The 267833-nt window shown below is 30.8% G+C and overlaps 32 protein-coding genes, 1 non-coding gene and 1 pseudogene across 38 annotated transcripts; 11 read left to right on the forward strand and 23 right to left on the reverse strand.

Moving 5' to 3' along the window:
- Positions 1 to 926: 926 nt before the first annotated feature.
- Positions 927 to 2031, reverse strand: LOC113868027 (keratin-associated protein 16-1-like). The gene is made up of 3 exons (XM_027503580.1): positions 1965 to 2031; positions 1744 to 1822; positions 927 to 1498 (listed from the first exon to the last, which is right to left on the reverse strand). Exons 1-3 carry the CDS (start codon positions 1968 to 1970, stop codon positions 927 to 929), a joined length of 657 nt encoding a protein of 218 aa, XP_027359381.1. The 5' UTR covers positions 1971 to 2031.
- Positions 2032 to 8258: 6227 nt separating this feature from the next.
- LOC113868024 (heavy metal-associated isoprenylated plant protein 6-like) lies at positions 8259 to 9698 on the reverse strand. Its single transcript, XM_027503576.1, has 3 exons — positions 9613 to 9698; positions 9398 to 9476; positions 8259 to 9152 (listed from the first exon to the last, which is right to left on the reverse strand). Exons 1-3 carry the CDS (start codon positions 9616 to 9618, stop codon positions 8557 to 8559), a joined length of 681 nt encoding a protein of 226 aa, XP_027359377.1. The 5' UTR covers positions 9619 to 9698; the 3' UTR covers positions 8259 to 8556.
- A 2243-nt stretch (positions 9699 to 11941) lies between these two features.
- Positions 11942 to 12818, reverse strand: LOC113866765 (uncharacterized protein At4g26485-like). Its single transcript, XM_027501565.1, has 3 exons — positions 12677 to 12818; positions 12286 to 12484; positions 11942 to 12143 (listed from the first exon to the last, which is right to left on the reverse strand). Exons 1-3 carry the CDS (start codon positions 12816 to 12818, stop codon positions 11942 to 11944), a joined length of 543 nt encoding a protein of 180 aa, XP_027357366.1.
- A 3805-nt stretch (positions 12819 to 16623) lies between these two features.
- Positions 16624 to 19996, reverse strand: LOC113866766. The gene is made up of 5 exons (XM_027501566.1): positions 19849 to 19996; positions 19519 to 19746; positions 17223 to 18070; positions 16890 to 17064; positions 16624 to 16820 (listed from the first exon to the last, which is right to left on the reverse strand). The coding sequence occupies exons 1-5, from the start codon at positions 19994 to 19996 to the stop codon at positions 16624 to 16626; spliced, it is 1596 nt and encodes a 531-aa protein (XP_027357367.1).
- A 14788-nt stretch (positions 19997 to 34784) lies between these two features.
- Positions 34785 to 37348, forward strand: LOC113867881. Its single transcript, XM_027503384.1, has 2 exons — positions 34785 to 35963; positions 36133 to 37348. Exons 1-2 carry the CDS (start codon positions 34870 to 34872, stop codon positions 37010 to 37012), a joined length of 1974 nt encoding a protein of 657 aa, XP_027359185.1. The 5' UTR covers positions 34785 to 34869; the 3' UTR covers positions 37013 to 37348.
- A 3769-nt stretch (positions 37349 to 41117) lies between these two features.
- Positions 41118 to 45704, forward strand: LOC113866767. Its single transcript, XM_027501567.1, has 10 exons — positions 41118 to 41387; positions 41575 to 41652; positions 42344 to 42692; positions 42774 to 42997; positions 43180 to 43282; positions 43959 to 44059; positions 44173 to 44347; positions 44862 to 45032; positions 45122 to 45222; positions 45345 to 45704. The coding sequence occupies exons 1-10, from the start codon at positions 41118 to 41120 to the stop codon at positions 45402 to 45404; spliced, it is 1632 nt and encodes a 543-aa protein (XP_027357368.1). The 3' UTR covers positions 45405 to 45704.
- A 1028-nt stretch (positions 45705 to 46732) lies between these two features.
- On the reverse strand, positions 46733 to 51024 carry LOC113867304. Its single transcript, XM_027502544.1, has 5 exons — positions 50328 to 51024; positions 49110 to 49271; positions 47481 to 47579; positions 47199 to 47345; positions 46733 to 47076 (listed from the first exon to the last, which is right to left on the reverse strand). Exons 1-5 carry the CDS (start codon positions 50904 to 50906, stop codon positions 46942 to 46944), a joined length of 1122 nt encoding a protein of 373 aa, XP_027358345.1. The 5' UTR covers positions 50907 to 51024; the 3' UTR covers positions 46733 to 46941.
- A 2030-nt stretch (positions 51025 to 53054) lies between these two features.
- LOC113867305 lies at positions 53055 to 54446 on the forward strand. Its single transcript, XM_027502545.1, has 2 exons — positions 53055 to 53276; positions 53957 to 54446. The coding sequence occupies exons 1-2, from the start codon at positions 53111 to 53113 to the stop codon at positions 54232 to 54234; spliced, it is 444 nt and encodes a 147-aa protein (XP_027358346.1). The 5' UTR covers positions 53055 to 53110; the 3' UTR covers positions 54235 to 54446.
- A 315-nt stretch (positions 54447 to 54761) lies between these two features.
- Positions 54762 to 57321, reverse strand: LOC113867303 (pentatricopeptide repeat-containing protein At5g66520-like). Its single transcript, XM_027502542.1, has 2 exons — positions 55477 to 57321; positions 54762 to 55123 (listed from the first exon to the last, which is right to left on the reverse strand). Exon 1 carries the CDS (start codon positions 57239 to 57241, stop codon positions 55607 to 55609), a length of 1635 nt encoding a protein of 544 aa, XP_027358343.1. The 5' UTR covers positions 57242 to 57321; the 3' UTR covers positions 54762 to 55123; positions 55477 to 55606.
- Positions 57322 to 59767: 2446 nt separating this feature from the next.
- Positions 59768 to 59848, reverse strand: TRNAL-CAG. Its single transcript has one exon. It is a non-coding gene; the product is annotated as a tRNA-Leu (tRNA).
- Positions 59849 to 74578: 14730 nt separating this feature from the next.
- LOC113868053 (reticulon-like protein B9) lies at positions 74579 to 76221 on the reverse strand. Of its 2 annotated transcripts, none has more exons than XM_027503607.1 (5): positions 76113 to 76218; positions 75683 to 75863; positions 75008 to 75149; positions 74850 to 74919; positions 74579 to 74748 (listed from the first exon to the last, which is right to left on the reverse strand). In XM_027503607.1, the coding sequence occupies exons 1-5, from the start codon at positions 76216 to 76218 to the stop codon at positions 74579 to 74581; spliced, it is 669 nt and encodes a 222-aa protein (XP_027359408.1). The 2 variants fall into 2 exon arrangements, with proteins under 2 accessions (XP_027359408.1, XP_027359409.1); XM_027503608.1 differs by having other exon boundaries at positions 74581 to 74657; positions 75683 to 75857; positions 76113 to 76221.
- A 2127-nt stretch (positions 76222 to 78348) lies between these two features.
- On the forward strand, positions 78349 to 79633 carry LOC113866769 (chlorophyllase-1). Its single transcript, XM_027501568.1, has 2 exons — positions 78349 to 78609; positions 78932 to 79633. Exons 1-2 carry the CDS (start codon positions 78349 to 78351, stop codon positions 79631 to 79633), a joined length of 963 nt encoding a protein of 320 aa, XP_027357369.1.
- Positions 79634 to 87010: 7377 nt separating this feature from the next.
- On the forward strand, positions 87011 to 87429 carry LOC113867958 (non-specific lipid-transfer protein 2-like). The gene has a single exon (XM_027503483.1). It carries the CDS (start codon positions 87086 to 87088, stop codon positions 87362 to 87364), a length of 279 nt encoding a protein of 92 aa, XP_027359284.1. The 5' UTR covers positions 87011 to 87085; the 3' UTR covers positions 87365 to 87429.
- Positions 87430 to 92669: 5240 nt separating this feature from the next.
- LOC113867891 (kinesin-like protein NACK1) lies at positions 92670 to 97098 on the reverse strand. The gene is made up of 14 exons (XM_027503398.1): positions 96858 to 97098; positions 96645 to 96734; positions 96433 to 96533; positions 96176 to 96292; positions 95904 to 95985; positions 95749 to 95816; positions 95572 to 95631; positions 95374 to 95498; positions 95041 to 95239; positions 94827 to 94937; positions 94654 to 94746; positions 93612 to 94559; positions 93175 to 93500; positions 92670 to 92997 (listed from the first exon to the last, which is right to left on the reverse strand). Exons 1-14 carry the CDS (start codon positions 97096 to 97098, stop codon positions 92670 to 92672), a joined length of 2889 nt encoding a protein of 962 aa, XP_027359199.1.
- Positions 97099 to 99656: 2558 nt separating this feature from the next.
- Positions 99657 to 103996, reverse strand: LOC113867017. Its single transcript, XM_027501927.1, has 7 exons — positions 103512 to 103996; positions 103109 to 103408; positions 102633 to 102853; positions 101353 to 101641; positions 101190 to 101275; positions 101026 to 101117; positions 99657 to 100432 (listed from the first exon to the last, which is right to left on the reverse strand). The coding sequence occupies exons 2-7, from the start codon at positions 103403 to 103405 to the stop codon at positions 100185 to 100187; spliced, it is 1233 nt and encodes a 410-aa protein (XP_027357728.1). The 5' UTR covers positions 103406 to 103408; positions 103512 to 103996; the 3' UTR covers positions 99657 to 100184.
- A 4022-nt stretch (positions 103997 to 108018) lies between these two features.
- LOC113866770 (LEAF RUST 10 DISEASE-RESISTANCE LOCUS RECEPTOR-LIKE PROTEIN KINASE-like 1.4) lies at positions 108019 to 111984 on the reverse strand. The gene is made up of 3 exons (XM_027501569.1): positions 111402 to 111984; positions 111207 to 111299; positions 108019 to 111118 (listed from the first exon to the last, which is right to left on the reverse strand). The coding sequence occupies exons 1-3, from the start codon at positions 111982 to 111984 to the stop codon at positions 110316 to 110318; spliced, it is 1479 nt and encodes a 492-aa protein (XP_027357370.1). The 3' UTR covers positions 108019 to 110315.
- A 4344-nt stretch (positions 111985 to 116328) lies between these two features.
- On the forward strand, positions 116329 to 117096 carry LOC113866771 (LEAF RUST 10 DISEASE-RESISTANCE LOCUS RECEPTOR-LIKE PROTEIN KINASE-like 1.2). Its single transcript, XM_027501570.1, has one exon. It carries the CDS (start codon positions 116329 to 116331, stop codon positions 117094 to 117096), a length of 768 nt encoding a protein of 255 aa, XP_027357371.1.
- A 5074-nt stretch (positions 117097 to 122170) lies between these two features.
- LOC113867170 (LEAF RUST 10 DISEASE-RESISTANCE LOCUS RECEPTOR-LIKE PROTEIN KINASE-like 1.2) lies at positions 122171 to 128987 on the forward strand. Its single transcript, XM_027502272.1, has 4 exons — positions 122171 to 123287; positions 127165 to 127197; positions 127302 to 127565; positions 127660 to 128987. The coding sequence occupies exons 1-4, from the start codon at positions 122459 to 122461 to the stop codon at positions 128583 to 128585; spliced, it is 2052 nt and encodes a 683-aa protein (XP_027358073.1). The 5' UTR covers positions 122171 to 122458; the 3' UTR covers positions 128586 to 128987.
- A 2203-nt stretch (positions 128988 to 131190) lies between these two features.
- Positions 131191 to 136414, reverse strand: LOC113866773 (PR5-like receptor kinase). The gene is made up of 6 exons (XM_027501572.1): positions 136312 to 136414; positions 136059 to 136199; positions 135048 to 135164; positions 133838 to 134065; positions 133293 to 133331; positions 131191 to 132293 (listed from the first exon to the last, which is right to left on the reverse strand). The coding sequence occupies exons 1-6, from the start codon at positions 136412 to 136414 to the stop codon at positions 131191 to 131193; spliced, it is 1731 nt and encodes a 576-aa protein (XP_027357373.1).
- Positions 136415 to 138688: 2274 nt separating this feature from the next.
- Positions 138689 to 144606, reverse strand: LOC113868095 (LEAF RUST 10 DISEASE-RESISTANCE LOCUS RECEPTOR-LIKE PROTEIN KINASE-like 2.5). The gene is made up of 6 exons (XM_027503661.1): positions 144417 to 144606; positions 144176 to 144235; positions 143924 to 144063; positions 142816 to 142945; positions 141468 to 141719; positions 138689 to 140985 (listed from the first exon to the last, which is right to left on the reverse strand). Exon 6 carries the CDS (start codon positions 139978 to 139980, stop codon positions 138895 to 138897), a length of 1086 nt encoding a protein of 361 aa, XP_027359462.1. The 5' UTR covers positions 139981 to 140985; positions 141468 to 141719; positions 142816 to 142945; positions 143924 to 144063; positions 144176 to 144235; positions 144417 to 144606; the 3' UTR covers positions 138689 to 138894.
- Positions 144607 to 145597: 991 nt separating this feature from the next.
- Positions 145598 to 146680, reverse strand: LOC113866774 (LEAF RUST 10 DISEASE-RESISTANCE LOCUS RECEPTOR-LIKE PROTEIN KINASE-like 2.5). The gene has a single exon (XM_027501573.1). The coding sequence runs from the start codon at positions 146678 to 146680 to the stop codon at positions 145598 to 145600; it is 1083 nt and encodes a 360-aa protein (XP_027357374.1).
- Positions 146681 to 151543: 4863 nt separating this feature from the next.
- On the reverse strand, positions 151544 to 155274 carry LOC113866775 (LEAF RUST 10 DISEASE-RESISTANCE LOCUS RECEPTOR-LIKE PROTEIN KINASE-like 2.4). Its single transcript, XM_027501574.1, has 3 exons — positions 154446 to 155274; positions 153167 to 153202; positions 151544 to 152967 (listed from the first exon to the last, which is right to left on the reverse strand). Exons 1-3 carry the CDS (start codon positions 155272 to 155274, stop codon positions 151862 to 151864), a joined length of 1971 nt encoding a protein of 656 aa, XP_027357375.1. The 3' UTR covers positions 151544 to 151861.
- A 1381-nt stretch (positions 155275 to 156655) lies between these two features.
- On the reverse strand, positions 156656 to 157775 carry LOC113866776 (LEAF RUST 10 DISEASE-RESISTANCE LOCUS RECEPTOR-LIKE PROTEIN KINASE-like 2.5). The gene is made up of 2 exons (XM_027501575.1): positions 157756 to 157775; positions 156656 to 157697 (listed from the first exon to the last, which is right to left on the reverse strand). Exons 1-2 carry the CDS (start codon positions 157773 to 157775, stop codon positions 156656 to 156658), a joined length of 1062 nt encoding a protein of 353 aa, XP_027357376.1.
- A 5129-nt stretch (positions 157776 to 162904) lies between these two features.
- LOC113866777 (protein SAR DEFICIENT 1-like) lies at positions 162905 to 167053 on the reverse strand. Its single transcript, XM_027501576.1, has 7 exons — positions 166962 to 167053; positions 166707 to 166782; positions 165937 to 166498; positions 163862 to 164022; positions 163561 to 163758; positions 163366 to 163465; positions 162905 to 163176 (listed from the first exon to the last, which is right to left on the reverse strand). The coding sequence occupies exons 1-7, from the start codon at positions 167051 to 167053 to the stop codon at positions 162905 to 162907; spliced, it is 1461 nt and encodes a 486-aa protein (XP_027357377.1).
- A 6361-nt stretch (positions 167054 to 173414) lies between these two features.
- On the reverse strand, positions 173415 to 177296 carry LOC113866778 (glycosyltransferase BC10-like). The gene is made up of 2 exons (XM_027501577.1): positions 176667 to 177296; positions 173415 to 174056 (listed from the first exon to the last, which is right to left on the reverse strand). Exons 1-2 carry the CDS (start codon positions 177294 to 177296, stop codon positions 173415 to 173417), a joined length of 1272 nt encoding a protein of 423 aa, XP_027357378.1.
- Positions 177297 to 188685: 11389 nt separating this feature from the next.
- On the forward strand, positions 188686 to 190247 carry LOC113866779. The gene is made up of 3 exons (XM_027501579.1): positions 188686 to 189140; positions 189270 to 189487; positions 189868 to 190247. Exons 1-3 carry the CDS (start codon positions 188686 to 188688, stop codon positions 190245 to 190247), a joined length of 1053 nt encoding a protein of 350 aa, XP_027357380.1.
- Positions 190248 to 200122: 9875 nt separating this feature from the next.
- LOC113868069 (zinc finger protein BRUTUS-like) lies at positions 200123 to 210812 on the forward strand. 3 transcript variants are annotated; one of them, XM_027503632.1, is made up of 15 exons: positions 200620 to 200689; positions 201215 to 201359; positions 201613 to 201822; positions 202565 to 202759; positions 202896 to 203251; positions 204221 to 204449; positions 204815 to 204983; positions 205073 to 206314; positions 206403 to 206574; positions 206696 to 206914; positions 206988 to 207125; positions 208279 to 208513; positions 208653 to 208712; positions 209217 to 209288; positions 210339 to 210782. In XM_027503632.1, exons 2-15 carry the CDS (start codon positions 201357 to 201359, stop codon positions 210468 to 210470), a joined length of 3432 nt encoding a protein of 1143 aa, XP_027359433.1. In that variant the 5' UTR covers positions 200620 to 200689; positions 201215 to 201356; the 3' UTR covers positions 210471 to 210782. The 3 variants fall into 3 exon arrangements, with proteins under 3 accessions (XP_027359430.1, XP_027359432.1, XP_027359433.1); XM_027503629.1 differs by lacking the exon at positions 201215 to 201359 and having other exon boundaries at positions 200123 to 200689; positions 210339 to 210802; XM_027503631.1 differs by lacking the exon at positions 201215 to 201359 and having other exon boundaries at positions 200146 to 200689; positions 208279 to 208465; positions 210339 to 210812.
- A 599-nt stretch (positions 210813 to 211411) lies between these two features.
- LOC113868073 lies at positions 211412 to 213225 on the reverse strand (annotated as a pseudogene).
- A 2690-nt stretch (positions 213226 to 215915) lies between these two features.
- Positions 215916 to 218398, forward strand: LOC113868077. 2 transcript variants are annotated; one of them, XR_003505213.1, is made up of 4 exons: positions 215916 to 216661; positions 217006 to 217088; positions 217189 to 217269; positions 218000 to 218398. XR_003505213.1 is itself a non-coding variant. In XM_027503643.1 (3 exons), the coding sequence occupies exons 1-2, from the start codon at positions 216116 to 216118 to the stop codon at positions 217075 to 217077; spliced, it is 618 nt and encodes a 205-aa protein (XP_027359444.1). In that variant the 5' UTR covers positions 215939 to 216115; the 3' UTR covers positions 217078 to 217088; positions 217189 to 217418. The 2 variants fall into 2 exon arrangements, 1 of the variants encoding a protein (XP_027359444.1); XM_027503643.1 differs by lacking the exon at positions 218000 to 218398 and having other exon boundaries at positions 215939 to 216661; positions 217189 to 217418.
- A 2784-nt stretch (positions 218399 to 221182) lies between these two features.
- Positions 221183 to 221942, reverse strand: LOC113866780. Its single transcript, XM_027501580.1, has one exon. The coding sequence runs from the start codon at positions 221915 to 221917 to the stop codon at positions 221183 to 221185; it is 735 nt and encodes a 244-aa protein (XP_027357381.1). The 5' UTR covers positions 221918 to 221942.
- Positions 221943 to 227180: 5238 nt separating this feature from the next.
- Positions 227181 to 233160, reverse strand: LOC113868074 (AMSH-like ubiquitin thioesterase 1). The gene is made up of 14 exons (XM_027503640.1): positions 232892 to 233160; positions 232033 to 232097; positions 231828 to 231903; positions 231565 to 231744; positions 231346 to 231440; positions 230502 to 230607; positions 230380 to 230426; positions 229814 to 230162; positions 229519 to 229608; positions 229053 to 229115; positions 228885 to 228959; positions 228617 to 228679; positions 228111 to 228163; positions 227181 to 227584 (listed from the first exon to the last, which is right to left on the reverse strand). The coding sequence occupies exons 1-14, from the start codon at positions 233006 to 233008 to the stop codon at positions 227410 to 227412; spliced, it is 1554 nt and encodes a 517-aa protein (XP_027359441.1). The 5' UTR covers positions 233009 to 233160; the 3' UTR covers positions 227181 to 227409.
- Positions 233161 to 241124: 7964 nt separating this feature from the next.
- On the forward strand, positions 241125 to 244012 carry LOC113868075 (putative receptor-like protein kinase At4g00960). Its single transcript, XM_027503641.1, has 5 exons — positions 241125 to 241424; positions 241551 to 241761; positions 242117 to 242354; positions 242434 to 242584; positions 243502 to 244012. Exons 1-5 carry the CDS (start codon positions 241206 to 241208, stop codon positions 243859 to 243861), a joined length of 1179 nt encoding a protein of 392 aa, XP_027359442.1. The 5' UTR covers positions 241125 to 241205; the 3' UTR covers positions 243862 to 244012.
- A 277-nt stretch (positions 244013 to 244289) lies between these two features.
- LOC113868078 (40S ribosomal protein S7-like) lies at positions 244290 to 247905 on the reverse strand. Of its 2 annotated transcripts, none has more exons than XM_027503644.1 (6): positions 247823 to 247905; positions 246968 to 247050; positions 246784 to 246857; positions 246576 to 246699; positions 246204 to 246386; positions 244290 to 245947 (listed from the first exon to the last, which is right to left on the reverse strand). In XM_027503644.1, exons 2-6 carry the CDS (start codon positions 247040 to 247042, stop codon positions 245828 to 245830), a joined length of 576 nt encoding a protein of 191 aa, XP_027359445.1. In that variant the 5' UTR covers positions 247043 to 247050; positions 247823 to 247905; the 3' UTR covers positions 244290 to 245827. The 2 variants fall into 2 exon arrangements, with proteins under 2 accessions (XP_027359445.1, XP_027359446.1); XM_027503645.1 differs by having other exon boundaries at positions 245682 to 245947; positions 247828 to 247898.
- Positions 247906 to 250138: 2233 nt separating this feature from the next.
- Positions 250139 to 251437, reverse strand: LOC113866781 (transcription factor MYB57-like). The gene is made up of 3 exons (XM_027501581.1): positions 251164 to 251437; positions 250894 to 251023; positions 250139 to 250787 (listed from the first exon to the last, which is right to left on the reverse strand). Exons 1-3 carry the CDS (start codon positions 251315 to 251317, stop codon positions 250139 to 250141), a joined length of 933 nt encoding a protein of 310 aa, XP_027357382.1. The 5' UTR covers positions 251318 to 251437.
- Positions 251438 to 267833: the final 16396 nt, after the last annotated feature.

Here is a 267833-nt window from a genome sequence, read left to right on the forward strand (position 1 = left end):
TCTCATCTTATCTCTCTTATACATTATATTATTGTTATTTTAATTTATTGTTAATATTAAACTTTATTTTTTGTTCATTGTAATTCCATTACATTTAAACAATCGAATCAAACTATTTTTAGTATTTAAAAATAATCTTTTTAGTACGATAACTTGAAAATTCTTTTAAAAAATACTTTATTACTTTTATATGGTACATTTGCCTGCGAACAAATATACTAACTTTCAACTAAGGCAATTGTTGGGAAGCTTTATTGTTGCAACAGTGCCCGACGAAATAGTCTAAATACTCTTACTCGTGAACTGTCCAAAAGACAACCAAGAAAAAAAAAATATTAAAATACAACAAAAATATGCAATTCCACCCAACACAAGCCAACAAATTAGTCTAAATTTTAATGCCTTTTTTCGAAAAAACTGTTCGCTTAATTACTTGCAAGTTAATTTAATTTCTTTGTTAGTAAAGTCCGAAATTAATTAGATACGAAAGATGTATAAACTGATCATTTTGTAGCTCAACAAAAAGGAATATCCCAAATCAACCTAAAAAATTTACATAAAACCAAAGCAAATTTATAAACTTGAACAAGTTAACTAAACACAATATTGTGCATATGTAAAACAACAATAATTACCTTGTTCCATCAGATAAAATTAGTTACATAAATTACACGACAAATTAACTTCAGTTAAATACTGAATTTTTTGAAATATTATTTATTGTAAATCTCTTGTCATAATTTTTTCCAAAAATTTTCTTCATCTCTTGGCATCTTTTCAGGAATTAAAAGGGCAGATGTTAGGCATGTGTTTGCAAGGGAAAAATTAAAGTCTGGAGATTACAACAAATATCTTACTGATTACAAACAACTTATTATACCATGGTTCCAAATTGATTGGTATAGGCATAGCAAGCAAGCTAGCTCTCACATAATGGAGCAAGTATTATCAGGGCATGGATCATAAACCACTTGGCAAGGATAAGGGTTACATGGTGGATAATAGGGCACATAGCACTTGGAACAGGTGCACCATGGAGGACACGGACGGAAGCACGGTGAAGGAGGTTTACAACCATGGCACTTGAAACTAAGACAATTATGGCATGGTTTACACTCACCATGGCACTTGGGACTCTCACACTTGACACAACTGACAACACACTTGCCATCACACTTGGAATTTTGGCACTTTGAGCATTTGTCACACTTACCATGGCAAGTGGAAATGTGGCACTTGTTACAAGGCTCACAAGGTGGTGGAGGACACTTCACAGCACAACATTCTTTTTTCTTCTTTTCTTCTTCTTCCTTCTTCTTTTCTGCTTCTTCTTTTTTCTTCTTTTCTTCAGCTGCTTTTTTCAGATCTTCCACACTCAGAATTATGACAGTGCGGAACTTCTTCTTCAGCAAGTTAGCCAAACAAACCATGTCCACATCATCACCCGTCACTGCCACACGATCCTTTTCATCACCTTCTAGTGACACTGCAGTCACACCTGTTGGTTTTGGCCATCACTCAACAATAATTAAAATGCATCAAGAGGATTGCAATTATAATCATTTATTTAATTAAAACCATGAGCAATTGAAATTTTAATGACTTCATAATCATAAGATCGAAATTGTTCATGTTTTATAAATAGTATTTTTGTTATATTATTATCTGATTTCTTGTATTTTAACAATTTTAATAGGTGTTTTTGTAATGGATGTAAAATGTAAAAGGGATTGGTACGTTCACCTGGCACCTCTGCAGCAATTTTCAGAGCTTTGTTTCTGCATTTGTCGCAGTCCATTTGCAACTTGATTATTATTTTTTGCTGTATTAGAAATGTTACACGTGTGTCACATAACTTATGCGTACCTTCATGAGAAATTTATCAAAAAAAAAAAAAAAGAAGGGGGAGAAGAAAGAAAAACCCAAAACATTTTGGTTAGCTTATTTAAGTAAACGGATCAAACCTTCATGTTTGGTTAGTTGAAACAAATGGCTATTTCTTGCTTTTGCAATCTTAGACAAACTCAAAGGGTGTTTTTATGTTGTGCTTTGGAGTTGGGCGATCACATATTTGTTTAAATAATACACAGTGAAGTAATACTCTACGTTGGTTGACTTGACTATGATGACTGACACTGTCATGGGTGTGCTGGCTGAAACAGACGGATCCGCTTTTTATTACGATTGTGCGTTTGTCACTAAATGTTGCGTTTGAATTATGTCAAATCAAGTTGTTTCATGTCTTCTTCCGTAATCAACTTTGATTTGTGCGCCTGTGGTATGTCGTTATTGCTGCCTTTGCATTCAATATATTATTACTTTCTATTAGAAAATGACATTTAAATATAAAATATTTTATTTTAAATTCATTTGCTAACAAAAACTCATTTTATAAAATAAAGTTAATCTAAAATAAGGTTTTTAAATATTCCCCTAATATAGGCTTGACTGTCGGTTCGAAGGTTTCACCAAATGTATATGGAAAGGAAAAGGAAAATCCAACGTTAAATTAACGAAAATTGCGTTAGGTAATATGATTGGTTAAATTAAGTCATAGGTGTGCGTAGTATATCTTGAGTATGCCCATGGAAAAATTTGACACTGATTATTTTTTAAAATATATACTTACTATAAATATATAATTATTGTTATTAATTTGCAGTGTCAGTGTAGTTAAATATATTAATTACGTGCTATATTATATATTACATACTAGTATATTACGTACTACTATTTTATGACGTTAAAATGAGATTGATAAAATAAAATAAAGATATTTTTATATAAATAAATTAATAAAATAATAATTAATAGAAAATCGCATTAGTTCTTATGAAAAATTAACATCTGAACAAAAAATTAATAATAAAAAATTATTTATTTTAATAACGTGTTTTTTTTTATGATTAAAGGGAAAAAAAACGTATGGCTTCAAACAAAAAAAATAATATGGTTGGTTCTGTTTATATGAATATACAGTCTTGTATTACTCTGACTGTTCAACAAGAAAAGTCAATATATAAATAAGCAAAGTAGTATTGTCTTTTTATTTTTATGCGTGAGCATAAGGAATCCAACTCTTGTTATTGTATTTTGCGATTTGATATTAATTAATTATAATAAAAAATTTCATTTTCTCATAGTATTATATTTTTATTTTTGTGTTAATATAATATTTATTCTTGTTATTTTTATTTTTTTTTAAATATTTATCTACTATAAATATATAATAATTATTATTAATTTGCAGTATCAATTCAGCTAGATATGTATTTTACTTACATGTTATATTATATATTAAATGCTACTATTTCATGATGTTGAAATGAGATTAATAAAATAAAATTAAGACAATTATGTGTGATTATGTTCTATTATTATTATTATTATTATTACTGTATTTTATATAAATAAATTGATGACATAATAACTAGTGAAAGACTACAGTAACTATGTTTAGTTGTTATGTAACTTTTAGTTTGAATTTTTTATATTATTATAAATAAAAAAACTGGTCCATGGTGGTTCTTGCACTCAAATATTCACAAATTAAAGGTTAGTAAAAAGAGTGTTATTCTTTTATTATGGTGTTCTTCTCATTTTTCATTTAGTGCTTAAGCAAATTTGTTAAGCTCTCATTGAAGTCTTCTAATTTTATTTATATATATATAAAACTTGACAACTTGCACAATTTTTTAATATTAGCCAGTCTGTCATTTCTTTGTCTTGTATTTTTTATGGTCTATATTATGAAATTTTAGACTTCTCTTATGTTATGCTGTTTGTTTGTTTTATGATAAGAGACATAGTTTGTAACATTTTAACGCTAATTTAAATTAATTAATTTGATGTATTTTAAAATTTGTATAAATATGTCAATGATGCTAGTTGGGACAATTTCTTTTTTATTTTTACTTTTTTCCCTTGTAAATTGAAGAGTGACTCAATTTGGATATGATAGAATATAAATAGAACTTTAAATGCGAGAATATTTTTATAATATTTTACTAGTCTTAAAAAGTATTTGTAATATGAAGCTCCTGTTATTCTTTCTTATTAGTTATTATAAAATCTATTTAATGCTGATCACATTATACTATAATAGCATAAGCATTATCAGTATCGTTAAAAATATAACAAATAAATAGAATCCTTATTTCTTGGACCCCAAAGATTGATTAAGTTCAATTTATTTTCTACTACTCTGAAAAGTTATTTTCAATGTTTGTTATGGTAAGAGAAAAGAGCTTCAAGGTCTTTTATATATATATATATATATATATATATATATATATTGTTGGGAGCTACAAGCTTAATATAGTTGCAATATAATAGTATAATATAATTTTTTTAAAACATAATTGTTGTTATCGTGTTTTATATAAAATCAAATTAATGTTTATTTGAAATGATTTAGTATTATTTATTTAAAATAATTGTATGTATATTATTGTAATTAAAATTTTTATTAATCAAATTATTAATATTTAAAAGATTATAAATTATTAATAAAAATAATTTTAAATTTTTAAAGACAATAATAAAAGTTAGTAAATCAATAAAAAAATTAATTTTAGTGACCCTTTAATTGCCATTAATATTTATTATAAATTAAGGTTTTTAGCAATAATAAATTAAATTTTTACCAACATTTTTTATAATAGTTAATAAAACTTTTAATAACATTAAATACAACAACAAATAATTTTTTGTTGGTAAAATTTTTGAATATCTATTTTTACTATTACTAAACATTGTAAAAATAAGAGTTAAAAATTATTTTTATTATAGTGAAATATCATAAGTACAAATATATTTATCAATAAAACAAATATGTCATTATCAAAAATAAAAAAAGATGGGGTGGCTTATACTACTCTAAACTTACTAATTGCAGGATATATTTAAATACACTTATTAAATAAATAAACGCATTTCAACTGTTATCTCAAGCCAACTAACGGTACGTAGTAATTAGTCAAACGGAGAAACATTTTGTTTAATTTTCAAAAAACAAAGTCCACCACAACAAACAGTTGTAAATTGTTTAAAAATTATTTTATAATAATTAAATTATCAACAAATATTTTAATATTTTCAGTTTCAAATACTTGTTTAGAAATTTAAAAAAGTTACTATATTAATTATTTTATAAAAATATTAAATATAAAAAATAATATAATTTTTTGAAATTATTCGTGGAAATAAGAAAAAATAACAAATTAAAAAATGTCTAATATAAACCATATACATCTTCAATATGTAATATAATATTAACTATATAATTATTATAAATATAGCCCTTTTTTTCTTTCGCTACCAATATTACGCTGTGCAAACATTTATTGACTCTTCTTATCCTTGATTTTCAAATAACAATAAACAAAGTTTTAGAAATTTAAAAGATACTTTGCATAAGTAAATAAATTAAAATTTATTATTTTGTTTAACAATGAAAGGTACGCACATGTTACATTTTCTAAGATTAAAATTAACTATATCTTTTGACAAAGCAAGTCTAAATTCACTATCTTCGGTTGAATAAGACCATTCATGGTTCGATCTTTGAATTTTTTGAAGACTATAATGAAAAATTATGAGTAAACATACTCCCAATGATTATAATCAAGCATCAATATTGTTGCAAATTTTCATTTTGCAAAATGATGCCAAGAAGTCATGTTTCTAATACTCAATACGATTTTTTAAACGCCAATAACAAAAAGATTATTTCATTTTGTTAATTGTTCAAACTCCACTCGTAGCTCAGTTACTTCGTCTACGTACGCATTATGCATGTATGTACAAGTCACGAGATACGCACTTTTACCTCCAATTTCCCCATTCTACCTTTATATAGATTATTTCAATAATTTTTATATTGTTATGTTCTTGAAACGAAAGAAATAAAGTTATATTTTATTATTATCACTAATTTTTAATCAACTTTTAATTAATTACTTCTTGAAAATTATTAAAGCACATTTCATTTTAAATAGTTTTGGATTTTTTATAAAATCCTTTTTATTGATTCTTATTAATTAATTAAAAATATATGATATATTGTTAATATTTTTATCATATCAAATGGATTCATATTTTAGTTAATTCTATTTTTATAAAAATATTAAAAGATTGTTGAAAAACATTATAGAAAGATACTCTCCTTTTTATTTTAAATCATTGGCATTTGAAAGTTACTTTGAGCCTCATTCAACAAATAGAAAGGTTATTTTCAACCTCGATTAATATTAGCCAAGTGAACTCGTCTAAGGGGACAAAATATTGTTTTATTTTTATTCATAAAATTCAAATTCAAATCTATTTGTTAAAGGAAGCCAAAGTCTATCTCTTTTACTATACCACACCATACTTTATAAATAAGAAAGAGAGCATATGAAAGAGTATTTTGAATTTACGTTAGTTTTTAAATTGACTTATGAGACTTTTATGAAATTATTTATCTTATTTAAATAACGTTTTTATGAAGCTTATTTCGATAGTTTAAAATTTAAGTTTATAAGATAAGATATTGATTTAATACATGAGCACTTAACTAAAATGTGTTTAACAACATACATCCCAGTTACCAAAATGTTTATTTACTTTATCAAGATAAGTTAATTCAGCACGAAATTAAGTAATTCATTATTTTCAGGGGCACTGTGATTTTCATTGCTGAGTATTACGCAGATGTAACACATACATTTCATATTCCTTCAAGTTCTCATCACTGTAATGTAGACAGCTAGCACACGTTAATTTAACAAGGGCATGCGCTCATAAATGTGCAGTATTGAGGTTCAGAGGGTGACCGATTAATCTAAATGAAAATGCCACTAACGAATTTGTTGGATTAATGCCCTAACAAGCCGCCGAAAACGAAAATGACATGACACCTTAAAGAACATGTAATGTTTTGTTTCTGCTAATCATGCACAATTGTTTTCTCAGCACGCTTGCATCATTCGTATAAAACGTTGTCGTTAATTGATGATTGAAAAGAAAATTTGTTAGGGGAGGCATTGTAGAGGATAAGGTCCCAACGGAATTTTTTAATGAAGTAATGGACACTGGACACAGAAGTAATGTATGGTCTATTTTTCGAATTTTTCTTTCTTAAAATTAAGCTTCTTCAATTAAATTTTATAAAAAAATTATTCGTTTGATTATACTTTTGTTTTGTTATTGTGATTAAACTAAGATTTAACTCTTTATATACGTTAACATGTGTATTAAGACAACACACAAAGCTTATCCAAATCCCAGTATCTCGCTCGCACACACACACAATGAAAAAACAAAACAGGCACGATAAAGATTATCCAAATGTCAATATACCACACAAATAAAGATTTTCCAATGGTCCATAATATCACACACACAAATAAAACTAAGATTATCAAAATTTCATTATCAAGTTTACAAATACTCATTTATACCCATACTAAGTAGCCATTGAGGTTTTGACGATGAATTATTTTAAAAGCTTAAGTTATTGATTTTTAAACCGGTAGTACCAGAAATTTTATTAATTTATTAGTTTCTAAAATTGATGGTAGCAGTTAGCCTGGCTAAATATTTAGTTTGTCTCTCTCTTTCTTTTTTTTTAATAATTATTACAATCCACACATTTAAATTTACGTCATTTTGTGAATCGTTCAAACTCCACTCGTAGCTCAGTTACACTTAGTCTACGTACGCATTATGAATGTATGTACAGGTCACGAGATACGTACTTTAAGAGTCAAACTAAATTTAGGTGGTTAAATTAAAATAATAGTATTATTATACAATGATTTTTGATAAAACCTAAATGATTAAAATTGGTATTCTTAGATGTAAGCGATGGATTCACACTTTAATGAGAATACACTAACTTTCAACTAAGGCAATTGATGGAAAGCTTTATTCTTGCAACAGAACTCGACGAAGTAGTCTTACTCTTGCAGATACCCTGCCCAAAAGACAGGAAAGAAAAAAACGTTAAAATACAATAAAAATGCAATTCCACCCAATACAAGCCAACAAAGTAGTCGAAATTTCAATGCGGTTTTTGTTTTTTTAAAGAATTGTTCTTCAGCGAAGCTTCTAGTTAATTTAATTTCTTTTTTTAGTAAAGTCTGAAATTAATTAGATACAAAAGATGTACAAACTGATCATCTTGATGCTCAACAAAAAAGGAATATCCCAGATCAACTTAAAAAATTTACATAAAATCAAAGCAAATAAACCAAACTCAGTGTTGTCCATGAGTAAAACAACAATAATTAAACCTTATTTCATTAAGTAAAATCGGTTACATAAATTACACAACAAATTAACTTCAAATACTAATTTTTTTAAAATATTATTGATTATAAATCTCTTTTAATAATTTCTTCCAAAATTTTTCTTCATCTCTCTGGACATCTTTTCAGGAATTAAAACGGCATGTATGTGTCCAAGGGAAAAATTAAAGAGTGGAGATTAGAATAAATATCTTACTGATTACAAACAACTTATTATACCACGATCCCCAATTGATTGGTATAGGCATAGCAAGCAAGCTAGCTCTCACATAATGGAGCAAGTATTATCAGGGCATGGATCATAAACCACTTGGCAAGGATAGGGGTTACATGGTGGATAATAGGGCACATAGCACTTGGAACAGGTGCACCATGGAGGACACGGACGGAAGCACGGTGAAGGAGGTTTACAACCATGGCACTTGAAACTCAGACAATTATGGCATGGTTTACACTCACCATGGCACTTGGGACTCTCACACTTGACACAACTGACAACACACTTGCCATCACACTTGGAATTTTGGCACTTTGAGCATTTGTCACACTTACCATGGCAAGTGGAAATGTGGCACTTGTTACAAGGCTCACAAGGTGGTGGAGGACACTTCACAGCACAACATTCTTTTTTCTTCTTTTCTTCTTCTTCCTTCTTCTTCTTTTCTTCTTCCTTCTTCTTCTTTTCTGCTTCTTCTTTTTTCTTCTTTTCTTCAGCTGCTTTTTTCAGATCTTCCACACTCAGAATTATGACAGTGCGGAACTTCTTCTTCAGCAAGTTAGCCAAACAAACCATGTCCACATCATCACCCGTCACTGCCACACGATCCTTTTCATCACCTTCTAGTGACACTGCAGTCACACCTGTTGGTTTTGGCCATCACTCAACAAAAATTAAAATGCATCAAGAGGATTGCAATTATAATCATTTATTTAATTAAAACCATGAGCAATTGAAATTTTAATGACTTCATAATCATAAGATCGAAATTGTTCATGTTTTATAAATAGTATTTTTGTTATATTATTATCTGATTTCTTGTATTTTAACAATTTTAATAGGTGTTTTTGTAATGGATGTAAAATGTAAAAGGGATTGGTATGTTCACCTGGCACCTCTGCAGCAATTTTCAGAGCTTTGTTTCTGCATTTGTCGCAGTCCATTTGCAACTTGATTATTATTTTTTGCTGTGTTTGTTAGACATGTTACACGTGTCACATAACTTATGTGTAGCTTCACGAGAAATTTATCAAAGACAAAAAAGGGAGAGGAAAGAAAAACTCAAAACATTTAGTTTAGCTTATATAGGTGAACGGATCAAACCTTCATGATTGCTTAGTTGAAACAATTGGCTATTCCCTGCTCTTGCAATCAGAAACAAACTCAAAGGGGTGTTTGTCTTGTGCTTTGGAGTTGAGCGATCACATATTTGTTTATATAACAAATAGTAGAGTACTCTACGTCATGGTTGACTTGAGTGTGCTGGCTGACATAGACGGATAAGCTAATTGTATTAGGATTGGCGTTTGTCACTGAAAGTCGCGTTTGAATTATGCCAAATCAAGTTGTTTCATGTCTTATTCCATTATCAGGTTTGGTTGGTTTTGTATATCACGTTAGAGGTGCCTTTGCATTCAATATATTATTACTTTCTGTTAAAATTACTCGTAAGATAATGACATTTAAATATAAAACATTTTATTTTAAATTCATTTGCTAACAAAAAATCATTTTATAAAATAAAGTTAATCTAAAGTAAGGTTTTTAAATATCCACCTAATATAGACTTGACTGTCGGTTCGAAGGTTTCACCAAATGTATATGGAAAGGAAAAGGAAAATCGAATATTAAATTAATGAAAATTGTGTTAGGTAATATGATTGGTTAAATTAAGTCACATAGATGTACGAAGTATAACTTGAGTATTCCCTTGGGAAATTATGACACTGATTAGCAGCTATCTATATCCATTGCCTGTCTTTGTAACGAAGAAATAACAACCTAATGAAATAATAATAATTAGGAAAATTTCAATATTTTAATAACGTATTTTTTTAATTAAAGGAATAAAAAAAACTTATGGCTTCAAACAAAAGAAAAAAAATAATACAATATGGTGGGTTCTGTTTATATGGATATATAGTATTGTATTACTTTGACTGATCAACTAGAAAAGTCAATATACAAATAACAAAAATGGTATTGTCTTCTAATTATTTGTACGTGAGTAGAAGGAATCCGACTGTTGTTATTGTAGTGTTTGATTTGATAACATTAATTTAGGATAATCAATTTCTTAGTCTTTATTAAATACATATTTATGTTTACTAATAAATAAAATATCGTACTTAAATATTAATGATTTTAAATAAATATCATTAGTATAAATATATTTATCAATAAAACAAAGATGTCATTATCATAAAAAAAAAATGGGCCGGCTTATATATATTACTCTAAACTTGCTAATTTCAGGATATAATTAAATACACTTATTAAATAAATAAATGCATTTCAGCTGTGTATTGGCTTAATTTTGTTAATCAAGCCAACTAACGGTACGTAATAATCAGTAAACGGACAAACATTTTGTTTAATTTTCAAAAAACAAATCCATTACAACAACCAGTTGTAACTTGTTTAAAAATTATTTTATAATAATTAAAAATTATCAACTAAATATTTTGAGTTTCAAATGCAAATTTAAAAGTTAATATATTAATTAATTATTTTATAAAAATATTAAATAAAAAATAATATATATTTTTGGAATTATTTGTGGAAATAAGAAAAAATAACATTAAAAAATGTATAATATAAACTATATATACATCTTTAATATGTAATATAATATTAACTATATAATTATTATATAATATGTTTTTGCCGACGCAATACTGAAATTTTTCAACAACTGGGAAAGATGGTGCCAGAGGCAAAACGTAGTATACAAACAAGAAAAAAAAATGTCACCAAACAAATCAGCTCCAATGGTGCGCTATTTTTGTTCTACTCTTGCTGTGAAAAACATTACTAAAACACCTAAATTTGAATTATAAACATGTGTTGTCATCAATAAGTATTTACACTTTCTTCTTACAAATATCTTTCTTTAAATCTGCATAACCTATAGTTTTTTTTTCCCTACCAATATCACGCTGTGCAAACATTTAGTGACTCTTCTTTATCCTTGATTTTCAAAACAATGAACAGTTTGAGAAATTAAGAAGATACTTTGCTTAAGTAAATAAATTAAAATTCATTGTTTCATTTTACAACGAAAGGTTAACTTTTAAAGCACACGTTACATTTTCGAAGATTAAATCTGTTGACAAAGCATGTCTAAATTAACTATCTTCCGTTAAATAAAACCATGCATGATCCGATGTTTTAATTTTTTGAAGACTAATGAAAAATTATGTGTAAACATACTCCCAAAGATTATAATCAAACATCAATATTGTTGCAAATTTTCATTTTGCAAAATGATACCAATAAGAAGTGATGTTTCTAATACTTTACAATTATTTAAACGTCAACAACATGGTTGGATTCTTGGTCAAAGGGTTATCTTATAATCAGAAAACTTAAGGAACATGAAAGTGCTGCACTCTCCAATGGGGAAACTTTGGTCACATTTAAGCCCATCTCCTCACTTGTTATTGTAACCTGGGTAAAGATGTTGATAAAACTCAACTTCTCCAACTAACACTAAATCCCCATTTATTGCCAACTCCTTGATGTTCCAGTTACTGAAAGGATGCGATGTCTTGTGGGTAATATGAATTTGTCCACATGAAGAAAGCAGATACTTAGCATTGCTCAGAAATCCACTCACTAATTTCTTGTGAAGCCTGCGTTTAATTTGAACTAGTTAAACATTTATCATTTTTAATTTCTTAATAAGTATTTTTGACAAGTGTCTTAGTATTCATATATATGAATGAAAGTTTAAACATTCAATAGAGTTACGTACACATTTTTTACATAACTTACCTAATCTGGTAATCATCAATTTCACGACCAATGAAGCCAGCATGGGGGAAATTATAAATTACTCGATCAAAAACTTGGTTTTTGAGAAGTGGATGTTGGGTCATTGTATGGACATCAACTTCGTGCACAATGGTGCACCCAAGAGCCTCAAGTTCAGTCAAGTTACTTAATGCCCTTGCATACTTGATCCCTAAAGACACTTTAGATTTTGACACATTCAAACATTGAAATAAAAAAATAAAAAAAATAGATGAAGTTAGCAAAATATATTATCACTGTTGAAAAAGATTAAGTGATTTTAATTGTTCTTCCAACCGAATCAATTAACGATAACAAAGTTGCAAGCATGATATGTGTAATGTGTCAATTTTATTATTAGTTCAAAACATACCTCTAGAATCCAGAGAAGTAGCAATCATGTTCCCAGCTGTGCCAAATGCATTAGCCAAACAGAGTGAAAAAGAGAAATCTCCCTCTCCCACTAGAAGAATCTTATGAGAGCTAAGGTAATGAGTTATTCTTTTCTCTTCCATTAGATACTCTAAGTCAAAGCTCAAATGGATTCACTTATACTCAAATGTGGAAAGATAAGCAATTCTGAGAATGGATATATAAGCACATGACGGTATCTGGAGAAATTCCCACAAATTAAAGTTTTTTTTGAGAAACTGAATCAATTAATATTATCCACACATTTTTCAATTTTGGACTTTTAATTTATGCCCAATCATTGAACATAATATAGCACGGTGTTTGTTTGAAAATTGAGAAGCTTTTCACTTCATCTTCTAGGAAAATTCAAGATTAGTGAACGGGTGGAAATGGAACGTTGTACCCAATCAGTGGAAAAGTAATGGTTATCAGTGATAATTACATCTAAATTCAACATTTATAATCAACTTATTTATAATGGATAAAAGTTAAAATTGTGTATTACCATTCCAAACGTTTAGTCATATATTTCTTATTTAAGGTTTTATAATAATAATAGTAATAATTTAATCACCTAATAAATTATAAAAAAATTTGTTCACTAAATAGTTTGAAGTTGAGTATATAAAAAAACTAAAATAAAATAATTGAAGATCAATAAATGCTTAATTTGAGTAAATGTTTGCACTAATTTGAGCACTTAATTACTTCAAAGTTATGAATTTAAATGTCAATTTTCTTTTTATTTGTAAAATTTAAGTTAGTTAGCTTAGTTAATTTAAAAATTAAGATAAAGTTTTATTTTAATTCTCTTTTTGTTAATTTACTAATTTTCAAGAGCTCATGGAGGAGGAAGACAAATAACATTTAAATCCTTTCATGGTTAAGTGGCCGCCTACTTTTCTCGTTTCCAGAAGAATAAATGTCTTCAAATCTTTGTAAATACTTGTGACATATCCTTGTGGGAGGGTTCGGATCCGTATCCTATAGCGATAAACACCTACTAGGGCGATGGGACCGATCACTCAGACTTAGTGTTTTTAGGGGAAAAGGTTAAGGGGGTTGACACCTTTTATGTATACGAGTATATGTTCAGGGAGTTAGGTGTTAGGCTCCCTTTTGACGACTTCCAAATGGGAGTGTTAAGGATGTTGAAGGTTGCACCTACTCAACTGCATCCGAATAGGTGGGCGGCCATGCAAGCGTTCCGGGTCCTTTGTAAATTTCATTACATAGAACCTAAGGTAGGCTTATTTTTGCATTTTTTTTATACGCATCCGTCTGATAAGGCGAAGTGGGTGTCTTTAATAAGACAGGTTGATTTGCCCCTATTCAAACCTTATACTGCGTCCTTTAAGGGTTTCAAAATTGGTTACTTTAAGGTAACCGTGAACCCTATAGGTAAGAAATATTTTTTTGACAAGGAAAACCGACCCTTCTTTCCTTTCCACTAGACCTAGGTACCTCGTTGATATGAGTTTATCACGAGGAAATGTTGTCGGCTGAGAAATTGTCGTCTCTGGAGTATATAAACACTCTACCTAGGGAGCTTCTTGCCTGCTCCTTAGTTCTGTTGTTGAAGTCCCCCCAACCCTGGGTGGATCTGGCTAGCATGTTTCATATTTTTGCTTTTGTTTAGCTTGAACATTGGGTTATATTAACTATACCCGTTTGTATTGTAGGATTAATGGCACAAAGAGGAGTCGGATTGGGGTATCGACATGGTCTTAAGCTGAAGGCTCCTGAAGGTACTCCGGTTCATGTCCACCGACACCCTATAATAGATCAGTTGCCCCCAGTGACTGAAGCTCGCTCTACTCCTCAAGACCCTGCCCTTGTTGAAGGTCGATCAAAGAAAAGAAAAGTCAAAGGCAAGGAGAAGGAGTCAAAGAAGGAGAAGAGACCCAAGCATGCTCGTGATGCTGGGTCAAGTGGTCGGGTAAGCTTCTCTGCTCCCACCGTCATGCCGACTAACATAATCTTGGAATCGTTCTTTGCTAAAGGTATTCGGGTCAACCAAATGGTGTGTCCAGATTCCTTATCAGAGTCGGCATGAGTCTTGATAAATAATCAAACCCACAGGACTTGCTGGCAGTGGTATTACGAGTTTCAGGCATGGGCGATGGCGATGGTACACAGCTTTGCATTGGAACCCCTGCAAGAGCTAGAAAGGGTCCAAGGCCGACTCGTCTTCGCCGAACAGGATCTGGCTCAAAGTGAAGAGGTTTGATCAAGCTTAGTTGAGACCAATAAGTCACTAGAGGAAGAGGTGGCTCAGCTGAAAGAGCACTTCTATAGCATGGGTAACCGGCTACGAGCTGCCGAGGAGGCGCTAGAGGTGAGAAATTCTGAACTTAAGGTAAAGAGCTCGAAATTGGAGGCGAAGGGCTCGGAATTGGACCAGGAGAAGCAAAGGTCTGAAACCGAGCTGAGGGCTCTGATCGACAAGTGTAATATAAAAATTGTTGCAGAGCACGAAGCCGGTTTCAATCATGTTGTCCATCAAGCTGTGGAGTTCTGCTAGATCTCCTCAGGCTCCAATTTTGATCTAACACGGGACTTCTTTGGGGGGAAGTTCCTACCATATGATGAGGTGGAGGAGGAGGTGAAACCCGACGCCTTTACACCAAGCCAACATAGGAACCCGGCTGAAGATGATGCCCCGCTCTGCTAGGGCAACGAAGGGGGGATATAACGAATTTTTTTTTTTGGTACCAAGGGGTCGATAGTGCCTAATTTTTTGTACTGCTCATCATTCAATAAATATCAACATTTTCTGAAACTGCTTTGTATTGTTAGCCGACTAGTAATATTTTTATGAGTAACACTGACGGCAACCCACTGTATAATTGATTAACTGTAATAACGATTTCTTCTAATAATTAATCCTTGACCGAGTAGGGGTAGGCAATAAGGTATATAAGAAGTACTTGGGTTTTTAATAAGTGATTCATTCTTGGCCAAGTAGAAATACTTGGGAGGAAATTTTAGTAAGTATTCATCCTTAACTGAGTAGGGGTACTCGGGAGGGAGGTACTTGAGAGGGAATGTTAATAAGTGATTCAACCTTGACCGACTAGGGGTACTCGGGAGGGAATTAATTAATTCAACCTTGGCCAACTAGAAATACTTGGGAGGGAATTTTAACAAGTTATTCATCCTTGACCGAGTAGGGGTACTCGGGAAGGAATTAATTAATTCAATCTTGGCCAAGTAGAAGTACTTCGGAGGGAATTTTGACAAATGATTCATCCTAGACCGAATAGGGGTACTCTAGAGGAAATTAATTAATTCAACCTTGGCCAAGTAGGAATACTTGGGAGGAAATTTTAATGAGTTATTCATCCTTGGCCGAGTAGGGGTAATCGGGAGAGAATTAATTAATTCAACCTTTGCCAAGTAGGAATACTTGGGAGGAAATTTTGGCAAGTGATTCATCCTAGACCGAGTAGGGGTACTAGGGAGGGAATTAATTAATTTAACTTTAGCCAAGTAGAAATACTTGGGAGGGAATTTTGGCAAGTGATTCATCCTAGACTGAGTAGGGGTAATCGGGAGGGAAATAAAAATTATGAGAATAAAAAATAACTGAATAGCTTCAGAAGAGATTTTGTTGATAACATGTGCCTCGTTAAAAACCTTCCCAGGAAAACCCTTTTTCACTCTTTTTTAAGAGGACAAAACTTGAGTGAGGAAAAGAGTGCACCGATTACAAATTATTACAAGTATTTAACTAAAGTAATGTTTTAAATGCGTGACGTTCCAAGTCCTCGGTATTAGCTTTCCTTCAAGTGTCTCCAGCTTGTATGCCTCATTATCAAGGCACGCCGCTACCCGGAAGGGTTCTTCCCAGTTTGCAGCTAACTTGCCTTCTCGTCAGTCCCGTTGTGCCTCCCCTGTTACTCGCTATACTAAGTCATTTACATAAAATTGTCTTGGGTTGACTTTGGAGTTGAGCTTTCTTGCCATCATCTTTTTGCTAGCCTTGGTTACTATGGCTGCTTGACCGACTTCGTCCAGTAAATCCAAGTTGACAGCTAGGGATTCGTCATTGGCCAATTCCTCGAAGTTTTGCCCTCGAAATGATGGTTCTCCAATCTCGACTGGCACCATGGCATCAATGCCATATGTGAGCTAAAATGGGGTCTCTTTTGTAGTCGTTTGGGGCATACACCGATAAGCCCATAAGATCTCGTGCAACTTCTCTGCCCATTCTCCTTTTGCCGAACCCAATTTTTGTTTGAGTTCATGTAAGATGACTTTGTTGGCAGCCTCGGCCTGACCATTAGTCTGGGAATGTTTGATGTGAAGCCCTTCCAAAAATTCATTAAACCGGCGATGTGTGAACTGTAGCCTGTTATATGTAATTAAGGCATGAGAAAAACCGAAACGTGTAATAATATTTTTTCAGGTGAACTTCTAGACATTATTGGCCGTGATGGTAGCGAGTGGTTCGGCTTCAATCCACTTGGTGAAGTAATCTACGACAACAATTAGGAGTTTACATTGCCTTTTTGCCAAGGGAAAAGGACCGAGAAGGTCCATTTCCCAAATAGCAAAGGGTCAGGGAGACCTAATAGGGTGAAGGGTGTCGGCGTGTTAATATAAATGAGGACCGTGTTGTTGATAAGGATGCATTTCTTCACAAATGTTTGGTAATCTTGAGCGAGTATCAGCCAAAAGTATCCGGCTCTAAGTATCTTAGCGGCCATGGTGCGTCCACCCGAATGGGTACCACAGATACCTTCATGAATTTCTCTCATGACATAGCTAGCTTTATCTTCATTGAGACATTTAAGCATAGGCGTTGAAATTCTTCTTCTGTATAATTCATTGCCTAGAATGAGGTACTTAGCTGCATGCATTCTTATTTTCTTAGCCGAAGCTGGATCTTTTGATAAGCTGTTGCTGGTGAGGTATTGAATAATTGGAGTCATCCAATTTTGAGGCATATTTTCTATGTCCATGCACTCTTGTTTCGCGATACTAGGTTGAGGGATTTCTTGATGAATTACACTTTGTAATTGCCCAGGTTTCCTTTGACTAGCAAGTCTGGCAAGCCTATCGGCTTGTTCGTTCATGGTCATTGGTGTGTGTTGAACATGTACTTCGTCAAATTCATCTTTTATATTGTTAAATTCTTGATAATATTGGAGTATAATGGAATCCTTCACTTTATATATTCCATTAACCTGATCGGCCACTATCTTTGAATCGCTCCAGCAAGTGATGCGTTTTACGCCAATATCTTTTGCCAATCTGAGACCCGCTAGTAGAGCTTCATACTCAGCTTGATTGTTGGAGGCGTTGAATCCAAACCGAATAAATTGTTCAATAGTTACGACGTTTGGTCCTTCAAGTATAATTCATGCTCCACTACTGCTCAATGAATTTTTATATACTTGTGATAGCTTTGTAATAGGCCTAATTAGTTGTGAATTGTGCTTAATTGTATTGTTTTGGCTGAGTTTTATATTATTGGGCTTAATTGTTAAACTTTGTTAATTTTCAGATTTTAGAGCCTTTTGACCTTTGCTTATTGTGTTATCTCGGGCTATAGTTATCAGATTTAAGTGATTGCAATTGCATTTGAAAGCTAAGAGATGGGTCTACAACACTCATGGAGATTTAAAGGCTGAATCATAGCATCCAGAAACAGAATTACACCAAAACTGGACTGGAAGACGCAATTCGTGGATTTTGGACCTTAGTGCAGTGTTTGGGTTATATCTCGGCCCACAGATGCCCAATTTGACTCATTCCAGTGGCATTTGAAAGATAACATCCGTGGCTTGAATGGCATATCAATTACAAATTATAACGACATGCTTCTTGGGTGAATTATAAGGAGGAAGTTATGGTTTGTTGCTGGAGATTTGAAAAGTCAGATTTGAATAAAAGATTGGGAGTTTTTTTTAAGGGCCATTTTTTTTTACTTGGAGACTCATTTTTTTTAATAGAGATTTTCTTTTTGTGAGCTTCCATCCATGGAGGAGTAGTTTCGTTTATCTAGTTCAAGGATCAACGGAATGCAACATTCATGAGAATCGGTTTGTAGATTTTATATTTGAATTCGGGTTTCCTAGTTTCTTGTTTCTCTCCATTTTGATTAATATCATGAACTAAAGGTTTTTGTTTGATTTATTTTTTAGAGGTAATTCAATTCATTGTTTTGTTTCGGTTGAAGTACATGAATTGATTTTTGGAAATTAAAGTTAATTAAGTGGTTCAGAAAGTTAACATGTTCGATTAGATTTTTAGAGCTTTCTAAGTTTAATTGAATTTGTGTTAATCAAACGTATAAAGGTTTTTGTGTGATCGCTTAATTTAATTTAAGGTCTCAGTTGAATCTAGTCTTTAACCACCGAATTTGAATAATATGTATTTTGGGATTCTGTGATTGAATGTTTGCTTATTCCTTCTTGATTCTTGAATTAGGTGTTTTTCCAATTGATTTGATCCTCTCAACTTTGACTCTGTTTTATTGATTCTATATCACCCCCAGTCCTACATACTCTCCAAATAGATTAATTCGTCTATGTGATCCTTTGGAAAATAATCCTCGTTGCTTGCCTCGTGTTATAGTAATTAGGTTTAAATTTGACAAATGTACGACCTCGTGCCAACTACCCAGTCGGTTTGATGATCCATCAACATGCAGGTTTCACATGTCAGAGCTGATGTATCTCTGGGTTGTGAACTCATTGACGAAGTCTGCAAGGATTTGAGCTTTAAGAGGGCGTCAGTTTTCAAAATGGATATCAAATTGGGACAACTCAATTGTCCATGTTACCAACCGACCAGCCAATTCTGGTTTTCTCAAAACTTTAGCCATTGGGCAATCTGTACATACTACCACCCGATGGCTTTGTAAGTAATGTCTTAACCAACGAGTTGTGTGGACTAGGGCCAGCACTACCTTTTCCATTAACTGATAGCGTGATTCGGGGCCTTGAAGTGTTCGGCTAATGAAGTATACAGGAGTCAGTTCAGGTGTTTCTTGTAGTAAGACCAAACTGATGACAATATCTGACACGGCCAAGTAAATAATCATATCCTTTTTTGGCTTCGGCTTGGTCAACATAGGCGGTGCCGCTAACATATTTTTTTATTTGATGAAGGTCGGTTCACATTCGTCAGTCCAGACAAACTTTTTGGATTTTTTAAGTAGGTCAATGAAAGGCCAAGACCTGTCTGCCATTATAGGTAAAAATCTGGCAAGAGCAGCAATACGACCAGCAAGTCTTTGGACCTCCTTAACATTCTGGGGACTGGTCATTTCAATTATGGCCTAACACTTGTCAGGGTTCGCCTGGATTTCCCTTTCAGATAACATAAACCCCAAAAACTTGCCACTGGCGACCCCGAACATACACTTTTCGGGGTTAAATTGCATCTCATGTTTCCTGACTTCCCCGAATACCTCCTTTAAATGAGCAAGATGTTGTTCCAATGTAGTAGATTTAACCACCATGTCGTCTACATACACTTCCATTCATTTTCTCACTTGTCTTTCAAAAATTTTATTCATCAGCCTCTGATACGTTACCCTTGCATTCTTTAAGCCGAATGACATTACTTGATAACAGAAATTTGCTTAGTCCATGATGAATGCCGTCTTTTCTTCATCTGGGAGATACATCCAGATCTGATTATACCCAAAGTAAGCATCCAAAAAACTGAGTATCCTGTGGCCGGCTGCATCGTCCACCAGGGTATCAATATTTGGTAAAGGATATATGTCTTTTGGGCATGCCTTGTTGAGGTCCGTGAAGTTTGTGCACATTTGCCATTTACCATTTGCTTTTTTAACCATGACCACATTGGCCAACCAAGTGGAATATCTGACCTCTCAAATAAAACTGGCCTGCAGCAACTTACTAGTTTCCTCCTTCACTGCCTTCGCTCTGTCGCCGCCAATTTTCCTCTTCTTCTGTGCTATCGGTTTGGCCCCCTTATAAACCGATAAGTGATGACAAAGAAATGCAGGGTCGATGCCCGGCATGTCAGAAGCCGACCAGGCAAACAAATCAGCGTTACGTTGTAACATTTTCTAAAAGTCTTGCCTCTCTTATACAGATAGACCGATCCCTAGATAAGTAACCTGTTCAGGCTTCGGTCCCAGCTAGAATGGTTGCTTATTTTCGTTGGGTTCAACCCGACACCCCTCATCTAGCCTAGGATCCAGCTCAATTTCCAAGGCCGTCCCAGACCGAGGGAATACAATATTGACATTTCGTGTACAGTCTTGAATTGGTTTGAGGCGTAGGCTTGCAAAATAGCATTCCTTCGCTGTCTTTTGGCCAGCATGGATTGTAACAATTCGGCCCATTTCTGACGAAAATTTTATAGCCAAGCGAGGAGTAGACACTATGGCCTTCAACTTGTTAAGGGATGGTCTATCAAGTAGTATATTGTACGAGGTATTCGCGTGTATTACCAGGTAAGTGACCTTGATACGTTTTTCCTCATGTTCTGACCCGAATAAGGTATAAAGGAAAATACATCCCCGGGTCTCTACTCGTTCCCTCGAGAAACTGACCCGGGGTTCTTGATATTCTTCGAGTTCTTCTTCTGGTATGTCCAGCTGCTTGAACGTATTCCAGTATAGGATGTCGGCCGAGCTACCTTGATCAATTAGTATTTTCCGGATAGTGCAATTAAGGATGTCCATATTTATTACCATAGGATCATCTTGTACTAGATCTACTCTCTAAAAGTCTTCGTCCGTAAATGTAATGGGTGGTACCTGGATTCTACTACCCAATGACACATTGTTGACGGAGCATACTTGCCTCAAATGTCTTTTTCTAGCCGAATGGGTGGGTCCTCCACCTGCAAACCCACCTGTAATGGTATTAATAACCTTCTTAGGATACTTCTCACGTTCATCGTATCGTGTAGTGGGAGGTTCCCTTGACCGACTTCGTTGCCTTTCGGGTTGCTTATTATGGTATCTGCTTGATGAATCGGGGTAGGGATCTCTCCCCCTTTCGGCATGACTGGTGGGGTTTGTCTGCACAAATCCTCTAAGGTACCCGTCCTTGATCAAATCTTCAATTTTATCTTTCAAGGTCGTGCACTCCTCTGTCGTATGGCCCCTATTGCGATGGTACTGACAAGATTTGCTCTTATCTGTCCGAGGAGGGTATTAGCGCGCCTGGGTATACTCAAGATTTTTGTTGCCAAGGCCTGATAAAGTACCCTAAACTGGTTAGTGTTGAGTGTAGTGTAGAAGGGATATTTGTGCCCCCTAAGCAGCATCTCAAGCTCATTTCTTCTTTCTTTGTTTTCCTGCCGAGATTTGAAAGCTTCTCTCTTATCTATATTTTTTGAATTGGACCCCTAGTCTGTCCGAACTTGATTTCGGTACTCGGCCAATTCCTCCATCCGCATATACTTTGCAGCCTGACTCCTCAATTCATCCAGATCAGCTGATGGTTTTTTGCATATGCTGTTAACAAAAGGACCTGACTTAAGGGCCGTTGTAAGGTGGTGCATTGCCATGGCTGATTCTAGATTATGGATTGAAAGGGTCACTTTGCCGAATCGTTCCATGAACGCTCGGAGTGATTCCCCTTTTTCCTAAAGAATGTTGACAAGTGCTAGGGATGTCAAGGGGTGAGGTCGACTTGTGGCAAACTGGAGGTTGAATCGTCTTGTAAGAGTTGCAAAAGAGTCGACAAATGAAGGGGAAAGTCGAGTGAACCGACTGAGAGCTGGTCCTCGAAGCGAGGTGGGGAAAATCCTGCACCATAAGGCGTCGTTTTTTGTATACAGGGCAACTTGGGTCATCAAAATATCCAAGTGTTCTCCTAGGTCAAACGTCCCATCATACTTTTCTAACGTTAAACCTCTCCAGTTATTAGGTAACTTGGCCTCCAAGATAAGCTGAGTAAAAGGGCTTCGACTCGGGCCGTCGCCCCGTTCAGTAAGGGTTTCAACTTGTAGAGTTCCCTTGGGTTTTTCTTGCAATGCCAAAGACTCTTCTTGCTCTTGAGCAGAAGGGGTAGTCTGAGAGGGTATATGGGTTTTGATTTCTTTTCTCAAGTCAGGTCTCAGCCTTGAGCAGTAAATACTATTGTTTAATTAAAAGTCTCCTTTTACCTGTACTTCTTACCTTTTTTTTATAAGAGATATTATGGGCTAATGGGCCTTATGGGTCAGCCCTAATCCTTATAATTAATTTATTAATTCTAATTAATTTATAATTATCATGCTTTGTGAGGTACTCGTCCCTCGTAGGCCGAGTAGGTATTTGATTTCCTCTTTCTATAAGTAAGACCGAGTAATGTCTTATCCAATACACAACTCATACACCTTTCTCCACTAAAAATATACTTTATTTCCTAGTTAATTCCACTTTTAATCCACAATCAAATTATAAATATTTAATTGTTTTAATTGAGAGTTTTATATAGGATAGTAGAAATTATTAATTTATCTATTAATCTTTGTAAATACAAAAAATTCTCTTTTATATTACATAAAAAATTTAGTATAATGGTCAAATCTTTAACAGAGATATTAATACATGTTTAAGTATTAATTATACTAATTAATCGACCTTATACTAATATATAAAATACACGTATAAATATATATATATATATATATATATGTAAGTTTTATTTTTATAATTAAGATTAAAAATAATCTTTTAATTAAATGTGACATTTTGTATTGATACTTTTATTTTTTTAATCATAATTAATTTTAGCATTAAAACAATCTTTTTACTACTACTTAATTAATGTCATAAAATTTAGACCAATTATCTAATTGACATATTAGCTAAGTAGATAAAATGTTCAACTACTAGAAGACTCATTCAACCAATATATTTAAATGTCATCAAATTTAATTTTCGTTATTTATTTCAAGATATGTAAATAAAAGATGTTTAAAATGATAGTTTTTTGTAATTTGTAAATTTGGTTAAAAAGGCCACACCACTCTGCCTGACTTTTTAAAATACAAGAGAACGTTACTTTTTCATCTTTCAAATTATGTTGTTAAAATATAAATATTTAATTGTAATTTTTTTATCTCCATATTGTAATTTATGTACAATTTTATTTTCTTTAGTTTTAATTACTCAGATTTAATTTTCCTAACTTTTTAACTGTTTAAATCAAGTATTTCACATTTAAATATTATTTAATAATTAATTAAAATATAAAATATTATTAATTTATATAAGTTAATAAAAATCATAAAATATTTAAATAAAAAATTAATAGCATACTAAAGTAAAAAAAATTGGTAATTAATCTATTTAATTGAGTTGGTTCTCTAGAGTTCTACTGCTAAAGGTCTTGAGGGTTAGTTAGCAAGACCCCAACACAAATAGTAGTAGTCTGCAAACATTTGAACATTTTGATAACATTTTCAAATAGGTTATTTTTATTTACCAATAATATGAATTAAAATATTTTATAAATATATTAAATTTAAGTTAATAATAAATATTTTGATGAATTTTACATCATTATGTTCTTGAAATGAAAAAAAAAAGTCACATTTTATCACTGTCACTAATTTTTACTCAACCTTCAATTGATTACTTCTTGAAAATTATTATAACACATTTCATTTTAAATAGTTTAGGGCTTTTATAAAATCTTTTTGTTGATTCTTATTAATTAATTAAAAACATATCATATATTTTTAACATATCAAATGGATTCATATTTTGTTAATTCTAATTTTATAAAAATATTAAAATATTATTGGAAAACATCATAGAAAGGTACTCTGCTTTTTATTTTAAATCATGGCATTTGAAAGTTACTTTCAGCCACATACAACAAAAAGAAAGGTTATTTTCAACCTCGATTAATATAAGCCAAATGAACTCATCTAAGGCGACAAAAATATTTATTATTTTTATTCATAAAATTCAAATTCAAATATGTTTGTTAAAGGATACCAAAGTCTATTTATCGTGAGTTTTTAAATTGACTAACGAGACTTTTATGAAATTGTTTATCTTATTTAAACAACGTTTTTATGAAACTTATTCCGATAATTTTAAAATTTAAATTTATAAAAAATAAGATATGAATTTAATACATGAGCACTTAACTAAAATGTTTAACCACATACATCCTAGTTAAAAGAAGGAAAATATTAACCTCGTTCCTAAACAGTGAAGATAAATAATCAATAAAAGTAAATACCTTTATAACTCTAATAGAATTCATATGTATTTTTTTATTAAAAAAATTATTTATGAATACTTTTTTAAATTTTTTTATTTATGAATATTTAAACTCAATTTTGAGAGCCGGGATTTTCAAAACATTATCTGCAAAGAAATATTTATTGGAAAATGCTGTTGTTACAAAAAAAAAAAATTTTTTGCTTACTTTATATATAATATTTTTTTTATTTTCTTTATCAAGATAAGTTAATTCAGCACTAAATTAAGTAAATGATTATTTTCAGGCAGCACTGTGATTTTCATTGCTGAGTGTTACCCAGATGTAACACATACATTTCATTCCTTCAAGTTCTCATCACTGTAATGTAGACAGCTAGCACACATTAATTTAACGAGGGCACACACTCATAAATGTGCATCTGAATTTCTCGATTCCCGTTTTCTTGTTTTCAAAAGCTTGCTGTACCAACCATTACCAAGAACATGAAAATAAGGCTATAGAATCTCTTCCAAAAATAAGAACAAAAATGTGATATTAGCTCAACCAAAAACATGTTCTTTCTTTTATTCCATGGGATCGATTATACAGAAATATACTCCTTAGCTCTCCCATATTAAGCAAGTTGTAGTTATACATAGCATAAAGGCGAGCCCCTTAAAAAAAACGCATAATTTACAATAAAATTATATATTTGTGTTCCTTTCTTGCATCTTCAAAAGCCCAACTTTTATGAAGCTATCAAGAGTTGAACATCTTCATCATCATCATCATGGATCTTCTTTAGAAAGCAGATTTCCCCATTATTCAAGTGTGCAACATGTTCAGCCAAACTAAGCATACCATGCACATAAGCATCTCTCAACCTTTTCCATAGATTTATGGATAACCTAATCTTTGGTTGAACTTTTGGTATCAGTTCTACCATTTTCACATTTTGACATAACACATTATCATCATTGCCATTACTTACCTCTTTGATGCTCTTAAGCTTATGATATGTTCCTCTCCTTCTGTATTTCTTCATGCCTCCACACACAGGAACAAAATCAACTATCTCCATTTTTCTATTAGTGTGTGGTGTGTGCGAGAAAGAGAGAAGCAAGACCCAAGAGCCGCGTGGAAACAAAAGGTGACTGGTGTGCTATGTGTGCACGATATATACCTACACGACCAAAAGTTGTGAGAAATCTCCTTCTTAAAATATCAATTATTTATTGGGCAATATGTTTTATTTGAACTTTAAAACGTTAAGTAACTTTATTAAGTGAAATGGAAAAGAATATTAGTGTCTGTATTATGGGAGGTAGTGTACTCTTCAAAGTTAATATATTGGACTAATAAAATTTAAATATGAATTTTTGGATTAACTGTTCATTATTAGGGTGAAGATTGATTTATAGTTTAATATAATTATGGATCTTACAAACACGGTCAAGATATTAATAAATAACAAATTATTATTAAAATATTTATGTTGAAATAAATTTTTAAAAATATGAGAGTGACATGAGTGTATTTTTGTATTTTTTTTAACAAAATATTTATACTTTTATTCTATAATGACTGCCGATTATTGGTTAGTATTTTTTTTATAGTTATTTATTAAAGGCAGAGATTCACGTATTCTAAAACTAATAAGTTTTTAGCATCTACATCATTCAATAATTTATTATTAAAATTAAATTTATAAATTTGATTAATCATTCAATAATGTAATATTATTTTAATGATACTGCACATAAATTTTAGATAATTTTAATATCAATAAATATATTATTTTATAATTAATATTTATTTATATTTCAAAAATATAATATAAATTTAACTGAAATAGATTGATGAAATATTAATAGCTTATTAAATTATATAAAACTTTGTAAACTCAATCTATTCAATAATAAAAATTAATTTAATAATTAACTATTAGAATTTAATGTTTATAAAAAATAGCGAAGTAAGTTTATTGAAATTATTTTAAAAGTAAAAAGAACCCCATCTTATGTATAAAAAATAAAAACATTAAATAAATTTTTTAATTCTTATTAAAAACCATTCAACGCAGAACAGAACCTGATCACTAAGAGCAATGTGATGACTATGATGGAGACAGATAAGAAATTAAGACCACTATACTTTGAAGGGACCAAATACTACGATACATGTGTAAGCGCCTTCTCTTAAAGCAAAGAGAGTTGATTTGCTTTAATTGCCATGCAGCGTATGCTAAAGGGCTCTAATTGAATAGAAATTTAAAGCCAACTAACATTTGGAGGTGGTAGTTGGCATAAAAAAAATTACTACTTAAATATAGTGGTTTTTTAATTAATAATAAGTTTTCTTGTGATTTTAATTTTTATTAAATTTCCACACAAATTTAGTCTTTTAATTTTTTTTGTAATTTTTAAAATTACTCTTCTTAAATATCTTAAAAGTAACTTTCTTTGCACAAATATGGGGAAATTTATGATAAATTTTGGGATTGAAATCATGTGAAGGTTTTTAAGAGAAAAAAATTAGAAGAAACTTATAAAATTTCAAAAATAATTAAAGGAAGTGAAGGTAGATTTTGAATAGGAAAACAATTGAAATAATCTAATTTGAGTGAAATAGTATTAGAAATTGAGTTTTTCTTCAAGAGTTTAACCACTTTAGTAGTTTAGTTTGCAAAATATGTTTTGAAAAGAAATGAGTCGAGAGTAAAACATTAAAAAATGAATTATATATAAATATATATTAAGAGACTATATATATTATACTACTATTTTTTTACCCTCTCTGAGCTTCTGCACAATGTTAGGCTTCTACCTGCTCTTGTTGCAGTGCAGAGCCACAGAATAATTATTATAGACTTCACCTACAACTATACTCGTATAAAAAGCCCGTAAATACTAGTATTCATTCAGTATTTCCATCATTGTTTAAAATTTTAATATATTTTAGCTTAATTGTTAACAAGACTTTAATATTTATTAAGTTTTTAATTAATATTAATGAAACATTGGTCAGTTAAAAATAATTTCTCTTCCGTTGGTATCTTCACGGTTCCATACTTATATTGCTTATGCAATTGTGTGTAGTTCAATGGCTCCATAATCTTATGTTACTTATAATTTTGTAACTCAAAATAATGATAATTTGGGCAAATCTCATCAACATCGATGGAGAATATTAAAAGTAAGGTTCGTATGTCTCATGTTTCTGCATCAATCACTACACAATATGCAGACAAAATACAAGAAAATTCTTATTTTGTATTGTTCGGCTTATATTGTCTCTCAAATATGCATCAATCATATCTTTGTATTTTTTTTATTAAAAAAATGTTCGTTTATGACACCAATTAGTGTATATTCATTTTTCTAGTTACCTTTAGATATGGCCGATTGTTGTGAATTCAATGACACAATTAATAATCTGAGAAACCAACTTCCATTATACGTTAGCTTTGGTATTTATTCTGTGTTTATTTTATGGTTGTTGGCAGTAATATTTTTATTAAAGGTCTATATTAATAGAGCTTTGCTTTCATAGAGCATTAGATGCGATGAAAAATGGTGATTTCATACCCCAAAAATGGCACAAATTCAAGGGAAAAGTGTTATTAATTAATTGAAAATAAAAGTATTTATTCCAATAACATACAATAAATATTTAATGTTTTATCTTTAGGGTATTAAAGTGTCTAACATTTCTTAACTAATGCTTAATAGCATTTTGCTTGTAGAAATCCACTATTAGGATAAAGCTCTATCTAAGAATGCAACTTGACTTTCCACCCATTTTAAAATATATTAGTTGTTCAGTGAAAATATTAAGAAATAATAATAAATTTTAAAAATAAGTGTGCATCTTCTAAATTTTTCTGAAGTGATATAAACAATAGCATGAAATGCCTACTCTAAACCTACTCTGATCTTGAAATAAGGTGCCTATGTAACAAACGCATACCAAATTGCTAAATTATAGTAAGTGGCATTATAGGGTAACTGTACATTAATTGTTGCTGAGATATCTGACAATTCACCCCTTATTTCAAAGTTTATTTTCACCATGAACATGAAAAGGACACCCACTTTCTAAAATATTTTTTTATTTTATGTGGAACAAAATTATACTCTTAATTGATGATGAGAATTTTTTCTTCATGAAAGAAAAAAATAATCATTGACATAAACACAATTTTTTTATAAAATCTTTTTATACACATGTCAATAGATTCTTTCCCTGTATACCATATTTATTTTGAGGAAAATTAGATTGACTAGAGTTTAATACTAATTGAAATTAACGGTATTATTTTTTCACAAAAACAAAATATTACTTCTGCTTTTAAATATAAGATTCTTTTCATTATTTTATAAAAAAAAAATAATCAATCACATTAATAGTTATAAATAAATCAATAACTTAAGATAATTTTTTAAAATTATCTTTAAATTATACTTTTCTCATTTGATAGATATATATAATGTGAAAATTCACTTATTATAGAATTACAAATTTACCTTATTTTTACCATCTTATACATATTTTTATTAACATCTTTAATTTCATTAATTATTAAATTTAGAATTTTGCATTGTTCGCATAATGAGCAAGCTTGTACCTTGTTCCCTTTATATTCATTGGAAAGAAAACTATATGTGCATAAATTTCCAGACATGTCAGCTAACCTAACCTGACTTGTATTCTCACCTGTGTTACCAAATTAATTAATTAACAAATAATCAAATATTGGCTTCGTTGCTATTAGAATGAAACATGCAATTTCAATTACCTTTTTGGCCAACTTTAACAATTTTGCTATATGACCAAAATCAGTGGTTAAGAGTCAAAATCTTTGATCAAATTAGTATTGTTTTGTGTTTTGGTTCGTAAATTCCCAAGCTCATTTGGGAATATTGTTCATCTTACTTGATGCGAGGATCTATACCTAAAATCTTAATGTGAACTATAATTTTTTTAATTAAGAATATATATTTCTTCTTTATTTTTTATTTACTGAACGATATTAAATTAAGTAAATGGCTATTATTATTCTTATGCGTTTATTGTAATTTTTATGTAAAATCTCCAACCATTGATGTAATTATAGGGAAGAAAATAAAACATTTTAAAAGAAAATCACCTATACGATAGGGACAATACAAGTATCTCCAAATTAATCCTAACTATAGAATGTGTTATTCACAATTTCATCAATATGAATTTTTCTGAATTTGATATTAACCTCTTTAGCTGATGTCTATGACATGAAGATTGTTATGTTCTATGAACTATATCATTTGGAGTTAATTATTCTTTGGTAAATTTTTAATTTAACAAAATGGATATTGCTTGGTGAGTAGTTGTCCAACTTTATCAAAATTCATACACTTCGATTGGGTTGTTGTCCAACTGCTCATGGATCCATATATATATATCATAGCTTGCTGAGTTGTTGTTATTATTAAAGAAATAATTATTTGTTTTTATTGATTCTTTTTAGAAAACTTTTAAAAATTATTATATTAAATTTTTAAGAAATTAGCTCAAAATACCGATTACCAAAATTGTTCTTCCTTTATCACTTCCAACATTCCTTTAGTCAAATTTCATGCAACCACTACAATTGATCTTGTTTGTGTTTCGGTCTGGGGAGCTAGGATTTTATATGAATGTGATTTTGTTTTATTTTATTTGAGAAAACAACATATGATCAATGAAATTAAAAAAAAAATTATTCTTGAGAAAATTCAAAATTCTCCTTTTTCTAGTATCTTATAATAGAAAGAATAAATTTAAAAACAACTCAAGAAAAATTTTAAAAAATAATTTATTTTAAGAATTTTTTTATAAGTACTCTAAAGTCAAAATAAATAGATAAACAGTTATAAGTAATTACGATGAGAGACATACTATTTTATAAAAAAATTAATTTCTTAACCAATACTTTATTTTAATTTTTGTCAAATATTTTATTATTTTAAATATCATCATTTTCTTATTTTAATAAAAGTTGAGAACAGTCAGCCTAGCTTGATAGGTCGAAAATATTTGGGCCGGACACATAGTTATTGACTCATCAAACTAAACAGATCTAATTGGGCCACCTAGTTAAAATCAGGTAGGCCTTTTAATTTTTGGCATGAATCAGCCCATTTATAATGCCTTAAGTTGTGTTTAGAGAAATGAATTCTAATTACTAGATTATATATTTGGACAAGATTAAATAATTTTTTTTGATCAAATAGAATGAATTTTAATCAACAAATTTTTGTATATAATTTAAAAACTCCTTAATTATCCTTAGCTTTTTATAATTATCATTTATAACTTCTCTCATACTTTATTCTCACTTAAATTATCATTTATAATTGAATTTATATTTTCCAAGATTTCTAAATTTCTCAATCTAAACACAAATTAAGTTTTTATTTAATTAATCTTGATTATGAAATTGCAATTTTTTGTGTTGATTTTGAACCCTCACATCATTCAACATTTGCTACTTATACAGAAATGAAGCCACATCTATAATCTTATTAGCATAAAGTCCTTAATCTAAAGTATTTCGTTTCTCTTGGAAAAGGAGATTAAATATATTTGATGTGTCTGAATATTCAGGTTGTTTGAGTGTTTATTTAATAAAATTTTTAAAAATATTTTTAATATTATATATTTAACAATAAAATTTATTTAGAGAAATTAAAAACAACTTATTATAATAAGCTATGTTAAAAAGTTTATTTAAATAAATAAATAAATAAAAATTTACCCCACTTAAGCTATTTTTATAAGTTATTCATAATTTTTTTCAAACTATCCCATAGAATTGAAAATAAAATAAAATCAACAAGTCGACAATTGCAAGCATATACGTATCATGAACATGGCTAGAAAAGAAGTACAAGAAAAAGAAAAGAGAGAGAGAGAGAGTAGAAAATGGTGAAGAACATATGTGATATTAAAAAAAAAATCCAAATATATAATCAACGAAGCACAAGCCAGAAATTAGGTCAGCTTTTTCTAACGTTGATTTGGCTTAGCCACTTTAAAGAATTCAATAATTATAAAAATAAAACCTAATTAATCAATATCAATCCTTCAGTACGTAATTAATGTTGACAATGTACCAAACATTGTCCACTTCTGTATAACAATTTCGAGTCTTTAATATAAAGTACCCTTCTTTTAGATAAAAAAAAAATTATGGAATTTTTTAACCTTAAATTTAAGTATTTATAAATAAAAAAAATTTATAAAAAAATAAACAGTCATTATATTGAATTTATAAAAATATAATAAATATTTATTTTTGTAATAAAATTTTTTTTTATTATTAACTATTTATTTTCAGTTACCGAAGTTAATAAAATCTAAAAATTATAAAATTATATTAAAATTGGATTTTTATCTGTCTCTGTTAAAAACTTGCAAAAGACTATTTCTAGAAATTTATGTTTAAGTCACTTTAAAAAATTAACTCTAAACTCATTTCTTAACATCCACATATATTATAATAAAAACAAAAAACTCTTAGAATTTTCAAATGGTCCCCAAAAACAAGAAAAGAAAAAGAAACAACAAAATAATGCATAGCTCCCGCAGAGACAAGCAAACATAATGGGGTTTTGTAAAATATCCATAATTTTAGATAAATTTCAAGCTGTAGTCCTTATTGAGAACTAGTCATGATTTATAGATGTATTGAATAGAATGCAGGCATTGACTGATTAAAGTTTCAATAAACTTTCATATTGATTTTTAATGAAGATATAGGAGAGGTAGAGATGCTTATATGTCAGGAAGATTTGCATAAAATCAGATATAATATTATAATAAGAGGTTGCAATTTGAGGGTGCAGAAACAAACTTGAAAAATCACTAACATAAGACTCTTCAAAGTTATTTCTCTTTTAACTTATCCATTCAGATGGTCTCTCCAAATATATAAATCAATTAGGAGCACAACTAAAATGACAAAATTCCAATCTGACAAGCAATTTTGGTTAAAACTATCAACATTTAAACAATAAAATAATAACAATAATAATACTAAACTCAGGCACTCCAACCAATGAAGGTCAGAATCAAGAGTTGAATGTGACTGTTATCATTCAATAAGAGAATAATCTCTAATTATGTAACACATTTCAATAAATAAATAAAAAAGTCTTATTAATCAGTGTCTCAAGGATAATAACTAAAAAATTAAAAGTGATTTTTTATTTTTATAAAAATTAGAGAACTAAAAGGTATTTTTATATTTAAAGTGTTGAAGATTACTTTTTACTTGTAGTTAATAATTATTGTTAATTTGAAAGAATTTTACACATGGTGAAGTTCAAACACAACACAATTGACTACAAATAAAGTTTTATATTTTAAGAATTCAGTTTAAATTAGATTGAAAGACATAAAAATAAATACATTAATATTTGTCTAAATAATTAGCATTTGCATAATGCAATCAAGTAGCCTTGTTTTGTGTTGACCATGTTACTCTCCTATAGTTGCTCCCTTGGGTTGTGTTCCTCTTAAGCAGAGCCCTCGTGCATGAGAGGAGCCAACTCAAAAAGGACAAGAAATCAAGATATTCATAAGCATAGTAGATTGCGTTTATAGCCAGACAATTCAAGCTGTTCATTTGCAAGGTTTGCACAAGTACCAATACATCACCACATGCATCTGCTACATCAATTCCCTTACAATCATGGGAATATACAGAGGAGCAATGTAAAGGGTATGGGTATATAAATCTTGTCATTCATGGGTCAAAGGAAAAAAAGATAAGCATTTATCACTATTGTCTTACAACTAGAATTTTTATTATGAAATGCTCTATGATATAAAATAATGGACAACAGAGTCCAAAAATTAGGAGCAAACTTGGGCATTAATTATTTAGAGAAGACTTGGACCAAAGACATGAATTCAGAATGCAATTGGATAAAATTCACATAAATTTCGTCTCAATCCCACTCAGCTGCACATATCATTATTGCAAGGATAATATTAAACAAATGAATACTTTACTCTGAAAATAAGAATTAGAGTTGACTTTAGATTTAAATTATAAATATTCAAACAAAGAAGGCTAATGCAAGGGACGAGTGGTGAAAACCACACCATTAGAACTCTCATAAGTGTTCTTATACTTCAATCCTCCCTATAGAAGGTGATATCCTTTGATAATATTGTATGAATTACTCCATGACCAACTAAACTAAGCAATTAAATAATCTTTTTCAAACTTTCATTGGGGGGCAGTCATTATATCAGCTAACTCTCTCCCACCCCAGTGAAATAAAATAACTGATTTTCTTGACTAGTGTAATATTGTATATTATATATGACAAGAAATTAATAAATAATATTTTTTTATTAAAAATTGTAATTCTTAATAGTGTCAATATACATAATTATATTAAATTTTAAATTTTTAATAAAAATTTATTATATATGATATTTTTTATTATGTACAGTATTGTCTAAATTAAATAAAATGGATAAAATAATGATGTTAAAAGGAATGCCAATACCATGCCAAACAAGAATTTCATTCTTGAAAATGAAAATCAACCACCTCACCTGTGAATGTAAACCGAAAGTTGAATTGAAGTGATCCTATATCCTATGTCACTTTACTTCTTTGAATCTTTAGCTGTTTTTTTTTTTTTTTTCTTTCTTGATCATTGAAACTTCTGACAGAATAGTTTGGCATTGGCAAAAGCTGGAAGGTACTAAAATACAGCTCCAAACAAGTTGTAACGGACAAGGCCTCTATTTGCCAATAAGGTATCCAATTTTGGTTACTTTTTCACTCATAAAGTGACATCCAAAAGAAAAAGAAGGCATAAGTCCCATTTGCATCAACCTATAAGAATATCACCTCCCACTAACTCTGTTTCTCCCGTTTCCACTCTGCTTCAAAACAGAGCAAACAGAGTGGAAAGCAAAGGCTAAAAAGGCTCCACCACTTCCACCACCACCACCGCTCCTAATGGACCCACCACCCCTCTCCACCACCCTGGCCACCTCAACCATCACCCAACAACACCATCCTGATTCAGTAGAGTCCTCATCGCCGCGATCACGCAACGCCGAAACATGGAATGATGAGCCTCTCCCTCCTATTCCTGGTGCCAAACTTCGCCTCATGTGCAGCTATGGTGGCCACATTATGCCACGTCCTCATGATAAGTCCCTCTGCTATGTCGGCGGCGACACGAGGATCGTGGTGGTGGATCGCCATTCCTCACTGAAAGAGCTATGTGAACGCCTCTCCCGAACCATTCTCAATGGTAGACCCTTCACGCTCAAGTACCAGCTTCCCAATGAGGACCTTGACAACCTCATCACTGTCACCACTGATGAAGATCTTGACAACATGATAGAAGAGTATGATCGTGTAGCTGCAAAACCTTCTCCTTCACGCTTAAGGGTGTTCTTGTTCTTCACCAAACCTGAGACTACAGCTTCAATGGGGTCACTCCTTGATGATGCCAAGTCAGAGACATGGTTTGTAGATGCACTCAATAACTCAGGAATTCTCTCAAGGGTGGTGTCAGATTCTGCTGCAGGGGATTGTTTTGTGAACCTTGATGGTGTTGGTGGTGTTAGTGCCAGTGGCTCAAGCAATAACTTGGAGGCTCAAGGTGGTGATGCCAATAACAAGGTTAAGAATTTGCATGATGTTGTGCAATCAATGCCTGGTTCACCTATGATGGAGAATACTTCTTCTTCATCTCCTTCTATGGCTAATTTGCCACCGATTCGGGTTCGTGTTGATGACAACGGTAGTAGGCTTCAGCAAGAGAATAAGGTTGGGGTTGGAGTGGTGGAGGAGCAGTTTGCTCAGATGACAATAGCTGCAAGTGGAGTGAAGCCAGATGATGGGTTTGTAAATGTTGTTTCTTCTGCAGCTGTGACTATGACTTCACTTGGTGTGGTTGCTGCTAGTGATAATGTGAATAGGGTTGTTTCTGATGATGAGAGATCGGATCATGGATTTAGGAAACCACCTTTACCATTGCAGCTTGTGCAACCAAGGACTAGTGCTGGTTTGAGTCTGCCTTCTCCTGATTCAGTTGCAAGGTATCTATCATTTTTTGTGTCTGATTTTATGTTTGTTTTTTACTTACAACTTTTGCTTTTTCAATACCTTAATATATTGCTCTTTTGAAGTAAAATCACACACCACTTTTAATTTAGGTGATGATGATAATATGTGTTTTGAAATTGTTGTTTTGGTGAATATTTTCAGTGACAGTAGTATTGCATCTACAAATTCTTTCTCCAAGATTGTTTATTATCAAGATCAAGTCCAAGCTGCTCCTATAGATAACAAAGTTGTTGCTTTGCCAAATGCCAAGAGTGAAATATCTGATCAAGTCCTTGGACTACAAAGGGAACAGGTTCATGATTCTGGTTACACATTACCCCCACAATTGGATCAAAATCAACAAGTTCAACAGCCATTGGTCCATGCCAACACTCATTACATCCACCACCCTACAGCCACAGGTCCTATGCCAGTTTCATCCTACTACCCAGTTTATCCCCCACCACCACAAAAACAACAACTTCCCCATCCAATTGGTCAACAACAGTACCCAGTTTATGTGATGCCTGTTGGACCTACACAACCATACAGCATGGCATTGCAACCCAACATAGCTGATCCAAATGTTGTAGCCTCAGGTAGGCCACTAATACCCCCTCAAAGTGTTGTTGCCTCAACAACATACAAGGAAGGAACTCCACCTATTTATCCCACCAAATCAGTTACTCCTACCATACCTGAAGTGACTCCAAGTGTTTACAAAGCTCCAGTGGCATCAAATCCTGCATTTGTTCCAATAACTCCCAATCAATTTCAGCCACATTATATGGGTTTGCCTCAGTTCCATCATCCACCACAGTCCATTGCTGTGGCTCCTTCTAGTACTACTAATTATGGTTATGAATATGGTGCCCATGTTCAAGACCAAGCATACTACACAACACAACAAACTACTACGCCTTTGCTTCCTCAGTACCAATCCATGACTCCAGCTGTAGCTGCTGCAGCACTTTCAGATGCTTCAAAACAATTTCCTGCAGACAATAACCAGCATCCAAACAGAACTTCACAGCCTGCATAAACCAAAGTGGAGAAAAATGAACCAGTTTGGGGTGGTGTGGGGTGGGGTGAGGGGTCATTGGACTTTAATTTTTTAACAATGAAAATATGGAGCTCAGTTTCTACAGAAAAAATAAGGACCAAATCATAGTTTATTTCTTCTTATCTATATTGAAATGAATGACATGTAAGATCATATTTTGCAAAACTAGCTTTTCTGGTTATCAGAGTCACTCAGTTGAATAAGGCAAGTAGTTGCCATTAGCTATGATGAGGGAGTTTTTTAGTGCTTTCATTTTAAATTTTATTGTATTACTTAGATTCACTTGGAAATCACGTTTATTTTGTTTTTTCTGATTAAGAAAACCAACATCAGATTTCAGAAATTAGTAATTCAGCCATTTGATTATTTCTACACCTAGTACTGTTTTGAGCATAGCCTTAGCAAGGCTAATATATATAATCAAATAAGATATGGCATGCTTAAATTGTACATGAAAGTGGTTCAAGTAAATTCCTTAGTGAAGATAGGACCATATTTTGTCTTTGATGAACACCATTTAGCCAAAAAGAAAATGACTCAGTGGAATTGTGGATATATATCCTAACATTTGATTCATGGTAGATGATAATGTAAAGATGGCTAGTGAAAGATTGGTTTCTAATGGTTTTTTGAAGTCAATGATTGGAAGGGTTTCGCCTTTCACGCAAAAATTGCTACAGAATCAGCATGATGCAAGCCTCTCTGACATTTATTATTGGCACATAACGAGGGGGAATCTATGAACATGCATGCAGCGTGCCCAAGATCTAGCTCTAGTTTAAGATCTAAAGACTAGATCACAATTTTTTGAAACCTAAATTAAGACGTGCTTTTTATGTGCTTTATATTATATTTGTTTGTTTTGATAAAAATTAAATATATAAGAAAAAGTATAGACAAATAAACATTTTATTTATTTATATATTTTGTTTTATATGAATAGAACAAAAAAATTCTTTCACACAGGATTATCATTTTTTTTTCTTACACAAAATAATCAGATTTTGAATGAAAAGAAACGTATAAATTTTTATATATTTTATTAAAAATACTTTTAAAATAATATAAAAATATTAAAAATTACATAATTAAGAAAAATTCTTATACTTTTCTATTAAAATAAAATTTGTATTATTATAATACAAATAGTTTTTAATATAAATTATTTTTTTTAGCTTCTTTTTCATTCATTCAAGTAAATAAAAAGAAATCATTTCTTTCTTCTTTATTTCTATCAATTCAAATAATACATTTTTATAATATTATTTTTTAATTATTTTTTTAACTTATTTTGTACTCCATCTAGACATACCAATAGTGGAGCATATTCGCCTATTTGTTCTTATTACATGGGGATACGACATATTATTATAGTAACATATTCACCAATTTGTTCTTATAAACAAGGTGATATGACATATTTATTGTTAATAATCTTTCTATATTGATTTTTTATTTGTGCTATTTAAATAATTTTTTATCTCTTTTATTACCTCTTTATTTTTTTCTTTTGTCCTTTATTTCATACATCCATTTTAGCCCAAGGATGTGAAAATATTTTTAAAATTTATTAAAAATTATAAAAATATAAAAAATTATTAAATTTAAAATAAAAAGATTAAATTTCATATAAATTTTAATTAATCCCTAATAAACTATTAAAAATTTTACTGATATTTTTCAAATTTTACTATTTTTTTTGTGACATAACACAAAGCAAACCTCCATGATGCAACAGGTCCATTCAAATTTCATTACTGTTTAGTGTGGTTTCTGACGTGAGATCAAACCTTCTCCAAAAATGATAGGGTGAACACGTGTTGTGTGTTATGCATATTTTGGCTTTATATATGAAAACGAGCTTCTTATATTATGATACACTTAATTTTAAGTTTTTATTTAATTTAAATTTAATAATTAATAAAGTAATAAATTATAATCTATTAAATTTAAATTTAAATTAAATAAAAGGTTTAGATTAAATATAATAATTTTTAAATTTATATTAGTATACAAAAATCATACATTTATATATATATATATATATATATAATCATATTTTTATACTACTTTAAATTTAAAAGTTTTTATATTTAATTTAAATTTTTAATTTAATTTTCATCTAATAATAATTATATTTAATCATTCAAATAACACCGACTTTCGTGGCACATGGGCATTGACCAGTATGCATGGAATTGATTGAAGTGAAAAGGTAATTACATTTTTGGTAATTTTTTTAATATAAGTGACATAAAAATATAAAAAAAATATTTTTTAATAATTTAAATGAACAATCATAATTTTTGAAGAGCTTAAATGATGGAAGGCTGAAGTGACTATGTGGTGAATCAAACATGGCCCTGTTTCCACCACCATCATCTGCATCTATCTTGATAGAGAAAACCCTCTTTCTCTGCATGCAATCACATGCACAATTCAGAAGTCAATGCCCTATGCATATCTTCAACTCAAGTAAATGGATTTCCTAAAAAGGTGATAATGGGCACTTTTTTATTTAAGTGTTTCGTCTATCTATAACCAATATTTTATTTGCTTTTTTTTGTGAATGAATATATAACAAGTTGAGAAATGTTAGTTATATAATAATAGTAAATAAGAAGATAAATAATGTGACAGAAAAAATAATATTATAAAACAATTATTTATAATATTATTTATATTTTTAATTTAAATAAATATTAATTTTAATATATTTATTTAAAATATAAAATTTATCTTTTTCTCCTCATTTCTTATAAACTCTTTCCAAATAACCCCTTTATTAATTTAATTTAGTCCACTGGTTCACGTAAGTGATTCATTTCATTCTTAACAAATTAACACACTCACCCTTAACCTCTATTCTATAAGGGGATAAGGTTTAGAATTAGAACCCTATTTATTTTATTTTATTTTTCTGAAGATAAAGTGCTCCACTTGGCATCTTCTAATGTCTAACCCGCACCTGATTTTTTTTTTATTGTCTGATTCTTATAAAAATGGTATAATTTAAATTCTGTATTTATAAAATATTTTGTTAAAATATATATTTTATTTTTTATAAATTATTATTTTTAATCCCTTTAATTGATGTTGTTGAATAAAAAATTAACACTTGTTAATATATATTTAAATAGATTAAGTTAATTAGAAAAATTAAAAATAATAATTTATAAAAAAATAAAAACTATATCATAAAAAAAATGTTATAGAAACTAAGTTTTAACTATAGAACTTTTATAAAGAGTAAACACTTAATTAAATCTAAAAAATAAATTAAAGGAAAATTTAATATATTGTTATAAAGAATTTATAATAGTATTAAATGTAAATATTTTATTAAAATAAAGTTTTAATTTTAATTAATAAATAAATTAGAAACTCTATCAAGTGTAATCCATTTGTAGGAAAGAAAACGAGGGACTTACTTCTCTTGCCATAGCTATTTATCATAGTCAGAATCGATGCATAGCTTTGAGAAAACTCATTATTCCACCATAGCCTCTAAGAAAGAGTAGTACAACATAATTAGTTTAACTATACAACAGATGTTTTTTATTCAAATAAAATTGTCTTTTAAAAAATTATTTATAACATTTAAATTTTAAAAAATATGTTATCTATGTAAAAAGTTAAATAATAATTAACTCTATTTTATACTTTATTTTTTCAAAAAAGTGATTTAGATGAAAATTGCAAGATTCATCTTATTAAACGCACCTCCTTTCAAGATTACTAACTTTTTTCAAGTTTGGTGCTTTTCTTAAAATGGCATTTGAGTCATCAATGTAATAGTTAGGATAAACAGAAAGGTTTAATTTTTTATAATGTTTCTTCATATAGACAGCGATACAAATCAATCATAATCAATTTTAAGAACTATTCTTACACGTTACACCAACTTTTGGCAACACATGTAGGGATTGCTTCTTATCTTCATATTGACCCGTTTGGAATGCGAAGAAAGAATAACAATGATCCAAACCCACCAAACCAAACATCCCCTAAAAAAGAAGAAAGCTAAAAACAAATAAATAAAACGTTTATGTTCACTAAACATTAAAAAAACCAAAAAAACAAAATGCTTCTAAACAACGTTGGCGCCGGATTCTATTGGGTCGACCCGCCACGACCCGACCCGAAAACCAAAACCCGAATCCCATCCTCGTGTTTTTATCGCCGGCGAGCGGCGTCGCCGTCTCCGGCGATTCCTGCGGCTTTCCAATGCGTGCGAATGGAGAAGAAAGGCGAGAACAACCGATCGATATGCACCGCCGATGAGCTTCACCGCGTCTCTGTTTCGAACTCCAATTGGAATCTCGCTCTGTGGCGCTACCTTCCTTCTCCCAAGGTTACTCTCTTCTCAAGTTTTCGACTTTGCGCTTTCTATGAATAACCTTTTGGCAATGCAATGATATAGCATCTGGATGCCTTTGGATTTTCTCGTTTTTATCGTAAAACTTAGAAAAAGGGTTCACTTTTTGTTATATTCAAAGGTGGTTTTGGTTAAAGATGTGAGTTTTACTTGTACTTTTCAGGCCCCGTTGAGGAATCACCCGCTTTTGTTATTGTCAGGGGTTGCAACCAATGCAATAGGCTATGATCTCTCTCCTGAGGTGAGTATGTTTCCATTGAAAATTCTGCTTTGGAAATTACTATGATGTAGATTCTGCACCCATTAAGCATTGCATTCATGATTTATACCTTCATTTTGTTGGATTTTGAATATGATCCTGTGTCCTTAAATTAACGGTTTTCCTAATGTTTGCCTAAGAATATACAATAAATAGTAAGATTTTATTCGAAATTGTGGCATTTAATGTTATTGTGTGATTTTCAATTCATTGGATCTTATGATTTCTATCATGTTTGGATTTGCGTTCAAAACCCTGCAAATTCGCGTTATTTTTTTTCCGCTACTCGTTATAGTTTCTACATTGGATCTACGTTCTAACACATTCCAAACACACTTCAATAAAAAAAGTTATTATATACATATTCTTATTGTGTATCCCTGAACACACGATAGAAATAAAAGCTGTATATTAAAATCTCAAGAATGCAAGTAACATAATTTTAACCGATGGTTAACATTGATTGAAAATTACAAAAATTATGTGACTCTATCTTTCTCACTCCTAATGTAATTCTTTTTTATACTTTTGTAGTTTTCAATAAATTTTAACCAATAGTTAAGAGTGTGTTACTAACATTTTTCATAAAATCTTAAGTCTGTGACAGTGTATGGTCTAGGATCAATGTTCTGCCTTACATGATGTGTGCTAAGTGATTGTGTTTTGTGTTCAGTTTTCATTTGCTCGGTACATGTCCGCCCAAGGTTTTGATACATGGACTCTTGAGGTTCGAGGTGCTGGGTTGAGCACACTTGGGGATAGCCTGGAGGATGAAGAGGAGTGCCTCAAGAATTTAACTGAGGTTGATTCTGCAATTGGTGATGGTATTGGTAAAAGTCGTGCTTCTTCTGCAAGAGCAATGGGATTTAAGAACCTTGGTGATTCTTTTGTATCAGAAGTTCCTCGCATGAAAAGTAGAGAATCCAAGATAATGACTAAATTTGAGGAAATGCGGCTAACAACAAGGTTGTTGGAGATGTTTGCAAGGATATCTGAAAGGCTTGCAGGGTTTCTCAATGGGGGTTAGTGAAGTGATCTTAGAAACTTGTCATTTTTAATAATGTGTGGTTATATGAACTCTAACATGAACATTAATGTTACAGATTTGTTGGAAGGAGGACAGACTTCTGCAGTTCGTGGTCAAATCAAGGATTTCAATCGAAAAATTCAAGCTATTATTGAAAATCAACAACTGTTCCCTGCACAGATTTTGGAATTGCAAGACCGTTTTGCTGCCACTCTAGAAGAATTCCAAAAACAAATTGAGCTGATTGTCAAGTATGATTGGGACTTCGACCATTTTCTGGAAGAGGAAGTACCTGCCGCGGTGAGGTGACATTCTTTTGTTATATGCGACTTTTAATCTAACATGAGTTGTAATTTAGCTCTTTCTTCACTTCTTTGGTGTAATTTTATTATTTGCTTGTTCCACTATTTATTGGCATAAGAATTTGGATGATCTCATTAGATTTGCTTCTCATTTATTGGTTTGATACCTGTATAAATTAGATGAAGTACATAATATCTCAATGTCAACCAAAGGATGGAAAATTGCTGGCAATTGGTCACTCAATGGGGGGTATCTTGTTGTATGCAATGCTCTCACGCTGTTGTAAGTCCCACCGATCTATTGTTTATTTCTTCTGCGACTTCTGAAGTTATGGTACTGTGTTACTTTGCATTCAAATTTGCTTGTTTTTTGGTGCAAGCTTGTGTAAACAAAATTTGTCGTGATTGCTTTGTGTATTTCACTTTCTATTTTAATTTGATATATTTCAAACCTTTAACAGCATGCTAACTATAGCATAGCTACAACCTTCAATTTTCTTTGACTTCATTGTAAGAAATGTATTGAATCTTTTTATTTTCGACGATAGTGGAAGGAAACAAGTGCTTTCAATGTTTAGCATGTTGCAACATCTAATTCAGTGGCCATCAATTTGAAGGACATTATAAACCATTTTGAGCTTGGGCGTCCTTTATTGTGTCCATTCCTTTTTTATTGAGAGCCACATATTTGTAGCTTAATCATTTCACACATCACTAATTTATATCTCTACTTGTTTTACTGCAACCAATGTAGAGGACATTTAAAATATAAATATCTCTTGTCAAACATGTTATCTTCCTCTTTGATCCTGTGAGAAATTTTCTGGACAGCTTGAGATCTAGTGTGAAATATAAACCACATTGTTGTGATTAGTGAAGGACCTTATTTGTAAATCTGTTCTGGGAATCAATGTGTTGATCAATATTTCTTCTTATTTTCTACATAAATTATATGTCAGGTTTTGATGGGAAGGATTCAGGGTTGGCATCAGTTGTTACTTTGGCATCATCACTTGATTACACCCCTTCTAGATCATCTCTCAAGTTGCTTTTACCCCTGGCAAGTGATAAAAGAAATTGATTGTGTGGTGACATTTTATTTATGTTGTTACATGCCAGCGTTATGTCTCTAAACTTAAGAGAAAACTAAGTAGACTGTGTCTTTATTTTCAGGCAGAACCTGCTCAGGCCTTAAACATTCCTGTTATTCCAGTTGGGCCATTGATGGCAACTGCTTATCCTCTTGCAAGCTATCCTCCGTTCGTTTTATCTTGGCTAAATTCTCAGATTTCAGCTGAAGATATGATGGATCAAAAACTGTTTGAGAAGCTTGTTTTGAACAACTTTTGTAAGTTTCGATTTTTTTTCCCTCAGGCAAATATTCTCAATTTTTCATCGAGTGCCTTCAACATAATAAAAACTACGCATTTTTTTCGCAACAGAATTCCATATTAAGTTGTACATAGTAGGGCATCAGGGACTTCCATTGAGAAATACATTGTTGGATTATTCATCAAAAATAAATTAAGAGCTGATCCATGCATTGCATGATTGCATCTAAATTGGAAATATTAGTTAGCAGCATTCAAGTTCTTCATTGAATCTGTATAACTGTCGATTTTAAATAAATTCCTTATCATAAATTCTTGTGGATGCTCCAGTCAACTGATTTATGTACAGCCCTATTCCTCCTTTTCTTTGATAATATTTTCGTTTAGAGGTAGAATTAAATGAATTATACAACAGCCAGAACCGGATCTTCTATTTACCTACTTTGTTCCCACTTTCAAGCTTCTTAAATTGTGTAATCTATATATGCTCCTGCAAGATTTTTCTCTTACCGACTGGACCATGATTGACAGGTACAGTACCTTCTAAGCTTCTCTTGCAGTTAACAACAGCCTTCCAGAAAGGTGGTTTACGCGACAGGAGTGGAACATTCTTCTACAAAGACCATCTGCGCAAAAGCAATGTTCCTGTTTTAGCAATTGCTGGTGACAAAGACTTAATCTGCCCTCCTGAAGCTGTATATGGTATTAAAACTGCACTAGTCAATCCATTAAATGCTCAACTTTACAAAAATTTTTCTTTTATGATGAGTATAATCATAAATGTGAAGCAGAAACAGTGAAGCTTATTCCTGAAGACTTGGTTACATACAAAGTCTTTGGGGAGCCTGGTGGTCCACACTATGCCCACTATGACTTAGTGGGTGGTCGTCTGGTATGATTATTTCAATTATTCTTCTTGAGAAAGAGTTACGAGCACATATATTTGAACCAACTTAGAGATTTTTTCAATAGATGCATTTTCTTAACTTTGTATGTTTACACTCCATATTTCAGGCAGCAGATCAACTCTATCCATGTATTACTGAATTTCTCATTCATCATGACATGGTTTAGTCCATTGCTCTTTTGAAATGCCTCATTCTTTTGTACATCAAGGATTTAACTAGATGAAGATGCTCATAGATCCTGCCAATTATATGCATGATCTGTGGTATTGGTAATGCTTGGGTTCCCTGTATATATAGTCAAAGACAATTTACGCACGTAGTTGTTTGTAAATAGAGTACACAAGGTGACACAGCAAATTCTGGGATTGTTCTCACTATATTGTTCTGAATTTAAATCAAATTGTAAGAGTTTTACATACTAACTGGAAGTGAAGTTGCTATGGAATGTTATTTTATGAATTTTGTTTCTTTTGACATTGTTTTTGAAGTACCACTTTTTCACTTCTCTTAAATGATATTTTTAACATGCATAAGTGCTTTTATACTTTGATTGAACAATTATAAGTCCCTTTTCGTAAACACTCATAAAGTCAATCACAAGTGACTAGTAGAAGACACCTTAACAAATAAAACTAAAGCATGGCTATTTCTTATCTAAACATGCACTAAAACACACTCGAGGATATTTTTTATTCATAGAACATTATTTTACTCTCTCACTGACAATAGTAGTTAAAAATAATTAAATAAAAAATAAAAAGATTCGTTTTATGACCAAAGTATGGTTACTTGTACAAGTAACTAGAGTTTCACGTGTTTTTTATTTTTTATTTTCTTTTCTGTCTTAGGAAGTTTACATGTTTCTTTAAAAATCGAGATAACAAACATGCCTTATACTTGCTCTTTAAGATGTACCGTTATAATTCTATATCTTAGTCATGCATATTTGGAATTTTTTAAAAAAGAAATTATTATTTTCTAAAATTCTCTAAAATGGTTAAGAGAAACCCAAATTAGTTTATTCAAACGTACACTAAAATCATGTTTCCTCAAAAGTTATTTGGAATTTAATAAGACAGCGGCAATATAAGAGTTTTGAATGTTGTTTATCTGACGTATGTCTATAAACACATGTTAAGAAATAAATATTATTTTTTATATTAAAATTTACACTATTTAATATTATAAATACATTGAATCTGATGATATTTTATAAACAATATTTATTATATATAAATTAGTGTTTTTTTTATCAACTCGCTGTCTATCTTATTATATTCAAATTTCAAAACCATGCATGAAATGAAAAAGAAAAGCGTAAGGGAGACTCAACCATTTCTTGAATGACATTTCAGAATAATGATAATAATAACAAAAGGATTACTTGCATATCATATGCAAAATATCGTCCAATTACAACATCATCATCGAATATGTAACTTTTATTTAAGAAATTAATTTTAAATTATTGAAAATCATTAAGATACATGGATAAATTAATCTAAATTATATATTTTCATTAAAAAGTATGAAAATAAATTTTCCAACAGGAAAATAAACAAGTCCTATATAACACATGTAAATTGCCAACTCCTCACTAAGGAAGCCAAAAGTTTTAAAAGAGGTAATGAAGATTGCTTATATTGAATATAAAAAAAGCTATACATAAATTTAAGGTGAAGAAAACATGAGAACTGTGCCACTCAGATTCGAGCCACAACTTCTTGCTTACACACTGGGCAGAAGTTTTTATGCACTAACCATTGTTTTATACACTCAAAATGATAGCTATGTCCACAATTTAATCTCCCCAATTCATCATCCGATTCATACTCCTCCTGAGAATTAAAGCAAATTAAATGCATTAACATGATATTAAATTAGTTAAAAGCATTTTAAAAATCTTGGTGAAATGCAAATAAATTAAGCTAATGAAGGTAAAGTAATTTTACAAACTCACTTGACAAACACTGCACTTTTTTTCTATTTGATGCTTTGATGTATCATTTGAAATTGAAAGTTTAACTTTCCTTATGTTGAGTCCCATCTCATCTTCTTTAAGTCCAGTGTTGACATAACCAATTCTCTCACCCAGCTCAAGCAATTGCTGATAAGTAAACCATATATTTTGATAATCAATGAAAATGCATGTACTCACATATCAATGGCATATATGGGAATTAAATCATTGCAAAATACAAATAATAGTAGTCAATTTAATTTAACGGGAGAAATAACTCACCTCATATGACATGTTATCAACATCAAGTCTCCAATCTCTAAATTGGTCATGTGAATTTAATCGTCCCCCCATAATTATTCTTCCTTGAAGTATCATTATCTTCAAAGTGCCAGCAACAATCAGAATATTCAATGTTACCTCTTGAATACAGTAATAAATAAGCCAAGTCTTTATGTATCTTACAATTATAACATTATGTACACAAATTTATTCTCATTTATAAACCAAAACGTCCACTAACAAGCCTTAGTTATTTGGTTATCAGCAATGCTACTTTGTACCAAAAAATAAATTTAGATGAACAGAAAGGTGGTTTTATTTTATTGGTTAAAAAGTAAATAGGAAATAATAATAATAAAAAAAAGAGAATTGAAAGAAATCATCGGAAACTGCTTTAGTAAATTTTTTCGTGAAAACATTTTTGTACCATTTAGTATTATGGTTATAGATGTAATCCAAACATAGAAGGAAATCGTGATAAATATAAAAATTTTAAGAGATAAACAAAGGACACAAATCTCACTGAATATTCTAATTTTGGGTAAATAAGACTATCTAACAACAATATGCTAAAACGACAAACCCAAAATAGTGAGAAAATGCACAGCACTCAAACTAAAATGACATCGAAAAATTTAATGGCTCAAATTTTAGTACATAACACATAAATGACAAACTAAATTATGAAGGAAGTCTTTTTTTTTATTCTAAGAACCACGTTATGGTAAGCAAATAAATGAGCCATAAACAATTGTGTCCACCTCTGCTTCATCACCATACAATGCAAGACATGCACGTCATTCTGATTTGAGTTATGATTTTTTCTTACTCAATTTTAAACACTCCCTTTATACATCTCTCTATCTCTCTCTTCCATTTGAATTATATGTTCCAACATGATCTTTCCAATCGAGTCTCGAGTACATGTGTTGATAGGGTGTAATGCAGAAAAGAGTGTGATACAGTAATGATACAACACACAGTAATGATACAACACAACAATACATGATCCATCTAGCTGGCCAAATTACACATTTGCATATCATGCACTTAACTTGGTTTTAGCAACAAAAATAAGAAAGCCACATAAAAAAGCTACACTTCGAAGTTCCACATGTACGGATACCAGTACTGGGTTTAATATAGTATGTAAATACAATAAATTTTTAAAGAATTAAAATACGAGTAAGATAATATATGTTAACAAAAATATATTAATATTTATGTATGCATATGATAACTTAAGTGAAATCTTAAGTAATAACTTTATAAAATAAAGTTTCCTAAAAATAAGGAAATATTCCAATAAATTCTGATGCATCGATATGCGAGAAAGGTTAAGGGATCTAAAAACTATGCCCAGGAAATTCAAGACCCTTACACAGCACTAACAACAATTTAAGATTTATTTTAATTTTAATATTATTTTTGAAAAAAAAAATGATAAGAGTAAATTATCATCTTCAGTCAAATCAAATTCAAAGACTAACTTATACAAAGCAACAGCTTCTTATGCAAATAACCAAAACTTAAGTGTCAACATATAAAACATGCATAGAGTGCATGATGCACTGTGATCAATGTCACCAAAAGCATCCATCAAAGGGTATTAGAGCAATTAGAACCAACCTCAGCAAGACCATCAGAGGAAGGATATGGAACATGGCGATAGAATCTAGCAGTGCCAAAAGGGTCTAATCCATGGCGTGCTGAAACAATGTCATGATCATCATCATCCACAAAGGAGAAGCTTTCTGAGTTCACAGTGCGCCTTCCAAAATAAGATGAACGCTACAAATATATTTATGAAGCACAATTAAACAATGTCAAAGCAAGTAGAAACCAAAATAATAACGAAACTTAACATACATAGAACAAAAGTTGCAACTAATCATTCACATTCGTATGTTTTGTACAATATAATAAAACAAAGAACTCTATAATACAAGTGATAATGAGTCTCCTCCTTCACTTCAAGTCTTGAATCACTAGACTATCCTACTCAAAGGGGTCCACAATAAACCAATCAAGAACTCCCCCGTGCGTCTTTAACTAGGAAATGTAATGCGTGCACGCATTTGAAAGTGGTAGCTATTTATACATTAATCTGAATCCCATAGAACATCTTACCATCTTTTTAATAATTCTCATAATTACTAAGATAGAAAGTATGGAAGTGTTTTTTCTTAATATATTTTTAAGACTACTAAGAGAATATTATAGAAAGATGTGACATTACTCACTTATATATGATCATGTAACACTTTCCCTAATCAACCCCCAATAAAGAGACAACAAACAAAAAACTATGAGTGTGTGCTGAAATTGAACGAAGACTCTTTTGAGGCCTAAAGTCTGACACATACATATGCAAATACCAGTTGACCAGAAAAAGAAGATAAATGAAAACAAAAAAATTATTAAAAATTTATATTTATCATGTATAAATATAAAAAATTATTTTTTAAAACAATCAAGAGCACATTTAATAGGAAATATTAGATAATCAATAATTAGTCCCTCTTAATTAGTAGACCCATATATGAAAGCAATTTTGCGGTTGTTGTGAACAAACATCAGAAATTAATCAATCAAAGAAGGCAAATAAGAAAGATTGGTGCGAAAGATCAATTTTTTCCCAAATCATGAAGATGACAAACACATCAAACAACAAAAATGAAAACTTTATACAAGTGCATCCTACTATATAACTATATATCATGCATAATGAATAAAATATTCCTCGTCTACAAAACAACATAGCAAAACACTTACAACAGATTTAACTACCAACTCATTGAAGAGGAAGGATTAAATTCATTGATTGTGCAGAAAATAAAATAGTACCTCCCTGTGTGTTATTCTCTCCACATCAAGTTTTCCTCTTGCAGACACATTCCTCCTACCCACAACACAATCCACAGATGCAACAGCAGCATCAGTTGAGAACCCAATTCCAGGGCCACACCAAACATCCTGAAAATCCACGAGGGAACCAGAAGAACCATCATCAACAACAACCCCATCACAAGTCTTGCTTCTGTTACTGTTACTGTTCCTTCTGTGTTTCTTCTTTCTGTTCTTCTTCCCTTGCCACTCTGCGGAGGATCGAATCACTGCTGGAACCGACACCTTCTGTGACTCACCAGCAGTGCAGCCGAACCCTCCGAACGTTGCAGCAGAGAAGTTTCTGTTGCTTTTGTTGCTTTTGTTCTTGTCCATGTTGTTGTTGTTGTTGTTTTTACTGTTATGGCCTCTTTCATGTGTGGTTTCATTGGTGGTGTTGGAGAAAGAAGATAAGAGAGAGGAGATAGCGGATTTGCATTGAACGGATTGGATTGTAGAAATTGGATGAGTTTCTGAAATGGGGTGTCTTAACTGGTTTCTTGGTCTCCTCCATTTGATGTGTTCTGTGACAACAGGCATGGTTGAGAGAGAGAGAGAGAGAGAATTGAGATGAATGAAATGTAATATGGAATTTGGTTGGTTTGGTTTGGAATGGAAGTGGTTTAACTAGCTTTGTAGAATGCAGAGAATGTGGATTGATTGGTTTTGAAAAAATGTTATTTTAAGTGGCTGTTTGTTGGGTGGGGTATGATTTGTCTTCTTGTTGGAATTGTGGGCATAAGCTATTATTCAATCAGTGTCTGAGGCCATGGAAATGGAATCTGTCACTGACTTTTTCTTCTTTTTGTGCTTTTCAAGCCAAACTAATGCCATCAAAGGAAAAGTTCAAAAACCCCTCCTTCCTCTCTCTCTCATTGTCTTGGACCTTAGTGCTTTGCCTTCAAGTAGAATGCAAAGTAGCTACCAAGGGGCTCATCATATCTTCTGATAAATAAATAAATAAACTGAGAAATATTTTCTATCATTTATTATGTTGTGTCTTTTTTAAAGGTAACCTTTGATGTAAGTTCCATGCAGTTCATTGTATTTGTTACCGGCGAAATTATTCTACAAGAAGTCATTGTGGGTGAAAGAAAAGGGGCAATAAATGAAAAGAGAAAAACTAATAATATTAAGATATATGGCAATTTGTAAAATTTACAAGTTAAAAGAATTTCCTTTTTAGCTTTGTGTGATCATGTCATAGGCAAATACAATGCTGAGTAGGGAGAAACATTGTTTATTGGTCATGTTATTTGTAAATAACATTAATTATATGATAAATTTTATATTTTCTTTTAGCAAGAAATTATTAAACTGCACTTTATTTTTAATTTTAAAAATTTTATTTCCTTCACTCCATAAATGAAATGGAATGTATTTTATTGTATTTTAAGGTAAACAAACCTTTTAGTGGAACACCTTTATTATTAACGAAAAAGACAGTATGATTTAAATATATTTCGAGACAAAATAAAAATCCTTTATTACTTTCTATTAAGTTATGGTATATTTGGAATTTCATTTTCACTTAATCGGCTTGTCTAAACAACTTCACTATTATATTAAAAAAAATTCAATATAATTCTTTAACATTCAAACAATATTAATATATGACACATTCATGAATGTATATATTTATAAATGAAGAAAGAAAGAAAATGATAAAAATTCTAATTATTAATTAAAATTTATTAAGAATCATAGAATTATTTGCCTCACTCTCTTAATTTAATTAGTTCCATTCATAATTTTATAATTTTTAATAAATTTAAATTAATAAAAAATTTTAAAAAATAATATTAGAAAATGGGTTACTATTGTTGTTTAATTTTTATGGTTGAGAGTCTTACTAGCAAAATAAAAAAAATTACTTCATTCAAATCCAGGAAGCTATGATTAATAATTTTGAAATATATCATTTTCTAGTTTCTGTTATCTATTTTAGAGAATAGTAGAACACTTTACATAATTATGTGAGTGCACTATCATGGTAAATGTTGTTTCTTATATCTCAAAGGTTGTTTATAACTTAACAAATTTTTTAAATTGAATCTTCATCCAGTTACTTAAGCTATGATTGGAAGTTAGGTTTAGAAGGAAAAAAGAAAAAAAAGAGGGATTAGGAAGGAATTAATTTTATTTAGGAATTGCTTAATTAAGAGGGGAAAGTTTTGAGAATATTTTAAATCCTTTAAAATTCTTTAAAAACTTATTTTTTGAGTTTCCTCATTTTGAAAGTTTTTTTCCTCTCTCTCACTCTTTTATATTATTTTACAAATAACATTTTTTAACTTTTTTTTTAAATATTATTTTTTTAAGTGATAATTTGAAAAAAAAAATTAAAACATAAAAATATTAATTTTAAAATTATTTATACAAGTAAACCCCATCGTTACTATTCTTTCTTAATATTGAACATCTAAATAAGGAAAGAATTTAATCTTCTTCTCTCTTCAAACTCTTTCCTTTTCTTTCTCTCTAAACTTCCAAACAAAGTCTAATTCTCATAAATTGTAATATTATGTTAACAAATTGTAGTATTATCTTAAAGAAGAAATATTAAAAAAAATAAATGACATAATAAACGAACAGTGAAATTAATTTATCTCGCATAATTTCTGGAAAACCCTTTAGTGGTTTTTATAATTGGGAGGTACCATGAAATCATCAAACGCTGTGGTGGATTTCGTGATCTCTGACAACGTAACACCGAACCTAAGACAACACAACACAACACAGCCATGAATCCAAACCTTCTCAGAAACTTGTCCTTCCACGCGCGTCGTCTTCGTCTCCCTCCCACTCCTTCCCTCCTCTCTCTCTTCTCTTCTCGCACTAACCCACCTCCTCTCTCCCACCATACACACAACAAACGCGACCCTCTCGTCGAGGATATTAGCAACGAAGGTAATACCCATCTCCGCATTTTCATGAACCTCTTCCTCAATTGTTTCTTTGTACTTGCGTGTCCTTCAGCTGTTTGATGTAATGTTTCTGTCAACGCTTACAACTTATCTCGTTGCTTCAAGCAGTCTTATAAAAGAGAAATGCTCCAGAATACGTTCTCTTTTACATTTTTTTTTATTCTTTATTATTACGTGGAATTCACATGAGTTTCTTTGACACACATATATGTTTATTGTAACTCCTTTTTTAAGTGATTATTTTCTAAAATATTCTTTTTTTCTATCTTATAACAATATCAATAGTAATGAAACTTTGTAAAAGAAAAGAAATTTTGAATTAGAGTGACAATAGAAATATGGATGTGATAATAGCCACTCCCTTCATTAAATATAAAAATCTATCTATCTATCTATCTATATATATGTCACTCAATACAAGAATGTGTTAGAAGAATTTGTTGGAAAGTTTATAACGTTTCTAGTGTTATGAAAAATCAGACATTGAACTGGCAATAACTCCTTGTCATGGTTTAGTTAGTTCTATTCACAGTAATTGAACTGTACAGGTCCTTTTATTTTTTAGTAAAATTGATTTTGAACTGTTGAAGTGTTTCAAGTATTTATTTTTTTAATAGTCCCTACTGAAAGAGAAATTTTGGTTTTTGCTCTTTTGGGTTAAAGAGTTGATGAGGCGTGTAGCAAAGCTTCAAGAGGATGGTGCCGACGCAATTCCTTCTATGTTTGAGGCTATATTGCAGAGGTATTTAACAGGCAACCCTATAGAAGCTGACAAAGAATTGATGAGGGAAATTCTAGGGAAGGGAACTGAATCAGAAGATGATGAAGACGACGAATTGGATTCTGATTTGGAAGGAATAGATGATGAAACTGATGAAGAAGATTTTGATCTTGGTTTTAGCAGAAGGAATGAGGCTGATGGAGGAAAGACCAAGAGATGAATGAGCTCTGCAATTGCTGTCAATATTTGAAATCATCCTTTTTGGTGTGTTGGGTATAACAGATAGCAAGAGATGCCTTTGGACTAGTGCTGTTAAACTGTATGGTGTTTGTTTTGAATTTCTTATCTCTTGGTTGCAGCGGTTTTACTGTCTGTCAACATTTGTCATGGTGAGAAATTTTGCGATTTTGTGGTCAATAATCTCAATTAAGAAGTTATATACACTGTAATACTACTTATAAATATAACTAGTCTTGTACCTCTTATGGAAGTGGGACTGCAATTATCATTGGCAATGCTACTTCTATTATCATCTTGCTGAAATAGCAACAACCTAATGGGCATTTGAAAGTTTTTTTTCTTGGGTGGGGGATATAAGTGTAACACTTCATAGGAAAATAATCTACTATTTACTAACGAATAATTCTAAACCTCCTCTCTTCAATTTGCGCGTACTAGAATAAACCTTATTATTGTATTTCCTGTAATTCGTCACATGATTTCATTGTCAATTCATCAAATATATAAATAAAGGGTATAACTTAGCTATAATTAGTTAAATTGGCATATCAAAATGCCTAATTTTTATTGAAAAGGTAAGTAATAAGCAGATTCATGGATGAATGCCACCATAAACCAGGAAGGAGAGAGAAAATTCACAGTAGATTCTATTTACAGCCACTTAATCATCAATTGAAATACTAAACAATGTAAATAAGGAATTGCACGACGAGATCACTTATGGTGAAAATTTTCTCATCAGTTTGCTTGATTTTTGGGAGTTCTGAATTGCATGATGTTTGGAGACAATTCTGTTGATGAGATCCCAATCTGATATGAAGGTACCAAGCATACTGTAGAAGAGTAGTGTGTATTTATACCACATCAATCTGTCATCACAAGTTTGAATCTAATAAATATCTGAAAGCAACAAAACTTTTCCTTGCATGTCACCAGCAAGCATCCCAAAAGCTCTTTGAAATGAATGAGGAATTTCATTAAGAAAGAACATACAACAAAGGAGCAATGATATCCCAAATGACAACATATAAGTACCTAGCTCGTATGGAACAATTGATGACAGTGACGGATCAACTTGAAGCCCATATTGTTAAAGTGTGGCGCGTGACTAAGCTAGCAATTTTCAGTGGTTCATGCACTATATTTTTCAGTAGGTATCCAAGTGAATGTATACAAAATTTCATTTTGGTGCCAAAAGGAAAGGTAATGTGACTATAATTACCAATAATTGAATTGGTGGATGGCCACACATTGCAGCACATGGTTGATTGTTGGACTACTGTTAAATTAATAAGGCAATGTGCAGATTTGCCATACAACCATTTGAAGTCTTCTGCTGCTTCTGATAACTACTATACACATATCTTCATCTCATTACTTAGTCTATTTAAGACCAATACTAGTTCTTTCATGGGAAGTTCAGATGATCCTCCAGCTGAGAATTCTTGAACCACTCCATTGATTTCAATCATGCTACAGCCTGGGATTTTATTTTCTATTCTTCTTTCTTTCATTAGATTCCTAATTCTTCTGGCAGCATCAAACCTGCCAGCTTTAGCATATATATCACACAAGTTTATGTAGAAAGCATGATTACGAGGTTCCAACTCTATCAAATTATGAGCTACCTTTTCTCCTAATTCTACATTCCCATGCATCTGACATCCTCCAAGTAATGCACCCCAAACATAAACATCTGGCTTCATTGGCATGCTTCTTATGAGAATCTCTGACTCATCAAAGAGTCTGGCTCTGCTAAGAATATCAACCATGCAAGCATAGTGATAAACTTGCGGTTCAATTAAGTAAACACATTTCATGACATCGAAGCACCAGCGACCTTGCACAACCAAACCAGAATGAGCACAAGCTGACAATAATCCAACAAATGTCACATGGTTTGGCTTTACTCCAGCTCTTTCCATATCTGAAAAGCAATCAAAAGCCTTCCAACCTAATCCATGAACAGAAAACACCAAAATCATTGCTGTCCAAGCTGATGTATCCTTTTGAGGCATTTCTTTGAAGATTTCAAATGCTTTCTGCACATCTCCACACTTGCCGTACATATTGACTAGTGCTGTTCCAATTACCACGTCACACTCTATGCCATGTCTTCTCAGGTAACCATGCACCCATTTCCCATGGTCTATAGCACCAAGTTGAGCACAAGCTGAAAGGACACTTGCTATAGTAATTTTATCCGGTTTAATCTTATCATCATTCAAAATCTGCATTTCATGGAAAAGTTCTAGTGACTCCTTAGCCCTCCCACCTTGCACCAGCCCTGTAATAATGGAATTCCAAGTTATGACATTCCTCCCATTCATCTTCCTAAACAAATCCAATGCCATGTCAAGTCCTCCACTTCTCGAATACCCAATAACCATTGAGTTCCAAGTGACAACATCTCTAACAACCATTTCATCAAACAACTTCCTGGCATTATTCAACAACCCACAACTCATGTACAAGCTAATCAAACAATTCCCAACATAAACATCCTTAAAAAATCCAAACTTTATCACTTGGGTGTGAATAACTTGGCCAGTAGCACCATATTCCAGCCACCTAGTGCAACCCTTTGCAAGGAAAGTGAAAGTGAGGCAATTGGGCACAATGTCCTTGCAAAGCATTTGCTTATACAGCATCAAAGCCCTGCAAAAATGGGTTCCATCATCCACCTCCATCTTTACATTTGCTCTGATCATGATGTTGTAGACACGAAGATCTGGGTTCTTGATCGTGTGAAAAACCTTGGTGGCATAGTTGAAAGAACTATAATTGGAAAAGGAGCAACAAAAAAGGAGACGGGTAATGAGATGATATTGGTCACCAATGTGTAAAGTTGGGGACTTTAGAATATGAGTATGAATTGTTTTGAGCTCTCTCAGGTTCTTGCATTCTTCAATCAACCTAGAGAGTGTGTTCCTTATTGTTATGCTTTTGGATTCCACAGTTTTGAACTCAATGAGGGTAACCATCATCGTTATCTCAATACAATAGAACTCACCACATCACTCATGGTTGAATCAGCAATGAAAAGTTTTAGGATTTGGTTAACTGCAGTTCTTAATATTAGAAAAAATATTTACTATATTAAAAATATAAAAGTAAAATAGATATTTTTTTAAATAAAATATTATCATTTTTACATATTAATTTTAAGATTATCATTTTTAGATGTATAAAGGGAGGGGTTTCTCTCAATGAGGTTGGGATCTGAATCCTCTGCAGTGAAAAATTCACTGCACCAGGTCCTGTTTCCATTATAACCATTATTATTATATTTATTATTTTTTTAATTTTTTTTTATTTCAATAGTTGAGATCGTCTGCACTAATAAAATCATGAGTTGTGTCAGGTCAATCAAGCTTTTATTGTGATGCTGCATATAAAGTCCATAAAAATGCCATGTCTAACTAGGTTGAGATTTCCAGCTTTAAGAACTTTGAAACATTCACTTGATTTATTCGGTTATTGCCCCCAAAATTGTTTTATTTTCATGATTATTATCAGAATTAATTAATTAACAAATTTTATAGGAGTCCTGTCTTTCTTGTTTAGTTTTAGGCATCAAAGATAATATCTCACCTTTTGCACATGTTGACCATTTGACCTTCAACGTTGCTTCAAAGAATGATTTGTTTTTTCGTCAGTATATATGTCATTTGCTTTGTATAAATGGTGTTCAATGGGACCCTAACTACTGTATATTGAGGGATTCTAATCTTTGAGCTCCTAAAAAAGGATAAGGACCAATTAACCTTATTCAAATGTATTTTTAGGCTATAATTTTGATTACAATGTCATCATTATTCAAATAAAAAAGGATGAACTCATTGATTATTTGAAATAAATATTGATGGGGTTACCAGAATCAAATTTAATTGTACCAAAAGAAAGAAAATTGAAGTAGAGAGTTGAGATTGCAGTTATGCTATACTGTGAAGGTAGTGATGCAGAATAGGAAATACCTTGCTTCAATTTCAAGCCTCCCTTTTTTTGCTGCCTTTCTTGCGTGATCCACATTGTCCCACGTTAAATAAAGTGGTGTTAAGAATAAAAATGAATAAGTTCCAGTATGTAAGAAAGCAAAATAAAATAAAATAAAAATGTAACTTGTATAACTAGTTTTGTTGCCCTTTGGGCATTGGAATTACAAACGATTCATACTCTAATTTCTTTAATGATGGGCTTCTCAAATCACTCGTGTGTATTATCTCATAATTTTAAACTTACCAACTGCAAGTTAGTGCGAATATCTAGACCCAAAAAAGTGTGTGAATACAAGTGTACCTTGTAATGTATGACCAAAGCTTTCACTGAAAAAGTTCTGGTCCAAACTTTTAGAAAGGAATGAAAATCATTGGATAAATGTTACATTGGAATTTGCATTACTAACTTTCAATAAGCACCGTAGCTCTTAGTGCCCAAAATTAAAAGGAGAAAGCTTTTCCTTAAGTCTCCCCAATAGCTAACAATATCTTAGCCATTAGGGAATCTTCAATGTGAAAAAGCTTCCTTGCCTAGCAACATTCTTAGATGACAAAGGGAAACTGAAGAAAGAAGGTACAGAAGAAAAACAAAATATACTCTTTCTCAAAAATAACTGTAGCATGTTCCAAATGCTTTTCTAGGAAGATTTCCTTGCAAATCTCTTCAAACAACCTATTACAAGGATTGCAAGCTTTTCATCATAACTGCAACATTAGCATATATTTGATGGCATATTCGTTTTCCAAACCCTGAAATGGAGAGAAAACTAAGCCTTGAAGACAAACAAAGAGTTTCATTGTTCGATAGGAGGAGGCAGAAGCATGATCATGTTGATGCAAGGCATGACAAAATTTGTTCTTGTTCTAATTTGGTTTCTCCTCAGCAAAAAGGTCACAAAAACAGGGAAAAATTGATTGAATTCATTTGTAGTAGTTGCTTACTTTGTGTTTGTTGTCCACTAGCATGTATATGTTGTTTCATCAAGCTACCATGTAGAATCTGTCATCAAGCAATGAGGCGTGCTTGGCAATGGGCTTGTTTTGGATCAAAGAATAGGATATTAGCAGATTATTCTTCATTTTCTGACATTGATTAAGATATCATGTCATGTAAGGTTAAGCCTTGTAGGAATTATGAACACATAACAGATAGATTTCATCACTTTCCATGTATGTAGGCTATAAAAGGTCATCCAAAATGAGTTTTTTCCTCCATATATCATTCTCTTGTATTACAAGGCATGAGTATTATTATGATTTTTGCTTCTGATAGTTCAGTTCTAATAAAAAAAAAATAGTTATGATAAGTAATACTCCATACATCTTGTTACTCTTGTATCTGAAAATAAAACTAAAACCTTTTTTATTAAAAGATTCAAGCACTTACACAGTTACACTTTGGAATGAACATATAAAATCTTGATTAGTATTTGTTATTTTGAACTACGCCTTCACTGAAAGAAATGACCTTTTAACTCAATAATGCTGTTGTTGTAAAAAAGAATATAAAACCTTTGTCAAGAATGGGATTCGAACCCATGCCCTTTCGGACCAGTACCTGAAACTGGCGCCTTAGACCAACTCGGCCATCTTGACACTATTGACACATTTTGTAAGCCTAATTAATCATAGCTGATTTATGCAAGTTAATATTCCTTGCTTTATCTTTGTCAATTATTTCCTATTTTCCTTTTGTTTATGAACTTGTTCATAAATTCATGCAGAAATGTAAATTTGGTTGAGCTTGATAATCCAATCGATGAAACCTTTTGGTTAGATCCTAAATAATTTAAACCTGAATTTTAGCTCGACTTAATTTTGGTCTTATTTATCTGAAATCTCACTTATTTTTTATCTTATAAGTTATTGTGTAAGTATGACATTAATTTTATTTAGAAAACTAAAGCTCATTTGGCAAATAGATTAGCTCTTTAATTTCATAGCTCTTATTTATTTATATTTTAAAATTAAATTTATAATACTTTTTAAATAATTCGCAGGCCAGTGGGTAGGCCCTCCCAACCCCACATTATTACTTTGTACTCAAGTGATCCAATGTACTACTGACCAGAAACAAAAAAAAATAAAAAAAATACTAATCCAAGGTTGTTCTTTTAGTTTTTTATCCTCCAAAAATAGCCCAGGCCAAATTCTTTGGGCCTATCCAATTTTACAACATACTAGAAATTAAGAGTTTAGTTTAAATATATTGGCAGTGTAATTTTGTTCTATATTTTTATCCAATTATGAATTATACCATTAAAATAATTAATTTTTGTAATAATTAAGCTCTTAAAATAGAAATATGCGTAAAAATTAGTTAAAATGTAAAAATCTTATGACAAAATTATACTCTTAAATTAAATATATAAGATAACTTGAAGTATGTGTGAATCATGGCATCACAATATTACCATCTCTAAAAAGAGAATGAAATTGGTGGATCCCACCCATGAAGAGTGTATGACGCATTGAAGAATAGGTCTCCATGACGTACAGAGGTGTTTATGCGTTGGTGCAGTGAAGTCACTAATTGATCAAACTGAGGCATTTATAGACAAGTGTAGGTCCAATGCAACCACATATTCAATTTTAGTTGTTCATGTTATTTGTCACCATCATAGTAGATGCATCCCAAATTATTTAAATTGTGAGGTCAAGGTTATTATATATAGTTGCATTAATTAACATTAGGCAAATAATTTTGCAACCACAATTATTTGTAGCCATCCCTAAAAAATTTTTCACAGTTACTACAACTCTTAGGTGTCATGATTCAGTCCCCTACTTTTGGAATAAGAGTTTGCTGTAATATTGAGATTTAAGACAAATTTTAAGGTCATATTGAAATGATATACATATTCCACCTGTCCTCGTCTTATATGTGCATATAATTTAACATCACTTGTCATTTTACTTTTTTTTTAAAACAATCAATTTGTAGAATGAAATAATATAATTATTCTCTAAAAATAATTTTAGAAATTAGTTAGTATGTAATAGTTTTTTAAAAGTCAATAACAAAACAGGTTTGGAGTGACTTTGTCTAAGATTTAATATATCCAAGTGATGTTTGGACCATTGGATTTGGAACCCAGAACTAGTTTCGAAGATGATGGCAAATTTTGCTGTTTTACTGAATTCAATTATGTTGACCTAGATAAATTAATATTTAAAGATTCTTTAACTATGTTGTATGAGTACACATATAAGAGTATTTGGTGTGCTATGATACGCAAATATAATTTTTTAAAATATTAAAATACAAATACGACAATATATATTAACTAAAATATATACTTATATTTATGTGTGCATGTTGAATATTATATGATAACCTTGGTCTAATCTTAATTAAATAACAATTTTATAGAAAAAAAATCTAAAAATAAAAAATATTCTAACAAATTTTATAAAATATAAAAATTATTACTAAACAAAAAAATAACAATGGATATGCCTAAAATACATATGCAAGTGTATTTACGTATATCTGTATTTGACATAAATAGTTTGACTGTTCTTATGTATCATTACATAAGATTCTTTTTTTTTAATTTGTGAGGACAATAAATCTTATTTCTTGTATTAATAAAATATTTTTATCTAAATAACTTTATGTACATGAATTTGGTTCTTCTAATTTATAAATATTTCAACAGTATAAATACTCCTTTAACAATCAACACTCCTCATTATTTTTTTTTTTTTTTGTATCTTTCTTTCTATTATTGAATATCACTTCTCTTATTTTTCTTTGGGTGTATGTACACCGTAGTGTCTAAGTAATATCTTCCGAAATAAAAAGGTTTGACAAACCTTTAATACCCTTTTCTTTTGTGGTATAAGGGTGGACCATTTTAGAAGTGGCGGTGCAGCTAAAAACTACTAAATATAGGGATCTACATGATAGTTAGCCTAGAGACCCTTCAGATGGCAACACGAGATCCAAGAAAATTTGGCACATATTTGAAAATTTTTAACTTCAGACACTAGACATTCAGTAGTTGTGTTTATGCTTTAGACTAATTAATAGGTTTGGCATACCAAATGCTTCATCACGATGACTCCAATTTGAAACACCAACAACATAAAAGTCACATGCTTCACATTGAATACTCAAAATATATTATTAAAATTGTGTTGTTTTGATATCATTATTCGTGTATGTGTATGTGTGTGTGTCAACTTTCACACACAAATTAACCTAAAGTTCCCTTGTACTTTACATACATATCTTAATTAGGCAGGGTTGCACTAGAATAGAACAAAAAGAAATAAAAATATAACAGAATATAATCCAAAGGAATGCCAACCAGAAAAGTATAAGCTACACTTCGAGTTTATGAGATCAAAATGTTGCATTCAAATTAACAACCATTGCAGGATTTTCTGCTTACACAGTGCAAAGAAGTTTAATAGTTAGCTCCTAGCATATATTAATAATCCTAGGCCTTAGCAACAATGAAACATAGGAAACTAACATTATAATAGCCACAAAACTTCCACTTATACTTGAACTGTGTGTCATAGATCTATGCATGAAGTTGATAGTAGAAAGCACAGGTTCTCATGCACCACATCCAGCACCACATGCAGCACCACATCCTGCTGAGCATCCAGCTCCATAAGGTTCTGGATTTGCTGCAGAAGCTTTCTCTTTGGATACACCATCAGCACAAGAAAATATGATAGCTGATATAATGCAAAAGGTAGCCAAAACCACCAAAAAGATTGCATAGGCATTACCAAAGAAACCAAGATTATTTGCATCCAAAATCTTCACTTCTATCAATTCTCTCACCATCTGTTCCTCCTTTGCTTATTGGTGAGGTCTTGTTGTTTCAAGAGTGAACATTGCTCATGTTCATATGCTTCTTATATAAGCTATAATATTTCTAAATTAAAAAAATAGAAATATCTTTCCATGCTGTTGAAGACGGTTTCAATTTTTCATTACCCTTGAAAAGTATAGGTTATTGCTTCTTTAGACTGTGGGGTGCCAGTGCCACTCAATTCTTGTCATGAAATTTGGTTGTGGGAGCTAACATGACCTGTGGTTTGTTAATTTTTGGTGACAGTCGAATCTTGGGTTCCTTTAGGCACATCTTGTGAAATATATATTTTAATAAAAATATACAATTTGAATTAATTTATACATATATTTTAAAAATATTTAACAATTAAAAATTAATTTTACTCAACTTAAATTTAAATTAAACAGTTAAATTAATTGGAAATTGTATGCTAAGCAAAACTTCGGTTTTGGACTTGGGGAGGTTGTTACTAGTTCAGTATTAATTAGCAGTAAAAAAATACAATTATTTGCCATAGTGGCTGCTTCTAGTACAGCCTTTTAGACTCAAATTATATAAAAGACCATTATTAAAGGCTCCACTTATTGTTCAGTGGAGTACGAAGGTCAATAATGTTTTGGTTATTGGTCTTTAAGGAAATTGCAAAATGCAAAGGCGTTTTTATGTCACAACCTTATAACACTTTTAAATGATACTTATGTCTTGTCAAACACGAATTTATGAAAGGATGCTGTATGATACATCAAATGACTGTAGAACATTTTTCTTATTTTGATGTTGTAAATTTTATACTAATACTTATTAAAATATCACTATATAATTGAATAAAATTTAACTTCTTTTATGTTTATGATGATTTATACTCATTTTTTGATGATTTTTTTCTTTCAATTTAAACATTTTATTTTATATTAGTTTTATACGTTATGTTATAATTTGTTGTATCTAATGATTTTTAAAAATTATTTTATCTTTAAGTTTGTATCATATATATAATATTTGTATTCTGTGTCGTATCCACTTTAGTGGTTTGTAGTTGCTTAATACTCTCCATGTGTTATATTTTCAGTTCAGGCATCAGCAAGCACCATTTGTGGGTTCTTGGTTCAGCCACAACTTCTGACTGGAAACCCCACTATATCGGTTTAGAGAGGTGAAAAGCCAATCTTCTTAATTGGCCCTTTCAGATACGAAACTTCATCTATGAACAGTTGTAGGTTATTTATAATCATTTAATGTAGGTTAGAAAGTTCACCTATTTTTCCTATTAAAAATAAAGTAGAAATTTAAAATTATTTAATGATATAGTTATACTATATATTATATAAATACATTTGTAATGTCACAAGTGTAAAGTAGGACAAATAAAAACGGTCACATGTGTAATGTAGGACAAATAAAAACTGTTATTATGCTGTTGAGAATGATTGAAGGGAGAAAGAGTCAATAACGTGGTAACATAGTATAATTCATAGTTTTTACATTTTGGGTCAACTAGATAAAGTAGTTAGTTTGTTTTATGAAATGGTTTTGAAAAGAATCAATCCAAATGCTCATACCTGTAGCATGTTAATTGATGCACCATGTGAGAAAGATTATCTAAATCCAAAATTATTTTAGTAAGATAAGGATTTGAGATGAACTAAGTTATTTACAGAATGTTAATCAATCTGTATAAGGTGAGACAAATAAAAATTGCTATTGAGAATGATTGAAGTGAGAAAGATTCAACCTAACATGGTAACGTAGTATAATTCATAATTTTTGCATTTTGGGTCAACTAGACAAAGTAGTTAGTTTGTTCCATAAAATGATTTTGAAAAGAATCGACCCTGCTCATACCTGTTGCATGTTGATTGATGCATAGTGCTGAAAGATTATTTAAATCCAAAATTATTTAACGATGTGGTTATATTATATATTTTCTAAATACATTTGTAATGTGAATAAAAACAACAAAACTCTAGTTATATAAATAAAAGTAAGATTTAAAATTCAAATTGAACTCTAAATTCAAAATAAAAAACATCAAGCCTATATATAGAATGTTTAAAATTTTTCCCAAAAGAAAAAATAAAGACAGAAACTCTTGCATTAGTAACTCTTAATACTTGTTTTATGTACATGATAAGATAAAAATAATAAAATATGATAGCTAAATAAGAGTAGAATAGGACAATAGTGTGATAGACTTTTAAAATATTTTATATTTAATGTATACTATAATAATAAGTTAGATACATTATATTATTTTATCGTGTTTAATTCTAACTTAGGTCTCTTATTAGATAAAATTAATAATAAAATATGAGAAAGTGAGCCAATGTTAAAAATAGAATATAAGAAAAGAACAATATATCATATCTTATATTTTTATCCTCATCAAGAAACAATATATAACTGTATAAATAAGAGGTAAAATTTGGGTTAAATTTTCTAAGTTTAATATTGTGATAAATTTAAAAGCAAAAATTTCAGGTACAATTGTATTATTTTTCAATGCAGTTATGCCTTTGGTAACCCTTGAAAGCAAAAAACTTTCTAAGTTTAACCCTATAAAAACACTGGTAAAGAAATTGAATTGAAAGAAATCTGTAAAAAAACTAATTTCCAACCTAATTCCATCAACATGTGTGGCGATATCATTGCAGTGCTTTCCATCACCCTTCTCAAGAAATTTACCTCTTGTTGTTCTATAAAGCCTCAAATGCCCCAATTTACCCCAATGTTGTTGATGATGTTGTTTTCCTATTCAATTGCATGCTCAATAAGTGTCCTTCCCCGTCCATATTTGAATTTACCAAGATTTTGGGGTGCCTCGCTAAGGCTGAGCATTTCAAAGTTGTCATTTCCCTTTTTCAACGATTGTGATCAAAATAAATTAGACCAAACTTTTATTCTTTAAATATTCTAATGAGTTGTTTAAATAAACTGGGGCATTATTTGAACTTATCTTATTTAATATTAGCCAAGATCTTTAGATTGGGTTATTAGCCAAATACTATAACTTTGACTATAGTCATCAATGGTCTCTGTCTTCAAGCAATGTCACAAAGGTATTGCATTTTCAAGACAAAGTAGTGAGACAAGGATATGAGATGAACAAAGTTACATTATAAGCATGAACGTGCTTAAGATTTTCGCAAGGCTGTGCTCCCTCACTAGAAACTAAAAGTTGTTACTCTTTCACCACAAGCCGTCGTGACAAAAATTATTAGGGAACATTCTAATGAATTGTTTATACAAACAGGGGTATCATATGAACTTATCTTATTTGATATTAGTCAAGATCTTTAGATTAGGTTATTAGCCAAATACTATAACTTTGACCATAGTCGTCAATGATCTTTATCTTCAGGCAATGTCACAAAGGTATTATATTATCAACAAGGTAGTAAGACAAGGATGTGAGATGAACAAAGTTACCTCTTGTTATTCTACACAGCCTTAATGCCCCAATTTTCCCCAATGTTGTTGATGATGTTGTTTTCAACGATTGTGATCAAAATAAATTAGACCAAACTTTTATTCTTTAAATATTCTAATGAATTGTTTATATAAACTGGGGCATCATTTCAACTCCTTCCCCGTCCATATTTGAATTTAATAAGATTTTGGCGTGCCTTGAGCATTTCAAAGTTATCATTTCTCTTTTTCAACGATTGTGATTAAAATAAATTAGACCAAACTGTTATTCTTTAAATATTCTAATGATTTGTTTATACAAACTAGGCATCATATGAACTTATCTTATTTGATATTAGTCAAGATCTTTAGATTGTGTTATTAGCAAATACTATAACTTTGATCATAGTCATCAACGGTCTCTCTTCGGACAATGTCACAAAGGTATTATATTTTTAAGATAAGGTCGTAAGACAAAGACTTGAGACGAACAAAGTTACATTATAAGCATGAACGTGCCTAAGATTTCCGCAAGGCCATGTTCCCTCGTTAGAAACTAAAAGTTGTTACTCTTTCACCACAAGCCGTCGCGCTAAGAATTATCAGGGAACATTCTAATGAATTGTTTATACAAACTAAGAAATCATATAAGCTTATCTTATTTAATAATAGTCAAGATCTTTAGATTAGGTTATTAGCCAAATACTATAACTTTGACCATAGTCGTCAATGATCTTTGTCTTCAGGCAATGTCACAAAGGTATTGCATTTTCAAGACAAGGTAGTAAGACAAGGATATGAGATGAACAAAGTTACATTATAAGCATGAACGTGCTTAAGATTTTCGCAAGGCTGTGCTCCCTCACTAGAAACTAAAAGTTGTTACTCTTTCACCACAAGCCGTCGTGACAAAAATTATTAGGGAACATTCTAATGAATTGTTTATACAAACAGGGGTATCATATGAACTTATCTTATTTGATATTAGTCAAGATCTTTAGATTGGGTTATTAGCCAAATACTATAACTTTTACCATAGTCGTCAATGATCTTTATCTTCAGGCAATGTCACAAAGGTATTATATTATCAACAAGGTAGTAAGACAAGGATATGAGATGAACAAAGTTACATTATAAGCATGAACGTGCTTAAGATTTCCGTAAAGCCGTGCTCCCTCACTAGAAACTAAAAATTGTTACACTTTCACTACAAGTCGTCGCGTCAAGAATTATTAGAGAACATTCTAATGAATTGTTTATACAAACTAGGAAATCATATAAGCTTATCTTATTTAATATTAGCCAAGATCTCTAGATTAGGTTATTAGCCAAATACTATAACCTTGACCATAGTCATCAATGGTCTTTATCTTCAGGCAATGTCACAAACGTATTGAATTTTCAAGACAAGGTAGTAAGACAAGGATATGAGATGAACAAAGTTACAATATAAGCATGAAAGTGCTTAATATTTTCGCAAGGCCGTGCTCCCTCACTGGAAACTAGAAGTTGTTACTCTTTCACCGCAAACCGTTGCGCTAAGAATTATCAGGGAGCATTCTAATGAATTGTTTATACAAACTGGGAAATCATATAAGCTTATCTTATTTAATATTAGTCAAGATCTTTAGATTAGGTTATTAGCCAAATACTATAACTTTGACCATAGTCGTCAATGATCTTTATCTTCAGGCAATGTCACAAAGGTATTATATTATCAACAAGGTAGTAAGACAAGGATGTGAGATGAACAAAGTTACCTCTTGTTATTCTACACAGCCTTAAATGCCCCAATTTTCCCCAATGTTGTTGATGATGTTGTTTTCAACGATTGTGATCAAAATAAATTAGACCAAACTTTTATTCTTTAAATATTCTAATGAATTGTTTATATAAACTGGGGCATCATTTCAACTCCTTCCCCGTCCATATTTGAATTTAATAAGATTTTGGCGTGCCTTGAGCATTTCAAAGTTATCATTTCTCTTTTTCAACGATTGTAATTAAAATAAATTAGACCAAACTGTTATTCTTTAAATATTCTAATGATTTGTTTATACAAACTAGGCATCATATGAACTTATCTTATTTGATATTAGTCAAGATCTTTAGATTGTGTTATTAGCCAAATATTATAACTTTGATCATAGTCATCAACGGTCTCTCTTCAGACAATGTCACAAAGGTATTATATTTTCAAGATAAGGTCGTAAGACAAAGACTTGAGACGAACAAAGTTACATTATAAGCATGAACGTGCCTAAGATTTCCGCAAGGCCGTGTTCCCTCGTTAGAAACTAAAAGTTGTTACTCTTTCACCACAAGCCGTCGCGCTAAGAATTATCAGGGAACATTCTAATGAATTGTTTATACAAACTAAGAAATCATATAAGCTTATCTTATTTAATAATAGTCAAGATCTTTAGATTAGGTTATTAGCCAAATACTATAACTTTGACCATAGTCGTCAATGATCTTTGTCTTCAGGCAATGTCACAAAGGTATTGCATTTTCAAGACAAGGTAGTAAGACAAGGATATGAGATGAACAAAGTTACATTATAAGCATGAACGTGCTTAAGATTTCCGTAAAGCCGTGCTCCCTCACTAGAAACTAAAAATTGTTACACTTTTACTACAAGTCGTCGCGTCAAGAATTATCAGTGAACATTCTAATGAATTGTTTATACAAACTAGGAAATCATATAAGCTTATCTTATTTAATATTAGCCAAGATCTCTAGATTAGGTTATTAGCCAAATACTATAACCTTGACCATAGTCATCAATGGTCTTTATCTTCAGGCAATGTCACAAACGTATTGCATTTTCAAGACAAGGTAGTAAGACAAGGATATGAGATGAACAAAGTTACAATATAAGCATGAAAGTGCTTAATATTTTCGCAAGGCCGTGCTCCCTCATTGGAAACTAGAAGTTGTTACTCTTTCACCGCAAACCGTTGCGTCAAGAATTATCAGGGAGCATTTTAATGAATTGTTTATACAAACTGGGAAATCATATAAGCTTATCTTATTTAATATTAGTCAAGATCTTTAGATTAGGTTAATAGCCAAATATTATAACTTTGACCATAGTCGTCAATGATCTTTATCTTCAGGCAATGTCACAAAGGTATTATATTATCAAGACAAGGTAGTAAGACAAGGATTTGAGATGAACCAAGTTATATTATAAGCATGAACGTGCTTAAGATTTTCTAAAGCCGTGCTCCCTCACTAGAAACTAGAAGTTGTTACTCTTTCACTACAAGCCGTCGCGACAAAAATTATTAGGGAACATTCTTATGAATTGTTTATACAAACAGGGGTATCATATGAACTTATCTTATTTGATATTAGCCAAGATCTTTAGATTGAGTTATTAGCTAAATACTATAACTTTGACCATACTAATCAATGGTCTCTGTCTCCAAGCAATGTCACAAAGGTATTGCATTTTCAAGACAAGGTAGTAAGAGAAGGATTTGAGATGAACAAAGTTACATTATAAGCATGAATATGCTTAAGATTTTCGCAAGGCTGTTCTTCCTCACTAGAAACTAGAAGTTTTTACTCTTTCACCACAAGCCGTCGCGTCAAGAATTATCAGGGAATATTTTCTTCCTTTATTCAATTGTTCTCTCTGCATGCATTTAAGTTGGTTTTCTTTAAACATTGAAAACAATGTTTTGCTTTAAGTATGGGAGAGGGGTTCCTAATGTAATATAATTCAGAGTTTTCACATTTTATAATAAATCCAAAGGTAGAAATTTCAGGCATAATTGTATTATTTTTCAATGTAGTTGTGGCTTTGTTAATATAATTACGCTAATAAAGAAATTGAGTTGAAAAAACTCTAAGAAAACTAATTTCTAACCTAATTCCGTCAACATGTGTGACGATGTCATTCCCAGTGCTCTCCATCACCCGTTCTCAAGAAATTTAACTCTTGTTATTCTACAAAGTCTTACTACCCCCAATGTTGTTGGAGTGCCTCGCTAAGGCTCAGCATTTCAAAGTTGCCATTTCTCTTTTCCAAAGATTGTGATTAAAGAGAATTAGGCCAAATTTTTATTCTTTAAATGTTCTACTGAAATGTTTATGCAAAATAGGGAACAATGTGAACTTATCTTATTCGTTATTGGCCAAGTTACATGATAAGCATGAGTTTGCTCTCTCACTAGAAGCTGTTGCTCTCTCGCCAGAAGTTGTCACACCATCAGGGAACCTCTTTCATTTATTTCAATTGTTCTCTTTGCACGCATTTAATTTGATTTTTCTCAAATATTGAGGACAATGTTTTGTTTTAAGTATGAGAGAGGAGTAGTATAATTCACAGTTTTTGCATTTTGTGATAAATCCAAAAGAAGAAATTTCAGACACAAATTTATTATTTTTTCAATATAGTTGTGGCTTTAGTAACCCTACAAATATGCTAGTAAAGAAATTGAGTTGAAAAACTCTGTACGAAAACTAATTTCTAACCTAATTCCATCAACATGTGTGGCGATGTCATTCTCAATGCTCTCTATCATCCTTCTCAAAAAATTTACCTCTTTAACCTAATTCCACCAATGTGTGTGGCAATGTCCAAGAACTCTCCATCATCCTTCTCAAGAAATTTACCTCTTCTTTTCTACAAAGCTTCCTATGCCCCCATATACGCCCAATATTAATTGTTGGAGTGTCTCGCTAAGGGTGAGTATTTCAAAGTTGATATTTCTCTTTTTCAAAGATTGTGATTAAAGGGAATTAGGATAAACTTTTATTCTTTAAATATTTTCATGAATTGTTTATGCAAACTAGGGCATCATGTGAACTTATCTTATTCAGTATTGGCCAAGTTATATTACAAGTATAGGCGTGCTTAAGATTTCAGCGTGTTTGTGCTCACTCACTGGAAACCAGAAGTCATTACTCTCTCACCAAAAGTTGTTGCATCAAGAATTATCAAGGATTATTCTTTAAATATTCCGATGAATTGTTTATGCAAAATGGGGCATGATGTAAACTTATCTTATTCAGTATTATCCAAGTTACATTATAAGTATGTGCGTGCTTAAGATTTCAGCATGACTGTGCTCTCTTACTAAAAACTAGAAGTCGTTACTCTCTCACCAGAAGTCGTCGCGTCAAGAATTATTAGGAAACTTTTTTCCTTTTATTCAATTGTTCTCTTTTCATGCATTTAATTTGATTTTCTCTAAATATTGAGGGAAATGTTTTGCATTAAGTATGGGAGAGGAGTTTCCAACGTAGTGTAATTCATGATTTTTCTATTTTGTGATAAATCCAAAGACAGAAATTTCAGGCACAATTGTATTATATCTCTCATGTGCAAAAAGAAAGTTACTTACAAAATGCTGATCAACAGATTGTGTAAGGTAGGATAAACAAGAACTGTCATTCAGCTATTGAGAATGATTGAAGGGAGAAACATTCAGCCTAATGTAGTAATGTAGTAATGTAGAAACATTAACTAGATAAAGCAGTTAGTTTGTTTTATGAAATAATTTTGAAAAGAATCGACCTAAATGCTTATAGGTGTAGCATATTGATTGATGCTGCGTGTAACGAAGATTATCTAAATCTAAAATTATTTAATGATGTGGTTATGCTATATATTTTCTAAATACATTTGTAATGTGAATAAAAACAACAAAATCCTAGGTATATAAATATAAGTAAGATTTAAAATTTAGATTGAACTCTAAATCCAAAATCAGAAACTTTAATCCTATATATGGAATGACTTAAATTTTTCACAAAAGAAGAAATAAAGACGAAAACTCTAGCATTAGAAAACAGAAGTTATTACTCTCTTACCAGAAGTCGTCGCGTCAAGGATTATCAGGAATTATTCTTTAAATATTCTAATGAATTGTTTATGCAAAGTGTAACATCATGTAAATTTATCTTATTCAGTATTGTCCGAGTTACATTATAAGTATGAGCGTGCTTAAGATTTTAGCATGACTGTGTTCTCTTACTAGAAACTAGAAGTCGTTAGTCTCTCACCAAAAGTCGTTGCGTCAAGAATTATTAGGAAACTTTTTTCCTTTTATTCAATTATTCTCTTTTCATTCATTTAATTTGGTTTTCTCTAAACATTAAGGGTAATGTTTTGCATTAAGTATAGGGGAGGGGTTTCCAACGTAGTATAATTCATGATTTTTCCATTTTGTGATAAATTCAAAGTTAGAAATTTCAGACACAATTGTATTATATCTCTCATGTGCAAAAAGAAAGTTACTTACGAAATGTTAATCAACAGATTGTGTAAAGTGAGACAAACAAGAACTGTCATTTAGCTGTTGAATGATTGAAGGGAGAAACATTCAGCCTAACATAGTAATGTAGTATAATTCATAGTTTTTGTAGTTGGGTCAACTAGATAAATCAGTTAGTTTGTTCCATGAAATGATTTTGAAAAGAATCTATCCAAATGCTTATACGTATAGCATATTAATTGATGCAGCGTGTAACGAAGATTATCTAAATATAAAATTATTTAATGATGTGGTTATACTATATATTTTCTAAATACATTTGTAATGTGAATAAAAACAATAAAACTCTAGTTATATAAATATAAGTAAGATTTAAAATTTAGATTGAACTCTAAATCTAAAATCAGAAACTTTAATCCTATGTATGGAATGATTCAAATTTTTCTCAAAAGAAGAAACAAAGACAGAAACTCTAGCATTAGTAATTCTTAATAATTGTTTTATGTACATGATAAGATAAAAATAATAAAAAATATGATAGCTAAATAAGAGTAAAATAGAACAATAGTCTGATAGATTTTTATCCTATTTTATATTTAATGTATATTATAATAATAAATTAGATACACTATATTATTTTATCGTGTTTATTTTTAACTTAGGTTTCTTATTAGATAAAGTTTATATATATATATATATATATATATATATATATATATATATATATAAAAGATTAAGATGTAGGATAAATTTATTTTGCATCTGATAAGTGAGGCTATGTTAAAAATAGAATAAAAGAAAAAAAAAAAAAAAACTCTTTAGGAGCCATAACCATTTTTAATGGATTAATTGATCCAGCAGCTAGCATTCAACAACAAAAGAAGATATGAATTTGTCAAGATTAAATGGCAAGGAGATGTACAAGTATGTGCATAAAACATACAAGAAAATCAACCTACATTTTGACATTCACTTACATTAAATATCTTATATTTTTATCCTGATAAAAAAATAATATATAACTGTATAAATAAGAGGTAGAATTCGGATTCAACTTTCCAAGTTCAATTTTATTATAAATACAGAAGCAGAAATTGCAGGCCTATATGGAACGTTTTCAATTTTGATTCCACGCACTGTTTGTAGTCACAATATTAGTGGAATTCTTGTAATCTAAGGACTATCTGTTCGCCACATTTAGTGGGTTAGAGACTACTGCTCCACTACATTATGCTGTGTCATGTGACAAGTACAATTGTATTGTCAAGATTTATAGTTGTATTTTATGTAAGTAAATCTTTCCGGTGGAAAACTCATCTTGGATGACCTCTATTTACCATAGACAAGTCTAATTGGGAACATGGACCACTCATCAGTTCAAAGTTGAGTAAACTATTTCCGAATAAAAGAAAAAATAAATAAATTTTATCACCATTCTTTTTCTTTCCAAATGATAATTATATTTTAATTTAAATTTTTTTTGTCTATTTTAAATTTACTATCTCTGTTTGAAAGATGTGTACCAGAATAAGTGTCTCTGATCCATTTTGTGTTGGACAGAAAAAGTGTCTCTGATCCATTTTGTGTTGGACAAAGTGTTCTTCATATATAAGAAATTGCTTAGCAAAGAAGAATGACAATTGGATTTATATGGGTAACAGAAACTATTCCTCACACAAACAATCCATGTAAAAATACCTTGAAATCACACAATTGGACATGTATGAAAAATAAAATCATTACATTGTTTGGGCTTTGTTTCTTGGAAAGAATCTTCATCCATCTTCTTATGCATGTGTATATATATATATATATATGATAGAAACTATGTATTTATGTACAGCACAATATTTAACTGATAGTTCCAGACTAATTTATTGGGTTTTCTTTTCCTTCACTGGTCCTCTGGGAATTTTGTTGAGGTAGTTCTTGTTAAACCTTCTATATTTTCTCCTGAGAACTAACATAGTCTCTCCAAACAAATTGTCTATATCTTCCTCATACCGTTCATAAACAATTGGCAGCGTTTGCATGCAAAGTAAACCTTGTCATTTATGAACCATCAACAAGAAAGAAGAAACCTTAGTACATTCAAACTTCAATATAAAATCATAAACAAAAATATACAAGCCGAAGAAGTGTTACCAATATATAGCATATTGAAAAGGCTGAAATAGGTTCCAATCACTGACAATATGTAGAGGGAAACAATGATCTGAAAATGTTTTGAGAATTATGAGAACTTAAGTTCACTTGTTGGTTGAGAACTTAGTTTAATGAAGGATAATGAACATTGGTGATACCAGAAGAAAGAGTTGAAGGTCTATTCCACATGAAATATGGAGGAGCATTGGTAATAACTGGTTAAATCTTCTGTGGAGGATGGAAGCAACATCATGGAAGAAAGATTCTTGTAAAATAATGTCCGGGATTTGGGGACCTTTCCTGAAGAGGATAAAATGATATAGACCTTAATATGCTATTTGATTTCTAAAGAGAATAAAACTACAAGTGTGTTTGCATTCCTATCTGATCACTTACAGATTAATATTTATTTTAACCCTACTAATTATAGTTTCTGCTTTAACGTGATTTTTAAGTATGTTAAAACATGATTCCAAACATGTTATGTATACTTCTAAAATAATCATAGAAAATATATCACTCAATAAGGATCTCCCTTGAAGTTGATATTTTAGAATTCCAATGAAATCTTTAGGAGCTATAACCATTTTTAATGGATTAATTGATTCGGCAGCTATATGAATTTGTAACAATTAAATGGCGAGAAGATGTACAAGTATGTACCTAAAACATACAAGAAAATCAAACTTCATTTAGACATCACTTACATAGTTTGAATTTGAATTAAAAGTTGATTATGCTGAATCACTCTGAAAATTATGAATTATTTGACAATATATAGACTATTAAAAAATGTGAGGCAAATATATTTTGAGTTTAAGTAAATTAGGTACCATTTTAATATATCTGCAATCGTGGACCATATGAATAGCACAAGCATGGTAGTGATGGAAATGTGACAAAGGAGAGTCACGAAATTGTACTCAGCAACCTCAAATAGAAACCATATGATCGTCATCCCAACCAAAAGCGCAGCTGATATATTTTTGTCCCTCCACAGTAAAATATCTGCCACTGCAGAAGTTTTCAATTCATCATAATCAATTCATAGAATATTCTCGAAAGTCAAAACTTCATCAAATCTACATGACAACTAGTTTGCAATATTATGTCAATAATAATGAATTTATTGTGATATATGTCAATCATAGAGCATGGTCATTATTAGTACTTCTATTTTGGTTTGTGGGGCTGCCCCTAACCCAACATGAATTCATATAACATAATATGACCCACGAACTATAAAATTGAATTTAATGGTACCTTTTCCTCCTCCAAGAACTTCATGTATCGGTTTCTCATTTCCAAAGAGCTTTGGCCGTGTTGTGATGATTTCATTTTCAGAATCAGATGATGTATTATATGCCATTGTTATTTCTTGATTGATGTTGGGTCTTGCTGCTTCCATTTATTAAGCCACATTTATATTTCTCATGCACAAGCAGAGGAGATTCTATGCTCAATGTGGAAGTAAGGAACGACTTGAAGTTTACTTGAGGATATCTTTGTATTTCCATGCCTCTCTAGAAGTCTAAAGTATCTATGCTTTTGGGCCTATGGTCGTTTCTCTAGTGTTGGGAGAAGCCAGCTGTGCTTTAGTAAAAGCTTTACAACATAGCAACCATCATGCTATATATATATATGTAACATACCGGTTGTGTAATTGGCACTGGATTGGGCCTACGAAGAAGGATAATTGTTGGCCCATGTTGGTGTGCACCTAATGCATGAAGTGAACATGAATTTGGGTGTTTTATTTCCATGATGGACTTGTTAAGGTCTTTCAAAATAATGACCTTTAGTTATTTATGTTTCAATTTTCAACTGGTTGTAATGTAATGTGAGGACTATGTTCAAATTCCAGTATATGATTTACTCAAGTTTAATTTCTTTCTTATCTTATTTTATGCTTAATTTCTTAAGTTAGTAAATGAGGATTTTTTTTTTCAATTTTTTAATCACATCTTTTATATTTAATTCAATGTATTGTGATTTAATTACATCATTATTTAATTATTTCGTGATACTTTTTTGGATTGATCACCCAAATGTATGATTCTGTAGAGATTTTATAACTGAAAATTGGAGAATTTATTCAAATTTGAATTTAATGACTTAGTTGTGTGATTACTTAAGGATATATATTAATAACTAAGTGATCTGCAATCTTTTTAACCTTGATGCGATTTTTTTTCCTACACCGAGTTAATGTTTATATATGATTGAGATTTAAGATTGAATTATCAAGAAATTGAAGCTTAATTGTACTAGAAAATTAAATCATAAATCTTGACGTTTGAACTGAATATCTTTATTTATCAGTTACAGAATGAATCAAATTCTAATAATTTGTTTGGATTTGAATTCTACGTGTTTAGTATAATTAAACTTTTTGTTTCATTGTTTTGTTATACAAAAAATAAAAATAAAATTACATACAACTTAGTTCATTCATCTCCAATGTTGAATTACAAAATGTAAGGAACAGGAATATGTATTTCAAGAATATTGTTTCCAAAACTGAAGCACAGCTTGCGAGGAGCAATGCAACTCTAGTTATGAGATTGATAATAATATCAATTATTTTTATTTTATAAATATATTATTTTATTTTTAAATTGCTAAAAAATACTGTTTTTTATTTTAACCTTTTACTTTATTTTTAGAAAATAAAAATATAAAAATTAAAAACCAAAATAAAAAATTTATAAAATTTATGTAAATAATACAATCATACCTATACTTTACATTTTTGGAAGGCTTACGGTGTTTACGCAGTTTACCCAAATAAATAGTTAGATACGTATACTATTATAAGAAACTAGTGTTTCAATTCATGCCATCCACAGGATCAGTTAAAAATTGAATATTAAAAATAAAATAATTGAATAAATGAATTTTATTAAATGAAATATATATTATAAATTACTTAAGATATAAAGTATTAAAATTTTAATGTTTAATTAATGAACTAATTAATTTTACTCACCCGTTTGTTTTTTCATTTTTAAACAGCAAAATAATGTTATTGAATGAAGTGTAGTTTGAGAAGTACTCAAATTGGGTATATTATTCAGATTTCTGAGAATATATTTCAGAGCCCATAGCCACTCTCAATCAATAATACACGTTGACCAATCACCTGCTATTGCCACTGAAGATGTTCGTTTTTCTTGATTTGTGCCTGTAAATACTTTATCATTTATCCGAAATAGTAACCATCCTAAGGGTGAAATAATTGCATGTCTATTGCAACCTTTCCTGAGCACAGATGATGATAACCTTTTTAATAATTTTATTTTTTTCCTTAAACTTTCATCCCATTAATAATTCTATCCTAAATGGACAAACACAGTTCCTCAACAAAACAAAATTCCAACGTGACACTAACACTTTACACAACCCATGAAAAGTTATTTACTTGAGCTACATATGCAAAGACTTAAATTTAAATTAAAGTTCACTTAGAAGCAAAGGCTTTGGTATGAGAAGAGTGATGATGGAGCACAGAACTCAACAAGAATTGCCTTCCACAGATGTTTTTCAAAATGGAGATATCCAATGGAAGCAATTCAACGTTGACACATCCACCTCTTCCTCCTCCTCACCACCAAAACCATTGCTAATCTTTACACCAATAGTCACTGGTGCATACCCAGTAATATTGTTCTGCCATGGCTTTTGCATTCTCAATAGCTTCTACTCTAAGCTCTTAGGCCACATAGTTTCTCATGGATTCATAGTCGTTGCTCCTCAGCTGGTATATCTCTATTCTCAGCATTTTATATCTAATTATTTATCCTTCAATTTATGTACCATTATTTCTTTTATACTTTTGTTAACAAATAAACAATTTTTTAATGTTTGTCCAATGATACACAATAAAAAATTAATAAATGATTAGTTCTGATAAGAAATTATAACATTTAATATTATCAATATATTAAATTATGTGATTTTTAACAAGAAAAATAATTGTATGTAAATCATTAATTAATATAAAACCGTGTGAAATTTTTTACCTACAAAAGTATTTTTATTTCTGGATTCTCTAACTCAGCTTTTGCCTTTCCCTGTGTTAGTTTTGCAATGGCATGCCTATGTTTGGACCCAGTGAAGTTAAATTTGTAGGAAAAGTTGTGGATTGGCTAGCTGAGGGGCTTCAACCTCTACTTATGGAGAATGTTGAAGCCCAATTGGAGAATGTGGTTCTAGCGGGTCATAGTAAGGGTGGAAAAACGGCTTTTGCAGTGGCACTCGGTTATGCCAAAACTAAGCTACAATTTTCAGCACTTATAGGCATAGACCCAGTGGCTGGCATATCTAAGTGTAAGGTTTGTCGATCACTTCCTCATATTCTAACGGGTGTGCCACGATCCTTCAATTTGGACATACCCGTTGTTGTAATTGGCACTGGATTAGGCCCAGAGAAGGTTAACTGTTGTTCCCCACCGTGTGCACCAAATGGGGTGAACCACAAGGAGTTTTTCAACGAGTGCAAACCACCTTGTGCACATTTTGTTGCAAAGGAATATGGTCACATGGACATGTTAGATGATGAAATAAATGGGATAATAGGGAACATTTTGTCAAAGTGTGTGTGTAAAAATGGAATGGGTCCTAGGGAATTGATGAGAAGGACCGTGGGAGGGTTGATTGTTGCATTCTTAAGAGCAAATTTGAATGCCCAATGGAAGGATTTTGATGCTATTTTGGCAGATCCTAGCCTTGCTCCTGCCAAACTTGAGGATCCGGTAGTGTATGTGCCAGCATGCATGAGGTGAACATTAATTTGCACTGTATTTTATTTCCATGATGGGTTTGTTAATATCTTTCAAAATAATGGTCTATAGTTACTTATGTTTCAATTTTCAACTGGATTGTAATGTAATGTGAGGAGTATGTTCAAATCACAGTGTGTGATCTTGCTCAAGTTTAATTTCCTTCTCTTCCCACTTGGATCGATTTGTGAGTTAGACATGATGAAACACACATTTTCTTAAACTAGTAATAATGATAATAACTGAATAGATCCGATTGGATTATGAGTCCTTTGAAAAGAAGAGTGTATAAATAATAAAGTACAAATTTGACTATAGATTAAAAAATTAATAATTAAAATTGGATAGTCCTTTTGAAACATGGCTATAGAAAGACAAATAAAAATATATTCACCACTTAGCTAGATTAGGACACAGTACGGTCATTTTGATACCCTTATTCCTTTTACGATGGATGACAATATACAGGGAAAGTGGTCTTTTCTCGTCTCGTGATTAATCAATAATCTTGGGTTTGGTGCCCCGTTGATTACTATAGAAAAAAAAAAATACACGATTTTACATCGAAACCATTGGTTGGGAAGAAGTAAATAAACAAACACTAATTATATATCATTCCCTTAAATCAAAGCATAGTCTACAAAATTATAATTCAAATATGTTATATAGAGAAGATCCAAAACAATGTGACATGTGAGAAAAACAAGATAATAGATTTGTTTTTATTTTTCAGCATCAGGGTTAGCCTTATCACTCAATAAACATCATTGTAAACACGTTTAATTTGATCAAAGTCCTTTTTAGAATTTAAATTTTATCCAATATGGTAACTGGGAAATGCTAAGCACTAAACTCTTCCTTTGTTGGTAAATATGGCATTTCAAATTCTTCACACCTTCTTCCTCTATGAAGATATTGACAGTGACAAAGGAGAACCAATTATGGCATGTGGAGAGGAAGAGTTTCCGTCTAGGGAGGTGTTTTTATTGCGATTTACGTACCTGTGCATTTATGTGATTTCTTTTTATACTATACATTTGAGTTTTTACTTTTAAAATGAGAGTATTTTTGGAAATGATTGTTTTCTTATCGAGTGACGTGACATATTTTATATTAAGTATTTAATTTTATTTTCAATTTATAAATTTTATTCATTTTAAATATACTATTAATTAAATTTATTTTCAACTTCAATTTAAAATTTAAATTATGACAAATTATATCATATCAAAGATTTTTTATTATCATGGGAGATTGGTTCAGGTTTTAGATTGGTGAAAACAAAAATTGTTGGATGAGTTAGTTCCATCATATTGTGATATTAATAGACAATAGTGAATAAGTATATATGTAACTTTGAATGATATTTTTTTAAAACAACTTTTAATTTCATTTTAACAATAATTTTGAGTACTTTATCATTATTTTAATAATTTTACAGTGTTAAATGAACACATCGTTTTTTTTTTCTTTTAAATAGTGCAAATAACGAAACAAGTTGTACTTTTAACTCATAGGCAACTAGAACTACCTCCCCCCCAAAAAAATAGTAATCAATTTTTCACATTTTCAGTATTAAACACCTATTTATGAGAAAAGGATTTAAATCTTTTCATTTTAATAATTAATATGACAACTTCATGTCACAGAAAAAGTAAAGTTAGGGGATGAAGAAGAAAAAGTGCATATTCAATGGAAAGTTAGAAAGAACACATTAACTTGGGGCATTGTAAATAGTCGAACAAAGTTGAGGCTTTGCCAAAAAGGGAGACGAGGTAGGGTGGAGGAAGCTAGGCATAATGATGAACACATTCACTAGCTTCTTTTTAAAAAAAAAAAAGAAATACTTTTGCAAATTTTATTTATTTTTTGCATTTCATGGTTATTTTATAAAATTAGTGAATAATTAACGTTTTTCTTTATAGTTAATTTACCTTGATCATTTATAATTAGTGAAGGCTTTGCTTGGTTGGAGAGCACAAAAATGAAGTTGATGCTAAGATTGTATAAAAGGCAACTTTTTCACAGTTTCACACTGTTTCTAAAAAATGTTTTTTAAGCTTACCCTCGACCTCCATAATCACAAATTGATTCTTTCAGCCAAAATGGAGAAAATGACGTTTTGCAATTTTGCGACAATGTAAATTTCTTTCTTAAAATTTATTGTATCTGTTATAAATTAGCGTCGTAATAAAATTGGAACACTTGATAATTTTTTATTAATAAATGATAATTTTCTTTTTACTGATCAAGAAAAATAACATTTTTTTTTGGCTGTGAGACAAGTGTTACGCTTTCACACCTGCACCATTTTTCCTGAAAAAGAAAGTGTATATATGGGAGGTGTTGCACTCTTGCCACATGGTTTAGTATAATTGCTAGGTAGTGACCAATTTTATCCAATGTAATAAAGTCACATATTGGAGAATTGATTTAGAACCATGATTTATTCTATTGTAAGAAACAATGATTTAGTACATAATAGTGGTAACGTGTGCCATTGGTTCAAATATAAATGTAATGGATTATCATCTCTAGACAAGTGGTACGCAAGGAATCCATGTTAGAGAAATAAAACTAAATAACTCTCACCATCATTCACTAATAATTTAGCATTGAGTTAATTTTTGTTAGTATAGGCTTTTCTTAACAAAAATTGAACTATTAATATATATTATTAATTGAATATTAATATAATAAATTATTTAGTGGCATAGACCTTCAAAGTTTGAGTTTACAAAAATGCCAACGAATCCAATGTGTTCTGAAAGTGAAGTTTCAACAATGCTGATACTTGCAAGACAAAGAATGACCTGATGAGTATATGAAGAGATATTCAGAACACTCAAATTAGTATTTGTATTTAGCTGCCTATATTTGAGATTAGGATGCGAGTGATCGAGACACAGCTGAAGTATTACAGTGATCTCGCGTAATGTGTTCCTGTTTATAGTTTAACTGTATAAGTGTTTACATCCTTAGGCTGAAAAGGGTGATTATTTGGTTCTGATTTTGTTTAAAATTCCTTAATTCTTTGTATCTTTAGCACTTTTTTAAGTTTAACTATCTTTGCATTTGTTTTCAATATTAGAGGTCTATTTTTTTTTTCTTAACTTCTTTTTTATATAAAAATTTAGATCTTAATTTTTTTAGAACTTGAACTCGTTAGAGTTTGAATGAATTCCTTATTTAAAATATTTTAAACAATTTAGGATTTTTATTTATTTATAAAGCTTCTAATATGTTGCTAACCTCTTAATGTGAAATTTTATATCTTAATACTATAAGTCTAACTAGCTTTGAGCGAGTTAGTTAAGACTTGTATTTTTTTTTTAATTTAGACTTATAATTTTAATTTTTAGGGTTCTATTTTATATTTTTTTTTAAGATTGAGTTCTAATATTATATTAAGATTTTAGAATATGAATTTCAACTAATATTAAAAGAGAGTTATTATGTTCTTCATATCTAAAATGTCTTATATAATTTTAAAATTTAAACTCTTTTGCTTATATCCCTTATAAATTATAATGTGTTGTTAACTCACAAATATTATATCTTGTATTTTAACATAAAATCAAGTAGAATTAATTGTAAATTATTAAATATAATAAAAATATGCATTAAATACAAAAATTAACTCTATAACTTCAAAATACATAGTCTTAATAAAGGTTTTCTCTCTAAAATTTGCTTTGTCCATTCACAAAAATTAAACCTGTTTGATGATGCTATTTTAAAAAGAGAAACATGTTATTTACCACCTTAAACTATAATAAGCTCTTTGATGATGCTCTTGTGACATGTACTTTAACCTTGAAAGGACAATTTCTCCTAAACCTTTTCGTACAGGAAAAAAAATAATAAAATACTTTTCATGTGAAGGAATGTTGTAATTACGTTTCATGTTTCTTCTGCACAACTTTCCATTAAATTTTCTGGTGATGGAATTGACAAATATTTATTCTCTTGGGATACCCCTTTTGGAAAAGTAGCCGCATAAGCATGCCTAATTATCCCACGTATTATACGTAATCATACATTACTACATGCCTATACCTTCTTAAATTGCATACTTATGGCCCACAAAATCACCTTATAGCATTGATGATTCATATATTGAAACAACACTGGCAGGGCCTATAAAATTGTTTAACTCAAGGCTGAAATTAGGAATTTCATTGATCAATTTGTCTCAACAAATTGGTGGCTACACAGGCAGAGGGTGACCATGCAAGATTACTGCTAGATCTCTCATCTTAAGTCATTGTTAATAATTTTTCTCGCAAAAGGAACGTGACCAAATAAACAAGTATATGTATTAAAGAAAATATAAGGGACATCAATCTTGAGAAAAAGTAAAGTTGGATGCTGGTGTTTGGTGCTTGGCATCAGAATAGTTAATTAATTAAGCTTGTGCAGATTGATATGTGAGCTTAATAATATCATTGTTCAGCACTCTCTAGGCCAATATTGACTGATGTAAGCAATGATAAATAATCAATGATTAATGGAGCATGAAGATTAAAAGTTGAAGTTATCATAATTTTAAGGTCCCACACGTTGCATGATAACAACCACTTTAATTGGTGAATAAAAATACACCACTTTTAATTTTGACTTAGAATAGACCAAAATAATCCCGTAAATTCAATGATTATATGCGGGAATTCACGCCAATCTGATCTCCCTTTTGCTTTTCCCATATGAATTATTGTAGAAGTGAGCTTATGATTATTATTGCTTGGCGTGCTCAAAGTATAGTACGCCCAAGTTAAATGTAAATTATGAATCAATTTGCAGTGATGTTAATAATAAAAAGCATAACATACCAAGTGCCTTCAAATAGTAACATTTGTTAAATTCGGGATTCGTCAATTAAAATGGACAACACACCTGTCTTCATTTCCTTCTCTACTTAATTTCACTTGTAACACATTAGAGAAGAATGAGAAATTTTTTTAGAAGATTAATAAAACAAGTAGCCTTCATTTCACTAGGAAGAGTGAGATTTGCTTTCCCTTCCACTAGACAATAGATCAATGATCATTGTTACAAATATGAACTAATTAAAGTGAAAATTTCAAAGATCAGGCGCCTACAAAGGCAAAAATACACCCTCTTTTGAAATGTCATAAGTCCTTCACTTGATGTTTTCCATTTTTCTTTGGACAAAATTTCACATTGAAAATAGCAAATCTAATCCTCACTTTTTACCACTGCTAAGAGAATCTTGTGTCCAATAGAATATACAACACTTCCAAGTTGGTGAGAATTGTATAATAAGCTCAATTAGATGGGTCTTAATCATTATGATCATAGGAATTTTCGCTAGACAATTCAGAAATGCTTATTAATTACTGCCTTTTATAACACTAATCTGGTAGTGATCAAATTCATATCCTTTGCTTCAATGAAACCTCATAGATTGCTCTCGATTGGCTTGCACCTTGAAAATAATTTTACATCGATAATTATGCAATGGAGACATTCTAATCTTTGCAATCTATTGCACTGCGTAGTACACTGCTTTATCATGATGGCTAGTGATTGTAAAATTCATCTTACCAATTTCCCAGTGCGTGTTATGTTCATCATAAGCGAGCATGTGACTTTATAATAAAAGAACCATACCTTGATGTAAACAAATACTACATCAACACACCGAAAGGTACCACAGCCGGAATGGTGGGTCACAGACATTCATGCATGGTAATAGAAATTTGGAAAGAGATGGGAAAAGAATAGGAAAATCTATTTATAATCTATGAAAACTGAAATATAAGCTTGTAGCGGTTCTATGTCAAATGTTTAGTGCAAATCTCTATTAATATGATAATATTAACTATATTATTATATTGGACATTCTTTATTTGTTGCTTTAATTAATCTAGTAATTAAAAAAATGATAATATTATCTTATTATTTTTTAATATATACTTAAGCCAACTTGAAATGTTAGAATGAGATTGATTAACAGTAAGCAGTTAATATCAATTACACATCTGAATGGTTTGTCCTTGTGCTACAGAAGTTCAAATAGTTTAAGAATAAGTTAATATGACCTAATTTTAGTACATTTTAATATGTTATATACATTTCGGTGCCAAGAGTCCAAGATCCTTGGATGTTGAAAGGCCAAGAAAAATGTTTCTAGTGAAATCTCTGCCACTTTGTAAATGTTTTTTATGCTGAAATCAGCAATCTAACTTTTTGACTGAATAATAATTTCACCGCATGTTTTGGAGTCTTTCTTTCTATCTTTTTTCTCCCATTTGGTTAGAGATTGAAATTTTGCAGCACAGCAGTGAACAGTAGGAAATAATTGCACTGAAAATGACCTTGGCTTCAGCTTCAGCAATTCAGCCTTATCTGTTACAATTGGTTTGACCTAGTAGTTCCACCGAAAGGTACAATATATCTCAAGAGTCTAAAATATGCCATATGTTCATTAGCATCTCTAAAACTTCAACTCTTACGTGGCCAAGCAATGCATTCTCAACGATCAGCTGAAAAAAATAAAAATAGATAAAGCTTGATGATATACATCAAATATATTTGTAGCGTTTCTAATTAAAATTAAAATTTTACTAAAAAGATTAATATCACCTTTTAATATTAATTTTTATTATATTGATTATTGAGGTAAAATTTTAATTTCGACTGAACTACATCTATGTTTTATCAAAATATAAAATAGTGATATGATTTTCCCTTCATCCAGAGATAAGTTATAAAATCAATAAAATAAAAAATGAACTTGTGCATTTGTGCTGATTATACATAACAATAACATCAATCTCAAACATTTAAAATTTTTATTTAATTTTTTTATCATATTTTTTTAAAGTTTTAAAGTAATAAATATTATTTTTCCAAATAAATATTAACTGATTGCTTAAGACCATTAGTTAAAGAGATAAAAATAAAACAAAAATTATTAAAAGTATTATTAATATACTCTCAGGATTATTTTTAACGAATCTAATTAACATAATTGATAATATTTTGAATTTATTAATTTCTTAAATAATACCTTTAAAATATTAAGTAACAATATTATTTTTCTGTTTAAAATTTATTTCTTTTAATAGTTTAAAATCAGTCTAAAAAACTAATGTTGATATTTTCTAAAAACATTCACATTTACCCAAAATCATAAAGCCGTAATTTGAATGCTGGACTACAGCAATTTTACCTTTGAACAAGTGGACCAACTTTAAAAAAGAGGGAGTATGGGACAAAACATCTCTCCCTCATTCTTAATGTGATCCCACCTTCCAGTGCTTCCATTTCACATATTTTATTTTAATTTTTTCCTCTAAGCTCACAATATAAATAGGGAGGAAACTCAATACAAAATGCAGAACCGAAGAGCAGTTAATCATTCATCTCATTCTCACTCTCACATCCTCCACACAACAAAAAAACACTATCCAATATCCTAGGGTGAAAATGAAGGCATCACACATTGCTTTGTGCACTTTGGTGGTGCTGTTTCTGGCTCAAGTTCAAGTGTCAATGGCAGTAACATGCAGCCCAGTACAACTTAGCTCATGTGTGAGTGCAATCACCTCTTCAACTCCTCCATCTAACCTATGCTGCTCCAAGATCAAGGAACAAAAACCTTGCCTTTGCCAATACCTCAAGAATCCCAATCTTAAGAAGTTTGTTGACTCTCCCAATGCAAGGAAAGTTGCTAGCACTTGTGGGACTCCATTCCCAAGGTGCTAATTAAGTGTTACAACTTGAAGAGGTTTTCTACGCCTACTTATCATGCATATTGATCCAAGTGTTCTGGCCAGAGACTAGAAGAAAAATATATATATTATGATATATTTGGTGTGGTTATGTTATAATATAATGTTAGTAAAAGTACTAGTCCTAATGGATGTGATGTTTTGGTTTCATGTCATTCCATTTCAGTTCCTTGGTGTGGTCTCATCTTATGTAACGTTAGTTGTTGCAAAAGATTGTATTTATAATTCAAAGCTTTACTATCTCATCATGTTTCATTGTTAACTCTTTCTCTCAGTTTATAAATATTGCTCACTTTAATTGGAATGCACTTGTCTGGATTATTGACAATTCTTATGAAAAATAAGATGATTTAATTAACTTATTAAAAAAATTGATTTATTTGGTTTAATTTTATTTATGGTAAGAATTTCTTAAAAATTAATTCGACCTGGCATATATGTACTATGTGGATTTCATAAAATTTACTAATCGTATTATTTCTTTTAAAATTAAATGCACATATAGATATATATAACTTATTTAAAGGTACATTTAATATTTTGTTTTAATAAATTATACAAGAGAACTTATTAAAATAAAATAATTTTTTTATAAAACATATAATTTCATAAACTGGTCACAAGAATTTTTTTAAATAATTAAGTAGACTTTAATTTAAAATGTTGTTTTTTTATTATTTTTAATTTGATCATTAATTATAGCGATAAGAATGTGTATAAGCGAAATTAGTCACTTTAGCTTACTGCTTCTACATAAGTAAAATAGCTTTAGGAAGTAGAATGAATAGTGCCTTGAATAAAATGCGAGAATAATTTTTCAATAAATGTCTTAGAAAATAATGTTCTTACTAATTACCCCTTCGATCTCCATCTGGCATTTACTTTTAGGATAAATGTTTATTACCAAATTCTTAATATAGCTTGAATAATCAACTTTTATAATATAAATTTATATTTTAATTCATAAAAGTCATGCATGTCGTGTACTCTTTTTTTTTTCTATTTTGTAATATGCGTTTCATGAATTTTTATATCAAATCAATTCTCCTCTATAATTAGTTATCCATTCAAATGAGTTTATAGTTTTATTAATTATTTTAATTTATACTTATAGTTCTTTATTTTAATTTATATTAATTGTTTAAATTATATTATTTAAACAAAATTTAAATATTTGTTGAAATTAAAAAAAATTAAACAAATATTTATAATTCTATACAATACTTGGTACACTTATTAGCATATAATTTATTATCAAAGTGCATTATGGCTTTAACACATATATTGAATGTAATGAGAGGAATTAAAATGGAAAGAGTGAAACTTGCTCATATATTGAGTTGTGATCAATGCCTAAATTTTGAGAATTTTACTGGGTTCCACATCACATCTGTATACTTAATTTCCTTATGAAATACATTGTGAAAAATATTGCACTTTCTATAAGATAAATTTAATTTTTTAAATTAATATAAAAGGTTCTATATTATTTATTTATTTTTACACTTTCTTTCACTTATTTAAATAAGTAAAAAAACCATTTTTTATTTTCTTTCGATGAATTTTATAATTACGTAACATGATCTATGCATACGATTATTGACTCATTTAAAAAAAGAAAAAGAAAAAGATACATAAATAAAAAATAAAAAATGTTAAACTAAAAAAGATTATTATTTTTAATTTAAAACAATCCTATATAATTTATAAATAGAAATGACAATAATATGATCACTAGTAGAATTTTAGCTATTTTCCTGCAAATTATTATTTAAAATTCGCAAAAACATGTGTTTTTTGGTCTGCGGATTTGAGTCTCAAGGAAAGACCTTCGTGGGTATTCTTTTCCTACATATTTGAGATTCGCAAGTAAATTTCCTACAAATTTTGATAGGAAAAATATCACAAATATAATTTTTGCAAAATTTTTTGTAGAAAATTTTTCAGGAAAATTTTCCGGTAAATTCCCATATAATTCATTTGCAAATAAATATGAAAAAAATTTACAAGTAAATTTACAATATTCCTGTGAAAAAGTTCTGCCTATTCCAGTTGTATAGTTTCATTTCTTTCCAGAAAAAGTGCTCATAATAAGCTGACAATTATCAAGGGAACGAAAAAGTTAATTTTACCAACTTATTACCAGCAGCAAATGGATTAAAGTTAAAGCTTTCATCCCAAATATATAAGAATAACAAGATCTGCACCAAATAGTGAGATTTCCTGCAGATTATTCGGCAACTTTTTCCTACGAAATTTGTAACAAAAAATTATATAAGAACTAATAAATTTTTCATGCTAATTTATAATTGCAGAAAAGAGACAAAGAAAATTCTAATCTATCTGCAAATTTTCTTACAATCTTTTCTTTCTTTTTTTTGCAAATTTTTTAACAACAAAAGTCACCAAAATAATATATTTTATTTTATTTACTTGTTTTTACTTGTAGAAATATTCATAAAAAATTTTAAAATTTTCTGTAAATTTACCTATAATGTAAATCTGCAGGAAAAAACCAGAAAAAAAATTAAAATTATCAAAAAAAAATTGCCAGATATTCTTGCAAAACAAATCCAAAGGAAAAATTAGCAAATTTATAGTAGTGGATATTATAGTACCAATTTTTGCATCCACATTTTATAAAATTTCACATACTTATTCTCATGTTTAACAACTTTAATATATATTCTCAACAGTGTCATTATATATTTAATATATCTTTTTTCTTATTTTATTACGAATGTGTTTGAAAATACTAACTTAAGTAAGGACCTATCTATGCTTTACTGCATGCCATGTCTGTGCTTTACTGCCTGACTTGATTCTTAAAAGCTCTTTCTTTGCAAGTGGCAAGCGCTATGGTTCTGTGGTTAATGACTTAATGCTTAAAAGAAAGGTGTTCAGGTTTGGCATGAAATACAGCTGGTTATTTCCTTTATTCAGTAAGCATGGCATTGATTGGCGGATCTATAGTTTCTGGTTCCTCTCTTTCTCTAATTGGGGAGATTTTGATAGCTCCGCAAGAGCCTGCCAGTCTTTCAGTAAACAGGCATGATACTCTTCAACTGCAGAGAAAAGTAGCGCGGAGAACTAGCCAGAATTGTGGCTGCCATCAAATTCGGTGATGCATGGCGGGATTCCTCTACCACTCTATAAATGGAGGCTCTCTATCTTTTCATAAAAGTCATTCAAATCAAAGAAATTTGGTAACAGCATAGCCATGATGTTGCAACTTTCAACTGTCTTTGTGCAGAAGATTCATAAGATTTTGGAGTTTCTTGTTAGCAACACATTTCAGTTTTAGTTCATATAAAATACTAACATAATGTGATCCATATCCCATTCAGTTTTTATTTTATAAGGAGGTTAATCTTACTAATTTTTCGAATTAGGCTTTATGATGGGCATAGTCATATAAATATTTTGCATTCTCATTTATTTTAGGTCACTAAATTCACTCCTCTATTCAGTCTAAAACCCATCCAGTGTTTTGTGTGAATGAGAGTTTGAAAAACTAAAATACCATGACCGCGAAACCAATTTTGTAATGTCTCCATGAGTATAGTGTACATCAGGACGGATGGCCTCTGTAGCTTCATTGCCTTGTTGAACAATGCAATCGCCATATCAAAGATAACGTACACTGTTTGATATATCTGGCTTGATGAGATGCATGATAGAGGTAAACCAGCCCATATAATTACCTTCAACTCCTTAACGCATTATTCAAAATCCATAATTTAGATATAGCAATTGCATTATTCAATAAGGCAAGGATGTTTACACATATATATTCTTATCGCAAAGCAAAGGTGGAAGACTTAGGATGCACAAAAGTTTTTAAGGATTGATTAGCCTGCTATCATCTAAATGTGTCAGCATACAATGCTATGATCAATGGCCTTCGTAGAGAGGACATGGTTGATGAAGCATTGTCCTTGTGGTCAAAAATGGAAGACAATGGGTGTTTTCCGTGACATTGTAACTTTCGAAAAAATTATCCGTGCTCTTTTGAAATAAACGTGAATGATATAGCAGAGAAATTTCTTCATGAAATGATTGTTGTAGGCTTATATTGTAAATAATTGCTTTAGATGTACAACAGAAACTCCAGCAGCTTATTGCTTTCACATTGGGATAAAGACTCTTAATCTGTAATTGTTGGTTGGCCCTGCTAGCTTAATAAGTTTTTTATTACCTAATGACTGCTGTATTCTCATTTCTTCATTTTTCAGAAAGATGCATGTACACACGGAAGCAGTGATTCTTCTTTTTACTTGTTAACTGTGGCTTAATTTTGTATTAATAGTGATGATTTGTTTTGATGGTAGACCTTCCCTACCTCATGCAATATTGGAACTAGTCTCCGTTTGATGCAACTTAAACATGCAAAATTGTCAAGTAAGATGCTAGCTACATATGTGAGAAATATTATCATTTAATTTGATTGTAAATGCCATGCATGTTTTATAAATGAAAACTGGTGCTTACTACTTTTCATCTTATTTTGAATAGAAGCATATGAAGGTTCTTATCTCGTTAGATTGATTTGTCAAATTGAAGTAGGATTCTTAAACTGAACAGAGCCAATGTACCTGCTCTTGATTCTAGCACGTTCTTCACCAAGTCTTTGAGGGTCTAAAAGGAGTTTTCAATTGGTATACCCCATCCTTCTACTTGATATGAAACCCCCTGTTGTTTCCAACGTGATAACAACAGAATTGATTGTGTACAGAAAATGCAACATGAAATTCAGAATTATGGCGTCCAAGAGCTGTGATGTGATTGCTGCAATTGCATGCGGTTGACTACCCTTTGTATAGCGTGCATGGCTTAGTTTCACCATTGAGTTGCCTCTAGTTATGCTTGCTGATAATTTGCATCGCAAATGACTGTTGAGAGTTTAGCAATTTGTTTTAGTAGAGTAAGGATTGTCATATGTACAAAGATTGGTAGATAGTTATTATATTTTCACTTCACTTTTGTATTACTTATTTTCAGAGAAAATAATATAAGAACGGATATAATGATTAAACAAGGTGCAGTCAAAATCTGAGTTAACCAGAAACCATATACGGATCTCAACCAGAGTGTGGGTACCCCCAAAAAAGTTGTAACCCACATCCACATGTTATAATTATAACATTGCATTCGAAAGTTTTGCAAGAAAATTCAATGAATTAGATTAATTATTGGGGAAAAAAATATTGTCCAGAGCGCCAAAATTAATTTCCATGTACAAGATTTTGAAGGTGCTTAATTTACAGACATAACATTTATTACAAATTAAGAAGGTTTGTAATGGGATTCCAGCCCATTAACCATGGCCTCTTGTCAGATGGAAGAACAAAATTCAGCTCAAACATCTCCTTTGACATGTTGCCTCCTGTACGGAAACCCACAAGCTTTGCAACTATTTCTGCACTCTCCTGTACATGGTTTTGGTCATGAGGATCTGTCCAAAGCTTGCTGATAAACTGCATCCTCCTCTGCTTCCCTTCAAGAGGGACATCCCATTTCATATATAATGCTTCCCTCTCCTCCGGGCTCAAACGTGATGTCAATCTCTTAGCAAGAAATTCCCTTTCTCGTTTCAAAGCTCTGATACTGTATATCAAAAAATTTATTTATATTCAATGAAAAAGTCCTGTTCATAAGGGTGTATAGCAACTAATTGTACATGTCTATATACAAAGACTGTATAATAGCATAATATAAATTATATATTTAATGAAAACTCTGATTCATAATTGTATGTATCAGAGAGAGAGATAAGGAGAGGACCTTGATGACAATGAGATAGTAGGTTCATCTCCAACATGAGGAGCTGGGCTTGCATTCCCAAGTTCTGCCAGGTGATGTTGCAACCATGTCAAACGCCTTAGTTCAACTTCCATGTATATTTGATCAGCTGGGTCTCCTTTGAATAACAAATAAAACTGTGTCCTGTGAATAATGGAGACAAAACATACATCCCATAATTCAAGGATCTGCTGTCGCTGCTCTTTGAATGTTATTGTCCATGAAACCTGGGGTTCCTCCGGTTCACATGTGTACTCTTCGTTTTCTATGTTGTGGCCATTTGCTTCATTTGCTTCAAGTTCAAGTACCTAGGCATCCAAATAAAAGAGGACATGAATGAAATGCTAACAGAAATAAATCAAAACAAAGAATGTTCATTGGCAATGAAAGTAGGAAGATTATCATGTATAAATATAAACCTGGCAAACAAGTAACTGCTTTTGGTACTGCAGTTTGGCCACACGTTCTTTCAATTCTGTGACATATGCTCTTATACTTCTTACATTCTCCTCTGCTGCATTCTGAAACATTTTCTGCATTTTCTTCATGTTAACTGAACTAGAGCGCCGGTAGCCTGAATTATTTTCCTTGGATGAAACATCCTCTTCACTCTTTGATGGAGTCTCCTTCTCAGACTCTGGCAGAGTCTCAATTGAAACAATATCATCATTCTCAGGGGCTTTATTTTCAATATCAATATCAGATTCCAAAACTTGTTGTGTAGTAGATAAAGGTGAGCAGGGAGATCTTATGAAGTTTTGGCGATTCACAGCATTACTTGAAGACAACGGAAGCAACTTTTTCCTTTTGTGTTCCTTTTTCTGCTTAGGTGATGCTTCACTGGTTAAATGTTGAAAATTGTTGGGGAGAGACATCACCAACTTGTCTATGGACCTTTGAACATTTTCGAGTTGCTGTTCAAGATTTGCAATGGTGCTGCCTTGTGAATGAAGACGGGTAATCTCTTCCTTGAGATTAGCACTCACACTTTTGTTGACAGAAACCATGCTTCCAACTTCAACTTCCTTGGGTGCGGACCTAACAGCACGCATTTCCCTTATCTCTGCTTGCAGCTTTGCAATTGTCTCAGCTGCATCTTGGTTCCCAAGTCTATGACATGCCACTTCCTTTTGCAATACTTCCAAAGCACGATTGGCTTCTTCACCCAGCTGCTCTTGGAGATGCTCAAGTTTGCGAATTTCATGCATAAGGGTAAAAGGAGCAGTGGACGATTGCCTCATAGACTGTCTTAATGTTGAGTTTCTTACTCGCTCACATCCTAGCTCTGATTTTAGCGATGATAGTGCACCGGTGAATGACAGGCACTTCTTGACTGGCAGATGTGGTGATTCAAGTGGATTTGAGACCTGAAGTGCAAAAGGATCTAACAGTCAGTTGAAATTGTTCACGACAGGGAGAAAGGGGGAGGGAGGCAGGGAGGAGAGAGAGCGAGATAGAAACCTTCTGATCATCCTGAAGCTTTTTGCGTAGTTCATCCACCTGTGTTTGTGCTTGGTCTCTCTGGCGTTTCAGCTCTTCAATTTCCATTTCCATCTGGACATAATAAGGTAACAATATTCAGTATAAGGCTATCATAGTTGTTCCTAATTATCAGCTTTTTTATTTTAATTCACCTGTTGAATTTTCCAATCCTTTTCTTTAGATGGATCAGGAGTGCGTAACTCTGCCTCCAGCCTGGCTACTTCCTTTTGTAAATGTTTTACAAGCTGCCTGTCTGATACAACCTATGCACAGCATTTGAAAAGAAAAATGTCCAATTTTATTCTACTAAAGTAGAAAATTAAAAAGAAAAAACAATTATCAAGGTTACTATGAGCTGGTAGTTACCATGTTAACTTGAGCATTATTTGTTACTTCCTTAGCCCGGGTAGCAAACAAGAGAGTGTTTCGCGATTGCTCTACATGGCTCAGTGCTGGACTCAAAGTACATATGATAGCAGTGCGTGCATTCCCACCGAGGGAGTGTTGCAATATACGTGTGAGCTTTGAATCTCTGTAAGGTATATGACCACTTCTTTTTCCAACACTGCATATGACAATATGCAAACAACTGAGAAAAATGTGAAATATGAACTACTCAATTCTAGTGGCAGTACTAGGTGATATTTGCCATAATTATAACAACTCAATCAACTTTCTGTAACCAACATCGGTCCTGACCTGAGCTTCCTGATAACAGTCGTAAGAGTCATCAAGCTAAGGTTAATGTGGCAGCCCTCTTTGAGCCTAGTGCCATCTGCATGTGTCTGTGCAGCTCTCTCACTTCCAGCTAGATCAACAAAATTCTGCATTGGTATGCGTTAGTCAATAAAACTAGTCCATCTATTAAAGAGTAGATAAATGGGAAACTTCAATTACCAGGGTTGCAACGAAAGATTTCACACACTCTGCATCTTCACGAAGTGTACTTTGAATTGTCTGCAGTATAAACCAGAAGGAAGGAAAAAATATGTTTCCCTATTAGATATGAGAGGAAATGAAGGGAAAGAGGATCATCTTCTATGAGTTCCAGCAAGTAATTGAACTATTACTGACCAATCTAATTATCTGGTGAGACCGCGAGCTATTATCATTTAGAGCAGTTTCACCAACTTGCCTTTGAGCTGCCAAACAAAAGAGCATTAGTATATTAAAGATTTTTTGAGTGAGGAAAAAGCAATACCTCACCGTAAACCAAGAGAGGTTGCTACCTTCACAAATGGAGATCAAATGTCTCAAATGCTTGTCATCTTTTGCTGTTTCTTCCACTAATTTCTCAACCACAGTACCTTTCTATTCAGGATAATAAAACACAAAATTCCATTCAGGCAAATTAAGAAACTGAATTGCTAGATCATTACAAAAAAAACTTGAGAAGATTGTTTATGATGTAGGATATTAAAATACCCAAATTCAGGACAAAGAAGCAAACTGAATTATATGCTTTATAAATAGAAAATGGGGAAATAAATTCAGAGATTACCTCAGGATCATCTAGAAGCTTCAAACTGCGACCAGATTCTGAATTTAACAAGTCCCTTACATTCTCATTGTATATCTCTAGTCCAGATATTTTTATAGTGAAATCTCTTTCAGGGGTCTGCAATAATGTCAATCGAAAAGATTAGTCATAACTAACTACCTTTGAAATCCTATATAATCCTTTTATTGCATGGACTAGTATTAACGCTAAACAGAGAATTATCCTCATACCAACAGTAGTGTTTTGGGAAAACTTACGTTGATAATATGCTCATAGATATCATTGACAGCCTTCTCTGTTATTCCCCTCATTGTGTATGTCTTTCCACTGCTAGTTTGTCCATAAGCAAAAACTGTAGCTGCAATAAACAAGCATGCAGTCATTATGTTAATGACTAAGTCCCTCCCTAGCAGAGAAAAAAATCATAAGCAAGTTCAAGACAAAAAGATTCAAATATCTAAATCAGTACCATTAATGCCCGTTAGAGCAGATAATGCGACCTTCTTCACTCCTTCTTCATATACTGTCTCTGTTACACAAGCAGGACCAAAAACTTTATCTGCAGGGAGAAAAGCTATGTCAGCATACATTTAAAAAGACGTGACATTATTAAAATAAGAAAAGGATATGAGTAAGAAATGAGTAAGAAAAATAAAGCAAGTTGAACAATTTCATTTGATACCAAAAGTAAATGATGCTGGTTGAGCAGAACGTTCATGTGCTGCTAGTGGTTTATACACAATAGTATAATCATTGATGCAGTCCCATGCCACCTGATCTTTAGCCAATTGTTCCCTTCTGTTTAAAGGCCTGAGCCTTACTGTTACCACAATCTTCTCTTCCCTAGTCCTTGCCCCTCCTGGGGTTGATACTGGTGTCCTATCTATCTTTGAAGCTGGTGTTCCAGGTGTTTTCACAGTCATCTTCTAGAAAAATCATCAAGAAGAAAATGGACAAAAAGTTTAGTAAATAGAAAGAGTGAACACTTATGATTCCACTTGAGTTAATTCTTCAAGTAAAACCTGTTCTTGATTATGTTCAAACCTAAAAAGATCAAACGAAATTTCTTCCAATGTGACATGAATCGTGCTCAAATAAATACCAAACACAGTTTCAACTCTTGAAAAAAAGTTATCGAAAATAAAACAAAATTGACATATTGAAGAAATTCAAATAAATTTATGCGATAATGTATGTAGATTCGCTGAAGAATGGTAAAATGCGAAGGACTAGGGTCAGAAAAAGGAAAGAAAATAAAAAGAGGAACACAATTTCATTTTAATACACAATAAAAAGGAAAGAATTTTATTCGTGTTAATTCAACTTCGACGCCAATTTGAAGCATTAAACTGGGAAAACCATAAAATAGGAAAGCGAATAAATTAAAAAAAGCATACTAATAGTTCAAATCCTGAAATGGAAACTTCATCACAGATCAAAAAGTCGAAAACGAAATCCAGAAAATAAAAGGAAATGGAAGCAGAAACTCACATCAATGTCGATTCGATCACAAGTTGAGTAAATTCTTCAACTCAGATCCAGAAGAAGAAAACAGACCGTCGAAGCTGAAAATTAGGGTCTGTAGAGCAATCGCTGAGTGTGGGATGACGAAGATTCAAATGAATGAAAAGGCATTGGTGTGTGTGCTCGACGCGACCGTTTCATTTGAATTTGGGGGAGTCTAACGGCTAGTTTTTCATTTTTCATTTGTTTTCAGTTTATTTAATTAACTACAATTCTATGTTTTTAATTAATGATTAATAATTTAATTATGCTTTAGTCCAACGTTTTCATTCGCCAGATAATCAGACAGACACTGATGCAGTGGGCCCGGGTCTTAAATTCTAACGTTTTGTGTTTTGTCTTTTTCTGACATTCATTTTTTTCCCTCTCACTTTTATAGATTTTAAACTCTTATTTCCTCTCACTTTTGTTGGATTGTTGTGATTTTTGCCTTTTAACATTTCATTAATTTTGGAAAATTATCGTTGAAATTACAATTTTTTATAATTGTTTACGTAAATATAATAATATTTGTTGGGATATATAGGAACTATTAAGAGAGTATCTTAACTTAATTTCAATTTGCACTAGTTGACACACTTGTAGAAGGAAACATTGCAATCCCAAAAAATAATATTTTTTATTTTTTATCACATCATTTATTTTTTTAATTTTTTTCTCTCTCTATTTTTCTTTTTATCTTTATCTTTCTACACTAATTTCACATCCCATTTTAGAGACATGAACTTCCTATTTTGAAAAAAAAGTTTAAGAGTAATATGAATTTTAATACAACAAAAATAAAATAAAATAAAAGCATAGGTAGAGTAACTTGTGAGCTTAATTTCATAATTTATTTTTACGTACGTTTTTTCTTACATTCAATTTTTTAATTTTTTTTTATCTCTTCATTCCTTTTTATCAGTTATCACATCATCTCTCTCTTATTTCCTATCTTCATTTTCCTTCCACCCATTTCATATCTACCAAGCGAGTGATATTTTTTTCAAAACAAAAATACTTAGTCAATCAATTATATTTGGATGCACATTTGAGACCTTTGAAAATATATATTTGAAGTCATAAATGTGGATTTATTTGTATTATATATTTGAATGTTTTGCTGTTGAATATTTTTACTATTAATAACGTATTTGATTTTGGGTCAAATATACTCAAATGTAGATTTATTTTAATGCCATTTTTATATCAAAATGTGATTGTATTATTTTTAAAAACATACTGAGAACATATTTTATCAAAAAAATATTAAAAATGCAACTTTTACATTTAGTAAGAATTACATGCAAAGTGTTTTATTTAATGAGATCAGGTTTATAACACAATAAATTATCCATCCAATACAATGAAATTAAAATTACCCTACACCAAAAAATTTCAAACTTTTCTGTCAAAAATGTTCCAATGTACCATGTCATCTTACCAAACAACTTTGGGGCAAGTTCTGCCATAAAATTGTAGCGAAAAATGAAAGACAAAATTCTTGACAATGAATAACGTAGACAAAAAATTCATCTGAAGAACAATATTATCGTCACATTGTAGGCACAATTGATTGTTTTATATCCATCATTTTTATTCTCTTCCCATATAAAATGAAATTATATGTTTATGGTTTACATTAGGAGAAAACACATGTTCTTCGTCGTACGACTCACTATATATACTTGGGAAGAAACGAACGATTGTTTCGATTAGAAAGAATGAAATTTCACCCAAGAAGTCCGCTTTCAAGAATGCAGATAAGAGCCCGTGGAACAAGGTATATTAGAGCCAAAAATATAACTAAATTAACAATTTAATAATACATAATAAAATCTTACTTGCAGAATTTAATATAATACAATATGTTGATATTATTATATATTACAATTTTTAATAAAAAAATATTTATTGAATTTTTTTTATCATATGTCATTTTGCAGAAGTTTAGAAAGTCGTTAAACTAATTGATAATGTATTAATTTATAATTTCGATTACTCTAATAAGGTGTCACAATTGTACCTTATTATTATACAGGAAAATCTACACATTTCACCCGTTCTTTTCTAAATCACAACATGAACAGCATTAAATATTTAAGTCTATAAAACTAAGCATAATTTAGCAGAAAAGTCTCGAAAGATCTAGCTTAATCTCACATACATTCCCTGTGAACCTGTTATACTGTATATTAGTTTTTTCTCCCTTTCAATTGTGTCCTTCCACTTGTGTGACAATTTTTCTCCATACAAAGCAGCTGTTTCTTTTTTTTCTTTTTTTTTCTCATTTTATATTCACTTTAGCAATCTCTATTTCATTCTTCTCTTGAGATAAGACCACCTTATGTGCTGCTTACGCCATATTAGTAGTTCCAACTCCATCAGTCTCTATAGATGGATGGACTACACCAAGTTTGCATGGAGCAATGTGAACATAGAAATTTGAGGCTAATAGCTTTAAGATTTAGCCATGAGAATGTAATGACATGTCAACTGATTTGGTTCACCTGTGGTATGTGCCATGTGATATGAAGAACTGATAATCAGGGTGATTGACCTGAAGCAACCTTAACCAATTATCTGCAGCCTGCAATAAGGAATTTGCAAGTTGACTCTCACTAACTGCATTTTGCATCCAAACAGATCCCTTTAGTTTATAGGAAGCCATTGCAAAAGTTGGTAAGGAAATCTTTGGTACACCATCCATGTCATTTGGAGAAACCAAAATAGGAGCCTGGGTACCTCCATTTCCTGCAAAATGTAATCAAAAGTAAAAAATAAAATAAAATAATGAACATTGCATGTAAACTGTAAAACATTACTTTACAATTTTCATATTTGATGATGAAAAAGAAAAAAGGAATGCTCCTTTTGTCAAATTTTATGTTCTTGAGACATGGGTCTAGTTTGGGTAATCTTATGTATAAGTACTCGTAGGATAAGAAAATAGGGAGTAAAGCAATTAAAATCCTTTTCACAAGTTAAAATCAACTTATGCATTTCATGTTTTGAAGAAGTTGATTGAAAAAAGAAAAAGTAAAAAAACATAAGTCACTTTTAACTTATAGAAGTTTGATTCATTTTAATTCTTTATTTTTGTCTTTAAAAAGTAATTATTGAAAAGATAATCCAAACTGGACCATAGTAAAAGTGAAAAGAGGAAATGAGTTTAAAATGCACGAGTTTTTACATCTAATAATAATGAGCCCAATGAGTCATGGATCTTGACATTAAAATGCATGAGTACATCTAACAATAATGAGCACATTTGATTGCTGAATCTTGATATGCAAGAAATACAATGCCACTGCAGGTCAAACATAGGGTTGAAGCTCTGCGATTACCTGTCAAGGGTGTATGGAGAGAATGGTATGTAAGAAAACAGGCATCTAAATCTTTTAATGTTAGACCAGTGGGTATTCGATATATAGGATACCTGAAAGATGCCACTAAAAAATGTTAGTTGACACAAAATACAGCACTAGAGTGATAGATCAAGATATTATACCATGCCACAGACATCCAACTAGCTGGCAATAAATCACAACTTCTCAATGACTTGAGGCTTGGACAGTGGCGTGCGAGATCAAGTATCTGTTCAAATATAATAATATAAGATGGATGCAACATAATTGCAAATAAGGGATGCATTAATTAAGACCAGTACTGACTTTGTCAGATAATGGTTCACGGCTATAAGGAGGATCTTGATCAAAGTATTCAAAAAGAAGATCTTGAGGATTCCCAGCTTCACTATCATCGCTGGAAAATTCCTCTTGCATTGCATTTTGTTTATCATGTACAGATAACCTGCTCATATGTAAAGAAGCATCGCCTGTCCAATTTTGACTATTTCTTTGGGCTAGAAAAAGCTCAGTCCTTCTTCCAAATTCACTATCACTGCTTCCATCACTACTTGAATCTCTGTAGTAATCACTATCACTGTCTTCACCATTAAACCTAATGACAAAAGAAAATGAGATATTGTTACAAACTAAAGCACAATAGCACATTCTTCAGCAAAACTTATAATTGCATAGAAGCAGGCACAATGGATGATTAACATAGTATGAAAATTATAAATGTAAATTCACAAATACAGAAACACAATGGCAAAATACAGGAATCAGTAAGCAGATAGAAAGAAGGAAAATAAAGAAAGAATACAAGATTTAAAAAATTTGCATTAATTGAGATAAAAAATTGTCACAATATAGCAAAAAGTCAAATCAATTGTTAGCATAAAATGACCAAATTCAATGAACAAACTAGATTTTAATTTTAGTGTTTAAGGGTGAAAATGGATGGACAAAGAGGAAGAAATTGACAAGATGTTGTACAAAACAAACACTTAGATACATTGTTTATGTGTGAACTTCTCGTTCTATTAAACTTCTGTTTTCACCATGCCGAATATAAGACGAGAATTCTCAATTCCCTCAAATGCTGCCTGTCAGTAAGAACCTCACACCCAACAGCCATTTAATTCACACTTCTAGCTCAGAAAAAGTCTTTTTCCAAGGATGAAAAGACAACGGAAAATGAAACAGACAAATTCCAAGAAACTGCACATATAAAAAGATGTAGTGGTTAACTGGTAACCGTGAAAAGGTTTGTGATCTCTTACAATGCGAGTATAACCAAATTTCCATGGGAAACAAAAATTAGAATTAAACCCATCTAACTCACTATAATAAACCATTTTCAATTCTTTCACTGTCTATATCTATGACAAGCATACATTTTAAGAAAAGTAAAAACCATAAATGCATTTATCTTTCATGATTTCACCTCATAACCAGCCTCACACCACCACCAATATAAACCAGCACTTCATATAATCAATTTAACCATAATACAAAACAAATAAATTACACAAAGACAATAACCAAGTTTACAAATTCTTAAGCACATATATTAAAGCATGGCTCTATATATGAAATGCCAATACCTTGGCTTAGCATTAAACTTCTTGGCTGATTGACCATATAGTTGAATAGCTGACAAATAAGGAACATAATATTGGACAACAGATTGTCTTTGATCAAGTAACAAGGGGACTCCTACTCCATATGCACTCCACTCCTTAAACGATTCCCAGAGATCATTAAGAGCAAAGTAAGATTGATACTCCACATCACAGGTCTTCCAATTCAGACCTCTCATTGTTGTCTACGTCACAACATAATACGAACAAGTTCAAAGTAAGTAAGTAGCATTCAAAAAGTAAGTGAAATTCACCAATCTTATATCCTAAGCTAGTAAGCTATTTCCTTAAGATTTAACATTACACCAACAGTTACACACTAAAAAACAAAACAAAAACAGAAGTGGAGGTTTTTGTGCCCTCTAAATCCAACAAATCAAAAAATCAACACTCAAAAGATAACTGATTTGCATAATTACAGAAATAGAAGATAGATCAACCTTAGAGAAATACTGAGCTGGAACTAAAGGTGTTGTGGACTCGAGGAACCTATCAATGTTACTAGCAGGCTCAAGACAAGAAGAAGGTTTGTTCAAAGAGAATGAAGAAGATTCATTTGAATTCCCATTCTCAGATGCAACAAGCTGGCTCTTTGAAACAGAATCGGCACTCTCAGTTTCACCAATCTTATCTCTATGAACTTGTTTTCGCTGATTCTGGTTCTTCCTTGCCTTCACCGGAATGTAAAACCGATCTTCACCACGAACACCACCAAATTGCAGGGAAGTCCCCAGCATTTTCTAATCAACAAATTAACTTCCCCCCGTTTAGTTAACGAGAAAACGAAGGAAAATATTACAAGTCTGAGAAAATATAAAAGCAAAAACAAAAAAGTGACAATACCCAATTTAAAAAATCCTCTCTTTCTTCGTTTTTCCAATGAATAACAAACAAAACAAAGAAAAATCAGAACTGGGTCAAGTCGTTTGAGCCTCAAAACACACAAGAAAAATTGTTCTGAGAAAACAGAGGTTAAACAAGGAGACACGGAAACACTACGATTTTCTCGAGGTTTCTCAGCAATCAAAAGAAAATTTCGAATTAGAAGACGATCGCAGGGAGGCGATGATGAGAATCTAAAGAGAAAAGAAACGCAGAAGAGGATTAAGAAAGTTAGCGTGAAGCAAAAGGGGATCAAAGAACACCGAGAAGAAGAGAATGTGTGAAAGGAAAGAGAAGAAGGGTTCGTAGATTGATTGGGTGAGAGAAAGTGAATGAATTTGAAGGAATATATGCGTGAAGTAATGAATAGAGAGAAAGAAAAGCTTCTTCTTCAGCCACAGTGCGTTTACAGAAACAGAGGAAAATGAATGCCCAGAAATTTTGGTGCCACTTGCGGGGAGAATATCATTTTTCTATTTTGCCTTGTCTTTGGTGGGGTTAGTAACACGATTATCGTGGGAAATTTTTAATAATAAAAATACTTTGGATAAGTTTTTTGAATTGGTTCAAACATAGATACTTATTCTTGAATGATGTAGCTATTAGCATATTGTTTGTCTCATGCTTTTTTAATTATTTATTTTTTTTATTTGTTTATCTCTTTAGTATGAAATTTTTATTATTGCCATTATAGTTTATTATTTATTTTAATTTTTATTATTGCCATTATAATTTCGTCATCCCCTCATATTTTTAAATTATGAGAAACACTGTAATATATATTTTTAATACATTTAATTATTATTTAAAATTTATTAAAATTATAAAAATTATGTATTTCAGTCTTTTTATTTTTAAATTAATATTTTTTTATTATATTTTTTTATTTTTAATAAATTTTAATTAATAATTAAGATTATGTTAAAGAATATGTTATTAGCTTTGCCTATGGATGTTTAAAGGATTAATCTTCAAACTCAATGAATAACAGATCAACGGGGATTTAATGCAGCGATAAATAAACGATATTTGCATTTGATTATCAATGTTTAAATATAATGACCTTTTTTTATTTAATCTTATGATTTTGAAATTAAAATTGACAATTAAGGAATTAACGAAATTTATATTTTGATCACAAATGGAATAGTGAATAATTTGAATAAGGAAAAGATTAATCATAAGCCTTTTCCTTTTAAAGAAAGAGATAATAAAAAAGGAATTTTAATTAATAATTATTTTTATAAATAAAATATTATGATTTATACTCTTCCAAATATAATGAAGGGAGAAAGAAAAGTAAATTCTTAAAATAATTTAATCAATATAATTCAAATATTATAAGAACTTTTTTATACTATGTCTGAAACAAGTTCATTATTGCAATTGAATCACTAATGTTACTGCAATTGGAATTTATTTTTCAAATGCCATTAAAGTTGAATCGTAAATTCACAAGCTCGGCTTAAACATTTAAGATGATTAACCAAATATTTACATTTAACTAAGTTAAATATATATATTGATAAAAAAAATTATAATTTTTTTTAATTATCTTTTAATCCATCGTTGAATTGAATATAAATAAATAAAACAGAAATATGTTTTAGTTTTATATAACATTTTTATCACATATAAATATTATATTTTTTTAATATATAATATTTATATGTCTTTTATTTAAATTTATACTGATATAAAAAGATTTTTTTCATTAAATATATATTTTCATCATTATTCTTTTTTAAAATTCAGATTTAAAAATTTTTATCAGATAATTATATGAGTGAAATAAAACAATTTCTATTGAATAAAATTTATATATTCTATATATATACTATATTACTTATAATTAATAAATAATATGAAATGTTAAAATTGCAGTTAAAAATATTGAGTCTCATTTTTTATGTACAAAAATTAAGTGAAAAAAATTCTATTATATTTTTTGAGTAGAAAATGTCATTTACCTCCAAAGTTGGTTGATTAGTCATTATGGCTTAAAGAGGTATAAAAGAAAATTTATTATTATTTTTTTAGTTTTTACTATTATTTGTATGAATTATCATACATTTATTAACATAAATAAAGGAGTTTAATAAAAATAAATAAATAGATAAGTAAAAATACCAAAATACACAAAAGATTAATAATATAAATTTTTTAAATATCTAAAAGAACATTTATATATAATAAAATAAGACATAAAAAAATATTTTTTTAAGTTTTTTTTTGTTTATGTGATATAACATAAATATAGTAATTTTACTTTTTTTAAGAAATGACTGGACTGATGCGTTGAATTGCTAATTTGTTATACAAATTATAAAATTAAAGAATAAAAATATTATTTTTAACATCTTTTAAAAGTTTTTTAAGATAAATTATATATTTAATTTTTATATAAGATTACTTTTTTTGTAATTTAGTCTTAATAGAAAAAAATTATAAATTAAATCTAATACAAATATTTAGTTTAAATTTTATAACATGATAGATTTAAATTATTTTTTTATAAAAATATATTTTATAATTTATTATTTGTATATCTTTCATATTTTATTTTCATGTATTCACTTATAAGAATTGAATGACGAAATTATAATTTAATTTAAAGATAGAAGATGCAAATACTAATTTTTTCTAAAAAATAATAAAGATTCTGAGAATATTTAATTTAATGGAGGGACGGTCCTAAAAAATATTAGCATGGGTTTTGGTATGGTTAGGAAACGGCAAAGCAGTTGACACGTGCAAAGTTTGAGTAGGTGGGACACGTGCAGCATGCAAATTAAGTAGAGCCGCTAACTACTAACTATGCCATCTCTTCATGCCTGCCACTGAGTTGTTCACTTCTGCTTTTTTTTGAAGCAACGTGCCAATTACTGCATAATGCCACTTGTTACTAACTCATTGTGCAATCTCTGCTTTCTCTTTTATTTATTTATTTATTTTTATAATAAATGTGTTTAAATGTATCAAACACAAAGATAAGCAAATTGTGTAGTCAAATTTAAAGAACTGGGTATTGATTTTACTTTAAATAAATACATTTGGTGAGACCATTCTTTGGAGTGTTATAGTTAAACTGAATGCAATTAGTTTAAAACAATGGTATAGTAACAAAAATAAATAAAATAAAGACCTCTTAGAAAGAGTGAATTTCAAAAAATTTAGTATATTACAAATATAAGTTAAAAATAAAAATTAATTTTTAATATATCACAATGTAAGTTTTAGTAAAACAATAATATTATTTATTAATTATACAATGATACATGAGCTATGAATTATGATTTTACTGGATAAAGGTCAACACGATCCTATTGGTAGGAAAAAGAAACTGAGTACCTATTCAGTATAATAGGTCGGATACCCTTTGTCAGAATTAAAAGGTAATTAACCTAATTAAGGATAATAATTAAAATATTATTTAAATCAAGAAAAGGGCCAAAAGTCAAAGCTGACTCAGTAGGCTCATTAGCCCATTGCAATACCTGTAAAAGGAAAATAAGAAATGCAGGTAAATGGTTGACTTTTCATTATTAAATATCATTTATTGTTCAGAATTGAATCTTAACTTCAGCATCAGAATATCTTTTGCAGTTATCCTCCCACGTCAGCCGCACTTAAAGAAACGTTACCACATTAAAGCATATACTTACATACTCGTGTTATCTTGATAGTAACAATTATTATTATATATTTGAGGTTAAACATCAATTATATAAGCCATAGATAAGACGGAAAAATATGCATGCAATGTCTCAACGGAGATTGGAGAGGGAAGATAATGTGTGGCAGTGAAGAATTTAAAGGGTGGGCCCAAGCTTGTGTCAATGTAGGTTTCTCACAAAAATTGAAGAAAGGACAATTATGAAAGGGGTGAAGTTATTATCAAATGGATGGGACCCTTAATGGTTTGGGGTTGTTAGACTTTACTTTGTCATTGTCTTGCTAAAGCTACCATCACAGCATTTATGACCATATTTATGGGTTCCACACACAGCATATTCTTATGCCATTCTGAAGAAATATTCCACCTCATGGGAACTCACTCAATGATCACAATCTTCCCAATAATTAATTAATTAATATACACATTAACATTAAAAACAAATGCTACTTAGTAACTGTTACTATTAAACCATTTACATAACTCTTCATGATTATTAATTTAACTAAGTGTTATCTCCCAACAATATGTCTCCTACATCTTTCACGTAGCATAAGCTATCTGGGCATGAGAATTGTGAGAATGAGAATTCTGTTTGAAATATAAATTTAAATAATATATTTTCAGGAATCTAATCAGTATAACGCATATATTCAATTTTCGTACAAAAATATATAGTGATTATAAATTTTTATTGACTATTTAAAAAGTTTAGTTCTTATCATTTCTTTTTTTATTTTTTGGGTCTGAAATTCTTATCAATTTTAAGTTTTTATTTTTGGGATGGGGATTAAGTTATTTTAAATCACTTTTTATTTGTCAAAATTATTTTAAGTCACTTGAGGAGATCCAACTATGTTCAAGGCCCAGTAAGTTTTTTTTAACTTTAATCTTGCAGCCCATCACAACAGGTCCTAAACGAGGTGAAGGTTTCCCTGCCGTTAATAAAAAAATATTTGATCAAAAAAATAAAATATCAAAGATGCTATATAAGCAGAATTTAATTTAAATGGATTATCAGTGTAAAGATTTTTTTTATACAATCACCTATTTATGGATTATTATATTATCAAAAATGTTAAATTTATAATAATTAATATAAATATTATATCCACGATGTATTTTAATTAGTTGATAAAATAAAAATCTTTACAATAACAATGAATCAAAATTAAACTCATAATAATGTTTTCCTTTTGTTTTTTTAATGTTAAATTACAGTTGGAACTTTGGTTATGCTTCATTAACCGAACATCTACATGTATGATTGTAGACGGTATGTTTGCAAGTGCCCAAAATCTGCAACTTTTCAACTGAGTTTTTCGTCCACAAGAAAGAAAAAGAAACTGTTGTTACACATTATATGGTCTAAACTTCACAAAATGGTAAATAGTCTAGATGTTAATACAGAATACTTTTTGCTCACTTAAAACTTTAATTAGAGATTAAAAATAAGAATTCAAGATTTTGATTGATACCCTCCAAAATGTGAAACATTAACTCGTGTTATCTGATTAAATCCCCTTGTTTCATGCTTTATGCCTTCCAAGGTCTTTAACACTTGTTTCATAGATGGCCTAAGATTCTTTGGACACTGCAAACATCGAAATAGCTAACTCAGCCACTGCAGTTATTGTTTTCATTATTTTATTGTTTGAATCAAAACACATTTTCTGACCCACCAGCTCTTCCAATGCTTTGTTCAAGATTTTGTTCATTGCGAAGGTAGCAAGGGTAACATACTGTGAGCCCTCTAAAAAAGCTGGTGTTTGGATGATAGAAGCTCAAACAAAACCACACCAAAACTATAAACATCACTTTTGTCACTAACCATGTTTGATGCAATGTATTCTTGATCCATATAAACATAAGTCCCTGGTGGAAAAGTTGAAGCATGGGTAGGATAAGATGGAAGAAACCGTGAGAACCCAAAATCTGAAATTCTAGAACTAAAGTTATTATCTAATGGAATATTACTAGGCTTTCCATCACGGTGGATAATACCTGAATCATGAAGATATGCTAATGCACTTGCAATTTCAATGGCAATATTCAATATAGTTGACCAAGATGAATGGCTAGAGTGTCATTGAAGATGTATTGATATACCAAGAGTTCTTCTTTGAGATTAGAACTGTAACCACGCATTGAGATAAGATGTAGATGGCTTAAGAGATTCAATACCTCAATTTCTTTTTTGAAATGATGAATTATTGTGTCATTTTCATGGAAACATTTGACTTCAACCTCACGTCTATCTTGAAGTTTTCTTATGCCAGTAAAAAAAAAACTAAATACATTTATATCATTTGGAAGAAAAGAAAAGCATGTATATATTTTACACACCTCGAAATATTTCTTAGTGAATATCAATTCAAGGAGGATTACAATTTGTTAATTTACAAGGGATATATGTACACGGGAAATAAATCAAGTATTATTTTATTTCTAGACATAAATTTTAAATAAAAACTAATGTTCGATTTAAATAATGAATATCTATATATTGATGTCCAATTTCCTTAGAACCAACTTGATTTGCACTGTACTTCTATAAAATCAATGCGTATTAATTTTGTTAAGACAACATACATACTTAATTTAAAAGGGGTTTTCTTAAACCTTACCATAATAAACAATGTCAAAGGCTCCCTAGCGGAAGATTGAGATGACGTGCATTGGGAAGCTGGTTGCCATCCCTCTGCTTTCTTTTGTAACTTTTACTAATGTTATTTATTTTTCTTTATTTCCCAGACAAAGATAAAGATAACACTAGTAATAATCATAATCATACAAACCCAGCAATTAACCAAAATTTAAAATCATACTACCACCTATCTTTAAGCAGATCAATATTAATTTCAACCATGAATAGATCTAAAGTTTCATATAAAAAATAAAATGCATTTGTAATTCATTTAAACAAAACAAAATTTAAAATACAAGTTGTATAAGATAAAGAAAGGTTATTTGTACAGCAAGAAATTTTATATTTCACCCTCAGATTTGATAATGCAATAAAAAAATCACCAAATGAATTATGTGATACCTTCTTTCTAATATGGCTTGGTGGTAGCATTGAATTAAGGCTAGGTTATCTGGTTGAATCCCCAACACCCTTTCCTTATGCCTTCCAGGGTCTCTAGCACCTGTTTCATGGATGGTCTAAGATCCTTGGGACACTGCACACACTGAAATGCTAACTCTGCCACTGCTGTTACCATATCCATAATGCTTTTATCAGAATCAAAACAAAGACTTGGATCCACTAGCTCATTTAATTCCTTGTTTAAGATTTTTCTCATGGAAAATTGTGCAAGAGTAACATAATCTGTGCCTTCCATTAAACTTGGGGGTCTAGATGATATGATTTGAAACAAGACTACTCCAAAGCTATAGACATCACTTTTGTCACTGACCCTCCCAGAATAATAGTAATCAGGATCTATGTAAGCAATAGTTCCTACTGGAATAGTTGAAACATGAGTAACATAATCTGGAAGAGACCTTGAAAGTCCAAAATCTGCAACCTTAGCAGTAAAATTTTCATCCAAAAGAATATTGCTTCCTTTTATGTCACGGTGGATGATACCTGATTCATGAAGATATACCAAAGCAGTTGCAGTTTCAATGGCAATATTCAATCTAGTATGCCATGGTAGCTTAGGACTGGGAGATTCATGAAGATACTTAGAAAGAGTGCCATTGGAGATGTACTCATACACTAGCATATGTTTGTTGCTATGGCGAGAACTGCAGCCATAAAGTAAAACCAAATTTTGATGGTGCAAAAGACTTAAGATCTCGATTTCTTTCATGAATTGCTTAATAGTTTTGTCTGTCTCCTGATGGAAGCATTTTATTGCAACCTCTCGCCCATCTTTAAGTTTTCCTAACACAGTTGCATGCCATTAGAACAAATTCATACACATTTTTCTCACAGGGGATACTTAAAATATGTGGTCTAATTAGCATCTTACCATAGTAGACAATGCCATACCCTCCCTTTCCAAGGCAAGTGTCAAAATGGTTAGTAGCTTCTTCAAGTTCAGCATGGTGGAATGTTTTGAAAGCTAAGGTGTAAGGTATATAATAAGACATTTAGATTCAATCTCATACCAACATGCATAGAACGTAGAGAGTAATGTTTTGAAAACGTAGATTCAATCTCATACCTTTAATTGAGTTTATTTCATATCTCCCTTGTTTTATGCCATTGAGAATCTGTAGCACTTGTTCCATGTTTGGCCTTAATTCTTGTGGACATTGTAAGCACCAATATGCAAGCTCAGCCGTAGCAATCATCATCTGCTTGATCTTCGGGTCTGTTTGGAAGCCAAGTCTTGTATCCAATAGCTCCACCAAAGCTTGGCTTTCAATTTCTCTTCTTAAGATAGTAGCAAGATTATTCTCTTCACTCCAAGCAAAATATGTTGCCAGCTTTGATGATAGAAGCTCACACAACAACACTCCAAAGCTATAAACATCATTTTTGACACTAAGCCAACCTTTTGTCACTTGTTCTGGATCTACATAACCAAAAGATCCAATTCTATCACTTGTAACATGGATGGCATCGACAGGAACTCCATCTGGGAGTTTCTGAGATAAGTGAAGGTTAGAAATTTTAGCACAAAAGTTCACATCTAGGAGAATATTGCTGGACTTTAAATTGCGGTGGATGATGCCATAATAGTGAAGATAGTCCAATGCATTTGCAGTATCAATGGCGATATTCAATCGTGTAATCCAAGGCATTTCACTTTGAAGATGAGTAGCAAGATTGCCATTGGATAGGTATTCATATACTAGTATGGATTCTTTGTAATGAGAAGCACATCCAAAAATTGACACAATATTTTTGTGAGGCAAGTAACGTAGGATAATAGTTTCATTGATGAACCGTTGCAATAGGTGGCACTTGTCTTCGTCAAAGCTTTGGACTGTAATCTCACACCCATCCTCAAGTTTGCCTTGAAGGTAAGTAATCAGTAAGAATATTTCTATTTATATTGTATGTATAAAAAAAACTTTGGTTTAGGGTGCGTTTGGATATACAACTTATTTAAAAAAGTTCTTTTTAAACGAGGATTTATGCCATAAATTTAAAGATGAAATTTATTGAAAATAACTTATTTTGATAAAATATATCAAAAAAACTTATTAAAATAAGTTGAAAACAACTTTTGAGATAAGCTACTCATAAACTTTTCCAAACAGGCTCATTTCTTACCATAATATTCTGTGGCAAAACTTCTCTTTCCAAGACAATGAGATTGATGAAAATTGTTTGTGGCTTTTGCAAGTTTCTTATAGGGGAAGATTTGCCACTTCAACTTACTGTGCTTTGGAAATGTCTCAAAAGAACTTCCAGTGAAGCAGCACTCAAAGTGATCACACTTGAATTTCATAATGTCATTATTGAAAGTTGCAGGTCCTTTGGTATGCTAAGTGAGGAAAAGGCATATCAGAATTGCAAATTTCAAAGTATATTCAATTCTATGAAATATGATTGGTGTTCAAAGCAGATAAGAGAAAACTTAGTTCGAATTAGATGAAAAAGTATGATTTATACATAGAATATGTTTTAAGTAATTTTAAATATTTTTTTTATCCCTTATTAATTTCTGTTTTGATAATAGTCCTTGATGTTTAAAATTACTAAATTTTAGTCTTTGTCATCATCATATTTTTGTTAAGTCATGATATGGCATGTGATATACTCATACGTCAAATTGAGGAATCATGACCAAACATAAATTAACAGAGGATAAAAGCAAAACAATACTATAATTATATAGAATGAAAACATGTATAAGCCATTGCTTCAAGGACCATGTACGTGGAGGTCCAGACACCAAATATTTATGAAGGAAACTCTCATAACTAAAACAAAAGTTAATGAGACCAAAATAAATTTTACACAAACCATAAGAAGAAAATAATCTACTTATATTTATTTAAGTAGTTTTTTTATGTATATCTTTGTGCGGACTCATTATTTTTGGTTGAATGAGATTAATATTGTCATTTACACAAAATCTGTTTTTGTAAAATGTACACAAAAACATACAATAAAAAATAGTAAATAATATTTCTCTATTAAAATGATAGCATTTAATTAATTTGGTAATATCATGTGGTTTTATTGTATAATCTTGGACAAACATTAGAAAAAAATTGATGTAAAATATATGATCACAATTATGAAGTACATAGCACTAAGATGAGGTTTCTTACCAAGTGTAGAACAAAACAATCCCAAGAATTGTGGAATGAATTATCACGCCCTTCAAAGCAAGCTCTGTCTATGAAGCAAAAGATAGCAAAATAGTTTGACGTATATTAAGATGAAGTTCTTAGTGATAGTACCAAAGCAAAATGCAAAACAACCTTAGTGATCCAATTCAATTGTAGTGGAAAGTCTTACGAAGTTCACTAGAATCTTCCTTGAAAAAGTGTTGTCCTATGAAGTTGAAAATTTTGAGGATCAAGATGAATGAACGTGTAAGCATAAAAAACAAAGAAGCAGCAGCGTGAGGAAGGAAGGAAGAAGGAAACTGCAGAACACAAGTCTGAAATAGTTGTATAGTCAAAAAATTTAGAGAAACAGTTGAGTCAAGAGAGAGTGATAAAGAGAAAGAGAAAAAGTGAGTTTGATATTTAGTTGGAAATAAAATTTAACCAATGTTTCAGTCACTGTAAAAGATTTATTCCTTTTCACTTTTTATTCCTTATAATGTATGTGATGTAGTTCTAACAAATAATCAAACATAGAAAAAGTGCACAAGATACTCAAATTATGTTTTGTGTAACAACAGTAATATTTTGCATTATGATTGTAGTCTTAAAATCATTAGCTTAAGTGATTTTTATCCTCCTTCAACAATAGAAGAAGAAAACCAATTCCTAGAGAAAAAAAATAAAGAAATAAAAGATAACAAAAAGAAAGAAGATTATTATTTTTTTAAATGTTAATGAAGGATATTAAAAAAAAAAAGAGAGAGAGAGAATGGTGTCAAAAATTAAAAAAAATGGGTGCTGAAAATTATCCTCCTCCTTTTTTTATGGTAAAAAAAATATAATCCTCCTCCTCTTGAATCTTACTCTTTTACTTTGGAAGAACAACGAATGAAGCACTCTTTTCCAAATGTCATAGAAAAAGCCCACCGTAAAAGAAAAGATAATAAACTACAGACAAGCATGTCATTTTCCTTTTGCTATCTCTTGGACATTGCGTTTATTGTAGTGGGCCTGTTTCGGTTGACAAAAAAAAAAACACAACAAAAATATTTAAATACACAACTTATTTAAATATTTATTTAATAAGATTTTTTAATTAATAAGTTATATACAAATATTATTCAAATAAACTAAAAATAATTTACAACAGTTTATAAAAGTTATAAATAAATTTTTATAAAAATTTTCAAATAACTTAAAAAACGAATAATCCTTTACTGTAATCTTTAAAATATGCAACATCACTTAAATTAATATTTAAAATTAAAATTTTAAAACAATTTAATTCTTATAGTTAATAAATATTTTTATTTTGAAATTTTTAACCCCTTCCTCATTTATTTTTTATTTGTTTTCTTCCCTTTTTTTTTATCACAATAACAGTAACGTTCAACTCTAACAATTTTTTTTAACCTATCACTAATATTTAATGTTGTACTTCCCATAACAAAATATTAACTTCTTAATCTCATGCATTTCTTTTTTCTTTTGTTTTATCTTTTTTTGTTTCTTCCATTTAATTACACTGGTAAAATGCTAACTTCTCATTTATATTTTTATTTTCTTCTTTTCTTTCAACCAGACCAATAATAATATTTAAGATTTTCAAAATAAAATTTTTAAATTAATTTAAAATGACTAGTTCTTGCCGCTTTTGCACTCAAGGTTTTAAAAAAGACAAATTAATTTAAAAATTAAAACTAAAATAAAAAGTTGTAGAACGATACAAGAAATAGAAAGAAAGAAATAAAGATGAAGAAAACAGAAGAAACACATAAAAGTGAGAAATTAGTATTTTAGTGACGTAAATAAAAACAAAAATACTTGAAGCTAGAGAAAGAAAATAAGATGAAAATATTACTATTTTATATTTAAAATAAATTTCACCTAACAAATTATAACTCCATTATTTAATTTTAACATTTTAAATAATAGAATATAAATTAATGTACAATAATTAATCTCATAACATTTAAAATTTTAAAGATTCGTTTAAGTAACTTGCAGGTTTACTCCTTTAAAACACTAATCAGCGGTTTACTATGTTGGCCCACAGAATATGATAGAATTCATAATTACAAATTGCAAAATTTGATCTTATAATAATATGCGTGTTTTAATTAATTAATGTAATTCCACTTCACTAAAAGCACTGAACAGATGCAACCAAAGAGGTTTATATTAATATTTAAGGGAACGTGGCTGCCACGCGTTTCTGATTTTTATATTCTTCAACTCTCATTTTAATAATCACCCCCAAAGATTCTTATGAAACCACAGGATTTAACACCAAGTTAAGGAATATTTTTTAAAATTATTTCATAAAATAAATAACTTTATGTTAAACAAATTAATATAATTTTGATTATAAAAGATTAATGTAGTATTTTAACTTCATTAATTCATTTAAAATAAAATGATTTAACCCCTAATATAACTTTAACAAATCAAGCTAAAAATAACTCATTGGACTTCATAGAACCGCGTATTCAGTCATCGTTCACTGAAATTCTACAATTTTGAACTTGACGTCACTTGAATTGAGATTGGTGCACCAAGTTCAAGAGTCTTCAAAATCGTCATGCCCATAGAAAATAGCAATAAAGCTTAATTACTAAATAAGAATAACACGTAACGAAGTAAAATAACTTTATAAGTACCAAAAGAGTTATGATATGGATTCTTTTCCCACTCACAAATGGACCCTCCTAATCTTTTTTCTAATTCATCAAGTATACCCAAGAAAATTTTCTTTGACTGTTTCATATATAATTTATAGCTATATATAACACTATCATCATCTCACTCAAAATCAATAACCAAAGTGCTATTAGCTTTACATATTGAGTACCCTTAGCCATGTCAAAGCCCTTATACTCCGTGCCTGCACTAGTCATCATATTCATTACATCTTATGCTGATAGTTCTGTTACATCATCAATATGTGCTCCTTCTAATTGTGGCAACATCTCCATTCACTACCCTTTTTGGAGACGATCCAATACCATGGTTGAAGAATTTTGTGGTTATCCAGATTTTGGTCTTGAATGCTTGGAAGACAAGGCCATCATCACTCTTCCAAGTGACACGTACTATGTGAGAGAAATAAACTATGACAATCATTCAATTACCCTTGTTGACATAGATGTTTTGAACGAACCATGTCCAAGGGCACAACACAATGTTTCCTTACACAACCTTCCTTTGTCTTTTAGCTCATTGGATGTGAATCTTAGTTTCTATTTCAATTGCAGTTTAAACCCTTCATCTGTTGATCCAATAGGGTGCTTTAGAAATAGTTATGATAAGAATCAGTCTTATGTGTTTGTGGCTGGTGAGGAACCTGCTAGTGATGGCCATGAATGGCTTATGCAATGTAAGGATCATGTTGTGGTGACAGTGCAACAAAATGAGATTGGAAGTGTTGGTTTGATCACTGGGTTTGGTGCTGCTATGAAGAAAGGGTTTGTGTTAGATTGGATGAGAGCTGAGGATTGTGCTGAGTGCGAGATCTCTGGTGGAAATTGTGGATATGATCAAAACTCTAAGCAATTGAGATGCATATGCAAAGATGGTAGTGTGGTTGCCAGAAGTTGCAAAAAAGGTACACTTGTTTTAGCTTGCTGAAAAAATATTGTTTATATTTCTTTAATGCAATCTTTGCTTGCTCGATCACATTCACCTAATCACAAGTAATAGTATGGATACACACATCCATACATCAATTGATTTTTATTCACTAGAACTTGGTTATTAATTATGATTCAAAAGTTAATGATACTTGAAACAGGTATATTAATTCTAGCTTGATTAGATGTTGTGGCTCGGTTCGGTTGCTTTATTTGATTGATTTTTCGTTCCATTGGCATTAATTAGTGCACTTAGAGTGTCCAAGTTTACTTCTTCCATATTTTTTTTAAGACATTTCATGATTTTGTATCTTAATTGGTTTTTTCATTTGACCTTGTTGTAATTCTAGTTGAACACAGATTGTGTAAGAATATAAAATTCGTCACATCATTTATGAATCCACCAAGTAACAGGCTGGACTTATTATACAAAATATGTTCACGTGTTATTAAAATTATAATATTTGTTATTCGAACAGAGAATTCGTCTATGGGAGAAACCATTATAGTTTAAACTCACCTTTTGGGTTCAATTTGGATTGCAAGTTATGACTGAAAACTCAAGGCATTTCCTTGCGGAATGAACTTGATCAGAACACAATTATGAAAGCTTTTATAAATAATTAGTTGCATAGCTGAGGAATAATATTAAAAAATTATTAGTAAATAAGCAGTTATTCATTAATTCGATTGATAAATTGAGTAATAAATTGTTTTTTAAATCGTATATTTTATCATTAATATTTAACTTTGATTTTCAATTTTTTTTTAATCTATGTATCGTGGACCTGGTGGGCATGTGGGTCCGGAATCAGAGGTACTTACTTGGACTTGGGCTTAGGACCTGACCCAAATGACTACTGGGTTGATCATCTGCAAGCCCGTAGTTGCAATGGACTTACGAGCCCAATTAGAAGCATAAGGAAATTCAATTTTTTTTGGGGTGGTTTTACTTGTCAGAGAATAGCTGAATAAGAATGAGAACAACTGAATAATATAGTCAACATATTTTGTTTCTATCGCTGACATAGTAATAAAAAATGGTGCAGATACAAAGAATGCTATTTTTATATACCCTTATCCCAACTGTGCATCATTATTTTTTGGGGTTATTCTAATATAAAAATATCTTAATTGAGAACATATAAAAACATGAATTAACTGCACATTTAGAATAATTACAAGGGGAAAAGTAGGGGGAGACTCATTCCTTTATTTCAAACGTAGAAGTAAAAACCATTTTTTCCTTTAAGAAAAGGGACAAATAGAAAAATAATAAAAAACGGTAGGTAGAGAGTTTGTTTTCTCAATTAATTAATATATTATCAGTTTGTTTCTTGTGCAATTTGTTTTGGACAACAATTTTCCAGCAAAGCACATAATGTTTTTGTAATGGTCAATGATCCAAACTTTCTTGGTGAGCAGCTTTTCCTTTTAGCTCAATTTTATATATTATATATATCTTGTCCATTTTTCTCTTATTTCTTTTATCATTCACTTTGATGAAGTTTGTGTTTATGTATTAAATAAAAGTCGGAAAACTAAGCCTCATCACTAATGTGACAAAGACATCTGCAGCCAGTGATTAAAATTTTACCCTCAGCACATGCTTGTAAAAACAGAATTTAAGACTGATACTACACTATTTTTAATACACTGTGATGAATTTTAGAGAAAATTATTAACAAGAATTTTATGTTAAATAAAACATTAGAAAAATTAATTTTTGATCTATGTAGTCGACCTCAACCAGATGCCTTTCGTTGTTGTTGATAGAATTAAACTGTACTACTACATTTAATGTTCACTTCCAAACCGTCAACACCCTTTTTATGAAGCCAACAAGCAAGTTAAACGTCATTTAGTTTGACTTAGATATATACTATATTGTTGTACTGTACTTGATCATTTGCCTCATCTGCAAAATTAGGCCTCTCTCAGATTTCTATCATTACTGCCACACATGCTTCCACCTCTTCTTTCACCTCCTTCTTTCCTCATCAAGACCCTTTTCTTCCTCTCTCTCTTCTTCCCTACATATTTGCCTAGTGATGCTGTAGGGTATACTGCATGTGAACCTTTCAGCTGTGGAAATTTCAGTAACATTAGTTACCCTTTTTGGAGTAACAACCAACCAGAATATTGTGGGCATCCTAAGTTCAAGCTTGATTGCCAACAAGACGACGTGATTATTGACATAATGTCACAGATGTTCCATGTCATTGATATGAACCCAACATCTCAAATTTTGAAGATTGCAAGGTTGGATTTATGGGATGTTGTCCCTTGTCCTAAGCAGTATGTCAATGTCAACTTGGATTTTGCTTTCTTCAACTACACTTCCAACGATGATAACTACACTTTGTTATATGACTGTGGGCCTATTCCGTACACATCTTCTGTGAATTTTGATTCTTCGAAAGTTTTTGAGTGTCCGAGAGGGGATGGTGTTAGTGATGCATTCTTGGTGTTAAGTACTGATGTGGCTAATTTCAATCTTCTGGGGTGCAACAACAGCATCAATGTCCCTGTTCTTAAAGCGGCTGCCAAGGATCTTTTGAATGTAGAAAATGTTTTAGATGAAGGATTTGAGATTGAGTGGATGGGTATTGATGGAGTCAAATGCGATGGTTGCATAAAATCTGGGGGTAGATGTGGACACAATGCATCAATGAGTGCATTCATGTGTCTCTGTCCTAATCAGCAATCTTATATTGATGGGGTTTGTGGCAAAAGCCTAGAAAAGTCACCATTACTAGCACCAACACCTAAACCATCATCAGAATGGGCATTGTTACCTCCTTATGCTCCAAATTATCAAAAACAGCCTCATCATGGTCCAAGTATGTGTTCTTCCTTCTCTGATTTTAATTAATTTCTCCTACTCAATAATCTTATTCTTTGGGATGGTGACATTGGATTTTTATTTTTTGAGGATCCAAATCCAAATGCGTTACATTACATCCATTCTGGGTAGGTAGAGTTCCATTTCATAGTCATGGAATGAAACTGTTTTGTTTGCGTGTTCAAAAGTTTTCTTTGGTTAGAATAGTTCCCTTTATTCTTTATTCTGTGTAGAGGTTTTATAATAATAGCATCGAGCTATTAAAGACTGCGTGTCCAAATTTTATAATGTCCTATATAGGTTTGGTGTATTAGGGTCAGTTGGCTTTCATTGACTTTTAAAGAATAACAAGTAATAATAACAAGCATGAGTTTTTAAAGCCTGCATAATGATATAGTAGTGGTATCACACTTGGGAGATTATTACATGTTACAATTTAAGATTTTATGGAAAGATGATAGCAACATTTACCTAACAAGTGGTACTATTTTTTTAATATAATTTTTTAAATATAAAACTTTGTGACTACCTTGATTCAAATAACTGACTGCATTACCAGAAGCATGATTTCTTCCCTCTTTGCTCTGTTCTCATTCTCATTTTCCATGGTTGAAACTTGAGAGATGGGTTAAGGAAGAAATTCTTAAAACATCACTTTTGTTTAATAGGACAAAGATGATAGAGGAAGCTTCACTTTTCATCAACAGTGTTAGGAGATATAAAACCAATCATAAACCTTCACTTGATGATAACTTAAACTTTGAAGAAACACAAATAGTAGAGCAGCTCTAGAACAAGCATGGCTACTAGAACCATCAGTTGGTTGAAGCAGACTTGGAGATGTTTATCTTAACACATTTAAATTTGGCAATCTAATATATGATAGAGATCAGAATGTTACTGTCACAAGGTATATGTTAATCCTAAGTGGATTAATATAATCAAAAGTAAATTAAAAACTTAAAAAGCTTGACTAAATTTTATAAGTCAGATAGTTTTGGTCTATTATATTGAATTCAGCTGATGCAAATTAGTAACTAGTTTATGCTAATTTATTTCTAAGCAATTATTAAGCAGTAAGGTTATGTTTCTCTACAAGTCCCTCATCCTTAGTCAACACCTCTCTCCTTACTTTCACTCTACCATCTTTTTTCCCCTCACAAAATATATTTTATTTTTCTAGGAATCAACCCTTTAGCAAAACAGAGGTATCGATCATGTTTTAAATTATATATTATAATTATGCTAATTTTTTTTCTAGGAATCATCAGAATGTTATTGCTTCGTCTTTATATGCTAATTTTAAATTATAACTGATTAAACTTCAGAAAAGAAATAGGGGATAAAAAATATGATACTAAACGATTCTTATATTCAATTTAATCTAATAGTCATTTCTACACCAAAAAAAGACTATAAACTTTAACTTTAAATATTTGACTTGATTTGTTTATACCTTCTTTTTTTTTCATTTTCTCTATTTAACCAAATGATAAAGAAATGTTTTTTTTTTCTTAATATTTCTCTTCACCTATTTTATTTCTACCTAATTTTTTTTTCTGTGCTAAGGCCCATATTTCTTAACTTACTGACTTAATAGTTATACTTGCTATTTCATCCAAAAAAAAAATCCCACCAACGAATTACATATGCATGGTGTGTAAAAAATTTCGTATATACAATTAAAATTTCTTTATTTAAAATATATACAATAACTATGCTATATCAATAATTTACAATAACAACAATTTATTGTAAAAAGAAAATTTTGACATGAATCGTTAGCATAATTCTTTGATTTGAAGATACATAACATTATTTGAACTGGATTAAAATATAAAAACAACGACAAAAAATACGTAGAATTTATAAATTACATGTGAATTTACAAGGAAAGAGTTAACTGCTTGTTTTTTTGGCTTGCTAAATAAGGCTTGATTTCAAGTAAATAGAACAGAAAATACGTATTGCTTGTTATTTGTTACTAACTCCCTTACCTCTTTGTATTAAAAAATATTAATCACTGTGCAATTTAAAGACAAATCTAATAAAAAACAAATAAATTGACAACAAAGTATGATAGCACTAATTAAAAATTAAAGAGAAATGTAATAAAATACTAAGAAATTGAAAATAAATTATAACAGTACTAAATTAAAATGCTTAAAGCAATGAAGGAAAAGTAGAAAACTGAGTGGCAGTTTGGTCTTTTAGAAAATTTGAACTCGATATTCTTTTGGTCAAGTCAATGGCATATAGAGAGAAGTAGGAAAGTGAGGTGTAGTTTCGTGGGTGACTCTCGTTTTCTATAACCCTATCAACTATGGCCTGCCATTAATGCCAATGCATTTCTTGTTCTCTACGGTCAACACAACACAACACGTCCTTCCTTCATTCCTTCTTATTAGAGATTGGGAATTGCTTTATATTATATGGTGATGGGTGATGCATATGATATATAAAACAGAGTGTAGTAAGTGAAAGAAAAGAGCTTGGCTTGGCCTTGCACATAAGAATGGATCATCACATCCGTAACACACCCTTACTCCTCACAACCATAGCCACCATCTTTTTCTTCATCTTAACAAATTTGGCACAATACCACTGTGATGAAGAAGACACCAAATACAGTAATTGTAGCAGGCCTTACATGTGCGGAGGTGTGACCGCCTCATACCCTTTCTGGGATGGTCACATGAGACCCCAATATTGTGGGCGAGGTGGCCCATTCAAGCTCTCATGTGACGAGAATAAGGATAGTTCGATTCAGATGGGCAACCAAAGTTTCTTTGTGCACAACATTAATATACTCAACTACACCATCAAAACGGGGAGGGAAGACATTCCTTATGGTGAAATCGAAGAGCGTGTTTGTTCTAAGGATTTTGCCAACCTTAGTTTGGACCCAACTCTCTTCAAGTATACCGAAAATGTACACAACATCACCATATTCTTGAATTGTTCCTCTGGAGTTTCCAATAATGGTGTTGGACACTCTTTTCTGTGTCCATATCATAGTTATCAGAATCAAGATGCTTTCTTTGTGGATGAGGATGATTCAGACAAAGATATAGAGCAACTATTTAATGCCTGCAACCGTAGAATCCAAGTGCAGGCTTTACGCAACATTCCTCATTATGGTGGTCCTGAAAGTGGAATTAATGCTCTTAGAGATGCTTTCATTGGTGGGTTTGAGGTGAAATATAATGCTAGCTCTCAAGAATGCATAGAGTGCACGGAGAGTAAAGGAGCTTGCGGAGGGAAAGGAAGCAATGAATTTACCTGCTATTGCCGGGATGGATTTGATGCTTTGAATTGCAATGGTCACAGTGATGAATATAAAAGTATGCTTTTCCTTTACCCTCTTCTATCTCTTATCTACAATTCAACTTCTTCATTTAAAGATACAAACACAAATTTTCAAGCTAGCGTCTTACTTTATTCATTCATTCCAGTGCCCATTGCAAAATCTATATTCTGTAGTACCACATACAAATACAATTTCTGCTTCACCCAATAATCATCTCCTCAGTTTCTGAAGTCCCATGCGAATCTGGTTGTTGTAGCTGAGAAGTATGGTGTAAAATGCAAATTTGAATCGGTATTTTTTTATAGTAACGTGATATTGGGGGAGAGAGTCACAATTTTTATGACATAATGATTCACAGAAAGTCTCACTTCTCTTTCCAATCGAAATCCCCTGCCTCTTAGGTGCTTACTCCTTTCTTCAGAGTCTCTTCCAAATATACAATTCAACTTCTTCATTAAAATATACAAACCTCATTTTTCTAGAGTTGAACTAACTAATGTCATGCTTTATTCATTCATACCAGTTGCCATAAGAATATCTATATTCTGCAATGCCATATATAAATATAGTTCCTGCCTCAGGCCTCCTAGTGGGAATCTAAAGTAGGGTCATTTGTTTTATCTTTTTAAAAAAAGTAATTTTAAGAATATATAAAAAATATTTATTTTTAGAGAATTTTATAAAAATTAAAAGTTATATTTTGTATGGTTACAATTATAAAAAAAAATACTTTTTTTTTATTTGAATGGGTGGTTATGATTTCAACTTTTTCTTTAGAAGCTATTCAAAATAACTTCTTGAAAAAGCTAAAATTAGATTTTTTTTAATCTTAACCAAACAATCCCAAAAACTCAAAAATAATTAATATATATATATATATATATATATATATATTTTAAAAAAATACTTTTCTATAAAAATTCTGAAACAAACAGGCTCGTAAATATTCTCAATTTCTTCAGTAAGTACCATGCGCCCATGTTTTTAATTTCTTAATTATTATTTATAGGATATTAGTGAGTATTTTTCAGTTGTTGATCATCAATTACTTCAAGAATGAGTTAATAATAATAATAACAATAATAATAATAATAATAATAATAATAATAATACAAAGGTATTTTGTGCAGTGACGATTACGTTTGTGAACCTGAGTGTGAGAAAAGCCAGAGTCGTGGTTGACTACGTTGTTTGTTTTTCTAGGTCCTTGTCTACAATACAAGTACTGGGTTGCAGCTTCCATTAGACCAAATACCTTCCTTTGAACAAGTCAATCATCCAATCAAATGATTTCCAATAATTTTTCTCTTCACCTATACTTCATTTGGTTCTCCCTCCTTTCACCATACGTATCAATTTGTACATAGGGCTAAAAATGTATCTTTGATTTTAACTATCTTCCGTTTTTCCTGAATTTTTCTTTTATAACCCTTTATGTCATCTAGTATTATTATTCTCAAAAATAATGCTGCTGTTGTCTCATTGAGTGAGATGTCCATGAATTCATTTTCTGAAACAATTATCAATGTTTTAAATTATTATTAAGATATAATATACAGTATGATAAATGCTATAAATATTTTAGTTAGTCGTTACTGGTAAAAAAGACTTCTAACCAACTATTTTACTAGTACAAAAGAATTTTAATTAGGATTTATTTGATTGAAAATTTTGCATGTTAGTGGGGCCAAAGAAATCAATTGGTTGAGGCTTCTCTCATAAAAGTGACATAACAGAGAAATAAAATGGCATGGCGTGATGATGTTATTTATTACTATATCTTAAGGGTATAGTGGTGATTTTATTTGTGTGGCAAGTCTTCATTTTCCTTCTTTCTGGTCCAACACGTCTTTCACCATCATGGACTTCATTTTCAGCTTTCTTCTACTTTTAAGAATATTAAAAGTATTGATGTTTGAAACCGGCTTTACTTTCTCCATTTCCCATTGCAAAATCCTCGCTCAAATTAAAATCACCACTCACACTGACTAATCAATTTTAAGTTATTACTGTTTACATAACTTTATATAGTCTCAACTGTGCAAATTTTATGTACATAACTTTATATCTAGATATAAATAAGTGCATCCAACAATATTTAAATGAAGCAATATATACAGTTGCATGCAGATATAGCAGCAACGTATATATGTAGAAAGAAAGACTACAACACTGTACATCCTATAGTTGCTTTTAAATTTGTTCTACAGGTATGGAAATAATAGGACCAACCATAAGATAAAACCAATTATTGGCTATTGATCTGTATTATAATGAATACTAAACTTCTAACTTAGCACTTGCTCACTAATTGATTTATTCATTTATTACACATAAATCAATGATTGATAGATAAGTATTGCCTGCAGAGATTTATTTATCTACCTTGCAGTATCACTGTGATGTCACCATTTTCTCAATTGTATTTGTTTTAGGTATATACTTATTATATTACTACAAAGAAAATGGACTCTGCAAACTTCTATTGCAAGATCACTTCACCTACTTTCCATTGTGGATGTTCAACTTTTGACTAGTTATTATGCACACCCACCCATAAAACTACAAAAACGCCCTTAACAATTTCAAAATACAACTATTTACTAACTAGTACAGGAAAACAAAGATTAGGAGTTGGCCTACTTCTCATCTTTGTAAAGGATCCAATCTATGGTTATCTGATTTTTTAACTTTTGTTAAGTCTTCCTCTATCTTTTCAAACACCAATCATAAACCCCTTCACAAAATAGTAGCGTATTTTCTTGTAAAATGTTCCACATTACATACCTACCAACAGCTTTGAAATTTTGTCCAACATCCAAATTCTCTTCTTCTCTGAAACCTTATCAAATATCTAGCACCAAATGATCCTTCAAGTCTTCTTCCATTACAATAAACCTCAATTACACATTATTATCACCATTACAGTCCTCTTGGTTACCACTGTTCTATCTGCTAATCCAAAATTTGAGGCCTGCACACCTCAAAGCTGCGGAACTGGCCCAACCATAAAGTATCCTTTCTGGATTCCTCATGAACAAGAATCATATTGTGGCTGTCCTCACTTTGAGATCACCTGCATGGACAAAAATCCAATTCTCAAAACTTCTAATTACGATTTCTTAGTAAAAGATATCTTTTACTCTAACTCTTCATTTACTGTGGCCAACATAGATATCTATGAGGATAAGTGTCCTGCTCCTATGTATAATTACAGCCTTGATCAAACTCCTTTTACCTTTAGTTCTGAAAATGCCAATCTCTCTTTTTTCTACAGTTGTACCACAGAACCTATAGATTACCCTACTTACGAAGTGGATTGTGCTAAAAATGCTACACATTATTCTTTTGCTGTTTTTCATAAGGAGGCACTGGAGCACAAAAATTACTCCTTTAATGAGTGTCAGTTTATGGTTAATGCACCATTGAACATGAATGCTGTTGTAAATTTCACAAGCTTATTGAGAATGAATTACACTGAAATTTTGAAGATGGGGTTTGTTTTGAATTGGACTGCACCTGATTGCCAACACTGTGAGAAAAGTGGTGGACACTGTGGATTTGCTGGCAATCAGTTCCTCTGCTTCTGCAAGGATAAGTCCTACTTAAAAATTTGTGGTGATGGTAACACATTTGGAAATATTCTGATAATACCTTTTTAGTCTCTAAAGCTACCATTTTTTAAAGTTTCTATTCTAATACAAATAGTTCTTATGGCTATCTTTGTCATACAATTTTTGGTACATTAAGGCATAGCTGTTAGTCCATTAGTTCTTACTTTCTTTATGAAGCCTTTGTTGAAAGTAGATATATATACATGTCTGTGTTTGTTAGATTAAAGTTCAGCATCTTCCTTGAATTGGCACAAACACAATGCTAACTCATCTTTGCTTCCATGCGAACTGTTGCAGGCAGATTGAATCGGAAAAAGGGAATCATTATAGGTAATAGATCTACTTTTCCTTGAAATTTTATTATTTATTGTTTTTCATGTATTTGTCTCATTAATAATAGTATATTAATTGAAATTTCCTGTTGTTCTTCTTAGGTGTTTCTTCTCTGTTTGGAGTATCACTTGTAGCAATCATTGGCTATTTCTTATGGCAGCGCCGAAAGAAGAATAGTTATGCAATGCCATATATACAATCTCGGAGCCTGTCTTCTGATCCATCACTGAAAGACACTGAGAAGGGAAGTCTAAACTTTGCGCCTGGAGTGCACCTCTTCTCCTATGATGAACTTGAAGAGGCCACAAATTACTTTGACTCGTCTAGAGAACTAGGAGAAGGGGGATTTGGGACAGTGTACTTTGGTAAAAGCTAGCATCCTTTGTTGTATCTCAGTTATTTTTGTGCTTCCAATGATAATTGACAAAGGTTTCTATCTTATGATGTTTATTTGTCTAGGAAAACTACGTGATGGCCGTTGTGTTGCAGTGAAGAGGTTGTATGAGAACAATTGCAGGAGAGTTGAGCAATTCATGAATGAAATTAAGATCCTAGCTCGGTTAGTCCATCCAAATCTTGTGTCACTATATGGATGCACCTCTCGCCACAGCCGTGAACTTCTGCTTGTATATGAGTACATTTCTAATGGAACTGTTGCTGATCATCTTCATGGTGGAAGAGCCAAACCAGGAAACTTCCCTTGGCATATTAGAATGAACATTGCTGTGGAGACTGCAAGTGCATTGAAATATCTTCATGTTTCCGATATTATCCACAGAGATGTGAAAACCAACAATATACTTCTTGATGATCAATTTCGTGTCAAAGTAGCAGATTTTGGACTCTCACGCCTTTTTCCAAACCTTGTCACTCACATTTCAACAGCTCCACAAGGAACTCCAGGTTATGTGGATCCAGAATACCATGAATGCTACCAGCTTACCATCAAAAGTGATGTTTATAGCTTTGGAGTGGTGCTAATTGAGCTGATATCATCGTTGCCTGCGGTTGATATCACGAGACATAGGCATGAAATTAATTTGGCCAACATGGCCATTAACAAGATTCATACTCAGGCACTGCATGAGCTTGTAGACCCTACACTTGGCTTTGAATCAGATTATAAGGTAAAGAAAATGATAAATGCTGTGGCTGAGTTAGCATTTCAGTGCTTGCAGAGTTCCAAAGATATGAGACCTTCTATGGATGAAGTGTATGATACTCTCAAGGATATACAAAGTGGAAGCAATCATAAAAGCCAACCTGAGGTAATGGATATCTCAAGTTCAGCTGATGATGTTGTGTTGCTGAAGGATGATCCACCCCCACCGTCACCTGATTCTAATGCTGTGAGCAAATCTACAACACCAAATGCTAGTGGATAAGTGAATCTTCTTTCACATTTCAAGAAGTTAACTTTATCGAAGTTTATATACGCAGAGTTAGCATCACACTGGAAGCATCCACCAATTATAACCACCTGAGTTATGTCATCTGCTTATGCAGATAACTTTTCGGATTGAGATGTATAATATATAGATGACAAAGCTCAGCTGCTATGGTTATGGATTTTCATCTTTTTAATAAATATTATTAATTTTTTTTTCTCTACCAATTACGAAAAATTGAATTGTAAGATCCACCCAAAACTCTAATCTCAAGAAGCAGAGCTTCCCAAGTAGCTATTTTTTAATCTTTTCTGTTTAATATTGATCGCTCAGTGGAAATGCATTTTTAGATACATAAAACTTACATGCTAGTGTAAATTTGAAGAAATAGATTACAAGATAAACAGTGCCTTCAGTGTAAAGTAGTATAAACCTTGCTTCTATATATTTTAGAGAAAAAAGTTTTCTTTTTTAATTTTCTGATGATTTTTTAAGAAGTGATTATTCTTACAATTTTTAAGTATCCACATATAAGCACTTTACATTCATTTTCTTTTGTTGTACGAAGTGCGAACAAAATATTTTATAGTAAGGTCTGAAACTAAAAACCAGATAAGGCTTTTTTAACATCCAAACCAAAACCAAAAGTTAAAAAAGAATAAACGAAACCAGATAATTGGAGCACTCTATACATGTCATGTTACAACACATCATTTTTTTTGTGATTGCTGAAAATTATGGCAACAGTGCAACAATGTGCCAACAAAGGCAGATTGAGGTTTCAACAAGGGTGAAGGTAGGTCCATCATCCACTCTTGACAAATCCATAAAATTAGTCTGAACCTTCAGTATACCTAATTTTATTCATCCATTACTTGCTCGCTATGTTGAATGGATACATGAATATTTTATAATTTAAAAAAAAAATAAGATTAAAATTGTTTCTGTAAAATATCTAAATAAATTTAAAAAGAAACTAATTTGATCATCTTTAAGTGACAACGTTTTGTTGGTTATCTCAAAATGCTCTTCACGAAGGTCAAAACCTGCAAGCAAGTGTCATATGTTATGGTTTTTTGTTTTTATCAAAAACATAAGCTAATATTATAATAAATAATAATTAAGTCTACTAATAATATGATCAATTATTAACTAATTTCAAGCATTTAATATTAATCTATATGAAAAATAATATAGGCTTTAACCCAAGAGCCCATAATGCTAAGAATTAGGATTAATATTTTATGTATTTAGTTAAATTTTCGTGCTTAACAATTATGTAATATTTCACAACTCATGGACTCTGCTCAGCGAGAGTGACTATCACTTTTCAGAGAATTCAAAGATATCTTCTCTTCACAGAGAAGTCTCATGTCTCCATATATCTCCCCGCCGTGTCCTTTCTACCCTCAAACAAACCTAAGGCTCAGTCAGTTCACCTCTTAGTAAGACTTGTGATTGGACAAGTAAGGTCTAATAGCCACCACTGTAAGTTCTTTGTCCTTTCAGCAAGTCTCCAGGTATTCCACGTCCCAATGGGCTCTATCTCATCACTGGACCCGGATTCTCTCCGGAATTGGACATCCTGTCACGTTGATTTTGCATTTTCACTTAAGTTAAAAAATTTTGTTTAAACGAAAATATAAAATTTTACTTGACTGAACAGTTCAGTTCGCGCCAAAACAGGAGAGAATCCCAGTCCCTCACGACCTCCTTCCCCTACTGTCACTTGCGTAGGAGTAGTCTGAGAAATATGATAACTTTCATAATAAGGATATATTTTCAACAAATAAGTTAAAAAAACTCTATTATAAATTATCATAGTGTTCTAATTTCATATAATCTCTTTTCATTAAATTTTACTTACACCATAGGCAACAAATACGACTGCAAGTGTATCAAAAGTGCATATGTAATGATTTTTGAAGTATCCGTGTATTAGTGCTTGGCCCGTATAAAAAGGAATGATCAGAGAATTAAAGTTCTTGTTAGACATATAAATGTTCTTAAATCTGAACTTAACTGGTAACAACTTTATATGTGGAAAAAAATAATGCTTCATCATATGACATTAATGAATCGAAGTGTAATGGTGGTTCTGATAATGGCAGTGAGATTTTAATGGATCAAAGCAGAAATTTAATTCTACGTCACAAATATTAGAAATTCCACACGGAGAAAAGCTGTTGATCATACTTTGTTGAACTGACAGATGAAAAAACACCAAATAAGACACTCCACAGTGAAAAGAAAGAAGTAATGAAAGAGGGAAATTATTCTTATTATTTACCAAGTCATTTCCTCCTCCTCCTCATGCCATAAATCCTAGTCTTTGATAGTTTTCTCTTTTCAGCCATATCTGCCACTTGTCTTTGTGTTGAACTTTTTTTTATCATACTTATACACTTTAATTTGTGTTGTTACAATAAAGTTATCCTACACAATTGGTATATGTCTTTTGCAATCAATGTAGTAACAGTTAAAGTTTAACACACATGTGAGATCCATTTGGTTTTCAGGAAGTCTGAAAAGTACCAAACAAATATGTTGACTGGTCCATTTTACAATATAACTTAAAGGCTTAGCCCAAAATGCAATAAAATTAATTAGAAGAGGAAGACTCTGTTCCCGTTCTAGTAGGAGAAGAAAGCAAAGGTTTTGGTGGAATTTCCAAGGAATTCATGCTGCCTTCCAACATATCTACCACTCTACTCATTGTAGGCCTGTCATTTGGAAATGTTTGAATGCACCATAAACCCACTATGGTCATTCTCTTTGCAATCTCATTTTCTTCTATGGTCATCACCTCATCTGGTCTTATATCATTGTCCAATTCAAGCCTCTTGTATACCAAATGTGGGAAGAATATTTCACTTGTTTGACTTGCTTCAGCATTAATATTCTTCCTCCCTCCCACCATTTCTAGCAGCATCATTCCATAGCTATAAACATCAGACTTATGTGAAACTCCACCAAAATGTCTATTGCACATTTCTGGAGCTACATATCCCATTGTCCCTCTAGCATCTGACATGGAGATAATGCTCTCTTTCCTTGGACAGAGCTTTGCTAGCCCAAAATCTGATATCTTGGGGCAGAAATTCTCATCCAAAAGAATATTATGTGGTTTTATGTCAAAATGTAAAATTCGAGTTTTGCATCCCCTATGCAAGTACTCCAAACCATGAGCTATTCCTATTGCAATTTGATACAAATTCTCCCAGCTCAAAGATGCAATGGTTTCAGGCCCTTTATTGTAAATGTACTTATCAAGGGAACCATTTGCCATAAACTCATAGATGAGAGCTTTCTTCTGGCCTTCCAAACAAAATCCAAGAAGGGTGACAACATTAACATGAGAGGTTCTAGTAATGCTAGCAACCTCATTGATAAAATCTTCGCCATTTCCTTTGGATGATTTCAACAATTTTACAGCCACAGGGTAACCAGTGGGTAGCTTTCCTTTATATACGGCACCAAAACCACCTTGACCCAGTTTATCTTTGAAGTAATTGGTCATTTTCTTGACTTCTGAAAATTTGTATCTTTTCTGTGCTAGAGCTCTATGCTCTTTTAAGAATGCTTCAATATGTAGGTCACTTTTTGTGGTGAACCAAAGTTTGACTTGCATTGATAATGACTTGTATCTATAACAACAAATTACGATGCACATCAATATTGCTGACATGATCCCACTTGCAATACCTGTTAACACAATATAGTAGAAGAACCAGCAGTTCAGAAACAATTGATAGCCTTTATTTTGAAAAGTTAATTTTTATTAGTTTAATACGTGCCCGGCAATCTAAGCCTTAATAAATAAGAGGTATAGTGTCCTGATTTTCCTATGAAAATTAATGTTAGGCTTGCTAATTATAAAATCCCTTCTCAATCTCTACCAAATGCTATGCTGGAAATAGTTGAATGGCAAAACTGTTGAACATAAAAAATCATTTATGTGCTTTCATTCAATAACAATTTTTTTTAAGATATTTTATGACATGCATGGTGTCGGTGTCTAAACCCATATAACCAATAGTCTAAAAATTCCAATCCTTGTTTTCCTTTTCGTCTAAAAAAATATCAAATTTTATAATAAGGTAGAGTGAGTCCGTGCATTATGTGTCCATGCTTCAAGCACAAAAGATTCCTTTGCGAGTGTGATAGGCAAATAGTTCATATGATTTTTCTAGGTTCAACAAAAGGACTTACATTACAATTAAACTACTGATCTTTTAATAACAAGTATTTGTTAGGAAGAGCATATAGACAACCTATGAAAGCACTTTATAACTCACATAAGTTCTTTTTAACATATTTCAACAAGTTTCTTAATATAACTTATTAGAATAAATTATTGTCATTTTATCCTAACAAGCTTCATGTCAAATTTGTGGCATAAGTCATCGCATAAAAATAACTTATTGAATAAGTGCTTAAATTAGTTGTGTATCAGTTGCTCCGAAAGAATACTGTTGTTTATTCTGTCTTGGCCGATTCTAAAGGCTATTTTTCTTTTCCGAAGAACTTCGAAGTTATTTCCAAATGTGCAAGTCTTATTTTGGATTCGGCAACAAGGGCAGAAGGCACGGTCTAAGATTGTCTATATAATTGTTTTTTCATTGCAGATGGATTACGCATTTGTCATAAAAGTAACTCACGAAATAGTGAAAAAGGAAAGTAAAAGGATAATTGATCTGTTACCTATGGCGATTTTCCATGAACCAACATGGTGGTGATTACCTGCAACAGTAAGAATTGATAGAAATGGGGTGTGGTTAGAGTGATATAAATTTTTTAGGAATGTTCTTTAGATAGGAAGAAAATATCCTATCATCCTATTCGTAGTAATCACTTGAAAATGAAAGGGGAATGACAAATAACGCATATATGGGAGCGTTTATTGTTACTTCTATTTAAGAAATTTTTATGTAAAATACATTGACTATTAGTATGGTTGCAAGAGAGATAAAAAAGAACATTTTAGACAAAAATCACTTATATGGAAGTAACAATAGATACTTAGGAGTGACAATAGACACACCCTACATATATGATGACATTATTTCAATTATCATATCTTCTTCATATTTCACTCTACTATATTATAAAACTTAAACTAAAGAACTCAATCATGTCTAGGAAATGGAGTTGCTCTTTTATACGACCAAAGTTGATGTTAGTTATCATTTGGCTTCTCAAAGTATGTTCAGTTATCATTATGAGAACATAATATAATATAAACTGACCTGATGCTGGTGATGGTGGTGGTGATGGTGGTAAAAATGTTGGTGTTGGTGAAGGTGTTGGTGATGGGGATGGTGGAAGAAGTGGTGATGATGGTGGTATTGAATGCAATGGCGATGATGATGATGGTGATAATCGATGAGCTGAATGTGATGGCGATGATGATGGTGAGGATCGAGGTGACGCTGAACTTCTGAGACAGCTTCGATATCGAGAGCCAGAACTGCATACTGTTTTTAACATTTTTAGTTCAAAATTATGAAACATGCTGATGTATTTACAGAGTACATAACAAATGAGAGGTGAGATTTAAGGATTTATAATCATAACTATTAAATATTACGATAATTGGTATAATAAATTATTAAATGTTACGTGATAACTTAAATAATAAAATTTTACGTTAATCACTTTATTAGAAATTTAGAACACAGTGCAAGTTTTACTTCTCACACAGTTAACCACTTGTTTAACGTGTAAGACTCAAGGCATTTCATTGAATATTTTTGTTTCGCTTGAATATCAAAAATAGAAAAAAAAATTGACCTAAGACTCAAGTTAAACAATTAATAACAATAATATTTTATTAAAATTATTTATTATACTTTTATAATTTTAATATAATAAATATAGACTTTGAATAAAATCATTAATTTTAAATATTTAAATTCAACTCAAAAGAAACTTTTTCACACATAAAATAATTTGTCATACATTTAAGAATGTTAAATATGTGGCTATTTTTTTTAGAAATGAATAATATTGCATATTTAAATATATGTTACATTATTAATATGCAAAAATACAGATTATGTTTAAAATTTAAAAATTAAAATTAATTTTATTATTATTATTATTATTTTAGAAGTAAGAAAGTCTACTTAAATCGTGTTATATATATATAATCTACGAGTTCTACCCATTAAGCTAAATGGGACTGTTTTTTGGGTTGGCATTTACTTTATGTTAGAACTCAAATTAATAGTCATTAAAGTAATAATTAACATGTGTAAAAATAATTTTCAGAAATTTGTACATTTTTAAAATGCCCAATAAACCACACAATGCTAACAATGAATAATTACCATAAAAATACTAACTCTTAATTTTAATGTAAGAATTTCTCAGAAGCTACTTGGCTTGTCAAAGAAAACAAAATAAAATAAATAATTTTGAAGAACCTGATTAAATTAGAATAAGAAGAAGCCATACCCGTAGCAGAAGCAGAACTAGAAGAATTAACAGTGTACACTATTCTCATTCTTTTAACCCTCACCACATTGGCAGAATCACTTCCCAATGAGCTTCTGCTGCTGCTGTTGTTGCAATCTGTTTACCAAAATATTTTCATTAACAATGAATTTTTATATATTAAATTTAAACGTTTACTTTTGAAGTATAATTTTCGAGATTTTTAAAAAATGAGTCAAGTAATTTCTTCTACATTAATTTTTTATTTTATTGGAAGAATAATTATTTAAAGATTAAAATGTTGAGAGAAAAGAAGAGACAAAATTACAAATCCAAAAATATATATATTAGAAATATACAGACCTGTGACATAGAAAAAAGAGCACAAGTCTAAATAATAATAAAAAATAATTGAAGTAAACATCCAAAATAAAAATTGCAACCGGTGCAAAACTAGTTGGATTTGAAGAAAAATGTTGAAATATTAACTCACAAAATTGTAAACTTTCGTTTATTAAACATCATCCTAAACTAATAAAAAAATCCTCACAATTAGTTTTAGGAGTGTTAAATAATAAAATTCACACGCTAATGGATAAATAAATATATAAAAAATGATACTAAATATTTTAGGAGTGTTAACTCTCACATTTTTAAATGAAAATGACACTCAAATTCTAATAAAAAATTCAATTTTAAACTAAATATTTAAAATTAAAGAGATTAAAATAACAATAAAAATAAAAGAAAATATGTTTGATTTTTCTTTTAAAAAGAATTTTTTATTTTTAAACATAACGTATAGTATAAATTGGATTATATTTATTTTTTAAAAGAAAATCAAATATGTTCTTTGACATTTTTATTTTTATTCTAAAAATTGTGTCTTATTTTAATTCAGTTTTTTTTATATTAATGCAGGAACAGTAAACACAAAAAAATTATTTTTAGTATTTTCTGTACAAATATTTAAAAAAAATGATTTTTCTGAAACTAAACCATCACTAATTAAGCCAGGTTTAGGAAACATACCTTCCCTGCCATTGCAGGAGCTGTAGACATCAACTTTAAGGTTGTCTTGTGCATTCCCATTTCTGAAAGACTCATGGTGCCCGTTACTGCCTTTGTCGTCAACTTTGACTGTTTCCAAGTCCTCGTTTAGATGCTTTCTACCTGCAATCATTACCCCATCAATAATTGCAATTAGTGTTGAGGCTACTTAATCAAGCGAAACCAAAATTAACTCGAAAAGTGTTTAATTACAAATTAAATACGTTATACATACCCTTAAGTGCAGAGGCAGTGTTGAAATTGACATTAGTGCTACTTGGATGAAGAAGAGTTGCAGTTAAAGATAAGACGTAAAGGAGAGGGATAACACGGAACATGAGGAAATAGAGTTTAGATCCGTATGATATGAATTAAAATGGTTAAATTTGTGAGTTAAGAGTTAAGAGTTAAGAGTTAAAGAGAATCATTGTAGTTAGACCATAACTTTAGCAATTAATAATTTAATCAAACAAAAGTAAATCAACCCAAGACTTAAGTGTCGTTCAAAAATTGTAATTTGTAGGAGAGAGAGATTTATAATTTTATTCAATAAAAATTATAAAATAATAAAATCACGTTAAAATTTTGTAAACATAAATGATATTGTTGAAGTTATTTTTAAAATACAATATTATTCACTTAACTACAAAATTTATAAATTTTCGATAATTAAATTCTAAAAACTACATTTAGATAATCATTTAGATGATAAAATAAATCTTTAAACAATAGTATTAATAAGATAATTTATCAACTATTGAGTTAATCTTATGAGTAAATATTATAATATATGAGTATATGATAAAAATTTTGTATATAAATATCTTGTGGAATATAGAATACTTTAAGAAAAATTAAAATTAATTTTTTTAAAATAAGGTTTACCGATTTTAGACTGTGTTTGATAAATTAAGCTAAACGTTGAAAGTTTATGGCTTTTAGATGTGACTGAAAGCTTATAAATATATAAATAGTTTATAAAATTAAAATTATTTAACAAATTAGTTATGTAATTAACTTATTTGTGTTAAATGATTTAAAAAAATATTTAATTTTATATTAACCTAATATAAAATTAATTCCTACTTATTTTATTTATTTACAGTTAATTAATTAAATAATTGCATAGAAAAATAAAATTTTTCTTCATGTATATTTGAATATAAAATATTATAAGTTATATTTTTTTAATATAAAATATATTTGGATAAAAGAAATAAGAGAGTAGATAAAAAATAAAAAAAGAAACATGAATGAGACTTTTGTTAATGTAAAGAGAAAAAAAAAACAAGATTAATGTATGTATATCAATAAATTACAAGTTTCTAAATAAAATACAAGCTATTAGCAAAAAATAAAATAATACAAACTACTTTTACTAAATATAATTATAATAATTAAATTTTAAACTACCATATAATAACTTTTTAACGTGATTAAGTGAAAACATAAAAAAAAATTAAATTTGACACAGAAAAAACTAATTATCAAATAAAAAACACACTCAGTCATTTATCAGTAAAGACAATCTCAATTAATATCATCACAACTAATACAAGAAGTAATTATATTTATTTATTATCTCAAGCTATTTTATTTATTTATATTTTAGATTATCAGAACAATTCTAGCTATGTTCTTTTATGGTGTTGTCCTTACTAATGTTTGGTGGATCCTTGTTGAGAGACTTTGACTAGACCCAACATCTACGCGATAACATGTCAATGGTGAAATTAAAAGGTGCCCTTTGCCCTCAAACTTCTCCCCAGCTGTACAGATTGAAGAAGGAACCTCTCTCTTTACTCTAGCTTTTCTCAAGTCACCTCAGCTTGTTTGTTTACTTTAGACTTTATTAGCAAACGCGTTTACACGGTTACTGAGATAGATAAAATACGTTTTATCAGAGACATTTTAAGGCGTAATTGTTTCTAGTATACAATTTCTTTTTTTTTGAAAAGTCAAAATAATTTTCTATTGTTTAAAACCTTGTGAATCACATTAAATGATTGTGTGTTGTTCTCTATCTTTATTCTTTTTCTTCTATTTGCTTGCAGCACCATAGTCAAAAAATACGAATGCGTGTGTCATACGTGTATATGTGATGATTTTAAAATTATCAGTAGTGCATTGGTGCTTGCCGTATATACAGGAATGATCAGAAAATTGAAGTTCTTGTTAGACATATAAATGTTTCTTAAATTTGACCTTAACTGGTAACAACTTTATATGTGGAAAAAAATAATGCTTCTTTATATGACATTAATGAATCAAAGTGTAATGGTGGTTCTGATAATGGAAATGAGATTTTAATGGATCAATGCAGAAATTCAATTCTCAGACACAAATATTAAAAATTCCACACGGAAAAAAGCTGTTGATCATACTTTGTTGAACTCATAGATGAAACAATACCCAATAAGACACTCCACAGTGAAAAGAAAGAAGTAATGAACTGAAAGAGGAGTTCAAGAATAAGGAGACCCGCCAGAGGGGAATTATTCTTATTATTTGCCAAGTCTTTTTCTCCTCCTCGTGCCATAAATCCTAGTCTTTAATATTCACTTTTCAGCCGTATCTGCCACTTGTCTTTGTTTTGGATTTTTTTTTTTATCACAATTATACACTTTAATTTGGCTTGTTATAATAAAGTTATCCGACACAATTGGTATGTCTTTTGCAATCAATGTAGTAACAGTTAAAGTTTAACACACATGTGAGATCCATTTGGTTTTCAGGAAGTCTGAAAAGTATCAAACAAATATGTTGACTGTTCCATTTTACAATATAACTTGAAAGCTTAGCCCAAAATGCAATAAAATTAATTAGAAGAGGAAGACTCTGTTCCCGTTCTAGTAGGAGAAGAAAGCAAAGGTTTTGGTGGAATTTCCAGGGAATTCATGCTGCCTTCCAACATATCTACCACTCTACTCATTGTAGGCCTGTCATTTGGAAATGTTTGAATGCACCATAAACCCACTATGGTCATTTTCTTTGCAATCTCATTTTCTTCTATGGTCATCACCTCATCTGGTCTTATATCATTGTCCAACTCAAGCCTCTTGTATACCAAATGTGGGAAGAATATCTCACTTGTTTGACTTGCTTCGTCATTAATATTCTTCCTTCCTCCCACCATTTCTAGTAGCATCATTCCATAGCTATAAACATCAGACTTATGTGAAACTCCACCAAAATGTCTATTGCACATTTCTGGAGCTACATATCCCATTGTCCCTCTAGCATCTGACATGGAGATAATGCTCTCTTTCCTTGGACAGAGCTTTGCTAGCCCAAAATCTGATATCTTGGGGCAGAAATTCTCATCCAAAAGAATATTATGTGGTTTTATGTCAAAATGTAAAATTCGAGTTTTGCATCCCCTATGCAAGTACTCCAAACCATGAGCTATTCCTATTGCAATTTGATACAAATTCTCCCAGCTCAAAGATGCAATGGTTTCAGGCCCTTCATTGTAAATGTACTTATCGAGGGAACCGTTTGCCATAAACTCATAGATGAGGGCTTTCTTCTGGTCTTCCAAACAAAATCCAAGAAGGGTGACAACATTAACATGATAGGTTCTACTAATGCTAGCAACCTCATTGATAAAATCTTCGCCATTTCCTTTGGATGATTTCAACAATTTTACAGCCACAGGGTAACCAGTGGGTAGCTTTCCTTTATATACGGCACCAAAACCACCTTGACCCAGTTTATCTTTGAAGTAATTGGTCATTTTCTTGACTTCTGAAAATTTGTATCTTTTCTGTGCTAGAGCTCCATGCTCTTTTAAGAATGCTTCGATATGTAGGTCACTCTTTGTGGTCAACCAAAGTTTGACTTGCAATGATAATGACTTGTGTCTATAACAAGAAATTATGATGCATAACAATATTGCTGTCATGATCCCACTAGCAATACCTGTTAAAACATTATAGTAGTAGAATTGGGAGTTCAGAAACAATTGATAACCTTTATTTTGGAAAGTTAATTTTTATCAGTTTAATGTGTCCGGCAATCTAAGCCTTATAAGAAGTATAGCGTCCAGATTTTTTCTATGAAAGTTAATATTAGGCTTGCTAATTATAAAATCCCTTCTCAACCCCTTCCAAATGCTACGCTGGAAATAGTTGAATGGCAAAACGGTTGAACAAAAAATCATTTTTGTGCTTTCATTCAATAACTTAATTTTTTAAGATAGTTTACGACATGCATTGTATCGGTGTCTAAACCCATATAACCAGTAGTCTGAATATTCCAATCCTTCTTTCACCTTTCGTCTAAAAAATATCAAATTTTATATAAGGTAGAGTGAGTCTGTGCACTATGTGTCCATGCTTCAAGACTTTGCGAGTGTGCTAGGCAAATAGTTATATGCCTTTTGTAGATTCAACAAAAGGACTTGTATTACAATTAAACTACTGTTTCGAAGACCTTATAGACAACCTGTGAAAGCAGTTCACATAAGTTCTTTTGAACATATTTCAACAAGTTTCTTAATATAACTTAATAGAATAAATTGTTGTCATATTATCCTAACAAGTTTCATAGTTAAATTTATGGCATAAGTCATTGCATAAAAATAACTTATTGAATTAGTGCTTAAATTAGTTGTGTATCAGTTGCTCCCAAAGAATACTGTTGTTTATTCTGTCTTGGCCGATTCTAAAGGCTATTTTTCTTTTCCAAAGAACTTCAAAGTTTTTTCCAAATGTGCAAGTCTTATTTTGGATTCGGCAACAAGGGCAGAAGGCACGGTCTAAGATTGTCTATATAATTGTTTTTTCATTGCAGATGGATTACGCATTTGTCATAAAAGTAACTCACGAAATAGTGAAAAAGGAAAGTAAAAGGATAATTGATCTGTTACCTATAGCGATTTTCCATGAACCAACATGGTGGTGATTACCTGCAACAGTAAGAATTGATAGAAATGGGGTGTGGTTAGAGTGATATAAACTTTTTAGGAATATTCTTAGTAATCACTTGAAAATGAAAGGGGAATGACAAATAACACATATATGGGAGCGTTTGTTGTTACTTCTATTTAAGAAATTTTTATGTAAAATACTTTGACTATTAATATGGTTACAAGAGAGATAAAAAAGAACATTTTAGACAAAAATCACTTATATGGAAGTAACAATAGATACTTAGGAGTGACAATAGACACACCCTACATATATGATGACATTATTTCAATTATCAGATCTTTTTTATATTTCACTCTACTATATTATAAAACTTATATTGAGACTAAAGAACTCAATCATGTCTAGGAAATGGAGTTGCCCTTTTATACTTACCAAAGTTGATGTCAGTTATTATTTGGCTTCTCAAAGTATGTTCAGTTATCATTATGAGAACATAATATAATATAAACTGACCTACCTTGTGCTGGTGATGGTGATGGTGGTAAAAATGTTGGTGTTGGTGGTGGTGAAGATGTTGGTAATGGTGATGGTGGAAGAAATGGTGATGATGGTGGTATTGAATGTAATGGCGATGATGATGGTGATAATCGAGGAGTTGATGATGATGGTGATGCTCGATGAGTTGAATGTGATGGCGATGATGATATTGAAGTCGACGCTGAACTTTTGTTACAGCTTCGGTGTCCAGAGTGAGAAATAGAACTGCATGCTGTTTAACATTTTTAGTTCAAAATTATGAAACATGCTGATGTAATTTTTCTTCTACTAACAGATCTTGATGATATATTTACAGAGTACATAAAAAATGAGAGGTGAGATTTAAGGATTTATAGTCTTAACTATTAAATATTACGATAATTGGTATAATAAATTATTAAATGTTACAGATTTTACGTTAATCACTTTATTAGAAATTTAGAACACAGTGCAAGTTTTACGTCTCACACAGTTAACCACTTGTTTAACGTGTAAGACTCAAGGCATTTCATTGAATATTTTTGTTTCGCTTGAATATCAAAAATAGAAAAAAAAATTTGACCTAAGACTCTAAGTTAAACAATTAATAACAATAATATTTCATTAAAAATATTTATTATACTTTTATCATTTTAATATAATAAATATATTTTTAATAAAAATTATTATTTTTAAATATTTAAATTCAACTCATAAGAAACTTTTTCACGCGTAAAATAATTTGTCATACATTTAAGAATGTTAAATATGTGGCTGTTTTTTAGAAGTGAACAATGTTGCATATTTAAATATATGTTACATTATTAATATGCAAAAATACAGATTGTGTTTAAAGTTCAAAAATTAAAATTAATTTTGTATCATTATTATTTTAGAAGTAAGAAAGTCCACTTAAATCGTGCCATATATATATATAGTATGTATATATAATCATAAAATTTCTCCTGGGGTAAAGGAAAATTAATTTTAAGGATATAAAGATCGAACCCTATCTAGGAGTTCTACCCATTAAGCTAAATGGGACTGCTCTTTTTGGTTGGCATTTGCTTTATGTAAGAACTCAAATTAGTGGTCATTAAATTAATAATTAACAGGGGCAAAAATAATTTTAAAAAATTTGAGCATTTTTAAAATGCCCAATAAACCACATAATGTTAGCAATTAATATTTACAAAAAAAAAAAACTATCTGTTAATTTTAATATAAATGAATTAATATAAAATCTCGTACTTATGTAAGATTTTCTGAGAAGTTACTTGGCTTGTCAAAGAAAATAAAATAAATAATTTTGAAGAACCTGATTAAATTAGAATAAGAAGAAGTCATACCAGTAGGTGATTTCCACAGAAGCAGAACTAGAAGATTTAACAGTGTACGCTATTCTCATTCTTTTAACCCTCACCACATTGGCAGAATCACTTCCCAATGAGCTTCTGCTGCTGCTGCTGTTATTGCAATCTGTTTACCAAAATATTTTCATTAACAATGAACTTTTATATATTAAATTTAAATGTTTACTTTTGAAGTATAATTTGTGAGATTTTTAAAAAATGAGTCAAGTAATTTCTTCTACATTAATTTTTTATTTTATTGGAAGAATATTTATTTAAAGATTAAAATGTTGGGAGAAAAGAAGAGACAAAATTACAAATTCAAACATATATATATATAGAAAAGAGGACAAGTCTAAATAATAATAAAAAAGACCTGAAGTAAACATCAAAAATAAAAATGAATTAAAAAAATACAAATTACAGCTGATGCAAAACTAGTTCGATTGGAAGAAAATATTGAAATATTAACTCAAAATTGTAAACTTTCGTTTATCAAACAACTGCGCACTCAAATCATTGGTCAATGAACGCCAATCTATCATTCTAAACTAACAAAAAAATTTCACAATTAGTTTTAAGAGTTTTAAATAATAAAATTCACACGCAAATGGATATATATATATATATATATATATATATATATATATATATATATATATATATATACTAAAAATCTTTTAGACAAACAAATTACTCAAACTTAATTATATTAATCAAGCTTAAATTCACTCTCACATTTTAAAATAAGAATGATACTCAAATTCTAATAAAAAACTCAATTTTAAACTAAATATTTAAAATTAAAGAGATTAAAATAAAAATAAAAGAAAGGATGTTTGACTTCTCTTTTAAAAAGGGTTTTTTATTTTTAAAAATAAAATATAGTACAAATATTTAAAAAATTAATTTTTTTAAATCAAATATGTTCTTTTACGTTTTTTATTTTTATTTTAAAAATTGTGTCTTATTTTTTTTTTAATAATGCAGGAACAGTAAACACAACAAAATTATTTTTCGTATTTTCTGTACAAATATTTAAAAAATAAAATAAAATTTCTGAAACTAAACCATCACTAATTAAAGCCAGATTTAAGAAACATACTTTCCTGCCATTGCAGGAGCTGTAGACATCAACTTTAAGGTTGTCGTGTGCATTCACATTTCTGAAAGACTCATGGTGCCCGTTACTGCCTTTGTCGGCAACTTTTACTGTTTCCAAGTCCTTGTTTAGACGCTTTCTACCTGCAATCATTACCCAATCAATAATTGCAATTGGTTTTGAGGCTACTTAATCAAGCCAAACCAAAATTAACTCGAAAAGTGTTCAATTACAAAGTAAATACGTTATACGTACCCTCAACCGCAGAGCCAGTGTTGAAATTGACATTAGTGCTACTTGGACGAAGAGTTGCAGCTAAAGATAAGAGGTAAAGGAGAGCGATAACACGGAACATGAGGAAATACAGAGTTTGGATCCATACGATGTATGATATGAAATAAAATGGTTAAATTTGTGTGATAAGACTTAAAGAGAATCACGGTAGTTTGACCATAACTTTAGCAATTAATAATTTCATCAAACAAAAGTAAATTACATGTAATTCTTTAAATGGACCGAAGACTTAGTAACCGTCGTTCAAAATTTGTCCTTTTATGGTGCTCTCCTTTCTAGAATTTGGAGTGTGGATCCTTGTTGAGAGATTTTAACTAGACCCATCATCTACGTTATAACATGTCAATGATGAAAATAAAAGGAGCCCTTTGCCCTCAAACTTCTCCTAAGTCACCTCAGCTTGTTTGTTTACTATAGACTTTATTAGCAAATGCGTTAACACGGTTATTGAGATAGATATAAAAACACGTTTTATCGGAGACATTTTAATGCCTGATTGTTTCTAGTATACAAATTGTTTTTTAGAAAAGTCAAAATAATTTTCTATTCTTTAAAACCTTGTGAATCACATTAAATTATTGTGTGTTGTTTTCTATCTTTATTCTTTTTCTTCTATTTGCTTGCAACACCATAGGCAACAAATACGAATGCGTGTCATACGTGTATATGTGATGATTTTTTAATTATCAGTAGTGCATTGGTGCTTGCCGTATATACAGGAATGATCAGAAAATTGAAGTTCTTGTTAGACATTTAAATGTTTCTTAAATTTGAACTTAACTGGTAACAACTTTATATGTGGAAAAAATAATGCTTCTTTATATGACATTAATGAATCAAAGTGTAACGGTGGTTTTGATAATGGCAACTAGATTTTAATGGATCAATGCAGAAATTCAATTCTCAGACACAAATATTAAAAATTCCACACGGAGAAGAGCTGTTGATCATACTTTGTTGAACTCAGAGATGAAACAATACCAATAAGACACTCCACAATGAAAAGAAAGAAGTAATGAACTGAAAGAGGAGTTCAAGAATAAAGAGACCCGCCAGAGGGAAATTGTTCTTATTATTTGCCAAGTCTTTTCCTCCTCCTCGTGCCATAAATCCTAGTCTTTAATATTCACTTTTCAGCCGTATCTGCCACTTGTCTTTGTTTTGGATTTTTTTTATCACAATTATACACTTTAATTTGGCTTGTTATAATAAAGTTATCCGACACAATTGGTATGTCTTTTGCAATCAATGTAGTAACAGTTAAAGTTTAACACACATGTGAGATCCATTTGGTTTTCAGGAAGTCTGAAAAGTATCAAACAAATATGTTGACTGTTCCATTTTACAATATAACTTGAAAGCTTAGCCCAAAATGCAATAAAATTAATTAGAAGAGGAAGACTCTGTTCCCGTTCTAGTAGGAGAAGAAAGCAAAGGTTTTGGTGGAATTTCCAAGGAATTCATGCTGCCTTCCAACATATCTACCACTCTACTCATTGTAGGCCTGTCATTTGGAAATGTTTGAATGCACCATAAACCCACTATGGTCATTTTCTTTGCAATCTCATTTTCTTCTATGGTCATCACCTCATCTGGTCTTATATCATTGTCCAACTCAAGCCTCTTGTATACCAAATGTGGGAAGAATATCTCACTTGTTTGACTTGCTTCAGCATTAATATTCTTCCTCCCTCCCACCATTTCTAGCAGCATCATTCCATAGCTATAAACATCAGACTTATGTGAAACTCCACCAAAATGTCTATTGCACATTTCTGGAGCTACATATCCCATTGTCCCTCTAGCATCTGACATGGAGATAATGCTCTCTTTCCTTGGACAGAGCTTTGCTAGCCCAAAATCTGATATTTTGGGGCAGAAATTCTCATCCAAAAGAATATTATGTGGTTTTATGTCAAAATGTAAAATTCGAGTTTTGCATCCCCTATGCAAGTACTCCAAACCATGAGCTATTCCTATTGCAATTTGATACAACTTCTCCCAGCTCAAAGATGCAATGGTTTCAGGCCTTTTATTGTAAATGTACTTATCAAGGGAACCATTGGCCATAAACTCATAGATGAGAGCTTTCTTCTGGGCTTCCAAACAAAATCCAAGAAGGGTGACAACATTAACATGAGAAGTCCTACTAATGCTAGCAACCTCATTGATAAATTCTTCACCATTTCCTTTGGATGATTTCAACAATTTTACAGCCACAGGGTAACCAGTGGGTAGCTTTCCTTTATATACGGCACCAAAACCACCTTGACCCAGTTTATCTCTGAAGGAATTGGTCATTTTCTTTACTTCTGAAAGTTTGTATCTTTTCTGTGCTAGAGCTCCATGCTCTTTTAAGAATGCTTCAATATGTAGATCACTCTTTGTGGTCAAACAAAATTTCACTTGCAATGCTATTGACTTGTATCTAAAATAAATTATAATGCATATCAATATTGCTGTCATGATCCCACTTGCAATGCCTGTTAAAACAATATAATAGAAGAATTGGGAGTTAACAAACAATAGATATCCTTTTATTTTAGAAAGTTAATTTTTATTAGTTTAATATGTGCCCGGCAATTTAAGCCTAAATAATAAGAGGTATAGCGTTCTGATTTTCGTATGAAAGTTAATGCTAGGCTTTTCCAATGATAAAATCTCTTCTCAACCCCTACCAAATGCTATGCTGGAAATAGTTGAATGGCAAAACTGTTGAACATAAAATCATTTTTATGTGCTTTCATTCAATAACTTAATTTTTAAAGATAGTTTATGACATGCATGGTATCGGTGTCTAAACCCATATAACCAATAGTCTTAAAAATTTCAATCTTTGTTTTCCCTTTCTTCTAAAAAAAATGTCAAATTTTATAATAAGGTAGTGTTAGTCAGTGCATTATATGTCCATGCTTCAAGCACAAAAGGTTTCTTTGCGAGTGTACTAGACAAATAATTCATATGCTTTTTCTAGGTTCAACAAAAGGACTTCATTACAATCAAACTATTGATCTTTAATAACAAGGACCTGTTTGGAAGAGCTCTCAATAAGGTTCTAATTATAACTTATTAAAATAAGTTGTTTTCAGCTTATCTTTCGTGATTAAATTTATGGCGTAAGTCACGTTTACAAATAACTTATTAAATAAGAACTTAAATTAGCTTTGTATCAGTTCAACAAAGAATACAGTTGATAATTCTGACTTGGCCGATTCTAGAGGCTAGTTTTATATTTCAAAGAACATCAAAGTTATTTCCAAATGTACAATTTTTATTTTGGATTCATCAACAAAGGCAGAAGACATGGTCTAAGATTGCCTATATTATTGTTCTTTCATTGCAGATGGATTACGCATTTGTCATAAAAGTAACTCATGAAATAGTGAAACAGGAAATCTAAAAGGATAATAGATCTATTACCTATAACGATTTTCCTTGAAACAGCATGGTGATTACCTGCAACAGTATGTACTGATAGAAATGAGGAGTGGAAAGAGTGATATAAATATTTTAGAAAGATCATTTAGATAGCAAGAAAACAACCTATGACGGTGGTGGTATTGAAAATAAAATGGGGAATGACAAATAACGCATACATGGCAGTATTTATTGTCACTTTATTTAAGAAATTTCTATGTACTTTGACTATTAATATGGTTATAAGAGAGAAAAAAGAAAACATTTTAAACAAAGATTATTTATATGGAAGTGACAATAGATACTTTGCACTGAGTGACAGAATACACACTCCAGATATGATGGCATTATTTCAATTATGATATATTTTTCCATAATTCACTCTCCTATGTAATAAAACTTCTACTGGGACTAAATAACTCAATCAAAGGGTTTTAACCACAGATCAAATACCATGTCTAGGAAATGGAGTTGCTCTTTTACTTACCAAAGTTGATTTTATTTATTATTTGGCTTCTGAAAGTATGTCCAATGTTATCATTATGAGAACATAATATAAACTGACCTGATACTGGTGCTGGTGTTGGTGTTGGTGGTAAAAATGCTGGGGCTGGTGTTGATATTAATGGTGGTGATAGTGATGGCGATGGCGATGGTGGAAGTAGTAGTGACGGTAGCAGTGATGGTGGTGGTATTGAATGTCTTAACTTAAATGATGGCGGCGGCGGCGGCGGCGATAATGATGGTGACAATCGAGGTGACGCGGTTGAATCTCCTTAACAAACTACTAGTGCTGTAGTTTGAAGAGCCAGCGCCACCAGATCCGGAGCCAGCGCCACCGGATCCGCAGTCTGTTAAACATTTTTTTTATCAAAATTATGAATACACGTTGATGTAATTTTTTCCTCTGCAAACAATTTTTGAAAATATATTTACAGAATACATAACAAATGAGAGGTGAGATTTAAGGATTTATAACCTTTAACTATTAAATACTACCATAACTGGTATAACAAAATTTGGCTTGAACATATTTTTTTAATAAAAATTTATTAATTTTAAATGTTTAAATTCAACTCAAAGAGTTAAAAGCTAACAAAACTTCACAATTTTAATAATAATAAAACTTTGTACACGTAAGAATTCTCAGAGATTATTTGGCTTGTCAAAGAAAACAAAAATAAAATAAATAAAATAATCATTTTGAAGAACCTAATCTAAATTAGAAAATGAAGAACTCATACCCAGCTCAAAAGCATTACGAGTCTTTCCCACAACTGTAAACGCTATTCTCCTTCTTTTAACCCTCGCCACGTTACCGGAATCACTTCCCGGTGAGCTTGTGCCGCTGCAACCTATGAATTTTTATATATTAAATTTAAACATTTACTTTTGAGAGTATAATTTCTAAAATTTTTAAAAATGAGTCAAGTAATTTCTTCCGCATTAAATTTTTATATTTTTATTTATTGTGAGAATAATTATTTAAAGATTAAAATGTTGGGAGAAAAAAGGAGACAAAATTACAAATCTATATATATAAAAAAAATTCAAAAACAAAAAGAGCACGGGCCCAAATAATGATAATAAAAAATTATTTATTAACAAATTTTGTTTTTATTTTCTTCTTAAACAGTTTTTAAATAATTTTTAAAATTTAAAAAAAAATAGAATCACAAAACTATAAATTTTCGTTTAACACAACTATCCATTCAAATTACTTATATATAATTCACACGCTCTCTCTTGCACTCTTAAATCAGGATCATACTCAAATTCTAATAAAAAAAAAAACTCAATTTTAAACCAAATATTTAAAATTAAAGAAATTAAAATAACAGCCAAAACAGAGACAAGGAAATAAAAGCAAAAGAGTCTATTTGGTTAGAGAATGTTCTCTATTTTTATTTTAAAAATTGTCATCTTAATTTTATTGTTTTTTTTTTTATAGTAGTACAGGAACAGTAAACACAAAAATTATTTTTAGTATTTTCTGTACAAATATTTTTAAAAAGTAAAATAAACTTTCTGAAACTAAACCACCACTAATTAAGCCAAATTTAACAGACATACTTTCCCTGCCATTACAGGAGCTGTAGACATAAACTTTAAGGTTGTCTTGAGCATTCACTACACTTTTGAAAGACTCATGTACTGTTTCCAAGTCCTTGTTTAGGTGCTTTCTACCTGCAATCACTACTTAATCAAGCAAAACCAAAATTAATTAAGGAAAAATTAAACCTCGAATATATATACTTACCCTTAAGCACAGATCCAGTGTTGAAATTGACACTGATTGGACGAAGAAGAGATGCAGTCAAAGACAAGAGGTAAAGGAGAGGGATAAACATTAGCAAAGATAATGACTTTGTATGATATGGAATAAAATGATTAATCATACATCAACCCAAGACTTTAATAAGGGTATGTCTTTATCTGTTCAAAAGTTAAAAGATTCATAAATGTAATTGATATATGTTAATCTCATTTTTAAAATAAGATTTCATTCCCTCTTCGTTAAAAGTATATTTTTTTACTTATTTGGATGGTCAATTTTACGGCCATTCTAATATTATGTGATTTAAAAAAAATTATATATTTTTTAAACATTTAATCAACATTTTTCTAAAAGAACTAATTATATTTATTTATTTATTTCATGGGTTATCAGAACAAGTCTAGCCAGAGTCTTCCCATGGTCCCTCCTACCTGTATTTAACTTTTCTCAACTGTAAAAATTAAAAAAGAACGGCGTTTACACGATTATTGAGATTGAAAAAATCACGTTTTATCGGAAAATATTTTAGGGCCTAATTGTTTTTAGTATACAAATTGATTTTTGAAAAAACCAAAATAATTTTCTATCATTTACATACTTCGTGCATGATATATATTTTTAGATGTTAATTTCAAAAACTCTTTTGGCTGAACGTAAAAATAAACAGCACTTATTTAACAATATAATATAACATATAAATTTAAATCTCTTTCTTTACAATACAAAATCAATAAAACATTAAATATTTTTTAAAATAATACACGCTTAATATTTAATTACTTTACACTTTCTCTTGAGTTTTTCCACTTCTTCATTGATACCGTTGGTGCCAATATTTACTGTATAGTTTTATGAATTGTCTTTTTTTATTACAGTGAAAACTAGATTTTCAGATTTTTTTAGTTTGAATGAAAATTTTAATTGGAAAACAAATTTTTAATTGAAAAAATATTGTAAAAGCTTTTAATGGGTGTAACTTGAAATAGATTGATTTAAAAATTACAATTAGAGGGTCTAGCAAGAACATAAAGAAATTAATTTCAAGTGGTGGAAGATTCTTGTATTGATCTAGTGGGTGAAGAAACAAAAGGTTTTGGGGGAATATTATTCAAAAGAATTCTTGCAAGTACTTCCAAGCATAAGTTCCAAACAAAATCTTTGTGTGGCAACATCAAATGTGAGAGGTGCTGGAGCCTAAGTTCCAAGTCCAACACAATAAATTGACTAGCCAAAGAAATTAACACTAAAGGAAGAGTCACTCTCGAAAGTACCATCGACTTTACTTGATGGAAAAATGAAACCATATTGATTTGTATGTGTAAATTTTGTGCAAGTTTCGTTAGCATTTTCTTTTGAGTTTTCCAAATTAAAAAGCATTCTTTATAAGAAAAAGTAGTTATGTTTGAGGTACAGATACCGAATTTTCAAGAAATGAAGCTCAAGATAACTCTTTTTTCCAATATGCAAAGTCAACCTACTTTGAAGCATGCATAAAATTTTATCCTTCAAAATAACGACAAGAGTAGCTTAAAATCAATTATTTATCTGAACATATTTTAGAGAAAAAAAGAAAGAAAAGAAAACCAGCTAAAACATTGATTTTGAATTTTATACAAGTTAACATCAGAAATTCTAAAATATGTAGCCATTGCATTCAATATCTATTCCACTATCAATATGTAGTTCAATCCTATCTTTTCATTGTCTTGAAATCTCTATCTTTCATAATAATTTTAAAAGAAAACATACATGTAAATATGTAATTTTTTTTTTTAAAAGAACAAGCTCAAATAATCTATCTCACTTATCTTATTTCTCAACGTATGCATGCATAGAATTTACTCCACGAATTGGTCTGGCTTTTGCATTCAATGTGATAATACTTGAAAAATATATAAGAGATCCACTTGCCTTATGTTGAGCGATCCTTTTTACAGCAAATGAAATTGATTTCAAGAAGTAGATGATTCTGGTATTGAACGAGTAGGAGAAGAAAGCAAAGGTTTTGGTGGCATTTCTAAGGAATTCATGCTTCCTCTCAACATATCTATGACTCTACTCATTGGAGGTCTATCTTTGGGCAATGTTTGAACGCACCACAAGCCCACTATGGTCATTATCTTTGTAATCTCATTTTCATATGTAGTCATATTCACCTCATGATCAGGTCTCAAATTGTTGCCCAGTTCAAGCCTGCTGTATACCCAATGTGGGAAGTATATCTCACTTGTGTGACTTGCTTCAGCATTAATGTTCTTCCTCCCTCCCACCATTTCTAGAAGCATCATTCCATAGCTATAGACATCAGATTTATGTGAAACCCCTCCAAAATGTCTATTCCATACTTCTGGAGCTACATATCCTATAGTCCCTCTAGCATCTGACATGGAAATAATGCTCTCTTTCCTAGGACAAAGCTTTGCTAGTCCAAAATCAGATATCTTGGGGCAAAAATTCTCATCCAAAAGAATGTTGTGTGGTTTTATGTCAAAATGTAAAATTCTAGTGTTGCATCCCCTATGCAAGTACTCTAACCCTCTAGCTATCCCTATTGCAATTTTATACAAAGTCTCCAAGTTCAATGATGAAGTGGTTTTAGGTCCCTTTTTGTATATGAACTTTTCTAGGGAACCATTGCACATAAACTCATATACAAGGGCTTTCTTGCGGCCTTCCAAACAATATCCAATAAGGGTGACAACATTCACATGAGAGGTTCTACTGATGCTAGCAACCTCATTCATAAAATCTTCATTGTTTCCTTTGGATGCATTCAATAACTTCACTGCCACAAGACTACCACTGGGTAGCATTCCTTTGTACACAGCACCAAAACCACCTTGTCCTAGTTTAATTTTGAAGGATTCGGTCATTTTCTTGATATCTGAAAACTTGTATCTTTTCAGAGTTAAGGTTCCGTGAATTTTTAAGAAAATTGCTTCAGTATCTTGGTTACTTTTGGTCAACAACCAAAATTTTCCAGACCATGTCGATAACTTGCTTCTAGAACAAAACATTGCAATGCATATCAGACATCCAGCAATTGTTCCTCCAACACCTATTAATAGACATTGTCAATGAAACCATTAATATATAGCAACTATTGCAGTCTTAGGATTAAGAATTAATCTTGTTTTGAATTGTGCTGGTGATGTTGAATGCTAGTGTTTTATTTTAGATTGCCTAATTTTCATATTTGGAATTTATTCTCATATTGCACGAAACAGTTAAAGAGATACATATAGTTAGAATTTTACCTATAATGACTTTCTTTTGCAAGTTCCAATGATTACCTGTAACAACAGTAGTATTCGCATAAAGAAGAGTATGTTGAAGTACTGGTGACTCAGTCTTGTTAGAAGTGTTTTAAAATTCAAAAAAGAATATTCTACTTGATTCAAAGACTAATACCAAACATGCAGGCATGATCACAATTCAGTATATATATATTAAATATAATGGCACGTTTAAAGGTAAATATTGGATTTAAAGAAACTCCAAAATTGACTATGGACTTTACAGTGAACCATAAGTATACACATTAGACTTGGAAAAAGTGTGGTACCTTTGGCTTTTTTTAAACCCAGGACATCAAACATATATGACATGAAACAAAAGTTTTGTTTTATATCTTTGATTGAATGTCCGAGAGATTATTATGCAACTTGGCGTGAGAAATTTGAGTCATCTTATTTCATCTAATTATGACCACTTAAATAGTATAATTATATGCTTTATTATATTTATTTATATCTTTTTCTCCTACCTATACCACATCAAAACTTAATTGCGTAAGAAAATATTCTAGGATAGTACCGTGAGTAATTTATTGTTATGGAATATATCTTCATTCTTTATTATAATTTTGTATACAAAATAAGATATCGTTGTGGTACAAACCACTTAATTTATAAACAATTCTTTTTTTTTTTATATTAACTCTGTCTTACATCTAATTTTCATATTCTCTTTTTTATCTTTCTATTCCTTTTTTTTTTCTCTTTACTATAATTTTTCATTTATAAAACAGAGGATCTCTACATAATTGATGGAGGGAATGACACGATTGAGAATTAAAGCGTAGATTTTGGAGAGGGGGAACGTTCAACTTTCGTGGAAGAGACTTAGAAGAAAGGAGTAAGAACCTAAGAGGAGGGGATTTCGAAAGGAAAGAGAAGTGCGACTTTATAAAAATCATCATGTGATAGAATTGTGACTTTATAAAAATCATCATGTGATAGAATTGTGACTTTCTCACCCAATATCATATTTGCATTGTAACTCAACAAAAATTATCGATTCAAGTTCATAAAACATAATATAATCTTACATCATACCTCTCAGCTACAAAAATCAAATTCACATGGGTGGAGCAGAAATTGAATTTGTATGTGGTACAATAGAATATAGATTTTGTTATGGGAACTGGTATGAATGAACAAAGCAAGGCACTAGCTTGAAAATTTGTGTTTGTATCTTTAAATGAAGAAGTTGAATTGTAGATAAGAGATAGAAGAGGGTAAAGGAAAAGCATACTTTTATATTCATCACTGTGACCATTGCAATTCAAAGCATCAGATCCATCCCGGCAATAACAGGTAAATTCATTGCTTCCTTTCCCTCCGCAAGCTCCTTTACTCTCCATGCACTCTATGCATTCTTGAAAGCCAGCATTATATTTCACCTCAAACCCACCAATGAAAGCATCTCTAAGAGCATTAATTCCACTTTTAGGATCAACAGGATGAGGAATGTTGCGTAAAGCCTGCACTTGGATTATACGGTTGCAGGCATTAAGTAGTTGCTCTATATCTTTGTCTGAATCATCCTCATCCACAAAGAAAGCATCTCGATTCTGATAACTATCATATGGACACAGAAAAGAGTGTCCAACACCATCATTGGGAACTCCAGAGGAACAATTCAAGAATATGGTGATGTTCTGTACATTTTCGGTATACTTGAAGAGAGTTGGGTCCAAACTAGTGTTGGCAAAATCCTTAGAACAAATACGCTCTTCGATTTCACCATAAGGAATGTCTTCCCTCCCCATTTTGATGGTGTAGTTGAGTATATTAATGTTGTGCACAAAGAAACTTTGGTTGCCCATCTGAATCGAACTATCCTTATTCTCGTCACATGAGAGCTTGAATGGGCCACCTCGCCCACAATATTGGGGTCTCATGTGACCATCCCAGAAAGGGTATGAGGCGGTCACACCTCCGCACATGTAAGGCCTGCTACAATTACTGTATTTGGTGTCTTCTTCATCACAGTGGTATTGTGCCAAATTTGTTAAGATGAAGAAAAAGATGGTGGCTATGGTTGTGAGGAGTAAGGGTGTGTTACGGATGTGATGATCCATTCTTATGTGCAAGGCCAAGCCAAGCTCTTTTCTTTCACTTGCTACACTGTTTTATATATCATATGCATCACCCATCACCATATAATATAAAGCAATTCCCAATCTCTAATAAGAAGAAGGAATGAAGGAAGGACGTGTTGTGTTGACCGTAGAGAACAAGAAATGCATTGGCATTAATGGCAGGCCATAGTTGATAGGGTTATAGAAAACAAGAGTCACCCACGAAACTACACCTCACTTTCCTACTTCTCTCTGTATGCCATTGACTTGACCAAAAGAATATCGAGTTCAAATTTTCTAAACGACCAAACTGCCACTGAAAATTTGTGAGTTTGGGTGTTTGGATATGATGATCCATTCGTATGTGCAATTCCCTTCCCTATACATAATGCTACACCTGCATCATTATAGTTTTTTCAGTGTTTTCTCAAAGTGTATTTGGGAAAAGTTTATTTTACTACTTGAAAAGCTTGTTTTAGGAGGAATAGGGCATCTTAAACTCACCGGACTTTTAGAAGCAGTTCTAGGAAAATGATGGCCACTGTTCCTACCACCGTGACCTTGTAAATAAAATAAATATTTTAAGAGGAAAAATAAAGACAAAATAAATTGAATTATTTATTAAATATTAAGATTTAAATGTGTTTTAAATTCATCTACTGAATACAAGGATCAACAAGTAAAAATTGTTCTAATTTAACATTTGATTGAGTTTAAGTTTCAATGATTGTCATGCCTATAGTTTAGAAAAAAAAATTAAATCCTATTTTTTTGTGAATTTTTTTGTTATATATATCATATTTAATTTAAATTTGAAATGTTAATACACTGTATCAAATTAAAGCTATCTTTTTTTTTTATAAAAAAATCTCATTATTATAATTTTAATAAATATTTATTTAATGTTAAATTTTTGAATTTTAACACAATCTACTAATAGAGATGAGAAAAATTATTAAGTTGATTACGTCTTAAATGATATATTTTTTTAATTTAACCATTCAAATATTTTTAATAAAATTTTATCGGATAAAATTTCTGCAATGCAGAAGATCTGTACTCTTATTTGTCTAGTATTTCACCATCTCTTTAAGCCAACCACCAATGAATAAGCTTATACACATTCCACATGCTTTTGACCATGATTGAACAAATTCTTGACACTAACAGTAAGATTTTATTTTAGAAAAATATTTATTACATTTTGTGTCTCTACTTAATGTAAATAAATACATTATTTTTTAATAAAATTTTATTATTACATGTTTAAACTCAACTCTAAATGTTTTTATGAATAAAAGAAAAACAAAATGTTGAATATTAATGATTCATTTTACAATAAAATCATAAGATGTACCCAAAATATGAAAATAAGTTAATTTCAAGAGGTGGAAGATTCCGGTGCTGATCTAGTAGGAGATGAAAACAGAGGTTTTGGTGGCATTTCTAGGGAATTCATGCTACCTTCCAACATGTCAATCACTCTACTCATTGTAGGTCTATCATTTGGAAATGTTTGAATGCACCATAAACCCACTATGGTCATTCTCTTTGCAATCTCATTTTCTTCTATGGTCATCACCTCATCTAGTCTCAAATCATTGCCCAACTCAAGCCTCTTGTATACCAAATGTGGGAAGAATATCTCACTTGTTTGAGTTGCTTCAGCGTTAATATTCTTTCTCCCTCCCACCATTTCTAGCATCATCATTCCATAGCTATAAACATCACACTTGTGTGAAACTCTTGCAAAATGTCTATTCAACACTTCAGGAGCTACATACCCCATTGTTCCTCTAGCATCTGACATGGAAATAATGCTTTCATTTCTAGGGCAAAGCTTTGCTAGCCCAAAATCTGATATCTTGGGGCAGAAATTTTCATCCAAAAGAATGTTATGTGGTTTTATGTCAAAATGTAAAATTCTAGTATTGCATCCTCTATGCAAGTACTCTAGTCCTCTAGCTATACCCATTGCAATTTGATATATAATATCCCAACTCAAAGGTGTAATGATTTCAGGTCCTTTTCTATAAATGAACTTGTCAAGGGAACCATTGGGCATAAATTCATAGATGAGAGCTCTCTTTTGGCCTTCCAAACAGAACCCAAGAAGAGTGACAACATTAACATGAGAAGTTCTACTGATGCTAGCAACCTCATTGATAAATTCTTCACCATTTTTTTTCGATGCATTCAACATCTTTACGGCCACAGGACTACCATTTGGTAACTTTCCTTTGTACACAGCACCAAAACCACCTTGTCCTAGTTTAACTTCAAAGCTGTTGGTCATTTTCTTGACATCTGATAATTTATATCTTTTTAGAGTTAGAGCACCGTGATTTTTAAGGAATGCTTCAATATGTTGGTTACTCTTTGTAGTCAACCCAAAATTTCCTTGCCATGCTGATGACTTGTATCTAAAATAGAAAAATGTGACACATATCAACAATGCTGCAATTCCTGCACCTGTAACACCTGTTAGCAGATAGATACATTGGGAGCATCAGTGACCATTTGATGTACTTTTATTTCCATAGTAATATATGATGGTGAGAGATAATTATGACATTTTCAATGTTATTATTTGTTTAGCGATAGAATCCTTTCTTCGCCTTCACCTAATGACGGATGCCAGCAAAAGATGGAGTGATAAACATAGTTAAAAATGCCAATATTGATGTCATAGTTAAAAATGAGAAGGAAAATGCTAACAGTTTCGGGTACTTATGAAGGAATCAAAGGGGATAAGTTTTTCCTCAAAAAAATATAATTAAGAAAAACTTGTTTGTTTTCTGTTTTTAAAAATAGTTTTTTCTTTTTACAAGTAAAATTAATAAAATAAAATTTATTTGTTAACATAAGTTTTATTTTTATTTTCTTTTTTAAAAATTATTTTAAAATGTAATTTTTAAAAATTAAAACAAAAACAAACAAGTACTGAATCTTCTCATATGAGTTTCAATGCAGTTAAATGTAATTTTTTTAAGAAATTTTTTGTTGCACTTTTGATGTTCTAGGACACTGGTTAACAAGACTTAAATGAGAATTATGTCATGCATTTTTTATTTTAAAGTTCAGCTTTAATTTTAAAGTAAGTAATATATCGAAGTTATTTCCAAGGGGATGATTATCTAAGCTTGCCTATACAATAAGAACGACAATGATTGATTAAGATGAGATGTATTAAAGATATGTCATAGATATTAAAGGAAACAGTGGAGGGGAAATATAGAAGGAAATTAGATTTTACCTATAATGAGTTTCCTCTTCTTGTTCAATTTATTACCTGCAACAGTACATAGTGAGAGCTAATACGAGTTCCTTAGACTGTCAAGAGTATTGGTGAAAATCTTGTTGGAATGTTATTCTGATAAAATACTTTTTATGTACAATCACTTGCCTTCAGAAACGGAATTACAAATATGGCTTCTTGATATTACTTCAAGCACCTTGTTTTTTTTGTTTTTTCTACTTTATAAAATTTATGACAGAGCAAGTATCCGTACCTTTCCTGATAATCTAAAAGAAATTTCAACTTTAGTATTTAATTTCCTCAATGTTCAAATTAGTTTTATAAAAATTGATAGAAGTTAAAATTAAATATATGCTATCAATATGACTAGAGGAGAATGTAATATAAATGACAAGAAGGAAAATTACATACTAGTAACATGATGAGGTTGTTCTGAGGACTTTGACGAAGAGGGACTGGGCGATAACAGTGCCGGTGTTGGTGTTGGTGTTGGCGTTGGCGTTGGCGATGGTGATGGTGCCGGTGCTAATTTATACCACAAATTCCATTATTTAGTATACATAAAATGCATGACATAGAGATGAGTGGTGCATTGATACATATGAATTAGAGAACTTAACCTTAAGAAATTATATTATATATTTCACATAATCTCTCAAAAATAAGCAGTATGTTTCATGTTCCATCACTTAATATCCTGCGTATGCATAAATAGGTTCATATTAGATCATTTTATTTAGAATCTTAGATATGCATGGTTTACGTTCCAAACACTTAAATTCCTCTGACTTTTTTGTAGGCTCGGATCAAGAAACCGGATTGACGCCAATGTTTCTATGTCTTGTCAAAATTAATTATGCACCAAAGTTTCCGTACCTAATACCAACCATTTTCAATAAGGGCTGAATCTGAGTTCATCAAAAGATGTCAGCATTCGCCCAATGGTGGGTTCCACCAATTACAGTTTTTCCAAGCCGCAATTAGCTCATCTAATTTAAAGTAGGGTGGAGTGTAGACTGGTTAATTAATTAACCCCCTTGTTCGGATGATGGAGTAAAGACTGGTGAATTGAAATGAGTTCCTATTTTTACAGGTGAAAAAAGTTAATATCATTCCATCACATGACACTTTTCTTAACAATTTTAAATTTCATGATGTTAATTCTTGTAGATAAATATTATGCTAAAAGTTGTATAGTTTTGTTAATCTCAACCAAGTAATATTTTTTTTTATTAAAAAAGCATTCTTTACACTTTAAAGGCTAAAATTAACAAAAAAAAAAAAAAAACTATAGACAATTCATTCAATAATAAAAATAATTGCCAAAAACATAGTAGAATGTATACTGCCATCACTTTTCTAGTCTTCTACAGATTTCCTAATGACAATTGGGATCAAGCAATTATGTTCCCCTTCAATTATTATTGCTTCCTAATTGCATCAACAATCTAATATTACATCAAACGAATCTCTAAATTAATCTATGTTGTATAGAAAGAGGAGAAAACTACAACTAATTAAAACCAAGACATTGTCAAAGAAAAGATGACATACTGCTACGATTAACACTGTGACCGTTTCACTGCAAATTAGCATCATATCCGTCCGAACAATGACATGAAAATCCATTCTTAGAAGCATCATTCATCCCACAAACACCTTTACTGTCCTTGCAAGTGGTGCACTTCTTATCATCAACAACATTATAGTACACATCAAACCCACGACCAGCAACTTGTCTCAGAGAATCTATTCCACCATCAGACTCCAAAGTAAATTCCCTAAAAATCAGCACGTTGATACGAAGCTCACATGTCTCAAGCTCTGGAAACTTCCGCAACACCTCATCTGTCATTTCCACATAGAACCCAAACTTGGTTCTATCGTTTTTGCACGTAAAGTTGTTCCCACCGAAGGAAAATCCAATGGGACAACCGTAGAATATGGTGATGTTGTGCATGGTTTCGGGGTATTCGAAGATGTTGGAGCTCAAAGACGTGTTTGTTAAGTCCGAGGAACAATCATCATAGGTAATGTCTGTTCTAACCAACCTCATGCTTTCAGATAACGTGTCAATTCTTAGCACTGAGAAATTTTGTGAACCGAATTGGAATGTAGTGTCTTGATTTGCTTCACAGATCAATTTTAACTGCTCGCTGCTGCCACAGTAATTGGGTCGGTTTTGACCCCAAAAAGGATAGAAAATGTTGGATACTTCTCCGCAGCTGTATGGTCTGCTACACACTGAGAATTTGGTCTCTTCTTCTTTGCTGTGCGATTGTGGTAAGAATGTTAAGAAGAAGAAGGAGAATGTGAGGAATAAGGGGGTATCAACATTCATTCTCACGTGCATGATCATGATCGTGGAGATTGTGTTACCTTATCGTATATTATTAATGAAGTAGTATTAGTATGTTTGTACACCATGGACCATGGTGGAAACAAAAGAGGACCCACGCGTAAAGGAAGCAACTTTTGAGTTTCCTCTTGGAATGGCAAACGGAACAAAGAAAATGAAATTGAAAAAAAAACATACGAAACTTAAATACAGTTTCTTAAGAGTTGTTGACGGTGTTTATATATTAATAAAAAATAGAATTTTATTTTGATAATTTGTGATAACATTAATTAAATGTCACATTTTTTAGTTAAATACATTTTTAATTTTAATTTATAAACAATATTAATATTAATTGTATCTATAACAACACGTAAATTTTGTTTTTGGAGAAATATTGGAGAAAAGAATTGATCATGTGTTATTATGATTTTAGATATATCTTTTTACATGTGACATTTTACAACTCTTTATCCTTTTTATAAAACACATTCTAAAAAGTTTTAGTAGTATTTTTATATCGCACTTTATAATTTTTATAAAACATTTATTATATTTTTTATTTGTTCTTAATAAATGTAGTTGGTAGAAATTTAAATTAAAATGAATAAAAATAAATGTTGATAGTGAAGATAAGTTTAATGATATTAAATAAGAGTAATATTATCTTGTTATAATTACTGATAATTCGCTTATAAATTAAACATGCAAAGTTTGACACATGTTATCTGTGCTCTAATTCTTCTTAGGTTTCATTTTTTTTTTTTACTTTGAACAACTGGTCCAAATCTTTTTTTTGTCAACAGTGGGTGGATCGCAAAAGTCGAACGACTTATAAAAGATCTCGGCCCAAGTCCAAAAAGTCAGTTTTCAGCTTTTTCTTATCAGCCCAAATCCGATTGTTGAACTGATAAAATCCGAATACACTTTTGGAGTAGAACAATCCGAAAAACAAAGATAAACTTTGGGCCTTCCAAGTCATACCTGAGTGATCAATTTTACAAAAGGAAAAATATCTTGACAAAAAAAAATAAAGAGAAATTATATTCCATACTGCATTTAGGGCAGTAAAATGGGTGAATGAATGAAAGAAATAAAGAAAAAAGAGATATGATAGATGATGTGATAAAAATCAAAGAGATAAAAAAAAATTAGTTTAAAAGAAATTAAATATTAGAGTTATTGACAAAATTACTATAAAGCTTTACCCAAAAGGCCATGAAAAAATCTCAGGTGGAAGATTCTGGAACTGATCTAGTAGGAGAAGAAAGCATAGGTTTTGGTGGCATTTGAAGGGGATTCATTACTTTCCAACGTATCTATTACTCTACTCATTGTACATCTATCATTTGGAAACGTTTTTTAATGCATCATAAACCCACTAGTCATTCTCATCGATAAATCAGAACTTTCTTGTGGCCTTCCAAACAAAATCCAAGAATTGTGTCTACTAATGCTACCAACCTCATTCATAAATTTTTTTCTCAACATAATTTTACTTTTTGAAAAAAAAAAAAGGAAAATTTTACTTGTCGTGTAGATGACATACATTTACTACACCAAATTATGATGCATATCATCGTGAATCCTTCCCTTACCACACTTGCAATAACTGTTAACGGATATATTAGGAGAAATAAAAAAAATTGAAAAAAAGATGTCTGTTTTGTGCATAGATTTAATAAAAGAAATTGCATAGAAAATTAAAGCAGATAAGGGGATCACATGATCGATATTATGTTACAACACATCACACTGTTTTCTGGTGGGTAAACACTTTGGTAAAAGAGCAACATAGATCTTCTAGGATGAAGGAGACATGCCCATCACTCCCATATCTCATAAAATGAACCTGACGCCTATACACTAAGCTAAGCTTAATTTGATCCCTTCACTAGTTGAACTTGCTAGTATATACAACATAAAGCCAAATTACTTCACTAGTTGAGCATTTTCTTTTTATGTTTTTTTTTGGTGTTTTGCATGTATTAATGCCTATACATACTGTGCATCTGAAGGAACTTTTGGTACACCTAATTCTGTCCTGTGGCCCCATCAATGTTTACAGAGCCAGAACCTGAAGCTGTTATGTCACCATCTGATTGTGAACCTGAGAAACGAAAAGGAAAGCCATTGGCAAATGGTGCTGTGCTATAGGCTTGATTCAGTGACCACTCACAGCATCCCATTTGTGCACTGTTGTTTGCTACATAGCTGGCAGATTTGTCACCATAATATTGGTTTTGATCATATGAGACTACTGATGCTGGTTGAGAGTTTGGAAATTGCTCCACAGTTTGATCACCTGTTATTTTAGTTGAATCCAGGTAAGTCACTTTTGTGTTATTCAAAATTGAATCAACTATTAGTCAAATTATGAAAAAAAAAAAATGAAATTATATGATGTGAGTTTAAAATTGAATAAATTTATTACTATTAACTTATAAATAATTTGGCATAGACATGAAAAAGGGTCTTGATTAATTGAAAATACCTTGGGTTAACAAAGCAATGTTGTCATTCAGCACTGCATCAATTTCGTCCAACATATGCCATCTAGCATATGCTTCTCTCACCAATTTGTCTATATAGGTCTGCAAATGTAAATAATAGCATCCACTAAAATGAATTAGAGGATCAAAATTAAGGGAATAAATTGAATCTTGAGTAGATGGTTCATTGTATGTACCCTATTCATCATATGGCTAAGATCTCTGTTGGAAAATGTCTGTCCATTGATATCAGCTCTAATTAATTTGCATATTGGATCCAGAAAAAGAGTAAATTGTGATCCACGGTATATGTAGATCTTGCTCCCCATGTCACAAGTCATTGCATGCTTGATTGTGCCTTCCCACATTTTGTCTGACATTCCAAGGCCTAAAATCTGGTCACAGAAACATTAAGTAAATAATTAATTTCATATACTTCTTAAATAAGAATTTTAAAAAATTGTGACTAGTAAAGAAACATGATATAAAGATAGATACCCTTCTTAGCTTAGGAGTATCAACAACTGCTAATTTGAGAAATTCTTGCACTGTTTTGATCCCCGCGGAGGACAACTTTCTATGGAAAGCTCCATCTTTCCCAATCTTCTCTAGGCGCCATATATCATCATGAAGCATTGGAGGGTGGTGCTTTTTGTACACTTCAAATGTATAAAAAATTAATAAGAAGAAATAAAATATAGATATTTGCTGCATAATCAATATATGAATAATAAATTCCTCTCAGAACTGGCAAAAATGTTAGATGCAATTAGATATGAAAATTAACTTGCGTTAAATTAATATTAATGCAATATTATTCTCACTAGCTCAAAAATGACCCTCCGAAAAAAGTCCTCGTTAATTAATTAAAAAATTTCCACTAGGCACGTGATTGACCTTGTTTCTTTTAACAATTGACTAGAGATGGATCCACAACCAGCAATTTGAAATTTTTTTTTTTTAAATAAAAAGCATAAATCGGTATAGGTATAGGATATGACAGAAAATAAAAGCAAAGGCTAGCATGCGTCACAATTATTATGGCTTCAATAAACTGGGATATATTAGCCAAGTGGGTTTCTTGATTTCACACTTACAGTTGTAATGGTGGGACCTTGACCTTGAGCAGCTAATACTATTAGTATGCATGCTGGACAAGGCTCTTAGCCGTGTGTTTGACCAACAATCACTTTTCAGCTATCATAAAAGAATGTCCAGACAAAACAGAAGAAAAGAAACAAAAGTGTTGAATTGACTATAACTTTGCGGACCAAAGGATGAAAAGATATACCCCTTCTAGTTGGGAATACAACCTGTTTCCATTACAATGAAGGGTGACATAAGTAAAAGTGGAACAGCAATCAACATAATCTTGAACTATTTCATCCCAATGAATTATTAGATTATTAGTACGTTTTATTATAAATATTTCTTTAATCTGTATGTAGATATACATGCATTAATTGTATGACAGTGATCCTCCTTATATAAATAGTACTTAATTTAATTATCAGTTTTGATATGTTGATCTGCTACCTTGTACAATTTAGCAGCATGAATCGATAGAGTTATCAGATTGTTGTAGTATAAGTTTTGGCTATACGATAATTTTATGTTTATTATTGATAGTCTGACTTTTTGTTAGTCTGTTATGTCATTTTTTTGGCCACGTCTATGAAGATTAAAATATATTGTCATCAAATAGTTCGTCCATTAATCAGGACAAAAGCGATTGAATCAAGAGACTTTTCGTTTAAGAGAAATAGACTCTCCTTTCTGATCAGTAGTTATCAACAACCAATGCGAGTAGAATAAAGGAATGGTAGGATATTGTGGACCAATTATTATTTGTCACACTAGCAACTATTTATGAGTAGTAATTATCAACAAATATCAACTAGACAAATAAATTAAAGTGAAACAACAATACGTCAATGCGTATGTATCAAGCACATATCTAGGTGGAAGAATACAATGTGAGAACGAGAAGAAGATACACTCACATGATAAATTTAAAAAAAAAAGTGATTCAAACTCAAAAAAAAGTTCTTCATCTAATGTTCACATTAATTTTAACAACAACGATATTTAATTAATAGAAGAAGAAAACAATTAAGGAATTGAAGCTGGTTGCAAAAAAGATAGACGGCATTAATTAATAGATAAGTACATAAAAAAGAGTTCTAAATGTAATATTCACACTCATTACATATATGCGATTAATTATATCAATTCATACTGAGTAATTCTTGTATATGCACAATATCTATAAATAGCATCAAAGCTCAACATACACTAATTAATAATTAAAAATTAACAAAATCCTTGCTCAAATTAATGTCTTCAGTTTTTCATTAGTTGAGTTTATAATTAATATTATGTCCATACAAGAACTACTCATTTGTGCAACTTTCACAAAATTCTTTTCGTGCAATGCGTGTTTTTCCCCTTCTTGTGATCATTCATGATTCCAAATAGCAAAAATATATTTCATAATAAAAGAAACGCAAGTCATATTATTGATAATATACTATATATGTTACTATATAATATATGAAGTTGGTAGAACTTACATTCTCCACGATGATCCTTAACAACAAATGCCTCAGTCATGGCTTCACGAATCCGAACACCATGATTACTCCCAGGTGCCACCCTAACTGCAACCCTAAACTTCCTACCCCGAATCCAGCTTGAGTTATCAGTGAACTCAATGTCCCCAATTGGTGCCATTCCATCTCTCATGGTCACACTCAATTCTCCAGCAAGCAATGGTCTCTTCCCAGTTCTCGCCTTCACTATGTGGCTATTGAATTCCTCACTCGTCCAATGCTCATTATCATCACCACCAAGTGGAAAATCACCATCCAAAACCACAATCTCTAGCTTGAGGGCATGTGGGACACTAGTGGAGACCACTTGGCCATTGCTTTTGTCCACAAGAAGTACGTTGATTGGGTTCCCATCAGTGTCAAGAATCCTACTAGCCGTGAAAATAGGGAGGGAAAGCCTTTTGTTGAAGGAGAGTTGCAAGCTTGATGGTTGCTCCATTGCTTCGATTCTCAATGAAGGAGATCTATTATAGGAGGAGAGTGGACAGTATTGTCTCATAACTCTCTCAACCTCTTCACTCACCTAATAATAACAAAATAGAGAAAACAACATCAAATTAATGATTGCTATATATATAACAAGTGCAAGTGGAGACAATTAATTAACCCAAATATATATATATATATATATATATATATATATGTCGAACTCCAAACAGCTAACGTAAAATTTGTATAAACTCATCATACATAATATATAAGCCTTATTGCGAGGTAGATTAATGACTTACAACTCTTTTAAGCAACGGTTCCATGGCTGATAAAAGGTTCTGCACGTTTTTCACCATAACCACTTCACCTATCACTCTGCCAATGGAATAGAAGAATAAGAAGAGAAAATGGTGTGATGCATGAAAAGTAGATGATAATGAAGTTTTGCCAATGGATCAAATCATTCGTGAATAAAGAAAATGGATGCAAGTATAATCAAATAAACCCTAGCTATATGTATATATATTGGTAGAATCTACGTAAATAGTACATACGAAGCAAAAGAAGGTCTATTAGTCTTCATCCGTTTGTCACTTAGCTTATCAGGGTCTTGATCAGAATCATTGAAAAACCTTTTTGCAGCCATTTTTTTGTGAAGAATTAATTTGGGGCTTGAGAATGAAAGGGGTTGGTGTGAGGTAGCACTAATTAAGCAAGAAGATAGAGAGAGGGCGAGCAGGAGAGGTAATTGTACATGCTATGCCATTTATAGCCCAAAATATGTAGGATGTATTATTGAATTGCTTAAAGTAATTATAATAATAAACATAAAAATATGGATGCTTCTAGGAATGTTGGAGGAAATAGCCAAGCAGTTAGCACAAACAACGTTGTGGCCTATGCTGCCGATCACACATGATGTAACGACTTTTGGCGTCAAGAGTCAAGCTAGACGATCCAATGAGCCATCCCAAGTCAACTCATCTCTTCCACTTCTCTAGAAATCTGAAGGGTAAAAGGGTAATTAGAATAACCCAGAAATTTTGGAACTCCTTTCTCTGTGACTTGAATGGTGTATAAAAAAATTAAACCTGGACCACTCAACATCAGATTCGTATCATGTTCAAAATAAAAATGGTCATGATTGATATAAAGATTTCAGGGAAAGTTTACAAGCAATAATTATTACAAGCCATATGTGTTAAATTTTTTGATAAATATATAATAATAGCAATGTTATAATAAGTATGAAAAATACTTTCTTGGAAAAGGTAAAACTTACTTGAATAATCTTTATGTCATGAAAGAATTAACATTTAAATGTCGACTAAAAACTGTTCTGAGTATAAATACAAAAATATTGTTGTGTGGCTGTTTAAAATAACTATTATTAGATAGATTTCACGTCCAAATCTCACTTATGAGGTTTTAACGGATTTTCAACTGCTTGAATCGAATTGGGTCTTATATATAACACTGCTTGAAACTGAAGCACAGAGAATATTTTTGGTTCCTCACTTTGTTAGGGCAATTTGTTTTTATGTCATTTGCTGTCTTGTTATGTTTGTCTTTATGGTTTGAATGCTTAATTGATGTGATTATTACAGTGTTTGGTCAAACTACATGTTTCTAGGAAGGATCAATCGAATGCGTGTTAAGGGTCTTCCGAGCTCATCAAGCTTTTGAAAGTCATGTACGAAAACAAGAAACTCGCTTGTAATTACTAGTAACGAAGCAGTATTTACAAAAGGATTCTAGGTACTGTTTGTTTATTAAGACAAATTTTAACTTTTTTTTTTATATATAGAGTGAAATCTTATATATTCTTAACTTTCTGAAGTGTTTGAACCGTTGCTAGCCTTTCAGGCAAGATCATAAAAACATCTTCTTCTTTCTTTACATTAAAAAAATTATAATAAATGTTAAAATGACCAGTCATGAAAAATGAAAAGAAAAGGGAGTAATATTATACCTCAGAATTTCATCCATATATTTTACCCAAAAACAAAAACAAAAGAATTTCATCCAAACATGCAGGAACGATATATACGCATACTATCACAAGTTGAAATCTAACAATGGTTGAATTTATTCAATTTATATATTCGATCTTCTTCTCTAATAATAAATGCTTGAATCAACCCTTAATTAAGGTGGGTATTTTGGTGGTGACTCTAGCTATATTATTCTCTACCGACGAACCAAAAAGTGATAGGAGTGGATGTTTGCTATACCAAGTACTCAGTATAAACAACGCATAATTTAGTATAATCAATATGTCTATGTCAAGACTGGAAATCCCTTGGTTATCAACACCATAATTCAACCACCAGTTCCACATATGTTTTTTTCTCTTGAGTAATGCTCAACATTCACTTTGCAATATTTAAAATGTTTTTATTATTTAATTATGATAATTGATTAACATCATAATTTATGTATTCGCACTCTAAATTTAACTCATAATTTCAAATGTTTGCAAGAAAGCATAATACCTGTTAAAATAAAATAATACGATAAAGTATTTATTAATTTTATTTTTATATAAAATATTGTAAATTTAGTTTACTTAATAAAAACTTTCAAATTAACTATTTAATAAATGTAGTTATATTTTTAATAAAAAATTAATACCTTTTAATAAAAAAAAGTACATAAAGAAGGAAGTGAGAAATTTGGTAGCTTGTAACCTATTTTAAATGTTCAAGGCAACGTGCTCTGTTGAGCTTGAATTCCTCCCCAAACGAATCCATGTGGAATATGACGCGTTGCCGGCCATTAAAGTTTTCCAAAAACTTACATTTCATAAGAGACAAAATTATGAAATTACATATATTTCTCATTCAAATTTACTCAAAACAAAACAATTTCAATTAATTATTCAATTTCAAAATGTAGCTGTTAGACTTAATAGTAATCACACGCGGTGATAAACACGTTTTCCGTAAGCTTTACTTTTTACTCGATCAACTACGTCTGAAAATATTATTAATTTTAAGGTGAGTTTGAAGGATATATAATAAAAAAATTTAAAATTTGTTAAAAATCATGTTAAATTTTTGGGATTTTAATAAAAATTATTATATTTTTAAAAATATAGATTAGATAAATTGTTAAAAATAATATACGTACAGAGATCGGTTTCGCAGAAAATGCTTATGCAATTGGGTGTGGAAGAATTTCCATTAAGAAGACAATGATCGTGATGTATAACATTTTGTATGTGAAGGAGGAGAAGTGAAGCTTTCAAGCAGTTTCTTTGTAATTTTATAACGAATCTTTGAGATTCCTTGTTTTTTGGTTGTCAAGTCTGGTCCAAAGGACACTGTAAAGTCTGCATTAATCAAAGAAAAATCATATTTATGCAACCAAAATATGCAATAATTCGTGTAAATAAAAGCAAAATTTTAAAAATATATAAAATAAGATAAGTGATATATTAAAAAAATGTAATATAATTTTATTGTGTGAATATGATATCTCTTAAAATATTGAAAAGTTAGTCTAGGAGTTTGGACTGGTATATGCTTGGACTAATTGAATATATATGAAGGTACCTGCATAACGCGGGTTTCGTTCTCTTCAATAATCAAACGAGTCTTAAGCAAAAGTTCATAATGGCTTTGATTGGCATGTGTTGATTTTTCAACTGATTTTCTTGGACATTTGTATTAATTGTTGATTAGAAAAGTGTCGTAAAAAAACTCATGCATCATCAAAATTCAAAAGGGTATCTTTTGAGGTTTGAACTATTTCTAGAAACATATAGTTATTATCAAACTAATCAGTTTAATTATTAATATCGTTCAATTTAAATTAATTTGAGAATGTTAATTTTCAACTATGAAATATAGTTTGTGATATAATATACTATAATATATGATTTAATTAATAAGAACTATATATTTTTGTCGAAATATTATTTTAGTATAAATTACAAAAACTAATTTTTAACTTTAAACTAAATAAGTCCATCGATTTGATTATTAATCTCAAAAACGTCAAATTAATCATGTTTGAGAATAATATAATTTAATGACAGAAACAACAGTACAGCTCAGTTTGACTTGACTGATATTTATTAAAAATTAATGACTCTGTTCAAAACTTTAAATTTTGGTATAATTCAACCAAATTTTGATTAAGTCACGCATTTTAAAAAAAAAAGATTTTTTTAATATTATTCTTTAAACTCAAATCTATTTTGATAAAAGTTTGGTATTTAAATTTTTGCAAATTGTTTAAATAGAATCTTATTTTAATTAAATAAAATAATTAAGTGATGTGTAGGTAATAATTTAATGAGAAACAAGTAAAATACACGTTTAATAAATACTTTTATTTTTTTATATCTTTCTTGATAACGTCATTTTATATTTTGGCTCTTAACTCATATTTTTAGTACATAGAATAGAAAAAATATATTTATCAACCCAATATTTAAATTGATAAAAGAAAAGTTAAAATCATTTAATCTTATTTCGTTATGAAAAAATATAAGAAAGCAAAGAATATTAGAACCAGTTCCATTACAAATTATTGCCCCCACAATTGAAAGAAAATGAGAGAGAGAAGAATATACGTGTTTAAGAGCGGAATCAAGATTTTGATTCAACTAGAGTCAAGACTAAAGTATTATATCATTTAAAAAATACACACAATTTTTTTATTGATAAAATATAATATTATTATAAAAAATAATTGTATAAACTTGATGTGTGTGCGTGTATTTTTTATTAGATTAAGTTAATAAATCTTAAAAATGATTATAGTAGACTCTTATTCAATTAAAAATATCTCTCTCTTTTTTTTTAATATGACCATATATATATCATGAAAGAATTTAAATTTATTTATCAATATGTCTTTATTTTTCTTATTGTATACCATATATACATATAAACACATATCTTCTCATTATTTTACCATGCCAAGTATATATAAAAAAGGAGAAAATATTATCCTTTATATTTTTATTTTTATTTTATCTTTTATCAGTTGAAACAACTTTAAATTGTATTTATTTTTTAATTATTTATTTTCTCTGATTTCTTGTCGTTCTACTTTTTTTCAACTTTTTGTTTCATATTCAAAACAAAAAAACATAGTATATTTGACCGGACGAGTTTATCATTGCCAATAACTACGCATTTCAAGTTTTCAACTTTGAATACCGTAAAACACGTTTTATTTTCTGATAATTAATCCATTGAACACACGTAATCAATCTATGTCAACCTTAAAAACAACTAAAATTAGGGTCAGAGTTTTTGACATTACATACAAATGTGACTCTGAACGTGAATCCTTTGAATTCAGTAGAAAAAAAAGCTAATATTCAAAGGATAAATATATTAAGCACTAATGACTAAGCACAAATATTTCAACTAATATAACAAATTAGTTTTTACAGCTTCAATATTTACGTAGAAATATCATTTTTAATTAAAAATATTATTTCGATGAAAAACAAAAACATGAGTTGATTTTAAAGAGAGAATCTAAATCGCTTGCTTCATACCTGATAAAAATTAAACATGCCTTAAACTTTAAGTCATTTTGTTCTTTTCTTTCACCCGTTAATTTTATGAATATCTTGTGTAGCTATGAGTTGACATTAGCATTATGCACTTTAATTTAATTAAGTTTATGTAAAGTCATATATACTTGCCAAAGTCTTGAAGATTTTGAAGACCCCAATTTGGCTTTGTTTTAAATTAATTTTAATTTATAAGTGGGTTGTTTTGTTCATAACTTACTAGTTCTTGAGGAACAATTTTAAAAAAAGAAGAAGAAGAATACTGAAAGTCAAATTAGGAATATAAGTACAGGGAAAAGTTGAGTCTATTATTTAAATAAGTAGTCTTCCTCCCAGTAAATATGATTCAAAAGTCTCCGTTATATTTGATATATGAATTCTTATATAAGATATAAGGATAATAAAATTCAAACCATTAATTAAAAAAATATTTAGTTAGGTAGTGACAAGATTTTAGTTGTTGAGTTGATTAATATATATCAAGTATTTTAAAATTGTCCATTTAAATATAAATAGTTCAATATTTACTGTGAAAATAAAATTTAAAATAAAGTAGAAAATATTATAATTGGGAAGATGTGACAAGATGTTATTAAATTAATTAACAATTTAATTTAACCCGGATAAAGGTATTTAATTAACAAATACCTTTATCTTGTTTAATTTATTGCAACTTTTTTAATATTATTTAAAATAGCTTCTAAGTTCATAACCTTTTGTTTTCATTTTTATTCCTAATACGCTAATAAAATTCTTCCTTTGTCCTCACTTAATTCAGAAAAAAATCCCCTCTTATTAATTTGTCTTTAATATTTAATTTAATTATTATATTTTTATTTTTGGTTATTTTATTAGACTATTTATATTATCTATTTTGTTTTCTTTTAAATAAAAGCACTTATTCTTTAAACAAAAATTAAAAGCTAAAGAAAATATTATATTATCTCTCTTCAAAAAATAAAATTATTATTATTATTTGGTTGAGAATTATATTGCAAAAAAAAAATCACCAAATTGAGAATGAATAAAATATTAGTGAGGAACGACAATAGAGTTTTTGTGTGTGTGTGAAAAGAATATATTACGTAAGAAATGTTAAAAACAACACTAAACCAAGAGGAAAAAGAAAGGGCTAAATTTTTAGTGTCTCAGAATTTATTATCATATGTAAATGAATATGATATTTAACCAAAAAAGAATATTAAATAAAATACATAATTGAATGTGATCAATCAAAAAGAAGTTAAGAATAGCATTTTTGTGGAAAGAGTAATATATTAAGCTTGTGAAGAAAAACAAATAACGCTAACCAATAGGAAAAATAAGGGGCTAAATTCTTGGAGCCCCATAATTTATTTTATATATAAATGTAAATGAATATGATGTTGAACCCAAAATAATAATAATAATAATAATAAACAATAAATCAAATTAATACGATCAGTCAAAAGGAATGTGCAAAAACAAATCAATTGAATTGCATGATCTTAGGAGCAAATCTAAGCAGTCTATCCAAAGCATGAGGTGTGAATTTCCTTGCAAACAAATGACAAACATTGGTGATATGTCCATTGTACTCACATGAGCTTCCAAACCTTAATTTGTTCAAAAACTCATAAGTAACGTCTGTCCTTATATACTTTGAAGGATGGGGTCCACCCTTTGACCAATCAACCCAAGTCAAAGTCCTATTAGAGTTCCTCTTCCAAAATTTGATACTAACCAATGTGGGCAAATAATGTTCATCACTGTAGCATTGAGGATTGCAGTACTTTTTGAACACTGGGAAATATTGGTGATCAGAGACTATTTGAAGGGCAATGGCACGGTCTATTTGAAACCATTGTGACCCTTTTCTCCATTGGGAGAGTCTAATAATTGGCCTCATTTTGTGGCTGTACCTGCCACGCCCTACTTCATTTGGAAGATCATAGGCTTCCACAAAGATCTTGTTTGAGTTCATTAGATAAGTGTAGATGGTGGAGAAATTGAATAAAGGGATGCAAGATTCTGAAAGTAGAACAAAACGTTGGTTTGAGAAATCAAGGAGTGCATTGGCTAGTAGGCGTCTCTCTGCCTCTATCATACTATTCTCTCCCCACCTTACCTCCTGTATGCCACAAGAAAAAAATAGATTATGAATTTTAGTAACCCTTTTAACTTAAGAAAATGCTATTTTATAAATCAGTTACGAAATAAACTAAAGTATTAATTTTATCATTATTTATAAAAATTAGATAATCTTTTCTTAACTCAAATAGCAAAAGAATGCATTTTTATTTTGCCTTTAGCTAGATTCGATTTTGAATGCGAGAGAAAACGTATGTGAAGAAAGGAATTATGAAAAGTTTGATGGGCTGCAGAAAAGTGAGTTTTGGAAATGGAGAAGAATAAAATTTTCTTGGAAGTGCAAAAGAAGTGGAATCAAAGAAAAGTATGACCAGTTGCTTTGACAGCCCAATTCCAGAAGCAACCAAAAAGAACATTAAAAAAATGGACATTCTATAGATGCAGTGGATCTTATACTCCAGTTTTAGTTCAATTATACAAATTTTATTTTTTATATTTATTTTTCTATATTTTTTCTATCTCTTTCTTCTATTTTTATCGCATAATGAATAATTATATATTTTTAATTCTTTTCTCTCCTCTCACTTTACATTAACAAAATTGAATATCAATAAATATTTTTCCTTCTTATATTTGTTTTAAAAAAACTGTACTGATCACAAAAGCATAAATTGTCTCGTTCTGAATATATGACATCAAAATATAATTATTTTTAAAGGTGTTGGGATTAATCTTTTGCAGCCTTCTAGTTGGTATTCTGATTATTTGTAAAACCTCTTATAAGCAATCCAAAAGTGTAAAAAAGGTCATGAGTTTAAGGCTAGCCGTTCCACAAAATTCATGTGTGCAACTTTCAATGGTAGAAAATTATTCATAGCTAGCAAGGTGGCTACTGGCTCAGGTTCATGCAGACAGGTGTTTCCCAACTTGGCAATTTCCAAAGAAATCGTGTATAATATTTTATAGCAGAAGGACATGCTTAGAGCTTAAAAAAGTCAAGTGCACTAGTAGTTGTCTACCAACAATATTACCAAGATAAAACATATGTGTGGCCTTATATGAATTTATGTTTTATATATGTATCCATGTTGAAACTTAAATATAGAATGTGAAAACATGTTATATTTAAATGCAAGGTTCATGAAATTAATGTAGTAGTGGCGTTGTCATGCACTTATAAGTCATGTTGCATGAAAACTAGAGACACTAGTATTTAACCTCAATCATTATCAACTTCAGCTTCTATGTGTTTCACCAAAAAGAAAAAAGAAAAAAACACGCTAACTTTATTCTTTAAAATTCAATTTAAGTAACTAATAATAATAATAATATGTTATAAAAATATTTTTTATTTATATATTTTCAATGTAATAAGTTTTTTTTTTAATAAATTGTATTACTTTTGGATACTTAAAATTAACTCTAATAATTGATGAGGTTAATAAAATTATTAAAAAGATTCTATGATCAGGGATTGGTAGAAACACATTAATTTGATAAACATTTGACCGTAACACACGCATTAGAGTTTTTTAAAAAATGGATAAATTAGATGAAAGATGTTAATATATAGGGTAGTAACCAAAAAGTCACGCCCCATAAGGTGTAGTGGGATTAGTTTTCTATTATTATTTAAATAGTTTAAAGTTTTAGTGAAAGAAATTAAACATTATAAAAACAGTTTTTCTTAGAAATTAATTTAATCCTTCATATAATAAGGCCAAGCATAAAACCCTCTTGCACTTTTGTTAGGAAAGTTATGTCCACTTCTCCGGGCGAAGATTTTCTGTATTAAAAATTTTTACTGCATTGGATACGGTGAAAAATGTGATTGTCTCTTCAATTAAAATGCTGTTTAATTAAATTTATATAAAACAAATTAAATATTTTAGTGGTTATAATGTCATCCATACATCAACTCACCAGAGAGAATCTCAACACCACCTTAATTAACCTTCCAAGTTGCAAGTAGTTTTATCCTTAATTGAAAGCAACTAGTGTGACAGTAATATTTGAGAGAAAAAATGTACAGTGATGAGCCACTCAAAAGTGGTAAAAGTCATCAATAGAATCCAAAAAGATAAGAAATTGGAAAATTAGTAACGGAAGAAAGTCACTCCATATTGGTTATTGTGCGGCAAAATCAGTTATAGTTCAAGCATTGACTGTACTAGAAGACAACAAAATGCTAAGGTTTATGTATTATGAATTCCATTTATGTACCATTGAAGGGTCAGAAAATGGATTTATTATTTAATTATTGATTATTTTTAAAACTATAATAGATCAAAGATAGCTGGAAAAAACTGGGATTCTATTTTACCTTAGTGAAACGAAAAGGAAAGCTATAAATATAAATTTACATGTCAATCTTGATATTTGATGAAGAAAATATTTCTTCCCTATTTGTTTTAAAATAACCATGTACCCTTTATAATGTCATATTTATAGAAAAAAATATTAAATACTGCTAGTTTAGAAAAAATCACTCTTTCTTATTTCATTTAGTGGAAATATATTAATAAAGTAAAAAAGAACTTAATATATCTTTTTTACCTTTTGAAATAATGAATAAACTGGCATAAATAAATTTAAAAAACTAAAATAAAACTTGTTTTGGAATGGAAAGATGTAGAATGTGTAAACATACCTTGCTGGGGATTCTGCGGCCATGGAACACTGAATTTTGAGGCAAAGTTCCATTGAAAGAAGGATCGGAATGGACATAGACAGAATACAACCCTTCATTTCCTTTGAAGAACATTTCCCAAAGAGGAGCCAACAACACAGGACCTTTTGTCAAGAACAAAAATGCAACCTTTGGGGTCTGTTTGAATGGTAGTTTATGAATCCTAGGAACCATGGAGGCTCTCCACAACAACTCTTCATCACTCATATCATGCATGGCCATGGGAGGCTTCAAGAATTCCCTCAACCCAATTCTTGTGAAGTTTTTGGTTATTATAACCCTTTTCTTATTTATAAGGGAAGAAGAATTAGAAGGTGGTTTTGTTTGGTTATTTGATATCAATGTGATGTTTGATGAGATTGGAGGAGAAGGAGACAAAGGTGGTGATTTGAGGGTATTTGACGGGATGGTGTATTTTTGGAGTTGAAAGTTGAGGGAAAGGTTCCTGACACCAAAAGTGATAGTTATGCCAATGAGTAAACCACAACCAAAGACTAGAATATGAGCAAAGAAGTTGAGAAGGTAGAGTTGAGCACTGAAGAGATTTAGATATGAGGCTGCACTTGTGCCTTGTTGCTTATTATTCTTCATGATGATTAAATGAAAAATTGAAAGAATTGGTATGCAAGAAGGAGACAATATTGTTGATTGGTTCAGTGCTAGTAATCTCTATTGATGTATTGAGTTTTTATATAGTGAGAGACAAAAGAGAGCATCCATGATGCTTGATTCTAGACTAAAAGAGATACCTAAATTGATCCCAAAACAATACCTACCTATATTCTGTATTTTATATGAGTTGGGACTGAAAAAAGTTATATTCTTTTTCAGTTTGATGGCTATGAACTGTACACGCAATGGAGCATTAAAAGAGAGAAAATGCATGTGATTATTTTTGCTGAATAAAAGGAATTGTTATGAAACATGCATTAAAGTCAATCCCTTCTTAAACTTTCTACTTTAATGCTTTTATGTGTATATTCTAAATGAACGTTACAAGTTTAACTTATTCTCAATGTTACAGCGGTTGGGATATACATAGTAATGCATATTCTTAATTTGGAAACATATATAAATTGTGTTGCTCTAAATCTGGTTTAGTTTCCAACAGCATCGAATCATGGTGTTTGTATTTTTTGGTATAAACTAGTTAATTGAAGTTTCTGTAAATCGAATTTCTCTCTTTTAATTTGTTCATTGCTGAGTTGTTTATTTTTATTTGGTAGATCACATTCTTTTTGTTAGACATCATTTTTTCACTATGTATTATATTAGAGTCATGAAGGTTTGTGGAAAATAATCCAAACTAATCAAGAATAAAATTATTTAATTAGGAAATCAAGAAATTGTACCATATTTTTTCTCTATTTGGGTTATATAAATTAGGCATGAAAACTTTATCTTAACTGAAGATAAAGAATTCTCGGATACCTCTTTTAATACAATACAATTAATCTTTTTTTTTTAAAAAAAATATTAATGAGTCGAACTCCATTGGTGGAAACCATAATGGTAATTAAGGCATAATTATAAATCGGTATTTGGTAAGAAAAACAATTACTGAAACTTATAATTTAATATCGTATTATAAAAACTGAAGGCTTAAGCGAATTAAACTAAGAACTTGGAGTATAGGTCGGTAAATTATCATATTTGACTTTTCTTAATTATGTCTAAATAAAATTCTTGTTTAATTAACGATTTTGCGCAAAAGCAGAAAGTTCAATATTCTCTATTGATACCTTTCAACTACTCATTCAAACTCTATATAATCACTAGAACATCATCACATGAGTGATCTACTTTTTTACTATTACTGTGTTGATGATATAAATACTAACTTGAGTATTAAAGTGCTTTTACAAATGCACTATTCCTTTATCATCTTCTACTTCTCATGTATCAATGTAGTAACAACTCCATTTTAAACTTCATTGAGCTCATCACAATAATACTAGATCACGTTTAATTAAGTTATAAGAAAAGATAGATGCTGTTTTAAAATGCTTCTAATTTTAGTTGTGTACACCCAAGAGGCAAGTTTAAATCCACTTAAATATGCAAAATTGTTTTATTTCAATTTAATTACTTAAATCAGCAACTTTGTCATTATTATTTAGAGAACATATTATTCAACCAAGCTACAAAAATGGACTTAAATAACATAAATTGAATAATCTTTATGGTATTCTATGATATGAAAATTGATCATGAGTTAATTAAATTTAAAATGAAATATAAATCAATTTAGTGATGAGGAGGGACTGTTGTATATTAAATATAAGTTATGCTAAATCTTGTATTATCTATAACTTTATATTGTGTTGATCTTATAATTGAATGATAATTATATGTGATTTTTATAATTTGTGTTAATTTTTAAAATTAAACAATTATGAGAATATAATTAAAAATTAATTTTATAAAATGAAAAAATATATATTAATTTAATGTATATTAATGAGATATTAAATAGTTCTAATTTAATTAAAATTTAATAAATATGATCCACACTATAAAAGTTAAAATATAATGGTAAGTTTAATTTCGAAATAAAATTATCTGATGAACATTATTGAACGGTAAAACAAAGAATGTAATATCGGTATTAACTTATCTTCCTTTTTAATGACTCCAAAGTGTTTTGAAATGTTTAAAAATTTATCATGATCTCAATATCTTAAAGTCATTTAAAAAAAGTGTTTTGATAAACATGATTAGGTCTAGCAAAAAAGATTAGTCTTTTAAGTGAGAACGATGATTAAGTAAAATTCTTTAAAATGACGATTTTGAAATTAAAATTTTTCTAAGGCCACGTTTTACCATTTCTACAAAAAACTACTGATACTTTATATATGATATTTATATTGAAATTGAAGGAAAGTAAAAAATTCCTAGTTGAAGAATAAACAGAAGTTAAGCAATTTTGTTCGTGAACCAAACTCAAACAAGGCCCAAAATGATAAAGGTGGACTTGAAAGGTACGTTGAAACTTAAAGACTAGCTTGTGTTGGCCCAGTTATATTAGGATTGAATTTTGAAAAGTTTTACATAATGACAAAATAAAAAAACTTAATGACCCAAAAAAAGGAAAAGTTTTACATAAGTAATAAATCATTTTCTTTGGGTAATTAAGTAAATTACCTAATAAAAACTTTATCACAAGTTAAATATAAATACTCTGATTATTTAATAGGCAACACTAAACTACCAATTCAGACATTTTAAAGCTTACTTGATATAAAGTTTAGCAAGCAGAAAGTTAAATATCAATGAACTGAAAAAGAGAGTTAAAATATCAAGTAAAATATATAAAAATTTTAAAATTAAAAATAAATTTAAAAATATTTTTTATGCATTTTTAATTTTGAAAAAATTGTCTAATGCCAAAACTAAAAATGAAATTAATGTTAAATAAATATTTTAAAAAATATAATTAGTTAATCTTTTAGCAAAGTAACTCTTTTTTTTATATAGAAAAAAAAGAGAGTAAAATCTTATCATCATCCATTAAATTAGAGAAAAAAAAGCATAAAAAATTACAAATATTAAAAAATTAGTTGGGTAAACCATGAATTGCTAAAATAAAATTTTAAAAAAAATATAGATGATATTTATATGAAATGACATATATGACTAAATTAGTGTGACACCAAAATGACTTTAAAGTTTAAATCATAGTAATTCAGAGCCAATCTGTGTCAATATTTAAGGCCAAGCAGCATAGGAGCATTCGGCATGAATTTCCTAACAAAAAGAAAGCACAGAGAAGCAGCATAGGAGCATTCGGCATGAATTTCCTAACAAAAAGAAAGCACAGAGAAGCAGCATTGCAATTTTCACTTTCATTGTAATTGAATCTTATTTGATTCAAAAACTTGAGTGAGATAAAAGACATTCCAAATTTTTCAGGTTGAGGAGCATTGTAATTTTCACTTTCATTGTAATTGAATCTTATTTGATTCAAAAACTTGAGTGAGATAAAAGACATTCCAAATCTTCCAGGTTGAGGACCACTCTTAGACCAATTTACCCAAGTTATGCTCCTATTCAAGTTCTCTTTGACATTTATTAACTAATGTAGGAATATAGTGTTCATCCGTGTAACATGGGGGTTTGCAATTCTCACAAAATATGGGATAAAATTTCTTGTCTGAGACAATCTCAATTACTAGCTTCCTATTAACCTCAAACCATTGAGACCCTTTATATCAATAAGATATAGCTATTGTAGGTGCCATCTTTAGGTTGTATCTGCCATGTCCAATTTTTCTTGGGTCATTATATGAGGCTACAAAACTCTCATTCACACTAAGTATGTAGTTGTTGTTGTTAAGTTGAACAAAGGAATGCAACTGTCAGAGAGTAACACAAATCTTTCATTGTGGAAGTTTAAGAGAGCATTTGCAAATATACGCCTTTCTGCATCAACCATTGAGAATTTTCTCTATTCTACTGGCTGTGATGAGACCATAGTTGGAATAAATAAATAACTATATATGCTTCTTATGGAGCAATTATAAGGTAGAAATACAAGGATTTCAAGTGATAAATCAGTTTCGAATTAAATATAGTTTTGAATTAATTAAGCACAAAGAATGAACTTACCTTACTTAGAATGATTCTTCCATAGAAGACTAATGTGAGTAAGGGAAGAAGAAGAAGAACTCATAGGGAGAGAAAGAATAGCAAAAAAGATATTAGTATTAGGGAGAGAGAAAAAAGGGAGATTTGAGAAAATCTTTTCATTCCTTATTACCCTTATTCAATGGTAAGGCTATACATATAGGATAATAAGCAGTAACCAACTATCAGAAAATAACATTGGATGATAGCCAAAATAGAAAATGACAGAAAATAAAAATGACACTCAACAATTAATCCTATCCCTTCTTGACTTTGTCTTTCTTCTTTTGGACTGGCACCACATAATCCCTCATCCAAATGGGCTGACATTTCTCTCTTTTGGACTTTCCCATGGACTTAAGGTAATTTTAGCATAGTCTACTTCTCCTTCATATTTCTCTACTGCACCACCCTCATCATCTGAGTTCATATCATCCCTTCCCCATAGGACAAACACCTTGTCCTTAAGGTGAAGTTTAGGGAATTCATTCATCAATTCATCAAGATATTCCTAGCTCGAAACCTCTGAAAATAGTCCTTGCCATTGGACTAGAACCTGTTCTCGTGGAGGATTACCATCATTCCTCGCAGCAACCACAGCAAGGGGAAGAATCTTGGGTTTGTTCTCTACAGCAGCAAGGGGTAAAGACAATCTCGTGTTATAACACCTTAATTTATTTTTTTATTAATAATTTCGCAAAATGGGAGTAATAAAAATTTCATTTAATAAAAGATCCTATTACAGAGTTTCATAAAATGGTTCAAAACAATAAAGGATTATAATTTATATCAAAGACTGCTACAGGACTAATTTAGTTACATCATAATTTCAAAATACAATCTAAGTTATATAGTAGTTCATCCTTCCTTCACTGAGTCTGGTGTTGATCGTCTTGGTCACCTGAAAAATAAATGTAAGGGTGAGTACTCAATACTATTCAATTCCCACAAATAACATAGAGTCTCACTATGCATATATATAGGTATTCTATCATATTTACTCACGTCTAGGTAATTACAAGCAACACTTCAAGTGTTTCATTCCAATTCATCACCGATGCACTCACGGCACTATAACAATTTACACACGTGCTCTTACTGCACCTAGTCACTCTTATTGTGGCACTATAATCACAGATTCACACCATGAATGGTCGTCGATTACCTCCGTCTCACGGATATCACATGGACAGTCACGAGTTGCTCAGCGAAGGTAGTGGTTAGAAGTCTAGTCAGGAGAAGAGTGTGTGATCTGTGGTGCACCCATGCTCACAGTTGGTGTCACCACCATTCTCTCTTCCCCAATGTATATCTACCGTCTTTATCTTCCACACCTCTAGTGTATCGCTAAACCATTCACAGCATCATTACAATGGCATTCAAGATGCTTCCGTTCACACACATTTTAACCACACACATTACTCATCCACAGCACACAACACAATTATCCATAGTTATTAACATTACACAGCATATAGGCCCACACTCATTGGCACACATGGCACAAGTGCCTACATTCATTCTCACACACGATACACATGTCTATTTATACTCATTTCCATCTATTTACATCATTCAGGGACATGTAAATACACCTATTCACCTATATTGGGCTCAATCATTCCACTCATCACATTCAACATCAATTCTTTATAAAAATCTACTCAAATCACTTTCAAATCATCATAATCATACCCACCACACGTTGTCTATCTCAGTCACATTACAAAACATATAAATTAAACAGGTTTTAAGGAAAATGAGATAGGATAGAGTCTCCTCTTACTTCAAATGAAGACCCACACACCAAAACAACAAGGTAGGCGCTCTCCCACATAAACTTTGACCTAATTACATGTGAGAACCCCATGAGAACCCAATGAGAACTGAGAAAACAGTGAGTGGAACGAGAAATCATAAACCTTAACCATGGAAACTCACCTCCAAGCGTTCTCAACACAAATCCAACCTTCAACCCTAAACCCTAACTCTTTTAAATCCCTTTCTGATCGCGACACTCTCGCTACAGCGAAATATTCTCACTGCAGTGACACACTCTCTCGCTACAACAAAAAACTCAGACAAAATTGTACTCTGATTTTTGCAAAATCTCGCTTTAGCGAGACCCTTTCGCTACAGTGAGACAGCACCCATAAATGCACCACAAACTATGACTTTGTCACTACAACGAGAGACCTCTCGCTGCAGCGAGAAGGTGACAGGTGAGAGCCCTTCCGCTACAGCGAGAATGCCCAGTATTACACTATTAACCTGTTTTTTCAGTCCAATCAATCTAATCCAATCATATACAAATACAATTATACTTATTCATATGCATTCATACATGTCGACATCATCATTATCATGCAATCAAGTGCACACTCTAACATCCATTCACACACACACACATACACACACACACACACACACACACACACACACACACACATATATATATATATATATATATATATATATATATAGTAATCAATATTACAAATATTCGGGGCGTTACACGTGTCATCATCGTTTCCACAGAAGGCCTTGAGTTTTGAGACATGAAACACAGGATGAATATGTGATTCTAGGGGAAGTCCCAACTCAAATGCCACTTCATTAATTTGTTTCACTATTCGAAATGGCCCATAATCTCTTGGTCAATTTCTTACTCTTTGTTCCTGAAACTGAGCTTTGCTTGTAAGGTCACAGGCGGACCAGCACCAAGTCACCTTCATGAAATGAATGAGGAATTCGGTGAGCATCTGCAGAGGCCTTCATAGTGTCTTGTGCCTTTTGTAAATTACGCCTCAATTTGGACAAAATTAGCTCCCTGGTGGACAACTCGTGATCAACAGCTTCTATCTCACTTGAACCAGCAATGTAGTGAGGCAATGAAGAAGGAGGTTTACCATATACAGCTTGATAAAGGCTCATCCCAGCTGCTGTTTGGAATGCAGAATTATAGTGCCACTCAGCCCAATATAGAATGTAACACCCTGAGGTTTCCACTCCCTTCATGCATGTATGAGTATATATATATATATATGTCAAATTTTACTTTTATGCGATTTCTTTTATGTTTTAGTTACCTTTATTCGTAATTATCTTAAATTTTAAAACATGATTGGGGTCGTTTGTATCCATAGTTCACTATGTTAATACCACCTAAGGTTTCTTACCCAATGCTTCATTTTATTTTATTTTTCTTACTTCAAATTCCTAATAGTAGTTGTACATGTGCACTTTTAGTTTATTATGCAAGCAAATTTACATTCCTTCATACGACCTATGGTATGATGAGTGATTATACAATTTATAAGGAGAAGGTAAGTTGTTACTTTGATAAGAATTACAACTAAATTTTGAGGGGTTACTACTTTTAAGGAAAGGAATCCTAACATCATTGAACTACTTTGTGAAAATTGCCCTTAAGATGTGTCTCCCTTCCTTTGTGGACGTATAACGCAACCCAAATTACCCCAACCCCTGTCCTATTTATGCATGGCATGAGTTTGAATGTCTATCCCTTGGTATTGCACGTGTACTCTACTATCCCTTCCTCTCGGTTAGGTTGAGTAGCCAACTCCTGCACTTGCGTGATGTGTGGCAAGCAACAAGCAAAAGTCCTACTCTAAATCTTGGTGGAATGGAGTGTTGATCTTACAATTAATGCCCTATTCACCTACTCTTAAAACATATCCCTCTTTTGCCCATATACTCGCCACATGAACACCTTAGTTCGGTCCTGAAATGACCATTATGTCGCACCCTTATGGATCTATAATTACAATCCAACTGCTCACTAAACACACATACAAGATGAGTGACCTTGGAATCCTCAATGAGTTGCTCACAGTCCCATCAACTTAAGGTACTACTGCACTACACTCTTGAGATATTCTAATTGCTAGACGGAAGCCATTAGAAGAAGCCTAAATTTGACGTATTCTGCATACAAATAAGAATGAGAAGTTAAATTGACAAAAAGGACAAAAGAAGTGAGAAAGGAGGAATATAATGTAGCTATTAATTTCTCACCAAATAAAAAGCGTAACTAGCCACGAACTCTTAGTTTCCTTTACCCCTCTCATACAAACTCTTCTTACATTGTACCCTCTTATTCTGTCGCTCCTAAAGATTGCATCAAGGTTTGCAGCCAATTAAATTGAAGTTCACCACAACAATATCTTTCCCTCTGTCATACAATCCTTGTTAGTAGGTAAGGGGGGTCCATATTACCAAAAACTTATTAAATCTTATTGCATGTTTAGTTAAAAGTTTTTGCATGAGAATTGATAAAGTCGTCTTTTTATTGGAGAAAGAAAGAGAGAGTGAGGCATAAAGATATAAACCAGATTTAGTAAAATCCATTAGCTCCATGACTTCATCGTTGCATGTGGAGAACCGTGCTACAAAATGTGCTTGTTATGAGATGACAAAAATTAAGTAATTAAATGGTGGAGTGGATGAACATGCTAAATGATCTTGGTTGTACTGTGAGCAAAGATTTTTGTATTGTGATAATTATTCTGTGTGCATGCAGATTTCTCCTTCTCTATTTCCCATTGGTGGTTGTTTAAGTATAACTTAATTCGTGAAGAATATTCATGTTGTAGATAAGGAAACAAATTGAATAAAGAATTGTTTTATGTTTCACGTGTTATGTGAATTAATGTCTTTTTTTTTTATTGAGGTACTAGACAAATTGAATATACAATAGTAATAAAATACGATTATATTGTATTATTGGAAAAGGCGTCAATGATGCTGGATAATGGGAGTTTGGGAGAATAGGTGCAGATTGATAGAAACCAAATTAAGGACAAATTACAATTGGATGGGAATAGTACAGGGTCAAATTAGAGATAGACCTTAGGAGCTAATAATAATAATAATTTAAAGGAAAGAGAGAAAAAAAAACGTTTATATATATATATATATATATGTACGTATATGCCACGAATTTTTTTTTTAATTTTAGGTGTAAAATAGTGAGTAAGATAAGGAAAGCAAAGTGAACTTCAAAGACACAAATGCAGAGTCGAGAAAAAAAAAATATATATATATATATATAAGGGTCCAATAAATTTTCTGGCTATTAATAATAGTCCTTTATTTGTTAGTTAGTTTAATATTAATTATAGTGTAGCCATGAAAATAAATGACCAAAAATTTTGAGTCTGAAAGCCTTAGAAAACATAGACTTCCATTGGATAGTTCCTAACATAGTTTAATCCTAGTTTCATAAATTAACAAATGGAAAATAAAATAATGAATAAACTATGTGAATTCTGTGACTAGTAAGTATTCTCAAATGATTAGGAGACCTTTAATTCAAGAATTTGTAAAATTAAAGGGATCATACAATGTAATATAACGAGAATGGATTTAACTTTAAATGACTTAGTCTGCTGACTTAGTGTGATATGATTATTACGTTGACTCAACTAGAACTTGTAAGGATAAAGTAAAGAGACGAATTAAGACTTATGACATATTCATGCATCATACTTGTTAAAGAGAAATTGACTTAAGACTACAGTTGGCACAACTGGGAAACGCTTGTGTTAGGATCAATGACAAACCTTGAGGGTGGTAAAAAGGGAGATGACCCAATGGTGCAAAGTAGCTCACTATGACCGGATCACGTCGTCAGCAAACTTTTGTCAAGCTTGACGTGAACACTCGTTACAAGGATTGTAGTAGGCCCATTCCTGAACGACACTCGTGAAGTGTAGGATTGACCATTATCATAAAACTTTGAATATGCTGGATGTGATAGTAGGGAATGGAGTCCTCCGATCGCCTTGAGATTGAAAGTGAATTAAATGAAAATTGGTACATGAGATCCCCATGCATTATATGACAACAAGAAATTATCATAAAAGAAGAAGTAACCTCCATAAATTACTTGCATCATGCATCGTCTCATTTATGAATATTAGTGAATTTCGTTTTATCTTACTTCTAATGCAACATTAATCCTTTGATAGCCTTACTTTTAAAGTATTTCTTTTATGAGTATTCTATTATTTTGATTGATATTATGGACTCACCCTTTCTTTTCTTTTTTTGTTTTCTTCTTTGTGGTGTATGTCTGTTTGTTTGGTGCATTATGTAAACTGTGTGCAGATGGGTTCCAAGATGATGAAGGTGTCGGTACTCCCAACCGAGGATGACTTGTGGATCTACGATGATACCACCCAGCAGACGATCTACCAAGGGTTCGCCAGGATGACTCTTGGGTCAGTTACTAAGGTGGGTTGGGAGACCCGCTGTATCACAGATATGCATGTTGAGATTATTTTTTCTCTACCTTTGTATACTACCAGTATACCATTCCCTCTCATTCCACCTGTGGTTGCCCCTGCTTCCATAGACGCTGATATTCCTGTTCCCTTACCTATCCCAAACAGTACCCCCGATTCTTATGTACCTCGACCCTCTTCCCCTCCTCCCGTTGAGCCTGAGTGTGTGGATATTCAAGTGATTGAGTCATTTGTTAGACCTCGCCCTCCTACTTCACCCTGCCGACTGCCACCAATTGATGAGGCCAGACCCTCACATTGTAGTCCTTCACCACCCCTGTCCTCTCCATACTCTCACATACCTCTACCTACTGTCAGCTGGCTGGAAGATGTAGACGAGGACCTGCCCAGTGTGCCTTCCGACCCAGACATTACCCTCTCTACTTCACCTGACTCTGATCCTCAGAGGAGTATATTCCTCTAGATTGACTTGGTGTTATGTATATCCATATAGGTGTCCCTTTTCTTTTTTGCACGATGGGAATTTTGAAAAAATTGATATGGGGATTGGTAGTTACTTTTTGAATGCTTTGGATAATGTATAGTTATGTTTTCCCAGGGGTGTGACATGTGTTGGAATCTCTTTTATCTTCTTTGATTCTCCAAATGAACTATGTTTGTGACTACGTATGGTGAATCAGTTAATTTTAAATTTCGCTTGACAAATTAGTTTAGCCTTTAAATTACATTCAGATTGATTACATCACGGATAATGCACATTTAAAATACGAGTAATTAAATAAATATTTGGTTATGTACGTTAACTCCTATATTTACAAAATTATATGTGATATTACGATCAAGTATTATGCCCTTAGATACACATTTACTATGGTTGAAGTCTGTGACGTTAGAGTGTCACAACTAAAGTGGTATCAGAGTAGTTCGGTCTATTTGGCTTTGGGCATGGCCAAATTTACCCGATTTTACGCAGCTAAGATAATTGAGAACTTTTTAGCTTATATAATGGACTGTTATTTGCTCTGTCATGTTAGCATGAGATATTCTTTTGATTTAATGTATCTACCTTAAATTTTCAGAATCTCATGGCTAGACGACCAAGGGACAAAGTGATCGATGCCCTGTTTGAAAGAATAGTAGACGTCTTAGAACGACAAAATACATCTACCCCAAACCGTGGATTGTCCGAGTTTCGCAAGAACAAGCCTTCTCAATTCCATAGTGGATTTAATCTTGATGGTACCCAGCTCTGGATAGAAGAGCTAGAAAAGATTTTTGAAGCAATGGCTTGTACTGATGAAGAGAAAGTCATGTATGTTGTGTACATGCTCATCAGAGAAGCCAAACATTGGTGGAGATTTGCGCGTCAACAACTAGAGGTGAAAGAAACTCATATTGGATGGTTAGCCTTCCGTCGTCACTTTTTGGAAAAGTACTTCCCAAAGGATATAAGAAGGAGGAGAGAACAAGAATTTCTCAATCTGCGACAAGGAAGAATGAGTGTTGGCGAATACGCTGCAAAGTTTGATGAGTTGTCCAGGTATTGCCCGTATTTTACTCAAGCTTATGATAGGTCCCGATGTTCAAAATTCGAAAGTGGACTTAGGCCCGACATCAAACAAGCCATCAGCTTTCAATAGGTGACTCATTTTCCAACATTAGTAGATAGGTGCCGAATATTTGAAGATGACACCAAAGCATATCAAGCGTCTTGGAAAGGTACTGGACCTCCGCGACAAGTAAATGCTTCGAACTCCAGAGGGAGAGAAAGTCAAGAGAAACGCAAGCCTTATTTCAATCCTAGCCGCTTTCGAGGGAACAATTTCTCAGGGAATCAAGGATCCAGTGTGGGGAGCGTGAATCATTCAAACATTCGATGCAACAATTGTAACAGACCACATCTAAAAAGGATGTGTTTCCGTGATCCAATGATATGCTTTAAGTGCCAATAACGAGGTCATCTTAGTAGTTACTGTCCACAAAATAAGGGGAGATTTCTTAGAAATAATGGCGGGAACCAGAACCGAAGTGGAGGGAATGAACATGGTCGAAGTAGTGTGTGTAGCCGTAACTCCAATGGACCTTCTAAAGTTCCTTATGAACGACCAAATACAAAAGGCAGGGTGTTTACTATGAATGTGTGGAGACTACTCAATCATATGACTTAATACGTGGTAAGTGCTTCATGCACGGAACTCTCTTAAATGTGTTGTATGATTTTGTTACAACCCACTCATTTATTTCTGATTCTTATGTGAAACAATTAGGTTTACCTACTTCCCTGATGAAATGTGATGTTCTTGTTTCCACACCTACAAATAGTTCTGTGATTGCACACTGCATTTGCTTGAATTGCCCGCTCCACATCGACGAAGTTTTCCTTGTCAATCTCATCTGTTTGCCTCTTTTTGAAATAGATATTATTTTAGGAATGGATTGGCTTTCAGTCAACCGTGTTTTAATAGACTGTCAAAAAAGAACCTTAATCCTCAACCCTCAAAATGACAAGGTTGAGGATAGTAATCTAGATGGCTCAAAAATCTCAACTGTGAGCGTGACCAAGAAGGATGCAACTCAGATGTTCATGATTCTCGCCTCTAAAGATAACAAGGACAACCCTCCTCTGGATAAATTGCCAATTGTTTGAAGTTTTACTGACGTATTTCTAGATGATATTCTAAGATTACCGTCCGTAAGAGAAATTGAATTCTCTATAGATCTGATGCCAAGCACTGGTCCTATTTCCATGGCACCTTACAGAATGTCTCCTACTGAACTTGTTGAGTTAAAGAAGCAATTAGAGAAATTACTGTCAAAAAGATTCATAAGACCTAGTGTCTCGTCATGGGGAGCTCCTGTCTTACTTGTTAAAATGAAGGATGGAAGCATGCGGCTATGTATTGATTGTCGACAATTGAACAAGGTGACCATAAAGAACAAGTACCCATTGCCACGAATAGATGATCTCATGGACCAACTGAAAGGAGCCACAATATTCTCCAAGATATATTTATGATCGGGATACCATCAGATTAGAGTTAAAGAGGAGGACATTCCGAGGACTGCTTTTCGAACTCGCTATGGTCATTATGAATATTTAGTAATGTCCTTTAGAGTGACAAATGCTCCTGCAGTGTTTATGGATTACATGAATCGTGTCTTCCACCCCTACTTAGACAGATTTATGGTCGTTTTCATAGATGACATCTTTATTTACTCCCGTAACCATGAGGAGCATGCCGAGCATTTGAAGATCGTGTTGGAAATCCTATGCCATAAGCAACTCTACGCCAAGTTTTTAAAATGTGAGTTTTGGTTAGAAAATGTACAATTCTTATGACATGTGATTTCCAAAGACGGTATTGCAGTAGACCCTTCAAAAGTAGAAGCTGTGTTGCAGTGGGATCCACCCAAAATGGTTACTGAAGTTTGAAGTTTCCTCGAACTTACTGGTTATTATCGCCGTTTTAATGAAGGGTTCTTGAAGATATTTGTTCCTTTGACTCGTCTGACTCATAAGAACTAGCCTTTCAAATGGGATCAGAAGTGCGCAACTAGTTTTTGTGAGCTAAAGAATAGATTGACTTCTGCGCCAATCTTGATTTTTCCTAACCCTTGCAAGAAATTTGAAGTATATTGCGATAATTCTCATCAAGGTCTAGAATGTGTGTTGATGCAAGAAAGGAAAGTAGTGGCATATGCATCTCGGCAATTGCAATCACATGAGAAGAACTACCTGACTCATGATCTAGAATTGGCTGTTGTTGTCTTTGGACTTAAAATCTGGAGACATCATCTTTATAGAGCTCAATTTGAAGTCTTCAGTGATCATAAAAGTTTGAAATACCTCTTCGATCATAAAGAATTGAATATGCGTCAATAAAGATGGATGAAATTCTTGAAAGATTATGATTTTGAGCTACATTATCACCCAGGAAAGGCTAACGTGGTGGCAGACCCTCTAAGTCAAAAGGCACTGTATGCGTCCTCTTTGATGGTTAAGGAACTAGAATTGATAGAATCCTTTAGAGATCTAAATATCTACTTGAGACGCTCAAGATTTCTAATGAATTTTTAGAACAGGTTCGAATTGCCCAGGAACGTGACAAATTCCTAAAAGAACAACTCGCAAAGGGATTCGAGAAGGAACCTGATCTTCACCAAGAAGAATGAGGCTTAACTAAATATAGAAATCGAATTTATGTTCCTGTCGTGGACAACTTAAGACGTTTGGTGTTAGAAGAAGCTCACAAGAGTAAACTTAATATCCACCCAGGTGCTACTAAGATGTACCAAGATTTGAAGAAAACTTTCTGGTGGCCAGGAATGAAGAAAGCAGTTGCAGAATTTGTAGCCTCATGTTTGATATGCCAAAAGGCCAAAGTGGAACATCAAAGGTCAGTCGGTCAATTGCAACCTTTGACTATTACTGAATGGAAGTGGGACAATATAGCTATGGACTTTGTGTTTGGATTTCCAAGAACGACTTTGGGCCATGATGCTATTTGGGTCATTGTGGACCGCCTAACCAAATTTGCCCATTTTATTCCAATAAACATGAAATATCCTTTGGAGAATTTACGTCAAGGAGATTGTACGATTGCATGGCATACCTAGGAATATTATATCTGATAGAGACTCTCGCTTCACATCAAGATTTTGGAAAAGCTTACATCAGGCTTTAGGAATGACGTTACGACTCAGTTCGGCATATCACTCTCAAACAGATGGACAATCAGAGTGAGCTGCCTTGCTAAACCGATCTACTACAACGAGGATCACAGTATAGGTTTGGAATGAAGGGAGGCCCATGATGAAATCAATGGTTACATCTTTCCAAATTCTAGAATGTATGGGCAATGGTTGTAGCAAGCCATATGGAGGGTGATTAGGTATTTTGATTTGTTGGCATACCTTGCAACTATTAACATACTCAGTAACGTTCTTCTTGATTCCCGGCCAATAAAAATTATCGATTAATTTCCCCACTGTCTTTAGAATTCTCGCATGCCTTCCAATGAGAAAATCTTTTCATTCCTTGTTACCCTTACTCAATGGTAAAGCTATACACATAGGATAATGAGCAGTAACCAACTAATAGAAAATAACATTGGATAATAGTCAAAATAGAAAATGACAAAAAATGAAAATGACACTCAACAATCAATTCTATCCCCTCTTGACTTTGTCTTTCTTCTTTTAGATTGGCACCACGTAATCTCTCATTCAAATGGACTAACACTTCTCTCTTTTGGACTTTTCCATGGACTTAAAGGTAATTTTCTTCCTCAACAGGAGAATAGTCCACTTCTCCTTCATATTTCTCTACTGCACCACCCTCATCATCTGAGTTCATCAAAGACAAAACCCTTTGCCACTAACCAATTGTATGAAGGATGAGTGTGAACATAAATGGTATAAAGCCCTTCATGCCTTTTGAAGAATGTGTCTCAAGGGGGCAAGAGGTATGGATCCCTTTGTCAAGAACATGAAAGTTATCTTAGGTACATGCTCACCTTGGAACTTGTTTCTCCTTGAAACCATTAATGCTCGCAAAAACAATTCATGGGCATCCATACTATTATGCAAAAGAAGTTGCTGAATATTTGGAGCAAGTTCACTAGGTAGTTGTGGAGGTAATGTTAGTACAGACTTCTGCAATAGTTGGGGTGGACCTTGTGGCCTTAGTGGTGACAAACAAAAGAACCCTTGTAGATTAAATGATAAGATCTTAAAGTATACACTTATAGTGACACCAAAAGACAAACCTATTACAAAGAATAGAAAACGAAGAAGGTTGGGGAAGTGTGATGTGGAGTTTAAAAGCTTGGCAACTAATGGATAATGTTGCACTTCATTTCCCATTTTTGTAAAGAGTGAGGTTCAGAAGAAGGAAAGAGATACTAACTAATTAGTACAAATGAATGGGTTTTTGACATTAGGCCTAAAAGGGATGTATTGTCTAAACTAAAATGATCAATTATTTATAAAGATGGTATTTCAGTAATGAAAAACACCTTCTTCAATCTATGGGGCTTGACTTACGTTGACTCTGTTCTCACACACTTTTTTAGAGTTGAACGATTCAATTGAAGTGCAAAATGATAATCAGACGTGATTGAAGGAAATTGGCTGCATGATACATCTTGCTTCTTTATGAGCAATACCCTTCAAGAAGTAAACTAGGGATGTTCGTGACTATAGCTGAACCAAATGGGAAAATGACACTAAATTTAATATCACTTGGAATTAACCAAGCTATAATTCAAGATGCTAAACAACTTAATTAGAGCGAATATACTTTCTCGGTATAAAACAACAGTCTTTTAAAACTATAAAATGTACAAGACCTAAAAATTTATTTAATAATCTTATTTTTATAAAAATTACTCTTTAATTTCTTATTATACCTTTTATATATTTTAATTTTAATTTTCTCTCCATAATAAAATACTTCTCTTATTTTATTTGTTTCTGTGTGTGTGAGAGATAGAGAGAGAGATTAGAAAAGTCAAACTGAATTAATGGGTTGAGGAAGAAAGCATAGAATATTCAAGGCCGGAGAGTACTGGGTTAGGAAAGCATTCAAATTAAAACCCATATGTTGACCAAAAAAAAATGAAAACCCACCCAAAATACACATAGGATGAAATATTAGAGAACTTATTATTAATAATGTGTTTGTTTTCCTCGAAATCACGCTTGTCCATGTAACCTGGTTGGTTTGAATAAAATTTTGGATTCTGGAATGGATTTTTATTAGGTAAAGATTTGATTTTGTCCACTAAATAGGAAGTGAGATCCACATCATTTACTTGCACTTGTGGATTCATTTAATAATAAATATTGTATTTTAAAAATGTCACAAATGCTTCTATTTCTAATTTTTTTTAATAAATAAATTAACCTTGTTGTGAGGGAAAAAAACTTGCTGATGAGTGATGGCTTAGGTGAAGTATTCAAGATTCAATTTCAAGTGTTTCAGGCATAGACATTCAAGCATCACATAGTAACTATTCAACATCAACAGGGTCACAAACTTAACCATTAATATTACGTAATTATCACAATTAAAACAATGTAAAAGTCTGTGCTCTCCATATCATGGTAGCAATAGTTACCAAACAGAATTAAACAAAAGAAACACAATAAGATTGTTGCATACAAATTGAGCATGATCATTTCATATTGAATACGTGAATCTGTACCTAGTATTTTAAGCAAGATACACTAATTTTACTAAGAATTAAAAAAATTTAATTGATGTTATATGCTTTTAAATATTAATCCTTAAGATTATGCTATTATTTTCATCCTTAGCCGAACACATTGCTTATAATTTATCTTCCCAACAAAAGCATATAAAACACAACTTCCTTGAACAGACTGAAGTTGAGAAAGCCATTATGATTTGATTAGAATTTGAATCTGAGACACATTAACTATCATTTTGTGCAAATATGTAGATAAATGTAACTTCAAGATTGTGTAAATAGCATTCTTCTCCTGATATATGCGATTTAAGCAAGTAAAAAAGTTTATGATATTGTACGATACCATTGGAAGTATCAAATCAACTTATATTTGGCGAAATTAAAACTAATCATTGTATTAGACTCGGATATCGCTTATTACAACAATGCTTTAAGAATATAGTTAAATTAATACAATATGAATTTTTTAGTAGGATCAATTGAAAATGTTGCAACTAAATTAATGCGCCATAGAACATTTTAGATTGAGGGAAACCAATAAAAAGATTGATTAAAATCAGTGAATATTCAAATGGTTAATATTCCATAAGCGAGGTATGAAGTTTAATTTTTGCTTCTTTGCCTTATGGTTAGAAAATGTAATACTTTATGTTTTGCTTCTTTACCTTTTGGCTACCCATAATACAGTGAGTGGAATAAAAAGGAAGATGATGCTACGAGGCAATAATCAATCTTATCTGATCATACTCATCACACTAAAAGAGATGTATTTTTTTCATCCTAAAGAATCGGAAAAAGCATATTCTGAATTGCTTTAAATGTAAGACATTTTGACCATGAAAGAATGCATGTGAGCATTATATAGAAGATAGGATAAGGTTGGTAGTAACTGTTGTGGAAGATATCAACCATATTTGAATTAGTGGGGATTATCCTTACACTATCCTAGCTAGCTAGATTAAAACCAAAAGATAGAACTATATCTAAGTGTAAAATGGATTCATCTTCCATAACTTGAGAGATCAACGCTACCATTTTCTAGTGGACTTAACAATTGCTTGAGGACTGGCTTGCATAATTTATGGTGCAGTGGTGCACACTTCTTTAGGTGCTTTAGGTGCATAAAATTGTACCCATAAAGGGGTTCCAACAACAACGTGGTTTTTATCTTCATGAAGGCCCGGACAACTTGAAATGGAAAACATCTCATACCATCACCATTTGCATTTCTTGATTGAAACATCAAAACGTTGCAAAAGGAAAGATATAAGATTTCCTAAGTATGGTGGTATGTACATGTTGTCTATATGTGGATCACATTGATAGGTTCTCAAAAGATTTCTTGAGCATGCCTTTTTGGATTAATTGAATTATATCCTTTTTTAACAAAAATCTTTTAGTTAAATCTTATTAATTTATCATTTATTTAGTTTGATTTTAAATTATAATTATACATTTCAGTTGAAGCAATTTAAGTTGGATTAAATTTTTATTATTTTAATTTTGATAAATAATAAATAAGCCTTAAAATTCACAATAAATATTAAAGTATCAAATATTTCATTTTACATTTAAATTAGTAAAAAGAGCTTATACAATATCACAACCAATATTTTCACACCACACATTAATTTATTTGCATTTATTGAGTTTTACTTTGCAGCTTTGATAGGAATATGTTATTCTATTAGGTATAACACAAAAACAATGAAATGAGAATGTGTTGTAAGAATAAATTTAAGCTAATTCAAAATTAATAAACTTATAAATGCATCAAAAGCGTAAGGTATACTTTAAAAATAATGCAATGTAAAAAATAAGTAGTATTAAAATTTTATAAATATAAATGTTTTTATATATAAGTTTAGCTTAAAGTTAAATTTTGAAATTTAATATAATTTTATTTATATTTATATTTTTATACTTTATATTGAATTAAGTCGATTTATGAATTATAAATTGATCAAATCTTTGGGTACATCTATAAATCAATCTAACCTAATATAGATTGTAAAATAACAAAAGAAAAGTTCAAACTTATTTCTATGATGTATAAGACACACAAACAGAGATTTTTTCTTTATCTTTTCTTCCTTTATTGTACTTCCTTTAATCTTTGTTGATGTAATGTCATTTGTAAATCACAAAAAATGATTTGACCCCCGTTAAGTTGCAAATGGGATAGCTTAGCACTCGTGCTTCTGTTTTTGTTTCTTCCTCAATTTCTAACTCTTTTCTCCGTCAACGATTTGTCAAAATCAAATTGGAAATCTCATTGAGCATTAAAGCACTTTCGTTTGAATCGTGCTTAAAGGTTATAATGCCTCACTTTGGGTTACATAAGTGATGTTAAATCACAATGCCTGATACCTCTAACTAATTGATTAAATAACTTTTTTAAAAGTATCAATAAATATGAGTTAATTTTATTTTATTTTAAATATAATTCATTTTATTACTTACTTCTAAACCTAATTCAAACAAAGGTCTTTTAGCAATGATAAATTTGGTTCCCCTCGTATAGCTTAATTTATGTTCTTAATTTTTATAGATATTATAGGTATTTTCTCAAAAGTTGGGTTTTTAGATGTTTTTATCTTGGTAGAATTTATTTTATTTAATTTTGCACTGAAAATGTTTAAATAAAAATTTAGTTGTTTAAACATTTATAATTTTTATTTTATTAATAATTTTTAATTAAGTTCTTTAAAATAAAAAATATTTTTATTAGTATTTATTCTTTTTGTTAGTGATCTATTACTTTATTCTCATGCTTGTTTAGATAATATCTAAGTTAGCTCTTATAATTAAAAGCCTACATGAATTTTAATATGAGGTTTAAATTAGACTTCAACCTTCACTGTGATTAAAATACAGTCTTTGTTTCTCTCCTCTTGCAATATATATATATATAAAAGCATCTTTCAACATCCAATAAATAAAAATAAAAATAAAAATACGTCGATGAAATTAGTAGAAGTCTTAAAGCTTTTTCATTCTCCTAATAAAACCTTCTTCAAATCTACGGTGACTACCATTAAATAAAACTAAACTAAATTACATGTTATTTTTATGACTAATTTAAATATTTTTTATAAAAATTAAAGCAAATTGTATTGCAAACAACGCTAGCCCTCACTACTATAAGACCAAACTAATGGCACCAACCAAAGTATGTCTCTTATCTTATGCTTTGTTTGGAGAGAGGTTTCTTTTGTGGTCTCACTGTAAAAAAAAAACTTCCAAAAATTTAAAAGAATTAACAGTATATAAGGAGGAAGAAAGAGGGGGCTCGATTGGTCAAGATGATTTTTTTAAATATTAAACAATATAAAAATTATAGAAAAAAATCATCAAGAAAATATATTATAATAAAAAAATTGAAACAATAACATAAAAATATAATTTAGATAATTAGATTAAATAAAAACGGTAAACTTTAAAAGAAAAAAAATACTGTATAATTATAAATTTATATAGAAAAAAAAAGGAAAAGACAATATATATAATATCCAAGTCATATAAAACCAAAGCAGAATCCATGTAGCAAGAGAAAAAAAAATCACTCCATTAGCTCTTTTAGCTAAACCCCAAAACCAGCTGTTTATTATATATATGTTCTCAAACGAGCTTCCACATCTACATTAAATTTGGAACAATCCAAAGGGGGTGTTATTATATTCCTGCTACGATCCAATAAACGTTTCAAATTTATAAGCCCATGCACGTATTCTATTAAAAAAAAACATACATAACCCAATTTGAATATTGGGAGACTATGACATGTTCCCTTGTCCTGTTACCTGAATTTACAACACAAGAACTACTAAATTGGTCCCATAGCTTTCACATCTAAATATAGGGTATGCAAAAATATATAAAATTGAATTGATTATGCAGAAGAAATGAAAGAGGGTTGAGAGGGGAGGAATGTGTCATCCAAAGCCAAGACAGGCTTAGGCTTACACATGCATGGGGTTGTCAAGTGGCAACTAGTCCATGACACACTCTTTGCTCGTGCCACCCTTGTGCCTTTTCTTATCCTTCTACCCTTTGTGCCAACTCTTTTACCTTTCCCTTTCCAACCCCTTCTATTTCAAACTAACGCTTTCAATGTCACTTCGTTAGACCCACAAAGTTACACACAACAAGCTTTCTTTTCTTTTATTTCAACTTCTTTCTTCTGTGTTGCAATGAATAAAACTCTTATTAATTATTTCTGAGGAAATTAATATAAATTTTAAGCACAACTTGAGACTTTTGGTTCACACGTATCTTCTAATGCTAATTTTATTTTATTTTTCCCTCTAATTTAAACGAGGAATATTCAAAATGGTTAACTTATATGAGTGATGATGTATGGTGGATCCACGTAACACCACTTGAATTGAATTCGTTCAAATTTGTCTTCTTGTAGTGTTCTAACTTCGCCACCTCGGTTTTCAACCATAACGACGGATACAGCGCTTTCGGATTATCGTTCATCAACTTTTCAACCCTTTGAACGATGACGAACTATGAACAAATACTGTCCATAATATATTCTTTTTTCTCTTTTTCCAGTTTTTCTTCCTTCACAGGTTTACGTCTCTTCATCATCTTTTCCCCAAACAATTTTATGATCATGTTTTTTTTGCTTACTTTTCCTAATTTTTTGGTATATAGTGATGATGTATGAATTTTGCTAATAAGAAAGAGGTTAAAGTTTTAAAGTCAAGGAAAAATTGAAAGAATAAATATTGTTTAAATTAAGATGTATCATATCTATATTTATTAGTTTTATATAGTGTGTTAAAATATAAAATTTAAGTTAAATCTAAATAAGTTTAAATAATAATATTTAAAAGAAAAGTAAAAAAAATGATACAGTAAAAATCATGTGACTTGATAAAGAAATTGAGTATATAATATATTAATAAAAGGATGGATAAGGAACTGCCTTTGAATTAAACTTTCATTGGATTTAGTTCTAAAAATAACCTCTCTATTCACTGTATAATATAAAGTCATGCATGAAAAAGGAAACTTTATAACTACATGTGAGAACACACGATATTTAACTGAGAAAAACTTTTCTTCTATTAGTAAAAAAAATTGGCACAGGGTCAAGCAATTTTTAAGGGATAAATTGTAAAAGCATAATTCTAAAAAAAATGAATAAAATATATAAAGTGGTGTTTTCAAGCAACAAGAAAATGCAAAAAGGAGCAATCCAATAATCTAATATGACATAACCATCCTACGTGGCACATAATAGCCACGTGGCAATGACACAGGTATATAAACGTGATCATATCCCTCACTGAGTCAGAATAAAATAGCTCTCAGGTTTCTTAATCTTATCCCAGTTGCCAAACAAACCCTTTCTTCTCCGCTTAGAACGAAACAACGTTGCTCTTGCAATCCGCGAGAGAGAAACAAAGTATACCCTCTCTCACTCTCACGCGCGATCACGCGCCCCGCATTTTTAACGCACAGAAACAACACAAACTGCGGACCCTAGAGAAAGAAAAATTTCCCGGAAAATTAAGCTCCGAGAAAATTTTCCGAAGAAGAAGAAAGGAAAAAGCGCATGGCGACGCCGTTAACGGGGCTGCAACACTTGGACGGAGGCGGAGGAGTGGCGGTGCTGTCGAATCCGGTGAACAAGGTCGATTCCTCCTCCAATGGCGGTGGCGGCTTTAATCGCTCCTTATCGGAATCGCCAATTCTGATATTCTCCTTCTTCCACAAAGCGATTCGCAACGAGCTCGACGCGCTGCACAGATTGGCGATGGCCTTCGCCACCGGAGACTGCTCCGACCTCCAGCCTCTGTTCGAACGCTACCATTTCCTCAGATCGATGTATAGACACCACTCCAATGCCGAAGATGAGGTGCAAGTTTCGGAACCCGTGATACTCCGTTTTTGTTCTGATTTTTTTCCTGTGAAGCTTGTTCTTTGTTGAATTGCGTTGTCGAGTTCGTTCGCGTGAGGAATGGTTTAGAGATTGAGAATTTCCCAGCCGCATAATTCATGAGTCATCGATGGTTGATCGCTTTAGCAATTTAGTTTGGGGAAGAAATAATTTTAGTTCCAGTCCAGAAAAAATTTAAAAATTAAACCATTGAGTGTTATTTTAGTATATATATTCTTGTTATTCTCATCGCTTTTGTTTTACACATTTTGATTTTAATAAGATGAATTAGAAGCAGGTAGAATCTGAATATGTTTCCTTTACTTTTTGTTTTTATATACGCTCTGTGAAGAATGTTAATTATAATCACATGTACGGTGAATGCGGTGGGGGTTGTTGAACCATGTATAGTGAGTGATTTGGTAGGTAATGGCTGGAGTTGTTGAACATGTGGCTGTCACTAAATGCCTACTATTAAACTGATTGTATTCTGCTTCGTGACAGAATTGGGTTTTTGTATGAAGATGAATAAATTTAGTTAGCAAACAGCTACTGCCACGGGCGGGTAAATTCGTTCCATTTCTGGTGGTAGTTGATATGAAATGCTTGGTCTTGCTGTGTACACAGAATTTTGGGGGTATCTATAATGGTCAGACTTACATTGAGATTTTATTAAAATTTAGCCAGAAAAGCTGTTGTCAATTGCAAGGCTTCCTTTGGCAGTTGATTTTTCTTTTGCAAAACATTGTATAGATTTTCACGAATGCTTTTTTGTGATTTTAATGCTATATGCTGTATGCTTGGCGTGAGGATCCTTCCTACTTGCTCTAACCGTTTTGGCTATATCACTCATGCTTTTCTGTTGTATTCAGACATTTTGGGTAATCTTTTCTGGAATGTAGGTGATCTTTCCAGCTCTAGACATACGCGTGAAGAATGTAGCACAGACATATTCTCTTGAACACAAGGGTGAAAGTGATCTTTTTGATCATCTATTTGATCTCTTAAAGTCTGCCATTCATAGTGACGAAAGTTTCCCAAAAGAGTTAGCATCATGCACGGGAGCTCTGCAGACTTCAGTCAGTCAACACATGGCTAAGGAAGAGGAGCAGGTCTAGGTTTAATGAATAATTCTTTATTTGATCTCAAGTTGGACTTTTGCAAAGAATAGCATCATGCAAAGTTTAAGATAACAGAAAGATGGTCTTTGTTTTCTCCTCCCTACGAGCCAAAAGTCCTACTATTTACTAATTGGTTATTTCAGCATAGGTGCTAAATCTTACGTGCTATAACTATAAAAATTATATTTTCTGTTTTCTATTTACTCAACACATAATTGGGAAAAACCATGTGATCTTCAACTAGTGATTGAGCAAATAGTAATAAAAAAGTATGAAAATTATTGGCATTAGAGTCTGAGATGCTGTCTTTAACTTAAGAAATTGCAGATTTTTCTTCCACAGTGTTCATATGCTATGGATACATAGTTTACAAAAACTACTATAACTTCATGTCTTCTGTGTAAAAAAGAAAGGTAGCTGGTCATATTTTGTTTGTTTTGTTTATTGTTTTATGAAAACCATTTAGGAGAAAAATGAAAGTTTGCAGATGTGTGCATTCTTATAATAAAATTTAAGAAAATTGTGCATGTGTCTGGGGTTAGCAAGTATCAACCAGAAATTCGAACAATTAACATGTGTGGTGTGTGTTCATGTTTGACTCTCTCCCTTGAGCTAGCAAAGTGATATCCTAAATGATTCATTGTGGAAATCATGCCCTTAATTTAAAATTGCTAAAAGATATTGTTCTGATTATAGTGTGTGTCTGATGTTTTTGTTTGTTGGATGATATCAGGTGTTTCCACTGCTTCTTGAGAAGTTCTCTCTTGAGGAGCAGGCATCTTTAGTGTGGCAGTTTCTTTGCAGTATTCCTGTGAATATGATGACAAAATTTCTTCCATGGCTTTCAACATCTATATCGCCTGATGAATCTCAGGATTTACGGAAGTGCTTAAGCAAGATAGTCCCAGAGGAAAAGCTTCTTCAAAAGGTATGGTTTTATATGCCATTTTAGATAGTCGTTCTTTCCTTTTCATTTTCAATGCTACTTAATGAATTGTTGAACACAATTTATATACATTTGATTGTCATGGTAATGTATCTGATTATATTCTTGCTTATTGAAGGTTGTTTTCACCTGGATGGAAGGGAGAAGTAGTGCTAACACAGTTGAAAATTGTGTAGATCATTCTCAGGTTCGATGTTGTCCTAATCCTTTAACCCATCATATTGGGAAAATAAAATGTGCATGTGAGTCCACCACAACTGGGAAAAGGAAATATTCTGGATCTATCCAAGATGTTTCTGACACCATGGGAACGCATCCTATAGATGAAATACTACTTTGGCATAATGCCATAAAAAAAGAGTTAAATGAGATAGCAGCACAAACCAGAAAGATACAACTCTCTGGAGATTTTACTAATCTGTCAGCTTTCAATGAAAGGTTGCAGTTCATTGCTGAAGTTTGTATATTTCACAGGTATCATCTTAATTTTTCTTTACAGTTCTGTCTTGTGAAAGCATCTTGTGTTTCCTCCAATTAAAATATTTTGTTGTATTTGATTTTGTTCATGGCTTATCTCTTTTGTTCTTCAATTTAATTTCCTTGTAACCGTTCCCCTGTTTAGTATTAGCCTACCTTGCATCCCTACACTTCAGAATTTTTGTTCTCACTTCTACAATAACAGAAACCTTGTTATAAACCAAATTTTCAGAGATAATATTTATGATGAGATTTCATCTTATAAATTTCCTAAAGTTCTTCTTGACCTCCCTCTACTCCTTTCCATAAAACTAAAAACCGTGCAATTCACTCTCCTCACTAGTGTCTTCAGTAGCTTTCTTTGTACATGTTCCAACTATCTTAACCAATTTTGTCATTTTCTTCTTGATAGGTGTCACTCCAATATTTCTTCACATATAATAATTTCCTATTCTGTCTTTTCTCGTGTGACCACATATTTCTGTTAACATTCTCATTTCTCTTATTCCAATTTTTTTCTCAAGTTTTCCTTTTAAAGTCCAACGTTTACTACTATAGAATAGAGTATAATTGATCATATGCCAGTTTTGTTCTCACCTCTCATTTAGGAAAATAATTGGTGAACAGCCAAAGAAGAAAGGTCAGGCTGTGTACAACTGAACATCTTTGTTGTGCTCAAGGCTTCCCTTTACAAGATCATAAATACTAAATGAAAAAAGAAAGAAAAAAAATTCATCCTAAATGAGTGAATAAGGGTTGTCATTACACTTTCATGGAATGCAGATGTAGTATTTGCTTTTAGAGGACTTATCATAATCTTTTTATTTTAATGTCCCATAGCATATTTATTGACATAAAAAGATTAAAGTGTGGTAATTCTTAAATGCTATCCTCCTTTCTTCATTTTTATGTAGTGTTAGAAACGTGTGACAAGGAATGGTTAATTGATTATTTCTTGGAATGCAGTATTGCTGAGGACAATGTTATTTTTCCAGCAGTAGATGGAAAGTTTTCTTTCTTTCAAGAGCACGCTGAAGAAGAAAGCCAATTTAATGACTTCCGGACTTTGATTGAAAATATTCAAAGTGAAGGAGAAACATCTAGTTCAGAAGCTGAATTTTATTCCAAGTTGTGTTCACATGCTGATCATATACTGGAAACGATACAAAGGCATTTCCATAATGAAGAAGTTCAGGTGATTCTTTGTCGGTCATGAAATACCTTGTCTGAAAGTTGCTCAAGTGAGATGGGAATGTGTAACACAAATGCATTGTTAATCTTACAATAGGATGATTAATAAATTGGTGGGTGGGATTTGAGTATCATATGTGCAGAGGTTATGTCGTAGCTTGTCAAAGGTTGATTAATATGAGAATTATTTGTATTAACTAATTATTATTATTATTATTATTATTATACAGAAGTATGACATAGGAAGGGAAAGTCTCTACTTCTTAATCTTTAGTTCAATATATATAGCAAAAGTTTGACAAAAAAGTTGCAACATCAAGCTACCTTTTAGTCTATTTTTACCACATGCCTCATTCCTCACATGTGTAGGTTCTTCCACTTGCACGTAAGCACTTTAGCTTCAAAAGGCAACGTGAACTTCTGTATCAAAGCTTATGCATGATGCCTTTGAAATTGATTGAGCATGTCCTGCCATGGTTGGTTGGATCATTAATGGAAGATGAAGCACAAATGTTTTTGAAAAACATGCAATTGGCAGGTTCTATGTCTATTTTGAATTTGCATCTTGATGATTTTTAAAAAAAATTATTTGTCTTCTAAATCTGACAATTTGTCAATCTGTTCCAGCTCCTGCAACAGATTCTGCTTTGGTCACTCTTTTCTGTGGTTGGGCTTGCAAGGCTCGCAAAGATGGTCTGTGTTTGTCTTCAAGTGCATCAGGTTGTTGTCCTGCTCAAAGACTTAATGATATTGAAGAAAATATTGTTCAGTCTTCCTGTACTTCTGCTTCTGTGTTGTCTGGTAGAGATTGCTCAGTGTTAGCTGAATCAGATGGGACTCAACAAAGATCAGTCAAACGAAACACATTAGAAATGCACAAGAATGGAGATGTCCCTAAAACTTCAGAAGAAGAAAGTATCCAGAAACAATGTTGTAGTGCACGATCTTGTTGTGTGCCAGCTTTAGGAGTCAGCAGGAACAATCTGGGGCTGGGTTCACTCTCTACATCCAAGTCCTTACGCTCCTTGTCTTTCACATCTTCTGCTCCATCCCTTAATTCTAGTCTTTTCATATGGGAAACAGATAGTGGCTCATGTGAAGTTGGCTCTACAGAAAGACCAATTGACACCATATTTAAATTCCATAAAGCCATACGCAAAGACTTAGAGTATTTAGATGTTGAATCTGGAAAGCTTTGTGATGGTGATGAAACAATTATTCGGCAATTTAGTGGAAGATTTCGTCTTTTGTGGGGTTTGTATAGAGCTCATAGTAATGCTGAAGACGATATAGTATTTCCTGCACTGGAATCGAAAGAGGCACTTCATAATGTGAGCCATTCATACATGCTTGACCATAAGCAGGAAGAAAAATTATTTGAAGATATTTCTTGCGTTCTTTCAGAGCTTTCTGTCCTACATGAAAACTTGCATGGGACCCATATGTCAGCAGATTTAAGTGAAAGTAATTTTGGAATTTCTGATTCCAATGATAGTGATAATATTAAAAAGTACAATGAGCTTGCAACTAAGCTTCAAGGGATGTGCAAATCTATAAGAGTTACCCTGGATCAGCATATTTTCAGGGAAGAGCTCGAGCTCTGGCCATTGTTTGGGAAACATTTCACTGTGGAAGAACAGGACAAGATAGTGGGCCGGATTATCGGAACTACAGGTGCTGAAGTTCTCCAATCAATGTTACCATGGGTGACTTCTGCACTTACACAGGATGAACAAAACAAAATGATGGACACATGGAAACAGGCAACTAAAAACACTATGTTCAATGAATGGCTAAATGAATGCTTGAAAGAGAGTCCTGTATCTATATCACAGACAGAAGTGTCAGAGCGTAGCACTTCTCAGAGAGGTTTGTATTATGCTTTGAGTTTCTTCCATGTTTCATGGAAATTGCGTGATGTATAATTGACGTATAATGTGTTGTGGTTTTCTCCTAGGCGCTGATTATCAAGAAAGCTTGAACCTGAACGATCAGATGTTCAAGCCAGGTTGGAAAGACATATTCCGGATGAATCAAAATGAACTTGAGTCAGAAATCCGGAAGGTTTATCGTGACTCAACTCTTGATCCAAGGAGAAAGGCGTACCTTGTGCAGAATCTAATGACAAGGTTGGTTTCAATGATCATAATTCCCTTGTTTTTATATATTTACAAAATAAATCACAATTCATATTGTAGCAGTTTAACATATTGTCTTCAAGCTTTTGTTCATGTTTTTCGTTTATTCTAGTCGCTGGATAGCTGCTCAGCAGAAGTTACCCAAGGCTCCATCTGGGGAATCATCTAGAAAACAAATTGAAGGATGTGCACTGTCATATCGGGACCCAGAGAAACAAGTATTTGGTTGTGAGCACTATAAGCGAAATTGCAAGCTACGAGCTGCTTGCTGTGGCAAGTTATTTACTTGCAGATTTTGCCATGACAATGCGAGTGATCATTCAATGGATAGGTAACGTATTCTTGGGACTTCTTGATATGTTGGTAACAACTTGTATTTCTAAATATCTGTTTGATAATTGCAGAAAAGCAACATTGGAAATGATGTGTATGCAGTGCTTGACTATACAGCCAGTTGGGCCTATATGCATGTCAGCTTCATGTAATGGACTTTCAATGGCAAAGTACTATTGCAACATTTGTAAATTTTTTGATGATGAAAGGTACTTTTTTGGTTCTTACTTTAGAATTCAACAGATTTAGTAGAAAGCTGCTGTTTCCTTTTTGTTTTTAGGTTACATAATTTATAGACCTGGGAAAGTGGGTTACTTTGGGCAGGGACATAATTCGTGGTATCTAGCACACCATTGTAAATAGCATGCTAGGTGTTACATGAGCCATGAGCTTGGCTGCTATTTCCTTATTTTTTTATAACATTATACAAATAAGAGGTTGTGATAGATTTCATTTTCTTTTCACTGTCTATGTGCTTGCATTTCGACTGGCATTGCAGTTGGCACTTTCTTTCTGAACTTCATATAATCTTAGTTTACACTTATTAATCATTAATCCTTCTCTTGGTTGAACTTAAATTGTTTTATCTACTGCTTCTTACTTCCAAACGAACAAATATGCTAAATGAGATCTGATGGGGCAGTATCCCTATATTATGTGCTCTTTAAAAACTCCCTTCTTTGTCTCACTGGTTACAGTGGATGTATGTCAGGGATCTATGCCATGGGTCAAGTACCTTGAGCATCACAGTGAATTGCATTAGGACTTAGAATGACAACTTACCCTGAATTATTTATGTTTAATAAAAAGGTTATGTTTTGAAATAAGTTATGGAAGTTCAAAGAAAAGCTTCAGGACATTTAGGAGTTCTTAAATGGTTGAATTAACACAATGCAAGCTGGATCCATACTCTTGAGTGGCAAAATCATCGCTGATTTTGGAAAGAGATGGAAAATATGCAAGAAGGTTTGAAAAAACATCAGTTCACTAACATATATGACTTTATTAGGGATAAGGTTTTGCACTCAGCGTCCATTTATTGTATGGGACATGGCTTTTCTAATGGGTTTTCACCAACATTTACATTGAGAGATTGAGAAGCTTTGTTACAATTTCTTTATTCTTGGTTGTCTTCTATTTTGTTTCAATTCCTGATCCTCGTTTCTCTTCATCTCAATTAATTTCTTCTTTTATTAAACATATATAATTCAGCATGTCTTATGTTATTTGATTGTCTGAGCCAGAAATACTTGGAAACACATGTCCTCTATGATCTGATTGATTTTAAACCGCCAAATTTGTTAGCTTACTAATATATTTCTCGTAGCTTTTGTTTGTTAACTTTGCATCATTCCTTCTCAGGAATGTCTACCATTGTCCATTTTGCAATATATGCCGAGTTGGACAAGGGCTTGGGATTGATTATTTTCATTGTATGAAATGCAATTGTTGCCTGGGGATAAAATCAGCGTCTCACAAATGCCTAGAGAAAGGTTTAGAAATGAACTGCCCAATTTGCTGTGACGACTTGTTCACATCAAGTGCAACAGTGAGAGCTTTACCTTGTGGGCATTACATGCATTCATCTTGTTTTCAGGTATGTCATGCCCATTTTAACGTATACATACCTGAGTCTAAGAAAAAAATAATGCATTTTAACCATTTGTCTTTTATCTTGGAATGAAGTTGCCTCAAAGGTTTTGGACTCAATCTCATACTTTCTTGTAAAATGTCAGGCATACACTTGTAGCCACTACACATGTCCTATCTGCAGCAAGTCATTGGGAGATATGGCAGTAAGAATATTTTCTTTCTATATATCTACTATGAAGTCAAATCTTGTAAAGTTGTTTTGTTGTTAGGTATACAATTCTATACATTTATTGATCTTTAACAATTCTATGCATGTTTGGGCACACTAATTGGGATTGGAGATGACTAAAAGTGTAAGAGTAAATGCTATCCCATTGGCACTTGATTAGAAGATTTATTGAGAAGTAATATAATTAGAATGTGCATGTTAAATCTGGATATCTTAAATTCATTACTGTATGATTAACTACAGAGAGAATTATGGAAAGTCTTGTTTTATCTTATGTTTAAGGGGTGATTGGGTGAGGGATCGCTTTACAAGTCATTTTGTTAGTTGTTCAAGTTCTACTCTCGGTAGGGTATTGGGATATGAATATTAGGTCCCAAGCCACTTACTATTACTGACTTGCTGCTTTCGAATGGAAATTGAAATGCTTAACGTTTCATGGCATGCAATGCGTAACTTTTTTTTTCCTATGTATACCTAGGTTTACTTTGGTATGCTTGATGCTTTATTGGCTACTGAGGAGCTTCCTGAAGAGTACAGGGACCGCCATCAGGTATTATTTTCGTCTGTTGAATATTTATCGAGTCAATGTTAAATTACTCTCCCCTTATTTTCTTTCAAAAGCTAATGTGGTTTTTATGATATAACGCACGATAGCTTTCAAAGAATTGGTAAGTTTAATCTTTAAATCTTAATGTGAAATTAAATTGTGTTTTGTATATTGCGTTATTAGGCGCTGGAGGTTTCCTACTCCCTCTTCTTCATCTACTTGAACTTTCTATTTATTTTTCTTGTTGTCAAGAAAATAATAATTATTTTATAAAGGTGATGTGCCAAATAATTCTTGACTAGTATATCTCATTAAGTATACAATGAGAATTATTACGTGAATATCAATTTTTTTCCTATCAATATTAATTTTCAAATATTGGAATGTTTTTGTTCAAAGTTGAAAAATGTATAATATGTTTCACTAATTTTAGTATATTATCTTATGATTAAAATAACTTTGTAAGTGAGAAAAAAAGAAACTGCAAAAAAACGTTTAATGTACACATTTAATGCCTATAGTTGAATTAACAAAATAGTCTTATACTAAAAATATATATATTTGTTTTTATTCAAGTATTTTATTATATTTTCATCGTTATCGCTTAAACACTTAAAAAAAGTTATGGTTACTGTCCCAATGCCTTTTTCCAATGTTCTCAATTAAAACAAGTACTAAAACCGAATGAAATACTTGTATAAATTAAAATATAATTTTTTAATAAAAAAACTAATTTGAAAATAAGTATCATCTATAGGCAGCAAATATGCATTTTAACCGTCCATTTACAAAAGAATATTCATACGATGTTGTCTTAGAAATTTAAAGTTGCACCAGATTAATTTTTCCACTAATTCATGATATGGAAAAATTGCTTAGCTTTTTTATCTCCTTATTGGCACCAACCATATGCTGCAATATCTATTATTTTAACGGTGTTATTTTCATCATGGTATCAAGAGAGTTAAAACAAAATAAGCTGAAAGAAAATGGAAAGAACACCTAACTAGCAGTGGTGATTTTGTGAACTCTTGTTTGTTAAATGCAATGCAGGATATACTCTGCCATGACTGTGATCGAAAGGGCACTTCACGCTTCCATTGGTTATATCACAAATGTGGATTTTGTGGCTCATACAATACCCGGGTGATCAGGAGTGAGGCATCAAATTCCAGTTGCATTTAGTGTGCTTCTTTTTTACAACAGAAATAGAGTTTGTAAATACATGTATAGCCAATCCAATTTTCCCCCAACCAATCAGTAGTAGTCTGATTCCCTTTCATTTAATACATAGTGCAATGCAAGTGAGTCACTTCCATGGCGGCCTCTCATGAGTAGTTTGTCTTCTGGAAAACCGAAGATTGAAGCACCAAATCAATTCCATTGTTGTAATGTACAGAGATCACACTTCATTGTGCAGTGGATACTTTAGCCGTTCCTCATTTCTGATTCTTGTATTATAAATCATTTAAGTGCGCACTAGCATTGCTTTATACTCCCACCCTCGGTTAACCGTCACTAATTGAACTGTGTTTTAAATATGATTTTTTATATTTATTAATTCTTTAAGAGCACAAGTCTGCAGACACGTAAACCAGTGAATTCAAGAATCAGAGCCTCCTTAATGACATGTGAGATGGATGCAAAGCAAGAAAGATAGGAAAAAAAGATTGATATATGACAGATGATATAATGGAAAAATAGATGAGATTGCTATTGTTATGTATTATATTTATGTATATTTATTTTTTAATTTTGATTATTTGAATATAATCTAATAGTATATAATTATTATTCTCATCCTCAAAATAAGCAAATATTCTCACTTCATTCTGTGTAAGGCATTGTTTAATTGCATATTCTCACTTCAAATAATTAAATTTTGCATGTTTCAGATCAATCAAACGGCGACTAGTTCCAATATTGCATCTTTTTCTACTATCAAAACCAATCATCACTGTATTAATACAAAATTAGGCCACAGTTAATAAATTCTTAAAAGAAGAACCACTGCTTCCATGTACACGAATTTTCTGAAGAATGAGAATGCAGCAATCATCTAAACACTTACTAAGCTAACAAGGCCATCCCATAATTACAAGTTAGGAGTCTTTGTCAGAGTGTGATAGCAATAGGCTTCAAATGGAGTGCTGTCATAAATCTAAAGCAACAACTTACAATAAGTCTCTAGCAATCATTTCACGAAGAAGTTTCTCAGCTGTATTATTCTCATTTCTTTCAAGGAGAGCTCGGATAATTGTTTCAAAAGTTATAGCATCTGGACTGCAACCATTTCCTTCCATTTTTGACCGCAAGGACAATGCTTCGTCAACCATGCTCCTTTTACAAAATCCATTGATCATAGCATTATACCCTGGGGCATCTAGATGATGGCCGTTTGTCAAGAGATCCTGAAAAAACTTTTGCGCATCCTCAAGTCTTCCACCTTTGCAAAGTCCATCAACAAGTATAGTGTAAGTGTACTTGTCGGGATGAATGCCCTTGTCTATGACTTTATTGAATAATGCAATTGCACTATCTAAACAACCGTTTTTGAATAGAGTATCAATTAAGGAATTGTAGGTAATTATATCAGCAAGCTGACCCCTACCATGCATCTCATCAATAAGCTCCGAAACAGAAGAAAGTCTCCCTGATTTGCACAAACCATCAACAAGAGAATTATAAGTTACATTATCTGGAACTACATGTTTGGAATGCATTTCTCTAAAGAGATTCATGGCTTCATTCACCTTTCCAGTCTTGCAGAAACCATCTAGAAGAGAATTGTAAGTTATGTATCTGGAACCATACTTTTGAAATGCATTTCTTCAAAGAGATTTATGGCTTCATGCACTTCTTTAATCTTGCATAATCCATTAATCAATATGTTGTAGCTCTGTACGTTAGGCATTATACCACTTCGGATCATGGTGTTGAATACATATTTTCCATTCTTTACTTCATCAAGGAGGCAACAGCAACCCATTAAAGTATTATAAATAACAACATCTGGTTTCATACCCTGTCTTATCATCACAGCCAACACATTCTTAGCTTCTCTCACTTTTCCATCCTTCCATAAGCTATCAATCAATATGTTATAGGTATAAACATCTGGGTTGATGCTTTTCAATACCATTTCATTGAACAGACCAACTGCTTCCTTCATTTGACCCAAAAGACAAAAGCCATATATTAGACTATTGTAAGTGATATCGTCCGGGTAAATTCCCTTGCAAACCATTTCTGAAAAAAAATCGCATGCCTCTGTCACAAATTTATCTTTGCATAGACTATCAATGATTATATTATAGATGGGCACATCGGGCTGAATCAATTGTCCTTCAATCAGTCTAAGCAACCGGATGGCAGCTCTTGTATCCCCTATCTTACACAATCCATTGATCAGCGTCCCATAACTAGTTGTGTTCAATTGAAATCCTTGTACTACCACCTTGTCATGAAAACGCAAACATTACCGCTAAGACAAAGACCATTCATGAGTGTATTGAAGGTTATGATATCTGGGCGATAACCCAATCTGAGAATCTTGGCCAATACCGAAAAAGCTAAGGTCATGTGATGCAGTTGGCAGCAACAATTGACGGCGATATTGAAAGTAAACATGTTTGGCATAATTCCTTTGAATCGCAATCGTTGAAAAAGGGAGATAGCGGCGTAAGAGTGCTTAATCTTAACAAGGGACCCCAAAATCTTGTTAAATTGAATGATGGATGGGGAAGGACGCATAGTGAGCATGCGATTGAACGAGGCAACAGCATCATCAACATTGTAAATAAACAGGGATGAAGAGGGAGTGTGAAGCTTTGCAGAGTAAGAATGAGGAAAAGGGGTAAAGTTGAGAATAGTGAGAGAGAGAGCATACCTTAACCTTGAGAACGACATCTTCCTTTGATCCCAAAATTAAAATGAAAAGTGAAAGAATGAGTTTAGGCTTTCAGAGGTTTCAATGGATGGATGAAGGAACTGCGTGTACTGTATACCGCGCTGCCCCTTTGTTTTAGTAACATAAAAATAACGGATTTGGACTCGAGGTTACCAAGGAGAGTGGTTGACACGGTAACAAGAACAGATAAATATGATAGGTAAAATATTTTTAATTTAGTATCTCAATTATAATATATTATTGATAGGATTTTTATACTATTAATATTTAATCGTAAATATTACCAATTTTTAAAACTGAGATCTCATATCTGCTTTCAGGTTGAGAAATATTTCAAATCTTAACCAATATAGTTAGATAGTGCAATCTACTTGTGCTTTTTATCAAAAGATTGAATTGTTTAAGGATTTGATTATGCAATTGTTTAGAAAAAATGTTATGTTACTAAGCTTGCATTTTAAAAAAATGATAGATTATATTCTCATAAATTATGTATACTTAAGATTTATTTAATAAATATTTAATTAAGTTGAATTTTCATATATAACCAAATAATATAAAAGGAAAATAATTTACTATTTTTAAAATTAATTAATTAATTTTAACATGAATTATTTAGAAAGAAAAAAAATTTGAGTGAAAGTGATCAACCATAGTTTTATGTTCAGAATAATAAAACTATAAATTAATTAAATTAAAACTAAAGAAGAAAAGAGTAACTAATTTTTGTCGAAGCTTCTATTTTTTATTTAAAAATAGTTTAAATAATATTTTAATTTCTAGATTTGATTTAAATTTGTAAGTTAGTCTCTGTATATAAAAATTTTGTAAATCAATCTTTATAAGTATATTTATTTTTAATTTAGTTTCAGTTGTTAAGTTTACAATGTTAAATAAGTAAGGGACTAAATTGAGAATAAATATAGTATAAAAACTGATTTATAAACTTTTTATATGTAGGGACTAACTTACAAAATTTTACATATAAGAACTAATTTACAGTTTTGAGTCAAAAATATTTTTATAAATTTGATATACACAGTTTGGTTTATATCTACTCACAACCCTTTCCTTTGTCTTTACCTTTTATTCTACTATCGTCATTTTTTTTCTTTCTTTACGTAAATTTCAATGAAAGCTGAAGTCTCTTTTTCTCTTAACTTCTTATCTTTAAAATTCAATCAACTCTTAATGATTTTCACTGAATTCTCTTTTATTTTCAACTACTTCACCATCTTCACCATCACTTTCACCCACATCCACACCCACCTATCTAAACCTCAATTTCTCATTAAAACTTTTTCTGTGCTTGAATCACCCTCATCAATGTTGGTAGCAAAAAAATTAATAACAAGTTCATTTACGTCTTTATCCATTCTTTTAACACTATCAAAATCAAGATACAAATTAAAGGTGTATCATAAATTTATAAAAATACTTTTTACTTAGATTTGTAAGTTAATCCTTATATGTAAAATTTAGTAAGTTAGTTTTTACATGTAAAAAATTTATAATTCCGTCTTCATGCTATATTTATTTTTAATTTAGTCATTTACTTATTTAATATCGTTTACTCTAAACTTAATGATAATGACTAAATCAAAAATAAATATGCATATAAGAATTGATTTATAAATTTTTTATATAAAGAGATTAACTTACAAAGTCAAATACAGAGATTAAAACATTATTTAAACCTTTTAAAGTAATAAAGGAGCCAAAAACTTTTAAATTTGTATTCAAACATTAAACATTAAATTAGAAATATGATTAGTTATCTTCGTATACTAATATCATTCACAGTAATTCTCCTAATAAAACATAAATACATAGGAAAGCATCCTTACATAGACATAGTTTCTAATCAGCAATTTTAGCTTTCTAAATAACATGAGTTTAGTTTAAAAGATTTTTTAAAATTGGTTTATAATTCTTATAATCTTTTAAAGCTTATTTTAATAAATTATTGAGTATACTAATGTATTAAAAAGTGCGAATATTAAATAGAATTTGGCAAAAAAGATATAAATATACTATAAAAAAACATAAAAAATAAATAAAAATTCCTTAACATTAAAAGTACATTTTTTAAGTTGAGTTAAACTCACTTCTATTTAATAACTTGAACTTATTTACGTTTTTAATGAGTAATAACCGTTTATAAGAATTGAAAATAAAGATGTTATTTTAATACATATGGTTTGGGCCACCGAATATACATCTTAATTATTTCAAAACAAACTAAAATCATCATAAAAAACATATTTTAAATATATTTTTTTCATATTTTTCACGTCTTTTCTGTTTTTTTTCTTTGGCTAAATCACCATGAAAAACATATTTTAAAACATTTTTCCATAATAATAATTATAAACGAAAGCTAATTTCTAAACTAGAACAAATTAACTTTTTAGAAAAAATTCAAATTAATAATTGAAAAAGGTTAAGGGATATTACTTATATTTCTTTTTTCTTCAATTTATATACCGTTAAACTTCTTTAATTTGGTATATAAATTCTTCTTAGTTTATTAATTCTAAAGGGTGAAAGGATATTACACATAAACGTCATACTAATATAATAAATACTTTCAAATTCAGAGAATATAATGTAAATACAATTAGCCTAAAAAAACACTGTATAGGAAACGGTAACGTTGGTTAAATAACAGCAAAGGCGAACGTTAAACTCTCTCTCTGCTCTTCTCTTTTGTCTCTGTTGTTTTGTCTGTCTCTGTCTCCCTCCCCTCCACGCTCTCATTCTTTCATACCCATTAGCCAAAACCATAACTCTCTCTCTCTCTGCAAATCCAATTAACCAAACCCTCCATTCATTCCTTTCCCACACACAAACTCCAAAAGAAAATAGAGAGAGAAAAAACAAAGTCTTACGCAAGAGTGTGTGTGATCATCGTTCATCAATGGCTATGGGACCCGAAAGATCGAAGCCACTACACAACTTCTCCTTACCCTGCTTGAAATGGGGCACCCAACGTGTACTCAGATGTGTCAACACCCACCACCCTTCTTCCCTCCATCGCCGATCCTCTCAATTCCAAACACCTCACAACGTCAAAAACGACAACAACGTTGATGTCGTTCCAGAAAACATCATCGGGGATCTCACAGTTGCTGCCAAGAAGCTCAAAGTTTCAATTTTTGAAGATGGGGTTGAAGAAACTACTGCTTCTGTTGCCGTCAATGTTATGCCTTGGAATTTGAGGACGCGAAGAGCTGCGTGCAAAGCTCCACCCCGTGAAGAAGAACGAAGGTTTTTTTATGTTGGGTGTTCTTCACCTTCTTCCCATTTGAAGGAGAAGAAGAAGGTGGTGGTTGTCAATGAGAGAGCCAAGTTTTGTGTTTCTCTTTCTAAGGAAGAGGTCGAACATGATTTCTGGGCTTTGCTTGGAACTAGGCCCCCCAGAAGGCCCAAAAAGAGGCCCAGGGTTGTGCAGAGGCAATTGGATGTAAGTAGAATTTAGTATAATTAATTTAAAGTTGAGTAGAATTGATTTTGATGAAACTGATTTTGAGTCGTTGAATATGATTCAGATACGGCATAAACTAATGAGAATCACACATTCGTATTAAAACGTGTGTTTTGTATTGGAAAGTGCAGAATTGGTTTTTCAACTAGTTTCCTGACAAGTACTAACCCTTTGGATTATGGTTGTCAAATTAAATCTTGTTTTTGCAATTCTTTGGTTTCAGTGTTGTGATAAAATTTTAAAAAATGGCAAAAAATGGATGAAGAAGTGTTAATAGGTTTCTGGATTTGTTGGAAATTTACATTTGGTGCAATTTTTTGCAGACTATTTTTCCTGGCTTGTGGCTGTCTGAGATCACTGCAGAATCATACAAAGTGCCTGATGTTCCTGAATGAGGTGAAGTTTGGTAATTGCTTTTCTCTGTCTATTTAATTGTAGCTTTGAATTTCAACGGAGGATATGGATAGAATGTTTGATTGACTAATGGTTGGTTATATGCTATGCAGGGGATGAAATGAATGGGAAAACTTTTTTCTGGATGTTCCAGATATTTTTGCTTCCTGACTTCCTATGTGATATAAATAATGGTAAATTCCAAATCATCCGTGTAAATCAAAAGTTCAATTCAATAATCATGAAATTTTGGAATTTTTCATTTGGTTGCACTTATCTGATTGTAGTAGCTTGCAAATTCTGAAAATCAACTTTCTTTGCACTTCTTTGAAGATTGTTAGAATCCTGCTTTTCAATTGTTTGTTTAAACCATAACTCATTAAGATAGTGAACATTCCTTTTCAAGTGTTGCACTAAATCTTCTGGTGTTCCAAAAAATCTGGAGACATCAAGTTTTTGTTCGTCCACCTCAGAACAAACTCGTTATTGTCTTTAGAATATTTGTGAGTAGTGTGGTGATAAAGTTTTTTGAGATTATTCTCTCGTAAGGAACTACATGAATCTGCTTCATGAAGCTAAGATCTCCAAGAATTGGATTCATTTAATGGTTCTATGGGAAGTTTGGTATGGTACTAGTTTGGTCAGGTATAAAGACCCAAAATTTGGCTTATATAGATTTCCATAGCATGCACCAGTGACTTACTGCTCAAAAATCGTATGCATGTAATGAAATGGTGTGTCTTTCTGTTGAAAAAGTATGGTAAAAGGTGATCCTTTTTTCCTTTTTATTTGAAGAATAAAGAAGAAAACCATGGTTTGGTTTACTTCAGTTACAATAAATTCTAAGTGAATCATTTATAATGTTTTAACTTTTGTAGGAAACTTCACTGCCATTACTAAATTTTCCATTCTATCCAAATGCAGCTCCAGAACAAAAAAATAAAATGAACGAAAAATTAGTTGTTTTTCAATTTGGAAAGCAACGCCATTACTGAAGCGGTTTAAGAGAGTCCTTTCCATGAGAGGCTTTAGGCTAGACCAGTTGCCCAAAAAGGAGCTGGTAAAATTAGCACATGCTGTTTTGTTGGTGAAATTAGTTCAAATTTTATTCAGAAAATACCTGCTATGATTGTCTTTCCATGCATGTATTTTCTATTTCCACAAGAGAAACCACAGCAGGAAAATATATTTGGCTTTGTCTTCTATTATTTTCTTCACAGAACATTCCATTGATGTTGATTGCATCTGAACAAGAGAAAAACTGTCACAGCCAATATCCCCAGCAAGAATTTTTCTTGTATATATTGTATGTATGATTATGATGGATGGTTAATCTTCAAATAAAATTGGATCAATGCATTTTTCTTTCCATAAAAATGAAATTATCATTGGTTTCCACTTTCCTACTAGTTGTGAGTTCATTCCAAGTGAAACAATTATGCCTATTGTAATTGCACTTGCATCTATTGATGTGATAATTTTTTACTCTTTTGTCGTTGGCATGTTAATCTAAGTACATAAACAAATGCTATGATTAAGTAGGTAGAGAGATATGAACTTGTTGGGTAAATATATAATAATAATTTTGGGCATGTGGGTGATTCTAGCCAACACAACCTTCTTAACTTTTATTATCTAGCAAGTCAAGTACTCTACAATACAATGTCAAATTGAGTTGTCCTAGTTGGCATTGAACTTTGCCAAATCAGGGCACCATCTGGCAGTTCATGATTCAATTAACAATAATGATTCTTGAATAGGTTTTTTCCTTTTACATAAACGAAAATGATGAGCAAAATTATTAGATTTCTTAAAGGATCAGCAAACAATGATGATAATAAAGCACTGCTTGGTTTTCAGTTTAGAAAGTTTACTGAATTGGAAAGGTACTTACTCTAATTTTCACACCATAAACTTTTTTTTACATTCAGACGCACTAAATAAGTGCTTGTTTGTTTTAGCTTAATTCTAGGTAATTAATCGATTAAAGTTCACTCTGAAAAAAGAACCCATGCGGTTATTGGGCTGTGCTATTTTCTTTCCATTTGTTTCATATCTCAATCCAACAAGAAGCCCACTTATCAGAATGGGTTTCTCCATTTACGGCCCATGCTTTATTAACTTCTGGGTTTTATAGGCCCACAACAAACATGAGGTGTAAGCAACCCTGAATGAGAAACAAAAGTATCTGTATAAATTGGTGAATTCAGCATCACAACGTTCAGCATCTGGGCAATGATTTATTTGGTTCTGAGGGATTGGACACCAAATCAAGTGTTAGACTTTCAAAAAGTGAAATAATTGATTGATTAATTTTTGTGGGGAACCACTATTATATGAGATGAGTAAGTCTTGTAATCAAGCCATTTAATAACTATTCAAGCAATTTTAATTTGCCAATGTAATTAATCAATTATTTGGTATTTTTGTTAACATTATATTAAGCATACTAAATTTAAGAAAAATTGAAACATAAAGGTTTTATATATTACAAATTATTTATATGAAAAATCATTTATGAAAAAATAAAGTAATTAAATGAAGCACTGATTGATTTTTGTTTTATAAAAACTTTCAATTCAATTAATAAATTACTAAGATTTACGTTTATAATCTCTTCTAGTAAAAAGTTCGATGGGTGGAGTACAATGCCACTTGTTAATTTTTATAGTACAAAATTGTTTCTTATGACTGGAGTACAATGCCACTTGTTAATAAATTATTGGGTGAATATTAAATAATAATAAAAGATGAACTTTGATAGAAATCTAAGGATATGTGCTTTATATTTAGTTTTCGTACTACACAAAAATTCGTATTAATAAGCATTTTGTTTTTAAAATCGTAAGTATTAAACTATCCAATCCATAAAATCTTGTGAAGTTATTTAGGGGACAAACGCTCCGTTCAATTACATGAGAAAAATATAGAAGTTCCTAAATTCAGCCTACCAATTAGGATTGTGTGCATTCCTCCCATTTTTCCTCACTAACAATCTGATTAATCTTTTCCAACCTTAAACTGAAAATTCACGCAGGCTTTGAAGGACATTTATTACTAACAAACCTAATAATACACATTGTTTAGGATTAGTTAATATAATCATGAATGCCACAACCCTTTGACATCAAATTCCTTTACAAATGTACCCTTAATAAAAAAAAAATTACAAAAAGTCCAACTTGATCAATGTTGGTAATTATTGCAGCAATCCAAAGTCCGCACATTATGGAAAAGAAAAGTAAATGAAAAGAAGTTTCATGACTCATAACAGTAAATATATATGATTTCTAACGAGATGTGTAAACCACCATGAATTATGAAAGTGCATTAGTGGAACTTGATCATTGCTCAATTTACTTTGAACTTTCTAACGTGAAAAAAAAATAAAAATTCATTGGAAGTTCAACTACTAGAGAAACTGATGAAACCGTGTTCACTTCTCCATGTGGAAACTAAGCACTTATGAAACCAATACTTAACACAAGAAACTCGTTCATTATATTTCCATGTAAAATGCATCAATTCAGAGGCTACATGTGCCTCAGTAGATAAACCAAAGGATGGTCCATGATTAGGTGAGTTAAGTAAGGGAAAAGATAACTCAACAATTTCCACAAGTAAAGGTTTTATTCTTCAAGGAGTTGTTTGTTTGCCCATGAAACAGCCACCTTAGTTGTCATATTTTGGCAATTAGAGACAAAGCGTTAGTTAAATAGATGGGGCATTACTCATAGATAAACCAGTGCTAATCTGAAAAAGTACCAAAAGACATAAGGTTCTATATTTAGGAATTAGGAGGAATCACAAAATGGGACAAAACATTAGCATGGATTCCTGTTGTTCTGTCCCCCAAGCTTGGGACCCTTTTATCTTCATGACAAAGGCATTCAGAAGATCCATGATCTATTACAATATTCTTTTAATCTCGCTTCTGATAATCATTATATTTTTATACCTTAATTAACTTCATTTATTACCATGCTAATTGGCTTCCATTACCTCTCACTTTCTTTTTCTAATCAAAACACATAATTATGATGATAATAATAGTAAGCCAAGATGTATTCACGACATGATCATTGATGATGATAGCATATGAACAAATTACTTCTTGCTCTTCTTAACCTTCCCAACACGTAAAAATGAACCCAAACCAAAGAGACTTGCACTGCCCTTTGAAACACAGGGAGTTGGTACGTTTAAGATAGGACTAATCCTAAGACCATTGGCATAAGACCCTCCATAACTCTTACCTGAAGGAGATTTTTGCATAGGATACATATTTAAGGAAGAACATGAATATGATGATGACTTTGCTGCCGAAAACTGCTTATTTGAACTCATTTTCTTTGGATTTGTCACTGACCCAGTTGAGTTGCTTCTTGACAAAAGAGGTAAAGAGCATACCAAGCTTTTCTTTGTATCACAATTGAGACTTTTACTTCTACTGAATCCCCAGAAAGACTTGGAATGAGGCTTTTTCTCATGTTCAGAACTCACATCTAGGAGTTCTCTAATGGTTTCTTTCTTCACTTTGTCAACACTTGAAGCACATGGGCGAGGAGGGAGTTTTGTATAAGGAGGTTCCGCATGATGAGTGTGTTTTCTAGCAGTGGTTTTGTCTTGTATGTGAATGGGAAGAATCACCCCATTTGAGAAAAGTTCATCTGCTGAAGATGATTCAAACTCAAGGTTGCTGCTTGTGCTGAATTCAAAGTCAGAATTTGAGTGCTGAAGCAAAGTGTCTCTACAAGGAACATCTTGTTTCATTGGTAAAACTTGTAGTTCAGAGGGATCATGTGAGAAAGAGAGACGAGGAGGACTTGTTTCTGAGCACATAACGACAGGTTCGTTCCACAGACAAAAAAAAAGATGAAAGACAAAGTTGGAAACAAAGAGAAGAAAAGAATTCAAAGGTAAATAGAAACTTAATATGGCTTTAAAGATTGAAAATATGAGGTTGATTGAGATTGAGAAGTTTAGAAGAAAAAAGAATAAAAAGAAGTCTTTTCATAGTCTTTCAGAGGAGGGATTATAAAAAAGATAAGGGTTTATCAACATTTGTTCAAGTTTCAAGGACTAGAGTGATTCTGTGAAAATTTTAAGATCAAAGGAGATTTAACTTATTCTTTTAATTAGAAACAGATGGGATTTTGCCTATTGCTGTTGGAAAGCAGAAACAAGAGAGGAGGACAAAAGCATATGATTTAAAAAAGAAAATGTTATATGTGACAACTTGGAATTGTAAAAAATATAGTACTCTATAAAAATCAGTAAAAGTGATGCTTGATTATAGGAAAGTGACTGTAATCACAATTAAATTCAGCTGAATTGAAGGAATAATTAATATTGAGTGTCTTTGTCTACAAAACATCCAACCTAGAAAACTTGTTCTATAAGATATAAGACTTTGGGGTTCTCATCCTAACCACTGATTAAACCTTTTGTTCTTTACCCCTATAATATCATATTTATATATAAGGTAGAAGAATATCATCTCATCTCTAATCTCCAGTTAAACAATCATAATAACAAAAATCAATTATTAGAAAAGTTCTGCCAAATATATATTTCAAGATTATATTGATATTTCATCATGTTATTTTTCTTACATGTGGGTGATTTCCTAGGGACACGTGGACAAAAATAGTATCATTTTTCCCATGACCATGTATAACAAAATCAAAACTCAATTTAATCATCAAAGTAATACGTGTATGGATCGGATTGCAACCTTTTGGGGTTAATTACCCTGCGGTTAGAATTATACAATATGGTGATTCGTAGTTTTCATACAATCATGTTCTTCTTGTCACCGGTCAATCAATTAGAAGGCTGGAAATCAAGTGTCTCGTAGGATGTTCCAGTAGAGCTGATGAAGAGCTACTCGCTCACAGTATATAATGCACGTCTTACGGACTTTAGGCGTAGGATGGGTGGAAGGAAATATAAATAAATAAATAATAGAATGTGACAAAAGTAGATGTGACAAAATTAAAATCTAACAAAAAAAAGTAAAATCCCTCTGGATCAAAATCTTGGCTTACTAATAGTGAAACAGATGCAATGAAAGAACTTCCTACCTGCCAACCAAATTTGTCATATTCAACAAGCAGTCAAAATGTTACGATTAATTAACCGATCTTCGTCTTCATTAGGTATGATTCTTGCTGTCCTTACAAATTTCTGACAGTATCAACTCAGCCAAAGTATAAGATGCAAGGTGCTGTCCACTCAATGCCATATTACCATGTTAAGTAATAACTACTTAACTATGAAAACATAAATTAATCAGTATAGTACTGGGGGCGAATAATTAAAATGCGTCTATGATCTTCTTACATTTTTATTCAGTTAATAAGTATCAAATTTGTATTACACAAAAATACAGATTCAAAACTCACTATTAATGTAAAGACTTCATTAGTAGGTCCTCAGAGTTTAGAAATATGCTTTGACCTTATTGATTTATTAGTACTCAACTCACCTAAACTTTTCCTATATCCCAAAAAAAATTCTTATATACTAAAAATGTCACGTTGAAGTGTACCCCACCGAAATAGTTCATGAATATTTAAAGAGTTAGTATTTGTTTGGAAACAGTGGTTTAAGAAAATTGTCTTTAAAAAAAAGGTTTTAAAACTGACAAAAATAAACTATTATTTCTCCAAAATAAGATGAACCAAACCTGAGAGTGATACAGACATTTTTATTTCTTTAGCCTAAATATTAAAAGGGCACTTTGTTATCTATATGGAAAGAATGAAACCTTCCTCTTATGAAAGTGGCAAAATGAGGTTAAAATAATAGTAGGTATAAGACAGATTATAGGGATGAGAAGAAAATTGTAGGTTCATATCTTGATGGGCAAACTCTATGTAGTATGGGCTGTGGGGGTCACCTTAGAGGATGGACCCTAACAGATAACTACAGTTTCTTCATTTCACCAAAACAGATAACCCATTTTTGTCAACTTGTCATGTGAGCAACCTCCCTATTTGGAAGAATGAAAAAACTAACACTGATGACAAAACAGTACTTAACCCCTTATTTGGAATGCTCAAAACTTGCCACAACATGGGGCCCCACTCACCCACTATATGAAGGACCCCCCAAAGCTTCTCTCCCCACCCAAAATTGGCATCAGCAGAAACAATTGCTTGGTACAATAAAAGATGTAACCAAAAACTATAATATGCACTGGAAATGCCATGCACTTTGGAGTGAGACCTATCCTTATTATAGTTGATAAACCCTATACACACTTGGTTGTGGTTGCTTTAGTGGACCCCAAGTCACGAACAGAAGGAAATAATATATCATGAACATAGCACATACATCGTTTGCATAGAATAATAATTCAATTATCTAGGTTTTCACCATTAAAAAAAATTAATTAGCTAGGTGGTGGTGCACGTTAAGATGCCTTATTATGTGTGAAGAAAATAAGCTTATTAATGAAATGGTGTGTCTTTCTGTTGAAAAAGTATGGTAAAAGGTGATCCTTTTTTCCTTTTTATTTGAAGAATAAAGAGGAAGAAAACCATGGTTTGGTTTACTTCAGTTACAATAAATTCTAAGTGAATCATTTATAATGTTTTAACTTTTGTAGGAAACTTCACTGCCATTACTAAATTTTCCATTCTATCCAAATGCAGCTCCAGAACACAAAAATAAAATGAACGAAAAATTAGTTGTTTTTCAATTTGGAAAGCAACGCCATTACTGAAGCGGTTTAAGAGAGTCCTTTCCATGAGAGGCTTTAGGCTAGACCAGTTGCCCAAAAAGGAGCTGGTAAAATTAGCACATGCTGTTTTGTTGGTGAAATTAGTTCAAATTTTATTCAGAAAATACCTGCTATGATTGTCTTTCCATGCATGTATTTTCTATTTCCACAAGAGAAACCACAGCAGGAAAACATATTTGGCTTTGTCTTCTATTATTGTCTTCACAGAACATTCCATTGATGTTGATTGCATCTGAACAAGAGAAAAACTGTCACAGCCAGTATCCCCAGCAAGAATTTTTCTTGTATATATTGTATGTATGATTATGATGGATGGTTAATCTTCAAATAAAATTGGATCAATGCATTTTTCTCTCCATAAAAATGAAATTATCATTGGTTTCCACTTTCCTACTAGTTGTGAGTTCATTCCAAGTGAAACAATTATGCCTATTGTAATTGCACTTGCATCTATTGATGTGATAATTTTTCACTCTTTTGTCGTTGGCATGTTAATCTAAGTACATAAACAAATGCTATGGTTAAGTAAGTAGAGAGATATGAACTAGATATGAACTTGTTGGGTAAATATATAATAAGATTCTTGGGAAATTTAAAATGTTCTCGGTCAAACATTCCCTTAAAACTAACATTCTTAAAAGTCCCTCTCCCCCCCCCCCCCCCAAAAAAAAAAAAAAAGATATATATATATATATATATATATCTTCATTAAAGAGGAGGGAAAACCTACTTTTTTACTTTTTTTAATTTTATTTGGTCAAAATTCTTTTTAGGAGAAAAGAAAGGCAAAATAAATTGAATCAAATATTATACCTTAATTACATTAGGCATTTATTTATACATCAAGGGTGAATCAACTGAGGGGAGGAAATGATACTTTATGTCACTTTGTTGTCATGGAGAGATATTAAAAGGTTGGAGGAAGGAGAAGCTAAGAACGTTAAAGGTTTACTAATGTGACTTAATAATAAGAGATGAATAAGAAATGAGAGAAGTACAAGTCTATAGTGCATATAACAGCTTTTATATAGATAACATTTAATATAATAAACTGATAGATAAATAACATATAATAGATTAGAGAAAATCAAATTTAAAGACTTAGCTCTTCTTTAAGAAAATATTATTAGGGTACTACTTACTGATAGAATGACCTCATCTAGCTGTAAGATCATTTTCATTATAGTTGGCACTGTCATTAATTGTATTAGCCTTAACTTCATTATCTCAAGTGCATCAGCAAGAAACATAACTGCTACCGGTCTTGATTAATAAAAATATTTCCATCACGAACCTCACATCATAGAATCAGCCAAATCGATCAGATTTGAATATATTTATATGATATGTTGAAAAATTGTAAATGGGGAATTTTGAATAGAGGTATAGGTTGGTCAATCAAGTTATCAGGGTTGACACAACACATCATGGTAGTTCTTAATTTCAGAGTAGCTTCACGCCTAACCTACTTCCATGCAAGTCACTATATTCTGACCATTTAGGATTAAAATCGTTAGCACTTGAACCAAATTTAGCTAAGTGCTCATTTTCAAACTTTTTTCTTGCAGTAACTCACATTTGTATTTCTCCGTTGATCACGAAAGAGTACCGTGTTAGAGATTGACAACGATTGCGTGAGGACATTGTCTCAATCTTTGTTTTAGATTCCGTATCATAAGAAAAAGTGCACATGTTGGGAATGACACACTGCCAGCATTCTACCCATATGGAATTTTTTAAGGAGGATTATAGTCGACCAGAAATACCCCAAGATTTTTATTTATTATTATTATATTGTATTTTATACATGGAAAGTATATTGATAAATTTTTTAGTCAAATTTAATGATTTAATTTAATAATAGTGTAAGGACGTTATTTTAATTTACTAATTTTATAAATTTAACATTTCTATTAGACCAATACACTAAAACAATCACAATTGTACGAATATATCGTTAATAGGTTTGAGATTTCTGAAACAAACCACCCAACAAACAGCATAAGAAAATCTACAGCTGACGAGACCCCCACTCTCTAATTTAATATATATTCAGACATTGTAACAAAATATTCTATGAAGTATATAAAGATAAACATAAATCTCTTAAAGTTAACAATTGAAGAAAATTTCTTACAAGTCAAAAATAATTGATACCTTGATAATCCTTGAAGGTAATAATCTTGTCAATTAAAATTTAGTCCACTTTCAGAATTAAACTTCGACAATGTTCCGTATATAATAATAATTTTTTTTAGCAATATAACACATTTTCATTAATTTTTTTAAATAAGCACAACGAATGAATCAAGACTATATCCTAACCATAAATGAACAGAAACTCGGTACTTGTTTGTTTGCAAAACAATTTGATATTATAGTACAAATGACCATGCATGCAGCGCAGCGATTAATAGTTAATTAAAATGAGTGTAAGCCAAAGAATAAACAGCAAACGAGCAAGATTTCTTTTGACAAACAGAGCCGGGACATGTTTTACGGCCACGGCTGAATTAATGGAAAGAGTAAAAACTATATAGGAGAAAGCATGGTATATAAACAATGAAAGGGGGCATAACTCTTATCATCGAAGATCAATGACATCAAATTTTAAGTCTGGGTTCATATAAACATCTGTACAGGTCTTGTAAATAGGACCACCATCTGGAGGCTGATTATGTGGATGAAAGCCACGTTGCTGGCATTGTTTAATGACAGACATTCCACCAGGGGCTGTCAACCGAAAAATGCCATGGTTTCTGCATGTAAATTGACAAAAGTAAATACAAAATAAGTAGCAAAATATTCTCAAAGACAGATAACACAAATAAATATCAAAAACTTGAAATGATTATGATAGAACGTCCAAAATTTAGTACCTTCTTAATGTGTAAATATGAGAATATACCTATCTCCATTTTATGGGGCAAAGGATGATTAATATGCTGCTCTAGGAATACGCCAAATAAGATGGAAGCAACTATAATTGTTTTTTTAATGTATTTTTCATAGCAAATACTTCACTCTATATTTTGGAACATGGATTATTAAGTATTTTTAGGAACAATCAGAGAATTAGAGTTCTGCTAACATTATTGCATGCTTTAGATTATCCAAAAAAGGCTTTCGCCTCTTATCCAAAGTTTTACTTTGTGTCTGTGTTTCCTAAACTTAAAAGGTCACGTCTCTATTATGCAATTTGGGTCTCACCAAATTTATTCTGTTATGGAGATGTTTTCTTTGCTCATCCATACATCAAAAAACACATCCGAGATGTGATCTTACCTTGAACTATCTCTTGGCGCCATGACTATTGCAACAGCTTCTGGCAGCATAATCTTAAAAAACAAAAATTTGCATAAGAAACAAATAAAAAGTATAAAGAAATACAGGATGTGTAATGTAACAGAATAGCCCCATCTATAGAAACAATAGAAGAAAGAAACGCAACCAAAATACCAATGTGTAAAGTTTGATTACAAAGCAAGGGTAAAGTAAAGGATTTTGCACATAGATTTTAACTTATATGTTCTATATGAATTTTATTCTAAGCTATATGTTCGGCAAATAAAGATCATTAGCTGAATCTAGGACGGCCATTTACAACAATTCAATGTCATAAAATAGTGCAAGAATTTAGAGATATAAGTAATGTATGAAACATTCCCATCATTAGCAGTTCTTCAGTTCTCTCTTCTATCATTTCCTCGTTAAGAAACAGCATATACAGACATCTCCAGATATTTAGCAAAGAACATTCATGGAAATTTAATTAAAATCAATTATCTCACCTGATAGGAGTAATGAGTGTGCAGATCAATTGATGACATGAAACAAGATTGCGTAGGATGTGTCTGGCAATGCAGAATAATAAAAAATAAGAAATTCAGATAAAACATAATTTTACACTACAACAAATGAAACTACAGTCACACAATCATAAGTTTCATTCTGCATTATATTGTTTCTGATATCTATTTTTGGAAGTTTGAAATAGGAAGAAACAACTTCACACAACCTAAATTAGTTTCCACCAAACATGGAAGTTTGAAAACTCACATGGATCCACCCAAGGGGGAAAAGGGATCGTTTGTCCTGCACTTCAAATATTTCCTCTTCATTTGTAGTCTGACACTGCTCCGGAAGAACAATAATAAATGTAACATTTACAGAATAAATAATAGAAATACATATCCCCCAAAAAATTTATTGTGAAAGAAAACTTACAGAATCTGAAGTTGACTCCTGCTTTGGGATTATAAGGGCAGTAATATAGAATTTTCTGTTTTTCTGCAGATCAGGTGTGTTTTACAAAATTGCAATCAATATCCCACAGTTGAACATTAAGTATTGAAGGCAGGAGAAACTAAAGCAAAGGAGCCCAACTAAACTGGGGAACATTTTACAAACTAACATTTATAAATACAATGCATATGAAAAGTCGATCTATGAACACAGATAATAAACAGAGAAAAATAAAAAGAAAATGTAGTTATTGCACTAGCATAAGATTGATAGACATACAAAACGTAGTTTTTTTCCAAATATATTTTTAGTTGCAGGGATTAGAGCAATGGGGTAATTACTGTTTATTAGTTAGTTAATGCATAATTCAATTTGGGGATCCCAAGATCCTTTGGATCAATCTCTGCATATTGCATTACTTTAAGACAAAAAAGTGAACATCACTTACTAGCAAACCAGCAAGGACACCACAAGTCTCTAAATTTCTTTTGGTATTCGACTTGGCAAGCTTCATAAAACTCTCCATCAAAGCAGTTGACTACAATAGAAACAATTATTAGAAGAAAGAGAATAATGTCAAACTTCATTCAACTTTAATATTTTAGAAATTGAAAAAATATTTAAAGAAACTAAATACTAAACAAGAAATTAGCTATGCCTCCACAGAAATGTCAACCAAAATGAAGAGTATGTAAAAAAAAAAAAAAAAAAAAAAAGATAAGAAATTAATATTGTTGACTCACAATGTGCAGTTGGAGAGGGGACTCAGCATTAACAGAGCCATCTGATGATGGAATTTCTGTCTTGCATTCTGCTTCATTAACAAGAAGTGACACTGCAGGGAACAAATCTTGGACTTCAGCAAGTACAGGTGGAGGAGAAGGCTGTCTGATAACTTCTATTTGAGCAGAGGTTTCTGTTGTTTCAAAAGAAATAAGAGAAGGAGGCTCCTGATCATGCTGAGGCTGAGGCTGAGGCTGGGGCTGGCAGTCCTCACTTTGGATAAGAATTGAATCAAAATCTGATTTACTGTGTTCGGCAATGTTATTATCTTTTTTATTCAGAGATTCATCTTCCAGGGGATTTACTAGGCTGAATGTTCAGATAAGATAGAAGTAATTAATATTAAAAATAATACATAAACCAGCTCTGAATACATTATGGCATACAAAATTAATTTTAAAATATTGAGATCCAATGAATCATTTTAAAAGGGCTAGAATTGACATACAACATCACTTTTTTCTTGGAATAACTGGATGGCCAATAATAGAGAAAAGCACAACAGAAACTTAAAATAAGCAATTACCTTGGTATTTTAACTGGAGAAAGATCTATGTTGGTTGGATACCTGACCTACATCCAGAGAGAAAAATCAGGATGATCTTTCAGTAGAATAGAATTAAAACATACAAATCCAAACTAGCATACCCCTTTATCAGTCGTTGGTGGTCTCCACTGCCCATTAAGCCCATTGGGACCAAGGATAGAATGTCTAGAAAGAGTTTCCTCCTTTGGAGGTGGAAGAGTTAGACATCTGCATAAGGTTAGCAAAAATATAGGGATCTCTTAGTCAAACAATATTTTTCCAAAAAAAGTACAAGTAGTATGTGAAATGCCTCAAAAGGCTAAGCACGATTAAATCAAATGAATGATAAAATTAGATGTAGCTGAAGCAATTTCCTAAACCCAAACTACAATTGGACCTTGCTTCACTGGTTTTCTGGTTCTTGGGGATTAAAATAACTTTCCATGTTCTCATTTTTTAACATTTCCTGAATCCTTTGGTATATGGTCATTTAAATTATTTAAATATGTTAAAATTTCTTATTTTTAACTTTTTAAAATTCTTTGACTGATGTAACTTCTTTCAAGGTTTTCCAATCAGTGACATCTGAAAATTCCATAGTGTATCCATCAATACTATTTGATACAAAGATAAATTCTATTTCAACCAGCAGGTATAACCCAGGAAAAGAAAATGCTGTTGCTCACTTAACCAGGTCAAATTTTATATTAAAAATGCAACACATTAATGTAAAAGAAACAAGTAGATTTGAACTACTCTTACAACAAAAACTCAGATTAGCAGAGTCACACTACTGACATTGCACAAGGAAGAGAAGAGCATCTAGCATTATTGACTTTTAAACACAGTTTTCCTCATGATATTAGATTTAACTTCATTCGATGAAACAAGAAACTGCAATAGTATATGCAATACCTATCATCATTAGGAAGTCAATTATACATGAATTATGAGTTCAATACTTACAGTCTCCGTGCATGCTCTCCCACAGGCCTGCCATAAGAGAACTGTTGGCTCCTTGATCCTTGGTAAACAAGCTCCCCAGCAGATGGTCTGACTGCCTGGTCAAATATACAGCAAAACTTCTTTTCAAGGGGAGCAGAAAAACAGAAAAGATTTAATTTTTGGGAAAGATTAGCACTTATGAATGACAACCTTTGACAGAGTAAGTTCTGCAAAGTTTACCTTTATTTGGCCATTACTACCCAAAGTTTGCTTTTTCACAGGTGCGAAATCAAGTGAATTATTTGAATTAAATTTTCCCTGCCCATTTGGTTGGTATGCATGTTTGCTGTTGAGTTCATTGATCTTCTGTTGGACTCCTGGCTTCAACTTCTCCAGTTCATTCAAAGAAATTAACAATTTCTACCACAAGAACTTGAAAATCAGACTTAATCCAAGATTCTATAACAACAATTTTCATTTGAAGAACAGTATCAATGGCTAACCTTTTTCAACGATTCTTTCTTGATTTGTGGAGATGATCTATAATCTCGGTGACGTGGTATTGTCTCAGTGGCCAAACTGAAACAAAAAAAATGGAAGGACACTCAATGCAGTTTAATGAAAAAGTAACAAATACCTGTTTTAAACTAATCAACTGAAGACAAATATACCATGTGTCAAATAGTCATACAAGCGAACGAGTGTTACCTAGAAAATCTTAGAAGCATGACATATAGGTCAATAATATTCTTCTCTGCACGAAATATGTCAGCCTGCAATGTTAAAATCAAAAGTTGGAGATGAGGGTCTTGCAGAGCAATAAAGATGCAACATGAACATTTTCAGATATAAAAGAAAAAAAATTAAAGCAGGACAATAAATTCAAGGACAGGAACGACAATATTAGCACAAGCAACCAGCAGTATATGCACAAAATATGCTGAAATAAAGAATAAACTACTTATCAGCATTATTCTTCATAACAGAAACTGACTGCAAGGAAAATGCAAGGATGAAACTAGATACTGGCATCCATGCACGTCACGTCACTTTTCATGCCACTCTAACATTATCTCATTTACTATATCGCATGGAAAATTCCAAATACTAATGAAATTTTATGAACATAGCCTAATATACTTCAACATTCGTATCTAACACACTGCATTTTATGATATTGATTCATCTGGATATACAGCTTCATTAAGCGCTTATTCAATAAGTTCCTTTTAAATGATGACTTATTAAAATAAGCTAAAAAATGCTTATGAGAATCAAATGCTACAAAGTATTTCGTAAGAGGCTAGTCAGCAGTGCAAATTGCAACATCTCAGCAAACTCTTTTTTCTGTCCCTCATCCTTTCACTACACACGCAATAAAATCAATAAATTGAAAGCGTATTTATATTTAAAAATGTTAAATATTTCTAAAAAAAGAAAAACAAAGAAAAACAACACAAAAAAAAAACATAAATTAAACCCTATCAGCTATCTATCTATCACGAAGGTTCCTTCATTCCAATTATTTAATACATAGAAATTGCATGAAGATGAAGAAGAGAAGGACCTGTCGGAGGATGTTATCGGCGATGCGGTAGTAGAAACGGAGAGAGATTCGATTATCAACATCGAGTTTCTGAGCACTGGCAGCGATGTTGATCCTGTCCGAAGAAGAAGACCGCATTGTTTTATTCTAATTGATTCTCGAAACGAAGCGTTTCACCGTCTTCTTCTTCTTACAGAGACACGATCACATCACCGCTGCGAGAGGTGAGGAATTGATCATCAACGGCGACTTAGGTAAGGTTCAGGGAAAGGGGTTGAACCAATGGATTGTAAATTTTGTTTGTTCTGAGGGTAAATATGGCAACGCAGGGTCGACTAAGGACCTGTTTGGCTGCTCCCGCGTTGCCGGATTTTTATTTTCTCTTTCTTTGTTTTTTCAAAAAATTGTTACTCCCAATTTTGCGTTTGCAGTTTGGTAAACTGCCGTTTCACCCGCCGTTGTCGTCCATGAAAAAGTAACGCGCTTTATAATATTAGAAAATAAGTTAATAATCTTACATTTTAAAAATAATCGCATACACCTTATAAGTGTTTTTATTTATGTGCACATAAAAAATAAAAATAAAATATTATAAATAATGCTATTTATTATAAAATCATATTATTGTGATCCATTTGAATAGAATTATGACAATATATAAAATAAAATTATGAAAAATATTGTCACGAGTCTAAATAATAGGTTTTTTACACAAATAAAAGATTTTAAATATAAAATTACTTATATGTTTTGAAATATTTTTTTATATAAATATCTTAATTTGAGTTATATAGAAATCGATTAAAACTGATTTTACACACAAATACAGAAGTCGATTATAATTGTTTTTAAAATTTCAATAAAAAAGTGTTAAAATAAAGTTGATTATAATCGACTTCTATGTTATATAAGAGTCGATTATAATTATTTTTAAAATTTTAATAAAAAAATATTAAAATAAAGTTGATTATAATTGACTTCTATGTTATGTAAAAGTTGATTATAATTGACTTCTATATTCTGTATTATAAGTTATTTTGTTTAAATTTTTTATTTAAATTAAAGAAAAATAATAATTTTAATTAAATTTATTAATATTTAATTATAAAATTATTAAATGATATCAATGTAAAAATAATATTTCAAATGACATAAAATTTAAATTTTAAATTACATAATATTTAAATTTTTAAAGTACATAAAATTAAAATTTGAAAGGACATAAAAATAAAATTATAAAGTACAAAAAATTAAAATTTTAAAGTACATAGTCCATAAAATATATAGATCATCATGCAGCATATGTGACTATGGGTCACGCCTATTGTGTCTGGGTCCAGCAAGGCGACTCCCTATTGTACAACGACGATATATAATCTGTCATACAGGTCTTCGGTGTGTATGTTCCTCCTCCTCCGATGAACTATTGAAGGAGAGAGTTCGGATATGTGATGGTGATGGTCGATATAAATTATCTGCAGGTGGTATTGTACCGATCAATGACCTTAGCAAATTCGTAACCTTAGCATCTGACATGAAAAGTGGACTAAAAGATATATGCTGCATAGGACTGGGAGTAAGAAAAGAATTTGATATGAACTGATGACTAGGACCTCCCATAAAATGTTGGCTAGGGGTTATACATGGTAGGCTAGGGCCCGACATGAAGTGGTGCTGAGAAGAACCAATCATGTACTACTATTGGCTAGGTCTTGACATGAAGTGGTGGCTAGGGTATGTGGGTGTCGGGTAGTATACGTAGTGTGAGGTCTGCTGTACAGTTAGATTTACACTAGGTTCTACATCGTGTGCTGAAAGGTCGGCTGGTATATGTACTTCATCACAGTACTGACGTCTACTAGCACGTGTACCTGCACACAAACGACGCATGAAAGTACGTCTATTTGGAATGCCATCAGGGTGTGTAATGTTAGGTGCTGGAGGGGCATGTAGTGGTACATCATCAGGTAAGTCCCTAAGCTCTGCATCATGTGGAACTTCATCCAATGACAAAAATCTGTTAGCGATTGATAAGTACCACTGAAAGTACTCGATAGAGGGACGATCATCATTTGCTAGAGGATATTGATCTCGCCTCTCCCTATGTGCCTCCCATGTAGCATGTCATGTCACATGATAATCAGGCCACAATATCTCTAGATCACCTCTCTCATCCTTAGCATGCAATTGATCAATATTTATAGGGTTGATTGGTATGTGTTGTGCTCAACCATATTGTCGAACCACGCGATTAACATGGTGCCACTCAATCACAGTAAAATGTATAAGAGCAGTCACAGATGCCCAAATATCAGCCTCATCATACACAAAAGGAGGTGTAATGTTCCTGACTTCATTGTTGCTTTAGGGCATCCACCTAAACTGAAAGTCGTAAAATAAAATATTAGACAAAATAAATATAATTATTTAAAACAAAAGTTAATAGCGTACATCATGTTTCAACTTGCCCCATTAATGTCAATTGAACCAATGATCCTCCTATATCGCAATAACTTATCTATATCTAATCTCGTCGATGACCTAAAACTTTTTCACCTGAAATGAGCATAATTATTTTTTACTTGCAAATTTAACATATATAAATAATAAAAATTAATATATCCATAAATAATAGTACCTTAATGCTAGTGGAAAAGTGAGAGGATAATGGTGTCTAGGAGTTAACTGAGGTATTCTATACCATGCCCAAGACTATATAAGAGGCAAACAACCTGCAATTTTGGTGACATTATATTTCACCGCACGACATAGCTCACAATAAAGAGATGCTAAAATAGCCGAACCTCAACTATAGTTTGAAATCTCTGTAAAATCAGCTAAAAGAAGTAGCCACTTCATATGAACCTTAAATCTTGATTTATCTGGAAATAATACCTCACCAAATAGAATCATTATGTATGCTCTAGTGTAATGGATAATAGTTTGTCCATCAGCATTGTGAGGTAATGCTCCAAATATATCTATGAACAACTGTAGATTTATAGAAAATCTTTTTATGTTTCTCTCATCAGAAAATACTCCAAGTAACTCTTTACATAATGCCCATATATTATGATCATAAAATTTCTCTCACGCTCCAATGCAACCACTCATAGGAACTTCATCTACACGTAAGCCTAGCTGAAATACAACATCCTTCAAAGTGATTGTACATTCTCCGTATGGAAAATGAAATGTATGTGTCTCAGACCCCCAACATTCTACAAGTGTACTTATAAGTGTCCTATCATAATCAAATACTAGAACCATTTGTGCAACATGCCAAAAACTAGTCTGCCTAAGAAATTGTTTCATTCTTGAATCTAGAGGAACCATCATATTATAACATCTACTTTTTAAAATTCAAGCTTCATGTACAATAACAAAATAATATATACAAGATTTAAATGAAATATTATAACAAAATGATTATAATTATAAATTACTACAATACAAAACTAAATTATCATAATAATTATAAATATATAATTTTATTTACATTCCTCAATATAATAATTATAATTAATAATTAAAATTAATTTACAATATAATAATTCTTAACATTTACACATATTTCTAAATATATACTTATAGAATTAATAATACATTAACTTAAATACATAAATAATTAACTATAATTTAACTAAATATATTTAAAAATTAATTTACCTATGTTAACAGCTTGCTTGCAATATAATCAACAAAATTCAGTCGATATAGACCATTATCCATCTTCTTTCGTCGTCTCCGCTTCATTGTTATCTAGTCTCACTCTCTCTGGTCTCCTTTATTTCTCTGATTTTCTTTCTCTCTTAGTCCCTCGTTGTTGCTACTCTCTTATAGTCGATTATACTCGTCTTCAAAACGAAATTGAAGTTGATTTTAATCGTTTTACGTGTAATATGCAAGTCGACTTATATCGACTTCTTTGGATTCAAAAAGCAACAACGAAAGTCGACTTCAATGGTGCACATTCAACTTCGTTCAACTCGTTTTAAGGTGGATCACAAAAAGAAAAATCGATTTTAATCGATTGTTGTTAACCATTTTCAAGACATTTGTGTAAGAGAATAAATTTCAGGGCACATGCATAATTTTATACCCAAAAAGTTATATTTTTGTGAAAAAGCCAAATAATTTAAAGTTTTATGAAAAAAGTTATCTGATCTAAATTTATTATTCATTTAATTTAAAGTGGTTTTTTTTTCAAAATTTGTTTTTTTTTATTTCAAAGAAGCATGAAAATTGAAAAAGAAAGAAAGAAAAATAAAATATTATGTAAAACGAAACTCGTGATTGTAATATGACATGAGTTTTGGTTTTTCTATTGAATGTTGACTAAACCAAGTGGAGAAGAAAATCAATGATGGATGTGTGTTGCTCCCCCCATTTCAAATCAAGTTCTATATACTTCAACTTTTTCTTATTTATCAAGATAGGTTCCGTTTAAAGTCCTTCAAATTTTACTAACCAAGTGTTGAGGACAAAATCTCTATTAGCTCATAAGCCATCTATTTATTAAGAGGTAGAATAAAATAACAAGAATTTTTATATTTTAAATTTTGTTCATAAAAATTATTATTTTTGTACACTAAATATAGATGATGGACCAACACTAAAGTCATCAAATTATTTTATCTTTTAATGGCATATAATAATAATAATTTGATCATATCAATTCAATAGCCTTATAATTGATTTTCAATGATCCCAAACGATAGTAGACTAGAAAATAATTATGGTCAAATTTTCACTAAACAACAATATTCACTGCAGTCAAACCTTTAGACATCATTCATTATGGTCAAACTTGTATCAAACCAACTTAATGGCAAATATAATATAAATTTGTTTATTTAAGATTAGTGATTAAATATTTTTTTTTAAATTCAACCAATATACTTTAATTACTTTTTTTACCCTTTTATTACTATTTTATAAACATTCGTGTAATCGATTAAAAACCGTTTGTTATCGATTATAATGTGTATTGATTAGTTTGATGATTTGGTCCTCTCATTTCATTCGAAGGACCTTAAACCTTTCATGTTTAACAATATTAATCAAGCATGCTTTATTTGACATGAGATAAACAAATAATACACTTCACAGCTATTTTTATTATCAATATTTTCAATTAATTATCAAATTTACTAATTAAATTAGAGAAAAAACATTAAATATTAAAAACGCAACACGTCACTTTACATAATCATACAAATTGTTGTATTGAGAATAAAATATAATTAAGTAATAATGTTTATAACATTATACACAACAATACTCTTGATAATCTATATATCAAGTTTATGAGCTAAGTTGGCACAAGAAAAATTATGATAAAATTTAAATAAAAATTGTATTAAATATGCGTAAATTTAACTACATAAATACAAATTTTCACTTTAAAATTAAATTATATATATTATTTTTGAAAAATTGAAAGACTTGCCATGGATCATTTTGATTTTGATAAAATGTATTATTCATCTTGGTTTATTGATTTTGACTATGACTCGGTTTCACGTGCTTGTTCTAGTGGCGGATTCATTAGCCCATTAATTAATTATTCTTTCTTCAATTAGACGCTAAGATTTTTTAGCTTAAATTCTTCAGAGGAATTAATTTAAGTTTGAAGATTGAAAAAATAAAAACAGCAAACTTTGAGAGTTAGTTTATAGAAAATGCTCAACTATATTAAAAAAATCTTCTAAGGATATCCTTTTTGAGAGAAAAAAAAAAAAGTTGCATTGACTAAATATTTAAACAAAAGTCAACAATTTCCCTTTTCGCTAAATATGTTAATTCTTTTTAAGGTAGAGAAGTTATTAAAACAAATTTGATCTCTTCTAACAATATTGTTTTTATGTTAATGTCTTTTAACATGAGAAAAAAATATTAACTACACACCAATATGAGAGGAAAAAAAAAGTGTATTTGTAAAAGTAATTTCAAAGAAATCAAATCCATGAAGTTTTATGTTAGAAATCACTGTTAATTATAAGAATTAAAATTATAATAACATATATAATAATTTATAAAGTTAGGAATTAACAATAATTATTATTTTACATTCTATCCATTAAATTGTACCCTACATTCCAAATTCAAACATTATAATATCATCTAAATAATAAAATAACAACTTTTATCTTCTGTTTATTATTATCATTTTTCTCTTTGTATAAACTAAATATTAAAGTAAGAACTTTTAATGGATTTGGGTAACCATTCTAAATAGATAAATATTGAATGACATCTGTTATTTGTTTAGCCACATCATAAATTATGTAGAATATATAAGTTTAACTAAAACATTAAAATGCATGTTATTCTATTTGTTTAAAAGGGTTAGAGACTATTTATAAATTTTTAAACCTAGAAGCAAATAATATGAGAACAAGCAAAGACTATTTCTAAGAATGAAATTGTCCCAACTCGAATTAAATCTTAAGCCTTGTTTTATTTCTTGTTTTGCATTGCGTCTCTATTAAGGTTTCTCCCAAATTGAATATAGACCCTTTCTCCATTGCATCTTTATCTTCAACACATTGCAAGTCTATAAAAAATTATTTTGTAGGGCATATTTAAAAATAAAAATAAATTGAATAACATGGATTAATGAAAAACTTGTGTCAATTGAGAATTGATCCACATTAGCATGGAACCCATATACCCACTTAAACTTTTAATAGATTGAAATAACAATTGAAATTAAATAAACATTATATACATTTTTTTTTTCATTTTCTTTACAAAATAAACCCACTCTAAAAGAGTCTTGTTCTTCATTTTCAATACTCACATATGATGTATGCATTACAAATATCTTAAGAAATCATAATTAAAAAAAAAAAACAACTAGTCAAAATTAACTTGAGAGGTAGAAACAAACTACTCCGCTGACCAAATGGGTGTTTCACTTTTTCATCATTCAGATAGTCAAATATCATTCTTTGCATGACTAAGCCATTGAATTAAGAATTATTGCGTGAAACTTCAATTACTTTGAGACAATCAACCTCGTGAAAGGTCAATCAATTTATTTGATCTTTCTAGTTTTTAAGGATGTTGTAAAAACAAACATTTTAATAAATTTTAAGACGGTAAAATCTAAATTTTATGTTTATGCATTTAAATTTTAATTAAAAAAATTTAACAATAATTGTGATGTAAAAAAATAGGAGATGTTAAAATTTAATTAGATTTTTGTGCTTGACAATACATAACGATTAATCGCTTTATGTTTATACATTTTCTTTTCTTATGATATTTTTTTAACATTTACGATATGCAGTTTTGGCTTGTTAATATGCAATGCCATGAAATTTAAGCAGCATTTAATGCCAAGTCAAATTTATTTTCCGCGTCGAATTTCTTATTCTTATAAGATATTTATTTTATCTAAGATGATATTGATATATATATATTGAACAGGTGCGAATCCTGATTTATAGGACTAGGGTACACGATTTAGAACCTTTACACTTCATAAAAAGTTAACACAATTTTTGCAACTTACACTCTTTAATATGTTTTTTTATTAATTAAAATTTATTAAAAATTATAAAAATATTTTCTTATAAATATTAAATTTCGATAATTTAATTATTAAATAAAGTTACATATTTGTATATATTGAGTTTTAAATAAATCAACTATTTATAAATATATAATTTTATAATAATATTTATTTATATTTTAAAAATATATATTAAATAATAAAGTGTTAATTAATTTTCAATTTAAGAATTAAATTAATAAAAACTATAAAGAATTTTTAAATGAAATAATTTTCACAAGATTATTGCTAAAATAGATAAAATTTAAGAGTATTTGTTACTTTATATATGTTTTTTTGTTATTAGATTTTTTAAATTTTAATAATGAATATATAGTATTTTATTGTTTAAATTTTAAAAAATTAAATATTATAATTAAATTTTAAAAAGTAAGATATTAATTTTTTTTTAACTATTTTTAATATGCATCTTTTAATTAAAAGATTATTGTAAAAAAAAGTTGAGAGAAAATAAAGAATCTATATAAAAATTTAGTGTAAATTTTGAATATTAATAAAATTAAAATTTTATGTTGATAATATGCATGATATTAAATATATTTTTATTAAAATAAAATTATAATGTGATTAATAAATCAGTTTGAGAAAAATGGCTTAATTTTTGTCCCGTATAAGATTGAACGGGACAAAGTAGGAGCGGTTATTTAAGAATGAGGTAGAAACGGAGGAGTGGCGTTATTATGAGCTCACAACATATTCAACCGTAGTCACTGTTACAGCCTCGGAGTCTGCGCTTAAACGACGTCGTCGTCCATGAGGTTCCTCCTCGGGTTGTGCCCCTGCTTGCGGAAGACCGGCACAGCCTCCGACGCCGCCGCCGACCACGATCCCAACGCCGCCGCCGACCACGATCCCAACGCCGCCGCCGACACTCTGGATCTCATCTTCGACCTCCACACTCTCCAACTCGCCACCAACTTCTTTTCCAACCTCAACCAACTAGGTCACGGAGGTTTTGGTCCTGTCTTCAAGGTACAAAACTTAAATTATTCCATAAAAATTAATATATTACTTTCTAATCAGAGTTTTTTATTTTTTTATTTTATTTTTATGAATCTGTGATTAATTATTTAATTAAAATATGCATGGTTTGTGCAGGGATTGATGCCAAATGGTCAAGAAGTGGCGGTTAAGAAGCTTTCGATGGAATCTAGACAAGGAGTTAGGGAATTCACGAATGAAGTGAAGCTATTACTCAAAATTCAGCACAAAAACTTGGTTACATTGCTTGGTTGTTGTGCAGAAGGACCTGAAAAGATGCTTGTCTATGAGTTTCTCCCAAACAAAAGCCTTGATCACTTTCTGTTTGGTATTGCCCAAAAATGTTTATTTAGTTATTTATTTATGTGTAATACATCAAATTAGTCCTTATAATTATGAGATTGATCAACAATTTAGTTTTTAAATTACAAAAAGATCATTTTAGTATTAAGCGATGACCATTTTAATCCTTGAAGTTATATAACAATGGTCATTTTGATCCTTGAAATTATACAGTAAGAACTAAAATGACTTATATTTAGTAATTTCAGGAATTAAAATGGTGTTTTTAGAATTTCAAGGACGAATTTTAAGTCTTACTCTTTATTTATTTATTTTTCTTTTTGTATTGTTGTTTCTGGGTAGTGATTGATTGGCAACAGTAATAACATAACAATTTTTAGATAAAAGGAGGTCTTCATCTTTGAACTGGGCAACACGATTTAGAATAGTTACTGGTGTGGCTAGAGGACTTCTCTACCTGCATGAAGAGGCCCCGGAAAGAATTATTCACAGGGACATTAAAGCTAGTAACATATTGCTTGATGAGAAATTAAATCCAAAAATTTCGGACTTTGGCTTGGCAAGGCTGTTTCCTGGGGAGGATACTCATGTGCAGACATTTAGGATTTCCGGTACACAGTGAGTAGATTCTTTGCTTCTTGTTGTTTGGTATTCACGTGTAGCTATCCTTATGCTTTTTATGTTTGGTGAAATGCAGTGGCTACATGGCCCCTGAATATGCATTGCGTGGATATCTTTCTGTAAAGACGGATGTTTTCAGTTATGGAGTTCTGGTGTTGGAAATAGTTAGTGGAAGAAAAAATCATGATGTGAAGCTTGGTTCAGAAAAAGCAGATCTCTTGAACTATGTAAGTTGATTAGATGGCAGATCTCGTGTAGCTATGCATCGATTATGCTTATGAATTGGGGGGGTTCTTGGCATATATCAAGAATCAGATGCCATAATTTGCATGGTTTTTTTTACCGAGGAAAGTGCATATTTTCCAAGTATATGCTGAGGATTAATAAAATGGAAAAGTGCAGTATCATGAGTCATGATGTTTGTTCTTGATATTCACTTATATATGTTAATGTTAGTGCCCAAACAGGTATGTTTCTGAATAAATTCTGTTGACAGCACTCTTCCATAAGGCTTTTATCTGGGTTACTATGTATAGCCGTTCAAGGGTGAGCCATGGTGCAACCTGGTGATGAAAGGTTATAGTTACAAATTAACCATTCCACGCACATGTGCAATGTTGCATAGATCTTACCCACCTACCTTGAACCCAAAAAAATGGTGGAGTCTTGAGCACTAGGCCAGCCTTGTGTTAAAATTCATCTCACACGAAGTTGTCCAGAAAACAAGGTTAAATAGTCCAAGGGATTTGAGGGATAGTTAAAACTCATGTAATAGTGCTTTCTTTACTTTCTTTTTTTTTTTTTTACAATATTTCTCTTTACCTACTTTGCCAAGCAAATGTTGTGTCTATGACCATATTGAATTTGATGTTGATTTTTTAACTAGCTTATGCCTGTCCTGGAATATGTAGTAAGACCCTGTATCATTGGTCATCTGCAATCCTGAATTAGTGTGCCTTTGCTGATGAAAAGAGTAAATTTTTTGTACAGACATGGCACCATAAAGCATCTTGCTTCATGTGAAATGGACAACAAAACCTGCATTTTATGGACTGATATGGATAGTAATTGAATCCCTATTTATTACTTTATGCACACTGATCATTAAGCAAAGTATGTGAGCATTTCTTTACTGTATTTGTAGGCATGGACACTATATCAAGGAGGTAAGGTAATGGACTTAATTGACCCAACGCTTGGTAAATACAATGGTGATGAGGCAGCAATGTGCATTCAGCTAGGTTTGTTGTGCTGTCAAGCAAGTATAATTGAAAGACCTGACATGAACACTGTTCATCTCATGCTCTCAAGTGATTCCTTTACTTTGCCAAGACCAAGTAAACCAGGAATTCAAGGTCGTGCAGGACGTTGGACTACTACCACAACTTCTGCTTTAACCAATACTAATGCTAGTAGTGCTACCAAGGCCTCAGGTGGTGGTAGTTCTGCAGAGGATTATTCTAGAAATTCTATCTCTACTTCATCCTTTGATGAAGGAAGATGACCTCCATTCATATTGTATAGGGTGTATAAGAGGCTCTCTCTATTTATTTAAGGGTATTCTTTTTGTAACATTGTATTTATATTAGTAGAGAAAAAGTTTTATCTATTTAATAATATATATAGAATTTAAGCCTGAGTTAGGCATTTTTGATGAGTCCGGTACTTTTGAATATTATTTAATGCTTATTTGGCCAGATATAAAGGCTTACTTTTGATTAAGTTCTCAATAAATATTTATGAAAGATAAAAAGGAAAAAACAAAAAAGAAGATGAATCAAAGTTTTATTAGTCAAATTATTTTTTTTTTTTTACCTTTTTAGAAGTTTTTTCAATTAATTTTTTAAAAATATGAGGTCATGAGTTCTTTTAATTCATGAGAAAAATTTTAGCGTTTTACTTTTTTTTCTTTTTTCTTTTACAAGTTCTTCGGTATAATTTTACTCAAATTGCAGTATAGTTGATAATAAGCATGATGATCTTAAGTTGTGATGGACAATGAAGGGCTTGGTTTATGGTTGAACTAATTTGGGAAGTAACTGTAGGATGACATGATATTCATCTTAGAAACGTTTCGGTTTTAAGTTAATTATCAAATGAATACTACTATTTTTTCATGATATTTTTATTTGTTGGTCTAGTGAATCTACTGGGTCTTCTGGGATATTGTGAAAAAACGGAGTTGGCCTACTCGGACTATGGACTAGATGCAAACTGCAACAAATTTTCATGAAAGAGAGAAAAATTATTATTGTACTTGTTACATGCAAAGTTTAATCAAATAAGAAAATGTTTAACTATGGGATCTCCATTAGGGGTTCCGAAAATGGAAATAAGGAACAAGAAAGAGATGTTCCATGTTGACTGAAAAAATTGTAATTGTTCTTTAGGTTCATGGGACAATAGAAGTCTTTGTTTTTATTAAATAGGGTTGGCTACACGAATCAATCATACGTTGACATTTTAATCCATCATCGGAGTGGGTCCTTTTGGTTCATGGGACAACTGAAGTGTGTTTTTAAGTTTGGTCACACGAATTAATCGTATGAGATGATATTCTAATCTGCCAACAGTTGAGTTTTGAACAAGTTATTTATATCAAAATCCTTGCTAACAATTATTTTGGAGGTGTTATTTATTTTTTCTTTCTAAGTTGTATCTGCTTACTGGGAAGTATTTTATACGTCAACTCCCTTTGACTTTTTCCGTCATGATTAAATCATCTTATGTATGTACATTTTTAAACAATAGACATTATAACTCTAATAATTGATTTGAAGAATTTTATATTGTCAATGAATATATCGTCACATTTGATAAATTTAATAATTTCATGTATCGCTAAATTTGTTGAATGATAAGACTTTTACCATGTCACATCATTATAAAAAATGAAATAATTTGACCCTTAAACATGTTTGAAACAAAGCTATCTTGCAATTGACAAAGAAATTCAACTCAAAAGTACATAGAAAGAGGGAGTATCATTCTCAACATGAAGTAAGAAGACTAGGTTATGTTTGTTTAAATGTATTAATTATTTAACCTCCAAATAAGGCCATGCTGACTGTATTTCAAAAAGCAATTGCCCTATCTTAACTTGTCCTCAGCCATTTTCATAAGGCAATTGCTTGTGTTAGTTGTGAGGGCATTTTTATGAAGCTTATTTTATAAGTTATTTAAATCGAGAACATAGAAATGGAGTTTAGGTGGTGAAGAATGCAAATTTTATTATGCCAACCTACAAGTAAACAGAATCACTTCCAATCCAGGTCAAAACACTGACAAAAATTTTAAAATACGGAATATGGATTTGTTAAGAAAAAATTATCAAATTCTACATCCACCAGGCCACAGTTGTTTCTAAAAGTCTCTAAAGGAAATCCAGAATTAAAGCCAACTTGCACAAAATTTTAACCATCATCCACCATGTGTAAATCAGAAACAAATTCAAAGCAGAAAAATAGAACCTAAGCCTCAGTACTAGGATACTCAAACACAACATCTTTGCCTGAAAATTTCCTGTACACTGCAGCAAAAGTCTCCAACTTGTACTCAGTGTTGTTTCTCTCCTTGGGGTCCAAAAACACCTATCCAGACAAGGACAATAATTCACTTAAAATAAAGATAAATAGTAACCAATGCACTAAAAAAACAAGAATAGCAAGTATTTATCCAAAGAAGAAAGCATTCATTATATAAAAAATACAAAGATTATTTAATACTTAGCTTTTAAAAACATTAAATAGGTTGGTTAACTAGAGACATTTTATTTGAATCTCAATGGTTGATTGAACACAGTAAGAGTGAGTAACTTTAGATGTTCTTTGGTTATAATAACTTTACCTTCATAATCTTGGAACCATCAATTCTATACCTAACACGCTTTCCAACAATCTCAGCAGGCAATACAATATCCTCCAGCATTGCCTCATGCACAGTAGTGAGTGTACGGCTGCGGGGACGCTGCACAGCAGAACCTTTCTTTGGTGGCCTTAATATCCTCCGGGTGGCAACCAGGATTACATCCTACATGTTTTAAGGGCCAATAATTTATAACAAAATGATGCATCACGTACCAAAAATGTGAATAATATAAGTGAAGGAATGGGCAGAAACCATCTGGGGACAGAATATTGATCCCAGATGTTAAGATAGAAAGAAAATATTCCAATCTAATAAATCTATGCATCATGTATCTAATAAGATTCTGACTACCTTTCCACTAAATTTTTTCTCAAGTTCTCTGACAAGCCTGACATGAATCTTTCGGAACCCTTTCCTTAATCTGTAGGGGATATGGATAACTACGGCCTTGCGGTTCCCAGAAACATCAATTTGGCTGTTGATCAAGGAAAATGCTAGTCAAAAGATAAGCAAAAATATCATGTCTTCACATACACAACCAATTAATATGCATCCTTACACTGCTGAATTTATATATAAATCTTTCAGATCACTTTTCAGCTCATTGTTGGTATTTTCTAGATCAAACAATGCCTGCAACAACAAATATGGAACAAAATAAAGAAAAAAGTTATTTAATCAGTGCACTTGAAACTTATAATCAGCTACAGCAACAGTAATGGTTCATCATAATAAAAATATACCTGTCCAACTGATTCCTCAAATTCAGTCGGCTCAGCATCCTTATCTTTGTGGATCTTCTTCCTTGATGTGTACATCTTCACAACTGGAACATGCACGTTATAATCATCAAATGAATAGACCAATTGAAACTATATCACAAATACTAAACTAATATTGAAATAACTAACAAACAGCTTGATCACATCTCCAATACCTAGTTACATCTACTGTCATTTTCACTAACAATCTCCCAGATTACAGAACATATCCAGCATGAATAAGTCAAATATTCTCAGCACCGTAAAGATAACAGCCATAATGGTACGGAAACTTTCACTTCTTATCAGAGTCATTTACTAACTTCGAAATTCAAACATTAGTTTGAAAGTTCAATTACATTCTAGTCCCATTTGAACATTATATAATGGGGACAAAAATGATAACATATCTATGAAAAAACAATCCTAAAAGTAACACAGGAAGCAGAAGCACACTGTTACAACACCGAATAGTGTACATACAGCGTGACATAACAACTAAGACTAAGATTCATGTCACTAGCGACAGGTTACATCTTAACTAAATCATAGAAATTGTTGCCACAGCCAGATAATGCCATAGGAAGCATGTCTCTGAATCTCATTCAAGGAATACAAACAAATTAAAAAAAACTTTTTTCAAGGGCCAATTCTTTATAACTCCAACAAAACAAAACAGAACAGTTGATCGAATTTTCATAGCAACACTTTTGCACAAATGCACAAATCTAACAGAAAATGAGAATCTAAAAAATAGAACTTTAATTCCGTTTCCCGTTGATTTTGGTTAAAATTACACAGAGTGCATTCAATCCTAAAAGGGTATCAGAATCCTACCTCACCTCAAGAAGATGCAAGCTACTGAGAGATCTGCTGCAAAGAGTGAGTTCCTGCTCTGTTTTCGCGGCAGTGAAAACCCTAAGATGATTGATTAAATTTGGATTATAAAGGTTGAATGAACGACTCAGATTGGCTATTCAGTACACATGGACGGCTACGATTTAGTAGGATAAATTATTTATCCTGACCGTTCGATTAGCCATTCTAATTTTTTTATTTCTTTTTAAAATACTTTTGTAATGCAAATAAAATTTTTTATTCTATCAATTTGTGTGTGTGATAATAATAAAAATTATAATAATAATAAATTATACGATTTTTGTATAACATTCTTGACCTAAGCATAAAATTAGATTTTAAAAAATATATATCTTTCTTTGTCTAGAATTTAGAAAATAAATTCACCCAAATTAAAAAAGTCATTTGGCCTTAAAACCTTACTTTTAACATCTTTTTATATAGAAATAGCAAATTAATTCATATTCAATGGATATTTATAAGTGTGTATTTTTTTATCCATCAAAATAAATTTAAATTTGAATAATTACACATAAACTTTTGTGAATGTGAGTTATGTACCTATACGTACACATTTATATACAATAAATATATTTATATTATTAGATTTTTATCATACTGCATAAGTTGAGTCTAAAAGTTTTTTACATTTTTATTAAATTAAATATTAAAATTTTTACTCAACTAATTTTTCTTTAGCTTTTTTTACAATCATCTTTGATATTAAAATAATATTTTTATTTTGTTAATTTGTTGAAGCAAAAGCATCTTAAATTATTCCAATACGAGTCCATTGTTAACACATAATACCGATCAATTAGTGGCATATTAAGGTTGATTGGCCCATCGTGTTATTTTTTTCTCAATTTTTGTTTCTTAATTATAGGTTTTCAAATTTGTTCTAGTTTTTTTTTTTTTTTCAATGTTATAATCTAAACTAAATTTTTATTATTTTGTAGTTCTTATCTTTATTTACGTTAATTCTATTTCTATTCACTTCTGTGAATGAATAACTTTCTCCTTTTTCATATTTAACTTTTTATTTTTCTATTATTTTGCTTATTATTTAAACGGATTTATTCCCTGACCCATCACAAGAAATAATATGCATTAACATTTTTCAACTTAAATTAAGAAATGGGCCAACCCCGGGATTGGTTCATTTTATAAATTTTTATCTCTATTTTTATAGAAGTAACTTAATTTGATCCTATTTTTCAATGCCATCAATAAAGATGTGGCTAAGAATCTCAACAAAGTTTAACCTGTTTATAATATTCTGACTCGTTCCTTCTTTGACTATAAGAAAATTTGAGAATATATAATCAGAATATGTTGAAATCTAAAGATCTTCGTCAATAATCAACATGTTCAATTTTGCTGTCATGAATTTTTATTGTCGTATATATATTACTCACTTTTTCACTACTTTCTGTTGTGACTTATGAATATATAATAGATTTTGATTTTACATAACAGTGTCAAAGAATTTTTTAAAAATGTACCGAGAATAGTCAATGGACACTAATTACTTTTTCGTGGCTGCCATTAATCATTGTGAATAAAGTGTAGAAAATATTTGAATCCAAACAGCATTTTTACAAACGCTTCTAGACTTCTCCGTTTTCTTCTTTTATAGAAAAAATAATCTTCCCACCAAAGTTTGTTAATATGGTACTTTGGAATATTTTTGAAATCTTATATGTATGTTGAGATTACATATTGCCTTCCAACTATTATCCTAGAATCAAATTGAAGTCTTGAGAAAGTGACATGTGAGTCAACCATATCAAACTTTATGAAATCTTCATGGTTTTACACACAATTTTCCACTCTGGATGTTACTGGCTTGGGAATATTGATTCCTTCTCAACCAAACAACTCATTACCAAAATGCATACATCAGAGCAGAGAAATTGCAACAGCAGAAAGATGTCTAATTGTACTATAAATAAATTATAGAACAATTACTGTTTATGAGTGCGTTTCAATGTACAATTTAATTTAGTAACTATTCAATAATTTTTTTAAAATAATGTTTTATGTCATAAATTTAACAGTAAAATTTATTCAGATATGTTAAAAACAACTTATTTTAATAAGCTAGGCTAAGCTTATTTAAATAAACTAAAAAAAAAGTTATAAAAGTCATTCATGAGTTTTTTATCTGGCCCTATTTATATTGGTAACTAAGCTAATCAACAATCTATTATCTAATAACAATACATTAATACATATCATAAAAGATAGTTTGTGAGTGGTTCTGATTTCTGAAATGGTTCCCTAAGATGTAAATCATGATCTTTGTATGTTCCTAAATTGCCATAATTCATCTATGTTAGACGTGCTACATGCAAATTCCTTGTTTAGCCAATTGCTTTCGGATAATTGGCAATCAACCACTGGGTATTCCAGATCCTTAGCATCCATTGTTGTTGTCAGGTTGAAGGCATCCATATCATAAGCACAATTATTTGCCTTATAACCATCATATGCATCGATGCCAAAGTCACTGTTATTATCCAAGGCCAGAAATTGACTACTGTTGTATCCCAAATTTTGAGACATATTTGGGATATTCACTGATTCTGAAGAGGAAATGCATGAACCATTGTTGTGCTCAGAGTCTGAATTCTGCTCATGCTGATCCAAACAATTGGAACCTCCTTCATTCAAAAAAGCTCCCTCACAGGTGATTTGTGTTGTTGCTATTGTCCTAAATTCTGAATAATGAGAAACAGCATCAAAAGACAAAGGAATTGCTTGGTTTTGGATTGACATGGTTGAAGGAAATGATTCTTGTGCTTTATGAAGACACCTTGACGTGTGTAATCTATCTGTGTCAAATTTCGAATATCTTGCTTGTTTCTGAATCCTAGTTCTCCAGTAATTCTTGATTTCATTGTCTGTTCTGCCTGGAAGTTGTTGTGCAATTTTTGACCACCTACAACAATCACAAAAGAACAATAAGAATCCAATGGAATAATATATAATATTCTTGAATTGAATATGCATAGCTTCACAAAGACTAGTAATTATGAAATATGCACCTGTTGCCCCACTTTGAGTGGAGTTCAAAAATCAGAAGCTGCTCTTCTGATGTTAAATTTCCTCTCTTTACATCTGGCTTTAGATAATTTAGCCATCTTAATCTACAACTCTTTCCTGTTCTCTTTAACCCTTTGAGATAATAATTTTAGCACATCAAAAAATAGAAAGCAAATAATCAGAATTAGCATAAGAACAAAAAATTAGTTTAGAAAATATGAAAATACCAAGTCTTGCATCAACAACAAATATATGTTTTTTTCTAATATTACCTGAACGTATAGCCAACAAATTCCATCTCCCTTCACCATGATTGGCAATGTAATTGGTGAGCAAATCATCCTCTTCAAGACTCCAAGGTCCTCTTCTAAGATCACTGTCATCTTCATAGTAACAGCTTAAGCTCTTTGAAGGTGTAGTAGACATGGTGATTGGTGAGTCTCACTGATCAATCCTCAAAACACCATGCATATATACATATGCAAAAGAGACTTACAATGAGTCTAGAAAGAAACTAGTTACAATGCAAATTGGGCTGCATAAGATATATAAGTACACTACACATGGACATGGTTTGAATCTCATAAACAGTGCCACATTTTTTTTGGGGGGGGGGATTTAATTTTTCAATGTGAATAATATGGATTTTGTTGCTTTTAATAAAGACAGAAAAAGGGTAGTGCTGTTAAAAATTCCTTATGACGGCTTCAATTTACCTTTCATGGTCACTGCCTCATAAAAGGTGGATAGGTTCATTGCTTAGCATAATACCTTGTTTCTAGAAGAATATAAAGCTACAGTTTATCAGTATATGGACATTAGTCACCGTATTTGATCATAGGAGACAAAATGTTATTAGTTGAGACCTGCAACTCCACTAGGTTGTCTTTGTCAAGGAACATATTCACTTCAATTTTACACCATATTGGTCACTCAATATTTTTATACAGGTACTGTTGTTTATTGAACGAAGTAAATTTTTATATTCGAATCTTGTGTATAAACACAAAGATTTAAATATATTTTTCATAATCATTTTTTTCATGTTAATGTTTATTCTTATAATTTATCCATTTTGATTTTAATCTTTATAATTTTATTTTATTTAGTTTCTGATCTCTTTAATATACTAATTAACATTGGTCCAAATAATTATACCTTGTGGAACATTTGTTTTGATATATCAGTAATAATGAGGATAAAAAATATTTTTTAAAATTATTGAGACTAAAAAATGAAATGTTAAAGTATAAGGATTGAAATTAATATAAAACTAATATTGTGAGAGCTTTATCTTTTTGGTTTTAGTACTTATAATTTTATTCAATTTAGATTTTGTTCTCTCTAATATATTAAAGAATTATATTATCAAGGTCTAAAATGACTTCTAAATAGATATACTGAGGGTTTCAGACCCCAAAAAAATTATATTAGCATGAAGATAGTTCTCCCTCTTTCTCTTTAAGGATAAAAATGAAAGCAAATAGACAACGGTATTAACGACTTTACAGTAATGCGACAAAAAATGCTAGTTTCTAATGTGTTGATATCTCTAGTCAAAACCAAGGAAAAAGAACAATGTTAAAATATATACATGTTCTGTTTATTTCTTTTTCAAATTAAAAGTATTTTTCATATTAATTAATTTTACTTGAGTTAATATTATTTACAATATAGTGAGATTAGTTCTTCTAACAAATTTTAGTATATACAAAATTTAAATATTTTATCTTATTTAAGGATAATCAAGTATGTAACACTTGAATAAATTCAGAAACTTGTTAGCATATTATTTTTAATTTTTTATTCAAATGAACAAGTTAGATTATAAATCTATTTACCAAACTTCTTTGATTCCACAAAATTTCACAAACAAACTTCGTCAAGACATGCAAATGAATACATTTAATAATTTCCAATCCAAAGCAGCATGATACATGAGTTATACGAACCAGTTCAACATCTATCTATCTATCTATCTATACATACATACATATACATATACATATATATATATATATATATATATATATATATATATATATATATATATTACAAGTTCTATTTTATGTATGCCTTGATATTTCCTCACGTCAAAATACAATTATTTTAATTTAAAAGTAGTTTACATGTTAAATAAGTAATTTCAATTTGAATGGAACTTAAATGTATAAATTTAAAATAATTAAAAAGAAAAGATTTGAAGTTATAAAATGAATATTCAGAATTAATTGATGTAGTTACTTAAAATTACAATTAATTTTAAAATTATTCAATCCAATTTGGTCCTGTTCCTTTCACAATATACTCTTACGATGGTTTTCTTTAATATAAACATTTAAATAATATATGAAGAATGCATTAAATGAAATAATCTATTCCATGGTTACCTTCGTGCCTTCCATGGAAACGGAACATGGCATAGATTCTCACATATTAAAACGTGCTGCTATAGCTGTTGCTGTAATGTGGGCATTGAAACACTGCTAGGAATCTTACAACTCAACCACATGTTTGTGTATACAGTTTTTCTAATTTATGTAAAATTGTACGTAATACAAATATAATTATATATAATAAATTTTTTTATTAAAAGTTGTACATTTCAATACACTTTAATGTTATCATTTTTAATATTAACTGTGTACGATTATGTATAAGAAAGTTAGGATTCGTTAATTTATCGTCCGTTAAAATAAAGTAATATAATTAAATATTTAATAATTTAAGTTTTTATAATATTTTATAAAGTTAATATATTTGATAATAATATTTAAATTAATGATTAGATTGATTAGTTTTATATTTTATAAATATTATTAAATTGTATGTGTTAAATTGTTACATAAAAAATGCTAATAATACACTATACAACACGCATATATATATATATATATACACACAGAGAGAGAGAGAGAGAAGAGAGAATGTTTATATATATATATATAACCGTCAATTGTTAAAAGATGTCTGCTTTAGTTTAAGAATAAATTCAATGTGGTTTCCTTTGTCCAAAATGGAAACTCAGAATGAGAAGAATAAATACTAGGAAAAGTCAGCTGCTTCTATATTTGAATTCTAATTCAAATGTTATAACTTAATTTTCTTCATTCCTTTCATGCGAATGATATTAAGTTTGAATTGAACAACGATAGAGGGTTACACAAATAATGGTGGGTACTAAATTTCTTTTTCTCAATCAACTTGGTTGAAGAATCAACAAAAGAAAATGTGAAGTGACTAAGAGTTTAATATTAAATTGGATTTTGTCGTTGATCGAGTTGAATGTGGTATATCTTTGTAAATAATAAAAGTTTCTTATGTATAATATGGGAAAAGCCAAATCTTCACAAACAAGTCGATGATCATCCTACATTAATTGATATTTACAATTCATCTCTTGTAAATCTTATATAACTTGATTCCATTGTAATCGAAATTTTAAGTTTAAGCTAAAATTACCAACATCTATATATTTAGCAAAAAGAAAAAGGGCCTATATTTGATGTCACCAACGTTATGAAGTAACTATTTCCTTAGACATAACTAGTTTGCACCCATTTCTGTTTGTTCTATGAGATATAGAATTTAAAGCCCAGCCCATTTTTCCTTTTGGCAAAGTTAATTTCCTAATTAATTAATCTTACTGTTTCTTAATTTCTTCTGTTCAATTTGCATCGCAATAATTGAATTGTAAAATGTTGGTGATTGTGACATGAAGAAGGGCATGTAACTGGTACAGTGTAATTGCCAAGTAAGAAGGCATGATCCATTACATAAGCATTTTGTTCGCAAAAGTCAGACCAGAAACTATGCAGAGACATATAATATGAGAGTGATCCATATAATTGGAGGAGAAGCAGGATAATGACATTGTAGTCATAAAGATAATAATGAAGATTATGATTATGTTTACGATGATATGATTATATCGTGATCATTTTATCGACTATGATGATTATTTTCAGAGACTGATATAAGGTTATTGATGATCAACAAAATGCATGCGTGGGTAAATTGATTGGCTGTGATTACGTATGAGTTACAATGAAATTAAATAGTGTTTTTTTTAACGCATTTTTTAAGGTATATATAAAAAATAAATAATAAAAATTTATTATATATAAAGGTTTATCATATATGTTTAAACATGTATTAAAAATACGACTAATGAAAAATAGATTTAGATTGAGCTTTAATTGTTTCAAAAATTGATTTAAAAATTTAAACTTTTGTCTTTGTTTACTGTTTAGGTTAGAATGAAAACAAATTAGGAAGATGGTAATAAATAAAATTTATTAAAAAAAATAAAGTATTTATTGTATAAGAAATATTTTTTTAACAAACTTTATTATTTTTAGCCGTTTATAATTATTCCTATAAGTTAATGTCAATAAGATCAATAACACATTTATGTATTAAAAAATTATACTTTAATTTTCCCACGAGGATGACATATTGTGCATTTTATTCTATTTTAATGTAAATATTTAATTTAAACATATTGATAGTTTTTTATATTTATTTAATCATAAATTGTTAGATTAATAAATATTATTTATGTATGGAATAATTAAATTATATGTATAATGTATTCTTGAATAACATAATTTTTTTTACAAATTTTGATAGTTGATGATAACAAATTTTAAACATTTTATTATATAATTTGAGAATTTTTAAAATAAAATGATATTTTCAATATCTCTTCTTGTTAAAGTCTATAAATCAACTCGATTATATAGCTTACCAATTTTTTTCACTAGTGGAGTTATATCTAAATAACCCATCAATTACAGTTGTCGAAATTTGGAAGTGAGTTAATATGATATGCCAAATATCTTTCCTATTTTGTTATTTTATAATATTTTAAAATTTATATTATTATTATTATTATTATTATTACGCCCAGCCGTAAAATGGGGTGTCTTTACTTTTTAACTTTATTTTAAAAAATAAGCTTATATAAGAATTACATAATATTATTGAATTTAATGTATTTATAGTATTAGGTGTTATAATTTTTATGCTATATCTGAATGAAATAGAAAATAAGTAGAAAGAATATGATAAGAAATAAAATATATAATATTAAAAAAAGCTTTGTTTGGATAAAAATATGAGATAACAGTAAAAAAATTAATTTATATAATTTTTAAAATAATAATAAATGTTTTATTTATACAAAAAATTTAAAAAATTATATAATATTTCCTTTCTTAATTGTGTTTTTTAAATATTTTATATTATTTTTAAAAATTTATTAAAAATAAAAAATAATCTTATAACATTTTTCACACAAAATCTTATCATTTTGTATGAAAAAAAAAAAACCGTGACAAGCCTCATAAAAAATAAAAATTTTATTAATATAAAACAAAGTATTTAAATACATAAACTTTTTTATTATCTTATATTGTTTGTTTTTTTGGTCTCTACTTAACTTTTTATAAAAACAAACAAATCATTAAAAATTACATTTATTAATTTTTGTATTACATACCTTTAAACAAAAATTAAAAATCGTTTTACAAATTATTGATTTTATTTTATCTCAATCTTTTGACAATCTGGTGAATAGGATTTTCGCAAATTTGACATGAAATGAAAAATGAGATAGAATAGCAGTTTGATTTTACATTTATATTTTGCTTATTTCTCATATTTTGGACTGTTTCTTTTTTAATTTTTCAATATGATAAAATTATCATAATAACAAGAATTCTAACTAAAACATTAATATTATTTTAATAAATAATTTTTTATTTTAAATATTTTCAAACAATATATATTTTTAAGTCAAAATAAATTAAAAATAAAGAAATAAAATATAAAATTATATTAATATTATATTATATAACTCATATTTATTTTAAGGATATAACTTTCTATTCAGTAAATTTGTTTTTTCTTTCTCTTCATTTTATTTCATTAGACTTCCATACCAAACAATTTGAAAATCTATTCATTTTCTAACCACTTGTTTTTCTATCCAAATTTTGTTCTTTTCTTTTTTATTTTCTTTCCGAAACCAAGTAAATCGTACATTTTTGTTTTAAACCCTAAGCATTAGATTTTTAAAATTAGTAAAAAGAAAAAAGATTAATTCTGAAGGTTCACGAGTCACGACATTTATTGGACACACATCGTGAAGCAATATAAAAGTTGTGTGCATGTTGTAAGGTTTTTTCACCTTTTTTTTTTTCTTCTTCTAGTAATTAGTAAGTTTTCCTATGCAATGTAATAAAAAAAAACATTTAAATAATTAATTAAAAAATATTGCATGAATATTTTTAACTTTAATCAATTTTATATATGCCCTTTAATATGTATAAAGGTCAATAAAACAGAACTTTCCTCATTAACAGCCATGTTAAAAATATAAAATCTCCATTTTTACGTTTTAAAACGCATATAATCATGGCAATCTAAATGGCAAAAAAACAAAACATTGCCACGAGAAAATCAAAACACTGGCTGTGAAGATATGGACGAATTGGTAACTATGATCACGATCAAGCGAAAGCATGTTGTGTTCTGCATGCACTATATGGCCTAAGGAACATGCATGAAACTTTCATACACTATGGTAGAACTTAACCCATGTAGCAGAAATTTATATGCCACACTCAAAAAAATTGAATAATCAGTATATATATATATATATATAATTAAATAGAAAAAAGGAATAACAAACATTGTATGAATCAATCACCTTGTAGCTAATCCAATAAATCTCAACGATTCAATGAACCACTCATCTCAAATATACTATACTATTAAAACCAATGATATCGTTCCACCACAATCAAATATAGTAATGGAGAGTGAGGATTGAACTTTATTTCTTTTCCATTTATAGTGATTTCATACACACCCACTTAGAAAATTTCTCCTTGAAAATGTTTCCTTCGAGAGCCAAAGGATGTGAAGATGCATTTAGACATAATATAAATAAGTGGGCATCATATCAATCATCAAATCATCTTTTGGGTCAAAAAAAGCAGCCAGATTCTTGTCACTAAATCTGCCATCTTTCCGAGGTAGTTCAAGTATATGATTGCATAAAAGTCTCTTTTTTTCTAATAAACATTTTAAGGAAAAATCATGAATATGGAATTAACGTTGAATCCTGCGGAAGTGGTTAGGTTGTAGATGTCAAATTTGGTGTATACTGATGAGGTAAGTGATTGAAGTTGAGCCACGCAATAGCAATAGACTATTGTTGCTAGTTGTATATATGGTGGTACTGTTATGGCTTCATATTATGTGACTATAGAGGGGTTACATAGAAGAACTGTAGTTTTGTTCTTTCTTTTAAAAGAAAATACCCCTTTCCGCATTGCAAGGAAGAAGACCCATTTATGGCATAGTATTTTAGGATTGAGATTAAGGGAGTTTTTTTTTATCAAAGAGTAGTTTTTATTGAAAAAAAGTACTTTTTATGGAATTGAAAGTATTTGGTAAAATTGAGAATATAATTAATTATTAGATTAAGATTTGAAATTTGATAATTACATATTTTAAATGATTGTAGAATTTTATATTTTGAATTTAAAATTATTTATCACTTTGAAAATTGAAACAAAATAATTTTTAAAATTTTATCGTCACTTATAAATAATTTTATTTTAATAAATTTATATTATAAAGAAATGATATTTAGTTGTTTTACTAAATAAAAATATGTCTTCTTTTTATTGGTTAAATTATAAGTTGAAAAAGCAAAATTAAAAATTGACATAAATGACGTGAGTAGTTGTTATATATGCTCTATAAAATGAAAGAAAAAGCAAAGCATGGTGTTAATTTTATTTACTTTGCAAAGCAAATCTTCTACTTATTACACACTTTGCAAAGCAAATCTTCTACTTATTACACTGTTCTAGCACCCCAAGATTTTGAAAGCCGTGTAGAAATTCTGCCATGTACATATTAACCCATTAATCAGTCACAATAATTTTTCACAGTAAATAGCATCATAAAAGAAAAGCTTTCATGTAAGTATTGACCCATTAATCAGTTACAATAATTTACTCCAAGCCACAAATTCTAGCTGCAATCAAGACTATGTAAACTTTTTTGTAATGCGCTTTTCTGTTCAGTTTTAGCAGTAATTTTTATACAAATTACTCATCTACCAAGTTGAAATGTTAATAGTTTAAAAATTTGTAGATAAGTGATAAGATTTTTCATTTACTAACAACTTAAATAATTAAGAAGTTAATAATAATAATAAGAAGTGTAGCAAAAATAATATATTAACTAACATCGCATTAATTTTTTTATACAGCAAAGTTTTGTTTGGAAAATTTAATTAAAACTTATAAGTTATAGTTTATAATTAATAAATTAGTTAAAAACTTATAACTGCAAATTTAGGTTTTTTATTTAAATAATATTTTTTTAAAAACAAATTACTAAATTATAATTTTTTAAAAACTATTTCTCTGAGGTGATTTTGGCCACATGTCATAAATTTTATCATGCCTGTTAGCAAAATTTTTATTTTTAAATTTTAAAAAATAAAATTGGCCATGAAATATGTGAAACTTGTAAAATTTTTATTCGTATCAAATTATTATAAATTTTATAATTATCATAAAAATATTTATTTAAAATATCTCATATTGGTTAAGAATAGAGATAAAATATTTCTTATGAGAACTAGAGCAACCCTCCTCATATGAGCTAGTTTTTAGGAGTAAATTAGATCCAAGTTTCTTGAATGTCTAGTCTTTTTGGGCCACCCACATAGATGTTTAGTCCTACGATGCACCATATGTCTAGTTTTGAGCGTGAGAGTGTGTTAAAATGTCACACATTAGTTAGAAATAGATTGAGCTATCCATAGATGTCTAGTCTTGTTAGAACATATGTGTAGATGTCCAGTCTTGCAATTCGTGCACTAGATGTCTAGTCCTAGGTGTGAGGGGTTGTGCCTATATTTCTTAACTTGCGTTGCATGGTTTCAGAAATTATCACTTGGTACAAAAACTATGATAACATGTGTGTAATCAGTTTTTCAATATGTTTTAATTATAATTTTTCATCAATACTTAAACATAGGCATGACCACCACATTGCATGGTCTCCAAAAATTTTTTTTATGTAATTACAAAATGTTGAATATATTACTAACACTAAGTAATATTATAAAGTACTGAGTATATTTTTTTTCTTGACTCCTATGGCAGTCAAAAGGCATAATTGTTAAGGATTTAACAAGTGTACTAAGCTTTCAATATAACATAAAGGGTTTGTCGTATCCACTGAGATTGGTATATATATCGCTAATTTCTACTATCCTTTATAGAATTCAAAATTGAAAAGAAGTAAATATTCATAATTTGGTTGAAGTTGAAAGATGCAATTAACTAAAAAACAAAATAGATTTTTAATGGAGAAAAGGTTATGAGTTGAGCTGGGATTGGATTTCATCATTCTTTTCCTTCCATATTTTGATGATCAAACATTTAAGTGCCATTATATAAATGTAGATGCACTTTCGCAAAATTCCTTATATTGATATCTCACCAACAATATTCCTAAGAGCATTAAATGAATAATGATTTCTCAACTATTCAATCAATCCTCCATGCATTAAGTATAAGAGGTAATACGCTATCAATATATTGGATCCTATCCCTAGAATCACAACACATTAAGTGAATTCCATTAAATTCGGGTTTAAAATTTGTTTTTCAACTAACCATAAACTCTAAACCAAAAGACTATTTCATAAAATAGAATCAAGCAATAAAAATCAATAGAACCACCAATATTTATATAAATAGAAAGAAATATCATAAATAACCATCAATATACTTCAGAGTAAAAGAGTATATCCAATCTCACAAGGATTTTACGTACTGTAGCCATTACAAAATAATGAAGAGAGAAAAGAGACGAGATAGTTTGTTTCCCAATCTTTCTTTCCCTAAAATCTCTCTTCTATGCAATATTCTCCCTCTGCTCGTTGCCCCTCTTTCCTCTAATTCTCCTTGTTTAAAGTAGAATAAATGAATTTTTACTTAAGTGAGGAATTCTTGCTTAAGTAAAAACAAGATGGGCTTAACTTTGGTGTATGTATTCTCGCTCAAGCAAAAATATCTTGCTTGAGTGAGAAATGATTTTGCTACCATTTGTCTTCCTCTTCAATAAACTCATGAAAATCAGAATTTCAACAAAAAAGAAAATAAGAATGAATCTTAATCTCAATTGTTAAATCAACTAGGGTAACTAACTTCAATTTCTACAATTAAAAAAAAATGATATTCAAATTCATAACTTTGAAGTAATTAAGTACTCAAATTAGTGCAAATATTTACTTAAATTAAGCAATTATCAGTAATGCAACATCAATTTTTTCTTATTTTTTTAATAAATAATTTTGCCATTTATCTGGCAAAACTTTTTTTCATTTTATTTAAATAAATAATTTTATCACAATTACAAAATTTATAATATTTTGACATGTATAAAAATTTTACAAGTTTCACATTTTTTTAGCAAAACTTAATTTAAAAATAATAAGATTATAAATTTGCATTATGAAATTTATTTTTAAAATTTTAAAATAAAAATTTCACCAACCGTTGTGAGAAATTTATGATATGTGACCAAAATCATTTCAAATAAAAAAATATTTTAAAAAAAGTATAATTTAGTAATATATTTTTAAAAAAATATTATTTAAATAAAAAAGCAAGAAATTTATATCTTATAATTAGTGAATTGCTTTAGATTTATTTGGTAAAAGTAACTATATGATTAATTTAAATTTATTAAATAACTAAATTTATTGATTTTAAGATTAAATATCACTTAATTTTTTTTATTTATTATCATATATTAATTAATTTTTATTTGATAATAAAAAATAAAAATATGTCTTCTTTTTATTGGTTAAATTATAAGTTGAAAAAGTAAAATTAAAAATTGACAAAAATGACGTGAGTAGTTGTTATATATGCTCTATAAAAGGAAAGGAAAAGCAAAGCATGGTGTTAATTTTATTTACTTTGCAAAGCAAATCTTCTACTTATTACACACTTTTGCAAAGCAAATCTTCTACTTATTACACTGTTCTAGCACCCAAGATTTTGAAAGCCGTGTAGAAATTCTGCCATGTACATATTAACTCATTAACCCATTAATCAGTCACAATAATTTTTCACAGTAAATAGCATCATAAAAGAAAAGCTTTCATGTAAGTATTGACCCATTAATCAGTCACAATAATTTACTCCAAGCCACAAATTCTAGCTGCAATCAAAACTACGTAAACTTTTTTGTAATGCGCTTTTCTGTTCAGTTTTAGCAGTAATTTTTATACAAATTACTCATCTATCAAGTTGAAATGTTAATATTTTAAAAATTTGTAGATAAGTGATAAGATTTTTCATTTACTAACAACTTAAATAACTAAGAAGTTAATAATAATAATAAGAAGAAGAATTATTTTTCAAAAAACAACGTTTGATTGATTGATGTTTGAAATACTCAATTTCCACATAAATTTACAAGGGTGAGAAGTGTAGCAAAAATAATATATTAACTAACCTCGCATTAATTTTTTTTATACAGCAAAGTTTTGTTTGGAAAAATTAATTAAAAATTATAATTTATAATTAATAAATTAGTTAAAAACTTATAACTACAAATTTAGGTTTTTTATTTAAATAATTTTAAAAAAATTACTAAATTATAAACTTTTTAAAAACTATTACCCTGGAGTGATTTTGTCACATGTCATAAATTTTATCATACTTGTTAGCGAAAATCTTATTTTTAAATTTTAAAAAATAAATTTTGTCATAAAATATGTGAAACTTGTAAAATTTTTACTTGTGTCAAACTATTATAAATTTTATAATTATGATAAAAATATTTATTGAAGATGTCTCATATTGGTTAGGAATAGAGATAGAGTACTTCTCATAAGAACTAGGGAAGTCATCCTCCTATAAACTAGTTTTTAGGAGTGAATTAGACTCAAGTTTCTTAAATGTCTAGTCCTGTTGATCCACCCGTGTAGATGTCCAGTCCTACAATTCATGCACTATATGTCTAATCTTGAGTGTGAGAGAATGTGTTAAGATATCGCACATTGATTAGGAATAAATTGAGCTATCCATAGATGTCTATTCTTGTTAGGCCATCCGCATAGATGTCTAGTCTTGCAATTCACGCACTAGATGTCTAATCCTAGGTGTGAGGCGTGTGTCCATATTTCTTAACTTGCGTTGTATGGACTCAGAAATGATCACTTGGTACAAAAACTATGATAGCATGTGTGTAATCAGTTTTCAATATATTTTTATTATAATTTTTCATCAATTTAAACATAAGCATGACCACCACATTGCATGGTCTCCAAAAAAATTTTCTATGTAATTACAAAATGTTAAATATATTACTAACACTAAGTAACATTATAAAGTACTGAATATTTTTTTTTTACTCCTATGGCAGTCGAGAGGCATAATTGTTAAGGATTTGGCAAGTGTACCAAACTTTCAATGTAATATAAAAAGTTTGTCGTATCCACAGAGATTGGTATATATATCGCTAATTTCTACTATCTTTTATAGAATTCAAAATTGAAAAGAAGTAAATATTTGTAATTTGGTTGAAGTTGAAAGATGCAATTAACTAGAAAAACAAAATAGATTTTTAGTGGAGAAAAGGTTATGAGTTAAGCTGGATTGAATTTCATCATTCATTCTCTTCTATATTTTGATGATCAAACATTTAAGTGCCATTATATAAATGTAGATGCACTTTCGTAAAATTCCTTACATTGATTCCTTACCTACAAAGTTCCTAAGAGCATTAAATGAATAATGATTTTTGAACTATTCAATCAATCCTCTATGCATTAAGTACAAGAGTTAATAAGTTATCAATATATTGGATCCTATCCCTAGAATCACAATACATTAAGTGAATTCCATTAAATTAATGTTTAAAATTTGTTTTCCAACTAATCATAAACCGTAAATCAAAAGACTATTTCATAAAATAGAATCAAGCATTAAAAACTAATGGAACCACAAACATTTATATAAATAGAAAGAAATATTGTAAATAACCATCAAAATACTTCAGAGTAGAAGATTATATCCAATCTCACAAGGATTTTAGCTACTCATGGTAGCCATTACAAAATAATGAAGAGAGAAAATAGATGAGATAGTTTGCTCCCCAATCTTTCTTGCCCTAAAATCTTTCTTCTATGTGATATTCTTCATCTACTTGTCGCCCCTCCTTCCTCTAAATCTCCCTGTTTAAACTACAATAAATAAATTTCACTTAAGCGAGATATTCTTACTTGAGCAAAAAATGCATTTTTGCTTAAGTGAAGGAGTTTTGCTTAAATAAAAACAAGGTAGAGGCTTAACTGTGGTGCATGCATTCTTGCTCAAGCAAAAATATCTTGCTTGAGCGAGAAATGATTTGGCTGCCATTTGCCTTCCTCTTCAATAAGCTCCTAAAAATCAAAATTTAAACAAAAAAGAGAATAAGAATGAATCTTAATCTCAATTGTTAAATAACTAAGATAACTAACTTCAATTTCTACGATTAAAAAGAGAATTGACATTCAAATTCATAACTTTGAAACAATTTAGTGCAAGCATCTACTTAAATTAGTTACTTATCAATAATACAACATCAATTTTTTTCTTATTTTTTAATAAACAATTTTGCTATTTATCTGGTGAAACTTTTTTTTATTTAAATAAATAACTTTATCATAATTACAAAATTTATAATATTTTGACATTTGTAAAAATTTTACAAGTTTCACATTTTTTTAGCAAAAGTTAATTAAAAAAATAAAAAGATCATAAATTTACATTTTTAATGATGAAATTTATTTTTAAAATTAAAAAAAAAATCACCAACCTTTGTGACAAAACTTATGATATGTGACCAAAATCACTTCAAATAAAGAAATATTTTTAAAAAAAGTATAATTTAGTAATATATATTTTTAAAAAATATTATTTAAATAAAAAATTCAAAAATTTATATCTTATAATTAGTGAATTGTTTTAGATTTATTTGGTAAAACTAACTATATAATTAATTTAAATTTATTAAATAACTAAAATTATTGATTTTAAGATTAAATATCACTTTTATTTATTTATTATCATATATTAATTAATTTTTATTTGATAATAAAAAAATAAGAAAAGAGAGAAAGAGAGAGTGAACAGGTTTTAAATGAGAGTTAATTAGTTAAGATTATTTTGTGCAAGTATAAATTATTTACGAGGACAAAAATAAAAATTAGAAGAAAATATTATAAGTATTTGACTGTTAGTTTTTAAAAATTATATCAAAAATTTTTTCAACGGTTTTATCTTTAAAGAAAGTGAAGGGGAATAAACAAAGGAAAAAAATAATAATAGAGTACTACATGGAAGGAAATAAATAATAAAAAAAACTGAAACTAGAATGCATAAAGATGTTTAGGTTTTTCAATTTTTAAAACTAAAAAAAAGGTATTCCTTTTTTTTTTTAATCAGAAACTACATTCACTGAATAAATTTTTTTATTTTTCTATTTTTAAAAATGAAAAATCATTTAAAAAAAAAAGAAAACAAATAAGCTCCTGGTAAATAGTTTCTAATAAATTGAATATTATTTGAAATTTTTTTATCAGCTAATTAAATTTTAAAAGTCACACACTTTTTTTATTTTTTATTCTTTAAACAAATATACTATCATAATAACAAAAAAAAATTACAAACTATATGATTTTCGAAATTGTATTTTCAGTTTTGCTTCGTGGGTGACACAAAACTTCGCGAAACTACGCATTTACATACTATAATAAATTAAAATATTAAAAAATAGGAGAGCTCATCGAAATAAATTTAACATTAAAAACAGAGTTATTATTAAATTTATAACATAAATATTTGTTTAAAAAATAGTTTATTAAATAAGTAATTAATTAAACACATTCAAAGTCTAAGTGAATCTTTTACAAAATTTGTCAATTTTCTGATATATATATATATATATATATATATATATATATATATATGTATATAACTCTCATATTTAAGTATTTAACTATTCTAACTAAAAATAAAAAGTTTTTTTTTAACTTTAACTTGTAAAATTGAATTTAAGTATTTAATATTAACAATTTTTTATCAATAAAAAACAAATTCGTTATATTAAGTTGTAAAATATAATAAATATTACTCTTTTACAAAGTATAATTTTTATTAGTTATTTAAACTCAATTATAAGAACTAAGATTAACATTTCTTAAAAAAAATATTGAATAAAGACTTAAATAAACATATCTAAAGTTGAAGCAAAAATTTCACAAAATTGCTCAATTTTTTTGAAGCAACTCTTCTAATTAAAAATAAAAAATGTTTTTTTTTTGTTAACTTTAACATTTAAAATTAAATTTAAACATTTAAAAATAATTTTTTATTAATAAAAAAGCACATACATTGTATAAAAATGATAAAAAAAATACAAGAAATATTATTTTTCATATTTAAACTCAATTATAAGAATTATGATAAACATTTTCCGTATATATTTGTGATGACAAAAATTGTTACCTTAACACATTGAAAACAAGTGAGAGAGTACATTTTAGCTGTGAAAGGTTTAAAGTCAAAAGAATTACAGTTATGTTAGGTAAATCCGACCTACCTATTGTAGCCATCCATGTCCATAGGCAGTCCTTAAAAGGCATCATCTTCATGCAAAACTTGTTTCTTTGTAGACCTTTTAATCATACTAAGGTATAAATGCAAATGCATGGGCAAAGTTCACTGTTGCACGTTTATAATATGAAAGATACTTTTCATTGAAGAGTGTGACATGACAACCAAATATCTTCTAGTCCAGCCAGCAAGGTCTTCCATATAGTTTTCAAGCTAAGTATATAGTTTTGCAAAAGGGTAATAAGGTATCTATTGCTACCATAGGAAATGTTGTTCCAAAGTTTAGTAATTTATTATTTGTCTTTGTGTGTGAGCCGTCAATGCCTACAAGCAAATGATAAAAGCATATCCATTTTTGGTAAGGGCTACATTTGGGTGTATATAGGGGCAACTCATACTACTTTTCAGTGCCCATATGGTTTCTTTAGATTATGAGACCAAAGAATGTAACCCTTAATGAGAATTGAATGAAGTGTCACATGCCAAACACACACCCCACATGTCAGAACCCTGTTTCAAAGTTTGGTTCATTCATTTCCCAAATATTAGTTCAAATCAGCAAACAAAGGATAATGAATTGTGTGGCTAAACAGTAGTAATTCAAAGATTGAACAACTCAAGCGCGTTTAAAGGAGTTTTGTTTACCCAGTAGTAATTCATATTTCTTCAATCCTTTAATATTATTAATTTACATAAGTTTATTTGAAAATTAATTAACAGTTAAGTAAAAATTCATCCATTAAATAGTATATAATGGGGGCTTCATTACTTATTCTCTTAAGATTTTAAGTGACTGAGGTGTCAAATTCACTTGTAGTGACTTATTCTAGGTGTCTCAGCCCATCTGTGGTGACTTGTTCAATGTGTGTTAACTTAGTAAAATAATTTCCTTCTCTTAATATTTCATAGTTCTTCAATTCTTTAATATTATTAAATTACATAATACAATTTCATCCATCTTAATTTTTAAGATTGATCGAATTTATTTGAAAATTAATTATCAATTAAGTAAAAAGTCATTCATTGAATAAAATATAAAGAGGGTGTCTCATCACTTATTGACCTAAGATTTTAAGGGATTGTAGTGTCAAATTCAGTTGTGGGGACTTGTTTTAAGTTTGTTTGAGGTGTTTTAGTTCACTTGTAATGACTTGTTCAATATTAGTCAACTCAGTAAAATATTTTTTTTCTCTTAGTATTTCTAAACTTTATTCGGCTACTTTGACCCATCA

The sequence above is a fragment of the Abrus precatorius genome, unplaced genomic scaffold, assembly GCF_003935025.1.
Source record: "Abrus precatorius isolate BTA unplaced genomic scaffold, Abrus_2018 Scaffold5, whole genome shotgun sequence".
In the NCBI taxonomy this organism is placed as follows: Eukaryota; Viridiplantae; Streptophyta; class Magnoliopsida; order Fabales; family Fabaceae; genus Abrus; species Abrus precatorius.

What these genes read in the sequence shown, in the direction of transcription:
- LOC113868027 (XM_027503580.1), bottom strand. An exon ending in AATTGCTGCAGAGGTGCCAG is followed by an intron (nt 1,499 to 1,743) that starts GTGAACGTACCA and finishes CAAAACCAACAG; the next exon opens with GTGTGACTGCAGTGTCACTA.
- LOC113868024 (XM_027503576.1), bottom strand. An exon ending in AATTGCTGCAGAGGTGCCAG is followed by an intron (nt 9,153 to 9,397) that starts GTGAACATACCA and finishes CAAAACCAACAG; the next exon opens with GTGTGACTGCAGTGTCACTA.
- LOC113866765 (XM_027501565.1), bottom strand. Translation starts at nt 12,818, where the DNA reads ATGGAAGAGAAAAGAATAACTCATTACCTTAGCTCTCATAAGATTCTT. An exon ending in TACTTCTCTGGATTCTAGAG is followed by an intron (nt 12,485 to 12,676) that starts GTATGTTTTGAA and finishes CAAAATCTAAAG; the next exon opens with TGTCTTTAGGGATCAAGTAT. An exon ending in ATTGATGATTACCAGATTAG is followed by an intron (nt 12,144 to 12,285) that starts GTAAGTTATGTA and finishes AATTAAACGCAG; the next exon opens with GCTTCACAAGAAATTAGTGA.
- LOC113866766 (XM_027501566.1), bottom strand. Translation starts at nt 19,996, where the DNA reads ATGACCAGTCCCCAGAATGTTAAGGAGGTCCAAAGACTTGCTGGTCGT. An exon ending in GAGAAAACCAGAATTGGCTG is followed by an intron (nt 18,071 to 19,518) that starts GTCGGTTGGTAA and finishes TTATACTTGAAG; the next exon opens with GACCAAACGTCGTAACTATT. An exon ending in TCCCTTGGCAAAAAGGCAAT is followed by an intron (nt 17,065 to 17,222) that starts GTAAACTCCTAA and finishes AACAGGCTACAG; the next exon opens with TTCACACATCGCCGGTTTAA.
- LOC113867881 (XM_027503384.1), top strand. Translation starts at nt 34,870, where the DNA reads ATGGACCCACCACCCCTCTCCACCACCCTGGCCACCTCAACCATCACC. An exon ending in TCTCCTGATTCAGTTGCAAG is followed by an intron (nt 35,964 to 36,132) that starts GTATCTATCATT and finishes GAATATTTTCAG; the next exon opens with TGACAGTAGTATTGCATCTA.
- LOC113866767 (XM_027501567.1), top strand. Translation starts at nt 41,118, where the DNA reads ATGCTTCTAAACAACGTTGGCGCCGGATTCTATTGGGTCGACCCGCCA. An exon ending in TGCAGGGTTTCTCAATGGGG is followed by an intron (nt 42,693 to 42,773) that starts GTTAGTGAAGTG and finishes TTAATGTTACAG; the next exon opens with ATTTGTTGGAAGGAGGACAG. An exon ending in TCAAGTTGCTTTTACCCCTG is followed by an intron (nt 44,060 to 44,172) that starts GCAAGTGATAAA and finishes CTTTATTTTCAG; the next exon opens with GCAGAACCTGCTCAGGCCTT.
- LOC113867304 (XM_027502544.1), bottom strand. Translation starts at nt 50,906, where the DNA reads ATGCCTGTTGTCACAGAACACATCAAATGGAGGAGACCAAGAAACCAG. An exon ending in CCTCTGATGGTCTTGCTGAG is followed by an intron (nt 47,580 to 49,109) that starts GTTGGTTCTAAT and finishes GGCACTTTGAAG; the next exon opens with ATAATGATACTTCAAGGAAG. An exon ending in TTGATAACATGTCATATGAG is followed by an intron (nt 47,346 to 47,480) that starts GTGAGTTATTTC and finishes TTTACTTATCAG; the next exon opens with CAATTGCTTGAGCTGGGTGA.
- LOC113867305 (XM_027502545.1), top strand. Translation starts at nt 53,111, where the DNA reads ATGAATCCAAACCTTCTCAGAAACTTGTCCTTCCACGCGCGTCGTCTT. An exon ending in CGAGGATATTAGCAACGAAG is followed by an intron (nt 53,277 to 53,956) that starts GTAATACCCATC and finishes TTTGGGTTAAAG; the next exon opens with AGTTGATGAGGCGTGTAGCA.
- LOC113867303 (XM_027502542.1), bottom strand. Translation starts at nt 57,241, where the DNA reads ATGATGGTTACCCTCATTGAGTTCAAAACTGTGGAATCCAAAAGCATA.
- LOC113868053 (XM_027503607.1), bottom strand. Translation starts at nt 76,218, where the DNA reads ATGGCATATAATACATCATCTGATTCTGAAAATGAAATCATCACAACA. An exon ending in ACCTTCAACTCTTTCTTCTG is followed by an intron (nt 74,920 to 75,007) that starts GTATCACCAATG and finishes AAACATTTTCAG; the next exon opens with ATCATTGTTTCCCTCTACAT. An exon ending in TTTCAATATGCTATATATTG is followed by an intron (nt 74,749 to 74,849) that starts GTAACACTTCTT and finishes ATAAATGACAAG; the next exon opens with GTTTACTTTGCATGCAAACG.
- LOC113866769 (XM_027501568.1), top strand. Translation starts at nt 78,349, where the DNA reads ATGGAGCACAGAACTCAACAAGAATTGCCTTCCACAGATGTTTTTCAA. An exon ending in TAGTCGTTGCTCCTCAGCTG is followed by an intron (nt 78,610 to 78,931) that starts GTATATCTCTAT and finishes TCCCTGTGTTAG; the next exon opens with TTTTGCAATGGCATGCCTAT.
- LOC113867958 (XM_027503483.1), top strand. Translation starts at nt 87,086, where the DNA reads ATGAAGGCATCACACATTGCTTTGTGCACTTTGGTGGTGCTGTTTCTG.
- LOC113867891 (XM_027503398.1), bottom strand. Translation starts at nt 97,098, where the DNA reads ATGACTGTGAAAACACCTGGAACACCAGCTTCAAAGATAGATAGGACA. An exon ending in AGCTTCAGGATGATCAGAAG is followed by an intron (nt 94,560 to 94,653) that starts GTTTCTATCTCG and finishes TTTGCACTTCAG; the next exon opens with GTCTCAAATCCACTTGAATC. An exon ending in AGCAGTTACTTGTTTGCCAG is followed by an intron (nt 93,501 to 93,611) that starts GTTTATATTTAT and finishes TTGGATGCCTAG; the next exon opens with GTACTTGAACTTGAAGCAAA.
- LOC113867017 (XM_027501927.1), bottom strand. Translation starts at nt 103,405, where the DNA reads ATGCTGGGGACTTCCCTGCAATTTGGTGGTGTTCGTGGTGAAGATCGG. An exon ending in AAGTTTAATGCTAAGCCAAG is followed by an intron (nt 101,642 to 102,632) that starts GTATTGGCATTT and finishes TTTTGTCATTAG; the next exon opens with GTTTAATGGTGAAGACAGTG. An exon ending in AGTTGGATGTCTGTGGCATG is followed by an intron (nt 101,118 to 101,189) that starts GTATAATATCTT and finishes GGCATCTTTCAG; the next exon opens with GTATCCTATATATCGAATAC.
- LOC113866770 (XM_027501569.1), bottom strand. Translation starts at nt 111,984, where the DNA reads ATGCCTTGGATTACACGATTGAATATCGCCATTGATACTGCAAATGCA. An exon ending in TGAAATAAACTCAATTAAAG is followed by an intron (nt 111,300 to 111,401) that starts GTATGAGATTGA and finishes CTTACACCTTAG; the next exon opens with CTTTCAAAACATTCCACCAT. An exon ending in GTATGGCATTGTCTACTATG is followed by an intron (nt 111,119 to 111,206) that starts GTAAGATGCTAA and finishes CAACTGTGTTAG; the next exon opens with GAAAACTTAAAGATGGGCGA.
- LOC113866771 (XM_027501570.1), top strand. Translation starts at nt 116,329, where the DNA reads ATGTCAAAGCCCTTATACTCCGTGCCTGCACTAGTCATCATATTCATT.
- LOC113867170 (XM_027502272.1), top strand. Translation starts at nt 122,459, where the DNA reads ATGGATCATCACATCCGTAACACACCCTTACTCCTCACAACCATAGCC. An exon ending in GAAAAAGGGAATCATTATAG is followed by an intron (nt 127,198 to 127,301) that starts GTAATAGATCTA and finishes TGTTCTTCTTAG; the next exon opens with GTGTTTCTTCTCTGTTTGGA. An exon ending in ATTTGGGACAGTGTACTTTG is followed by an intron (nt 127,566 to 127,659) that starts GTAAAAGCTAGC and finishes TTATTTGTCTAG; the next exon opens with GAAAACTACGTGATGGCCGT.
- LOC113866773 (XM_027501572.1), bottom strand. Translation starts at nt 136,414, where the DNA reads ATGTTCCGTGTTATCCCTCTCCTTTACGTCTTATCTTTAACTGCAACT. An exon ending in CACTGCCTCTGCACTTAAGG is followed by an intron (nt 136,200 to 136,311) that starts GTATGTATAACG and finishes TAATGATTGCAG; the next exon opens with GTAGAAAGCATCTAAACGAG. An exon ending in TTCATGGAAAATCGCCATAG is followed by an intron (nt 132,294 to 133,292) that starts GTAACAGATCAA and finishes TTGTGTTAACAG; the next exon opens with GTATTGCAAGTGGGATCATG.
- LOC113868095 (XM_027503661.1), bottom strand. Translation starts at nt 139,980, where the DNA reads ATGACAGCAATATTGTTATGCATCATAATTTCTTGTTATAGACACAAG.
- LOC113866774 (XM_027501573.1), bottom strand. Translation starts at nt 146,680, where the DNA reads ATGACAGCAATATTGATATGCATTATAATTTATTTTAGATACAAGTCA.
- LOC113866775 (XM_027501574.1), bottom strand. Translation starts at nt 155,274, where the DNA reads ATGGATCATCACATCCGTAACACACCCTTACTCCTCACAACCATAGCC. An exon ending in TCACAGTGATGAATATAAAA is followed by an intron (nt 153,203 to 154,445) that starts GTATGCTTTTCC and finishes CTGTTGTTACAG; the next exon opens with GTAATCATTGGAACTTGCAA. An exon ending in GCAAAAGAAAGTCATTATAG is followed by an intron (nt 152,968 to 153,166) that starts GTAAAATTCTAA and finishes GTCTATTAATAG; the next exon opens with GTGTTGGAGGAACAATTGCT.
- LOC113866776 (XM_027501575.1), bottom strand. Translation starts at nt 157,775, where the DNA reads ATGTATCTATCTGCTAACAG. An exon ending in ATGTATCTATCTGCTAACAG is followed by an intron (nt 157,698 to 157,755) that starts GTGTTACAGGTG and finishes TTTCTATTTTAG; the next exon opens with ATACAAGTCATCAGCATGGC.
- LOC113866777 (XM_027501576.1), bottom strand. Translation starts at nt 167,053, where the DNA reads ATGGCTGCAAAAAGGTTTTTCAATGATTCTGATCAAGACCCTGATAAG. An exon ending in AACCGTTGCTTAAAAGAGTT is followed by an intron (nt 166,499 to 166,706) that starts GTAAGTCATTAA and finishes TGTTATTATTAG; the next exon opens with GTGAGTGAAGAGGTTGAGAG. An exon ending in ATACTCCTAAGCTAAGAAGG is followed by an intron (nt 163,759 to 163,861) that starts GTATCTATCTTT and finishes TTCTGTGACCAG; the next exon opens with ATTTTAGGCCTTGGAATGTC.
- LOC113866778 (XM_027501577.1), bottom strand. Translation starts at nt 177,296, where the DNA reads ATGAAGAATAATAAGCAACAAGGCACAAGTGCAGCCTCATATCTAAAT. An exon ending in GCCGCAGAATCCCCAGCAAG is followed by an intron (nt 174,057 to 176,666) that starts GTATGTTTACAC and finishes TGTGGCATACAG; the next exon opens with GAGGTAAGGTGGGGAGAGAA.
- LOC113866779 (XM_027501579.1), top strand. Translation starts at nt 188,686, where the DNA reads ATGGCTAGACGACCAAGGGACAAAGTGATCGATGCCCTGTTTGAAAGA. An exon ending in AAGTTTGATGAGTTGTCCAG is followed by an intron (nt 189,141 to 189,269) that starts GTATTGCCCGTA and finishes ATTAGTAGATAG; the next exon opens with GTGCCGAATATTTGAAGATG. An exon ending in AAACATTCGATGCAACAATT is followed by an intron (nt 189,488 to 189,867) that starts GTAACAGACCAC and finishes TGAAACAATTAG; the next exon opens with GTTTACCTACTTCCCTGATG.
- LOC113868069 (XM_027503629.1), top strand. Translation starts at nt 200,387, where the DNA reads ATGGCGACGCCGTTAACGGGGCTGCAACACTTGGACGGAGGCGGAGGA. An exon ending in ACTCCAATGCCGAAGATGAG is followed by an intron (nt 200,690 to 201,612) that starts GTGCAAGTTTCG and finishes TCTGGAATGTAG; the next exon opens with GTGATCTTTCCAGCTCTAGA. An exon ending in GTGCAGAATCTAATGACAAG is followed by an intron (nt 206,575 to 206,695) that starts GTTGGTTTCAAT and finishes CGTTTATTCTAG; the next exon opens with TCGCTGGATAGCTGCTCAGC.
- LOC113868077 (XM_027503643.1), top strand. Translation starts at nt 216,116, where the DNA reads ATGGCTATGGGACCCGAAAGATCGAAGCCACTACACAACTTCTCCTTA. An exon ending in TTGTGCAGAGGCAATTGGAT is followed by an intron (nt 216,662 to 217,005) that starts GTAAGTAGAATT and finishes AATTTTTTGCAG; the next exon opens with ACTATTTTTCCTGGCTTGTG.
- LOC113866780 (XM_027501580.1), bottom strand. Translation starts at nt 221,917, where the DNA reads ATGTGCTCAGAAACAAGTCCTCCTCGTCTCTCTTTCTCACATGATCCC.
- LOC113868074 (XM_027503640.1), bottom strand. Translation starts at nt 233,008, where the DNA reads ATGCGGTCTTCTTCTTCGGACAGGATCAACATCGCTGCCAGTGCTCAG. An exon ending in CACCAACGACTGATAAAGGG is followed by an intron (nt 230,427 to 230,501) that starts GTATGCTAGTTT and finishes CTCTGGATGTAG; the next exon opens with GTCAGGTATCCAACCAACAT. An exon ending in GTGTCCTTGCTGGTTTGCTA is followed by an intron (nt 229,116 to 229,518) that starts GTAAGTGATGTT and finishes CCTGATCTGCAG; the next exon opens with AAAAACAGAAAATTCTATAT.
- LOC113868075 (XM_027503641.1), top strand. Translation starts at nt 241,206, where the DNA reads ATGAGGTTCCTCCTCGGGTTGTGCCCCTGCTTGCGGAAGACCGGCACA. An exon ending in CCTTGATCACTTTCTGTTTG is followed by an intron (nt 241,762 to 242,116) that starts GTATTGCCCAAA and finishes AACAATTTTTAG; the next exon opens with ATAAAAGGAGGTCTTCATCT. An exon ending in TTTAGGATTTCCGGTACACA is followed by an intron (nt 242,355 to 242,433) that starts GTGAGTAGATTC and finishes GGTGAAATGCAG; the next exon opens with TGGCTACATGGCCCCTGAAT.
- LOC113868078 (XM_027503644.1), bottom strand. Translation starts at nt 247,042, where the DNA reads ATGTACACATCAAGGAAGAAGATCCACAAAGATAAGGATGCTGAGCCG. An exon ending in TTGAGGAATCAGTTGGACAG is followed by an intron (nt 246,858 to 246,967) that starts GTATATTTTTAT and finishes TTGTTGTTGCAG; the next exon opens with GCATTGTTTGATCTAGAAAA. An exon ending in TTATATATAAATTCAGCAGT is followed by an intron (nt 246,700 to 246,783) that starts GTAAGGATGCAT and finishes CTTGATCAACAG; the next exon opens with CCAAATTGATGTTTCTGGGA.
- LOC113866781 (XM_027501581.1), bottom strand. Translation starts at nt 251,317, where the DNA reads ATGTCTACTACACCTTCAAAGAGCTTAAGCTGTTACTATGAAGATGAC. An exon ending in TTTGTTGGCTATACGTTCAG is followed by an intron (nt 251,024 to 251,163) that starts GTAATATTAGAA and finishes ATTATCTCAAAG; the next exon opens with GGTTAAAGAGAACAGGAAAG. An exon ending in CACTCAAAGTGGGGCAACAG is followed by an intron (nt 250,788 to 250,893) that starts GTGCATATTTCA and finishes TGATTGTTGTAG; the next exon opens with GTGGTCAAAAATTGCACAAC.